We start from the raw sequence: 242,380 nt of genomic DNA, 5'->3' as shown, positions 1-242,380 counted from the left end.
TACTGTAAACCTTGTAAATATTTGTTATGGCTGCTCTGCAAAGTTTTTTCTTTCCATTTGGAATTCTCAGCAGCCCAACTTGTCTGTCAATGATTAACATGATCAATTTAATCAAGTAGTACCATCAATCTAAATGACAAACCAGCCAATTAGTAACAGTGATTGCTATAGAAAATGGGGAAACCGTTTACGTGCGTATATTATAGTTATTTATGGCTAGAGTAGAAACTCTACAAGAAGAGCAACACTTGATGATATGTATGTTGTTATTTGTGGGTAGGATATAGGCACCTGCTCAACGTTCTTCCAAATGTCGGGTTAGCAAAATCATCAATAAAATAATAACAAGCCTCTGGTGTTTATTTATATCCAGAGAAAGGTTGGCCGTGTTATGATTTTCAATTTTTATGACACCTAATCTCAAATAAACATCTTGAAAAATCAAACCGAGCAATAGAACAATATCTTTGAGATATGTGAACTTCCCTGGAGATTAGGAAATGGTATTAAGTGCATATGAATAGTCTGTGTTCAACTGAGATTTGACGCGTGTAGACTTTAACGAGGGAATATAACAACAGTAACCGGCTTTCCCATGCTAATATACGAGGCGTTTTTAATGTCTCGTACATGACGCCCGCCATTATTTAAATAAGGAGGAAGGGGGCAGGAGGACAGGGGCGGGCTACAAACGTAAACGTCAATGATGGTGAAATAGATACGCGATGACACAACTATTTTCAATAATTTTCTGATGATGACAACAGAATTTCTTAATGCAGTTTTTAGCAAATGTTACGTTGGTTCGGTAAACGCTAATAAATACTGTTGTAAAGGCCAATGAAATGTCTAAATTTGGATCTTCATTCAATCTGTAATTTTCAGAGAAAACGAACCGGGAATTCAATTAGAAGCCACATTGTGGCAATTTCAGGTACGAATATACAATTTTAGAATTGATAAATGTGGGAATTCCGAAAGGCCACATTGTCTGGAACAAGCCAAAAGTAGAACAAGCCAAAATTTAATTTTGACTTTGCTCCCCTAGACCACCCAAAATAAAACAGCATTTAAACCTTCTCGTTGACCGGTTTTAACACACATTGTGACATATTTTGTATTAGATTTTGAATTAGATGCGTTTAATTTTAACTTGGATTTTCTGAGGAAAATATTTCGTGACCGCATTCCAAAACTAATTCCAGTGGACAATGAGTTTGTTACTGTATTAAAAACTTGCTGTGTGAAAATCTGTCACGTTGTACAATAATTGTTTAGTTTTGTATGTAAAGGAACCAAAATGACAGTTATAGCCCCTTCAGACGCTTATTTTTAAACCAGTTCATAATCGCTGGGGTTTTTAAGACAGCATCGTGTTGCGTTCAAATTCTGACCTCTTCGGTCGGAGGTTAGAGTTAACTACGCATGGGTAGCTTCATATTCTTTATTCAGTTCTCGCACGCATTCGATAACATTGGCACTGTCTGACCCCGATATTTTCACAGGATTGTAACTTACTGCATACTGCGCATGCTCAAAGTAAGCTGGAGCCGGGGTTTTAAGCCAACCCGTTCAGACGGTTAAGATGAACCAGTTTAAAATAAAAAGCCTTCTCGAAGACAGGTCGCGAGTAGGATTTTTTAAACTGGTTTATTTGCCCCACATTTGCGTTCAGACGCTTAAGTTAAACTGGTTTAACGACCCCCGGGGTTTTTAAACCAGTTCAACTTAAGCGTCTGAACGGGATATAGACTTTTACTTAGATTTCCAACATTTAAATTTTACTGTGTAGAATTACTCTCCGAGTAGTACACTAGTGGACATAAACAACAGTTCAAGAACATTATTTGGAGACGTTAGCGATTGAAATGAAAAGATGTATTGTGAGTCACATTAGCCAAATAGATTACTGAATTTGCTGACCGGAGCTTTTGAATCAGTGGTAATTTGACAAGATGTAACTGGATAGAGTGAGACAGTAAACATTATTTTTTTTTTGCATGCATGGAGATACAGTCTGTATATAAAGGTCAAAATCAATTAATTAAGTTACTTATTATTACAGAGCGTCAACCACTGACCCTAATGTTGTTGTCTCATGTTATGCAGATATTTATTTAAGTCGTAATTTACTTGTTTTCAAACTGTGATTAAGATATGATGTTTTTCAGATGTATCTGTCAACAGGTTATGGTTCATACGCAGTTTACCATCTTATTTATGTAGATTCCATTCCAGGTTGTTATAGGGCTAAAGAATTCTGGACACAGCTGTCAAATATCGAAATATACATTGTTTATATAATTTTCGATTGGATAACTCTTTGCATTTAACTATAGCCAAATAATTAATAAATTGTTATCTTTGAGTATAAAAAGAACATAAAAAATGAAATATCTGTTGTGTCTTTCTTAATCAGATATATCTTAATTCATTCCAAATCATAGTTACCCCAATTTACACATTCGTATCTGGGTGAGGACGTGTAAATAGTTCTGAGAGGTAACCGTGCCTTGCTCTCTGGGCGACATAACTCAGTTATTGTCACACTGGAACTTCACACGATGCAGCTAGGCCTATATAGCTACAGTTTAGAAATTACCTTCGGGCAGTTCATATATCTGTTACGTAAACAAAAAAACCCACAAATATATTTTTTGTATAACTGTGTAATTCACTCCTGATAAAATTGTCTCGTATTTAACATATCCGATTTAACTTTGATGACGTGTCCATCAATCACGTGAAATCTACACCACTTCCTTCAAACATGCGTGTCAAAATACTAGTATCAAGGGTTTTCTAAAATGTGGTAGACGTGTGCATTTCTAGCACATGTCCCGGGGTCATTTTAAGACTAATAAAACAGCTCTGTTCATCGAAATTATAAGGATCTTTGTCGTGTGCTGCCTGAACATCGTACAACGAAACGAATGATTAACGTCTCGGGTCATTACGAAACTAACAGGGTCATAATTATAAACACAAATTCATAATATGGAAAACAGTTACTATTTTAATTAAAGCGACGTTTCGGTGAGGGTTCTCAACGTTTTCAAGCAAATGATCAGGACCCTCAACGTAACGTCGCTTTAAATGAGCTAACTCGCTCTTCTTTGGCAGGTAGAAATGTACACAAATGGGTAATAATGTAATATGAATGTTCGTCGAAATACGCGAAGTGTGCAAATTGAATGGAAGTCTTTGGCGTTTGGTTATTCCAGTCTACTCAGGTAGTCTCCCTTGTAGGATATTTTTAGCCTCGTTCATTCAGTCACTTCTTTACAAATGGCACTCGAAAGCATTTTGTGCCAATGTTGGATATCAGAAGCCCGGCTTCTCACAGTAAGATAACGTCAATGTTGATTTAAATTATTTGCAATGTCGAAGACTGTGGATGATATTGAATTAAATACTTGCCTCTTTTGATATGAATACAAAGTTTATTTCATCTGTCGTGACATATATAAAATACTTTCTTCACACTTGCCTCCTAATTTGAATACAAAGTTTATTTCATCTGTCGTGACATAAAATGTCTTTTTTCATATTGATTTCTGAGCACTAGGTTGCTATGCTTGAATCTTGGGGCCTCGGTCTACACCAAACCTACGCACGCCACTGAAAACAGGACTGGGCTTTTAAGAATGGGGAGTAAGGCTCGAAAATAGAAAGTTTTCAAGATAATTATATAACCATTAGCTTGGCATTAGAATTCAAGCCATTACCAAGATAAGAATACACGACTTTTTTCCAGAATTCAAAAAAAAAAAAAATCCATCAACATCTTGTCGTTAAAACGCCTTCAACAGATTGTATAAAGAAGATTAATTTCACAATTAAATGGAATTGTCTAACAATAGCATTTAAACTTTAAAACCTTATTTAGCATCACGCGTTCGTTATACAATGTATCAACGTAGGGCTATATCTGTCTATTGCAGGTCTTTCTTTTGGCCTTAAATCTTATATAAATTATTAGACATTTATTCACATGACAAGCCCATAATCAACACTCTAGGTCATCGGATGGTTGTTATTTGGAACGGATTGAAACACGATCGCCATTTAATAATTTAATATAAAAATGGATAATCGAGACTTTGTTTATTATCGTAACAACGCTGGCAATGAAAATCGAGACTACCTATTCTTCAAAGTATTTTGACAGAACTTTTCAATATATTCATTTTTCATTATCTGTTTTTAAACTATTATAGCGAGAACTGTAGCTCTTTATCTACATCTTACATAATACATCTTTAATACCCAGTACACTCTTCTGTTACCAGGCGTCTAAAACGGCAGATGATAATCCATGATGATAATTCATCAACGCGTTAATATAGACGGCGCCGTTTGAAACGCCTACAACATTTTTGGGATAAAATAAGTGTTATGTTTTTGTGTGAAAATTCGTTCTAATTGAAATTTGACGAAAGTGGCACAAGTGTCGAGTTACAAGAGAATCGAGTCTTGCTGTGACTGTCAGTCAGAATCAACCCTACCGGATGACAAAATGACACAATAACGTTCCGAAAAAATATAATTTCTTCATCTAACACATGTTTCTGTTTATTATCTACCATCTTTTAGTGTTAAAAACCCCACCACTTAATGTATATACCACACATTAGATGGGGTTTTAATGGTGTAGGGGGATGATGTATTCGTACACCGAGCTACTGTGTGTTTAGCTACACGCTATCGTGCTGCTCGAGTTCTCAGTGAACTGTAAGCACCGCTTTACCTATATGGATATATAAATATTACTATATGGGCGACGTAGCGTAGAGTATTATCCATATTTACCTGTATTCATTAAGATCTTTTCACAGGTCAGGTTCCTCAGATTACGCCATTTACAGATCAAGACCGAGGCATTGTGAGTTGAAATAGGAGACATGGAGTTTAATAAACCTGTTCGTGACGAATAATAGGGCCGGGTTGTCGTTACTCTACGCCTAGGAACACCCGGGTCACACGAACTCATCACAGATAATTTCGCTTTTTGTGTATCAACAGATTTCGCAACTCGATTCGAATTCTGTAAATCTCGAACCTTATGACATATCCACACGTCACGGATACGTAATATGCGTGTTCTATATATAAAGGTAATGCAGGGACGTGGTGTTGCATCACCTTATTCCACCTCCCTTACAGTAGACGTATTTCTGTACTTTTTAATAACTCTTTGGCAATATAACCAAAGATCGTTCAAAGATAACAACTATATCATATTTCTAAGTCGTATTTTAAATATAGGTTATTTCCCTTCAACAATTGAGAAGGTGCGGCTTCTCCACTTACATTTGTTTTGTATTCAAGGTCATGCGGGGTTTTTTTTATTATAATGTGTAGGCTAAGTTTAAGAAAAAACGGGAAGTGATAGACGCGAAAGAATGATGATTTAATGTTTCGTCATTTCAAGACTAACATATAGTAATTCTTTGTTTCAGTAATTCTGTTACGTACTGGGAACCCGTTTCCTTCCACTGTTAAAGACGCCTACGCACAAGCGAATTATTGAAATAAAAATGAACCATATAGGTTAGTCCCGAAATGATCTAGTTTGTGTCGAGTGGATGTTAAACCCCATTTTCTCTCCCGAAATGACCTAGTTTGTGTCGAGTGGATGTTAAACCCCATTTCTTTAACATCCACTCGATGTTACGAAAATCAAAATGAAATGCAGGGTGGATAGAATGTTGGAAGTTTGCAATGGCATCTTTCGCCAACATGATAGGAATGTTTGAACCTATTGCGTGCTGAATGCTTCAGGTCTACACCATTCTAATTAAAGTTATATTACAATTTCGTTTCTTTTCTTTTTTTCTTTTCATTTACACTGCATAGCCTAACAACATCAGATAAAAAACGAAACGAAATTGACATCTGATTTTAATGAGATTGGGCATACCTAATCTCGGTCAACCAGAAGCCCCAAGCTTTTAACGCTTTCAATATTCGAAGACTAATCGTCTGAATGATAGAGACTAGGGAATATTTTGATATTGATTTTGATATGTTTAATTCTAAGCTGGTCATACATATCAGCGCCATCTGGCAAAGTAATCAAGAGTTTCATAATTTCATCTTATCTATAGTATTATTACTCTATCTGCACATCATGTATAATAATATATACTTTATCTGTGAACCTATCTGAACTTAAAACATCTTGTCATGCTTAATGTGCATCATAAGTTTAATATATATATTCCATGTAACCAAGTATAAATAGGCCTGACATAGAACCATTGTAATTAAGGCACGGATCTAAATGATGACTAAGTGAAATGAAATGGGGTTTTGACTTCCTACTTATCTGCACCACCACGGCTAATGACGATGGGCATACTTCAAGCAATGTGCTATAAATGGGGCACATTTTAGCCGGATAGCGGCGTATTCACATAGGTACACACCACTTGTACACGGGAACCCGGACTCACGTGCCATTCGAACGACTAGACATTATTCCTTGTTAGGCCTTCTGTCCGGGTTATCTCCGGGTCCTCCGGTTTCCTCCCACTGCTAAAGACCCCTACGCGCAAGCGAATTATTGAAATAAAATTAAACCATATGTTAGTTCCGAAATGACCTAGTTTATGTCGAGTGGACGTTAAACCCCATTTCTCTCTCTCTCTCTCTCTCTGTAAACTATATGCAAGTTGAATTCCCCATGTTGTAAATATATGTTATAAGGAGAAGCACCGCTTATCAAACCGCGTTCGAATTTCGCGGGTTTCCTCTGACTGCTCGAGCCTGTTATTGAATTGTAAGTATAGATAATACATCTAATACAATAATATGCTTGTTTGTTGTTTTCTGTTCGAGCCGGGTGCTAAACAATGATCATTTTTATTTTCTGACATTTTGAAATTGATCGCGTGCAAACAAATATAGAAAGTGAAATACCATAATAACGATATTGCAAGCTCATAGTGATTAAAGAGTGAGAGAGAAATGGGTTTTAACGTCCACTCGACACAAACTAGGTCATTTCGGGACTAACATATGGTTTTTTTTAATTTTTATTTCAATAATTCGCTTGCGCGTCGTTGTCTTTAGCAGTGGGAGGAAACCGGAGGACCCGGAGAAAACCCACGAGGTTGGACAGGCGACCCTACTCCTTGTCACGTAGTGATTAAAGTAGCTAAGTCTCTAACTCAACATCATCCAAAGTCTTCGATGTTGAAACAAGATTTTTTTTTGTCAATTTAAATCAACAGTGATGCTGTGATCTTACCGGGAAAAGATGGGCTTCTGATATCCAATATTTAAGAGAAAAAAAAACCAACACATTTTACCATTGGTACTCGAAGAACGAGGCTAGACATATTCCACAAATCGTGTCAAACGGTGACGTCATATTCTTATCTGGAGAGCATGCGTAATAAACAATATCGGTGTGGACTGGAATAACCAGACGCTAGAGATTGCCATTCGATTGAGACTTCTGGCGTATTTCGCCGAACATGAGAGTAAAAACGGATACGATTGAATGTAAATCAGTTTATATACATTCATATTACATTATTATACGCATTGCGACCCAATTTCTAGGTCCCAAATATAAGCGATTTAGCTCCTTTAAACTTAAAAATTTGCCATGGCAAAAAATATCAACTTGGCATGTACTAATGCAAATATCATTCTTGATAGATTTATATCGAAGAAATGGTTAGAATATTGACACTGAGAAACATACAGCGATAAGTATTTAAAATAAACTCAGAAGTAAAGAAAAAAAAACATCTTGACGCAACATTTACAAAATATGCCGTAGGGATGCGGGGGTTTATAAGACAGTTATAAAGAGTGAAGTTTGTACGTGTAGGTGTTAGAGATGGAGATTAGGTTTGTTTGAATGGTTTGGTTGGATGATGTATATGTTCATGTCTCTTGTGTGTAATGACAGATTGCATGTACTTCCTGTTATTATAGAGAGCAGGTCAAGATGGATTGGGTTTAACGCAAAATCGACACAAACTGGATTATTTCAGGACTAACATATTATTCAATTTTATTCCAATAATCCGCTTGGGCGTATAGGGGTTTTTATCACAAGGGAGGAAACCGGATATCATATACAGGCGTATACTTATTAGCTACTTTAAACTCCAATTATATAAGATAAATCGATACATACATACATACATACATACTTATATATATACATACATACCAGATCGACTGAGGGAATGATATCAAGTTTATCTTCTTGCATTAAATAAAATTCAGTCTAACCAGAGCTCTAAATAAAAATAAAATACGTAACAAGCGAGGCTTCAAACATATAGTCACGTCCAGAATTTGTTCATTTATTGGGCCTTTCATACGAGCTTTTTGGTTGGTCAGTAACTACACGCGCGCGGTTCTTCGGTCAAAAGAAATAACTGTAATTTGAAAGAAGACTAATGACTTGGTCCAGCAGTGTAGTATGGGATAAATCCAACGAAACACTGGATATTGAGTTGATAATATTATACTAAAATATAGATTTGTGGAGGATATGGAGATTGAAAGTCAACCAAGTTGGTACCCCAGTGGTTTTCCTTGTGTTTGTGTATTTTTAGAAACTAGTCTCCACGCGCGAAGATCGTGTTCTTCTTCTTCTTTGTAAAAACCTGAGGCCCCATCAATTGAAGTACGATTGACACGAAACTTGGTATGCTTGTTCCTTTGACACGTGTGCATCGATTGGCGGATTTGATTTTTAATATGATGTCATAATTCCAAGACGTCTTCGACGACATCACACTCAGTTCATGCTCCATAATATACGCCAATAGTTTATTTACAAATAACACATATACATATTACATATTTTGCGCAATTTGGGTGTCGGTACTTTCGACAAATTCCTGGCCTTTGTACCTACTTTCGATGCCTTTATTATAATCTAATTAAACATATATTATGCAAGAGCTAAATCTGCCAATTGCAGGTCTTTCTTTAGGCCTGAAATGTTATCTAAATTATTAATTAGAAATTAATTAACTTATCCAGACCATAATCAACTCTCGATGGCATCGCTAGTCTGCGATATTTACTGGATTATGATTCCATTTGCTGCTCGACTTGCATTCATAATTTAATCATAAAATGGATGATCGAGACTATGTTTTTTATCGTACAGACTTTAGTAATGATGATCGAGGTTAGGCCGAAATTTCAATCGCTTAATTCTCGGTTCATTAGTGGATAAATTTGACTGAAAGTTTCAGCAAATTGCCTTTACATTATCTAGTTTTTAACTATTATAGTGAGAACTGTCAGCTCTTTATCTTATCTCCCATAATGTATCTTTAATAAACGTTGGTAAAATAAAATAATATGTTCCTTTCAGGGCTGAACTGGGGGATAAAATGAGCGCCGAGATGCTGTTAACAATGACAGCGACAGCCGTATCACAACGTAGACGTGCATCTATTATTGAAGAGCACAAAAAAACGTTTCTTGAGCACACAATGAATGCACAATTCAGATACACCATACACAATTATAATCGGCCATATCTTGTTGACACCAGGTCAATAACATAATATAAAAGCTAGGTAAATCCCGTATGAAGAAATAAGAGAGGATATTCAAAGGTGGTTTATATAGAGAATGGGATATAGACTACATACGACTATACTGGTAACTGATTGAACAAACAATCCATTCGCGTTTTTCAATATAAATACACGAGTTTTGTTAGGCAAGCTGTGCGTCTTGTTAGATGTGTAAATATTCCCCCGTTTGTCTTTGTGAGAATTGTGCTATTTTTTTCCCATAATATACGCTTAACCACGGTTCGGCCTCGCGAGAATGTTTGAGTTGGCATACTTGGGGTATTTGCGTCTCGGCTTTGGTAAACAGATTTCCTCTGGCTTAAATCCGACTTAAAATCTCCTTCAACAGAGTCGAGAGTGGGAAAGCTAGAGGATTTAAGGTGCGACAGAAAAGAGGAGTTCGAATTGACTTTAAGGTTTGCATTACTGCATCGGAATGGCGAGTTTTGAGCTTGTCCGGTTGCTTTTCATCACGGGTTTCTACTTTCAAAGAAACAAGAAAATCTTTTGAGCGTCAGTAAGTCGGTGTCTGTATTCCAACGAGTTTGGGTTCGATTTCTTTTACCGCCTTAACGGTTAAATGATTAAAATAGTGAGAACAAAGGAGCGATGGTGAAATTGGTGGCAAGTCGTTGAGAGAGAAAATTAAATCTGTTGTCGGATGAAAAAAAATATGCGTCTGGCTTTATTCTCCTCAAACTTTAGATTAAAAATGATCAAGAAGACCTGAAGAATAATATGTAGATTTCATTATAGCACATGTTCCATTACACAAATAGAATATCGAACGAACGAACAAATGAATGAACGAATGAAGACAACACGGGGTTTTGCGAAATAAGAAGGGTGGCATAAAAGAAGGGTTCGAAAAGACATAAAAGCCATGTTCGTTACTCTTCATTAAATGGATGATCTGGAAATTATGCTATGCTGGAAATTGTACAATTTCAAAAGACAAGACGGCTAAAATATAGTGACCGATTTTGACTTCTAATATGCCAGAGTATGAAATAGGAATTGACGACTAGAATTTGCAGATCACACGTTTCGGACGTGGCTCGTTCCAACGATTATACTAACCAGTCATGCATACTACCATGGCGGTTTCTGTAACTGACCGAAAGTATAATATTATGACTGACACAACATTTGATTTGATTATCATTAATTTAAAAAAAAATAATAATATGTTAAAAAAATACAAACATATATTTCTGTAAACGGTGTACACTTAAACACATGGTTTGGTGTCATTTCATTACAGTACAAAAGGAGGATGACCACTGCGAATTCAAGTTGACCACTACACATTTCGAAAACACTGCCCGCTTATTTTATTCACTGATATCTAGTCAGAAGACTACATTCTTAATGTTATGCCCAAAAGAGATCATACAACCGGAGATAAGAGCTACCGTGGTTTGGAGAGCTTCGATCTCGCTGCATCATTTTTTTGACGTTGGTCTAGATTATTTTGTGTCGTATCCGCGTTTCTACCTACTTAAAGGGACTATCCCGATTTGAACAGAGTCTACAAAATAAAAGTTCGAGTACGTACGAAATTTAAACGCCAAAATATAGAGGAATGTTGTATATACCCCTTCTCAAAATTTTAGCTCAAAATATTGAGTCGTTTGGACGTGAACTTCAAAACTGCTTATCCGGACACGTAACCCTTTTAAGATTTCGGGTCAATTTTTCCACGGGTGACCTGATAATCGATTCCTGTTCCTTGAGAAGTCTATACAGTGAATGACCCATGTGCTATATTTGATAACGAAAGGTAAATTTCACCGACACATTATTTTTATAAAATAAAGTCTTGGTTTTATCCAGACATCGCATAATACAGCTTGGGGCGCTGGTTTCCATTTCCAGATGAAGATTGGCGGGTTTAAGTTGTTTGAAAACGTATCACATATATTGAGTTAGTGGCTCGGCCCTAAGGTAGAGGCTTTTATGGGATTTTAAGAAGTTTTATTCTCAAACAAATTATCGGGATTGGCCCTTTAAGCTACATCGATTCCAGGATATTAACTAACCTGCACGTTTTGTTGTTTTTAATCATACTGTACATACATCTATTTAACCCTATTTTTTAAGTAGTTAAAATTATTAAATATTTAATTGCCTATCGATCATGTCCGTTAAAAAGACTGATGATGAATATTATTAATCAGCATTTTTTTTTTCTATAGTTTTCGTGTAGATTATTTATTATGATGGATTATTTATTATGACGCATTTCGTCTATCTGCACTTGGAAACAATGTCACATAAGAAGTCAATCATATCTAAAATTTGTTATCTAAACTTAAACATACATTATGCAAGAGCTAAATCTGCCTATTGCAGGTCTTTCTTTAGGCCTGGAATGTTTTCTAATTTATTCATTAGACATGAATTAACTGATCCAGGCCATAATGAACTCTCGATGGCATCAGATTTCTCCGATATTAAATAGATTAGAAAGGTTCAGCCATATTTTGATTTAATTTAAAAATGGAGGAGCGAGACTTAGCTTCGAACAACCAGTACGGTGGTTGAAATTATTGCACACGTCTTGTCAAACCGTCAAAGGCTAATATCTTCGCTCGCAAGAGAAATTTGAATGAAATTTTCAAATTAATCATTTCACATTATCAATTTTCGAACTATTATGGCAGGAATGCCTAACTCTTTATCTAAATCTTACATAATGTATTATGTAAATAAAAGAACGATTAACGAAGATAACATTTTCGCCTGTACTTCTCTATAACTCTTCAAATTATTCCAGTTCAAAATGTAATCCACTTTAAAATATCATTAAATTGTCGACGGGGAATTACGCTGACTCACGGTTGATAATCAGGAAAGGGGCATGCAAATGGTAAAGTACTTTTAAAAGATGACACGGCTAATAAACAATACAGACAACCCTAACCAAAATAACAACAAAACTTGACAGTCCACAAACAGTCAAAAGTAAACACGACAAGTACATAAATGCCAGTATTAAATTCAATTTCTCTCCCAGCATACCAAAAGCTGTGTTTTATGGTGGCTGAAAGCGTCCATTTAGATCGGCGGGTTTCTAGATACAACGCGAGAGTCGCCGTTAAGCCAGCACGACGAAAAAGGCGCCGATCGGCGACTTTTTCGTCGTACTACCTTATCGGCGACCCGCGACTTTCACAACACGAGAGTCGCCGTTAAGCCACATGTTGCTCCATCTGTGGCAGAAAGTAGGCTAGCCTACAAGTCCTAACTCATCCAAAAGCTCCTCCATTTTATATACAAGAAGTAAAATGTAGCCATTGCGCATGTAACTAACTATAAACTTCCGAGGCGAGAGTCGCCGTTAAGCAAGGCGCCGAAAAAGGCGCCGAAAAAGGCGCCGATTTTTTCGGCAACTTTTTCGGCGACTTGCTTAACGGCGACTCTCGTGTTGTGAAAGTCGCGGGTCGCCGATAAGGTAGAACGACGAAAAAGTCGCCGATCGGCGCCTTTTTCGTCGCGTTAAGCCAGCACGACGAAAAGACGCTTTCAGCCACCATAGTGTTTACCATTTCTCAATTGTCTACGATATCACCATAGTTGGAAGTGGACGTTAATCCCCACGAAAGAACGAACCATTTCCCTACATGGCTAAGTGACTCAGTGTTCAAGCGCTGAATAAACAAAGATTTGGAAAAAAAACAAACTTATACCATGAGTCAGCCAATGTTTCTGTCTGTGTAAAAGAATTGCAGTGTGTACGCCACTGCCCGGTTAAAATTGCCCTAAGTGGCGTCATTTCTGATTCAATGTGGCGTTGTTGTATTGTGGTAAAGATTCACGTCGCTAACAGCTTGATTTACTTTAACATTGTTATTTATATTGTTCTACATTTTGTATTCGTATTTATTTTGACAAAATACTTGATCTGATAATAATTATTTTTTAACACGTTATTCAATTTACCTGTATTCTATAATTAAATTCTTATATTTCGATATTTGATAGTATCAAAAAAATATGATCACTTCAAAATAAATTGGACATCTATTAATAACATCTCACACAGTTTTATAACAATACAGTATAATTAGTTTAAAATATATTTGCCATGAAGTTATAAAATATGATCTGTTACAGACAAAAAATGTTACAAATGACATGTATTAAAGAGGGTATGGCTCAATTCTTTGGAACCTTAAGAAAGACAAAAATTGGCCCAAAATCACATATTAATGCAGTATGAATGAATTTAATTTTGAAAAACATTATTGTTATTGTGTTATCAATTATGTTCGGTAAAATATGTGAACAGTTCAAATTGAACGCATTCTATACGGTTTTTTTTTTTAAATATTATTTTGTCGTTTGTGATTTAGCCATTACTATAAGTACTTCTGCATTGTCTTGTAAGATATGCTTTTCTTTGTTCATTACAAATGGCGTCCGAAACCATAGAGTTCACAACTCGTGTGCAGATTTTAAAATGTTCACCGTCTTAAATATTGGATATTATGATCCCATATTATCACGGCAAGATAACAACCATCAATGTTGATTGAAATTGACCAATATTTATTTCTAATTCGTGTTTTTAATTTCAAATATTATGGGAAATATTGAGTAAAGAGGTTTAGCTCCTTTAATATGACATGTATTAATATTATCGATAAGTGCTACGACTGTGTCAGTGTGACTTCTGATATAAAAACCACGCGTTGAAAAATAACAAACATGTTAAAGACCAATGAGCTGCACAGACAGAGAAAAATCCGATTAATATTATCAGAACTACCCAGGAAAAACACATCTCGCAGATAAAACTCTAAATGAAAACTGGTGTTGAGCGATAATTGGTCCGAATAAAGCCATAAATGGACAATTTCTCTTTCTGCTCATTTAATGACAGGATGCCTTTTAATGGAAGAAATAGTTATGATTATATTTCTTACTTAAAGAAATAGAGCTTTATAATGTAATTGCACATCTGCTGAATTGACTGGAGTCTCGGAGCTTAATCGCTTCATAAAATTCGGCTCCTAGATACAATTGATTAAGCGCCAGTTAAATAATGCGGAAATGACAGATTTTCTTCACATTGGTAATAATAGGGGGGGGGGGAGATCTTCTTGCGACTATAGCTGTTTAGCTGTTTACTCCCACAGAATTGTCACTAATAGAAAGAACGGTAGTCAAAGGGGAAAAACAAGAAAAAACGACATACACCCTTTACATGCACGAGTATCCAGTGACAGGTCCAAATATTCGTTTGTTATTCTGTCTACGTGTAAATTTAAACTTTTTGTTGGTTGGGGTTGAAATTGAATGTTATATTCCGGTTCAGATACTCGCCACAAATCACCCATAAAACACCTATTTTTCAAATATTTTCTCAGAGTAAAGCACACACACCATTGTTTTTAAAAGCAGTATTTATTCACAGTAATCGCAGAAACTGAATCGGAAAATAGGTAAAAGCCTACCCACTCGTCATATCAAACCCAATATCCTGCATCATACTTTATTCTGTTCAGGCTAATCAAAAAATGAAAAGGTAAAAAAAAAATAAAAAATAAAATAAAATAAATAAATAAAGAAAGAACAAACAAACCATGATAGTAATGATACGAGAAAAATGAAAATCGGAATCACATCCAATCTGTATTACTATTATTAGTCTGTATTCTGTTTTGCATAATATTCTATAATTAGTAACATAAATATACACAGTCAAAACTATTCTTAAAATATACAAACACCAATTAACGCCCTTAACTGTTAGCACTTCTCTAATCTATCAGATTGCCAAATAAACAAAAACTAATTAGAGAACTTGCGCAGGAATTACTTTGAAATCGATGTGACATATTTCGGTGAAGACCACGTGTTTTTCAACTTGACCCGAGGTAATGTCAACAAACATGACCTTGGGAGAGATCTAGACCAATCAATGAACGACTTGGAAATTAGCCCCGATTACCTCTATTCATAAATTATTTATTTCTCCATGATTTTGACAAATAAAGAGTACTGAATGGTGTCAGTTATTATCTAAAATCAAAATATATACAATACACAAATTTTATCAGTCATTACTTATTACAATAACGTAGATAAAATTAACCAATCAAATTGCACGGCTTTCACGCGCACATGTTGATGGCGGAAAACTCATGTTATTGGAAATAAGCATCACTTCTGTGAATAGATTGCTTGTTTCGGCTATATCTTCGCTGAAAAGGTATGTAGAAAATTAACATTTATTTCATCTAAACAGTATTGAATTTATCTATCTGTCCATGTATTTGTTATAGGGCGGTTGTTACTGTTATTGTCTAAAATTAGTGATGCGTTGGCAAGCGATGCATTATAATTGAAGAGGAGAGAGAGAGAGTCGTTCTCGGCCCTGTAGACCGAGTGAGTACCATGAATGAAGAAAGCCTTTATTGGTATGATAGCTGCTAAGCCTGCTATTGGCAGTATAACATTACGTCAATTTCATTGATATGTAGAATAAAGAACCATGCCGATTTATACAGTTTCTTTGTCACGAAAAACGGATAATGTTTCAATGAGTCGCAATATTGTTGTGATTGTCAATCAAAGGAACGTGGAAAATCGTCTGCTATCATCAGCTGCTCACAATCAGTCAGTGACTCAGCCGGTCGCATTTCACAACAAAGTATTTTGAAGTAAAGCTTTGCCTTAAAGATATTATTGTTTTCAATAAGTGAATAACACGGATATATAGCAAACCTCCAATCATCACATTTTTTTTAGAAGCCTACGGTAGCCTACAGAGTGAGAAGGATGTAACTGTGTAAGGAACAATTGTTCATTCCGATAAAAATTGACCCATTTTTACATTAAGGATAAGTCAACCAAAACAAACTTTAAAGCCTGAAGCAATATTTCATGTTTACTCTATATGTAACTTATCAATATGTATCCCAGTCCTGGTGTATTAGTTTGATTTATCTGATCAAAAGATTCGTATTCATACGGTAGGCCCTATATGCTGACAAAATGTCATGAAGATAACTTCTCTAGCATAGCAATTGCTAGAAAGAAAAAAAAAATGTTGTTCTAAACAGCAATGAAACATGTATTATTCATATTTGACATATTTGCATTGCATCAATATTTCAAACATTATTTATTCAAGAATATATATATTTCCACTGTGTACGGTGTAGTGGATATTTATTTTCCGTGAGACACCACATATCCCCTCAACCATTTATTTTACAGCTTTGTAAATACAGGTATTTCACTTTAAATAATACAAAGTACAAGCAGATTTTGATTTAAATAACTCCCCACTTTAATAAAAAAAATCTTTGAAACAACACTTAATTCACATTGTTTCCATTTGCATGACTTAAAACTACATGTACAACAAGGGTTCCCAACCTGGGGTAAACTCCCCTGATCAGCAGGTAAATTTCGTCTACCCAGGGGTAAGTTTGTTGATTCAGTTATGATTTATAAAGTTAATATTAATGGGCTAATATTAATTGAACTAAAACACAATAATATAAAAAAAAAAACGCATTAAAAAATCCACCCTTTGTTGAGTGGGGTTTTTTTTATTGCGTAACTAAACAAGGTGGGGTCAAATTTACTTTTGAATAGTTGTCAGTAATAAGCAAGCGGTAACCCCTGAACTAGATAGTCTGTAATTAAAGGGCCCGGTATTACAGAATAAATGGCAAATAAATACTTTCAGAACGTAAACAATTATTATAGTATGAATCCTAATATAGTTACAGCAATGTAAAGTTCACAGTACTGTCTATTAATTTCATTTCATCATCTTTATTTGTTTGTAATTGTTAACAACTGAAGGATAACTCATTTTTATCCAGAAATGACAAAACAAAACTTGAATCTAATCCTTTTTGATTTGGGTAAAAAATAAAATTCTCGATTTAGAGCTTGTCCCATCACTATTAAATCTATTCAAATTTATGCATTGGGATCAACCCAAATCAATGCTTTATTTTGTCTTAAATCAGAGAGGTTAAGTTTGAGCTCCCTTATATTTTAATTGTTTAATTTACTATAAAAAGAATAATTTGAAGCCAATTTACCATAAAAAGAATAATTTAAAGCCATTGTTTTTGTTATATTCGAATAAGCTATGTGTACATGTAAATGTTTATTGGTCTTCTGCTGAATTTCTTCTTTAATTTTTCAGCTTTATGTAATAATTAAAAAAAAATCTTTTTTATAAACCTGGAATTTTTCCTCTAAGTTTAATGTTTTGTCATGTGCAAAATACATGTATAGTATGATCTATGGAAGCACTTGTTGATAAGAAAGCTCTATAGATTTTTCTCTTAACCCACGATTTTGCGTGTTAATAGAATCATTTGATATCTTTTTTTTAACACTTCAGTAAATTTATTCATATTCTGTTATAGACATAGACAGGTATTTATACATAAAATATCAATATCCTCCCAGATTTAACGTCTACCTGTTACCTTCTATGTTATCTAATACTAATCTTAAGGGATTCAGTTCATGTGACAAGACATTAAATTATCTTTCCTCCATGAACCTTATCAGATTCACAAATTGCAGCACTCCATTGTAAGGACAAACCAAGATGACGCAAAGATTATATGCTGTCTCTGTAATAGTAATCCATTGATGTGTGAAAATAGTAAATGTATGCCATCGAATTTAAAGGAGTTAAATCGCTGATATTTGGGACCCAGAAATTGGACACAAATGGGTTGCAATGATAATAATGTATGAATTTATATAAACTGATTTACATTCTATCATTTCTGTTTTTACTCTAATTTCAAATTAGTTATGTTCGGCGAAATATGCGAGAAGTGTCAGTCGAGTGGAAATCTGTAGTGCCTGGTTATTCCAGTCTACACTGGTAGTATTTATTGTGTATGCTCTCTAGATAAGTCGGTGTTGAATTGGAACTATATTTCTTGTCACCTGCGCTCTTAGGATCGGAAGGTCTATTTTCGGCCGCATTATTTGGAAGTTTTATTTGAATGTTTCTGTCATTTTTAACAATTATTTTATAAATAATTAGCTCGTAATGTCTTGTTTCTATATATTTACCGGTTAAACAAAAATTACCGGTGTGGTCTGTTGCCATGTTTAATACAGACCGATATAACAATAAATGTTGTTGGATGATGCGTTCACAGCCATTTTGCCCTATTTCCACTAAAACTATTAATATAAATCTAAAAACAAAAGGTATTTCACACACAGAATTCTTGGTTACCTAATGAAGTTGTTTTACGCATGTGTTATTTGATTGGTTGGTCGCTAAGGTCAATGGTTGAAGTTTCCAATCAGAAAGGAGCAATCCTCCAGGGCAGGTCAACAGGCATACGCACTGAGCTGATGCCTCAGGTATCTGTTCTCGTGGGTTTATCACTAATATTATTGATCAATACGTCATTGTTTGTCAATTTTTTTGAAGATTTTCAAATAAAATGACTTTAAAACAGTTTAGATCACTAAATAAGTTGGACAAGCAGCCAACACAAAATAATAGTAAAACTTTGAATAACTATTATGTCGATCAAAGTTACAGTCAAAGAAATAAAATATGCCAAATATTGCATAATTTATGATACATGTAGATAAGAAGTACATAGAATATATACATAGATTTATGAAAAGTCATTTTATTAAAATAAAATAAATCAATTGAACAGATCTGCGTAATTTGTTCTAATGAAATATGTGTACTTAAACTTGGTTGCCGATTTCTCAAATAAGTTTTTTTCTGCAGATAACAATTTTAGTCATGCTATATCTCTGAAAAGTTATGGTCAGATTTTATTTTGAAATTTGAAATGACTTCCTATATACTGACTTTGTGCAATAGGAGAATTTTTATTGAAATCTGCAAAATGGTTGCTGATATAATGCATCAAGTAAAACATTTAATGTTGAATATTGCGGGCCAATTGCTTGTTCAATCAAAAAGTTAATTTAGTTCTTTTGTTAATTAATATAGTAGGAAATGTTGGTCAAACCAACTGTTATTTGGTGATGGCATTCAAGTTTTTGGAAGTCTTTTGCATTTTAGCTCATTTTTTCATTCATTTATATGATAAATTTGCCATGTAATACCTGGGAGTATAAATTAACCTGATTTCGGGGTAGAGTAGGAATGAAAATGATGGTTTGTGTTGGTTTGTACACTTTGTGTTGAAAAATATGCATTGTGGTGTGTTTGCCTCACACCCTCATTGGATTGTCCCAAGGGTAGTGACAAGAAACATGGTTTCCATTCAACACTGCCTAAGAATATGACATCACCGTTTGACATGACATGTGGAATATTGTACCTGTAAATGGAGTTTTGTTATTCAGTAACCTCACAGTTAAAAATAACTTTTTTACCCTTATTGGTGGCCATTGTATTAAAAATGAATGTAAATCGTTTCCTGTATCTTGATTAATAAAGTTAAAGGTCACAGAACATCATTTGAAGGATTTTTAATCTCCTGTAAACTGAATTATTGTCAAAGTTAGATGTCTAATGGAATATCATCTCAAAAATGGTTCAATTGCGTTAAGTATTTACAAAGCTATGATGAGCTGCAAATTTCTGTTTGTGTTCTGTTAATGTTATTAAATGGTCACATGGGAATCCATACACAAAATTTGAGATTTTGTGAACATAAGGTCAGATGGTAAAAATCATTCAAACTACCATATATAGAAGTTGGCAGGAACGATTCTACATTAAATGGTAATCAGTTGCAGCTTGGCCTTGTCCATGTAGCCTACATGTATAAAGTCATTACGTTTTCAATATTATTGATGATGATGTCATTAAATGAATGATAAATGGCTGTCTGTGCATCTGTCTATTATTAAATGATTCACATCTATGGATAATATTCAGCCTGCTAGATGAATTATTGATATTTTTTGATTCTGTAATGATAGTAATGAAGAATGGCGTGAAAACAAAAAAAATACATTAGCTGTAAGTAGTGACCAGGGTTTGGCCGCCGAAGAGCAATGTCTATGTATTTTCTTATATGCCTGCACTCCCTACCATAAAAAAAACCCCAAACCATTATCTCTATTGACTTGATCCCTTTATAATGTAACAACGACACTGGTAGTAACAGGTATAGTGTATTGGACAGTGTATGTTTACCATCTTTTTAACGCTCAGTACTACATGTGTTTGTCATTTATTTGGCAAAAATCACATAGCCGTTTTGTTGAGGTCTTGTTATTTTAATGTACCATAGGGTTGTTTAATGTAGGACTACAGTAGGCAGAAGGTATCAAGCGTACATAGATTCAGAGTCGGAACCAGGGTGTCACACCTTCACAAAACCAACTAAGTTAAAAAAAAAAATATCAATCAGAATGACAAATCACATTTTCCAGAGAGTTTTTGATTCAGAGTCGGAACCAGGGTGTCACACCTTCACAAAACCAATTAAGCAAAAAAAAACAAAAAAATATATATATATATATACATGTATATATATCAATCAGAATGACAAATCACATTTTCCAGGGAGTTTTTGAGTCCTCAACTTCCAAAAATATCCGGGATCCATGTCATTGAAATGAACAGACATTTATTGTTCAAAGATGATTGTTACAGATGTTATGATCTGTCGTAATGGCTACTGACCAGACAGACACACTTTAATTAATAGGGGCATAAAAAGGCCATTTTTAATTAGAGGGGCCAATAACTGCTAGTCTCATGGGTATATTGCAATTGATACATTCAAACAATTTCAGTTAAGATACAGATTGATTGGCTCTTTACTACATGTAGATCAATTAAGAGTCTTTAAATCATCTTCAATTACCATGACAATATTTCACCTTGATTATAATGGCTGCCACTTGTACATCAGTAATCAGAAATATTTTACTTTAAGCTGATTCTTCGAGTACTAATATTTACATTCAAAGCATCAAATTAAACTATTTCATATTTCTGAATTTCTTAATACGTGCTGATTTATTACCTTTGATTTGTTCAATATGTTGCACCTCAAGTAAATTGCCATTTATTTTGTTTAAACTTCATAGCTTGTGATTTTGAAAGTCAATGTTGAATTGTTTTATGAATGTGCCATTTAAATCAAACATTTGTTACTTGTATTTTTATTTGAATTCATCTGAAAAGGATTTGAGAGGGAAGAAGGGTTCAATGTTCAACTTTGTTATAGTCTATTTAGAATATTATTAAATTGGCATTGTTATTCACGTTATTAACACCAGTCCTGAAACATTGAGACAATCAAAATTTAAAGTAATTATTGATGCTCTGGTTCTGGCTTCCTTCTATCACAGATTGATGGTTTCTCCAAGACAAATACATAACATCAGATAATAACCCACTAATTTAGTAAGTTCAGAAAAGCCATCTTATTTGCCATTTTGAATAATTTTGCTGATTAATTTACATTAAAGATAAGTGTGAAAGGAAGTACAGATGTATTTTTGTTCAACTTTTTCAAAACAAATCCAAACATTGAACCCAATCATTTACAATGAAACAAAACTAGACATGTCCATATTATTACCGTATATATCATATGGGACCAGATATGATTTGGATTGTAAAAGGTTTTTTTACAGAATATGGACCAAAACTATGTAAATATCATTGCTTGATGGGTAGAAAACGGGGGGTGGGGTGGGGGGTGTTATCTTCCTCAACTCCTAATCTAATACACTGTCTTCATTAGCCCAGTCGGTGCAGAAGGTACAGATCAATAGTCAATAGTGTGTTAAAGTTAAAACCTATTTCAATTCATTAACCTAATACATCCATGTTTGTCATTGTGAAGCTACACCAACTCTTTGTCCAGGTGCACACCCCACCATGTCTTTTTTTCAGTTTGGTTTATACAGATTGTGTGTCACAATTTAATACTGATTTATAAGTTATCTGGAACTTTATTACACAAGTCTTAATTTTGTTTTGAATGTCTGGACTCCATTTACTGGTACCTATGATTCTGATGAATGATGATGTAAATTGTAATTTCAATATTGTACATTATACATGTAATGAGTACCGTACTTAACTGTAAATAACATTTCCTTTACTACATTGTATGAGCATTGCAATATTGTGTCACAATGACATTATTAACTTTGGGAAGCCTACAATATACTGTAGACCAATTTGTTTACAAAGTGAAACGATATTCCCTGCAGACAAACAAATCTAATTTCTAAGGTTTTATTAATATTGCTAAATTGTAAAGTTATTACATGTAAATCAAAGAGAGTTCAGTTTCACATTTCTACACAAGGAGTAGATTTATCTTAGGGTACTCCCTCCCATTTGGGGGACCTATTAATAAATTATTATTGTAATGTTCATGTACCTCATTCTGTGAGGGTGTTGAAATGCGCCTGTTGCCATATTGATTGAGGCCCCCTAGTTGGAATAAAGGACATGATGCAATGATAATTTTGACCTCATACTGTATGTTGTTTGATATCTGTTGTAATAAATACATACATATAAATGTCTGTTAAAGATGAAATTGAATCATACCAAATCCACAAATTTGTTTTTATTTTTCATTTAAATGTTTCGTGGGGATTTTACCTGTCTTAGATCTAGTTTAAATTTAAATGTCGGAGGCGAATTTGAATAAGGTATTTAATATACTTATTTAAGTGTGAATAATCCACACTATGAGTTTAGATATAGATTTATTTTTATCACAATGACGATCTTATAATGGATGTCCAACAGCTGGTTGAAGCTGGTCACCACTTTAACAATCTATAATTATGTTGAACTGTACGGACTTTAAAGAGACAGTCCACCAAAAATCTACTCCTGGTCTCATTTTGTTTCTTGTGTACTGATGCATTGCTGTACAAACTTGGGATTTTACAGGGTTGATTATATATCCATATATATTCTTAATTTGATAGTTCAGTTTCTGATAGCTTACAATCTTCATATTTGATTAACTTGAGTACTGGTGAGTGGTGTCACTTTAATGAATTGCCTAAAAAGTTGCCTGTATACATAACTACATGGTCACCATGATGTGCTTTATGAAACTGGACCTGGTGTGTTGGTAATTGTTTTTGATTATTTTTATGCATTTTTTGGTTTTCCATCACTAACTATTAGCTATAACTATAAAAGCATTGTACTGTAATTATTCTTTTTAAGTCCTTTTTGCATTATTGTTATTAATGAATAATGGTGGATAGAAATCTAATAATTTAAATCAATACCGATCAACAGATTATTCTTGTAACCATGAAAAATGATAATTTAATTCAAATTGTTAATTCAGTCAATATTTAAAATCAGAATTGAGAGCATTTACTTGCACATGTAGAGTACTCTACATGGAAAAATAACCCAAAGAATGATTTACATACAACCTTGATTTAAATTATTTTTTTTGTTGATTTACAACATACTGTATGTGTACGATATGTGTGGGATTATTGTCCCTTCGATGTTTACTGTTCTTCATCTTTAGAGCTCTTTTCTTTTTATTTCATTTTATTGATTATTGGCTCCAGTGTTCCAAGTCTCAGCCATTCGTGATTTACCTAAGGGATGTGAATTGTTAGTGACATATTTGTTCAATTATTATTTACTTTGAAATCAAAGTGATGAGTTATTGTTGTAGCCGCCACTATAGTCTCTAGAGCTGCGAGTACATTTACACATTGAACATGGTACGTAATGTATCAATTTAGCTTTTCAATGACACTATAGTAATGATACATTAGTGTATAATTTCTCTTAATCTATTAATGAAATATTCTGGTAGTCCAATGTTAGTGTGTACAGAGAATGCACATCCTGATTCATCGTCATTATGATATTGCAATAAATGTAGATGATGATCCTTTCTGATTGACTTGTCTTCATTTAGCGTAGCCTGGTCGTTGCAAAAAAGCAGGACATTAAACTAAATTTAATTTCCTTTCTCATGACAAAACTAAATATTGTTGGGTCAAAAATCTGAGACGGTGATTGCATCTTTGTTTAGCCCAACAATTATTTTATTTTGTCAGTGAAAATTCATGTATATGGATTTATTTATAATTTTAAAGTCATTTATTTATTAATGCAATTTCACACTGATGAGATGGTGTTTTTTTTTTTTAGTAGATTGATATTGGAGAACACAAATTGTTATTGATCACTAATTAAGATTAAAAGTGTCCTCTGTTCTAGAAAGTATATTAGGCAACCCTGGCATCCTCACTACAGTAGCAGAGTTGGGTGGCCGAATGGTTAACTCGCAGGCTACGCGTTACATCATAAGGTCTGTCATTGAGTCAAATGGCATGGTTTCGATTCCCTGCTAGGAAAGAGTAGAATTGCTTGTCTAACCTATTGGGTTTTATCCGGGTCCTCCGATTTCCTCCCTCTGCTTAAGACTCCTACAAGCAAACAAATTATGGAAATAAAATTGGACGTTAAACCACCCCACTCTCTCTCTCTCTCTATCTCCCATATTTAAAGGTACTATGTTAGGACATATTATATTTTGTTCAGGTTTATGTGTATTGAATAAATTTCATAACCAATTTTGTGAGTGGATACACTTAATATCATTATTGATGATCTTCTATTTCACTGCTCCTTATTAAGTATGTAAATAGTAATAAATTATTCATTTATGATATATAACTTATCAAGTTTCCTGCTCATGAGTGGTTAGTTGTAGGCTGTTTTAAAGAGAATAATCTTACATTTGGATTTGAACCCATTTCTTTAATTTGTTCTATCCCCAGAGAAAGATCATTCCACAGTTTGGCTGTACAGATATCCTGAACCTTCGTCAGCACTGCTTAACTCCTCAATACTTACTCAATTGACTTGTTAGTCTATATTCTTGTAGTCATTCTTGAAGATACTGGTGAGCTCTGTCGATGAATTATGTGTGTGCGAAGACTAGAATATTGTAATTGAGACGGTATCTAATAAGGGACAGACTTTCAGGACTGGTGAAATATGTGATATAGTTGGTATTAGTGTTATCTATCTTGCTGCTGTATTTTTAATTCTTGGAAATTTATCAAGTATAATGTACAGTTGAATTATTTTCAGATACATATTATCAAATTATGAAAAGGTTGCACAGGTCATGAACAAAAGGTAATAATGGTTTGAATTATTGAAACAGATAAAACCTATTGTGATACATCCTATTGTTGAGGGATCACTGGTCAACCATATTAATCCTAAAGCAAATAGACAATCTGTTTAAGCTTTCAATATTAACTGAAGAGAGAGAAGGGGGTTTCATTTAGCTGAACGTCATTTACCATGCACTTAATTAGAGATATTTATATTCTATTTAGTTGAAGATATTGAGGGTATTATCATTATGAAAATCCATACAGAACAATAATGTCTAAAACCAGTAAAACCACTGTAAATGTTTACGATGTTTTACTGAAATGTTATCAAATACAGTAGTCTGAAGCCTGGGGTTATTGTCCAGGGGCACTCTCTGACTCCCAGAACAACTCTTACTATTTATATCTTAATGGTCTTCACTAATCCTTTAATTATTAGAAATTACCTTATTTCTAAGGGAAGTAATCCCACTGAGAGGTTTATTTCAAGGCAGGAACTTAAAGGTGAAGGGGCCATTAGCATAAAGTGGTAAATATCTCCATATTTATTCAGATTTTATCGTTTGTAGTTTGCGGCGTTTGAGATAAGAAAATTAATCTAACCTGCTTTTAACATCTTTTAACCAATACGAGCAAACTTTTCACGCTGTGTCTAAAACCACTTTCAGATGTTGATATTTGGGTAAAGTTTTACAATCAACTATATGTGTGTATTTTAAAATTATTTTTTGTGTTTGTGTTGCAAATAGTACAGGATACAGTATTTATTCATCTGCTTGGTTATTGTTTACACATGGTTAGTCAATAACTGTTGTTAAAGAATTATGTATGACTCAGTGAGTAGTATATTAAGGGTATTTTTGTATGAGGATCACACATCTCGTATCATTAATTATAAAGTTGGGACCCTGATAGAAGTAGTAACCAGAGTTAACATCGGATACAATTCCATATGGTGTACATGTACATGCATGTGAAAATAGAAACTTTAGGATCTTCATCCAAAGGAAATGAAGTGACATGTATGTAAATTGTTGTCCGAGCATGTTATTTTCTTAATGCATTATAGAGGGTGCTGTGTCTACATGTATATAGGATTCCTAATCCTATTGCAGCACTACCAATATTAATTTATTTTGCCACTTTATACAAAATTCTTGAAATCAAATTTATTTTACCCAACCTCTTTTAGACACAGTTTTTGCTATGACAATTTGTGCTGTTTGTAGCCACATTATCAATAAACTGAACTGTTCTCCCGGATCTTGTGATATGTGTGTAGATACACATGTAATAAACTTGTAATTATAATTAAGTTCAAAGCCTAGTGTACTAGTGTTTGGATACAGATTTGTCAGATATGGTAACACATGTACATAACAAATATTTTGTTGTAAATACTGAGTATTATTAAATATTACATAGTTGTAGGTATGGTACATGTACCACATGAACATATATTTATTAAGAGTGTTTTTCAAACAGGATGTCAGGAAAAAAAATGCAGGCATATTGATCTAACACATTCATTTTCATCAATGTGATATTGGAAGCCTTGGCTCATCATTTCATAAAGGGTAGTATTGGTTCAGCAAATGACGACTCCTTTTCTTCGTATGGGTTCAATGTTAATGTATGGTTGTGATGCAAACAATCCCATATGTACTTTTATCACAGTTACAGCGAATGATATAAAAAGATAAATCGAAATAAAATGGGAAAACTGGGAAATGTTTATTTCTGAACTCGAAATTGATGCAACAGAGCAGTTGCCCATAGATCTTCATGTTAAAGTAATTATGTCTGCTAGATGTCTAGAAAACGTATGAAAATTTAGTTAAGAGAAATAGGTTTAGATGCTTCCTCCTAATTTTAAAGACTTCTTCAGTTTTAGTTCTTTTGAAATAACTATTTTGTTTCATTTGCTTTTATGTACATGTACGTGTACAGTATCGCTTGACTTGATGCTCATTTGAGAGTTTGTTGAGTTAAAAAAGAAAGACAGTTTGAAACTGATTAATTTAATAGAAAAAAAGATAGTTTGAAACTGATTAATTTTAATTAAGTCAGATTACCATTTCTAATAGAAAAAAAAGAATAATTTGGTATGAATTTTGATATATTCAAGTCCACACATCTTACATACTTATGAAGAAGAGCATGTATTAGCCATAGTCTATTTTTGTTTTCTCAGTGAGAATTGTTCAGGTAATGGTGCTGCAAATAATCCATATTCTTATTTTGAAAGGAAAGGTTTGGATTAAAATATTTCAGGTAAAATGGAGAATATTTGCTACCTGGTGAAATTCCATAAAATTAAAATGGTCAAGAGGAATTTCGCGAATGACTCTGCAAAAAGTAGCAGATGACCGTATTAAAATTTGCTGAATTTTATTTGGCAATGTGAACATGAATTATTGTCAACACACACAGTCTTTGTATATGTATGTGATTATTGTGAGTGTGAGTAATACAATAGCATATATTACATCTGAAATAATGAACAAACAACCGCATTAGATTTCAAATTTAATACAAGTCAAAAAATGGATACAGACCCGGTCTCTTGATGTACGTATATTTTATTATCCTCAGATTTTAACATTGTGATTAATTATGAATCGAATATTTGAACGATTTTCATACCAAAAAACTAAACTATTGTTTCCTGGAAGTCTGTTCAGATCAAGTATGACCTTGATACAAACATGTATATTATATGTGCTTGTCAATTTATTTAAGGGCCTGACAAGGACAGCTGTCTAGTCATTCGGATGGGATGGAAAATCAAGTCCAATGTACACATTGGCATACACATAAAAGATCCCTTGACAGTTGGAATTCGATATAAGAGTAGGACGTAGTGCCGTTATCTGGGCAAAATTTCCCTCATAGCACACTGTATGGTGTATGCCTGTCTTCATTAGCCCAGTTCAGAGCAGAACTGTAGGACATTTAACACCATTTCATTTCATGACTATTTATTTAAATGCTTTTGTTTTAGAAAGAAAAGAAAGTATGTACATATTAAATGAGTTACATATATAAGGTTTTATTCCCTGTAGAATTTATAAGGAAGCCGTACTTCGTTGAGATAACTTGACAGTTAACTTGTACATGTATGCTATATCTTCTGCATTTCAACTTTATGAAGCGCTACATGAAAATTGTGTGCAGTTTTTTAACAAGTAATAAATGTCACCCAGATCTACATCGAATGCTGACCTACATTTTGTCTCTTAATATGATAAAAATCAAAGCTTCAAGGGACATTTGTTATGTAATAAAAAAAAAACCTGTAAATTTTATGATGTATTACATTGGATTTCTAAAGCATAAGGCACTCCTCGTCTATTTTATTACCTTTACTTGTCGTCTCTGCATTCATGAATACAATGTTGTTTAGTTTTGCATTCATGAATACAATGTTGTTTAGTTTTGTTTCTGCCTACAAAATATACTAGTTGTAATTTTCCAAATTGGTTTATATAAATCGAAGAATCGTTGTTAAGCTGTGTGAAATAGTTTGTTTAACATCCGCTTCCACCACGGTGATATCGCAGAAGAGCTGTTCACTGAAACAGGGGTCAACATGACTTGCAAGTCGCAACTGTGTTACAGTGAAACCTTACAGTTTAAAGTAGCTAAGTCTCTAACTCAATATCATCCAAAATCTTCAACATTGAAAACACGATTTATTTGTCAAATTAACATTCATGTTGTGATCTTACCGGAAAAAGATGGGCTTTTGATATCCAATATTTAAGACAAAATAAACATTTTACCATTGGTACACGAATCGTGTACCATAATGCGCTTCAGCCCCAGTTGTATCAAGAGACTCGATGGACAAGGCTAGACACATTGCTCCAAATCAAACGACGTATGTAGACTGGAATAACCAGACGCTAGAAATTTGCACTCGCTTGAGACTGCTGACTTATTTCGCCGAACATAACTGATTTGAAATTGGAGTAAATACGGAAACCATTGAATGTAAATCAGTTTATATACATTCATGCTACAGTATTATATGTGTTGTGACCTACTTTTGTCAATTTTTAGGTCCCAAATGTTAGCGATTTAGCTCCTTTAATATTCAGAGAATTCGCTATAATTCGAATTAGATCAGTAGACAGCAGTGCAGCAGTATAATTTCAGAGAAGCCCCTAAAATAATATGTGACCTCATTATTTATAGCCTAATGCTGTTTTATATAATCAAAGTGTGGAGGGTTTCCGATAGTTACTTTAGTAACGGATTCTTATAGGACTCTGTCCGCTATTCGGATTCTTATAAGACTCTGTCTGCTATCCGTTACTATCTGATGCTATAGACAACTAATATAAAAAAAGGCTTTTCACCCACCTCGGTTCTAAGGCTATTTTCGAATCCTTACCTTCTATTTTTCACCTTGATTCTTCTTTGTTCACCAAAAAGATTCATTTCTTGCCACATCCGACACAAATTTATAATCATCCAACACTATTTTCATGTATAATTTAGCAATTCAAAAACACAGATAGATTTCGTTTAAAATGACCCGCAATTATGGGTTCATAGCTGCGCTCAGCCAACATTCCAAATTTAGGAATTGAATATTACTCTAAATGAAAATTCTTGCTGTACTTCAAGTAACGGACAAAACTGTCAATATTGACACTAAAGTTTATGTATTCAACATATATAAGAAACTATTACATAAGATCAGTTAATAACATTCCATTCCAAAATGTGGAATATTGGCTAAGCGCAGGCATGAGTTTTTGTGTTTTTGGATCACTAAATTCTACATGAAAATAGTGTTGGATTATTATAAATTTGTGTCGGATGTCGCAAGAAATGATTTCTTTTGCTGAACAAAGAAGAACCATCGTGAAAAATAGATGGTAATAGCCTTAGAACCGAGATGGGTAAAAAGCCTTATTTTCATATTAGTTGTCTATACATGTAGCATCAGCCAGTAACGGATAACGGACAGAGTCCGATAAGAATCTGTTACTAAAGTAACTAGGTTTTTGGGTGTGTTGATTGGTTTTCCTATTTGGTTTGGTTTCAGTTTTGGGTATTTTTTTATACTTAATAAAAATTACAATAGTCTTTATGATAGTGGATCCTTTATATGAAAACATGTTTAATCACAATGCACATTAAATCTACAAGTAAAGACAAGCCTAATCCCTCTTTAAGCTTCCCCTCAGGTTATATTGACGCCATCTTTTGTTTATGATATTTAAATATAAGTTTCTGATACTAAAATAAAATCCTCTGTCATATTAAAGATACATATTTGTACAACATAAAATGTTTTGTCCAAACGAATGAGAACTATATTAATGACCATGATTGATATTCAGGTAGTCTCTTTGGCTACAATGGTTCTTAAAATTAAGTACTCAGTTATGTCTTGCTCATAATTAGTATGAGGATATATCAATAATATTTAGAAATTAATGCTTTCTCCAGAAATTTCTGTAGCCTACTGCTCACTTTTACATGTGCCCTTAAGGTTGCCTAACGTCATGGATCTTCTGGTTTCCTCCCACTGCTAAAGACCCTACTTGCTAGCTAGTTTATATTGAAATAGAATTTTATTTCACAAAATGGCTTAGTTTATGTTGAGATGGCGTTTAACGGTGAAACCCCATTTATCTCTCTCATGGAAAAAAATTTGTAAAAACATTGACTGTTTACAAGTGTGCAAATCAAAGACTCCAGTTTTGAAATCTTTTCATCTTAGATTGTATTATACGATAATGTGTTCTTCATTTCACATAAAATTTCAATCTGATTAATGTACAAATATATTCCTGTTTAGAAACAGAGCAGCCATAAATCTAGTTTACAGCATTTTACTTCTATAAGATAAGATATTGTAGGTCCTTTAAGATAAAAGTAAAAATATATTACATGTTGTGATCTTTTAATGGTCTGCTCTTAACCCGGGTCATTCAAAATTGTTGGTAAATTTTTGACAGAGAATAAAAGAACTCCTGCTCTCCAAGCGGAATAGTTGCCAGACTTGTGATATCAAATAGACTGTTAGAACTCCCTGTTGTGAAATGAAAACCATTCGATGATAACAGACTTGAAATAATGTCTATAAGAATGATTTAATGGTCAGAATTCAGCCTTTATGAAAGTTTGTCAAATGTCTCCCCTTTAACGGAGATCTGATTTCTTCAGCTATATTTAGTGTGATTTAAAGAATTAATATCGTAAGAGACGGATGAAAGACAAGACCAGAATGTTAATTTGCCTGATTTAACCATCAAAAGATATTTTTAGTAAGCTTCTTTTTTACCACAAGGAATATTCATGAAGAGTACACATCTTTCTTTTTTGTTAATTTGAGAAAAGAAGAATTGCCATTACAAATTTGTGTCCATAGTTCACATTGAGTTTATCAGAAGCAATTTACTGAAACCATAGGTCCGGATCAAAATTTGTGATCACACTGATGGTATTAGAATATTAATATGTATAGCAGATAAAGGGGACTAACCCAGTGTTGATGCTGCAAAAGGAATACAGTTCAGATGACAGTATGAACAACGAGAATTTATCTTATCCTGATCAATAATTGATGTAATTTATATCTGCTTTGCTTATTTTATTATTATGATTGTGTAAATGCGATTGAAGTTGCTATGTGTATTTTAATTATTTTTTTTCTTAAACCGCTCAGGAATGTTTGTGATTAACCAGACGAAATAATAGGATAAAAAACTGATCAGGTATTCATGTTCTAATACTTTGCTTACTACTATCATCAAAATGGAGTTTCCACTGAATTTTTGAAAGTTCAACACCTACCATACCCATTTTCTTGCCACTGTTACGGATGAAATTTCAAGTCAATGTCATGTAGACAGTGTGGATACCCTCACTCCTGCATGTACTGAAATAACTGGACCAGTTCTGGACATGTATAATTCAGCCAGTTCACACTTCTAAAAAATTTGCGAAACAGTACCGGAGTAAAAAACATTCAAATTTCATGACATAAATCGGTTAATGGAACTATTCCGTCATGGCTTCTTTCGAGTATGACAATCTGTTCCTTAATTAGTTAGCATTGCCTGTCCAACCTCGTGGGTTTTCTCCAGGTCCTCCGGTTTCCTCCCACTGCTAAAGACCTGTATGCGCAAGCGAATTATTGAAATAAAATTAAACCATATGTTAGTTTGTGTCGAGTGGACGTTAAACCCCATTTCTCTCTCTTTCTAGTTAGTATTGCTTACTCTAGGTAATTCTGTATTCAAATTATTATGAAGACTGTTTGATTTGGAAACCAGATAAGTGGAGTTAAATCTAGATTTTCAGCCGATATAAAGATTATATATTTAGAATAATATTTTTACAGAATCATGATTAGTTTTGTAATCCATCTCTCAGAAATTATGTATGAAAAATACGAAGTTTTATGTTTTAATTTTTGATTATCTTAAAAACAAATTTTATAAGTTGTACATTGCACATTCTTTTGTGGAAGTTCATTGCATTTCTAAGTACTGCGAGGCCAGTACATCAGTTCAGTGTAAATGCTAAGCACAGTATGATGTTGTTTGGTAATTTTATTTATAAATGGATACAATGGTATAATTAACAGTAGTAGACATTAGTGTAGGTGTTACACATATGAAATTGGACTTTCGAAAATATACCAAGGAATAAAATCTTAAGAAGTAATAATCACGATAACTCATTATATAGGAGACAACAGACTTCCGTGTGTGGGTTTGTATTTTTATAGAAATTATTTATAATAACTTCTCCCTTGATTTTTGTTGTGTTGGGGATAATTACATGAATAAGGCACATGGCCAAGAATAATTCTCCACAAGACACAGTTTTTCCAGGGTTTCATTGTGTTCCCACTGACAAACCTAATCCCAAGAACCAAATATAGCCTCAATAAGCAAGACATGTCATAAACCATTTATTTAGGTAATAAATAGACTAAATAGTCATATGATAAAAGATTTGAAATGTTCAATGAAAGTAAATACCTAGGACCTACATGTAGATGATTAATTCTCTGCCTGAGAAATATATTTCGGAACTAAAAACTAAGACACTGCTCACAGAGAGAAAGAGAGGGGGGTGGGGCTCTTAAGCAGTGGGAGGACTGGGAGAAAACCCACCAGGTTAGACAGGCGACCCTACCATGCGACTTGACTCAGTGACAGACCTTATGATGCAATGCGCATGCGTTAACCATTCGGCCACCCAACCCCCAACAACACTGTTGGGAGACGCCTTTAGAAGAAATACTGTTGTTAAAGATAGATTGTGCAAGAGCTAAATCTGCTTATTTACAGGCCTTTTTGCTGGCTTCAAATGTTATATTAGTCCCAAAATGACCTAGTTTGTGTTGGTGGACTTTAGACTCCCTCTCTTCCTCTCTCAAATATTATATAAATTTTTATTAGCGCCATTTAACAATATAATATTAAAATAGACAATAGAGACATTGATTATTATCAATACTCTTTGCTACATTTGACTGAAATGTTCAATAATGTATTAATTTTTCATTATCTATTTTAAAGCTATTATAGCAAGAACATAATGCATCTTTAATGTATTACAGCATATAAATAAAATGATTTGATGAGATTAAAACTATCCTATATATTCTAAAAACCATAATGACGTACAATTTACATTACACTATTTCCATCAGGAGAAGTTATACATTACAGAATTCTGTCATAAACTTTGATTGATATCTGATAGACTGTTAAAACAATTTTGAAGAAATATGATTAATACATTGTAAGTATCATAATACATGTAATGATTTGATGCTATTTAGCCAAGCTCCTGAAGTCTTTCATTAATTCCACAACCATCATTATCTTTCAATGATTCATGTCATGCTTCATTCAACATCTGGCTTTCCCATCACCAAGGCCATGATATATGACCTCCAAAATTATTATCTAAAAAAACATGTTTGGTCAGGCTTTAGCAGTACAAATATTTTCTTCATGATTATTTGTTTGAAGACCAGATCACTGACCAACCAGTTGTAGCATTTGAATTTTGACAGTGAATACCATTTTTACAATGTTTTCACTTTGTTTTTGACACATGAATTGGTTACTATAGTTTAAAAGAGCATCACATTTCAACAAAGTTTGTGGAGGTTTTTTTACCAACTATTGTTAGGCACATGCCCAGCAATCCGTGAACTTGTTACAAAACCTGCTAGGACTATAGTATGAAAGCTTTAATTTGACCTTAAAACTGCACTCAAATCCAGGAATGTTATAGATAGTTTAAACTATACTACATGTACCAGTACCGTTAAATAGCTTTTAATGAATGGACATATTTCTCCAGATATGGGAAAGCATAGCTAACAAAAATAAACAGCTACATGTAGACTCCCTCCCATTCTTGAAATGAAATCTTTGTGAGAATTCCTTTCATCGATATTGAATTGTTAACCACAGTGAATCCATGCTGTTTCACATAATGAATTGATTTAATTCATCAATTTCCAGAAGTGCTGCTGTTGGGGGGAAATAACGGAATGAAATATGTTTTATCAATATCTATAACTGAATTATGAAATTATTAATTCTTCTGTACAATGTAAGCTGATTTTCTTGAAATTTAATTAAAATCCCAGAGCTGTGGAAGCTGATAAAATACGCGTCTTGAGTAATGAATCTTGAATGGACAAGAGATTGTGTTTTATGAATGGGTATATCTTCAAACCCGTAGAGATTTCCTCCATGAAACTCTTCAAAGTAGACTACTCAGTTGTTGCTGGTTGATTATTAAATCAACATAGAAACATTATTAAAGATGAAAGGATTTTAGATATAAAGGGAATTTAGTTTTCTGTACATCTTGTTTATCTTTTATTTCTCCCTTATCAATACTTTTATGTGATAGTATCTTGGGGTTATTGATGCTGGGAAACTGCCATTGTGTCTCTTTAATGTTGACTTTCATGTTTGTTGATATTTCCTATATTGGATATGTACATGATGTACATGTATGTGTATATGTAAATGAATTAGTCATCCTTGATTTAGTTGATTATTTCACTTAGTGGGGGTGGAGGGGGGCAGACTCTATATGAATACATTCTTGTATCATAAGATTTAGTTTAATTTTTGGCTTACTGGGTCGATAATTGAACACAAAATTAATTAAGTGTATTCCTATAAATTTTCAGCTAAGATGAATTTTCCATCTGCAAAAGAATTAAACATGTGTAATCAAATGAGATTGACAATTTAATATTGATACAAATCAAAGAAGTTATTTAAATATTACTAAACCGGATTCATTTAATGTAGTTATATGGTTATGGCCAATAGACAATGTTCAGTTTGTCTTTGTCAACAGTATAACAAACAATATGTAATCCCACCACATGATATTGTGAACCTTCCTTTATAGTGTATTGAAGGTTCATAAGATACCTTTTTTGCCACCTACCTTTCACAGAAAGCTGAGGACTATTAAAATGGGTTCGACTGTCCATCCATTACATTTTTTAGGACACAATACACCATTTTGTTGGTCAAGACATACATGTAGGGGCACAATAAATCTTTTAATTGAAGTAGAACATTCAAACTTGGTGTAGATGTATCGACTGCATTCGGTATGAGTAGTTCTGCTTAGAACATAGGAACTCTGCTTCTAATTGAGGTAGAATGGTAAAATTCTTTAGAACACAAAAACTATGCTTCTAAATGAAGTAGGATGTTCAAACTTTTGTAACACAATTACTGTTCAGTATTATGTATAGGATAAGCAGAGTGATAAATAATTTGATTGCTAGATGCTTTGTATATGTGGAAGTTATGAAAGCCATTTATTTATTTTGGGATTTGCGCAAGCCAACAAAATTTTAACACCAGACATATTAATTGATAATGGTGTCTGGGTATTTGATTTTTGAAGAAAAAAGAAATCGCATTGATGCAATTTTGCAGCCTTTGAATAATTCAATACTTTTTTATTAAGCAACAGAAAATTGTACGTTTCTTATACTTTGTAATTATGGTGGTGGATTCACTGTCTTTATAACAGAGGAAGTCTTATATCGTCTCACTTTTCTCTGTTGATTTAAGCTGTAAAGAGATAAAATTTCAAGAAGTTTAAATCCTTGCTTCTATTGGTTGACTATATTTACTAGTGATAAAGTAACGCTATAAGCAAGCAAAATAATCCTCTGTAAACACCAAACTTCTCCGCTTACACGTTTTTACCAGAAGTAATTTTATGAGAAGGACAAGAATATTTGTTTAGTTTTTTTTAGGCAATTCCAACATGATTTTGACAGTATTAGACACTCAGCCTACAATTTTAACCGCATTCACATCAAAAATGTCAATTCGTGTTGCAAAAATGACTCATTGTTTTGTTCAATTTGATCAAATGAAAAATTCTTTCTAAGAAGGAAAAAGTTTGAACATTAAATTTTAAAAAGAAATTAAATCAAAACTGCAACATGATTATCAGACCAACCTCTAAAATGGGTATATGGGTAAATGCTTCGTAGGTGTTAATAAAAGGGATTTTACAGGGATTTTTGTCTTTTCACACATGTTCATTTAACATAGAAATATTTCTGAAGTATGTTCAAGAATTTACAAAATTCGAATGTTTGCATTAAGGTCTTTTGAACCAGCCTACACTTAAAAATGTATAGGAAATTTGAGATAGTGATGGAATTGCCATGTTCTTTGGAAAATATCTCCCTCAACTTAGGTACACAAAATGCATCAAAACTGAGTGGCTCACAGATTTTTTTAAGTGAAAGCCCTGGTATCTGGTCTATGATCAGCACCATCATAAATTTAAAAAAGAAAAAAATCAGAGGTTAGAGATATTATGGTTATATGAAGTTTTACAGTGTGTTTATTGTGATGTAAAATTGTATGGTTGCTCATCCAAATAATTATTTGTGCAAGAGGTAATTACTTTCACTACCAGATGAAAGAAGAAGTTAAAAAAACTGGAACTAAATTTTGTGGATTAGCCAGAACAAAGCCATTGTTTGCCATAGAAATAGAGTTAGCAATGGAACTGTTCATCCTTAAAACTCTTTCAGAAAAAATCATCCTACACACAAAAAAATAAAAAACAAAAAAAAAAATCACAGCAATCTCATTCCATAAATTGGTAATGCTTAAAACATATCAATCCAAAAAAACAACGTATTGATTCCTGCAAACTTGAATTGCAGAAAGGATGTTATCTGTTCATAATTTTCTAATTCTCTCTACATCAAACGCAAGAGAGACAGCAAAAAATGGTCTAAATTGACCAATTACACAGCCTCAGGGAATTTTATGTGGGCAGACCACTGAGTTGGAATAAAGTGTATTAAAACCTAACAACAAATGTAATATTTATTTTGATTGAACTCTTTGCCACCAATATTTTTTATAGAATGATTAATCATAGGTCCCACTAAACAGACCATTTGAAAAATGTCAGAAATCTTGAAAAATAATATGTCTGTGATTTACCGGTAAGTAAATGATAGATTTAAAGCTATTAAAAGTTTAATTTAAAACTGTTCCAGGTGCCTGTGATCATAAGACTAGTAGGTACAGAAAACTGAAGTTAAACCCCATTTCATTTCTTTCTAACATCAATGATTATTGCACATCAGAAATATGTCTGTATCAAATGTGTGCCAATAGATTACAAATCTTTCTGTCTATATCTGCAGTTGCACATTAAAACACCTGTCTTGATGTATAGTGACAATTATTAAATTAAAATTATCAAATATATATTTACAAGTAGAAGAATTTTATAATTTGTTTACTTCTTTGGAGTGTTTTTATTTGAATATTGCACTTAATGCCTTGAACCATGATAAAATCGTGCATAGTATCTTGTTGCATGTTGTGCTGGTTTTTGCACAATAATCACAAAAGAGTTGTTTCTTTTTTATCTTTTTTTTTTTTTTGAAGCTGTATTAATCAAGATAATCGATAGAGACCGATTGAAGGTTCATCAGGTATATGGGTTTATTTAGATGAGGTTTTTAGCTGGGACAGAGGGTACAACATCAAAACTTCTAACTTTGTTTGTTTTTATAAATTCTAATGTACATGTAGCTTTTATTAATAGAAGACATACAACAAAAGCTTAGCCATAATTTGAGAGAGAGAAAAGTGGGCGGAGGGAGGATTGAAGTATCATGAAATATAGCAAGCAAAAAAGTTGTTTGTTAAATAATAAAAATGTGTTTTATTCCGTTGACATTTTGTAAATCGGTCCATTATATTCAATATTATTTATAACTGGCTGATTTCACAGGCATGGTGTGGCTTCATGGGAGGTTAATGGAGTATTAGCATGTTATACAAGCAAGTTTTTTGTATATATTATAATGCGTGAACATGTACACTTTAAAAAGTACTATTTTAGTCTTATTTAGTGGTTTTTCTAACCTCATCAATAATAGACCATGTCATGTAGACTATGTAGTTTTGTCAATATATAATACAAATCTTAATTATATAGTGGTCTAGGTGTTTTCATACCTGTTGAACATTTTGTATCTATGTTCTGATGATTGTAGTATACATATACAATGAATTAAACATAATATTTTATAGAATAAACCTATAATAGACAAAACATGTTTCTATTGAAGTAGGGGGTTAAGTCATTATAGGCGTGTGTATATCTATGAAAGATTAATAAAATAGATCTATAGAAGCAATGAACACTATGCTTAGCATTTGTTCGCTTTATTCTTGTTATTTGTCGATGTGTGTAATACTTTTATGGATTGACGTGCAGCTTATTCAATAGGAGATATAATGCGATATACAGGTCTTCGAATACATGTATAACATCTATTTATATACAGCCCTCTCAATCAGCATTGTGTTAACTTTCTTCAATACAACAACCTCTTCTCTTGCTTTTGTAGGGTTGACATCTGGCATGATGGGCAGAACTAGAAACAGAACATACAATCAATCTATAAATTTCTTTTATACAGGACCTTGTTGCTATTTAAGCAAAAATCACCTTTACAAAAGTTTCATTATCGAAAGAAATTTCAGATATTGTTGAAAACAAAACATTGCAAATTATTTCATATTAATTAGGGTTCTTTTCATTGAATTGAATTGAAACAAAATACTTTAGCTGCTACTTCAAACTCCTCAAAACGAATCTCAAGTTTGTCATAATTCTAGTTTGTGATGTAGTTTTCAGTTATTGTATTGTGGGACATTTGGAGTCAAAATATTTCATTTTCTGATATAAAGAATTATAGAATTCCCTTTCGTAATATTTGTTTTGACCTTTTATAGTATTTAATGAAGTAAATATTTGTATTGGTTGTTGACTTTGTTCAATACTTTACTCTTTATTCAACTCTTCAATGCAACTTTACTATTTCCAATCTTGTCAGCCTGGTGATTCATTGATTTCATCATTTGTCATGATTGTTTGTTGGGCAATTGTCATTTTATCTGTTGATCATTTTGATTTTTCATCATTTGTATTCATGGCATCCATCATGTGAATTTACCAAACAAACAATCGTGATCTTTGTTAACAATATGCAGTGTTTGGATATGAAAGAAGATTAGAAATAAAAATATGTAGTCTGTAAGAAACATTTGTATTGTATTATAACATATCTAGTCGATAACGAAAAGCTTGGTTTCATATAACATTATATAACAGCTCAACCCTAACAAACGTGTATATTATGCATATTTTTCTGTACAATTACTGTATCTCTATGTTTTGGAATAATAAGGTCATCTTTGTTTCTTTGAATATTGTGTACATTTGGAATGTGTACTATGATATTGATGTTGTACATAAATCTGTAACAGATTGTGTTGAGTGCAATTGGACAATCAGCTTGTCTTTAAAACTTTAATTTTTTTTTTTCTTTCCTTAAAGCTAGATGCGTACTACTATATTGATGATATTACATTTACATAAATCTGTAACACTATCTTGTCATTGTTGATAATAGTTGAGTAGTGTATTCTGTGATAAGATTATGAGATAAACTAGATATACATAGCCTATATAAAAACTGTGATTAGATTAAATTATATAGTCCACATCCTGTCTATTATAGCTACTTTACAGATTATTGTGATATATCTACTTCTCATACTCTCTACCTCTCTCTCTTTTTGTATTGCCCTACTATCTTCTTCTTCTCTATACAAATATTTGTGACTGTCGTTTGTCTGTTCAGGGTTGGCAGCTACACTAGTCCTGTCCTGAGACTGAAATTCAGTGTATAAAGGTAGCTTGGACCGGGGGGTGGGGGGGAGTAACCTATGCCTGGTGGCAGTGGACTACCACTTCCAGTTTTCAGTTATGATGCTTCCGGTTTATGGCTACACCAGTGCTATGCTGGTTCAACCTCTAGTCTTCAAAGAGAGTGCAAGAGAAATTGTATTTAACTCCACTCAACACAAACATACTAATTTATTTCAATAATTCGCTTGCGCATAGTTTCCTTTAACAGTGGGAAGAAACCTACTTGATAAGGCATTCCCCTTTTTTGACTCTTTAATAAAAATAATGATGAAAAATTCTACCTAAACTTAGACAGCTCTATTTATTGTCCTTTAATCCCAAATCTAAATAAGGTATGTAACTTGTTTTGAACCTGGATTTAAGAATCTTGAAAAAAAAACCCAAAACCTGTCTTTAATTGAATTGGATTTTTGCAAAATGGACCCCTGTTGCCTGAAGTAATTATGAATGTATTAATATTAAAATTCTTACAGCTGTTTCACCCCCTACACCTACCTGATATGTTTGAAATTTTGTTGTCATTTAATACTATCATATTTTATTTGTGCCTTTGCCATGTTACATACCTTGAAAAGTTGGGAGCTTTATCTACCTTATTTATAATATATGCAAAATTTGTTGTTAACAGCTGGCTTGACGGTGGAAGGGGAACTAGGATTTTAAAAGCTTCAGTGATTCTATTGAAAGCAGGCTTTCTTCAACTTGACAGATTGTTGTATAGAAAACCAATTGTGTTGTTCAAGGTTTATAATAAAATTCACGGACTGTGTAAAAGCCTATATCATCCTAATAATAGAATGATTTTAACCTGTTTGAATATGGCAAGAAAAGCTCTCTCGCGCATATTGAAAGGAAACTAAGCTATTTGATAGAATGTATTGTTGTGTATTCTGAATGTCAGAAGAGCGTTAAAAGAAGGGGTACAAGTATCAAATGACATTAGCGGAGACCCTTTTTTCAATGATTCATTGGAATCTGATCGAGATACTTAAGAAAACAAAACACTAGAATAACAATCGTGTGTACCTAATGTCTTATTGTAGTGATACATTTAACAGAAAGGTCACTCAGGTACATTATTAGTTTGTAGTACGGGGCTATACCTGTCAATGTATTCCTTATGCATGTACATAGGAATATTACTCACTTTGAATTTTACTTAAGGTTGAATAACACCTGGATTTATTTTCTGCAGGTAAGTTTCTTTGATGAGGTAATTAATGATGGGTTCAGTAGTCATTAAGAGGTATTATAATATAATTCCCATGTCAAAAGTTTAAGGATCGATTAGTTCGAGCTATTTATTTCGCCTGATTTATGAACCGTTCATTGATTGATTTAATTTTACAGGTGGATAACTCGGGTTTCAAATATGCATTAAGATTCCTATAACTGTTCTCAGATAATATTATAATTGACTACATAATGATTTGATGAAACATGGTGATTACCATGAAAAGAATAAGATTCATTATAATTTTACATGCCCACAATTATCATTTAAGAGATGGAATTTTACAGTTGTTACTTTTAATGGATAATTTAGTCAGCATTATTTAATTTACTGATGAATGTTTCTGATAGTTAATTATGTCTGTAATAAACAGTCACAGTATTTGTTTGATTTCATTAAAAGGCTTAATAACTGTTAATACAAATATTGAAATAAAAAGAAGATACTATTGATTATTTATAGTCTTTTACAGTTATTCTTAAGTGTTGTTTTATTAAATGCTTTAATAACCTTCGTATTTGTTTTTAGTTTCACAATAGTTTTTGTTTCATTAAAACATTCACATCTGTTTAAAAAATTGACCTGAAAACACATTAAAGTTTTATTAGTTTTGATCAATCAATACCTTCTACCCAATAACTTTGTTGCTATATTTAGATGTATGCATTAAACAGTGTTGTACAGAAGTCATGATATGTTTACTCTCTCTAGAACACCCATTATCACCTCTCATTTGAAGAGTTTCCTTTACTAAAAAAGAAATTGCTCAACTTTGTATTTAAACCACTGGATTGATGGCCTTTTACACAGATATTATCCTCTTGTATATTAGCTTCGGTTTCTTAAATCCATATGTCATGCTTGACATTTCAAGCTTTCTAGGACATCATATACCACTTCCATGGATTAACAAATTTATGTTTTACTTGCATAATCCTAACATTCGAATACATGTTTAAGACTTAATTGATTAAATACAAAAGATAAAGTCAGTTCGTTGTGGAAACGTTAGCCTACTGAGATTACTAAAACCTGGTTTGAATTAAGTTCACATTTTGACCAAAGGGGTTAAGAAAACAACTAGTAAAAACAGTTAAATATGAACTGTTTGTTTCTAATTAATAAAAGGAAACAAGCAGTAATAACAATGTTTGTAGAGATTAAGATATGACGAGACAAAGATCTAGGTGAAAACCATATTAATAAAACAGATAGACTGGTAGTAATTAGATGAAGAAGAGGTTATGAAAAGACTATTTAATGGAAACAACAAGGATAAAAGGATGCAACTATTTGATGTTAAATAGTTTTTAAAGAGAATCGTTGCCCTGTGGACTTTTGACCAGTGAACAGGTCAGAATACTCCACTCTCCCAAGTGCTTTGGTTGAATCGCTTCCCAGGGGGTGTTTTTAGTGTTTTCTTCTCTACAAATCTTGCAGCTGATGAAAGACATTTCTTTCAACATGCTAGATAGAACAAAATCAGCCATTGATTTACATACTTGATGACCAGATGACAATACCCAGCTTTCAGATGCATACAGGACTTATTGTCTACATCGACAAATTCTCATCAATGTACAAATTACTCTTATTGATGTTCATGTTTATGTTGCACATTATGCTTTATACTTCAAGAAAATGAAAACCTACATTATAGTCGTAGACAGCTGCTCTTTTTCTTGTAAAAAAAATGACCAATTTTTGAAAGTTTTTCAAATGAAAGGTAGATGATAATCTTAAATGATTTATATTATATGGTTGAGATAGCAGGAAGAATTTTAAACTGTAAGTGCTTGATTGACAACTAAAATTATAAGGCATTAATTACTGGAAATAGTGTACTGTGTGTTCAGTTTTAATTATGTATTAGTATTAGCTATACTTGTCATTGTGCTATCAGGCAGCTACATTTCAAGACATTAAGATCTGCGGCTTCAATTTAACAAGAACATTATGCTTACTAAAGAGGCCTTCTGTAGGATAACGCAATCACCATTTTGTGCCATCAATTACATAACGGTGGTCTATAAATGACAAGAGTGTGATTAATCATCCAAAGCGATTACAGATTTACAGGAACATTAAGACATGGTATATTGAAAAGTTTATTGGCACTTCCACGATTTATGTGAGATTCTTGTACAGGTCTGTTGGCTGAGTTGGCTGATTAAAGCGCTGCTTGCTTGCATGTTCTTGAATTCCAAGAAAGCAGCAACTTCATGTGTGTTTTGAAATCTGTACAAGCTGGCTGGGTTAAGCTGGGGTAATCACAGGCCTCATTAGAGAAGTGAACTCTGATAGGAAAGGTTAGCCAGAGGAATGTAGAGCATACATATTAGGATAGGAGCCTTACATAAGACCTGCAGTAAATTCTATAATATGGTTAAATTAGTGAGAATTTGGCAAATAAAACACCTAAATTCCATGAGCTTCTGATTTCCCTAAAGCTTTTGATCTTCAGATAAAAATGGCCATGATTTTGTTTTTAAATTTAGGTAATGGATGAATATTTCGAGAGATAAGTCTAAAGGGTGTGTTATTTATGATGTTGATTTATGATGTTCATCTTAAAATACGGTGGTAAATTTCTAACAAAATATCTGTAAAATCGCTTGTGTTGGGTAGTTAGCACTTTTTTGTGGGCATGAGTCACTCAATCCTAAACCATCATTATCAGCAAACATATGGTGCCATAGTTTTAAAGTATTATTATATCATTAGAAACTTTTGTCATTTTCTTTCACATTGTACAATACAAGGAATATTGATGTTAATTTTGAATTATATTTTATGGACAAGATGGTTGATGACTATTGATTGGCTTATTTTTTAACTGATGTGAATTTTAATAACAATATGGGGCTTTATTACTATTTATTGGTTGACAACTTTGTACCAGAATGAATAATAAAAGTGATATATTAAGATACAAAGGGGCCCACTTTATTTCTTTAAATATCTGATTTTCTTGAAATGGGTCCAGATTGTTGGAATATTTTATTTTTAAAATTAAAACCATATTTCAAGTAGCTAAAGCCCAGATATGTTAGAATATGGTTAAATAGGACTTTTATTTAAAAAAGAACATTTTGTTGTCACTTGTGTTCTCTTCTTTTTGTGGACAGTTAGTTTGTCACCAGAATGAGCCATTCATTATACACCTTGGTTGGAGGCCCCTTTAAGGGGGGTTGGATGGCCGAATGGTTAGCATGTGCATGCTGTATCATAAGGTCTGTCATTGAGTCAACTGGCTTGGTTTCGAATCCCCGGTTGTACGTGACAAGGAGTAGGGTTGCCTGTCCAACCTCGTGGGTTTTCTCCGTGTCCTCCGGTTTACTGTGCGCAAGCAAATTTTAGAAATACAATTGAGCATGTGTTAGTCCTTAAATGACCTAGTTTGTGTCGAGTGGAACGTTAAATGCTGTCTGTCTCTCTCTCTCCCCTTTAAGCCCTTGGTTTCAGCCTGCCAAGGCTATAGGTAAATCCGACACTGGTGCTTAATTATATAACAACAGACTTAACATTAAAATAGACTAAATAGTGCATACATGTACTTTGGACTTGTGGAATAGTGAATGATCTGTCTTGTGCCTTCAACTTCTAATATCTGGGTACAAAAAAGAACTAAACTGAAAACTGATGGTTTTTACAGACGTACATGTTGCACTTGGAAGTATTGTTATATCTGAAACGGAGTATTGTTCAGGTTAGTTGTGTTGGTTTGTAAAAAATACTGCTTTCAGATTGTACATATGCTGCACCTATATTGGCAATTGGCGGTGAAGTTAAATATGAAAATGATTGTATTTTGCGGGTTGTGTTTAATAAAAGTGACAGGTATCGCATTATCCTTGGATTTGTTTAAAGCGGTGTCTGTTGAAGTCCACAGCGTCCAAGCACCTGGTCAACAATTATGTTAGTTTAAGAGTTGTTAATATGTTGGTTTTTAGTGTCTGTCCTTTTAAAATAAACATCGTGATGAATGGCCCTTTAGACCAGGTGTTTGTAATCAGTGTTAGGCATAGTTGACCCTTTCCCTTAAGTTGATGAGGTGTCAAGACAAAGATAATCCTCTTCACCTCGTCATATTTTATCACTCAAGATGGTGCTGATCAGCGTCATGTGCCAAGACGTTTACGGCACCATACCTATTCTACATCGCTAGTTGACCCAAGTGTTGTATGTTTATAGTTCACAACAGTCATTATGAGATATCCTTTACAAAAGAACTTGAATAATACCAGGTTCTGAGTAATTCTGGAAGGTTAGCAATGATAAAATATGGTTCCATTCAATGCAGAGTTAAACAGTCACACAACTGAATATTGCACTCTGAATACTGTCTTCCAGATTCAGTTAGTTGTATGAGTATAGAGAAGTACATCACAGATTACAAAATTATTGAATGTTGAATTATGTTTGGTTTTTAAGCTTTCACAAATGTTAATTAATGCAATACAGTTCCACGCATCAGCAGCAGCTACAAGTTAATTAGCTTCATTTTATATTTATTCAACTGCTGTAGTTTTCAACTTCATCATCTTAATGAAAAAGAAGCCAAATATTAAAAGTTCATATGATTTCTTACTCTTTCAATTATAATTTGTACTTTTGTGATATTATGTGAAGTTTAGAGGTGAAGATATTGTTAGTGAAGGCTATGTTATCATCCTAGATATATTATTTTATGAGAAAATAAAGAGGACATTGGTTTTATTGTGCAAGAGATGGTTGTTACTGTTTTCAGGTTTCATCTTTTAAACTAAATGTTACTGTAATGAAAATCAAACATTGTTATGACTTCTTTTATTATCATCAGACTTTTCAACGTCCCAAGACCTTTCCCAAGAAACGTGTGATTTTACATCAGATGACTTTTATTTGAAATCTTATGGCAGTTGAGCAAGGTTGTGTCTGGGTATCTTAGGCACACAATAAATGTACAGTTCAGATCTGGCTTGAAGTTCACTTTTAATGTCAGTTTTTATCACCAGTTATAGACCTGATGAAGCCCAATTGTTAAAATAATTTTTGAAATTACACAATTGATTGATCTTTTTCAATGTTAGCAAATGAATACAGAAATAAGTTCACTACTTTTCGTGTTTAAGGGACAGTGACAGAAGTCACATGACTTTACAAATCCATGTTCATATTTATATTAGTAATAGAAATGTAGAGCCCTGAATTACTAGCCTGTCAAATGGTATGAAATGTAGATGAAACAGAGCTTAGATACCACAATAAGGGTATCCTTGAAGCTGTGTGCATTTTGACCCACACCCCCACCCCTCAAAACAAAATTACTACAAAATGGTCTGTAAATAAATTTCAATGAAAATGCCACTGAAAAGGGATAGGATAACTTCAATTCATCTACAATGGAAAATGAACTTGTTGACATTGTTGGTGATTTGTTTGTATTTTGGCCTTTTTATATTATATATTCAACTGACCTATATAGTCTAACGGCAATTAAGAATATGTTAAGAAAAACTTTCAAGAAAAAAACAAGATTTCTTTTCCGTGCAATTGAAATGTGAAAGGAAGATAGATCTTAGCTTTTGAGATAATGATGAGATTTTGATATGACAGTATTGTTATGCTAACACTGTTCCTGCACTGGTATTTTATCTGCTACCGCTAATGGGCTATTAAACTCTAAAGAAACACTGTGACTCACGGGAGGAACAATAACGCAAACTGATATTAGATATGGACAAACAATATTATATACGACCCTAATGTATCACCTTAATGGCTTATAGTAAAGATAGATGATACAATAAAATGTTCCAGTAAAAGTTTCAGGTTGTAAGGTATTAAACATGTTGTTATTCACCTGTATAGATTTGGGAATAGATTATATTTTTTGAATAGATACTTAACATTTCTAAAGAACTGAAAGTTATACAGTCTATTTACATACAGGTACACTTGTTTTCGAGTTTTAAAATTGTTTTGATATTCCTTTAGTAAATTTCTATTCAATAATTCTGTAATGTACATGTAGGTGGAGGTGATAGTGGGAATTTTTTGAAGAGGTGCATTCTCGGGTTATTATTTATTCAAGATATATTTATTATCCTGGACTGAGATAAAAAATTTTTTGTAAATTATACAGCACTCATGATAACATTGAATTTGAGAAGTATAAATTTTTTTATAAAAAAAGATGTGGGTGTGTGTAGGGGAGGGTTTCCTCCCAATATGCACCTCGCTAAGTCTGGGAGCCACAGGAGGTCCCAAGTTCGATGGCGGTGTTGGCCGACAAAGTTCCTCTGGATTTTCCCAACCTAGTTTGTCATTGGTGCAGGAAGGAGAGCCTTGCAAGGAAAACGCATCTAGTAGTTAAGAATGGACAAAAATCGAAGCAAGGTTCACCTGTGTACTCGCTGGCATGTGCATTAAAGAACCCATGACAATCTGATGAAAAGTAAGCAGAAATGCTGCTTGACAGGCCAATTTTCTTCATAGCACACTGTATGGTCTATGTATGCCCATCTCCATTTGCCAGTTTGGTGCAGAACAATAGGACGTTAACCCCAATTTATTTCATCTATTTCTATTTTACTCTGAATCTGCCTCTGTGTAATTGTGATTCTTGGGGTCTCCAATAAACCATAGCACATGAGAAATCCACATGGCTAAGAATTTGATTGTAACTTTGACATGAAAGTAGATAATGCATTGTTATGTAATTTTTTGTGTTAATTAAATCAATTGATAAGGCCATGAACAACAATAATAAGTCACTTGACACCTGTGTTTGAAAAACATGAAAACAATAATAAGGCACTTGGCACTTGCTATGTATTTCATATTAAATTAATATTAATTGCTTTATAAATTCTTTCAATTCATGTTCCCCCCCAAAATACTGACAGGCGTGCCAATTAATGGAAAACTGATTAAAATGTAGAACAAACTTCAACCAAGTTTTTCAGTCTAAAAAAATTCTTATTTATTTCTGTGAATACATTGGCAAGATGGAGAGAAAACATATCCAGTAAACAGAGCAGCCACCGCCAAAAATATCTTTATGCAATCGCATGTATTTTTTCACATCGAGTTAACTTCTGTTGGTTTTCTGTACAATGTGAGATAAAGCCATGACTGCCGTGCCTTTAGCTTATACAGGATCTTGCCATTCTACACACTACACACAGATGTGCTGGAATCGATGATAAGCGTTTGGTAGGTAAGAGGTAAAAGAGAAGATAACAAGAATTTGTGCTATTTTGACAAGAGTTATTTAGATGAGAGAAGATAGAATGGAACGACATATGGTTGCATCTAATATATAAGTAAAATGTGCCATTTTACTGGTGGATGTGTAATGAAGGGTAACTGATAACTTGTAACTACATGCGTGTATACTATGATTAGCACACATTACAAAGATTTTATTCTTATACATAATCATGGTTTTTCAGACTCTAGAAGTAAATATTCTTATTGGTATAAGAAGATTCTCTACAAGACTGGCATGTTACCTAAATTATCTGATGCAGAATAATCATCAACTACATAGTCATAATCATTCACCAAGTTAATCGTCATAATCATTCATCATTGAAATCAATATCACTGTCATCATCAAAATGATCCTGGTCATCATCCATCATGGTAATGGTCATGATCATCAACACCACTACAGGATTCACCAAAATAATAAAATCATCCATCATTGTATTCATCATCAGTATGATATTAATATATTAATATTAATCCTCAACGTTATAATACAGATAAATATAATATAATTTAAATTATATTGATACATCATTGGTATAATTGTTGCCATAATAATAACCATAGGCAAATTAAAATTATGTTTAATTGTTTTGCTTAAATCACTTATATAGTTAGACGTAAACGATAGTTTGTGTAATGTATGTCAGGAGGTAGAAGACGAAATTCATTTGATAACAAATTGTAAAAGACATGACGAAAAAAGAAAAGAACTGTTCAGATTAATTCTAGCTCATGAACCAAATTTTTATAAACTGAATGATTTACAACAATTTAAAATACTGTTGATGAATAAAAATACAGAAATTTTAAAATGTTTAGGAACTTTTATATACAATTTGTTTATGTCTTTGTAAAGCTGTGTATCTTGGTATAATTATGTCAATGTATGTATCCTTTGTTTGTTTCATGTATCTTTCTATTATGTTTATTTGTATATGCACATAACCTTGTAAGGTTGTTTTATGCAATAAAGTTTCTTCTTCTTCTATAGTTATTTTGAAAACCGTCATTTTTATCACCTTGTTTGTATTAATGTCAATGACATTATTGAATGTTGTAGTATGGATCCGTGTTTCAGCCCTTATTAGAAATTGTGTTATATTTTGTTATTACCGGTACTAAACTTTGAGTGGCCATACTAGTTCAGTTATTAAGGGCTGACTCAATCCCAACATTGGCTGAGAAAGTTACTGGGATTTTTCAGCATGGTTTCCTCTTGTTAGTGGTGCAGGACAAGAAAAGCCTAGCTTAAGCAACTCTGTAAAACCAAGGTCCTGCTGTATGTATTGCCTGTCCAACTGTGTGGGGTTCCTCCGAGTCCTCCGGTTTCCTCCCACTGCTAAAGACACCTACGCGCAAACAAATTATTGAAATAAAATTAAACCATATGTTAGTCCCAAAATGACCTAGTCTGTGTCAAGTGGACATTAAACCCCATTTCTCTCTCTCTCTCTCCCTACTGTATGTACACCTGACAGTTGGAGCAGGGGGAAATTATCTGTCTTTGATATTTTGAATTTGTATTCTTAATTAATTGTTAGATACTTTCCAAGAAATACAAAACGACGATTGACAGCTTTAAATAGAGAATGGTTCACATATTGTTTACAGGCGGAGGAAACTGATTCTTTACTTTTCATTCCTCCAGGCATCAACAAATTCTTGTAACACCTTTAGGTGTATTTTATAAACCATCAAAATCTCTCATGATGGCCTGTCTGACATATCTCTACTCCTATTGTTTTCACAAATATATCCAATATCAGAGTGTAAAATCTGAAAGCGATCTGATATCTGACTGATGACAGTGTGATATGGCATCGATAGTAATCTTGGCTAAAAACTCCTGCTAGTTTTCAAAAGTGAAACTCCTTTATTATGGTATGTATATATATATATGTTAAACTTAGACAGCCGACATATTGATGAAGAGTGCAAAGATCGTATTATAACATCTTGAACCTTAGCACAGACTTGAGAATGGTGCCAAACATTTCCACTGTACTTTGTCCAAATACATAAACAGTTCACATCTTTTCTAGTTCCTTCAGAGAAGTAGGAAGTTAAAATCAAGACTTGAATCATTTTGTTCCTTCGTCCAAATCCTCTCCCATTTCCTTCGTGTGCACCTGCTACATGACCTGTAAGCTGATACTATCCCCGTGAATAAACCTTCTTTTGCTTATCAACTTTTATTATATATTGCGGCTTTTATCTCATGGCTCGGATTTTGTTTTATCATGTCTACTGGGGTGCTGGAGAGTTTATTACTGAAATATATCCATATCGATAAAGTCTCACGATTCATATTTTTGTATGATATGCAGGGCGTTGGTGCAGTTAATCTCAGTTCATAATATCACTTTCATTTCTGTATAAAGAAGAATTATTTTTGTAGCAATTGGATGTGTAAGAAAACATTTACTAAACAGACAGATGTACATTGACACACTGTTAAATTAAATCTGCTTGATGTCAAAGCCAAGTTCAGATTGTTGATACAGAAAAAATCAAAATAAACTCCCCATTTCTCTTGTTATCTCAAAAAATAAGTTATTTGAGATTCAGGGAATTTAAGAGGAGAAAAACTTTAATTCAAATCAGAGATATTAAAGTTCAGAAATTTTTAGCATTTCTTTGGTTATCATTTATTTACTAGATATGAAAAGTTTTAATATAAAATATTTTTTTATTGAGGTTTATTATACCATGAAAAGTCATTGTTTTAGTAAAGCAAGGATCTTATCACTGTTGAATATCACTGCCCCAGCCCCGTCCTTTCTTTATGTATTCACTTATAACTATGTTTCATCTTATAAATCTGTTAACAGGTACTGCTGTATCAATGAATAAGCTTTGTGTGTAACTGATACACCTGTAGTCTACTGGCCAGTCCAATTGATTACTTTTTTCTATTTTCTGTTTAATTAAATGCTGTGATCTATTTATTCACAGATGTCAAGAAATATTGGGCTGTGTTGAACATATTAGAGTGGATTTGTAGCCACGCTAGATATTTGACAATGGCCAAACACAAAATGATTATGAACTGGTGCTATCACATCTGTAGTAATATTCAAACAGATATATAGCAGTTGTATGCCAGTAGTGTTGAAGCCATGTGATTTTTTCCATTTCAGAAGGAGGCACAGAAACTTTTAACCTATCATACAAATCGCGTCATTACATAAACTTCACTTATTCCCTGACAGAGTAACAAAATCTCAGTCCACAGTTTCGTTATCTTGTTATATTTTGTGTTAGTTGTGATATTCTTCCTGGTTTCCATAAAACTACAATTTTCTTAAAGTTTACAAAGTTTTCGGAGATCAAAAATAATATAGATTCATAAAGGTAAAAACAACATCGTGAGAAATATATACTGAAATTTATGTTAATGAATTTAACAGAATTGACCTAGAAATTTGTTCACATGATGTGAAGCAAGTTTGCGTAGCTTGATATAATAATCTATAGAACGTATAGATCAAATGACCAATCCAAGTCGTAGAAACAAATGTTACAAAAAATTTAAGTGCTACATGTAGGGTTCACTTCCGCAGCTCAACTCCTACTAACTATTTGTTAAAGCTGGCTCTTCTTGTTTATTTTACTCTCGAAAATCTTTACAAAATAGTAGCCAAGGTTTTTATTGTAGGACTGGTTGTCAGTAAAGGGAATCTGTAACCTTTATCTCTGAAGAAAAGAGACGATTTTCTTACTCCTCCTCAGTGACAAGGTCAGAGGTCATCCCTCGTAAAATGCCTCTCTCTAGTCGAATGGCATGAAACAGTGAACACAGATGTAGATAGGATTAAGTTGAAGGTTTAGCTTGTGTAGAGAAGCAGCGTGTCAGTAGAGAGCTACACTCAAGTTGGCCTACACTTAACCGACCAACTAGAAACTGTTGTTCTATTTCTGACTGGTGTGTTGTATTCTTTAGGATTTTACTTGTTAAAACTTTGTACTGGACTCTTGAGTAAGTTTCTTGTTAACATTTACAACAGGTTGACTAACTGCTATTGTTTAGAATGTAAATAGTCAAACAGTAGATAGTGTGTTGGAGGGGAGTACAGCTATATTTATCGAGTGGAAGTTAGTTATGGTGTCAAGAGTAAGGAAAAGTGTGTATACTAGGGAGAAATTATTTGTATTGCTAATATTAACATTTTACTAGATATATTATATTCTCGGTTGTGTCAGTCGGTATAAGCTTTCTTTATTTATATGTTTTATTTAGAATTTACGGATTTCTTACCCCTATTGAATTTAGTTTAAATGACTTCTAATATTATTTGGAATAAGATATTGGTGATACCATAATGTTGTTTTTTTAATAAATTCCTTAATTTAAAGAAAAACAACAGAAATTATTGAACTTCTCTACAACATTAGAAGTGGTATCAGGTGTTATAGAAAGATAAAATACTGGTACTCGTTAATATGTATGACATCCATCACGATAAGATTCTATTACAACATTCTATATAAGCTTGTTGAAAAGATACGCATAAAAATTGATAATGGAAAAGGTTATTAGTCGTTAGTTATATTTGGGTGACATAATTAGCTACTGTTTCAGTTTAAGGCAATTATCTAAATTATAAAGTGATTTAAAAACTATGGAGGGCAGTATAGATGGAAAACAATTAGTCATACATGAGGAAACTACATGTGACATGTTAGTTGATCTTGTGATATGAATATTGAAATTCTGTACTTCTATATAATAGGCATTGAGACATGTTTCAAAGTTAGTTTGATCCATCATGCCATTTTAAAGCACATTAATACATACTTTCCAAATAATCAATATTTTATTTGACTGCAGATAGGAATTTCACATCTGTTGTTTAGTATTCAAGTTACAAATTTACAACAGTGTATTTTTACATTATTTTATCTTGACCTAATGGTCTTCTGTGGATTTTATTTTGATTATTTTGTTGTTTATTTTTTAATGTAGGTATAACTATTTCATAATTGTAAAGCGTGTCTGGGTACTTCTTGGTGAAGATTGTGCTAATATAAAAGTTTCAATAATACAATATAACATAAGAGATGCTTTCAAGAATAGAATCCAGGGTTGCCGATTAGTTAGGGCACACAATTCGCGACTGGAGTATCAAGATGTCAGATTCCGGTGTGAATTAAGATTTTTCAAGCCTGTTCCCGTTGTCCAAGGTAGCGCTTGTGGGGTTGACAAGGAAAGTGTTGTGTTTAAGGATCACCTACATATATATACACATAGAAAAGCACATTAGGAGGCCTCAACAAAACTTAGAAACGCTGCTGTCCAAGTGAAATGCTCTTCCCCATGTTAATCTAAATTATTCCCCACTAATTTTAGTCTAAATGTGACTGAATCCTGCCCACTATGTTAATCTAAATGTGACTGAATCCTGCCCACTAGATGTTAGTCCAAATGTGACTGAATTCTCCCCCGATGTTAATCCAATTATGACTAAAATCCCCCCCTTATTTATATTAGTCTAATATGAGTGAATAGTAACATCAGCAGGAAATGTACCATTCGTTCCATTCCAATCCTTTCAAGAAGCCTTATAGCAATATGATATGTCAGTGATTAATTATGATAATCTGAAGGAATTTTCAATTCGATTTATAAAGTGTTCTTAAATAAATAAAACTAGGATATAATTTTATTGAAATTTAATTACACATTACTACGATGTAGATAGTGAAAATGATTTGTTTGACTGTCACACCGGCTGGCATGAACAATAAGTTTGGCATGATTTATTAGAATTTAAAATATTAAATATAAAGTGCAATATATCATGTATTTTTTTTCATGTCAATTAAATGCATACGAATTTGACACTGTGCAACAGCGAATATTGAAAGGTGGTACCAGTTTGTTGATTAATAAACAGATATATAAAGATTACGAGTTATGATTTACATGCTATTCTTGTACAGTCAGTCTATTGCATAATATGAAGTGCAGTGTACACGAACATCAAAGCTACATTTTGAATTTAATGTTTTTGTGGAATGTACATTAAATTTTACACAGGTTAACAATGATTTTGATCTAAAAACTTTGTAGTTTATTTGAGTTGTAACACTTTTTGAAAGTTATGGTTTACCTCCTCTTTCTACAACACAGACTTATCTTGAGGCTTGAGCAGCAATTGTTTAATCCACATTTTAAATATATACAATTGATAAAAGTATACAAAAGTAATTAGATTCATACATGTACATAATATGGGATTATTTGATTTTTTGCCCAAATATACATGGATAGGTCGCTCATGCATCTGCAGAGAATATGCTGAATGCTTCAAAAATTTTCAATTTATCATATCTTTGTAAATACAGTTTTGGACTGATATTTCTTTTAGAGATTCATCAACTTCAACAATATTATGGTAGTTTGCAAGGGATGAAATATTCCTCAAATGAGACTGCACTACCAGGGTTCTTGACCACACATCAATGTAGACACACCCTAGAGAGAACCATGTGTACTATGTTCCTTTAAACAAACTGATTGTTATAATTATACCACACTAAACTTTACATGTGAGAGTTCCTCAGATAGAATAACATTGTTTCACCATTGTTTTCTCTGATAATTTTACTGGCAAGCAGGGGGCTGGCAAAGGCTGAAGACACTGTTTTCTTTACACCATTTAATGAGGTCATTATCTTGGTATTTCTGCGTCTGTGACATCTTTCAGGATATGTGGGTGACTTTTACATGTTTAACTATCTGTTTCTTTCATTATTCCATTCTTCTAGATTTAAAAATCATAAGCGTTTCTATTATGGTCATATTTTTCAATGGTTATCGCTTTTGTTGAAATTTTAGGTTGTTGAGAAAAATTTTACCATAAAAGTCTCGGGGAGAATGCGAATTAAATTAAAATCAAATTTTGCTTTTTAGAAAGATCTAAGACATACCCCAACCTCGTGGGTTTTCTCCGAGTCCTCTGGTTTCCTCCCACTGCTAAAGACCATATGTTAGTCCCGAAATGACCTAGTTTGTGTCGAGTGGACGTTAAACCCCATTTCTCTCTCTCTCTAAGACATACTTGCTCTTGGTTATAACCTTGGATTGAGACGTCAAGTGAGCAAAAAGCATACACACAGAACTTTCTTGCGTACAATTTAAAACAGGGACAAAGCTTCATTCTCATTGGCCAGATGAATATCGAAAAATGTCACAGCACAAATGAAATAAAAACGAAACAAAGCACTGTCTAGATTTAATTGGACTGTGTGCAAGTATAAATAAATGCGAAAGATTTTAAAAAATTTGTTTATTTTGAATTGTCGCAACCATATGCTTAAACCATTCGTTATCTTGTCAGAATAGTAAAGAAAAAAAAAAAAATTTTAATCTGAAAAGGAAGTATCTTTAAAAGTTTTGGCTGACATCTGAATTCGTGGGCTAATATTGAGCTTATATTTTAATGATTATGTCACAAGCCAATCTTTTTCTTCTTAAAATATCATTTACTTTACTTTGATTCTACAAATCTGCATCAAGAGATTTACAAATTAGATAAAGAATCCCCATGCAACAGCAGTACATTGTCTGTGATATCACTTTGGTGGAAGCGGACGTAAAATAAAGCTATTTCACACATATAGCAGTACAACAGACGTAGGTTGAAGTTATAGACTTTTTAATCGGCATCCTAACGTTTTGGGTATCAATACACATTAAATAATTACATATAAAAATCCTGCGGCGCCTTAATGGTGGGGATGTCACAGGTTTATAAATTTATTTCTGTACAATAAATAGATTGTTAAAATTAAAAAATTTACAAATTCTTTATTAGGATTTGTCTGCCTTGAAGGATGATTAAGATTTAAGAGACACTGTCCTCACAAGTCTTGTCAGCAATATGTCATCCTTTATTTAGAGTTAAAAATATTTATACATACATGTGTGCAAGTATTTTGCCATATGTAGTGTACTGTTAACCAGATACAGCAGGATTGATGAGGAAATGATGGGAAATATTTAAGCTGGTTTGTAGTGAAATGAGACATTTAAATCTGTCAAGAAATGTGTGACTTGCTTTAGAATATTTAAATCCCCAAACATATTTCTTTTCCCCCTTCCTATAAAAGTTATTATTCTGTACGGTGATGAGTTAAGATTCTTAACTTAAGAACTTTTTTGATAGTTGGATTAAAGCCACTGATCTTCATTTGAGTGGTTTTAAACTCTTTGCAAACAAGAATATTGTGGAAGTTAAATCAAAAAGGACTGTCAGTCCCAAAATGATTTACATGTAGTTTCGTTCAGTATATACGCCACCAATTATTGGCGGGGTGGGGGGTAAGTTGTATGATGGACCCTTTTTTAATCTGATCGAATCCAAGGTGGGAGATTATCTACTGACGATACATTTTAACATGGATTAAGCCATTAGGTATTGTTGGACAAATACAAAGGTTGATCAGCAGTTTTAAGATAAAATAAACAAAATACATTAATTAAATTATGAAATGTACAATGAGTAATCAGATACAGTTTTCTTTGGGGTAGAAGCAAGACTCCAGGGGATGAAATTCCATTCCCATACATACCTCATGTATTTTGAAAGTTCACCCTGAACAGCTCCTTAACAAAAAATTAACTTTAAATTTTAAATGCTACTTATATACTCTGCTTGCAAATAATAATCTGAAATTGTTTTCCCATTTTGTCGATGTTTAAGCAACTGGCACATGTTCATGTTGTATTATCTTAACAGATGCAATTTCACAAACAATTTGTTTTATTTTTAGACATAAACGTAATTGAAAACATCATTCAAAATATAATAATTTTCTCTCTTTTTCAGCTAAGAAGCCAATGGAATTCGTAAATTAAGGATGCAAGAATTCTGCCAAGTTTTATCACTACAGTGCGATTAGGAATTACCACCCGAGTGTAAAAGTGTTTGTTTTGTTTAATATATTCTTTTGCAAACAGAACTTCAAAATTGCAAAAAAAGATTTTGGATAAGATTTTGTAGAGTGCAGAGTTGAGAAGTTTTGCAGTATTAGTTTAGTGCCAAATCCAACTGTTCTGGCTTGGTTCTTGTGAAAACTACGAATTCTTTGGATATACATGTATGTAATATGAAATACTGTAGTTACTAGTTAGTGTGATTCACATTCAGTTGGAATTATTCAAAATGGATACCAATACGTCAAGTAAGTACATGTGTGATAATAGTATAATTTATCTTTATTAAAAACTAGTGCGAAATAAGATAACAAACCATTGATTAATATTGCTGAACATTCACAGAAGCTCTCCATTATCACAAGTTTCCATTTCACCACTGATAATGTACTCATTATGAATATTTAAAAATGAAAATTGAAGTGGAATAATTGCTCACAAAAAATCCAGCATGCCTGTTAACTCGCATTTTCACAACTTGTTTCTAAATAAGATTGCCTGTATTTTAATTACACAGGATTCTACCATGTTTCTTTAGAATTATCACATGATCACATAGATCATCTTTCTTCACTGATAATCTCTGCAAATCCAGTGTGCAGATATTTTTCTGAACAATTTGATTCTTTGTGTTGATAGAGCTTTAGTTTAATGCAGATTGAATTCTTACACTTTGACGATAAGGTGAATCTGAACATGCACCCAAATGGAGCATAAATTAAGCAATGCCAAGCAATGAGATCTATGCCAAGCATTGCCAAAGCAATTAAAACATTAAAAGAGGCAATCATCTAAACATCTTTTGATATAAGAAGAAGAAATAATGAGCTATTTGCGTTCTTGCACTGATCTTAATGCATTTGGCTTGTAGGATGTACTGTTTTTAAGTGCCAGCATTTCCTCTTGTTTTTAAAATCAAAAGATAATGGTTCTGTTAAAGTGTTGAATTAAGCATAGGATTTTTTGGATAAAACTATACAAAAAAATGTTCTAATTTGTAGCATTGTACAATCAAGAAATTTGACACCTGTTAGATATGAGTTTGGTTAGATAAATACATTACAACAAATCTTAGCTAAATTTAATGTCCTAGAACCTGAGATATTATATTGCTTCAGGTTGCAGTAAAATACATACTTCAGTCTGTTTTGCATACAGAATACTGTAGCTTGACTGAAGATGAGTTCTATACTGATGTCAGGCACAAGTTTACAGTTTTTGTCTGTATTGTTATTTTTTTAATAAACTAGGTGTGTTCCTTGTATTCTTAGATCAGGTTTCATTCATCCATTATTCAAAGTGTCAGGGTAGATCAAATTAGGCTTGGTTTGAATTAGAATCCAGATAGACCATAATGCTATCTTCATCTATTGTTGTTTCTTAGAACCATTTACATAGTGTTTGCAAATTGAATATGTTGCCCCTCCTGTATTGTGTTTTATCTAGTCATATTATATTTCATCTAGACATTTAATATTACAAGAAAAGATTAACATATTTTAGGTTGTATTTTGTAGGTTTAAGTATAAATTGTACAAGGAAGTAGATAGTTTATAATACATTGTAGTAAATAATATATTGTAGTGACGATCTATGATCACCTTCGATCCCTTCATTGGCTGAGAAAGTTCATCAGGATTTCCGGCGTGGATTCCCCCATGTCAGTGGTCCAGGACGGAGGGCCTGGCAGGGACAGCTGTCTAGTCATTCGGATGGAACGAAAAACCGAGGTCCTGTGTATGCATGTAAAAGATCCCTTGGCAGTTGGAATTCGATAAAATAGTAGGCCATATTGCCGCTGTCTGGGCAAAATATCCCTCATAGAACATTGTATCTATAGCGTATGCCCATCTTCATTAGCCCAGCCGGTGCAGAACAGTAGGACGTTAAACTCCATTTCATTTCGTTATGATCACCACAAGACATTTAAAAGTTGTTATAAAATGAGCATGTTCTGGTATCTGATTGAGCTGGGAAATGAGGCCCTAGTGATACATGTTCAGTTGTGATGTGATCCTAATTTAAAATACGGTACATAATTATTAATTGGGAGAAAATCCCAAAATCATAAAACAAAATGTTCCCTAAACTACATACATAACAAGACATAAAGTATTAAGAAACAGAAGTACATATATACTGTATGTACATATTATTTTTCAGTAAAGCCAATGAAATTTCAAATTAAGAAATTGTTTTACTAATTATCAGTCAACTTTTACAATTATTATACAAGTATGTCTAGATTACTGGTAGTTATTGAATTGAGATTAGGACTCCATTCTTAAGTAGAATAATAATATGCCTATTCAGGTGTACATATCTAAATATTGATTATGAACATAATTGTATTATCATAGTATTATTTTTTAAAGTAAAAGGTGGTGCTTATCAGCTTATTTCTAAAGGTATGAATAATAGAATGATCAGTATGTAAATACAGCACAATGCACAACCTGTTCTGATGCATATTATGTTGGAAACGTGACATAGTTAGGATTGATTAATTGCATAATGTGTTACATGTTCTTAAATTATCTAAGAATCAATAAATGAGACGGAAATAGACCGGTTATGTATTAAAACTGATATACAAAATGTATAAAGACTACCTGATTCAATGTCAAATTAACAAATGGAAAAAATCTTCAGTTGTTGACTTAGCTTGGAGGTCGCGTGTTTGCTCCTGGTGTTGGCCCAGAAAGTTCATCGGTATTTATCAGCTTGGTTTCCCCCTTCTCAGTGGTGCAGGAAGGAGGACCTGACAGCTGTCTAGTTGTTCGGATGGGACAAAAAAACAAGGTCCTGTGTACACATTGGAATTTGTAGGTCGTAGTGCCACTGTCAGGGCAAAATATCTCTCACAGCACTCTGTATGGCATATGCCCGTCTTCATTAGCCCAGTCGGAGCAGAACAGTAGGACGTTAAACCCCATTTCATTTCATTTTCAGTTGTTTACCTTGATATTTTTTGAATATGTATTAAGAATCTGTTATGATTTTAAGACCGTTTTTTTATTGTGCTTGAGTGTATTATGTCAAATGCTATTTATACAAAGAGAAGCAAACCCTGCATTGTTCACAACACAATTTACTAAATAATGTGATTTAATATATGGTAGAAAATTTTAGTCAGTGTCAAGTTAAATCTGTAAATTCGTATAACACAAAATTACAGTGATGCTCAGCAACACAAGTCAAGATCATTGGCCTTGTTTTACTCATATTTGCCAGTTTTGACTGACTTGTAGTGAAATTACATGTAGCAGCCTAGTGAATTTACCCCGTCAGTCAATTTACATGCCATAAAATTAGAATTTCAAAGAATTTATTATTTAACGTTTAAACACAATAGATACAGTTAGATTTATAGTTTTATTGTGTAAAAAACTGGGATATTGCCAAAAATGGTCATTTTCTTTGGATAATGTCTTGCTAATAACATCGTTCGACTTCCAGGGAACGTATCTCGTCTTCAACGCTTTATTTCAGGAGCAAATAAATAACGGCAACAATTTAACAACTTGTAATTTCCTATATCAATATCGGACCTCCAACTATTATATTGGTTCCCTAAGCTGGTCCCTCCAACTAATGAAAAACCTTACATACATTTGTCTTTTTATATAAATTAGTTATTACAAAAGGTGTTGACATAAACATATTATTGAGGATTAAGTCTTAAAGGCTCAATACCACTCTTGTTGTAACTGAATAATATGTCCCAATCTTTATTCTGGTGAACAAATTGTACTATTTTACAATATTTCAATTAATTGATGATACAAATTTCATCTTAACACACCTAATTTAAAAAATTGGAAAAATTCAACTAAATGATTTGAAAAGCCTGACTTAGAGCTTTTCAAATTCAACTAAATGATTTGAAAAGCCTGACTTAGAGCTTTTCAAATGTGACTTGGATTAAAAAATATTTTTGAACCCTTTGGACAAGTAAAATAAGATTTAATGGATAATTTACACAACAGGTAGGACACTAACACATCTAGTACTTAGAATAAGGCTATTTTTTATTTTCTGGGGCTGTCAAGCCAGCAAGAGTGTTATTGTCCCTTTAAGGCATTTAAAACAATAGTTAAACTTAAAGAAACTTAACAGATCAACGACTTTAGTCATAATTTAAATTGACTGGCAGTTTAATTGCTATCTCGCTCTAATGACTAACCAAGCATTAATGAATATTAAAATATAGATTTGAAATTAAAAACAGAATTAAAAAAAAACAAAAAACATATGACCTAGACATTTGTCATACTAATCTGACATAAACAAAATATGTCAATATTGTCTGGCTGGCAAAGTATTATGAACAATTAAAAAAAACAAAAACGAGATATTGCTAAAAATGATCATTTTCTTTGGATAATGTCTTGCTGATAATATCGGTATCAAAAACTAGGCAACCAAAAATCCTTATCAATTAGTTACAGTCATGGTCTCTTTAGCAATCGGAGTAGTTACAGTTGATTTCTATTTACACTAGATTCAAATGAAGTATAATAAATGGATGACTATAAACAGACAGTGATAACTGTCCACTTGACCACTTCATCACACCTAGATGATTAGATTACAATTATTAAGTGGTCAGTTTGATGTAGTGGACAAACTGGACATCTACTTGATGGCTATGACTGTCAGTGTTTAATGTTTCAAGCTGTTTCAAGATTTGTTTGATATGTGTATATATTTATGTGGCAATATGGCAATGGGTACTGGCCTTATCTTTCTATATCCAACCCAACAGCATATTCCTAGTGAACAGATAAACCATATGATTCTAAATATAAAAGATCTAGGACATAAAATTTTGTTGAAAACGTGTGAAAATAGAAACATATTTGATTTTTTAAAATGAGATTTCTACTTTTTGTTTCTGAGAATAAAAATTCAAAACCGATCTAACTATAATTGATCATGAAGTAAATTTGGATTTTCATTTGAGTTTAGCACAAATTCTGGTCCGTATAGCCATCTTTTTAATCCACTTACTTGATCAAGAGGAATTTGCTGCGGTTTATGTGGCATATATTCAGATACGATATGATGCGGTAATATTTTATTTTTGACTAGGAGTGTTACAACATAAACTAACCAAAATTATTTTATCTTGACATGTGAGAAGTAATAAAACACGTTTTTATATTCTTACCCAATATGTTCTTGACCACAAACAGTCTAGATTAATGTATATTGAACAGCTGAGGATAATAAATAACATAATGTATATGTGTTGAGCTTATCACCTATTTAAATGGTCTATTAATGATAAGTCATGATGATTAAAGGTATAGTATAATCAGACCAGTATGTTTATATGTGACATCTGACATAAACCACTAATTTACAGTATCAGACTCTATGTCTCTTCTCTTGTCTTTTGTTTGTAAATGTTTATGGTTTTGTAAAACCAATTCGTGAATTCAGCTCACACACACAGAAGAACAAAACTGATCAATATAGGCTTTCTGTTTATTTCTGATTTCGATCGTATCTTTTTTTTTATTTCCATCGTATTTTCGTGTTGCCATCAATGTTACAAAGAGAATATGATAGAAAAAAATAATATCTGTGTGTCTGGTTTACAGACACATGGAATTGTATTAAAATTGATTTGTATGAACAATATAAAAGAGTTATTGTTTCAAATTGGATTAATTTACAAAGTAATTCAATTATTAAAAAATTGATATCTACACTATCCTGTTAAACATGCATTATGCAAGAGCTAAATCTGCTTATTGCAGGTCTATCTTTAGGCCTGAAATGTTATCTAAATTATTAATTAATTAACTTAACCAGACCATACATAATCAACATTCAATGCCATTGTTAGCCTGCGATATTTAGTGGATTTGAATGCATTTTGTGATGAATAATTTAAAGTAAAAATGGATAATCAAGACTTTGTTTATTATTATCATACCAACGTTAGTACCGGTAATGACTATCAAGGCTAGCCTAAAATTGAATCGCTAATATCTTGTTTCAGAGTGTAGCAATTTGACTGAAATTTTCAGTATATTTTTTTTTATTATCTATTTTTTAACTATTATAGTGAGAACTGTCAGCTCTTTATCTAATCTTGCCTAATGCCCCTTTTAAGTGTAATATTGTGATTGAAAATATGACAGTTTGAAAAATTATAAACATAGTGGTAAAATTTTATAGGCATCAAGATATAATATAACCTGAACCCAATGACCCCTAGTAAAAATATATCTAATGTAGGTTTGTGGTTTAACAAGTGATATACACAAAACAGGTACAAATAGGTGTTACGGTTCACCCCACCCCACTCCCTCTATACAATACATACTACAGCTTGTTTTACCGGTTCTCTCTAAAATTGATGTAGTTTTACGCCTATATCAATGTTAGCTCTAGTTCTTAGAACAGATTAAATAGTTAGATAATAAAGACTGCTGTTGATTTACTTTGTATTAAATTCATCATTATAATATTGTGTGCTTTGCTTTTGTTATTTGAAATCCTAGTCAAATTAAACTTTGATATCATGATAGCCTGTGGTATTCCATTACAAGCAGATATCTTTGTTAACTCGGCTACCTTTTACAACCTAATAATAGACTGTTTACACAAATAATTAGGTCACCTTTACTTAGGTAAAGCCTTATTTTTTTTTTTCTCCTTTACTTTCTTACAACATGACTTAGAAACTTTTAAACTTATAGTTTTACATATGTAGCCATGTAAGTCTTCGTGTTGGAAGGATTATACATTATTTTAAGAGTAATTCTTCGATGGTCTGTGTCCTATTGAAAAGATAGAAGATGGGAGTTTTGTACCAGCATTATGATCTTAAGAAAATCTTCATGTGACAGTTGACATTAATATAGCCTTCTTTTCTAATACTTCCCCAGCTTTATGTACATGTATATGACAATTCCACATTGTTTCTTCTTTTAACTTCATAATTAAATTTTTATGGGCATGATGATGAAGTAAGAGGTGACAGTCATGTGACATTCATGCAGCATAACAAAGTTTGTTCCAAAAATATGACACGGAATGCCCCTGGCATTTAGTTGACTTATATAACAGTTTTGTAAGTTTATATGTTTTTTTTACAGAAAATGTTACAAATTTAGTTGCATCAGTATTTTGAATGTGACATTTATTAACTGGCACTGAGTTGACACCAATAAAATTATCCTCTTACGTGTACCAGGAGATTTATTGGAAAAAATAATCGCAAAATGAAGGCCTGCATTATGACAGCTTCAAAAGAGAATGTACATGTATCTTACACATGTATAAGACCATACTCCCATACTCAACCAGTGTATTCTAAAACATTGTACAGTTACATGTAGACCAATCTTATAGAGAGACAGAAATGGGGTTAAACGTCCACTCGACACAAACTAGGTCATTTCGGGACTAACACATTGTTCAATTTTATTTCAATAATTCGCTTGAGCGTAGGGGTCTTTAGCAGTGGAAGGAAACCGAAGGACCCGGAGAAAACCCACGAGGTTGGACAGGTGACCCTACTCCATGTCATGTACAACCGGGGAATCGAAACCACGCCAGTTGACTCAGTGACAGACCTTATGATACAGCGCGCACGTGCTAACCATTCAGCCATTCAGCCATCCAACCATCCACCCCCCCTAAAACAGTGTACACTAAGTCACATCTAAATATCATGATGTGATTACTTTTATACCTTTATAAAATGTCTTTTTTCTAAAATCATATGAATTAAAGTCGATGATCGCCATTTGGATTTTGCAGACATTATATTGACCGCATATCCACATTAAAATAGATATTGTAACATCAATTAAACTTTTACACATATACTGTATAATGTTTTCAACAAGTCGGATAATTTATTGGATTGATAATATTTACAGGTCTTATTATTGATATCTCTGATAAGATTTAACTACCAAACAGACATTCTTTCGAAAGTATGTTACCTTTGTTGTCAATACCATATTTCATTTAATATGTCACTTCAGGTTCATATTTTGCGTAGATTTATTGATGTCTTTTTTTTTTAAAGCGTAGTTCCCACAGCCTGTTGGGCTGACAAAAAAACATGTTACCTAAAATTTAGAGAGAGAGAGAAATGGGGTTTAACGTTCACTTGACACAAACTAGGTCATTGCAGGACTTACACATGGGTTATTTCAGTAATTCGCGTGCACGTATGGGTCTTTAGCAGTGGGAGGAAACTGGAGGACCTGGAGAAATCACACGAGGATGGACAGGTGACTCTACTCCTTGTCACGTACACCCCCCGAATCGAAACCACGCCAGTTGACTCAATAAGAGACCTTACGATGCAAAACGCATGTGCTAACCATTCGGCCATCCAACCCCCCCGCCTAAAGTTTAGGGATATCAGCCCATGGGCAAATTGGAATACTTGTACGTATGTAAAACCATTGGCTGACTGTTGGAATTTGATGAAGAGTGGGAGGAAGCACCTTGTGTGTCGTGCCAAATTTCTCTCCCCAACATTTTACAGGTAGCATAGTAAATAAGATTTTAATCCATAAAATGACAGAGTACCGACGGGTATTGTGTTGACATAATGTGGAACTTTTTCATCCTAATACACTAGTTTATGAGGCGTGTCAGGCTTAATTATTCTGGTACACCTGATTATGCAGACATTTGCTGCCAATCTACTCAACTATTAAATGGGGTTGTCTTGCAGTCAGGGCCTGATCATTGAAGGTTTGTTTCAGTTTTAGGATTGTCTGTTCTGTTCTGTATTCATGAACTGTTTGTTCCTTAATTTTTCCAAAAGTTAAACTATGTTTTCTCTTCATGTCTTGATGGAAATGCTATTAATCCAGATTCGCCAGTCACAAAGTTAGGAGATATGATTCAACACAATGTCCTTTTAAAAGATATTAACATTGATAAGAGTTATGAACATGTGATAGTCTCTGTTAATATGACCGTTATTTCAAGGTGCATGGTCACAATACTATCTTATCAATAGTACAAACAATCATCAATTAATTTACATACACTGTAAATAATATCTGTGTAACCTTTTATAAAACTTTGTAGGTTTATATATCGTTAATGATTGAGTTCTACATGTGCAGTCGAGGATAAAGAGATGGACTTTACAGGTTTAATTTTATATTTATTTTCATTTCTTATTCATGATAAAAAGTTTCGAAAAACATGTAAGCCAAATGGTCACTGACATTTTAAGCCTCAAATTTGAGTTTAGTCAGACACCGATTTCATGTTTTTATCGATATTTGTATGCCTGACATTTTGCCAATTATTTTGAGGCTTTTATTTTGAGGATTCCTTGGCTTTTAGTTTTTAGATTCATTGTGGTTTCTAATTTTATATGTTTTCTGTGAATGTTTATCTAATTATGCTGTCTACTGAGTGTGTGTTCAATTATTGTTTGTTCTGTCTTTGTTTTGTTGTGCATTTATCCTGAATTATCTATGACAATAACTACATTATAGCTTTGATATGAATATACATGTATGAACATGCCAGGGGATTCAGATGGTGACATGAAAATGGAACATTTTTCATTTTAGTTGGTATTTGGATAATCTTGTTGGCTAATTTTATATCTAAGTTTTACTGGATTAAGGAAGAAAACTTAGCTATGTTGAAATGTCTTGTCATATAAATTGGTTTGACATTTAAGAATGTGAAAAAAATTTAATTGACAGCTACTGTATCAGAGATGTTACTTTTTGTTGAAGAACTATTGCAGCATCAAAATGCACTCATATATTTCATTTAATCCACTTGTCTGTTTTTTATGCATATATTTGTTGTCCATTGATTGGATGTTTTCATTTTCTTGCATTTAATTTATGAATAGGAGTTTTATTTCAAAAGTCATTTAAAAGGAGTCGCAGAAGTTCCGTATGTATGGGACTCGGATCACTAGCCAGTAGGATCCTGAGTTCCTGGTTCAATCCTGTTTTTTTGGCCAAGAAAGTTCCTTCAAATTTTACAGTCTGGCCTGCCAAGGAAAAGACATCTAGTCATATGGATGGGACAAAAAACTGATGTCCACCTGTGTACTGTTTGGCATGAACAAAGAACCCTTGATATTCAGAATTAAGTGAAGAGGAGGGGCATAATGCGCCTTATAGCCCACTACAAGGAGTATGTCTATCTTCATTAGCAAATTTGCTTCAGAAAAGTATGATGTTAAACCCGATTTCATTTTATTTATTTCAAACAACAAACGGATACAATGTATGTAAACATGCCCTGAAATAAGCGTCTGGACACAGACAATGTCCGGCCCAATTGACCCCTTTTGATAGGCAGCATTATCACCTTTTGTCGGGACATTATTGCCCGACCAAGTTTTGTGAAAAATTAAGTCAAAAATTTTAATTTCCATTCACAAAAACAAGACGCATTCATTTGAGTTAATTATTAGACTTGAAATTCCAGATCCCAAAACACTGTATATTTCATGTATTGGCAATAATATCAATGAAAACCTTTATCCATAAGACATTAAGTCAAAGCGGTATTATAACTGTAAGACAATTAATGTTTTTCAACTCCACCATAGCAATGTTTTATCCAGATAGGCGTAATACTGTGCCGAAGTAGGTTAAAAAATGCCTCATTATATTAATAGTAAAAGATTGACTTCACCATTTGACTATGAGTGCTGTTATTTAGCAGCAGATGATGCCACTTGAGAGTTTGGAACTGAGAATTATTTTTTTCGAATTGTAATTGTTGTTTTATCTTCATCCATATGTCGATGTGGTCCAAATATAAGACGAAGGCCCAACTTCCAGCTTCCGCGGAAAAGAGTACCAACTTGTACCCCGAAAAATATAGTATACATAATGAAGGTTAAACATAGTAAATTTCAGTTATTTTTAGTAATTGTGAGGCTGAAAATCTGAAATGTCCGGCCGAAAACCAGTTCAGCCTGACATGATGTCAGACTAAACCCTAGCAGTTTAACATCCTTAGAGTTTATAGTATGTTCATAACTAAATCACTAGGTATTAATACAATTATTGGTTACTTGGTTATAATAACTTTTACACAATGCAAAGTTAGCTTTGTGAGAATTTATGCATATGCATAATGAAGTGTCACTAAGGCAAAAAAGAAGCTATCACGTGCAATGTATAAATAGATTATCATACAGTTGTAGTACAGAATATGTTACATTCTAGAACATATGATACTTCTTCTTGCAAAGTGAAAGTAGCAAGCATTACCATTTACACACTACCATTTGTTCTGTGTAGGTTTAGGCACTGCACTAAAAATACCAGGCCCGGTTTGGTTTCCATTTATTCCAAAATATTAACCGAACCCTACTCGGTCCTGGATAAAGACCACCTCTTGTATGAGAGTGGGTTGAGCTGTTAACACTGGAAATCGTTCATACATGTAGGTGCCATTTTAATTTTGAAGTGTAAATTGGGTTTAGGATGGCTTGAGGATGATGTACATAGCACTGTCCATCATACAGAATTTTGCTTCAGTAACATATAGTCAAATATTTAGAATTTTTCCAAATATTAAATATCAGTAGAAATTTGACTTAGACTTATCAAGTAGCATTCGTTCCAGACTAATCAAGTGGCATGCGTTCCGCAGTTGCTATCAGTACATGGATATCGTAAAGATGCTACCTATTACATATTTCCTCAGGTCCTAGATGCAGTTTCTAGCTTTAGGTTTGCTAATCACTTTTGATTAGGAAGCAATTGTTGGAGATGATGGCAGAGTTGAGAGGGAATTTATCACCTACATATGTTGTAACAGTATTGTTGTACTTGAAGCCGCTTGAAGCAGTGTCTATTAAAATAGTATTGCTACCAGTATAAACACATTATAAAGTAGTGATTATATTGATTCCAAATTCCTTAGACTTAGTTAAAACCTATAAATATATATATATACACACATTCCTCTCACCTACTTTATAACACACAGTTTCTCAGACCTAGTTGTGCTTAAATTATTATTGGTTTAAAATTATTATGAATTTGTTTACTTGTTTGTAAAGCATTTGATTGGTCACATAATAATTAGTATTTGTAGTAAACAGTTTAGTTTATTTTTAGTTTTTTTTATAGTAATTCCCATTGATTATAAAAAAAACCCATGTGTTTAAACAATCAATGGAAATAGTTTATAATAGAAAAGGGTTGTTTCTTAATTTTTGTATGGACAGTCATTCTGATACTGATCTTAAAATTGTTGGCGCCCATATGTCATTAGAATAATTATGTTCCATTATGTAAGGAAAATATGCCATATTTATGGTTGTAATGTTGATTGCGTCCTACATTTTACCAATTATTTCCTTTTGTTGAAAGTTTTTATATGTTTTTCATTCTGAATGAGCATTCTGAATTTTGAACCTTCAGAAACATAATACATTTTCTATGATTGAACTTATTATGATTCCTCCATTTTTTATGTAAATTATTTTGTGCGTATCGTATGTTACTGAGTGCTTTTCGTTGGCGCATGCGCAATGTGATCACCTCATGCTATTATTATTATTAACCAAGGAGTTAATTATAATTTATATGAAATCACCCACGCTTATTACAAGACATTTTTTTTATATTCTCATGTAAGTTTTTTTTACGGATTCAGTGTTCTGTATCAATCGATGATACTACATAGTAAATTGTTTTCAATACTTTTGATTTTTCGTTTGAACAACGTCATGATTGACGCCATCATGATAGCCAAGATATACAATATTGTGAATGTCAGTTGATTTTGTCGTGGTTGTGTATATTACAACTATTATTTTTGTGTGAGGTTAAAACTTGTGTTTTTTTCTGGAAGAGGTATAACTTCAGCACGAAGATTAACGATGCATGCTGTTCTTCTAAAAGCTATTACTAAACATACAGGTAACCTTTTTTCTGTTTCATTTAAACCAGAATTGATGCATTCAATGGTATTGACAGACAATACGACATTATGTCTGAAATAGAGCCTTTCTAATGAGTAGCCATGGATGATGATCTCTTGCCTAGAATGAAATCAATTTAAAACCAACAGGTTATGAACTGGAAAATAGGTTTCAAAGAAAATTTAAAATTGAGAAGCTGAACACCTGTAGAATTACTATATATCTGATTGACAAATCGTAGCCTATAGTATTATCAAATGGAGGAAGTTAAAAGAGATGGTAATACAGTAATTATATATAGTAATTTACAAGCCACATTAGCTCCTTCCAAATATTTGTCAAATTGCTGGAGATCTAAATATCCTGTCAACCATGATGATTATAACTGTTACATGTATTTTGTAGCTTACCGTAAAAGTATATCAATGACATTCATGTGCAAACAATGCAAATACAAGTGTTAGAAGACGCAGACATATTGTTTTTTAGCTTTTGTATTACAAGCAGTGGTCTTATAATATGTGATTCGTACATACACAAACACATGAGAATATTTTTCATCTAAACTTGTAACTAAAAGTGAGTTAAAACTCATCTGGCTGTCATATTCAAATGACCAACATTCTTTAATGTTGTTGCAATATTTTTACTGCATAATGCACATTTTTAATATACCATGGATGGTGTTTATGTTCTGGAGTGTTGAACAGTAGATGGCTAAAGAGCCTTTTTGCACCTACCAGATCTGTACAATTGTCCAGAAGATATTTGCAGTTAAATAAAACATGACTCTAGGAAGGGAGATAGATGGGGTTTAACGACCACTAGAGACAAAGTGCGTCATTTCATGATGATGGTTCAATTTTATTTCAATAAATCGCTTGCATGTGGGGATTAAGCAGTAGGAGGAAACCATAGGACCCAGACAAAATGGCTTGACTCAGTGACAGATCTTCTTGCAGCCTCACCCCCCCTCTATATTTTTAGGAAGGATAAATTAAATTAATTTACTGTTTCTTGTTTCAATAAAGTGAAGTCTGTATTGCTGTGTTACATGTATGTGCCGACTGAAATATGCTTCATTAAAAATTTCGTTTCGTGGGTAGACAATTGTAAGTCTGTGAAACATGCCTCATGAATATCTTCTGTTTTTCAAATATACGCCTATTTTAAGATGTGTACATGTGCAAAAATAAAATGAATTGCAAATGTGCTACTACACATCTGCATTATGTCAGAATTGTAACTGATATTTTGAATTTCCTTGCAACTGGTGAAGAAAATTAAAAACATATTTTTTCCAGAAATGCATGACACCCATCTATTTCAAGAATTGCGATTTGTTTGAAGCAAAAATTCAGTAGACACAAAGTTTTCTTTTTTTCAGATTGATACATGTCCAGGTTTCCTGTAGATGCCAAATGTCTAATAAGAAACATTCTTATCTAATTTGTTTGTTTTGTGTGGATCCATGAATCTGTTTCTTTTTCTATTAAGATGTGTTTATAATTTATTTTGTTGAACAATTTTATCATGACTACATGTTATGTGTCATATAAATTGTCTTATCTTTTAAAGATAAATCTAGCACATTACGAAATATGTTGTTGTTTATCCCACATATATACATGTATCATGTTATAAATAGAGTTGTTTAACATTTTCTTTGGGTGAAATTTTGTATGTTAATCACGATAAATATTAGTAAAACTTCGCTTGGCTATGAAAGCGAATAGAAGGCAAGCAAATGCCTTTATTTCAGTTAAAGACCAAACCAGACATAGAATTGGATTGTGAAGAAGTTGGTGTCCTACTGCCCCAATCTGATATAAACTTTGTGGTGTTTCTTTACACTTTTGATAGCCTGCACTCTATATACATGTACATAGATATGACTGGTTTGCGTGGGAGGTCAAAGGTGAACTTTGACAGAATGACATAGATTATTTATATTTAACTTTTGTTTTCAACCATTTGATAGGGGACTACCAGAATTATGTGCACAAAGGGAATGCAATATATTAAAAAAAAACTCATCCAGATCATACGATCGTAAAAATTAAATATGAAACAAATATTAAATATACTGTAATTATCATAAATTTCATCAAATGTTCAATATAATTTGTTAAACTCTAGTAGCGTAGAAGTAGATAAATGAAATCCTTTACAAGTTTAGTTACGTCATTGAGACCAGGCCTGCTGTAAATAAATCAACTTTGAAATTTTATGAACTTATATTTTATATTTGAAGTAGTCTAGAGATAAAAATTTGATATAATATAGTGAAGTAATGAGTATCTTTTAAACAAAATCTATTTTTAATATCCATAAAAAAACCCTGACTACTTAGACCTTTAACATCAGAAAAACCATTTTATCACAACTTCTCGAAAGAGTTTTTTTTCTTTTCTTTTCTTTTTATCATAAATGAAGAGATATTTGAAGTTTAACATGTGCTTGTATAAACACTAACATTTAACACAGAGTATATATTTATGAAAAAGCGAGCAAGTGTGTTTGCCAGATAGCAAAGGTTAATAGGACACTATTGTGTTCTCAAAGATTAAGGTGGCTAAAACGACTCAACATGGCTTTTGTACGACTTTCGGTTAATGACACAGGAATGGCCCAATCAAAATGTAAGTGGATTTTTTTTTCTCAGAATAAGTCTTTCCATGTGTAATTGAAGCCAGATGGCGGTTAAAAGTTTTAAGCTAAACCAGCATTAAAGAAAGGAACCATTTCTCATGATTTGTGGTGTTGCCTCTCGATGATTTTCAGCCAATTGAATCCGGATACGTTCCAAGTCTTACCATTTACTGTAATGACACTGTTTGAATTGAGTTAATTTGATGATAAGTGTAATGTATTCCTTATGTCAAGCATTAAGATGGTGAACACCACACTGAAGTAATGGTAAAATATCAAAACAGTAATCTGACTTACATGTAAAGCCGATGCGATGAAAAGGCTGTTCTCAAATGCTAATTCAATCCATATCTAATTCAAGAGAAAAAAAGTATTGTGGAGCAAAAATTGTCTGCACGTGTTGAATTAGACAAATTTGTATTCAGAGACCTTTCAAACAATGTGTGATTGCTTTATGTAAGATTTAGATAAAGAGCTGACTGTTCTTGCTATAATAATTCAAAAACAATTATGAGAAATTTCATTCAAATTAGTTTATTCTGGGCGAAGTTATGGCTGCTTAAAGATGTCGCGTTGATCGTTTATCGTCACAATGTTACTTGACAACCGAGACTAAGTAAGTCGCAATTATCCATGTTATCGTTAAATTCTTAAATCTGCGAGCATCCTAATCCAATTAAATCTCGGCCATCCAATGGTCTATAGAGTGTAAATAAATGTCTAAATAATAATTTATATAAGATTTGAAGCCAGAAAACAGACCTGCAATAGGCAAATTTATCTCTTATATAATGCATCTTTAAGTTTTTAGAATTAAGTGATTTATTATATTAGGTTTGGGGTTTTATGTAGACAAATATGAGATATTCTAAGAGTGAAGTAATGGTGGTGTGAATTTTAACAACAACAACAGGATGTATGTAATCGAAGTAGAATAAGATTATTATCTATATATACCAACATTACAGTGCCATTTACTCCAATGACAAAGCATTTTAAAATTAAAAATATTCTATACTTAGTAATTTGAAAAAAAAGAAGGAAAGATTTTTAGACTAGAAACTAATATGCTGTCTAAAGCATTACTTAAATTTTTGTAATTCCAATTTTTCTAAATGTGATTATGTAAGGCCTGCAGGGTTGATAACTATCAGTTTAAAAATCATCCAATTCCGCTTAGTATTCACAAAGATATAATGAATTGAAAATTACTCAGCAAGTCACATCCTTCGATTGAATCAATGCCTGGAGATAATCTACCCTAGATATTTTGGTCTTGTTTTTGTATTTAAATGTTAAAATAATCAATTTGTGTACATTTTAGCATGTGACAAATGCAAATGATGATCAGCGGCTTTACAATTACAGTCCCAAAATGACCTAAAACTTCCTAGTGGAGATCCAGAATTTGTTTATACCAGGAAGGCAGGGGCACTGACTCAGAAAGAGCACAGCTCCCCCCCCCCCCAAGTCGCCTCTCTTTGATCTGCCATTAATCGAAGATTATGCAATACCCAGATTAATCCTTCTATGACTGTGGGTGGGTACATATGTATATTGAAATATGTTTATAAGATGATAGTTTTATTGCATCCTATGTTTATTTATTGTTTGGTCTGAATTTGTCAAAAATGTGTCTTATGACCAGGTTATATCATTTTTTTTGTGCGTAACAAACAAAACATGGAAGTATTTTTTGTTTACAGACAGACAGTGGCAACCAGTTTAAAATAAATAAGAACCATATTGATGTCTGGACATATTGTTGTATGTATTGTTAGAATTTATATTCACATATTGTATGTTATAGGAACATGAAAAAGGGTAGTGTTACTTAATTAAATTAGATAAATTGGAGTTTGATCACTATATGTACGCTTATTTGCAGGTGTTTTTCTGGGTTAATTTGTTTATATCATGTCTGTCTGGTAATATGTATCTTATTGTGTTGTGTATGTTCCTTTTCTATCATGCTACGTCTTCTCTGTACAGGTTCAAATTATATACAGGGATCCTGATTATTGCAGTGGTTCGGTTAGTAGGGTTCTGGCTCATGCATGTGCTTTAGATTATAAGGTCTGTCATTGAGTCAAGTGGTCTGATTTCCATTCGAACACTAGTATGTGACCAGAAGTAGGCCTCTCTTATCCAACCCCATGGGATTTCTCCTTGTCCTCCCATTTCCTCCCACTGTTAAAAGACCCTGAATGCAAGCAAATTAATTAAATAAAATTGTACCATATTAATATGTTAGTCTCTCTCTTTTTACTGTGCTTATCAAAAGTCTTGATTTAACTTAATTCTGCTCCTCTACCATAGATTTCAGCTGATGACCAAAGTCATATATATTTCAGTCGTCAGATGATGATTTTTACAGACAAATTGTCAGGTACTGCTATTATAAAAGTCTTCAGGACAAGAGATGAGAATTATGATATTCTTTATAGCTCATCATAAAATCTATGGAATGCATCTGGCCTGGGTTTCAACCAACCTTGAAGCATGGGAAGTAAAAGGCCATTCCTCATTGGATAATTAAACGGCTAATAAAACATTCCAGTATTTGATACTCGAACATAAAATAAACAATCCTTAATAAATTGATCACAAAGATGTCTTCTTCAAAACAAACAATTACATAGCTCATGCAGACAGTACCATTAATTTTGATTCTTTATGAAATGATATGGGTTCAGCTTTCGACTGTTCTTCTCCGACTGGGCTAATGAGAACTGGCATACACAATACAGTGTGCTGTGAGTGGATTTTTGCCAAGAGTGCGGCACTACAGTCTACTTTTATATTAAATTCCAACTGCAAAGGGATCTTTTACATGCTCACCAATGTGTACATGGGAGCTTAGCTTTTTGTACCATCCAAATGATTACACACATGTTGTCCCTTGCCGGACCTCTGTACTCCAACACTTGCAAGGGGGAAACCACGCCTGAAAATCCTGATGAACTTTCTCGACCAGCACGGCCTCATTTATTCTTTAAGAAACACTGTCAAAGTTACAAGCTCTGGGAAACAAATATCCCGAAGGAACTATGGAGGCTTAATGACTGGCGGGTTCGATCTGTAGTTTCTCCATGTACATTTTTGCATGAATGTAAAAGTACCTTGACAGTTGGAATTTGATGAAGAGTAAGCAGAAAAAGTTCATAGTTCACCTCCATGGCACACTGCTTATACATACATCTTCATTAAGCTTTTTTAAGCAGAATTGTTGGAAGTTGAACTCCATTTCATTTCCAATGTCTTGAAGATACCTACGGGTGTTGACAAAACCTCACCAATCAACAATGTAATTTGAACATAGAAATTAGATCCCTGTTTGGTAATTATTGAAAGATGATTAGTCATACATATATCTACTGCAATAACGCCTGGTAGATATTGATGAAAGTTATATGTACTTTTGAAAAGTTATCATCTTTTTATTTCTTCTGGTTGTTTAAGAATGATTGATAGAGCCTTATTTACCTTTCTGACTTGCGTTGATATATTATTTGATATCATAAAAGACTATATATAGTATGAGATTCTTCTGGGCTTATTACATATTCATAACAGTATAGCGTCTTGACCACTGATGAAAATTTGAAATATTTTGCCTATTAATAAACAATGAACGGTAAAAGAAATGGCTTAGTTTGATGAATGTGTCTAGGTATTCCTGTTTATTATATTACCACGATTTATCTGCAACAGTAAAAAGTGTTATATAGGGAGGAATGTAGACCATGGCTAGACACTTCTTTTTATCTCTGATTACCTTCCACCAAAAGGCTTTGGTCACTTAAAAGGTCACAAGAGGCCATCTTTGATGAATCACATAACAAAAGAAAATAAAGGAAATAACAAGTGGAAGGTAATTTGTACTTTATATATATATATAAACTTCCTGTCTATATTTAATTGATTTTTGATAAATTGTTCAAATTAATTATAGACTCACCATATCTGTTAAAATGAATGTTCATTGTTATATAATCACATACAAAATTTGTACTACTAGCTTTAAATATTCATCAACAATCAAGATACAGAATAGATATTTTTCTTAGTAGTTAATGTACCCAAACTTAATGTGTTTCCAATGAAAAAGTTTTACAAATGTTTGACACACATTAAAATTTTCTTTGAATAATATAATGCTGTTAGGCTGTTTAAATTTCATAAGGAGAGTGTTCCTCTATCAAATTCTATCCTCCCTACAACCTTTTTACCTGTGGACTGTTACAGTATCATTAGTGACAATCCATCCTCTCTGTATTTCATTTACCTTGTTGACTTTGTGGAAGAAAATTTGCTAGGCATAAAGTGTCAATATTAATCAACTGTGGTCATTTTTTAGTTAATAATTTATAATCTGTGCTTTATTAAGTAATAATGATGATTTGTTGTTTTTGTAGAAGTAAGTTTGCTCTGGTATCTTTATTAAATTGGATTCTTGATGAACTGAATACTTAATGCAGTCTTTATGCCTTCAAAACCAGACTTCAGGTTTTGTAATTGTATTAGCTTTTATATGCCCACGTAGAAAAGTACTAGTGAATGCTCTAGAGGGTAAAGTTATCATCTGAAATCTTTTGAAATTTAGACACTGTATTTATTTCATGAGACTAACGTTGCTAGTTCTTATTCTGGCAATTAGTGTTAAAGTTATGGCCCATGATCACTTGAAATTTATACACATTGTTTATCTTTATGAGATGAAGACAACAGTTGATTTTCAAAGATTTCTGATAATTGCTGTTCGAGTTATGTCTCTTGATTGATTAGAAAATTCTCGTGGATGCTCTGAAGACTAGATTTATTGTCTTATTGACTTTTAATTATTTGCAATAGCTCTTAAGAGATATAGTTATCAACAGATTACTGGTACTGATTTGATTATGTTAGTGCTAGAAATCTGTCAAAGTTTAACTATTTCTGATAATTTCATCATGGGTTGTTTTGTGGCCCTTAATCAGTTTTGATTTTTTGTAAGTGCTCCTGTTGGTATTACAAAAGAATACAAAGGTGATAGCCTTTATGGACATCTCAGACAAAAAGCTGAGGTGGGCATACTTTCCATTTTCTGGCAACATTACCTCTAATTGGGTAGTCAAACTTCTGGGGAACTTCTAGCAACAACACAGTAAATACATACATACTTTAACAGATAAAAATATGTAAAGCCATAAAAAAAAAAAATAGGTCAAATTCTTTGGATAGCATGAAGATTTGAATGCCTTAAGGTGATGCTGTATCTTAATCAGTATATGTAAAAGATATGTATTAAAGAGTATAGAGATTAGGGTTGCATATTGTATGTAAATGATTGTAATGTTATAAAAGGTTAGTTTGACACAGATACTTCAGTATATAACTAACTAATGTTGACATAATAAATTCCTTCGTCAATCAACATCCCCCTCTATTCTCTCCTGTCTTTAGTTTTTATCTACAATTTGTTTGGGAACAATATGGAATCTGCTTAATCTACATTCTGTTAATAGTACCGAATCTGTTCATTTTGGATAAGTCTATATCTGTTAACAATACAAAATCTCTTCAATCTGGATAAAAGGAACAATATGGAATCTGCTTTGTCTATGTCTGTTATCAATATAGAATCTCTTCAGTCTGGATCAATATTAAATCTTATTTTATTTTTTACAATAATCTCACTTAATCTAAATTCTAAGTCACTGTCAGGCCTCTGGTTTTTAATGAACACTTGAGTAATTTCACACAGATTAGCTGTGACCACTCTCTTTAATGGAAACTGACCTTATTAGTCTCAAAATAAGTGTTTAAGAGACGGAAATTGATTGATTTCATTTCTGATTGTATTTTTGTGTATTTCATGTTTCCCTACACAAACAATTTGAAATTATGAAAAGAAAAGAATAAAGTATGATATTAAATAACCCCTGACTGTTTAAACTGGTTCTTCTCTAATCCTCAACCCCTAGGCTACAAGTTTTATTGTAAAGAAATTTGTAAAATTAGATTGGATCGACTGCGTGATTCACAGCATGCACTGGTGTGACATGAAATAGTACAACGTCCTTAATGTCCTCCTGTATCACAATAACACTTGTTCTCTTATAAAAACTTCAATTTATTTCTATTCACGTTGTGTAGAGGGCGGCTAAAGACGATCATTTCCCGAGATAAATACCTTAAGAACCTTAAAATACCCTCACATTCTGTCATTTTGTCAACAAGAATAGAAGTCATTGTGAAAACCTATGTTGTATAGTCAAACTGAACAGGGATTTGTTAGGGTTGAACTGTCTATTTTCATTGAAATGCCCTTATTGTTATCACTGAAGTGATATTTGATTGAGAACAAAAAACTTGATTGAGCCTCATTTTAGTATGATATGAATTTTGTATATATAGCAAATTTTGCTGGAATTGTGTCAGTACGTACAATTTTTTCCTCATAACATTAATGTGTTTGTCTATGTTGGTTGTTTTGAAAATTAAATGCAAATTCTTGTTTAAAGCCTTGGTTTACTGATGTTCGAATGGTGAAACCAATTGGTGCATTTTGGGCCTTTGGAACACAATTTTAACAAAGACAAACAATATTTTTATATTTTTTGAATGATGAAAGTATATGAAGCATTTTGGAACACAGTATAGCAAAGATCAGGGAAAGGTGTTGCTACACACTATTTATTATTTATGTATCAGAACTTGTATTTGAAAGTTGACAAAAACTAAGTTTAGTCTATAAATAATAAGATCATTTGTTTATGTTGTGCAATACGTGACATATCTCCTCACTTGAAATATTTCTTTCATTTAAAGGAGCTAAATCGCTAATATTTTGGACCTAGAAATTGACACAAAAGGGTCGTAACGCATATAATAATCGAATAGGAATATATATAAACTGATTTACATTCAATCGTTTCCATTTTTACTCTAATTTCATATCAGTTACGTTCGGCGAAATATGTCTGAAGTCTCAATCGAATGAAAATTTCTAGCGTCTGGTTATTCTAGTCTACATAGTATTTATTGTGCATACTCTCCCGATATGAATATGTCGTCACCGTTTGACATGACTTGTTGAATGTCAATGGTAAAATGTTTATTTTGTCTTAAATATTGGATATCAGAAGCCCATCTTTTCCCGGTAAGATCACAACATCAATGTTGATTTAAATTGACAAATAATTCATGTTTTCAATGTCGAAGATTTCGGATGATATTGATTTAGAGACTTAGCTACTTTAAGGGGAGGGTTGACTGTAAAATTAAAAAAAATAAATGCCCCAAAAAAGTAACCAAGTCAGTTAACCCATTTGTACTTGAAACTATACTTTTGATTGTATCTTGATCAGTCATATCTTTATGAAAACTTACCTGGAAAAAATACTACATATATAAACATATTGTGAAATAATTAAAACTTGTCATCTGTAAATGACCTAGTTTGTGTCAGTGTACTTTAAACTCTACTTCTCTCACCTTTTTCTGTTATTCCACTTTATTGCTACTTTATAATTAGTGTCTCCTTATTAAATAAATAAATTCTGTCAAGTGTATTTTCTCTCTTTTCTCCCATCTTCATTATCCCAGTCGGAGCAGAACAGTAGGACGTTAAATCCCATTTCATTTCTCTTTTTTCTGTTATTACACTAACTTTTTTCCTACTTTATATTCAATGTCTCAGGATTATATTAAATATATTCTGTATGGTTATATATTTGCTTTCATATTTTATATAATAACTGAATTTGTATGAACATTATGTCATGAAATTTAAAACCTCAATTAATTTCTTAATTCTTCCTCCAAAGAAGTCGCCTATTTTGATGTTGTGTATGAAATTAAGTTTTGTTATTTCTATTTATTGGATAAAAGGGTTTTTACAATTTAAAGATCCTTACTTAGATGTTTTCATTTGTAGTAATCGTTATATATTCTAATGAAGGATGGCCCCATCCATTAAACGTTATCAAAGATCAAAAAAGCTTTTCTTCACTTTGTTGACATAGAAAAATGGTGTTCTTTGAGAACTGCCTCAAGATATGACAACCTCTAAATCACTGGAGTGTAACGTTTAATGGTATTCTTTACCTGTTTCTCCTTTCACGATTTGTGTTAACAATCGCATAGGTGTATACAAGAAATATGGCCGACACATTCAGGTAATCATCACTCAAACAATCCGTGTTCATGTCATAAAGATGTGAGACTTGGTGTATTACTCAGTAAAACTGACACTTTTACCCACTTCACTGATTTCCAACAACTACATAAAAAGCTTTTTTTGAAGAGAAAAAAGAGGGTATTGCGTGAGTTGTATAAAAAGATGGTTGCGTACTTACTTGGTGACAAAGCAAGGAATCTGCTATTTCAAAAATTCAATTATTTTTACAATAAAAATAATGCACCACAATTTTAAATTAAATGTAAAATTCTAAAGGCGTGAAAATAGTTACTGGTAATTTAAAGTACCAAGGTGCGGGAGTATTATTGGTCGTCTTAAAGTGTTACATTGCTGATCATAATGGATGATCGCGTCTGTGGCACGGATTATGGTTGGAAGCATATAATATCGTGGTTTTCTCCAGGTCCTGTGTTCGATCCCTGTGTTGGCCAAGAAAGTTCAAGGGCCTGGCAAGGGAAAGTGGATAGTTGTTCGTATGGGACGGAAAACTGAGGTCCATTGGCGTACACGTAAACATTGGCAAAATTTCTCTCATAGCACACTATAGGGCATATGCCTGTTTACTTTAGCCCAGTCGGGGCAGAACAGTGGGACGTCAAATTTCATTTCAATTTCGTGTCGGCTATAAAGATTTACTATTATGTTTGACCCCAAAAAAGTATTGAGTGGTTATAAAATACAAGTATTAACATATATATAAGTGTGTAATCGGGTAAGTTTAGTGTTGAAACAAGCTGTGAGTTACTATATTATACCCACTGATTTAATAGATACATAACACACTTTCATACACTATAACATAGGTCAATACCTACTATATAACTGCCTTTTAATTATGACTAAATCTGTACATACATTCATTGACATTCAGCTTATATCATGAACTTTAATACTTAAATGTAATTATCCACAGAATTATATATGAGTGTACTGTGCATGTGGGTGTATCTATTTTAGATGTATAGAATACCTATGTTGGTTAGAAAGTTTAATAATGATGTAGATCATTGACCCTATGCATTGATTAATGTCTAGGTTATTAGCAGTTTATAACTTGTGGCTTAATAAAATACTCCTACAATAATTCAGCTGAGAATAGAAGTTTAGATTTTTCAGATTGAATATAATTATTTATTTAACTGGATTAATAATGTAACCTTAAAATATATCCAACTAAAGTAGATTTCAGGAGACTGTATGAAAAAAGGAAATCTATGTTTGCCTTTTCAAAAAACTCATCTTCACATGTTCAATTTTTTCTCAAAAATAGTTGTAGGTATTGACACTTTCTTAAAGTCGTTCATTTCCATCTTTTGCTTTTCATGGTTATCACATTCTGCAATTATGGCACTATATGAAGCTGAGTAGGGATAAACAATCGATATAAATAATAAATTCAGTTTGCAGAGAGACTGATTGACACTGTATCTACTCAATAATTTTAGAGTGAATAAATTTAATTTCTGAGATAATGGTGATAAGATAAGAAACAGGAGTTTAAAAGGATGGACTTTGTTCTGGAGAATTTGGATGAAATTGGGATTTTGAAAAATGATTTATGCTGGTGGTAGGCTAGATTTTCGAGGAACGATTTATGCTGTTAGTCTAGATCTACGAGAAATGATTTATGCTGTTGTTTAGATCTTGAAGAACTAATTTATGATGCTAGTCTAGATCTTGAGCTAAATGTTGAGGGCTTTTCTAGAAAAGGACCTTGGAGCACTTATCAACGGTACTGGTTGTGATGCCCACTGATCTGAAAAGAGAGTTGTGTCATCTGGATAAAACAATTAAATTTCTGTGTTGTACAAAGTTATACATTAAAAGAAATTCATCTAGTGCCATGGCAAGACTTCTTTTTGCATTTCATAGACAATCATGAAAAATAAAATACCTTGTTGCATAGTCTCAAATGACCAAGGTTGATGGGACATTAAGCACCAAATTTCTGTACTTAAAGCGACCTTTGTTGGTGTAATAAAGATATTGATGAAACAGAATATCTCAGCCTAAACATTTATACCATACAAAGGACAGGTTCATAACACATGTACATTGCATATTGTTGAAGACAAAAATTCTATAAAGTTACAAAACCATGCACAAGATTTTTTCGTATTTTGTATAGCATGTTTATTTTGCAACAAGTAGGCTTTCCCTTATTTGTTGGTAACAATACGACATGTAATTCAACGTTTATAATCGCTTCTATTCAGATAGCTTTTCTACGCAACACATTATCACCATGTATACCTTGTAATAACAAAGCTATTTAAAATTCTTTGAGAAGGTAGATATACCGTTGATTCCATTGTTTGAATTTTCACATTCATTGATACAAAAAGAAAGAGAAGGAATTCGGTTGTGTGCTGTTGGTTGTACTGTAAGAGGTTAAGAGATATTTACCCTGTAAGCGGGGGTAATATTTGATGAATTAAAGTCCTACTCATTATATATAAACCAGATAGCTTAGACAGCGTTTGAAAAGCAAGGCAGCTTTATTCAAAAAAACTTGTTTGAATTCAAAACTCTTAGAAAGTTTTATTTGATACTGTTTATCCAAACTTAGCAATGAAAGGGTTTACCATATCTCAAGTTATCAAATGTTTTTAGTTGCATAAAGTAAACCTACTTTAAAAGTCCATTGAATAGACATTCGATGTCAAGATGTCCTCTACGCCAAACTGTGTTAAACATAACAAAAGATTATAAAGAAAGTTTTTGTATCAAAGTTACATTTTTTTTTACGTATATGCGGCTACTGGTACAACATTACCTAAGTTTCTTTGATAATGAGAGAGCATGTCAATGATAAGATAATTTTACATTCTGCACCTGGTATTAATCTTTAAAAATGATTTCAAAATTTTAAAAGCTTTGTGAAAAAATAGGGTTGATCGAAATTAAAATTTGAAATTAAATTTACTAATTAAAATACTGAGAAAATTACAGTTTCACTACAAATAACAATATCAGCATCGAATGACAGATTGAAATGAATTTGAGTAATTTTGAAAATTAATATTATAGTCTGCGTTGCAATTCTCCCCTCATTTGAATGGGTAATGTTCCGTCACTTGAATGTGAAATTAATACAAGAGATTGACAGACGTAGCTTTGTATGGTTTGATTTAGTTGAACAATGTGTGATTGAATACCTAACAACATCAAAAGCAATTGATCTTTAAAAGTAACCTTGACTACCATGTGATTCATGAAAACTTATTACCAATGACATTTCTTCCAGTTTGATCCAAATTTTAAATCCTATAATTCAATGATGTCATGACGTGTTGCATGAAGGAGAAAACTGAGGTTGCTAGGACATTGTTCCATAAAAAAAAATGGTGTTATCTAATCAAATTATGGGATAGATCTAGTGATAAGCAGTAAATCTTGTACATTAGTTGGGTGGCCATTACCTTATTTTTAGACATGCATTGTCCTAGTGCTACTGGCAATGTATCATCTTTTTCTTAGGGTATCCTTAAATAGGAAATCATTATATATCTTTAGTATTTCACAACGAAAAGACTTATGATCTTTGGCATTCTAGTTTGTAAATTTACATAGTCGCACTATTATTGAATTATGACTTTAATGCCTTTTGTGTTCTTATTCCTTCAGGACAGGGTATTTCAACTCAGTGCTCAGTTGACCACAAAAGTGCTATTTTGAAATAGATTCAGACAAAAAATAGACAGCTGAGTGAACTGACTACTAAGTTTATCATCTTAATATTCTATTAATAAGAGATGAAAATAATCACAAAACATATTTCGCAATAAATTTAACAGGACATGACCTACCATCTGTATAGAAAAACAAAGTATCAGTTTGAGTTGATATGAGATGTCATATCAGTTTATTTAGTGAAAGATGCATCTCTGTACATTAAAAATATGATGCCGTTAGATCCAGAAAATGTAAAGTCATACATTTACAGAAGATACACATAGTTTGACTGTCTGATAGCCCATTCGGACGCTTAAGTTGAACTGGTTTAAAAACCCTGGGGATCATTAAACCAGTTTAACTTTGTCGTCTGAATGCAAATGTGGGGCAGAAAACCAGTTTAAAAGCCCCAGCTCGCGATCTGTCTTCGAGAAGGCTATTTATTTTAAACTGGTTCATCTTGGCTGTCTGAACGGGTTGGCTCAAAAACCCCGGCTCCAGCTCACTTTGAGCATGTGCAGTACCCAGCAAGTTAAATTCCTAGGAAAATATCGTGGTCAGACAGTGACAGTGTTATCGAAAGCGTGCAAGAACCGAATAAAATATTTGAGGCTACCCATGCGTAGTTAACTCTAACCTAAAAAAAAAAAAAAAGATGTAGAAAATGTAGGGGAGAGTCATACATGTGTAGATATTTCAAATGTCTATTCATATACGTTTGGTATGTTGTTACATAGACCTTATAATACCTTATTATAAGGTCCATGGTGGTTGCAATAAACAGTGTTTTTACTACAGTGTAGTAACAATAATTATTGTTTTCGAATATTAGTAAAATAATCTATGAACAAGATAATTTCTTTTTGATCCTAATTTTATACAGTTTCAATTTCAATATAAAGTAATACTATAATGCAATATTTATGTTGCTTGCATTGTAATAAAAACAGTTTGTGCACAGTTTAGTTATAATATTAATTTATTGTTTTCTAATAATAGTAAAATAATCTATGAAATAGATTATTTCTTTTCAATTCTAATTTTAGTATAATTTGACATTCAATATAGTGTAATTCATTATATCAATATTTATTTTTACCAATATTAATGCTAACAGTAAATTACTGTAGAAAATTATTTAATATACACATTAAACAAAATTTTACATTTACAGTAGAATCTGTACGAACAGCCACTCCTATTCAGCGACATCTCCTTGTAAGTGGTCACAAGAAATTCCCCCGGTAGAAATTCTATTGTTCCATCTCTTTAATCAACGGTCACTCCTTTAACGCGGCCAGTGGTCACTACATGTATTTTACTAATAAATATAGGAAAATAGCGCTTATTTAACGGCCATTGTTGAATGATACCATTTTGTCGTACTTCGTAGCACCTCCGCTAATCCCGTGATTAATAGTTAATTATCTACTCCCCCACTGATCAGGTAAAACGAACTGTGAAAATAACAATAAACCCAGGAATAACTGTTAATTAATCTTTTGTTTTCACACCTAACGAAACACTATTTGATACTGATTTAATGAACTAAAAGTACTGTCAAAGCCGAGTTTTGTCACGATCATTTAGTATCCATTTTCCATTGCCACTTTGTTGCTAAACAGAAGTTTTGGTGCCTTCTATATTATATAAGAGTAACACCCCCTGAAAATCGGTGTCAAATTCAGCGATGGTTTTTTGGACATGTGTGTTTTTGATAAATAAAATTAAAAAATATTATCGAATACATCACCATGGTAGACAGTAGTATCAATGTTGGTACAAAATGACACGTTTACAGAAGATACATCAGAGATTTGAATCAAAGAATTTTCGTTCTAAGCAAGTTTCAGCGACAGCCAAATTTACCGATGCAAGTATTGATGTTTGCTCCCAATAATGCACCCAAGCGTAAAATTTACTTGATGTCAGCACTAACAAACACTGAGATTTTATTTAAGAGTTTACTCCCGATAAGAGGCCAGTCATGAAAATTTCCTTGTGTGGCTGCTTAATACAGATTTTACTGTATGTCACATACTTAGATATTATTTATTTATAAAGATATGTTAATGCCGGTAACAATATTTGTAATATTTTTTAATAAAGTGCTTGTTTAATACACATATATGTAATAATTAAATAAAAATATATCTTTGACAATAAATGATATGTTACATATAGGTACCTTAGGCAATATTAAATATCATAGTGCTAAAAACATTTTGTATATTACCATGTGTGCATTTAACATCGATCTAATTTGAATAAGTATTGTTTAAATCAAGTTTAGAATTTTAAGAAGTTGTAGAGGAGAATCACCTGGTTTAATCGTTATACATTCTGTGAATAAAATTACTCGACAAACAACACCAGTTTTCTCAAGGGAATAATTGAGCACAACTGTGTAATTTAATGTTCTTGTACCTGTTTCAATGATCTTTCAATTAATAATGCTTGACACGAAGACTTGAGTAGAAATCAAAAACATGATGATACTTGTGAATAATCTATTTTGGTGTCTGTCACTTGCCACAAGAAGTAAATAATCAATTCTGGTTTGAATTTCTCTTGGCATAAAAAATCCTCAAAACAGATGACAGAATTGGCCTTTTGAATTAGCAAGTCATCACTAAAAAATAGTTTGCTTATTGTCCTAACAAAGGTAGGAGTTTGATATTTTTGTAGGCTGAGATTCGGATACATTTTCATTTTAGTACTGTAAAAAGTTTGGGATGAAAACTTTTGGGGTATTTACTTTTATCCAGGTGTTAAATTGTTTTGTTATGACAACGAGAACTTGTGTTTGCTTATCAATGCCAGATGAAAAAAGTAAAAAATTTTAAAGAAAAGCTGCCATTTTAGCTATTTATAGTTTGGTAGGTGCCATGACAATAAGCAAATTTTTTTTACATATTGGCTTTATCTGTAATCGGTTGCATAGAATAGGTGTGTTGGCTGATATAGATATACAGGATTGGTTTAAGAACATATGTATTAATTAATTCCATTACATTAATATATAGTTACAGTGACAGACTGCCAGAAAAGTGTGTTTATTATTAAGATAAGACACAGATTTTTAGAACAGAGAAAATGTTCTTTTTGTTTAATTATGTTGAAGTTGTAAAATTCATAGCACACTTAAATATTTGATTACCCTGGTTCCTTGAAAAAAGATTATATCCCTGGACAGCCTGAAACCATCCGAAATTTATCTTTATTTTTAAGACAAGAAGCAGATATTTAGAAAAGCTGTAAATTTTCTTTAAATATGTTGAAATTGGGAAATCAACATACACATTTAAATAATTGATTATATTTTGGGAGGTGTCTCCGATATTCACATTACTCAGAGAGGTTTGCAGCAGTCTAATAAGCACTAGATTTGGGCGGTTCAGGTGGCAAGTGGAAGGGTAAGTGTGTAAGTAACTGACCCTGGCTTGTAAACCCTACAATCTTCTGACTAAAAAACACTACCATTTGTAAACTGGCTTTCGTCAGAAGCACATTTAGAGTCTCAGAAATTTAGATAAACTACTTTGGCGGTTGTTTCATTCATCATTCACTAGCTGTTATCATTTCATCTCCCAGATAACAAGCTGAGAAAATGCAAGAAAAAAGGCGTCAAAATTGGGAAGTGGTAAGAATGGTCTGATGATAAGATCAGATGAGAGAAAATTGTAACTTAGAAGTTTGCAAAAAAAAAGTAAAAAATAAAACAGATTTTGAAATAGAGTATTTGTTCATCTATTTGGATAAAGCTTATCATAGAGATCTTTTCTGTGGAGCTTTTATGAGTGACAGACTAATTAAAATGACTACAGTAGGATGTAATACATGACAACAGTAGAAAGAAAACCCAGCAAAAAAACATTTAAAATGCTTTTTAAAGATGTATTTTTCAGGAGTTAATTTAATTTTTGGTAGACTCTTTAAATTTGTATTTACCTGAAAATATTGTTCTTTCTTATGGATTGTAAGACATAAAATCTAATTTGTAACATTTTGTGTCAGCCAGACACCTATGAGCCATTTGTACAAAACTAGAGCCAAATCAAATTGTATTACAAACTTTTCATTTTGTTTTTCAGATTTTGATCTCAATATGTTAGACGAAGAGTTGGATATATGTTCTACAGAACAGGTAAGACAAAAATTTGTTTGATTACCGATATCTTGCATTTCAGTTATAGCCATTTAAATAAGGGCCAAGGCCCATAGTGCATAACATGACCATGAAAAAGCAAAAGTCAAGTACAATAAAATATCCATTGCACTAACCTTCACTTCTTACTCCCCTCAAACTGTTTTCTGAATATAATTTGACAATCTCTTATTGAAATATATATAGGAATTTAATGGTTATGTTTGAATGAAATATAAATCTTGACATAGGGAGACCGGAGTTAGTGATTCCTGTGAATTCCAAGTTCACAGGGAGTAATACACTAAAGATTTGAGAAATACCTATATGGAAACGGTCAATACAGTCTTTATTTAATATCATTGAAGGGTGACCATTAATTGTTAGACTGGCGCTATTATTTTATATTATCTATTAATCCTTTCTGCTTCATTAGACTATGGTCGCTAAATAAGTAATTATTTACTTGACTGGTCTATTTGTGAACTTATCTGTTAATCAATATCACTGATGATTAGAAAGGGCGAGGTTGTGTTTTAATTTATTGTCTGTCTTCATCTTTGACGCTTAAATAAACACGTTTCATAAAGATCGGAAAAACATTACAGATGATGTATCGTCTTGAAAATTATGACTTTTAAAAAATGTTTTTAAATGTTGTCTTTCAAATCATGATTTATCATTTACTTGAAAAAGAAACGTACCAGTTTTTATTAAATCTGCTTTGATATAGATATTCCCTGGAGAGAAATGGTCTATTATGTTCATTTTTATGATTTGCAATACTCACTATGGTAGTTAGTGTATTAACATATTTGTATACGGATTATTAACAGGCTTGTCTAATACTTTGTGTATTAACATATTTGTAACCCTGTATCTAGTAGTAGTAGTATTTCTCTACTAATATATATGTGTATTACTATTATATGTGTATTAGTTACAATTGTGTATTATCAATATACTTGTGTATTATAGATATACTTGTGTATTACATATTATCAACATACTTGTACATGTATATACTTGTGTATTACTTTGATATATAGCAACAAGTATACAGAAATCAAATACAGTACATGGCTTTCCTGTATATTGAGACATTACTTGACATTAAAAAATAGGCTCTGTTATTAGTTATATAAAATAGTAGGCTCCTGGAAATGCTGAAAAAGATTGCATCATTATCAAGTGAGAATGTCTGTTTTTCCAGTCTACTCCCTAGAGAGAACAACCCTGTTTAAAATTAGTCAATTGAGCGATGAAATCATTGCAACAAATGGCTGCCATGCTGAGATAAAACTCTCGGTGTAACATCAGGAAATTTCACTACAGTTTTAACTGTTAGATATTGTTTTTATATTATTAAAAAAATGGTTGAAATGTACATTTAACATTAAGCAGCTTTTGACATTTCTAATTTTTCCACAATGGAATTCAATTTAAGCCGGTGTGACATACCATTGGTGTCGGCTTACTGAAAATAGGTCTGTATCCTGTCCCAATCTGACATCTATAGCCCTCCCCGTTTATTCCTATTACAGATCTTTTATTACATAAGGTCTGGAGTAAAACCCCTAGTAAATTAAAATAAACATTATATGATAGGCTTATCACTTTATAAAAGAGATTTTTGTTGAAGGTTTTTTTGTTGAGTATGTGTGCTGTGATTCATAAGTAAGGATTTTGCATGATAAAACATTTCCCTTGTGTTTACATATCAAGAAAAAAATAAGACGTTTCTTTGTCTTCAATAACAAGCCGTCTTATGTTTGGTATGAAAGTTTAATATGTTTTGCATCATATTCTACAGATCAAATTATCTAACTAACCTTTAAACTTTAAAGAGACATTCTGTTTAAGAAAATAATTTTTGTATCAGTTTATTTCAAGATTGTCATATTTTCTAAGATTTGAAATTTAAGTAGACGGGAAATAACCACAAATGTGTCAATGAGGAAATACAGAGTCAGATAAGATAAGCGGCAATTCTATCCCATCATCCTTCAGCAGGAATCCTATGAGATTAGCTGTATGTCACGTGGTCGTCAGTAGCTCGTTTGGCCACGAGAGCGTGGTCACGTAGTAGATAATTCTGTTTATTTGATCATCATTTTAATGACAATAATTTATTCACTCGTTTTAGTTAGCACTTTCACCCTCTGGTTTGTTTAGTGAACCTAGTTTTGGCGGAAATCCGCTACAGCAGAAAATTTTTTGTGTGTGGTTTAGATCATTCTCAACTTTCGTTCTTTCATGAGGATCGAAGCGCAACCTGTCATGGCGTCGCCTGGGTTTTATACAAAATCAGATAAAACCAGTGTAATCACTGAGGCATCTGACAATTTCTTGATTAGTATTAGTAAACCTAACTTACTTACCAAGCACCGTAATGCTGTTGCGGGCAAAAGTATGAACCCAGCACCTCCTTCATCAAAAGGGAAACCTTAGCAGAAAAAGTTGAATTCCAGGTCAAGTGCAGCTAAGCCTAGTGACGTGGCAGGCTTTTTTGAGCTATTGAAGAAGTCACCTGATTTTCCCATCAGGAATTTTGATATGCTATTTGATAAGCGTCAATTATTGCTAACATTTTTGCAGTAGTGTTGCCCAAAAATACCCAAGAGTTTGAATTATTTTTTAATGGGTGCACAATGTCCCTTTAATATCCATGTGTTACATGAATCTTTATTTAATAACATGTGTCCAATGACAAGCTAGCCCTTGGCTCTGAGGTTTGTATGACCGCCCATGAAGTTGTATCAAATATCTAAAAAAAATGGGTTTCCTTTTATTGCCCATTTGTTGAAATGATATTGTTGTGTAAGTTGTGAAAGAAGCATCATCTTTCAACTATTGTGGTAAAAATGGTGGCTCTAGTCTGGTGTGGATGGAAATAATTATTTTGTCACAAAAAGTTTAAGTCTGCCCTATTTGGAAAGTACATAGAGGGTAATTTGAATAGTGGAGTTTTTGGTATTCCATGCATAAGACAATTTTTAATGAACAAGAAAAAAAAAAAAAAAATACTACAACTTGGACTTAGACAATAGTAAATTTGTAAAAGATCAAAACTATTTAAAGAATAGTTTCAGTATAATATCATAAATCAATTGCTGAATGCCTCTCTAGGATTGTATATTTCTTATGACTCAAGAAAAATCATTTCATTAGTAATAAGTAATGTCAAAACCTTATGGAGCCAGAGATCACAGATCACAGCTTGTAGGGTACTTAATTGATGTACTTTAATGGCTGTTCTTTTAGACAAAGCATCTCTGCCACAAACCATGTGAAAATTTTATTTTTTGTTTACAGCCAAATATAATTTTTCCGGTATTTTAAATATGATGTGGATAAAATTGAAAAAAAAGACCCCCGGAAATTAAAGATCCATAGTTTCTCTAATATAATATTGTTTTTTGTCAGTAAATCGTTTTTGAATTTGAAGCTGTCAGATTAACTGACTGAATATTGATCATCTGAACACTGAAGGTGGGGTACGTGACAAGGAGTAGGGTTGCCTGTTAAACCTTGTGTGTTTTCTCCGGGTCCTCTGGTTTCCTCCCACTGCTAAAGACCCCTACGCGCAAGCGAATTATTGAAATAAAATTAAAAACCATATGTTAGTCCCAAAATGACCTAGTTTGTGTCGAGTGGACGTTAAACCCTATTTCACTGTCTCTCTCTGAAGGTGGGAGTCACTGACAATTGTTTACAATGTACACAACAGATACACATCATTTTGGATCAGATTTGCAAATTTTTTATCACCAGCGTAAACCCAGCATAGGTCTGAAAAAGTTCCACAATCGTAGGTCCTGTTGATGTCTTCATGGAATTTACAATGGATATGAGTAATTTGCTTGAATAAAGGTCAAGGTTGAAGTTGATGATTGTACAATTTGCGCAATTTCCTGTATTTTTATCTAGAGGCTCTTGAATTAAGCTTTGTGAAACCTTCCTACGGAAATAATTGAAATAGCGATTTTCATCCCACATTGTTTTCAAGGTTACTTATGTAACAATGATTTTATAATCAGTTTATGATATGACTTACATAATAAAGAGTGACAATTTGATTTGACATTAAATTAATAATTATATTCTCTAGGAAGAAAAATTAAAAGTTTTATAAGACATATGATGTTTTGTCACATGTAACTCAATTTGAGGCTGTCAACATGTATCCTTAAACTGGTTACAGAGGTAATTAAAAATCAAGCACAATTGTATAGGAGGAAATGGTCTCACTATATTAAACACTTCTTTAAAAGTAAGTAATACCAAATTTTCTGTAAAAAATAAGTATAAACTGCCTTTTATGTTGCAATATTGTGAGACTCTCCCTCAGTTTGAACAGTATGAATCAAATCCTTCATTGAAATTATAATTGTCTGTAATAGTTTGATTCCCATTCTTCTCTTTTGTCTTATTTCTCCACATGATTTAACTTTTCTATTTAAACTAAAAAGAATATGCAACTGTTTTTCTGATCGAATCTGTCAATTATTTTTGATATTAAAGCTGTTTGCCCCCTGTGTGGATGATAATAATCGAGGATAAACGGATGACTAAAGTTAGTATAATTACACAACATATCTTTTCAGTCCTGTGATCAGGTGCTTATTGATTTTCACTCTGCCTTTCTATATCTTACAAAATTAATTATCAAAAATTTATTCAACAATGAAGCCAATATTAATAAAGCAGAAAGCTTATTCCTTTTAAGTGACATGCTGGTTGAGACGCTAATGAAATTGAAAGAAAATCGGATGAAATCTTTTCAGCCACTTGCATCGACAGACGTCAACCCCGGTATAATCCAGAAACCAATTTTACAGATTAAACGTTTCAATTCTGATTAATTCTTCTGTGTTGTTGATTATGATTTGCTGCTACACATATCAACCGAAAAATGAAATAAAAAGCCAGCAACTGGCGACTCTTAATAATACCATCCAACATCCTAGACAGATATTATTCATTCAATAAAAGCATCGATATTCTGAAGTCTTTCTTTTTAGATTTTTTTTTCACGTCTCTGACATTTTTTTCATCCCATCTGGCCTTTTATATTGCTGTATGATGTTTGTAAACTAAAAAATGGTATTCAATTATTAAAAAAAAAATGTGACAAAAAAAAATCTCTTAAGGGATTTGTCTCATCTGTTACATAATTGCAAATTTTTCCACCATCCCATTCATGACCTTTCCAATATGTCTGGAAGTTTCTCCAGTTACTTAAGTGTATTAATATTAATGGATGACTTGTTTGACATTAGTTTTTCACTGGCAGCGCCAGGGTTTTCTACTGCATGGGGGAGGGTGGTGAGCGATCCTCTCTCAAGGAATTTTTGAACATTGTGTGATATGGAGTATGTCCTGGATAAGTTATACAATCAACAGAAATAATTGCTCATAGAGTGTGGATATGGCCAGCTATAAAATGAAATGGAGTTTAATGTCGTACTTTTCTGCAGCAACTGGGCTAATGAAGACATGTCTAGTTTCAAATGAAAAGTACACATTAGTTTGGGGATTTTTTTAGATTTGCCACTTCTCCTGGTCCTGATTTTCTCTCACTCCGAAGTGATATTGGAAAAGTATAGCATAAAGTTTTGAGACCCCAAAATTGTAGGATTTCAATATTGTTTTTTGTTTTTTTTTTAAAACTATTATTGTTTTGATCTTTTTTGTACTTAAAACTTAAGTTGTTTTTGAGAATGAAGAAGAATGTAGAATTTGTGTATTTTTAGTTGAACTTTAGTGTTAGTTAAGACTTTGAAAGGATGGTGACATTTACCTGTACATGTAAGACCTATTCTTTTTACATGGTTAAACTTTAGCACACTAATGTTGACTGTAATTTCACCACAGGGGCATCAGTTACACTTGGTTTTACACCCAACATGATCAAATAAACTTTAAATTAATTGATTTTGATTGAATATTTGAAGAAGATACACAAAATTAAATCGTAGAACACACTATTTGTGAGTTAAGTCATTACCTTTTTAAATACACCGCTTATCCCTGGATCAATCTCATGTTGTAACAGTATTAGATACATTTTAATTCATGAATTTACAGCATCACGTTTTTCTCACTTTATTCTCAACAATTCTCAATATTCAGAATATTTTGAACAATTCTCAATATTCAGACTTTTGTTCCAGCAAACAGCAATGGGATATTGGATTTAGTATTGTATAGGGTACAACACAAGATGTGTAATTTTAGGCCCAAAGGTTTATACCAGGCTTTTCTCCGGGTTCTTCAGTTGCCTCGCACTGCTAAAGACCCCTACAAGCAAGCAAATTATTGAAATAAAATGGAACCATATGTTAGTCTCAAAATGACCTAGTGGATGTTAAACCCTATTTCTCTCTCTCTTTATACCAGGCTTCAATTTAGTCTTAATAAACTGTTGAATAGGAAATGTTTTGGACTGATTTGACTTTTTGGCTAATCAATTCAAAATTTGAATAGCATTTCCTGAGAAATGATTTATGTCACCAAAATTTAACTGTGTAATAAACAACATTAATAATACTTCTTTAGTTTATATCAACCACTTTCTTTTTTATTGACAAAATCCATTTAATGTAAGGTACCGGTAATGTATTTGGTCGTCTTGATGTTTGAAAGTATTTTTCAACACATTCAATGGCATCAAACCCTTTTGCAGGTGGTCCCTCTAATTTGATATGCAATAGATTTTCAATAGATGCTCTAGAGAATGACTGAAAGAGTGAGGCCTTTTAGATAATATCCATGACAGAAATTCCATAGGGTGGGGTTCGGAAATTAGATGCTTGCGGACATTGTCTGCTTGGAGTGCCAATCCTGTAGTTCCAACTAGCCTATGAAAGCTCTGTTGATGTTCTGTGTACTGTTTATTTTACTTTCATCTTTCGTGCATAATTTGCATGAAACTTGACAAACGATGCCAGCAGTTTCTAACTCATAATATGACAGCAACTTACGTCCTTTGTCATTCTTATGTATCCATAAATGGACCGTGGCCAATTTTATCCTTGTACTTTGTCTTTTATTAGACAACATTTTCAATTTACCAGGTACAAGGTACCATAAAGCAAGATCGCGGGCTAAGGTAGTCATGAATACCCAGACGAAATGACGAATACTATTAGAAAATCATAGTAGTATTGTACTGGAAAGATACTGATTACATAACGAGCACCTCAGTTACCTAGCAACCAACAGTACCTTACAGAATTGACGGGGTTAAAAAATTTCTGTCTGGGAGATAAAAAGAAAAGGAAGTTTCTGTGATCGCTTGCAAAGAAAGCAATGGAATCTAATCGAAATTGTTTGGTGAATTCGAAACCACATTGTATCCCGGAGTTTGCCACTCAAAACAGAAGCAGTTTTCAACAATGAAATTCTGATAAAAATCTTAGATTTTTTTTACAGATTATATGAATCGCACTTGGGACTCTTGGAATGGAATTTTGGCTAATCAATAAAATATTTCTATCGCAATTCCACCAATTCAATTCGCCTTTTGCAATGCAATACCGCTTAAATTGAACCCTGCTTTATACCCTACTCTGTCAGATGCATTCAAAGCTCGCTGAATATTCAAAGCTTTATTTGTTATTGACAAACAGTAAATTATGTTTTAATATTTATTTGTAATAGTTTATTAATCCCAATTTACAAAAGACTACATGATACTCATTCATGTTTTAGTGATTCTTAATGAAAAGGGTCTTCTTGATTCTCTCTATAACATTTCTAAACCATTAATTATTTATAAAAAAAGCCATTATATTGAATATTTCTACTTGTAATAAATGTTATATCCCACTTGTCAAAAGATAAAATTCATTATGTTTTTTCTTACACTTGGGTAGTTTGATTATATATTAGTAATAGGTAGCCATTCCCGCAATTTGTAGAGCTCTTCTTTTATATTAAAGGAGATGAACTTGTGTTGGGTATTAAACTAATTTCACGATCTACGAGTCAGAAAACTGGCCTATAGACTGTTCAATCAGCAGAACTAATACCTGTTATACTTCTCATCTAAAGCTTACCTGATATTAATTTATTCAACTCTTCGTTATATAAGTGTGTAGGTATAAAGGTGAATATGATAGGCTTTTCAATAACCGCAACTCCGTGACCTATTCACCTTGAGGTCAGGATTTGAAAATTATCTTGTAAACATTGAAGTTAATCCCTAGATTAAAGATTAGATAAAGTGATGTAATTAAGATGAGTATAATACATTATGTACAATGCTTATAATATCTTGTCAATATTTGTATGATAGATATTACAACATCAATATTACATCCTTTGTTAGAGATCATTTAAAGGTTCATTTCACTAACTAGGAGGACCTTGGTTCGATCCCACTGTTGTGCGAGAAAGTACCTTAAGATTTTTCTGTATGGTTTCTCCTTATCAGGGGGAGGGGGGGGTGGATGGCCGAATGGTTAGCATGTGCGCACTGTATCATAAGGCCTGTCATTGAGTCAACTGACTTGGTTTCGAATCCCCAGTTGTACGTGGCAAGGAGTAGGGTCGCCTGTCCAACCTCGTGGGTTTTCTCCGGGCTCCGGTTTCCTCCCGCTGCTAAAGACCCCTACGCGCAAGCGAATTATTGAAATAAAATTAAACCATATGCTAGTCCCGAAATGACCTAGTTTGTGTCAAGTGGACGTTAAACCCCATTTCTCTCTCTCTCCACTTATCAGTGTTGCAGGATGAAAAGAACAGTGTTGAGTCGTTTCAATTCGACAAAAAACTGAAATTATGTTTACACATTGGTGTGCATGTTAAAATAAACTTTCATGGCAGTTGGAATTTGACTGGGCAATAAAGTCTGTAATCTATATAATTAAACCAAACAAGATTTGAACTACAGTAGTCTGTACATTGTTTTATACTATCATTTGATAAGCAAATCACATTAATTTGATTCTTAACAGTTGGAATATTACATTGTGGATATTGTCAATGTTTTTGTTTGTAATTGACATGCTACAGATTAAAAGTCCTCAGGCTGTGTAATATTTTATGTTGCATAAATAATAAATAAAGAAAATGTTATAAAAATGTTGGTTACAATATTGAAGGAAAATTGACTTGAACTTATACAAAATAAAACAAGACTGATTATTCAGATGTGCCATCAGATTTTCTAGAAGGAATTTAAATGCCCTGCCTCATGCATGCCGCCCATTACTATTTATTGTTAAACAGAATCATGATTTCAACCATAAGATCTGCTTTTCTCTGCCGATTGGGTTAATAAAGATAAGCATACTCCATGCCATGCAGTGTAGCATTAGAGAAGTTTCTGTCTACCCTTTATGAAATTCCAACTGCCAAAATTTCAGCCAAAAGTTTTTCATACATTCAGAATAACTAGACACTTTTCCTTGCCAGGTATTCTATCTGGCACAACTAACGATCAGAGCAAACCAGCCATGGAAGTCTATACATATTTTTTTCTGCCAACACTCATAAAGTTTTGACTAGTAAGGTACTAAATCACAATAAAAGTATATCACTAAGCTAGCATATTATTTGTGGAAAGCTTTATTAAAAGAAGGATTAGAGAAAGAATATTCTAAGCACACAGTGAAACAAATGAACTAGTCAACAAGTTAACACAAAGGGAGAATAATTTGCAAAATAAATTAAAATGTGGCTAGGGTGGACAGTTCTGTCAACTTTTAAGTACTTTTGTCTCTCGATTAAAAGTATTAAATGTCACTTATTTTAAGAAAAGCAAGTTTGAATTGAGTGCAAGTTACGCTGTGTTACGAGTTATAAACATGTTTTTCTCTTACTCGAATCTGGGTAGCATCTTACACAACAAGCATCGCATATACTCGCAAAAAATACTTGTATGTCAAACATCAAATAACTTTACAGCAAATTACTGTTAAATATACATACACTTTTGACAAATCCTGTTATTTACACAAAGTTATAGAGAGTGTACATAGGTTTCATGTAAAACATATAATTTGCTACCGGCCAAACATTTATCTTCAAGGGTCTACTAACGCTTGTAATTACCTGAAATTTTATCTTTAAATGACATTCATTAACTCTTTTCTATGGTAAAATACAGTGTTGTTAAATGTGACTTTTGAAAATCAGAGATTTCTGTAAAGCTGATGACGAAATGCTTGTTTTTATGGTGGGACTCTTGTGAGACTATATTGATAAAATAATTCCAAGAATAAGATTATATTAGTTTGATTTAAAAATAATGTTATTTTTTATACGCCTACATTGAAATGTGGTCGTACATTGTCATCACGCCGACCAGCAGGCATCCCAAGGTCTAGGGACTAAATCTGTACAGTGTCAATTATATGGTCATGAGATGAAGAATCCTATTGATTTTCAGCCATCTCTGATAATTACTGCCAAAGTTCTGACCCTTGATCATTTCGATAATTCTTGTAGACGCTCTTGAGACTAAAGTTATTATCTGATTGACTTGAATTTTAACTCTTGCATAATGTATGTTTAATTATCAAAAATCCAAGTGCTGGCCATTATTACCCTACTTGAAGTAAGATATTTTGAAAGAGCGTGTTAAATTTCCATATGTAAATTGAAAGTTAAAATGGCCATATCTCAGTGATAGATTGGCAGATTGGTGGCAATTTTTAATAAATTCTATTTTGAATATACCTGATGTGACAAGTAGTCACGCCAAATCGAAAATTATTTTGTACTTTGACAAAAACTTCCTGAATGACAATGCCCAGGCCCGTAATGGCCCTGACAATGCCTCTTTAAGTTCAGCTAAGTTTAAAATGAATTTTTGATTATTGTTTTCCTGTTAAATGTATATTCTGATATAACAGACAAGGTAGGATAACTGCTCAAAAAAACTACAGATAGAACAAACTTAAACAACAATGCAACAGAAGTAATACAATTAGATTCAAAACCCAGTAAAACAGATATTCGGCCTTAAAAATTTGTCACGATCACATGTATGATAACACATGAGATCAAATCAACATAAGAAGGGCTATGCTATATACCAAAAAACACCGGTGTCAGAAAACACCATGTTAAACTGAATACCGGAAAACGCTGGAAAAATACTAAATACCGGAAAACACACTAAACACCGGAAAACACCCTAAATAGGTAACCCGGAGAAGGGTTATTCTATAAACCAGAAACTAACCCTAACCCTAACACACAGAGGACCAGGCTCCGGGTAACCTATTTAGGGTGCCAGTCTCTGGGTTACCTATTTAGGGTATTTTCCGGTATTTAGTGTGTTTTACAGTATTTAGTGTTTTTCCGGTATTCAGTATAACATGGTGTTTTCCGGTGTTTTTCCGTGTTTTCCGGTATATAGTATTGTCGACATAAGAATTGTGTTTTATGTTACTCTTGAGAAATTTTTATGGAAAACTGTGTCTACTTCTCTTTAAAAAATGGCATTGATATAAGCTCTAGGACAGGATGTGAAGCTATTGGTACATACAAAAATAAACATTTCTTTCTAAGTACAAACAGGATGTACAAACAAAAATATTTAATTTTGACCTGTACTTAGAGATAGCCAAGTAATTTTCATTCAGAATTATTGTTTACTTCAACACTCCACATTGCAAGAAGCTTTAAGAAAAACATGGTCACTTTTTTATCTGCTCTTTTAACATTTAAGTTTCAAAAGTAACAAACTTATGAAGATAATGGCAGGATCAGGAGCTGACATTTCATCCAAATCTCTTTACTTTTGAGACATTCGCTGATCAAACGACTTAGAGTAATAAAAGGTTTGAGTTACGAGTTGGTTGTCATCAGATATAGTCATTAGTGTGAAAATATTACAATAATTCATAGCTCTATTATTACCATATATCATAATAAAAGTAGTGCATTGCTCACACATGATGTGGGAACCATGGTGTCTCAGTGAGTAAGACGTTAGCTCGCTAACCTGGAGGTCCCCTTGTTCGATCCATGCGTTGGCCGAGAAAGTTAATCAGGATTTTCCAGCATGGTTCCCCCCTTGTCAGTGGTGCAGAAATGAGGATCTGGCAAGGGACAACATAGTAGTTTGGATGGGTTGATATGCTGTGCTCCCATGTACACATTGGTGAGCATGTAAAATATCACTTGGCAGTTGGAATTCAATATAGTCGTTAGGATGAGATGGAAAACCGAGATCTCGTGTACACATTCTCGTGCACATAAAAGATCCCAGGGCAGTTAGAATTCGAGGAGGCCATAGCGCCACTGCCCGAGCAAAATTTCCCTCATAGTACACTGTATGGCATATGTCCGTCTTCATTAGCCCAGTCAGGGCAAAACAGAGGACAATAAACTTCTTTCCATTTCATTTCGTACATACATTATTAACTCACTTTGCAATATGGTATGGTTATTGTTCCACTTTTATCTTATTTCAAAATACGATTCCTTGCTTTGTTTTATGGAGGAGCCATACGGACACATTTAGCAGAATGTTCCTCAGGATTTTCCAGCCTGCTTTCCCCCATGTCAGTACAGTCAGTGATGCAGGAGGAGGACCTGCATGGGAAAAGCATCTAGTCCTTGGGGTGGTGTGAAAACCTACTCCCAGTTGTGTACTTAGTGGTGTGCACATTAAAGAATCCATGACAGCTCGAATATGTAGAAAAGGCAGCTATCAATGCCAAATTTCTTCACAGCACAATGCATGGTCGTTTTCATGAGTCCAGTAGGTGCAGAAAAATAGCACCTTAAACCTCATTACATTTTATGGATATGAATTTTGGTCACTCCAAAGTATAAGAGAGAAGAGTCAGTTTAATCAAAAGCTGGTTATGAAAAGTACAATATGCCTACATGTACATGTATATGAACTTCTTTATATCTCTGTCTTTCATTTTTAACCTTTAAAGCTTTTAAATATTTTTTTTTTATCTAATATGTCACATGTCATTATAGTTTTATTGACTGTTTTATCACGTCTGACTTTTAAAAAATTTATAATGGTGATTATAGTATTTATTATATGATTATTTAAAAAAGAGGTTGAAAATCAATCCTACAGTTTAACAACTGTACAACCATTTGGTTGTAGGTCATACACATCTAGATAGGGCTGTGGTCTTAGTGACAAATCAAATAGAGAGAAAAAAAAATTGACACAAACTAGGTTATTTCGGGACGAACCAATTGTTCAATTTTAGTCTTTAGAAATGTGAGGAAACCAGAGATCCTGGAGAAAAACCCATGAGGTTGGACAGACGACCCTACTCCTGATCATGTTTGAGTGTGAAATCAAAACCACACCTCTTGACCAAATGAAATAGGGTTTAACATCTTACTTTACTGCGCCAACTTGGCCTTACCACTGACAAAAAGTGAAACCACACTGAAACATTCAGAGGAACTCTCTTGGTCTACACAAGGATTGAACCCGAGACATTGAGTCACTGTGGCTCCCGGTCTTGGTGACATTGCCTTCCCAAATTATTCTTTAAGACTTTTTAAACCAAACATTCACCTTAATTGTTTTTTTTGATTACTCAGTCTTCTGTTTATGAATTTTATTTAATTTATACCATGCATGTTACTGGATAATATTACTCCATGGCTGAAAGTCTTGCTTAATCTATCTACTCAATCAAACTAGCTGACAGAAATACAATTAGACACGATCATCCAGTATGTTAGTAGATTAAAACAGTATGCCTGTAAGCAGTCAAGAATATCTTGTCTAGTATTAGGCTGTAATAATCGTGTCAACAGCAATTTGAATCACTGATAACTGATTTTTTTTTCCTCGATAAGGATAAAGGATCATTGGAAGGATTCATATTGACGTAAATAATAGACTTCTGATAATCTCGTTCTACGGTGGTGTTATTGTTGTATCAAAATTATTATTTGAAATAACTGTGTTCATTATATCACAGGTTGTCATGATTTATAACCCTATCCATAACCAGCATTGCCTCAAGACATTATGGCAATAACAACCCGAGTCAAAATTGACTTGACAATTTTTTCTCTCTAAGTATAGACATTCAGTGGAACACCTTGATAAAAATGTCAGCCATGTTTGATTTCTGTGCCTCGTTTAAGCATGCGGTAAGTAGATTTATTGTTTGTTTAATTTACAAGTCAGATTAAGGTATAATAGTCATGTACAGCTATTGTCATAGGTCAATTTTTATACTACCTTTATCTTTGTACTGCCTGTGTCATGAAGAAGATATTAATGAACACAACTGCTGGGTTTCATTTTAATACAATCTTGTTTAAATTTAAAGAATTAATTTTATTACTTCTTCAATTCACTTAAATCATAGCAAATAATTGTAAATATTGACCAAGAAAGTCACATTCTAAAAAGCAGGAGCATTTTTGGCAGATTATTTAACCCAACAATAAGTTGATATATATAGTTATTTTGTTGTCAATGATAATTCATATATAACATGTATGTATTTATCTAACATGGATATATCTTTGTCTATATTTTTGACAATTATTTAATAAATGACGTTTTCACACTGATAAGATGGCATTATAAGGATGAGGAACACAAATACCAATTAGAAATGTATTTATTTGCAATTTTATAAAATAAAGCATATCATAACTGAAAAGTTTGAAATGAGTTTTAAATTGTTTATATATCTTTTAGATTTAAATAACCATAATTAACACTAGATTTGTTATTAATTATCAGTTACATATGTTAATCAGTTAATCTGTATTCAAAGATTATTGGAATTTTATTGCTGGTTTCAAACATTTTGTCAAAGATACCTTCCTGTGTACAAACGACGATGTTGTCTTTAATTGCTGTCCATTTATTATAAATATCGAAGCCTAATTAAATTCTCAGATTATCCACTGCCCAAGTCTTTTTCTGTGGTTTTTATCTCAGAAACTGCTGTACGTTTAAGCTCACTATAAAGTTTATCAACATATACATCAAGCGCTCACAATTTTCGCGTGCAACCTTTGTCGTCACTCGGGCACACATCCCTAATTGTCGAGTTGCCGGTTAGGGAACCCTTACATTTTTGTCCTTTGTGCATTCCATGGTTGTTTTCAGAGAATCCAGCATTTTTCTAGTAAGATTGGATTTTTCTACTTTCCATATATACCAAAATTGTCATACTTTTGTGAGAAAGTAACTTTAAGATTTTATATTTAATTTCATTAATAGGTTGATACAATATTTACATTATCCTTTGTAAATTCATGGATTTATGTGTTCAAAGGTTCTTCTCTCAGTAAGAGGATATATATTTTTTTTCTATCTGATTTTTTAAATAGATAAACTAAAACCAGTCAGTTGAATAAACATGTCTAATGCGTATCTGGTTAGATTTATTATTGCCAGTAGTTGCCTGACATGTTTTTTTATTATGATGATAAAATTTCTGGGTATGTTTTTTTTGATAGGATTAAAGTCAAGTATGAAGCACACCCATCCAATTACAGAAATAAATATGAAAATAAAATACGTAATTGACAGAAACAGGTTTCATGTTTCTTAGCTTTAAGTAAATATTTATATAAGTAAGATAATGAAAGTAAATGCAGTGGTGTAGTTGTTTCATATCTCCGGCTATAAGAGTTGACCTTGAAGAAATAAATGGTGGATATATAGACTGAATACACCTTATAAAGGTCATCTGGTGCATCTTATCGGCAGGTGTAGAGAAGAAGAATGTTTTGCAATAATCATTCTTTAATCAAACAATATTTTATCAACTCAACTATTTATGTTACCGAAGATAAATAATCACTGTCATTGTTTGATTGACCTTTGACAATTTTTTAAAAATATTTTTGACAAAATAAAAAAATAAAAAATATAGATTTAAATTTCTAGCATATACAACTTGTCAACTGTTCAACTGGGCCTTATGTTAGCCCCTAATTTGTGTGGAGGTGACCTAATACCCCTTTACTTTTTCTCTCTCTCTCTCTAACCGGGGCTAATAATGTAGTGCTGGCTAATTTTTCATGCTATTATACTCTTTTAACTTAAAAGTGCACAATTATAGGGGGTTCTGTGTCTTGTTTCTTTTAGGGTTGTTTATTAAAATTTTTATTCTAGTTATGTTATGGGTTACTGCCATTTATCTGTTACCTACAGAACAATCCAAATCCAGCAACCTTACTTAACCATAAAGAAGCCAATAAATGTTGTAAATTTGGTATTGATATTGTTCATCAAAGAGAAAACATTGATCACTCAATTTTAAATTAATGTTACATATTGTGGTATTGTTTTGGTGGCCACTTTCAGCTATTTTTAGATGTTTTATGTCTGTGTAAAGTCATCAATCATATTATTATGAAAAACAGGTTTTTGTACAAACAAGAGAATGATTTATTTAAAAGTTCATTTCTTGACGGATAAGTCGCGTGCTATCAACATGTACAGAAGTCATTGTACTTTAGATAGATGACCAAAAGGTAAGATTTTACCTGGAATCAAGGCAGCAACTGGACTTGATGCAATGTTGTTCCAGATGGGTTGAAATTATCCGCATGGTAGATTTTGGTATTCACAAGGTCACAAATGCGATGATCTATTTATTGAGTCTTGTGAGAATTCGTCATGAATTGCTGACTCATTTGATGAACTGGCGACTTGAATGGGACTCTGGCATTGTGAAGACTTGGGACTCAGACTTGAGGTCCTGCTACTTGTTCCCACCACTGGTTTCCAGCATCAAGGTCAAAAATCCAAATTGTCTATACAGAAGGGATAGGAAGATTTTAACAACATGATGTCCAAGATATGAAAAAGGAACTAAAGAATCATGGCACATTGTCTGATTGTCTCACAACACAGACATCTCAGAATTAAGTTGATAAGATCTCAAAAAATTAACACAGCATATGATCGGTACATTGAAATTGTAATTTATAACAGTGAACTATATCATAGGTTAATTGGTATTTAAATCATATACCAGTCAATATTATGATAGCTGTAAAATTTCATGATTTCATCAACAGTATAAGAAGAAAGGGCAATGACATCCAAAACAATCTGGTGGGGGTTGGTTACATTCAAAAATATTGTTACACGCACCTATTGGGTTTGGATTGGACAGACTTGACGTGGGATCCCTTCGTATGAAAATCAATCAAATATAGTGATAGTTATGATCATAACAGAAGAAAACATACCCAAGATAATTCTCAGTATACTTATTTCCTTTTCTCATACAACTGGTATGTTCAATGTTTATTTTGACAAGGTGCCACGAAGAGTTTCATGTTACCAAATTATTTTATCATATGGTATTCAATCCATTATTAATAACTTCTCTTTTACTTCTGGCATTCCACAATTCCCAGATTCGAGCACAAATCAAATAACTAAAAACAAATGATAAATCCCAACTCAATTCCCAACACGCTAAACACAGAGCATAATGGTGGAATAAAAAATAAGCCAACTCGAACACATTGAACAAATAAAAAGCAAACTGGATGAAAAATGAGCCACAAGTAAAACTGTTTCTTTAGAAACTTACATTTACTAATTACTTGCATGGTAGAGATAAAATATGGTTACAAAGATCTCCGATATTCCATGGCTTGAATTTCATTACTTCCATCTGGTGAGGGGGATTTTGAAATAGACGAAAAGAAAAGTTGAAATATTTCTCAGAGTATGAGATTTCCCAAACTGGCATTCAGCTGATTATTACACACCTAGTGACTTCAAGCTAAAATATATTCCAATCCAATTTTGCAGAATCTTAAAAAAATAAAACTATTTACGTTTTGTTGGCAAACATCTGCTGACTGATTCGTTAATATTAACAGATTATTACAGTCAGATAGAATAAAGAAATGACAGTTAATCTGGAGAGCATAACATTCTTTATTTTCTTAAATAAATTATGAACTATTTTAAGACCATAGTTGTCAAGAATTGCTCAAAGTGATGAAACATGAACAGCAGCTGTCAATTAGTTATTTCTTTGATCATCTTGTTTAAATCTCAGTTTAAAGTAGCAATATATTGTTATTGATTTCTAAAAATAAACTACATCTACTGATCTAGTTTCTGCATCAAGTTAAAACATACTATACTATATTATAGATATCTACAGACTTATTGAATTATGCTGTAAAGTCCCTTTCTGTATTACATCTTTTGAAAATTCCAATTCTTTAATAAACTTGCATTCAATCATCGTTTGATTACATTGACCAATGGCGGATCCAGAGACCATGGAAAGTGTGGGGTGGGCGAGGCACATGGGCAGCAAAGGTGGATGCTGCCAGCACTAAAGGTGATTCCGGCGGAAAATTTTGAGGACTAGAAACCCGGAAATGCCATTTCCGGTGATCTGAGACAAAAATCCAGTTCTAAAATAATGAATTATATGGGAATTTCTCAGTCAGAAATCCTGGAAAATGGTTCAGGTAGAGACAGGCAGTAGGAACATTCTCTTCAAGAACTTATGAACATCACAACAAGAAATTTAGAAAATTAGTTTATTAAAACACTTGATACCTGGATCCGGGGAGGGGTGTGTGCGACAGGTGCACCCCCCACTAGATATGCATATTCAACAATCAAATTATTAACTCAAATCCCTAATGAATCAAATAATGAAGTTAATTATCATTGAATGCCAACTACTGGGACTGACTTTGTTATCTTGTTTGTTTGCATTTCTTAATTACAGAACTCGGTAATGCCCACACCTGTTAAATTGTCTTCTTGCAAATGTAAGATACAATGAAGGTTATATCAACATTGTAGATTATTAAAAAAGAATGCGTTTGTTAGATATATTTTTCCTGGTAGGATTGATGTTTCCTTCTGATAGATTGAGGACCCAACTGTAAAGGAAACAGATATTTCAATTATTTATTGACTATGACAAAAATCGCCATGAATTCAGCATGATACAAAACATTTTCTAAGGCAGTTTCAAAAAAATCTCTCTTGATTGAATTAAGATATCAGTCATACAATTTTGGTATGTTTCTTATTTAATTATATATTATTCTTATAGAACACTTATATAGTGTACCATTCACAAAAGTTGTAGCTTTACAATACAAACATATGTGACCCATGCTGGCAAAATGAGTCGAAATGTGCAAAGTCACATAATGAGCTACAAACAAAGCAAGTGTAAATATTGATTTTGATCGAAATTGAGATTTTCACAAATATGGGTCTATAAATATACTATCTATCGACCCAAGAGATCAAAATGGCAATACAACATTTTAAAACACCTTTATTTGGATGTTTTGTAAGAGTACCGTAATCATAAATCTGTCTTTTTTTCTTAAAATTCTAAGCGAAATTAGTTGTTTTTCTCCGCATGCATCGGGATGACCGGTCAATCCTCTTATATAATGCTTGGCATCGTTGTAAAACGACGAATCTCTAGTTTATAAATACGATCAAAGTATTGCCGATGAAATCATTTTGAATGAATACAAATGAGTTTTAAAACCGCTACAAAACAAAAACAAACTCCGCTTGTTGCTATGCAGTCAACACAATTCGTTTGCTGATTGGCCCAAGCACCACATGCAAAGCATTGTTGTATCATGGCTGAAGCTGGCGACAGAAATTTTGGCCATAATTTTTGGGGGTACATACGAATCTCTCTGAGAAGTGGCAGAAAAAAAACTTAAAATTCTGATCGTGTATAGATTGCGTTGAGTGTTAATGAAAAACATGTGGCGGAATACTGGTACAGTACATTAATCAACAAGCAGATCAAGTCATTGAGTAATACTAATCAATTGTCACGGATTAATGATGAGTTGATTGGTAATTACCAAAGATAAGGCCGTTGAAAAATCATTATTCCGAATAATTAATCCAAATGACGATTATTTGATATCTTGTTTCGTCTTTAAAAAAAATAATTTATAGGCCGAAATGGAAATAAACAAAACGGCCAATAATTTTCTTTCCGAAGAGAATTTAATTGATAGCCCAATCCCATTTACTGTCACGGCATGCGGTATGCAAAGTATACAACCATGCATAATTGGATATTATTGTTTCAAATTCTATTATCACCATGGGTCGGAAAAATGAGAACAACCACCGCCAAAATGCATGAAAGTGAACTCAAGCATTTCTTACAAATGAGATTGAAATTTCTATCATTCTATCAGGGATTCATATTTTGATACCGTACAGTATGTGAAAATAACAATAGACCTGTTGTATACGCAAAGCCTTATTTTAATTCAGTCGTGTGATGGCTTCTTTGATGATCAAGAAACTAAACTTGATTACCCAATCAACAATCTTAATCTCCTGACCTCTGGCACTAAGGTGCTAATTAATTAACTGGAGTTATTCTCACCAAGTTATAATATACAAAACATAGATTACTAATGTATGGGCTATTCTCATTTGTTCTAAATTATAAAACTATCATAGGTAATGTGAATATGCAAAAAAAGTTCAATGCATGAGATAAATATTCTAGTTGGCGAAAGAAAAAAAACATAAACATTTTTTTATATAAAACAAATGTCTGATCAAATTTTCACTTTGGTTTTCGTCTTCAGCACCCCTGAAAACCTAAAGAAGAAAATATTAAACGACAAAATAGCAAATAAACGTCATGGTTTAACTTGCTTTTTCTCAAATCTTACTTGCCTTGCTTGGGCAGCTGCGAATGGACCCAGCTCAGTCAATTTGCCCAATTCAAACCAATCATACGTCATTTTGAAGGTAGGCCTATTGAGATGGAGAATGTGAAAATAACAATAACTCAATTTTCAAAATTTCCTCACATATAAGATGAATAAAAAGTGTATTAAATCGTAAGAGATGAAAAAAGAGACATACAACAGTAAATAATATAAAGACAATACATTGGAATCTGTATGAACAGCCATTCCTATTCAGTGACATCTCCTTGTAAGCATTCATGATAAATTCCCCCCGAAGAAATTCTATTGTTTCATCTTTTTAGTCAATGGTCAATCCTCTGACGCGGCGGCCAGCGGTCACTGTTATAAATTTTACAAATCATTGCCCAGTCAACGGCAATTGTTGGATGTTACCATATCGTAGTACTTTGTAGCACCTCCGCTAATCTTTTGATTAATAGTAAATTAACTGTGGAAATAACAATAAACCCAGAATTATCTGTTAATTAATCTTTTGTTTTATTAAATGACAAACCCTGATTATTGTTTTCACACGTATCGAAACAGATTGAATAAACTAAAAGTACCATTGATGTATATGATGTTGAACAAAAGTTGTGGTTGTATTATCCCAATATTAACCAACAGGTTATAGTTCTGAAGCAGGAGTGTGCCATGCTTTGGCTAAATATTTCTCCCAATTATCCCTCTTCACTTCTCGATCTTATTAAACAGAAACCATTTTGTCAAATAGACTTTTTCTAACTTCCCAAACATTGTGTATATACTGACTTTATTTCAAACACTCTTTGAATGTTTTTTCAAACATGGTTGAGGCCATGATGTGTTAGATTTTGCAGGCTGGTTAAGAGAGTGGTTACATGCTATGGGCATCAGGCCGGCGTTAGCTTGGACAAATATTGGCTCACTCTTTGAACAAATTTTGCTCATTTTCCTTGCCAACGATTGTTGACACAGAGATAATCTCTTTGTGTACAGTCTCAATAGTCCAAATAACTCTCCAATCTTCAGCGTGAATAGCAGTACGTCGTTGTGGACAGAACATCGCGCTCTGCAATTCACACGTCTTTCATCCATGGATTTCTGAGATTTTTTGCCTGAACTGTTTTTTCCTCCGACATGAGAAGAGCTACTTCCTTGTACTACGAGTGCGCTGGTAACATTAAATGTGAAGTTTAAGTCTGCTCGTGACTTCTGCAACATGTTTTATTGTTCAAGGTGTTGTGATACATTTTCCCTTAAATGTCAGGTTTCCGCATCTCATATTAAAACAGAAATCTTCAAAAAGATAATAAATTTGGTTCATAATGCTGTGAAGTCTTTCATTTTTCTTTGTAAGAAAATTAGACTTTATAAAGGGAATCAATATTGGGATAATTTGATAACAATGAGGTGATAACTCGAAGTGGCAGTTTAGGTCCGAAGATTTTTAAACCCTTCTTTGCTAAACTCAGATTTGACTTCAGATATTTTGGAACTTAGTTATGCGTACAAAACAAAAACTAGACTGTTAGTTAAATGTGCAGAAATGACAAAAATCAATTAATTTTGATTGTATCTCAGAGTAGAGCTGGGCGATATTTCGTTTTTTCCATATAAAACATGAATGATATTTTATGATTGAAATAACAGACATATGAATAATGCCAACTATATTGAGAATACCGGTAGTCTGATTATTAATGTGTCATGGCGGTCTGTGATCTGAAAAATCACTTTTTGACTTCGTTAATGACCACTTATTGAAAGAGCACTGATATTTTATAGTTTAATTTAGTATTCTTGTACTTTAAAATTCATTTTCAAGAAGGTGTATCCTTGAATGAGAAAAAACGAGTTTGAAAGGGTAAATGAATAGCCTCATATCCATAGCTATAAACACATACATGGCATAATTTTGGAAAAATATTGACTACAAAGTTTCAAGTGAATCCTCAAGGGTATGTCTAACTGTTTATGCATGTATTTACATGAAAAAAAGTGATAAACTGAAATTATTAACATTTTATTAAATATTACGACATAGTGATTTTTCACAATAATTTCTGAAAATATCAGGATATTTGTTTCCAGGGGTATCTCAGAACATTGGCAACCAACCATCGAAGTTTGATACCCTAGTTTTTTGTGTTAGAAACACCATAATAGTAACTTATTAATAAAAAGACCTGTCAGTGTCAGGTGTCAGTTATATTTTTATATTGTGACATAAAACTCTGTAACATCCTGTTTTGGTTAAATTACACATCATTTAAAATTATAAATTTTTTTGGGCTTGGAAATAAAATGTCATGTATTTTGTGTAGTTAATTTTGTGTTTTTTTTTAAGCCCCGTGCAGTTTTTAATGATGATAATTTCTCAAATCGGACAACTGATCTTTCTTACAAAAACTATTTATACTGATGACACAGAAATTGGAGTTAAACCATTAATGAACTACAGTTGCCCACATCTCCATTACATAATGCAATTTCAGATTATTATTGTCCCCCGCCTTTCGAAGAAAGCAGGGGACTATTAAAATGGGTTCGTCCGTCTGTCTGTCTGTCTGTCTGTCTGTCCTTCTGTCTGTCTGTCTGTCTGTCCGTCCGTCTGTCTGTCCGTCACACTTTTTGGGACACAATAACTCTCTTCCTAATTGAGCTAGAATGTTCAAACTTGGTGTATGTGTTTATTAGGTCAATGCCTTGATGGAGTTCGAAGATGAGCATTTTCCGCTTAGGGTAAGCAGAGATAAGCAATTTGATTGGTTGATGCTTTGGGACACGATAACTCTCTTCCTAATTGGGCTAGAATGTTCAAACTTGGTGTATGTGTTGATTAGGTCAATGCCTTGATGGAGTTCGAAGATGAGCATTTTCCGCTTAGGGTAAGCAGAGATAAGCAATTTGATTGGTTGATGCTTTGGGACACGATAACTTTTAATTGAGCTAGAATGTTCAAACTTGGTGTATGTGTTTATTAGGTCAATGCCTTGATGGAGTTCGAAGATGAGCATTTTCCGCTTAGGGTAAGCAGAGATAAGCAATTTTATTGGTTGATACTTTGGGGCACGATAACTCTCTTCCTAATTGAGCTAGAATGTTCAAACTTGGTGTATGTGTTGATTAGGTCAATGCCTTGATGGAGTTCGAAGATGAGCAATTTCCGCTTAGGGTAAGCAGAGATAAGCAATTTGATTGGTTGATGCTTTGGGACACGATAACTTTAGTTCTAATTAAGTGAGATTGATGAAACTTTGTGTATAGTTTCATTACAGTAATACCTTGACTAAGTTTGATAATGAGCATTTTCTGCTCAGGGTAAGCAGAGCGATACGCAATTTGATTGGTCGAGACTTTGGAAGTAAAGATATACTGTTTGATTGTTCAATACTTTGTAAAAGATAATTTGTGATAAATTTATATGTGTCCTCTAATTATTTTCCTATTTCGGCGGGGGACATCAGCCTCACTGTTGGCTTGTTCTATCAGCCATGCGATATATGAACACCAAAATACCCCAAAAATTCAAAACTCAATTCTTAATTGAATATTAGTGAGTTGATTATATTATAATGGACTGTTTTTTCATAGTGCTCATGCTCAAAAGGATGGTACGTTTGTAACTTAAAGATTAGATAAAGAGCTGACAGTTCTCACTATAATAGTTAAAAACTAGATAATGTAAAGGCAATTTGCTGAAAATTTCAGTCAAATTGATCCACGCTAAACCAGGTATTTAGTGATTGAATTTTGGGCCTAGCTTTGATCATCATTACTAAAGTCGGTACAATAAAAAATATAGTCTCGATTATCCATTTTTTTTTTATTGTTACCCGCCTTACCCGGGGACTATTAAAATGGGTTAGTCCGTCTGTCTGTCGGTCGTCTGTCTGTCTGTCCGTCACACTTTTTGGGACACAATAACTCTCCTTCTAATTGACGTAGAATGTTCAAACTTGGTGTAGGTGTTTATTAGGTCAATACCTTGATGGAGTTCGAAGATGAGCATTTTCTGCTTAGGGTAAGCAGAGATAAGCAATTTGATTGGTTGATGCTTTGGGACACAATAACTTTAGTTCTAATTAAGTAAGAGTGATGAAACTTGGTGTATAGTTTCATTACATCAATACCTTGACTAAGTTCGATAATGAGCATTTTCTGCTCATTGTAAGCAGAGCGATAAACAATTTGATTGGCCAAGACTTTGGAACACAATAACTCTCCTTCTAATTGAGTTAAAATGTTCAAACTTGGTGTAGGTGTTCATTAGGTCAATGCCTTGATGGAGTACGAAGATGAGCATTTTCTGCCTAGGCCGTAAGCAGAGATAAGCAATTTGATTGGTTGATGCTTTGGGACCCGATAACTTTAGTTCTAATTAAGTGAGAGTGATGAAACTTGGTGTATAGTTTCATTACATCAATACCTTGACTAAGTTTGATATTGAGCATTTTCTGCTCAGGGTAAGCAGAGCGATAAGAAATTTGATTGATTGTGACTTTGGAACACAATAACTCTCCTTCTAATTGAGCTAGAATGTTCAAATTTGGTGTAGGTGTTTATGAGGCCTTGATGGAGTATGAAGATGAGCATTTTCTGCCTAGGCCGTAAGCAGAGATAAGCAGTTTGATTGGTTGATGCTTTGGGACACGATAACTTTAGTACTAATTAAGTGAGAGTGATGAAACTTGGTGTATAGTTTCATTACATCAATACCTTGACTAAGTCGATGATGAGAATTTTTTGCTTAGGCTAAGGAGCAATAAGCATTCTGATTGGTCAAGATTTTGGAACATAACAACTCTGCTTCTAATTGAGGTACAATGTTTAAACTTGATGTAGATGTTCGTCTTGACTGAGTTCATTGATTAACATATCGAGCTAAAGCTAAGCAGAGATAAGCAATTTCCTTGGTCGATGCTTTGGGACAAGATAACTTTGATTCTATTTGATAGAGAGTGATGAAACTTAGTGTATAGTTGATAATCAGTTTGATTGTTTGATACTTTTGAAAAAATAGATGTGCGATTAATTAATATGTGTCATCTATTTATTTGGCGATTTCGGCGGGGGACATCAGCCTCACTGTTGGCTTGTTTAATCAGAAGCAGCAGACCGGGTTCTAATCCAGTAAATATCACAGGCTAGCGATGACATCGAAAGTTGATTATTGTCTGGATAAGTTAATTAATGTCTAATTAATAATTTAGATAACTTTCAGGCCTAAAGAAAGACCTGCAATTGGCAGCTTTACCTCTAGCATAATGTATGTTTAATATTTTGACTGATCCAATCCTCTTATATAAGCAACTTGTTAATTATATAATATGACAAATTTACAAGTTGATTTTGACAACCAATATAAAATTTTCTGCTTTTTTTATGTAATCTATCAAGAAGTCGTCGGTAGATTTGAAGTCGTGTGTATGTAAAGTTGATGTTTTTGTGCAGATTGTGGTTTTATATAAATTAGCCTGAAGGCAATGTATACCTAGTTTTAACTAACATGTATGCTATTTCAATAATTGTTTTTAATTCTTTTATAGAACTCTTGTTTTTTTTTCTTGCCTAAAGTCATGTATCTTAATTTATCATCATCAAATACAATATTTTACAAATTATAAGAAAAGGAGTAAACTGGTATGAACTTACTATGGACCAGGGCCCGGTTCCTAGAAAATTCTTAAAGTAAGCACAAAGTCATTCTTTGCTTTTTCTTACGTAAGAAACTTTATAAAATACTGTCTCTAGAAGTTTCTGAAGGCCGTTCTTAAGTAAGTACAAATCAAATATGAGTCTGAACACATTGTGACTGGTAAACTGAGACTACGAAGTCATAAAAACAATTTTGGTGTGCAAATTACGTCATAAATTGGTTGGTTGCTTCCCAGCAAATGGTCGATTTAGATGCATTTGACATGACCCCTATACACATAGAAAATGTGCTACAAGCAAAAAAAAAAAAAAAAAAATGCAAGCACATGCAAACAGACTGAATAATTGTGAAGAGCGCCTGATCTTAAAGTAGCCTGTGTGTTTGTGTTGTTTACTAATTGATAAATAAATAAATAAAATGGTTTCAGGGTAGAAGCAAAATTTTCTATAGCATTCTTCTCGAGAATATGGTTTCTAAAGGATTTTCTCTGTCTTTCAATTGTCTCTTTGGTATCAAAAGATATAGGAAATGCCGTCAATAACTCTACGGTCAGCCATCTTGTTTGAAGCAGAAACAGTCTTCAGGTTGGTAAGCAAGCTGTATACCTTGCTTGGGACTTGTGCTTTGATTGACAATGTTTAAGAACGAACACATAATAACATGCTTGTGCTTACACTGAAGTCTACTTAAAATCTAAGCACAAGAACGTTCTTAAGAATTTTCTGGGAACTCAAAATAAGATAAGTTTACATAAATGTAAAGTCTACTTAAAATCTAAGCACAAGAATGTGCTTAAGAATTTTCTAGGAATCAGGCCCAGAAACTAAGCATGATGGCATCACAGCCTTATTAAAAATGGAAGCCTGCCAGACCATGCACAATTGTCAAAGGAAGAAGCATACTAAGTTTCATGTTGATCATACTCGTAATTGAATTGGCAGATTCTTAAGCTTTTTTCAAAGAGCGTTGCCCTCAAGAAGTGGGAATAAAGAGTTGGTCGTTCTTGCTATAATAATACAAAAATAAATGATAAAAAAGGAAATATTGAAAGTTTCATTCAAATTACTTCATTCTGAGCCAAATTATCACTGTTTGTAGTTTTGACAAGATGTGTACATAGTGGTAACCAGGGTTCTGGTGTATTTGAGACTTAGCCTCGCTTTCCCATTTTTAAATTAAAGTTTTTAAATGACGAATCGTTCTAATCTAGTTAAAATCTAGAGTATCCGATGCCATCAAGAGTTGATTCTGGTTTTGTTTTGTTAATAAATGTCTAATTAATAGTTTATATAACATTTCAGGCCTAAAGAAAGACCTGCAATAGGCAGATTTAGCTGATGCATAATGTATGTTTAATTATTCTAAAATGTATTCATTGCCATATGTACAACACTATAGTCATTACTATAATAAACAGTTCTGGAAATTTACAATACAATTGACAATATAAATAAGAAAATGATATTGCACCCACTGCTGTTAGCCAGTGCTATAAAATCTATATTGTTTTGGACAGATTATATATAAGCATATCCTGTTTGCTATCAAAAAAGAAATGAAATTATTTGTATTTAACACAACTTTAAGAGAGCTTTTATTTTCTACTTGTCTATCCATTAAGACCTTAATTTTCCTGTATTATCGTTAAATTAAAAAAAATAAGATAATAGTTCAGTGTTGGTACCAGATCTATTGTGATTCTTACAGATAATCGATGTGAATTTCTATCGTAAATAGTGGTAGGACGATTCTATGTTGTTTCTCCATTCTTTATAACATAGGTAATAAATAGACAACTGGATACTGAAGTGCTACAAAAACACTCATTGTGTTAACATACCTTTCTAATCATATATAAACTTTTAAAAGATGACAGGAATCATGTTTTACTTGTGGGAAATTGTGAATGTTATTTTAAAGTTCGTATTAATGAACACATGTTAGAATGGATTGTTTTCTTCATATTACTACATCACAGAATCGTATCATTACACTCCCTTGAGTTCTGTATTAATCGCAAACACATTGTCTTAAAAAATGCTGTCTTTGTAAATAAAATAGCGCATATGTCACTTTTATTTCTCTAAAGGGAAAATAATATCTCATTGCTCCACCCCAAAATGTCTCTGCTTCGGCTACAATGTATATTGTTCTGGTCAATATAGCATCCATAGTGCAGTGTCATAGGTCATACAGAAATGTCTATATGTTTTACAATTGTCTTTAAAGTATGTAGAATGCATTGTTAGAGGGTGAACCAGGCCTACTGTGTCCATAAGTCAATGCATGGACTGTCCAATAGTTACTACATATACAGTGGCCATTATTTAGTCAAGACTAATATTCCTTGTGGAAGTATGGACAATTTTGGTATTGATCTCGATTCTAAAATAAGATGTTATATATGTGAACTTTATAAGCTATTGTTGGATCTACTACTGCTTCTACTAATGCCGCTGAGACGTAAGGTTTGCTTTCACAAGATGGATACCTTAGAAAAACTCTCTCAATCACATATTAATTTGCTTCCAAATTGACGTGTGTTCAAGCCTACCCTTCGCTACTGCATTATACCTGTTACCTAGGCTATTTTTCCTGGAACACCTCAGACAAACTCATCATGCGCCTTAATGTATCATATGTGCGCATACTCCTAATCTACCAAAATTAGCATATTCTTTGAATGGCATTTAGTAATTGAAACATAATCAAATTATATACAAAGACCAATGTGAACTATCCAGTGGAATGCAAGATCAGCGAACGTGAGCAGCTCCCCCAAGCTGTTAATTAAACAGATGTACATAGAGGTATTATCTTTTACTTTGTAATGCCGAAATTACATTGTTATCACTGGAAAAGAAATTGTCATTATAATAAATTTTCACACACTATGAAATGTCATTGTCAACAATACACTTGATGGTACTAAATGATAAGCATGCCACAATTAGATAATAAGCCAAATAGTTGAGTCATGAATAGGTTCAGAGACTGAACCGTATACTAATTGAATAACTTTGTGTGATAATTGCATGAAAAATAAATATTTTTATACGCACAAGCTGTTGGTATGAAATGTCAAATTAGCATACGCTCAGATTATCTAGAATTGTTAATGAATGGCAGTAATGTCATCCACTGGCAAGCACAATACAATTTTAACCTTTCGAAATAAAAACTGATTTCTGTCAAAAAACATGGCACAGAAAAGGCTACATATTCTGTTGTCAAGACTTGTTTAATATGTACAGAAATTATGTCACAATTTGAAAAACAAAAATACTGTGCATGTTTATCAACAAAAAGAATTTTGTTTGGAATCGACAAATAGATTTTGAAGAGACAACTAAAAGACTAAAATCAAAGTACGTTATTCCAGAACACCAGATACCCAAGCCCGGAAATATGGCACCTGTCACAATTCAGGCATTGTCCGTCACAATGCCTCCCATGCATGTCATTTTGTCCTGCATAGATTTCAAAAAGTCAGCTATTAGCTATATATTTCTGTAGTGCCTTACATCTCATCAGATGCAACTAAAATCTCTATTTCCAGGCTTATCAGTTACCACTCCTCTTTTATTCTAAAGTTCATGTAACAATCAATCATTGTATGTTTATTGTGAATAACCAATGATGCTAAGTTGTGTTATTTTTTCAAGATTATCTCATGTTTTATTCAGCCTTAAGTGACACCCTTTTTAATTAGGTCATATACAATATCCAAACAATTCCTGGCATTTCGATTATTTCTGCAAAACAATAACCTGGACAATGAACAATTGATTTTTTTTTAATCATCAAAAAAATAAATAAATAAATAAAAGAAAATTAAAAAAAAAAGGTCACACAACTCAAGTTTTTATTTAAAGAAATTTGCTGACATAGACATAATTGATACAAATTGAAGTGTTTTTAATTGTAAGTTAAAATTGAACAAGATTCCAGGGTAAATTTTTTGAGAATGTTGTTTAGTCGTTTAGCAGTTATTAACCTTAACCATGATGAGATATCTTATAAAACACACAAAAGTGCTATTAACGGCTATATGGAGATATGGTATCTAATTGTGTAAAATCCCAATAATTGACCTATATTCAGACAAACATTAATGTAAGATCAATGAGGAATGCAATGTATTGTATAGACTAAAAAGAACGTGATGGCTGTTTTCCCTGTGGAATTTATTGATTACAGCATTCCACCTGATATAAACAAATAAAATATGACTCACTTTAACTTTCTTCGGCTCCAGCCAGGAAATGGATGGCCAGAAGAATTCATTTAGATTTTTTCCCTTAATCAAACTCCTAAAGAGTCCATATTTTTCTATCAGGTTTTTTGTATTTAAATAAGATGATAGTCTAGTGTCTAGACTGTTAAATATATTAAATAATAGATTCATACAATAGATTCAGTCCTTCATTATTAGTAGCTACAGATTTAAAAAATCTAAGACCGTAATTGTTATTGGTCATATTGTGCGAAATGGCGGTGTACATAATGACTATAGTTATTACAATGTTGGTGGGGTGAGGGGGGGCGATTGGTCTAATGGTCTGTCATTGAGTTTACTGACATGCTCAAAACAAACGCTGTGACTCGACTATCATTGGCGAACATGGAGACCACGGCACGATATTTGGCGTTTCCACCACACTTTTAGTTTTACCATGACGATCTCGACGCGCTCTGAGACCATTTTCTGTCGCCGTACCAGCACAGGAAGGACGCCACCCCGGTCTGAAGGCGGTATAACAACAATGTTGTGCTTTGTTTGTTGCCTCTGTATGTTTTTTCAAAATCTGTAACAATTACCCAAGTTTGTTGTAAGAACACTGATGTGACAAAATGACTATCATAAAGAATACTTTTAATCTTTGAACTTTGTGTTATATTTTATATTTAAAGTAAAATATCTGTATGATGTCAGACAAATGAACTGACATAATAATTATACAGAGGAAAAATGATTTTGTTCAAAATTTTTAAATCATACCGGCATTTGATGTAATGATTAGTTGAGATCTTGCTGAAAATAGATCCTAGAATTTTGAAATATACATAAGAGTACTTTTAATGTACCGCCCCCGCCCACCCTCCCCCCTACCTCGATTGGCACAATTAACATTTATAGGAGTGAATGGATATCCAATTAATATCTATTTACTAATACATAACTGTTCTAGCATTTTAAAGTTTTAAGAGAATTGTGAAAGGAATTATAAAAGAACTAGTGTAAGCTTATATAAGAATCAAGTCCCGTTATTTATAAGTTTACTCAATGAACTTACGTGTATGTATTATATGTTTGGTTACATAACCCACATTACAAGACTTATGTAAACATAACACCAAGGGCAGAAATTGTGACAACTATATTTTATGTCTAGCAGAGTTATCTCCCTTTGAAATAACCAATCTTAAACATTTCTACAGTTCACTTCTTCTTTTCACTCTATTTCCTTTTTCACTCTTTTTATTTTGTATTTATAATCAATTTAAAAGAAGTAATAGTTGCTTTTTGTTCAGTAGTTCAAAATTGATTTTGAATTTCGAACCAACAGCTATTTTGGTTTATAAGGTGCCTGATTAAATATGTGACCTCTCATGACGGAAAAGTTTTCGTTTTCATTTTGTTCAGATGCCTTATTTTGTCTTCTGATTTTTATGTTTTTCGTGAACACTTTAAACTGTAACTGTAATGAAAAAAATATGCTTTTCTTTATTTCTATCTCAGTATGGAAAATACTATAAAAGCATACACTTAGTTGTCTTCCGCATTCAATATCTGATGTAGACTAATAAATAATTAAACTAACCTGTAAATAATTAATATTGATAATTATCTTAATCCTGTTATTATTGATTCCTATTAAGTTTGACTAATTAACACAAGTGACCTTTGACCTTAATGATAATGTAAAGCCAAAGGCGAGGCATGCATTTAAGTAGGAAGATTAAGATATTATCAAGAAACCACTCGATTGTAATAAGCCTCGTACTATTTTGATGCGATCTGGTTTATTTTTTTTGTAAAAGAGGGAAATTACCTGGTTAAGAACACCATTCTTATATTTCCAACAGATGTACATAAAACTTAAACTTAGAAAGGATAATATGAGATTTTGATGAAATTTATCTTAAAATAGATATTGATATTCTCTGTGTATATTAATAAAGTCATTGATAATCGGATGAACTGATGATTTTTAAGATCATCAACCATCTCAATAAATCTTTCATCTTCTCAACAAGTTGCAGTCTAATCTATGGTTATTATAAAAGAACGTTCACTTCAAAGATCTGATCGTTTTAAAGAAATTGAATGATGATAAAGCCAGCTATTAGTTTCACCATTTTAAATATTTAATGTCTCTATGTTATATTCCAAGCTGCCATTAATGCTTCCTACTCAAAATAAAGGTCTTTAATCTCTTCGTATTTGCTGTTTTCATTCCTCTGATATGATATATTTATGTGTCCTTTTATCATCTTCATAGGGTGTCAAAAGTGGCTTTTTTTTTTAGCCCTCATGTTGGAATTGACATTTTTATACATTCAAATTTAATGTGGATGTATATTATTGTCACGTCTATCAGAATTCAGTTCTTGACTTTTTTCGTCAAATTTGCAGTTATTCATTAGGTCATAAGGAAATTGGCATTTTCTTTCTATAGCAAATCAGATTAGATTAACACTTAACAAAGATTGTGGATGCGACTCAAGACCGAGTTTTATGCAGGAATATTCATAAGGTTAAAAGGAAATTCCAAGTCAAATTGCAAAATCTTGTGATTATAAATTTTGAACGGGTTTTGAAGAATTGGCTTTCCCCACATTTTGAAAATTTAAGCTTGTGATCATGATACAGATTTTCTGATAGAATATTTAAAAGTTAGTGAACTTGTTTTTATGAGACTAAAGACCAACTTGTGTGAAATTCTGAATTTTTCAGTCACAAATGGAGGAGCAATCCATCCAGTCAGCTGGCGTGGTTTTGATTCCCCAGTTGTACGCGACAACGAGTAGGGTAGCTTGTCCAACTGCTAAAGACCCCTACGCGCAAACAAATTATTGAAATAAAATTGAACCATATGTTAGTCCCAAAATGATCTAGTTTGTGTTGAGTTGACATTAAACACCATCTCTCTCGCCCTCAATGACAATTTTTTTTTTATAATTTTACAAGGGAGACAACCACACTATAAAATACGTAGATTATGAGTCATAACAATAATAATGTTATTATCAATCTCACATGACTATACAGTAAATACATGTTCAATTTGTTAAAAGAACTCTCCAATGATTAGAAAATATTTAGTTATCGCAGAATGTCTTTGATGTTTCTGTTACGAATGATGATAATCTATAATTCTTGTGGGGTCTAGCTTACCATTTGTTTGTCAAGCGAGGATGAGTGCATATATAAGCAAATAGTCAACATTTTCCCCATCGGGCCTCTTAGCTCTATTGACAAAGGGTAGTTGTAAAATATAAGGAGTTATAATTCAATACACTAAATGGGATATCGTGATGTCGGAACACTAACAAATGAATATAATGTATCGATGTAGTAAAGTTATACGAAGACATGATGACGGCAGTTAAATGCCATGGGCCACAGACGTAACAAGTAATATTGATGATGATGCTGAATATAGTTTAAATGGAGAAACTATGTTTGCCATGTTGATTTATATCTAGTTTGTTAATAACTTCCCCCCCATTTATTGTCCTGGTTAAAAATGATTCATGGATCATATTCATCTATGAAAAATAATTATATGAAATAATTATATCCCTGATGAAATATGCCTGTTGTGTATTATTAGTGTTTAAAAGTTCATTTTCATGTGGATGTATTTGGTCGTCACCTCTTCCTATCCGGACGTCCACAATTTGTTTGTGGACACTCTCCAGGTCACAATTTTTATGCCATTTTGACAAAACTTGAAATATAGGTTTATCTGCCAAGATTTTGGTTCCTTTCTATATTGGCGTGTATCGGATCCTAACTTCAAGGATTATGGCCCCTGATTGTACGAAAAGTGGACACTCTAGAGGTCACAATTTTTATCTGATTTTTATGAAACTTTAAATGTATGTCTATAACCCAATGATTTCGATTCCTTTCGATATTCGTAAATTATGGATTATGGCCCCTTATTATTTTTTTAGCCTTTTCTCTGGCCATCTCTTGGAATTTGTGGGCATAGCGTGCTTGGCAACCTCTTGTCGTATAGGAATTGTTGGGTACAGGTATACATCAACATATTTTTTGTCAATCACCCGTATGCATATCTATATGTATATCTTTCCTTGTTGGTAAATTTTTGCAATAATTTTGATGCTAATGACCAAAAAATGCTCATGTCATTATTATTAGGTCCAGCTATTTTTATTTCTAAATTTTAACCCTTTCAATGCTAGACGTAAATCCACTGCCTGTGCTAGACCCTTTTTTGAGGAAAAAAGGGAGGTTGGAACTGAATGCCAAGCAGTACTTATGGAAGCTATTATGAAAAATCTTTTTGTCTGTTGGGATGGGCATGAGGTTGGGCTAAGAGGAAAAAATAGAATTTTGGAAATTTGCATAATAATGTAGTCACGTGACGTCATGGCGGCCATTTTGGATTTCTCATTTCACACTAAAGCTAACACGAAAACGAATTTTTCTCCATGAAATACTTAAAAGATATTGTTTTTTTTACTGGATTTTGATAAAGATATATAAAATGAACAAAAATATCAATAGCAGCCATGAGCAATGCCGCCGCGAACACGCGCATCACGTCTCCCGCTGCCATGACCACGTGCGGATTGCAATACCTTGTTTTTACTTTCACTTTCATCCCCAAGTTCCATATCATTATCAATATAGTCAGTCAATAGATCTACACGTTCGGGAATCAGGAATTACCTACGTATTTTACGATCCAGCAGGCCAGCATTATTATCAACATCAGAATTATTGTCAGAATCTACTGCAGACACAGGGCTATCGTGTTCACATTGGGCTTGTTCATCATGCACGGGAGACATAGCTAGCCATGGGCGGAACGTCGCGCAACAAATCACACACTTCATAATACCAATCACTGTCCTGACTACTATCATTATCAAGTAACTGGAAACGAATTATGTGTATCACCCGCCTCGAAATTGTCCACATGTTGGTCAGCAAGACGTCATTCACGACTTCGTCGAGAGTGCATTGTCTACGTTGTCACAATGCACTCCGCCATTTTACGGTTTGCTGCTTTGAAACACATGGAAATATGTTCTAGTGTATAGAAAATACAATAGATGGCACTTGCAGTTACGGTACTAATTTTAGCGAGGGCTTTACTGAGTACACGGTAATACCGGGTACGGGCATTTTACCGACATTTTATAATACCCGGTACTACCGGGTATACGCAGTGAAAGGGTTAAGTTATGCCACAAGTGATGAAATAATGATAGGAAGAAAACCTAATTAATGGCACCCAAACCCGATTATAGATCTACACAATAGAAATTTTCAAAATTCTAATAGTAAAATTAAAACGCTTATAGCTTACTGTAAATGACCTGCATTATTATTATTATTTTTTTTTTTTTTTTTTCAGTTAAAATTACATTTGGATTTAGTAATGTGCCCTTCACATTTTGTCTCTGTTTGTATATATGATTGTTTTATGAAGAATTACCATATATTATTATATTTTATGCAATTAGGTCTGATATATCTACCACACAGTTTGAAGATTTTCTTTCATGATATATGATAATTTAGAGAAATGCTGGGTTTTGGTTAATTATAATATTTTAATTATGAATTATGTGAGGTTATAAAATATTCATAATTTGTTGATGTTTAAAGCAATTTACATAGTTGATAAACAAGAGTATAACCTTGTTAATTATCTTATACAAATTACATGTATATTGAATGTATACAAATTAAGGCTAATTATATAATATGATTATATAGGTAATTGAAGCTCAGTTCAGCATAATATACATACGATGATTTAGTATGTAAAGTGGGATGTTAAATTCTTTTACATTATGTATGCTGTGTTATGTCGCTTAAAACTGGTTTTCAAACATTGGCAATTGTTATTTTTCGATAAAATATCTAATTGCTAACGGCATAATACTCAGATTGATTATTAAAAATTGAATTAAGAAAACAAAATCAAAATACCAACGCTAAATAATGTCCCTTCTTTGATTAGATAGCAAGCAGTATAGATCTTATAATTTTCATTCCACATATCTTTGTAAATACTGAACAGAATTTAACTATTTTTGGACTAATATTCCTATTAGAGATTAATCTTTAATAATATTGTTGTTTGCAAATGATTCCTATAGTGCTAAAATGATGCATCAAGACTTTAAGCTCGTTTTTTGCTTATAGTAAGTGTGTATGCTGCATTCTTTTGCCTTATAAATTCAACTATTTTTGGACTTATAGTAGTGCTAAAATGATGCATCAAGACTTTAAGCTTGTTTTTTGCTTTTAGTCCCTGTGTATGCTGCATTCTGTTGCCTTGAAAATGCCATTGTTTTTTAAATTAGTTGATATATGGTGATCTGAACATCATATAAGATCCTATCGTATTAGATTTCCCCTTTTTCATATCTATGTATGTTGGTTTTTTATTTACTGGTATATTCCTGTAATTCTTGAATTGTCTTGAAAGATAATTTAATTCCACTCTAGATGACTTTAATTTTCACATTCTCAATTTCTAAATTTTTTAAGTTGTCTACCTTTATAATTAATCTTCCGTAAGTAATCTTTATAGTGTTGAAAAACAAAATACTAAATTCAGCCCAGAAAATGTGTAAATCTTTTTTGTAAATACTTTGGGGGGTGGATGGCCGAATGGTTAGCACGTGCGCGCTGTATCATAAAGCCTGTCATTGAGTCAACTGGCATGGTTTTTAATCCCCGATTGTACGTGACAAAGGAGTAGGGTCGCCTGCCCAACCTCGTGGGTTTTCTCCGGGTCCTCCGGTTTCCTCCCACTGCTAAAGACCCCTACACGCAAGTGAATTATTGAAATAAAATTAAACCATATGTTAGTCCCGAAATGACCTAGTTTGTGTCGAGTGGACGTTAAACCACATTTCTCTCTCTGTAAATACTTTGCTGTTAAAGGGAAATAACTCTAGTTATTGAAATTACAGTTTTTTTAAAGATTTATTGTATTCTCCATACAGTTTATTTTTAAAATAAAATGGCTTTAAAGATAAATGTATAAATTTCCAGAATTCCACTGTTTGCAATTCCGTAATATTTCTTTTGGAATAAATGAAAACAATATGCGTATATTATGAAAATAGAAAACAGTTTCTAAGCAGGAAATCTTAATTTTTTTCCTCAAAAAAGAAAAGATGAAAAGATTAAAATTCTTGCTGTCTTGAAAGAAGTTTGCACTATCTCTATTATGATATAATATGTTGGTGTTGGGTGATGGATATTTAAAAGGCCAACAGGATGTAGCATGGTGTTATTTCAGACAGTCAGATGATATTGAATAGAGTGGGAGGCACATTGAATAGTCACACTGTGAAATATGATAATGTTATAGAAATGTTCCATTCAGTGAGAAAAGGCTTCTCATAAACAGATGTGTATGTTAACAGCAGTTGCCTCTTACAGCTATTTTTTTAATTTTCTGTGCATGTGTAAATAAAATAGGTTTTATATTTTTAGAATTTTGGTATTGTATTACACTCTTAGTTGTAGAAAGAAAATTAGCATTTGGTTTATGTATGTATTCAACTTTTTAAAATTTAATGACATGTTGGGCTATCATGATTTGGTTATTTTGAGTATACGACCAGAATTGTTACTTTTTTGAAAAAATGTACTTTTACACAAGGGCAGTTTTACTTGAAAAAAAATACAGTACATTATGCTAGTAGGACCAACTTGGTCTAATTCCAACCCTTTTCTTGTGGTATACAGAATTGCAAATATACAAAAAATTATATCAGCCGATTTTGAACAAAAAAACCCCAAAAAATGATAAATACTTTGAATGATTTATAATGTAGTGAATTTATCTATAAATAGATGTTTCCTTCTGTCAGATTGAAGAAACAGTTTTTAGATTGTATATTTGCTATGAAACAGTAGATAATTAATCATCAGCTTTTCTAAGACTTGTCAACAACGAGGATAAATAATAACAACAATTTGGCAAACACAAAAGTTAGTCTGTTTTTTTAAGACAATTTATCCTGGTTTTTTTTATATGGCCACATAAAATTTATAAACAGTGTTTAAGATCATGAGACAAAGAAGCCTATTGATTTTCAACAATTTCTGATAATTACTGCCAGAGTTATGGCCCTTGATCACTTTGAAAAATCTTGTGGACGCTCTAGAAGCAAAAGTTGATATCCAATTTATACACAGTGTTTAAAGTTATGAGACGAGGAAGCCTATTGATTTTCATTTATTTCTGATTATTACTGCCCTGGATCACTTTGAAAAATCTTGTAGACGCTCTAGAGGTTAAAGTTAATATCCGATTGACTTTAAATTTATACACTGTGTTTAATTTATACACTGTGTTTAAGGTCATGAGTCGAGGAAGTCTATTGATTTTACTGCCAGAGTTATGGCCCTTGGTCACTTTGAAAAATCTTGTGGAAACTCTATAGGCTAAAGTTATTATCTGATTGACTCTAACTTTATACACAGTGTCTAAGGTCATGAGACGAAGCCTACTGATTTTCATAATAATGACCCTTGATATTAAATGTTTTGTAAATTTGTGTACTAAATGTTAGTATTAATTAGGCAAAACTAGAAGCCAAACAAATTCTAATGATTTCTGATAATTACTTAATGCGTTGTAACTACTAGTAATCAGATTTGAGTGTGTTGTAAATGTTTTCTTTACTGACAAAAGAAAAAAAAATATGTGAAAACCCGTGTTGACTGCTTGGACGACTTAGCTGGTGTGAGCATATGATTTTTTGTCTGGCAACCTATCTTTTTAGCTGTGGAAACCACCATATTTTTTGCAAAGAAGAGGTGAACTTAGATGGAGAGATTGCATCTAGGACATAATATCTCTGTTTATGATATTTGGATAAGAAACTAATCCCGTATGATCTCTCTCCTCATAAACATAACAATTTTTGTATTGACTGAAACATCCTATATATCGGTTGTACTAAGACCTATTCTTATTCAGGGTCAAATCTGTCAGTGGTATCTTATTTTGTGAGGTCAGAATTCTAATAATAGAACTTTTCTATATTTCTAAATACATCATTAAAGCGAATAACGTAACATTATGTTGCAATAACAATTGTCATAATAAAAAGGGGCCGTATCTAAACAGGAAATTATCGACTGAAAGAAATATCATTATCCAAACGTCAGGGGTTTTTTATTCGTTGTTTTTTCTTCGCCCAATGTGAACCAGCCCTTCCTGTCAGCCATTTGTAGGAGTGTGGTATTAATTTTGTAACTGTTATCGAGTTAGGTGGAAGGCAGTTTGACTCTCACCCCTGATCTTTTCAACACAAATCCAGCTGGTTTGTTTTATTTCAATGTAACAAGCAGAAAAACACCCTCTATTTCTGTAAGGTTATAATTACACAATGTGTGTAAGAAATGGTCCTCCTTTCACTTGGTAAATACCAGTACTTATCAAGTATTCATCATCATCATCATCAATATTGGAAGATTAAATGTTTAATAAAAGTCACTTTAAAAAAAAACAACCCAAAAACAGTTCTGCTCATAAGTCAAAAAATTTACTCAGCTGAGTTCCAGAAAGGTCTCTATTGCCCCAGCCTAATCAAATTGCTGCCAATGCACTATTGCTTCTGTAGCTATTATTATATATCCCACAACTATAGACCATTATTAAAATCTGACTTTAAACTACACATCAACAGAGGTTGGGTGTAGGACTGGAAAGACATGGTTACAGATTATTGTTATTGACAGATAATTTTGAGCTAGCTCTTAATGATACATTTAAAGAGGTGGTGTTTGGTAAAATTAAAATCTAGAATTTGTCAAAGAACAAATATTAATACCGAAAGTACAGGAATTATTTTATATCTGATCTAAAATTCATTTCAGTTTTCACTGCATTAGAATATCTTATTTACACAATTGTTTGGCCATTATTACAGGAGTGAGTTTTCATGTTTCAGTAAATCTTCAATTGTTTTGCATGGTTGAGACCACATAACAGTAATAATGTTGTGTTAACTTTATGGCCATGTGTATTCATATAATTTGTCTCATCCATCACACCTAAAGGTTATCGTAAAATATGCACTCAGTTAGTACTTTTTCACTATTTTAATTTAAAGCGTGTTTAATGTATTTTGGCTAATAAAGATTTGCATACAGTAAATTGAATAAATGACCTGCACTAGGAATATGGTTATTTTTATTGAGCAAATATTTGTACCAGTGGAACTTTACATGTGAGAAAAATGTGTTTCAAGGGAAACAACTCTTGTTTTATTTGGGATATTTCCTTTTTTTCTGTTACAAAATTAATACTTGATCTGTTAAAAAATCCAGTGAATGTTGTGGATCAAATACAAATTTATTGCATTGTTGATAAAAAAAAAAAAATTCAATCATACAATGCATGAGAAATTTTTTTTTTGGGATGTTCAAAATGTAGACCTACAAGACATTTAAGTTAAAAATGCAAAATGGAACTACATGCATATAGGCTTAATACATAATTTTTAATATTTTCACATAATTTGTTCTATCTTACTTTACAATTAACATTAAATATATTTTTTCTTTCAGAGAAAGTTAATTCGAAAATTCTATGGAGTGAAATTATATTTTATATTAGATATTTACTATTTCTGTTTTTACTCTTTCCAGGGGTTGGATGATGATAACGTGAAGATGGACATCAGGTAGGAATTTTATTCAGATTTGGCATTAATCTATTTCATCCTAAAAATAATATGTTGTTGATGGAATGTCTTGATGGTTATATATCTTAATGCTGTTATAAACTTGAAACTTTGCCATAATAGAGCACATTTGAGATTTCTGTAGAAACATCAAACTTCTTCATATTCTTGAGAACTAATTCTAAGGAATTGATAAATAGACAGATCTGTTCCAATCTTATTAATTTTATGTTATCAATGGAATCTTAATAGAAAAAAGTTGATATTTCCACAAAAGCTCATTTGATATTGTTATAGGTTTGTTAACTGGTACCAACATCTTGTAATATTATTGCAACGAGCACTTGTTCTTATTCACATGTACCCCAGTACCACATAAAACCATAAAACATACAGTTTAGTGTTATGACCTTCTTGATTGTCTGCAACCAAAAACCACCATCTCTAAACACTGCACTCAAAATGTTATTTAATTACAATTTACTCTAATATAATTATTTCTACATCAATTGATGAAATTATAGTATTTTTGAACATCTGTGCCAATGAGAAAATATGGTTCATGCATTTTAATCAATGGTAATTGAATTAGTTACATTTATACTCCGGTCATTAGCTCATATCTTACAAAGTAATTCTAAAACAATGCAAAAACAAACCAATTAATGAATCCAAACTTCTTGGTTTCAAATCCTATGGTTTATCAGAGGCAATAAATTTAATATTATTCCAATGCACTCATATTCCAGTTCCTTTATCAAACTACAACAATCTTTATAACTCTTAATTCATGATTTAAACAATGGAACACAAATAAAATGCTATAATTATAGATGAAATATATAGATATCTGGTTATTTATCAGAGACAATAAACAAAGATAGGATTTCACTGTACTCACATACCTTAGTCTTCAGCTTATCAAACTATCATCTCAATTCCCAATCACAACTCTTATTGCTTTTCTTGGGTTTGATTGACTTCTCACAAAATAACTGAATATAACAAATTGTCTCAGTGGTCCCCCTGTCGCCTAATAAACTTACCAATCAAACGAAGAAAAGCAAATTAAAAAGAGTAGAACTATTGGTTCAAGTGGCCAGAATATCTAGTCACAAAGGTCATCTATTAGCTCTTCAAACCCAAAGCAATTTAAATCTGTCAATATTCCATGTAACTACAATCATCAAAATGCATCATTCTACCAATGTCCAATCTGATGTTTGATTGTAGTCACCAACTAATGAATTAATACAGTCCCAGTTCATTATGACGATAATGAATACCACCGGTACTGTAGATAACAGCAATTGTTCTAATAATGTATTAATATTAGATTGTCCTTCCAATCCAATCTATGTGTCCATAGGTTTTTGTATAAGCTTGATTAATCTTTTGTATAAGGTCACTAAAAATTTGTAATGACAATACAAATAGCTTCTGAAATGAAATGTGATTTAACGTCCTACTGTTCTGCTCCAACTGTGCTAATGAAGACGGGCATATGCCATACAGTGTGCTATGAGGGAAAGTTTGCCTGGGCAGCAGCACTATGGCCTACTTTGGTTTTTTATCCCATCTGAACGACTAGACAGCTTTCCTTATCAGGCCCTCTGACCTGACAAATAGCTTCAAGTCATCCCTTTTAGTCTTTGGAAAAAGCACAAAATAAAGCAAAATCACATATATTTGCAAATACCATAGAAACAGTAAACAGTATAGTCATTTATGAAATATTTATCATAGTTGTTACACCATTTATTTCATACTGAAAACTTTATATCTAACAAAACTTTATTATTAATTTCTCACCCAATATTAATGTTGCTACTGTTTACGAAAGTAAATGAAGGTAATATTGAAATTCCATTTGGGTGGGATGTAGTTTAGAATCAAATTAAATTACTTTGCTTTGTACATGTATATAGCTGACAGTTGACTCTGTCTCCATTAGCCCAATCACTATCAGTGCAGAAAAGTAGGTGGTTAAACCCCATTTCAGTTCATATAGCTGACAATAAAAGGAAAGTAATATGTAAGACTGGAATGTTATTTCTTAACCCAACCCAGTATTAATATATCCAAATTAGCAGGGAGGTAAAATGTATGTGTGCATGTGGATGGATATGCTTGCTCTGTCTGGAATGCCTGGTGATTTTACGGTTGTAGTCTCATGGTACTATTAGGAACCGGAATGAAAGAAATGATATTGTGTCCTACTGTTCAGCACCGACTGGGCTATCATTGTTCATATGAGCAGTTAAAGTCAATTAATACAAAGTGCACAAAACAGAATAAAACAAAACAAATAAACAACATAAACAATGCCAAGATTGAAACAGCAAAATAGTACACTTAATGTCAGAACAGTCTGAAAGAATTGTAACTTTTAAGTTCATCTTTGTCGACAAGTTTAACTGATAGAAGTCAGGATTTCTTATCAATGAAACTGATTTTCTATGGGAATAGAGGAATGTGGAGAACAGATGCTGCTGACAATATAAATGGGAATTACATACATGTAAGTCATACATTGACATTTAAACAGCAACTGTTCACATGTTGAGACAACCATTAAATTAGGATATTAGACTACTGCCTTTTGATATACACACAAATAAATCTAGTAGATTAACATCTTATGAACATATTTTAACAATTAGATTAGAGAATTACTCAAATTATAAAAAGGCTTCATGAAGTTTATGTTCCTCAGCTGTTCATTTTAAAAAGCATTTGGTTTCACAATTATGACTAAGTTACCTCCCACATCCTTTCTTGTATTTATTATTACATAAAATCATGAATGATGGAGACCTCAGCAAGGAAAAAATGGGATTCACAATGTTCAAACAATTTCCAAATGGTGCTTACAATTTCATCCATTACAGTTGCCCTTCGATGTTCAATTATTTAAGAATTAAATAAATGAGAACGCAAGAAGTTAGGTGGAAGATATGGCTGGTTTAATACAAGACATTGGGGTCCTTTTAAGTTTTTATTTTGATTGGTCTTGAGTAGAGGAGGTGTTACTCAGGTGTTGTTTTGGCATACTGAAAACACTAACTTGACCAAAGGAGATTCATTTCATCAAAGTAACTGTGTAATTCAGACTAATAATATTTACTAATCTTTAGAAGTGTTCTGTAATTACACAGTACACATTAATGTGTTAAGTGATTAAGACAGTAAGGTGTTAAGTCCACCACTACTTATTGAGTTTGTATATTCACATGTGATGTATATTGACATTACTCATATTACATGATCTACAGACAGTCATTAATTATTGGCTGCTTAATAATTTACTTAATAGCAATATTCCTATTACATTTGCAGTGTATGTTAGTTCCTATACTTTAAATTCTGTTAATCAAAGTCCATCAATTACCACCACACTATGTGCTATTTATCCCAATAAAAACTATTTCTAAATCCAATACATGATAAGTTTATAAAATCGCAATAAATAATTCTTGATCAAATATGCAAACGTCATTAAACTCCAATATTGAATACATATACCTAAAGATCCAATGATAAACTATGTATCATGTGGTGCGTATAGTTCATCAAATCCCAGTTAAAAAGATTTAGTTATTTTAGATAGATGATAGAAAATGAAAAGAGTTTATTTTCTCCAATAACTGTGTATTAAATCAAAATAAACGATATTACTGTTGTCATTGTGAGTTTACTTAATCCATGAACCCAATCTGATAAACTGTGTTTACATGTTTTAACGATTTATTTGCCTCTGCAAAGATTTTGATCATTTGTCATGTCAAGTTCGTAGTCGTTAACAACACGAGGACGCTTTCTGCATTGATCTTAATAATTTGGTAGGGGAATTGACTCCCTTTTTACTTGGCAATAGTTATGAGGATCTTGACATTTCATTTAAAGGAGACATCCGCCTGATTTGTGATCTATTAACTCTGAGAGATCATACTTCCAGATTATTGACAGCAAGGCATCGGAGGGAAGAAATTGACCCTTCCACATTTATTTAATTACTTTTATTCTTAATGATTATTGTGGTCAGAAAGCGAGCTCGGTATGTAAAGACGCCATGTAAACCTGGAATAAACATGTCAATGTTAACGGACATTTTGATTAATGAATTAATCAGCGACAAGATTAACATTACATTCAAATACTACAAATACTTACAGTTGAGTCAGGGGGTAATTCTGAAATCTGCAACGTAGAATTTCTTATTATGGCGATTAAGAGAATAAATGTTACAAATGAAATGGGTTTCACATATTATTTTACAGCTGAATGTTACAAATCCTACTGTATTTATTGAGAAATATTAGCATAAGATAAAGCCATGAAAGTGATTCTTTAAAGGAGCTAAATCACTATTCTTTGGCTCCTAGAAATGGACATAAATGGGTGGCAAAGCATATAAGAATGTAATATGAATGTATATTATCTGATTTACATTCAATCGTTTCTACTTTCTGTGTAATTTCTAATCAGATATGTTCGGTGAAATACGCAAAGGGTCCTAATTAAATGGCAGTCCTCGGGGTCTGGTTATTCCAGACCAAACCGGTAGTATTCCCTTATGGGATATGTTCAGCTTTGTTCATCGAGTCGCTTCATTACAAATGGCACTCGAGAGCATTCTGTCATGCGATTAGTGTGCCAATTTTAAAATTTTCATTGTGTCTTAAATATTAGATACCAGAAGCCCATCTTTTCACGGTGAGGTAACAACATCAATGTGGATTTAAATTGGGCAATAAGTCGTGTTAGCAATGTCGAAGACTGTGGATGATATTGAGTTAAAGACTTGCCTCCTTTAATTCCAATCAATGCAAGTTGTCATTGGTGCAGAAAAGTAAGATGTTGAAACCCCATGTCATTTCAATTCAATCATTTCATGATTGAAAAATATATAAAACATTGACTATTATAACAAGGCAATTATTTTGCTCCAATATTTTTAACAACACTCTTACCCTTGTTTTTTTTATGAGCTCATCACTGGACAATAGATTTAAATATTGAAAGAGTTCTATGAATAGTATTCAATTAAAGATTTCATTTCTCCTCGCTGTTGTTCCGTATGGACCTGTTGATTCATGTCTGTTTCCCTACAGGACCAGACGGGTTGCAGTATTATGGTTCCAGAAACATCACAAAAGAAAACACCCATGTATGCTTGTTGAAAAAATATTTTCAATCAAGAATCAGATCTTCAGACTAGACTCTAGAAAGAATGGCTATAATTTTATATTTGGATTCTTAGATAAAAATGTGATAATTTCACAAAACATGTTTTTGCTTTTTGGTTATCAGCAATTTAAACAGGACGTCCTGGCATGCCTACATGAATATATACATGTGAGTTTTACATTTTTGAAAGATACATCTAACTGTTAAAGCATAAATGGCAAGATCAGGGAAAATGTCGACATCCATGATTGTATTCCTCATGTAAACCGTGTCTAATGTTTTGAAAACACAATAAGACAGAACATAAGATTAAGATTAATGCATGAATTAATAATTTCTAAATTATACAAGAACACGTAACATTATGTCATTACTCTCAGATGACAGTTGAGTGTAAAAGGCTACTGGGAACCACCCTTAAAATTTAAATTACAAATATTTTCTCTATCTTTTATGTTTTGAAAACCTTTTGGGATATTAATAAGGTATGTTCAAAAAGAATTTTGTAAACTGAGAACAATATTGCAAGAACTCCATTTTAACATTGTTCCGATGAATAACAATACTGTTGGAATTTTTAGCCATTCTGAGCTAATTGTCTTAAGGTTTTTATAAACCCATATTTAATATTCAGGTATATTGTTGTCATCTTAGTCCGCATTTTTTGCGACTGTGTAAGAAGTCGTAGATCCTCCCTTTTTCTGGGAACACCTTTTAGCACCTCCATTCTCTTTTCCCATCCCCTCCTCACCTCTCATCACTTTTCAATAACTATATTTCAGGAATTTTTAAAAGGGGGTGGGGGAAAAGAGGGATGCACTATGAAATGTCTGACCTTTATAACTTTGCACACAAAAGTGTGTATATTGAAGACCCATTCTGAATGTATATGTGATGCCAGTAGTTTACCACATTGGGTATATTTAACATAAGCCTAATAATACATATATATGTAAATAGATAAAACAGTGTTGATACAGTTTACCAGAATTGTTTATTACCCTCATCTTTTATCACATTTATATTTATCATGTCTTTTGTTTCATTTCTGTTTACCTTCTGTTAGAAGAAATCACGAAATCCTGTAAATCTGTTAATCAGACATTTGCACATGTTATATAGGTACACTGTTAATTTATACAGTTCACATAAATGCAACATTTTCAACATATATAATAGAAATAATAAATAGGATAGGCTTTAAAAAATTTGAAATTTACAAAAATTGTAAAGTAGGGTTTATAGTACTTGGTAAACTTAAAATATCACATATTTTTCGTAGCCATTTTTCTTGTTTAAAATTTGTTTTCGTTTTATCACTAAACAGTTAATTTTTATTTATCACTAAACAGTTCATTTTTATAAGTTGAATTATATACTGACAGAGATTTTGATCGTGAAAATTTATGTTAAAATCTGCTCATGGGTAAATTTGATACTGCCATTAGAGTAAAGTATGAGTGGAAAACTATTTCTGCAAATTATGTTATGTCATAAAAAGCATTTGATTATATTACTAGCAGTATCCTGTATATGTTTCAGTAGCAAATTCTATCTATTTCATTACCAACATGTTAATGTAAATGTTTATTAAAACACTGAGCAATATCCTTCTCGATCTGTCAATTGACGGACAAATTTTCGATTTTATCTCACTTACTTAAAACCTTTTATGTACAGGTGAATATGAATTTGCACTCCTTGCTCCAGGCTTATTTACGTTTAAATATCATTGGACAAGTTTCAGCCATTATGGAAGAAGTGCATGGTTGCATTCAATTTGCACAAGTTTGTTTAGCGTCTAATAAAAGCTAGAATTTACATTTAGATGATTGCCGTAAGCGTGGAATCGGTTTTTATTGAAAAAGATGTTTGGTAACAGCAGACAGTGAGACAGAGTTCAGATTGTTGTTTAAACTCTCAAACGTAAATGTGTAAATTGGTGGTTTAAGTGATGAAATATTTCCAAATATATATTTGAAGCATGCATTATTTATTAAGAAAAAAATAAATTGAACAGAGTTAAACGTCCCAAAACCATAGAAATGAGATTGAAAACATCTTAACATTTAATAAGCTCAGAATTAAGGGGAGGCTTTACCTGTATATGAAAAATCGGGGTAATAATGTGCTGCACTGTGAGTATGCCCAATGTCCTCATTAGTATTAACAGTATATAGAAAGGCCATTTGAAACAAACATCATAAACTTGCCATTAAAAATGAAAAGTTCTGAGCTATACAAATTAAGTTGATTGGTACAAGTCAGACCTATTTCAAGTTAGTCTCACAATGCACATGGAAAGTGTAAATTCATGGTGCATATACATGATACATTATACAGCTGCAAATTACATGTAATTACGTTTTCACATTTGTGGGAAAATGGAGATATACATATACAATTATATTTAATCAAAAGTTTGTAGACAAATTTGAATTTTTAAAAAGCAATTTCAGCTAAAAATCTATATGTTGCTAGGTTTTTGAAAATATTTATATGATATTTCATGTAAGCCTGGCAATATTTAGAGATTTAATAACAGTTTTATTTACATGAGGCACATTCTTGATACAGCTTAATATTATCATCAGTGAAACATTAAAAAATTATGAACATACATGTATAAGTGAGGGATCCGAAAAGAGAGAAATAAGCAAATAAACAAACTTATTGAAAATGCTTCTTTAAGAATAAATGTTGTATATTTGTTGATAATTAAAAGAAATAAAGTAAATAAAGAATAGCTATAGATGAATGATGTATCTAATACACAGATCAGACACTTATTTTTAAAACAGTTCAAAATCGCCAGGGTTTTTAAGACAGCATTGTGCTACTGCTACGTTTACATGTACTATAAGCCAAACCAGTTTAACTACGCATGGGTAGCTTCATATTCTTTATTCGATCCTTATACGCTTTTGATAACACTGGCACTGCATGGCGCCAGAAATATAATTTACTGTGTACTGCTCATGTCCAAAGTGAGCTGGAGCCGGGGTTTTTAAGACAACCTGTTCGAAGACAGGTCGTGAGCTGGGGTTTTAAACTGGTTTATTTGTTGCTCATTTGCAGTGAGACGACAAAGTTAAACTGGTTTTAACGATCCCCAGGATTTTTAAACCAGTTCAACTTGAGCATCTGAACAGGCTATAATACTCCTATTTCTATTGATTCTTGTTTTGCTTTCCATGTCTTTTAACTGTTTCAATATTACTCCGGCAATAAATACATGTCACTGTCGACACTGCCACTACTGACGGCACTCAATTATATTGTCATTCATTAATACAGCTATGCAGATGGATTGACAGTTTTTGATAAGAGGCCGATTATATTTTTCTGAAAGTAATTAAAAGCTAGAGTTCAAATATCATATCCATTAAGATTTGATCAATTTCATTTGACAATTTATAGATTTGATATGATTTTCTGACCTTGACAATATCCAATAACCGTACCATGCAAGCTGATATATTTGACATTTGTCCTAGCAAGATTTTGGAGTGGGTTATAAATATGACTTGTAGGCAACTCCTACACATTGAAGGTAAATATTATTAAGCGCTAGATTGATAAGTACAGTTTATTAAACAAAATAAAATAAAATGCCAGTCAATGTCCTACTTTTCTGCATCAACAGGGCTAATGATGACCGACATACAACATGCAGTTTGCTATGAGGAGGAAAAATTTCCCAGTCAGCGGCAGTATGGCTTATTATTTCATCTTCCAGTTTTAATTTAACAAAAATAATATGACAACATTTTTTTAAAAGATACAGGTACAATTAAAACTACTAACTTGAAATAACTGAAGAAAACAACTAAATAGAATAATAGTTTAAACTTGGATTTCAGAAGCTATGTGGAACACAGTGAGCTTGAGGGAAAATATTTAAAGGTGTTGGCAAGAGATTGATTTCTGATTTGTTCTTCCAGTATATTCTCAGCTTCACAACTATTCAATTTCATCCTTAGGCAATGTAAATGGTTTATTTTTTTAACCATGTATATCATACAGTAGGTTTAAATTAAAGACTAGCATTCTACAGATGTATCTGCCTGTTTTTAGACCAATGAATCGCCATGATAGAGCATTTATATAACCTATTTAAGGGTCTCATTCAGTAACATTTCCATAAACAATACCTGAGCTGCTTTGCCACTCTACGATTTGAAAACAATAAAAGTACAAAGAGGATAGATGGTATTTTTGGTTGTGGAGTAATTTATGAAGACAATAGAAGTTTACCAGCGCTACATGCCAGGGCAATTGGTAGCAACAAGTCACGGAGGATAAATATTTTTACGTTGGGTTGGATGTATGGATGTGATTAGAAATATATTCGGTTTTCTAGACGAAACACGTGGATTTGGTTTGATGGCCATGTACAACCTCCCTTCCATATACTCTGACAAACCCCACGAAAAGCTTGAAGAATGCAGAAGAAAATTTGCCATTCTTTGTTGAGGGAGACAGGAATGCTTGTCCTTCGTGACTAACCTACTCCAGACTTTTAACAAATCCTATCCTAACACCACAATGCCAGACCGACTCCTGGAAATTGTTTCCAGCCCGTTGTGAAATGGCGGCTGTACACAGTGTTATATCTAGTAATTGTAGTTATTGTTTTTGTTAGCACGGCCTCATCAACAACTCGGTTTAGTTGCTAAATGAATAAAATATGTCGGTTTACCTCCAAAAATGATTGTTCTCATTACCATTGTTTTGTTTGGTAAATTTGATTAGACTGTCATGGTGGTAATAGGCTTGTTGCTTAGTCTTCTGTTTTGTCAAACTTGATATGAGTTATCAAAATAACCTAACCAATATTTTTGAGATTACATTATTTCATAATAAAAACTAAATATTGATATTACTGAACTAAACTATTGTATAAAGGTACAACTAAAATTGGTTAGCTGTGTTAACTCCTGAAATAAAAGGTGGTATCTGGTGTTCTGGAAAAAGTTCATTCACGCAGAACAGCCAACATTTAAAGTATATCTCCAATTGCTTAGTTGGTGTAGCAAAGTAGGATGTTAAACCCCATTTCATATGTTTACTCTCCTTCGATAATTATGGTTTTATTTTTTAAAAATATTTTGTATATTTATCTATCCCCACACCCTTTTAGTTGAAGCTAACCATCAAAGCCGACCTTTGTATGATCTGCTACAATGTTTTATGGAGAAATCTCAGAGCTTTCTTTCATTTGTGAAGTGTTAGGGAATAAACCAAGATTTTGGCAAGATAAAGAAGATTGGATGAGAAATGACAGTATCATGGGGCCTAATAAAATCTAGTCATCAGTAACGATCACATTCTCATATACTCTCATTGCTTGCTGAGAAAATTGATGAAACGAGTTGACCAAATGACCATGTGACCCTCAACCAATTAGAAACATCCATACAAAAACAAACAAGCAGCTTCCACTCCGCAAATGAACATGTGCTGGCATTTGTATTTATTCACTGTATATACCTTATTAAATATACCCTGAAAATATAGCGGGTGAAATGTATAGTTTTTCCAAATGTTAGAAGGTTACATTGTTTGGGTTAGTGATGAAATGAATATGTTATTGATGGCTGGTATAAAATGGGAATTTAGAAATGGATAGCCCCGATCATATATTCAACTTAAACAAATAGCACATGCAATTATGAGCTACACATTTTAAAAAAAATATTTGATTTCAAGATAAATACGTAGAAATAAATGGTTACACCAGTGACACATAGACGTCTTTCAGCCATAACAATGACGTAGTCAAAACAAAAACCTAGTAAATTTCAACTTCTTAGGTGAAACTTTACCCTTATGAAAATTGCAGAATGCTTCCAGGGAATGCGAAACCTAGTCTGGCGCAGAAAGACGTGATATGAGAGTATTTTGGGTACATTTGGGGTATCAGGAATATGATAATGATAGAAGTAGCAGATACAGAAACTATTATTGGTAGTTAGATCATTCACTGCCAATAGAAGTTAGTGTCAATCCTATATCTATCAGTTAGATCATAGAGTTAAAACCAAACTTTGTCTGTTCCCTGATAACATACACACATCACCAACTAACTGCTATTATTATCAGAGTTATTTATCCAGACATGAACCTCCCCCTACTGTTCTATGTCTGGTATAATCATTACAATATATTAGTGTACTCATGTGAGTTACGTCTGTCGCTGTTACCAATACCATTATTATTTGTCATCTGTTGATTAATTAATGTTAAAAAAACACATTTTTGCTATAAAAAAAACACATCACATATACCTTTATAATGCATACTGCAATAGACTGTAATGTGATCTAATTCTGACACATTTAATTCAGACTATAATACATTTTATCAGGGTTCCAAATTGCATTTCTGCTCTCTAAATTGCACAATAGAAATGATTTGAAATTTTCCATGGGGGGAGGACAGAAACCATACAGGATATTTTTCAGCTAAGTCTCCAAGTGAGATCTGACTTCCCTTTATCAAGAATATTATCTAGAATATTCTTTAGACTTTTTGAATAACAAGTAAATAGCAGGATCAGGAAACACTCCAAAAGCGGCAAACGTTTGTTTGTTTTCATTTGTAACAATAGAAGACAGCCATACTTTATTAAATGAATACATTTCATTCTTAGTTTAAACCGTTCTTTGATATCTTGTTTATTTACTGTGCAGGAATAATTCCAGAAACTGAGAGGGTGGTTAATGCCTCATTTAATCTGTTATTCCATTCCTAGACTATTTGATATTCTATTTCTATGAATTGCTGGTGTTTGATAACATGTAGAAGTTGTTAAAATAATAGTGAGAGCACACTAGGTATTGTAATCATAAGATTAAAACTGTCTTCCGTGACTATGATAAGAAACCATAGAATCTTTGTGCTTATCAATAAACAAATGGTATTCTAATTCGTAACTAGGCCTGTATTATCCGTTTAAACCACCAAAATATTACCAAAATTCTTATCATAAAATTCACAAACCCTGCAAAAATTGGGCTACCGGTAAGTCTAAAAAAAAAAATTGGGAATCAAGTCCTCAAACTTCTTTATTCAAATTTCAAACTGTTTTTGAGGATCATAATATATGTAACTGACTACAGATAATCAAAAGTAAAAGGACAAATGGATGAATGGGTTTACAGTATTTTACACTATTAATTGGATTTAGTTGTTGTATTCTTTACATCTGTAGAAAAATAAATACTGAATTAACAGATTCTTTTCTGTATGCACAAACTTTTTGGATTGAGGTTTGTAAATCCATAGCTTTGTGCAAATTTTGGTTTGATATTAAAATTATTTGACATATGATTTGAATGAAATTAAATTCAAAGTCTTGACTTGAATACCAAATTTTCTTTTTTCTGGGATTTCGATCACAGTTTATCTCCAGTATTTCAACATCATGGAAGGCTAATTGGGTTGTTTCAATTTTAAGTGACAGTTGCTTATACGAATGATACAAATTTCCTTGTGTATGTCAAGATTTAGATCGTTATAATAGAAATAGATCTGTAAATTTGGCTTTTCAGAGGTTTCTTTGAAACCTCGTAAGTGACCAACTTCAAAATCCAGAAAATACATAGCATGCATCTTTTATGACATTTCTTCTTTATTTGTACCCCATTAGAACCGATATTAAATTTATATCATATATGCATGGCACTTATTAATTTAATTATTTCTGCAACATGTAATGAAATGAATGGTCCCTGAATGTAAATTAGACTAATCTGATTACTGTAAATATATGAATGTTTATAGGTGTTTGGGTACATTTGGTTCACATATGTATTTGTTGGCTGTTTTGAAATAAAACATGACTTTGTATATTTACGTAAGCAATAAATAACTGTGCTTCCTAGAGTAGAAAGTAATTATTTTAAATATCACAGGGAGTAAATTATTAAGCATTTTTAAGTCCTCGAAAAATTGTCCAATTGGTGGGGTGTCTGTTAAGGAAGTTGTTAACATGCTGTGTTCAGATGTAATTGGTAATATCTGACGTGATGATGAAAAGTAATAATTATTTTTTTGTGAAGTTTTAATTTTAACTGTAGTAATCAAGCTATGATTAAACACAATTGCTGTCAAATAGCACATCTGTGCGAAAACTGTTTCTTGGAACACACTAAATCATTGGCCATCTAGATGGCAAGTGTTAACTGTTGATTTAAGTCTCTTGAATGGATCTATATGGATTTGAAGGAAATTGGGCTAATTTGTTTCAATTCTAATACTATTAACAATTTTCTATAATAAATTCCTCCTGGTCTTGCAATTTTTTTTTTTAATCTCTTCAAAACTGTTTCTTGGAACACGTCAAATCATTGGCCATCTAGATGGCAAGTGTTAACTGTTGAGAATGGATGTAGACCAACCCTTCTTGTTTTTAACCCCTGACACTATAGTGGTATTAACTATGTTTAAAATGTTCCACCTGCTTCAACTAGAGGCATGTGTTGAGATATATTAATAGGATGATAACATGTGGTGGGGTATCACTGTTGAATAACCTTCTTCTATCATCATTCAACTATCACCAACTTTTACTCCCAGAATATTCTCCTGATTATGATGTTTGTGATAAACTGATAATAAGAGGGTTCTAATGTCTTCATTTCTGGTGTTAATATTCTCAAGTAATGACATTGAGTCAAATTCTTGGTAATTAAGAAACACTATAAAGTCAAGGTGGTGAAATTGAATCCTGCTAATGGTAGTTATGTTAACAGTTCATTTAGACATGAATATTCACTGTCAGCACTCAACAGATAACCCACATTTTATCCTTAATAGCCACCAGACCCAAACTTTAGTTACATATTTCAACAGGATAGTTGTCACCAAACATATCTGAATTATATACCTGGGCCCTTATTCACGAAAACTTAAACTAAGTTACAACCAAAATTTTAAGAAATACTGCAACTTCATGGGATATATGCAAATTGATTTTACTGGTCAGCCAATCGAATTGCAGTGTTTCTTAAAATTTCGATTGTATCTTAGTTTAAGTTTTCGTGAATAAGGGCCCAGCTATTTGAATCATTGTTAAGGTAGCCATCATAGTTTCTTAGATACAGTGGTATTACTTCCTCAATCCTGCAACCTTTACCAAAATATAGTATGCTTTAGTTTAAACTGGTTTAAGAACGCCGGCAGTCGTTAAACCAGTCTAACTTTGTCTTCTGAATGCAACATTTTAAGATATAAACCAGGTTAAAAAAAAAATCATCTTTTGGCATTCATTGCTTACTCTGATTTTCAATAATTAAAATAACTTTTGAAAATTAATTAAAGATCACAGAAATTAAATTTTCTGCTCAGTAATCAATTAATTTCTGATCACTAATCTAAAATATTGTTTAGATTTTTTAAATTAATTAATTGATTTTTAGCAGGTAGAAGAATGAAAACTGAATCTAAATATTTGAGGCATCAAAATCTATCAAATGTTAAGTACAATATATTAAATTTATGCCTGTTGTAAAAGTGTCAGTTTTATATACCACATTTAAAAATTATGATTAATAATAGCACATACAGAGAAAAAAAAAGCGTTAATGAAAACATGAGTTGTATAAAAGAATATAAAATGAATGAATATATAATATTTTGACCTACTATACAACACTATAAGATTAGTATGTAACTCTGTATTTTGTGAATAATAGCTAGGATAAGAATAGTAACCTGTGACAAAGTGTGACATTATATGCTATTAAAGTCTTTTTGATACACATGGCTTTTTACACTTAATCTAACCGCCTAGTAAATAGAAAAGTCAAAAGCGGTCTATTGTATGACAAGAAATATTTTCCCATATGACTAATGGACGTTACATTAACGATACAGAAATCACCATAGAAAATATTTGTTCATTTGCTATAATAGATAATCGAGTCAATTGCAAGCGAAAATATGATTAATAATCGTGTGAACTCGGAACTGTAATAAATGTCTATTATTATTACCGAATTGCGAAGGAGAAAATATCTAACATTAACAATAAAACACCATTATAGATGGATTTGTACTTTATTTATAAACTGGATTGATATGGTAACTTGGGGAAATAATATGGATTCCTGTCCACGGCCATTCGACTGCCAGACAGTAGAATTGATAGACAATCAGTAATGTGTGAATTTGTCAATATTTGTGTATTATGTAATATAAGGTAACTATAGTGAAATTTAAGAGGCTGAGAGAGAGAGAGATACTGATGAAAAGTCTGCTAGAGGCAAGTTAACTATCTGACTGATAGTATCTCTCTGTAGAATCAAAAGAGTTTCTGTAGCAAGAAGCAGGCTAGCCACGTGTTGTAAGGTTTTTAACCATAGTTCACAAATACAATGTGCTCTACTCGACATGTATAGGCTACTCGGTCTACATAGAGAACTAATACGATATAGACCCACACTTTACCAGTCAACTATAGCATATTAGTTGTTATTGTATTTTCTAATAGTGACTATATAATAAGTTGAGGTCTTTTTACCTAGTTTGTATGGAGAATAATAACTGTGTTTAACAACATATTTACCAATACGTTAAGTTTAGTTAATAGCATGGAGTAAGTCGAGCGAATCAAGTCACAGGGATATCGGTGTTAAAGTGTGGTATAAGACTATAATATAGGCTTATATAGGATATGTCAAATAACCCTGTTCACTTGAGTTCAGAAAACATCTGATCTGTGCAACTGATTTATTTAGAATACAATTGGCATCAGATGGCGTTGAGAGACTAGACACTATACAACAGATGAAAGATATGGATTTTTTTTTATGGCATTTGTGTACCAAGTTGCATCTTATTGTGACTGTGATCATGAAATAAAACATTATCTCCTATTTTAGTGACCGTGTAATTGACAAAGCATGTAAAATAAACCGTTGTTGGCTCTATTCATTGTTTAAGAGAATCCTATTTGTGAATAGTAGCTGGTAAACAAGCTTAGTTTATGTGTTTATATGAAAACAATAGTGTACATAGTTCCTAAGTTTAAGTATTGTGCGTATCGAAATTGCAAATGTCAACCTAAGAAAGAACATTAGGATTCAGGAATTTTTGTCATTCTGTGACTGCTATTAAAAGAATATGTCATATTATATATTTTCTAAGAGCTTCTAATTGAAGCCAACGAAGCGTGAAGAGAGAGGAATTTTTTGATCGATGCCAGATTTATTGAATATTCCTGTCAATGGTCAAGATGGAATGAGGGATACTTTTAAATGGTTTGGATTGTATGAGATGATAGAAAAAGTTCTTTTATCTGCTAAAAGTAACTTGAAATATTGACAAAATTACAATCTATTGAAAAACTGGCGTCACTATTACTGATCAGTCAATACAACCAAGAAACGAGAAATTTGTCGAGAATTGATATGAAAGGAATTAGTTCTTGTTGATCAAATTACGAGGAATGTATTTAATGTAATCGCTTAGAGAGGATTATTAAAGCTTATAGTAGTAGGCTTTACTCTCATATGTGCATAAGTTCCATTCTGATGACACAAAATTGATTGGATTGATAAATAGTTTACTTACCGCCGCTATTAACTATTGTACACTCATACTCGATAGATAATCAACATAATTATTCGCCAATTAATATAAGACTGGAAGAGAGTGAATGAATTGTTTATATCTTTTATTTACAAGATTCTGTGATTTCTCGGTGGTGCAAGTTGATAATGCTTTTTTGAGTGAAAATGCGAACATGTGCTTTCAGCAATAACAATTCTGTGATCATTCAGTTTGTTGTGATTCATGGTTAAGATAGCATTGGCAAACAATAACTATATATATATGTATATATGCGTGTGAATGTGGTACACTGTTGATACAGGAGTAAATAAGAAGTTATCAGCTAAATTTGAACAATGACATTAAATGGTATATTTTTATCTACTAAATACCAGAATAAATTGATGTTAAGATGAAAATGATAAAGGTTCTAGTTGCTTGGTTGGTGACTTGTTAACTATTGGTTAGAGAGGGAAATATCAATACTTAATCTGCTATATGGTGAACTACAGTACATTGGGGACAGTACACAGTAGGGACTCCTACAACTTAGAAAGTAAAAGTTGCGTTACTCGTGGTAAGTGTTAAAGATACCTACTGTTATTACAGTAGGATAAAGAAGTAATTTAGTGGAGATTATGGCAGGATGTAGATGAAGTAAAGGAAACAAGTGTATATACTGTTGTGCACTATTAACTAATAGCGTTGAATGGGATATTCTAGTGTTTTATTTAAAGAAATTTTATTGGAAAGATTTTGTGATCAGCAGGTTCTTTATGCCTTTCAACATGTTCTTGAGGCATCGATAACAGTTGTGTAGATATTGAGGGAAACGAGTGTACATGCCGTGGTCGACCATTAACTAATATTATTGAATGAGATTGTGTTAGAATTTAATGAAATTAAGTTAGAGCAGTGATTGAATTATTTAGAGAACCATGTGGAGTATTATTCATGCCTATCAACAATATGCTAACATGGGACCGTACCCTCTACCTGCATTACCTCCTAGACCAAGGTAAGAATTAATTTATATATTGAAATTGGGGGGAGGGGAGAGGGGTGTGCATGAGGAGATGATGAGTGGGTGGCAGTTTTGTTATAACAGTTTAAACTCACAAAATTCTACATGCTACTTTACAAAAATTTGATAACTCGTTATCATATAACATATAAAATTTATTTATCAATCAAGAACGTTTTTTTTAATAGATGTTTTTGATTATAAAACAGTCAGTTTGACAATAAGATTTAATTTCTTGATTACCAGTTATAATAGATTGTACTCCTTTAATTTGTTCGTTTTTCGTACAGCTATTTAGAACAAAAATTGAGGTGAGATGTGATGTGCATATTTGCCGCAGGCCTAAGTTGTAATTGTTTATTCTTCTTCAGTTTTTGTCCATGCTTCTGTTTGAGTTAACACATTTTAACATATTAATATCTGTCTATAAGGTAGATTTTTATCACAATCTGTATATAAGAAAGATGGTATCACCACTATGAACCTCAATGATACTCTGGTTACAATGACATTAAAGGTTTTCAGATCATTATCTGATGATGAAGGAAGACAGTTATATAAAAAAATGATGCATCTGTTTTGTTAAAACTTAGACATTTGATTGTGATCAGTATTTCTACTTGTAAAAGATAACTAATTATTTTCATAAGTGACAATGCAATCCTGTTATAAGAAACAAGAATGAAAAAATTTGATATATATTTAGCATGAGTTGATCACAGGTAAAATAGTAATTTGTATATAGGAATGTACTCATTTGGTTTAAGAAACACCTAATAAACCTTTCAATAATAGTGACCTAATTTCAAGACTCGAAATGCCCTGAAGCAATACTTAATTTTTAAAAAAGAATCTCTGAAATATAGAAAGTCATAATGACAATTATCTTAATATTACTGAATTGTGGTTATGTAAAAAGTTGGGAAATCAGGTTTTTGATATTTTGCTTTTCAGCCTATTTTACTTTTTCGGGTTCACGAACGTACAATTCTGTATAGATGTAATAAAACTAATTGACAACAAGCACATTTAAAACCGGTGATTGGTTGACATTAGACAAAGTGACACGGTCTGGGTCCAGTGGACATCTGATTTATTTAATTGATGCTGTAAAATCAGAGATAAAGATAATGAATAAGATAATACAATGGGATTAGCAAAATAAATATGTATGAATTATTCACTCAAGGTATTCTATTTATTTTTAGCATCAATGACAAAGCTTGTCATAAAGAAACATTGAAAGTTGCTGATCTCAAAATATATAACTAATATAATCTCAACAATAAGATATTAATATTTTATGTATTATTAATATGATTGACACATACATCTTTGTTACTGCATATCTCTTCTTAATGAGCACTTAAGCTTCAGTAAACTGCGTAATTAGGTTCTATAATAACAGCCCATGATCAAATGTTTAATATTTAATTCCTTAATCTACAGAGATTTTAATTCTATTGGTATTTACCTTCGATTCTATTAACTTAATTGATTAGGTTTTTTTTCCTCACATTCTACATTCTTGGTTGTGTTAAAATGTCAAGAGATTTTTCGTGGTATTGTGTCAGGGTAATTTAAACAATGGCAAGACCAACATATTGATTATATTGTTCAGATTATTTTACTATAAATACCTAATATTCCCATTATTATTGTTTAACTTCTACACATGCGATACTATTGAATTAAGGTGCTGAGAGTAAACAAAAATTAAATATGAATAATGTGAAGAAATAATGTTAGATATGAATGTCAAATATTGCTTAAATAATGTACATGAATAATATCAAATTATGTACACAAATAACTTAAAATGTGAAAGTGAATAATGTCAAATGTGTAGATGAATAATTTCAAATTGAAACATGAATTATTTCAAATGTGTTCGTGTGATTCTGATTAGCGTCGTGAATCTGAATAGTGTCATGTGTATTTGAATAAACATGAATAATGTAAGATGTGTACATGAATATAGTTATATGTGGATATGAATAATATTGTATGTGCATAGTAGTAGACCTATCACATACAGGATTGCAGACAGAGACCGAAAAAATATTTATTACATTAAATAACGTCAATAAAATTTTCTAAAACAAGTGTGGGCAAATATGACGCTAGTATTCAAGCATTTATTACACGCTTACATATACTGTCTCAGTTTTTTCGTCACGTAATGAAACAATTTTCAGACAACTTTGTAAAAATCAGCACGCACAATAATACAATACATGTATGTAAACAATAACATATTTTATGTTAGCAAAAGGTCATTTGGGATGAAAAGAATAAAATAAAAAGAAATTAAAACAATGAAGTTGACTGTAGTCACAGTTTAAAAAAGTACACTGGCAACCATGCTGTTTTAAACGTGAATAATTGTGTATTTCATGGTAAATGTTGGCGTAAAAAAGTCGAGGAAGAGACCTGTTGTGTACATCTGATGTAGAAATGGTTAGATGTGTTTTGATGGTTATGGCAATTACAACTGACGATTTAATGTGCATTTCCTGCTAGCAGATCATTTAATAGATAACATTCTCCTTACATTTATGTCTTATGTTTTTATTCTTATTTTCTTAAGTAAAATTATTTATTTTAAAGAAAATATCCAAATCATACAGGATGTTAGACAGACTGTTAAACCCCATTTATTGAATTTACATCAAATTCCCCAAAAAGGATCAGTAAAAAAAAGTCATTAAAAGATACCTTCCAATGTACAAACTGGGTGATTTGATGATATATTTTGACTAAAAGCATATTCAAAATAATTAATTTATCAAATATTTGCTTTAAATCCCTCTTTTTCCGCAGTTTTTATCTCAGAAACTGTTGTATGTTTAAGTCTCTCACTTTGTCCACGTCCACTCACCATCAAGTTCATCAACATATACATTAAGTGCTTCCTAATGCAAAGAGGTCAGACAATCCAAGTTTTGAAGTCACTCGAGCAGACATCCCCGATGATCATTGGGCTGTCAATTAGTGACACCATCTCATTTTTGTCCTGTGCGCACTCCATGGGTGTTTTTCAGGGAATCTTTTCTAATAAGATTTGGATGTCTCTGCTTTCCATATATACCAAAATTGCCATACTTTTATTGGAAATTACCAACTGATAAATACTTTTCTGGGAATGTATCTTTAATAAGGGCATTAATTATTGACAGGTAAGATTTACCAAAAAATAGGTATCAGTCTTTTATAGGAATAAAATCATTAGATAAGCAATAAGTATTTAAAAGGAAAAATAAAAACTAATTTCCCACCAATAAACTATATTTTTTTATTTTTTTTTAATTGGATTGGGGGTATTTCCCTATGAAGTCTACACGTACTCACATCCATACTGTTACTATTATATTGCCAACAATTCCCAGTTTCCATAGTACAACCGTCCTTTTTTTATTATTAATTTCTTATATCTATCTTTTCTGACATATTTTACCCTAAGATAATAACCAAACTTCATTCTGAATTTTGAATCTACAAATAAAATGTTGGGTCGGTAATTAGGATGAAAAAACAAAATTTGCAGCTTGCAGCAACCTGTTTCTAATGTTAACAAAGATTGGTTTATTTTTTCATTGAAGACAAGTTTATGGAAGAGTTGGCTTTCTCTCTGTCTGTGTGGGAGGACAGTACAAACTGTGTAAAAGGGGGCCAAAAAGTACAAAAATATATAAATAAATAGTTCACACGCAGCTTGCAATATTTTCTTCTATTAATAGATAAACCCTGATTATATAAAATCTTATATAATATTACACAATACTTTAAATTTTCATCAATAGAATTTTTAAGCAGATGTAATTTGGATAATATGCCTTAATGTTTATCGTTAATATGTTCCTTGTCAGAACGCAGGTACGCTTGGACCAATAATGATTATGCCAAGGATAATGATTACCTATGTAAAGGACGTCTGGCAAATAATCCTTTTAAAATAGTCAAATTTCTTTGAGATGAGACATAGATTATCAGTAGTCGTCAAACATAAAGGATCTATTAAACCATTGTTTCTGATTGACTAGAAGATAAATCTGATTGGCTCTTCTTGACTTTACTGTTGATTCATTCAGGCCTAACTACCTGTGTTGACAAATAGCTGATCATCACCTTTAATTTATTGTACTGTTTATTATAAAAGATAAATAGCACTTTATGCACAGACTACTGGTAATTTCGTTGTGGTATTAAAAACAATTTAAAGTGCATAATGATATCTGATGATTGGTGACATATAACTGTAATGGTTAGCATAACCGATAATTGTTTTAACTTTTTTAACCTTTTGACCCTAGAAATTTAAATGATAAAACAATTGAACTTTTGATTGTACATGCTCATATCTGACTTGTTCATCTAAACAAGCAGAAAAACAACTAGCAAAAAAAATAGTCAATGACAGGTCTCAAAGGAAAATCAACAAAAAGAAAAAGAAAACACCAGAAAAAAGATAAACCACAATAACACTGTGGTTAAGAATTTCTGATTATAATGATGAAATTTATGAAGGATGGACACAGATAGAATGTGAATTTTTAATTCTTTATTAAAATAATGATATAAGATGGACACAGAGATAAAATTATTTTTAAATAAAAATGATAATTTTTGTTGTTTTTTTTTTTTGTTTTTTTTTTAAAAACAAACAACTAATAATTGATATATCTATGTCAGAATCATCAAAGCTGTACCTTTATAATTAAAAGTCGAACTTTATTACAGAGTTGAAACCCTGCTGATGCTTAATAGCTGTATGTGGGTTATATGTATACTTAACTTAATGATCCATAGGTATTTAACCTAATTATAAACAGTTGGTGGTCATAGGGATTATTTGTAAAGTTAATTAGTATGATGGATTCGGAATGAAGTGATATACCGAAATATAATCTTCTCAACTTAGGCTTGGTTGTGAAAATTTTTCCAGATTGGTCTTAAAAATATTAGGAATAATTAATCAATGTTTCAGTAAGATGTCATTAAGATAGGGTAGAATGGTAGACACACATAATAAATAATATACCCTTATATATACCTAGTGTGGATTAGTGTGCAGAACAATTGGATGTAGATGTTAAACCCCATTTCATTTTTTTTCTTAATCTGAAACAGTTTCAACTTCCATCATAATGGCCTAGAACTGTAAAAGTGTTCAACTTGAGATCAATCTGTTTATTTAAAGTAGTGGCAATGTTGAAGGTTTGGGATTACATTCATAACTCTAGAAATGATTAAAATACTTGTAAATATCTCAGCCTGTTTCCATTACAGTTTGCACAGAAAAGACACAAAAAAAACTATTCTCTAATCAAAGACAAAGCTGTGCTCATCTTCACTGGAGGAATATAAGTTAAGATTAAAAGTAGTATAATTAATAGAGGTCTTTTCTGTTTGTTAATCTATTTATATTAAGGTTATCATTGTGAAACAATACATTCTTTTAAAAAACAACAGCTTATCTTTTGAGTGTTTCTAATTATTTGTGTCTATACTTAAGAGTAACCCTTACACACAAACTGTCAAGACAAAACATCTAACAACTATACACTTTTACAATTAATTTGCATTTTTTGTCAAATTGTATCCTGCAGCTAGGCAACCTTATTTATTATACAATTCATTTATCAAAACAAACGTTCTTTGTTTTGATTTAATCTCGGCCATTTTTCAAATCTGCAAAGATAAATGTGTCAGATGTTGCATTTTATGCAACAATTCATTGTTCCCTAAAAAATCAACTCAGAGAAAAAGAGTGTCGAGAATGCTACCTTGAAAAATGTTTATAACTTGAAAATGACAGTTACTTGGAATAATGTTTCAGAAATGCTTACTTTTTATATTTTTTGCATAAATTATATTTGAGATGTCAATTTAAAGACACAGCAAAAACTGTTGTAATATTATCAACTATGAAAGGCATAAATTGAATTTATTGAGTCAAAAAAAAAAATTTGTAAACATTTTTCTTTGTTTGTTATTCTAATAAGAAATATGTGTTCCTTGTTTTGACTTATGAATGAAAGATGCAGGTTTATTTGATTTTAATATGTATAAATTCTGTTAAAAATGCACAACTGACTGCAGAAGTCATCAATTCGAAGCCAAAAATTTAAACAGGAACTTTGAACTGGCAGAAATGTTTTAAAAATTACAATCTTTTAAACCCTCGGAAGTTATCGTTTTAAATCTTTCTCTCTAAGGGTCGCACAGATGAAAATGTGAGTAAATCTGAAACATCCTGAATTTTGAACTCTTCTGCTTTGGTAAGATAATCGGCATAATCACCAAAAAATGTACGACCTATATCTACAATCTGTCACTTCAATAGGAGTAAGAAAATTTGCACCAAGAAGAATTAAATTCTAGAATTTCTTTGTCTGAGAATAATGACCTCTACTAACAGACCACACAAGATGTATGTAATACAATCATAAAGTATTTTTTACATTTCCTGAAATGGGTCTCGGGAGATAGAACTTGAAGAGCTGTAATGAGATGTTCAGATAGATATCATGTCCTAACAAAAGGTGTAAGAACATCATCTTGTGGAGTTATATTTGAATTAAAGTCAACCTTGCTAATACTATTGGTTTTAACTATCTTTAACGCTTTGACTTGATCTACTGTTATTAGAGTTATTTCTAAACAATTAACAGGTATAGATTTAATACAGGAACTGGGCTCGACGTACTACTCATTGTGTTGTTGTTCTTTATTGGGGGGCTGGGCTACACTCTTCAAAGAAAAGCCTAAGGCACTACCAATTCAAGTACGAACGACATAGAACTCGGCATGCTTTTTTCGTGTTCTATGGCTTATCAACTGATGGACCTCAATTCCAAGTTGGCAGTGATAATGTTAAACTCAGTTCCTGGTCCATATATTGTACTTATTTTAAACAGAAATTTCTTTAGGAAAAACTAAATGATACACTTTGATAAAGGGTTTTCAGTGGATTGTTCCAGGGTTTGGTCCATAGACTACCACAGCATACTGTCTGTGGTAGCTTGGCACTTTAACATATACATTAGTCAGGTTCTGTCAAATGCACTAAATTGACCAAATAGCTGATTATTCTTAGTTGTTTACACCTGTCAAAAAGCGTATTTTTTTCTTGGCATGGTATACAACACTAACGATTCATTTACCTGAACGTTTTTTACATACTGCAGCCAATTATATATCTGACATTGGTACCTAAATGTATATCCCATTCAACCAGTATATACGGTGAATAGGTTAAAATACAAATAGAATATCAGAAATAACCAATCCAAAGATTGAAAATCTAATAGCTATCCTTTATTTTGTGCCAAATTGATAGCACACCAAGTTGTTAAAGACAATTATTAATGATGGATGACACCTTTGAAAAATATTATGATTAATGTTAAAGAGAGCAAAGTGTAGGTAAATTTGTTTTTAAAGGTAAAGTGTAGCCCTAGTTCATTGAGTGATGATGGATGAATCATAAATAATAAGCAAAGAAATCTCATTATTCCTAAAATTAGGAACTATATCTATTGATTCCAGAGATTTCATGAGGGTAGTGACCAAATTACACTGACCGAGTTTTGGGGAATTTTATTTGCGGGAGAACTGTTCTGATGAGATATTGGAATGAACTATAGATATACAACATTTGTAGTCATTATTAAGAGGTAATTAATGAGGCCTGAAATTAATACTCGATTTACATCTTAATAACCATGTAATCTAACCATGTTACTATGTCCATGGGTATTCTCTGTCGATTCAGTAGTAGGGATAAAATCTAATTCTACATGTATCATTGTTTAACATCATTAATTACCCTAAAAACACAGGTTTGGATATTATAAGTAGTATACTTACAGTTTTGATATTGTATAAAACATTTTTATATTTCATAAAAACTATTTGAATGTTGTATTTAATGACCAAGTAGTGGCATTGTTATATATGTAGTAACAGATTTATGCTTTACATTTTGAAACTTTTACTAATTGGTTATGAGGTTCCAAATTAAGTATCACTCATACTGGAAGGCTCAATATTTCAGAGTACTGGCAAATATAGACTTTAGAAACATACATAATATAGTCTTACAAAAAAGAACAATTTGATTCAAATTTAGATTATTAGAATTGATTATTCCAAATTTAAATTTTTGCAATTTAAAATTCACTTTGCTTTCTATTGATTTCATAGTGTCATCTTTCTTTATGTTAGTAACTCATATATACTATTCAAAAAAAGTAGGGGATATTTGATTTTTAAGTGTTATTAAAGTCACCTAATGAAACTGACGAAGAAACAAATGACAAAATGAAATGAAGTTCACATTCATCGATTTATTCCAAATGATCGTTAGACTAAGTAAGGCACAGACTGACCATTATAAGGGTAAAATGATACCCGGGGTCAAACAGCAAAGTTACCACAGCATCACAACCAAGTCAGTAACGGGTAAATCCTCCTCTGTTTGCCAAACAAGCATTGATCCGACGTGGCACACTCCTAATGAGACGTCTAAGGTCATTTTGGTCCAGATTGTCCCATTCCTGTTGCAACGCAGCAGCAAGTTCTTGGACATTGGCAGGACGTTGTTGACGTTGACGTAACCTCTGTCCAAGCATGTCCCAAACATGCTCGATGGGGGAGAGGTCGGGACTCAGTGCTGGCCAAGGTAATGTGGTGATGTTCTGTTGTTGGAGGTAACCTGTAACGATCCTGGCCCTGTGACATCTTGCGTTGTCATCCTGGAAGATGAAACGGCGGCCATGACGTCGTGCGAACGGCACAACATGGACTGTCAAGATGTTGTCCCGGTAGTACTGGCCTGTAACACGCCCTGCAACAACATGTAAAGCCGTTCTTCCAGCAACAGTGATGCCTCCACACACCATAACAGAACCACCCCCAAATCGATCATGTCTGATGACGTTAACGTCTTGGAAGCGCTCGTTTCGACGACGCCACACCCTCCTACGTCTGTCCAAAAAAACAACAGTGAACCTTGACTCATCTGAAAACATCACATTGCTCCAGCGTCGATTATCCCAGTGTTGACGATCCCTACACCAACGACGTCTTGCCTGAATGTGATGATCTCTCAAACAAGGGATCACGCGAGGACGTCGGGCGCGAAGGTGACCCCTATGCAGTCGATTCCGAATCGTCTGGCCACTCACTCTCACACCAGTGTCTGTTTGAAGACGAGCGCTGATCTGATTTGCTGTGATGACACGATTTCTCAAGGCCAAGGTACGGATAAATCGATCCTGGGCTTGAGTTGTCGCCCTTGGTCGACCTGAGCGTGGTCTGTCCTGTACAGATTGTGTATCACGGTATCTGGACCATAGCCTGCTTATGACAGACTGAGAAACATTCATCGTCCGCGCCACAACCGCCTGTGTTGTGCCGATCTGTAGCATGCCAAGGGCACGTAACCTTTCATTTTGGGTAAGCCGACGCATATCAAAATTTGTTTTCTGGTCACTAAAACAATTAAACTGATGTTTCCACCCTGGAATTCATTGCCACAATGACTGTAACATTCAAAGTCAGAGTCGTGCAAATCTTGGGTTGGACCCCCATGATGATCCCAAGCATCACCTGCATTCCATGCGGTAGCTATTGGTGCGTTTGGGCGTCACATGTAACTGGAAATGTTTCTTCTGTTAGGTTCTATAGTGACTTTTTTCGTAGTCATTTGCATATTTTAGTATTATGCCCCCAAAATCAAATATCCCCTACTTTTTTTGAATAGTATATATATATATATATCCAGGAACATCAAGGTAAAGAAAGTATCTAATCTACATTTTATGTTTTGATACTCTAAATTACTATCTAAAGAACTCGTTTTTGCTCGTATTTGTGTTAGTTTAAACTTCTTGAAACCTACACCTGTCTTTGATGCAGAAAAATAGTATGTTAGAACCCATTTCATTTGATTTTAAATCTTTAAACCTACACCCATCTTCATTAGCCAGATTGATACAGAAAAGCATTTCATTTTAAAGCTATATATATTTATAGTGTAACACAGATGACAAATGTATAGAGTGTTCAATACAAAAATATTGTCCATTCCATGGTATGTTATAATAGAACTAGTTCAGGTACTTGGTTATAAACCAGCAGATATTGTAACCATGTCAGATATCCATGAATTACGATGACACCAGATAAAGCATCTCATTGTACCAGCTTATTTATGAGATCAGTGTTCTACTTTCTTTTTTTTTTGTGCTCTATTTCTGTTGATTAATATCATCATATTAGCATACTATCGCCAACAATCAAAACATTTTGAATTCAGTAACCAACAGCAATCAAAATCGTTTTCTGTAGTTCTGAAAATAATTATTGCTAAATCATGTTTAGAAAATAGATTTGTATAATTTCGTATGTACACATGCGTTACTTGTTACGCAATTTACCTGGGGTTTAGACATGCTTCTACGTAATTGCTGACTAGGAATGTATAAAGTTTAAACCTTGAGGTGTTTTTATCATTCTGCCTACTGATTATTAAAGATATAAAATGTATTAAGAAACATTCCATTGCCCATCTGGTTATAATAATAGAATGACATAAATAATATTAACATAAATCTGTATTTAATATTGTACAATTCAAGAAACTTACTAATTACAATGTTTTGAAAGGATTGTGGTGTCAAGTTTTTCCACACTGTTATTTTCATGTCTAACTTATTACGCAATATTTAAATCAAAAGTCCAAGGATTTTGAACCCATGATATTTGAAAGGTTGAGAAAGAAAAACCACTGCCTATTTTAGTAATCTGATGGTGCTTCTCAGTTAATCAGTTTTGGGATACCGGTCTTGGTCCTGATGTTAGTCATGTTACTGTCTACCCAGTAATTTCACTTTCTGGAACTTTGTCGGCCAACACCAAAATCGAACAAGGGACAACCTAGTTAGTGAGCTGACACCTTACTCACTGAGCCACTGTGGCTCCCTAACCCCCTGAAAACCAGGTCCAATACATTTGGCTATATGTTGTGACTGGTGTTAGGCATATCAGAATAAGTTTACTCTTTGTAGAAGGGGGGGGGTGGATGTCCGAACGGTTAGCATGTGCGTGCTGTATCATAAGGTCTGTCATCATTAAGTAAACTGGCGTGGTTTCGATTCCCCGGTTGTAAGTGACAAAGAGTAGGGTCGCCTGTCCTCTGGTTTCCTCCCACTGCTAAATACCCCTACGCGCAAGCGAATTATTGAAATGAAATTGAACTGTGTTAGTCCCGAAATGACCTAGTTTGTGTCGAGTGAATGCTAAACCCCATTTCTCTATCTCTTTCTCTTTCTCTCTTTGTAGAACTCATGATATCACTTCTGATTTGAGGATTTCACACAGAGCTAGCAAATTTTGTTATTCTTTGGTATGAAATTAAGAGCAAGCTTATATCCCCATAGTAAATCTTTTTCATTGTCATCACCCAGTGAAAGGTATTATTTCCTAATCTTTTAATTGTTCCATTCTTGCATCCATCTTTTCACAGATCTTATCATCAAAGAGATGTTCCCAGTTTTTAAAAGCAACGTAATGTATGTGGTTTTCAACGTTTTAATTGCCTGGCTAATTACAGAAATATCTTTACCCTATCTTGTTAAAATTGGTATGGGGTATCGGACAGTTTGTCAGTCTAATATTTTACACACTCTTGTTTCATTTTTAAGTTGAAATAGAGTTTTAAGCTGAAACAGAAGAGTGGAAATTTTGCCAATTGAGAGAAGATATCCATTTTAAAGATTGAAATACATATAGAGAAATGATTCAAGTTGTAAGAATATATATAGAATTACTGGAAAAATGATAGAAAGAATAAATGAAAGAGAAACAGGGTTTCCATACACTCGACACAAACTAGTTATTTAGGGACTAACATATGGTTCAATTTTAATTCAATAATTTGATCAATATAGGTCTTTAGCAGTGGGAGGAAACTGGAGGACCCGGAGAAAACCCATGAGGTTTGACAGGCAAACCTTCTCATTGTCACGATCAATCAGGGAATCAAAACCACGCCACTTGACTCAATGACAGTGTGCTATGAGTGCATTTCTGCCTATTCTTCATCCAGTGATGTTTCTGATGATTCTTCTTTGAATTCCAACTACCGGTACTAAGGTTTCTTTTATGTGCATGCCAACATGTACAAGGTGCCTTAGTTTTTCATCAAATCCGAATGACTAGACATTATTTACTTGGTTCTATGCTCTGCGCCAACAACAATAGGAAACCACACTGAAGAATATGTAGGAATTTCTCGACTACCACCAGGATTGAATCTGGGGGTGGGGGGGACCTCCTGGTTAGTGAGCCATCGCCATACGCACCGAGCCACTGTGGCTTCTAGAAAGAATAAGTTCAAACTGGCTAAATTGTGGCGTCATACTTGTAGCTATTTATATTTATTATTGCTATAAAATATTTGCTTGATAATAAGATAAATGTTCCAGGTAGCATTTAATACCTATTTTTAATCCATGATTTTATCAAATAATTAAAAAAAGCAATCCAGTCAGGTTCTAGTGAAATAGATACAGTATGCATGCTATATATGTCAATTTTTTCTTAAGTGAAGAACAATGAACAATTGCCCATTATTAAAAAAAAGAGGTTTAAAGACAATTTAATAAGAGAAATTCTGTGATATATATTCTAGATCTACTGTTGTAAGATCCTGTATGTTTGATATTTTTAGCGAGTTAAGAAGGTGTCTTGGAGACCTGTGGCATTGCGATGCATCTGTTAGATAGTCCACATATGACCTATGTATGAAACCTTTGGTTTTCTCAGGATATATGTATGGCTAATTATAAAGATGTCCCCAGGTGATCCAAATATTTAAATGTTAGTCCATGAAACCAGAGTTCTGTCTCTGCCCTATCTCTTTAAATTTAAAAAAAAAACTGAGGTTAAGCGCACTTGAACCATTCTAATTTATAAGAGTGTTAAAAGTAGTTTAAGCAGTGAATTAGATAATTTTATCTTGTAATGTTATGCTTGATAAATATATATTTTTTAGGGGTTAGTTGTGTTATCAGTTGAGATATAAGTTACGTCTGATATGTACTGTCATGAACCCAGTAAAACAGTTGTTCTTATTCTCTTTCTTTATAACATACTTGACATTATCATCTATCAACTAAATCCACTTCAACCTCTCCATTTCAAATTTTAAAGGGAGGTAATTTTCCATTGCTTTTAACGATTTTAAACTGGTTAAAAGGGAAATGTGAAGAAAGCTCCTACCACATGTGGCATCAACTAAATATTTAAAAATATTGATCATACTTCTGTTGCCTTTTAATACATTCTGATTCTTATATCAAGCATGAACCTGCAGTTGTGTATTTTGTTTGTTTCTTGGTGGGGCCTAACATCTGCTTTCACCAATTGTGATATCGTAGATAAAGGTGTATTTCAGGTTCTTTGTGTTTTCATCTCCAAGTAAACCTAAATCACTCAATGAAAAATCTTCTGCATAACCTCTTTTAATTGGCATAATTCGATTATAATTCAAGGAAGAAAGATGGAACATAAATGTAGCTTTGTTGATAAATGTGGCAACCCCCGCAGATAAATTTATAAAATTTTGTGTAGAAGAAGTTTTTACAGAATATTATTGAAATCCTGATTCTGTAGGCATTTATTATCTGATGATCTAAAAGGAAGAAAGGGGAAAAAAAATTAAAATTATCTATTTATTACCACATAGTTTGTTTTTGCGGGAGTTTTAATTATTCAGTCAGTGATAGCACATGTGAATATTCACCATGTAGATGTCAAATGTTCATAACAAATCTGATGTTATGAAAATATTTAATTTATTATTCTTAAATAAGTCTACTTTCGACCAAATGATAGACATATAATGGTCACCTGATGTTTCATTCATGTGTTTTTATAGGTCCATATCTAAATTTGATCGTACATTGCCCTCACCTTTATTCCTCCATCAACCTTCCACAATTTCTTATTAACACTCTACAGACTACATATATCATCAGATATTTAAAAATTTATTTATGTAGTTCACATCAGTGGAAAAAGCCATTTATATTTCAGCAATTTTTTAGAATCTTGTCTAATATCTAAAGTTATCCAATCTGTTTTGAAATTTCTATGCATTTTTTTATTTCCCATTAGACTACTAGTTACTTCTAGATTATCAGTCCTTGCTCAATTTGTAGAATCTTGTGAACACTACAGAAAGAAAAGTTACCATTTGAAATACACTGTTCAAATGAGTGCAAATGAAGAATCCTATTGAATTTGTAGCAATTCTGCTAAAACTATACACTTTTATTCAATTCAGAGATTAAAAGCTAATATAAAAATCAATTGAAATTTGAGCATATCTTACAACTTTGGAGTAAAATCATGATAATATTTTCTTAATAAGATTGATCTATAATTAGTAACTTTCGATTAATTCATACTTAATGAAAATATCAATGAAGTCATTAGTATTGATATGTAAGCGATAAACATTATGTTAATTGTAAAATACATATGTGTATAATACACACCTACATATCTTACATGTATATCAATGAACGTGGTGTTTGTCAGGTATGTTTTCAAGTTTCTGCACATAAACCATTTTCTTTTGTAACACAGCTGTTCAGAAAATTAATATCTTTTATTTTGAATTTTCTTTTCTTAAAATTGATTTTTTGACAGACATATTGAGAACTTTCTAATGTATTACCTTCAGACAGGTGACCCTGCTCCTCGTCACGTACAACCGGGGAATCAAAACCATGCCAGTTGACTCAATTGACAGATCTTATGATACAGTACGCACGTGCTAACCATTCGACCATCCAACCCCCACTCCCTTGGATAGGAAACAACACAGGTTATCCATCAAGAGTCCCAAATGGACTGAAACATAGTCTTCTGCTAGTCAAGAAATGTGTCGAGTGGACGTTAAATCACATTTCTTTCCCTCTCTCTCAAAAGTCAAGACTGCCATCAAAATTTGATGAACTATTTCAAGGACATCATGTAATATCAATTTATTGACTGTCTTAAGAAAGATAGAAACTAGCTTTGATATCTTGTACTAATGTGAAGACAGAAAACTCACAAATTGATTAACGACCAACATTATCACATTATCGTAAATTCCTCTTGTGGTTTCAATAACCTTTTATCGAAGCCGACAAGAGTCCTCTTGATGCAAGTATCACTGTTTGTGGGAGAACCTTGATAAGCTCAAACAAATAAAAGAATCGGAGGAAACCTGCTCCTGATATATGTGTTAGGTTGTTCGATATTATAAGATAAATCGGATGTAGAAATTAGAATATCTATGTCATAGAATTAATCTGATTTAGATCATTTACCTTGCAGCTCATACATGAGAGCTCACGGCCATAGAACGTGAAAATTATTCAAATTTGTTACTACATATACCTCAACAATATTAAAGTATATGGTTAGATTCTATTTTGAGCACTGCCAACAAGCCATTGAAATTTGAGAAAAACTTATGTTGAGCAAAATAAATTTCTATGGCTTTGGGTCCTATACTTACTGGATTTTATTTGTATTGATGGAAAGAATCATATTGCGAAAAATCAGACATCTGCCTTTCACATTTCCTGTGTTTTTTTTGTGAGATGTTTTAAAATTTCATGCAAAAATGGGTTGAAATTGCTTCATTTAACATACTACACTTTTGATAAACTAAACTCTGGTTGATGTGAATCAACACCTCTTTATTCATGGTTCAGGTGATAGATAGATACCTGTAACTATATTATATTACAAACGCTTAGAATCAAAACAACACAACAAAAATAAATCATTTATTCTGTTTACCTGGTAGGTCAACAGTAAACACCAGGTTCCGAGTTCACAAATCATTCTCAGCCTCAAGTTAAGAATTTCCTCAACTTTCAGTTACTGTTTATGAGAAATATCTTTCATCCAAAAACACAAAACGTTGCACATAGTTTCTTATTGATGTATTTGATACATTAAATCAACAAAAGTTTCATAAAGGGCAATTTTGAGTAAATTCTTAACTTAAGTCTGAGAATGCTTTGTGAACTTAGGGCCAGTACTACTAGTTGCACTAAATTGTAATTGCCTTAAGAGATTTCACCATGCCATATATGGATCAATTTGGTGACAAATTTTTATTTTTTTGATTAGCTAAATGGCTGTAGTTTTTGAAATACGAGTCAGAACTACAACTCAAATTAACTATTATAACTAGTGATATGTATCATATACACCAACAGATATTCTCAGAACTGGAGCCACAGTGGCTAAGTGGGTAAGCTGCTGGCTCACTAGTCTGGAGATCACATGTTTGATCCCTGCCATTGGCCGAGATAGTTTATTGGGATTTTCCGACATGATATTCCATTTTCAGTGGTGCAGGACCGAGGGACTGGCAAGGACAGCTGTCTAGTCATTCAGATGGGATGAAAAACTGAGGTCTCGTGTATACATTGGCGTGCACGTAAAAGATCCCTTGGGAGTTGGAATTCGATATAAGACACTGTATGCTCGTCTTCATTAGCCTTGCAGGAGCAGAACAGTAGGATGTTAAACCCCATTTCATTCTCAGAACACTACTTAAACAGTAAGTGCGGGGGTGCTGCATCACACACAAACAATTACAGAAGACAAACCTATGGACAGGACAATATACAGACATCACAAACAACATACACATGTCAGATTAAGTGAATGGACCCGGAGCTAGCACTAAGAGTCCACTGCTCTGTACTGTCCTGTAGTGATACAGACTTCACTGAAAATGAAAAACAGGGGAAGCAACTCAAATGACCTAGTTTGTTTTTACTGGACATTAAACCCCATTCCTCTCTCTCTCTCTCTCTCACTCTCTCCAAGATGGTGACAATATAGTATTTTAGTTTAAAATTCATATTGTTGTCTTAAACAGGAAGTTGCTATATTTTATCATGAATGATTTGTTGGTTTTTTTGTTAAAACATGATGTATATTATCAAGTGTCTTGGTGATATTTCTGATTATTAATTATTTTATATTTATACATTTAGCTAATGACATTCAGGTGGTTTGAACATTCTTCTAATTGATATTAATTACAATTTATCTAGACAATCATTATGTAGACTACATATGACCATGGTTTTCATTTTAAATCACATAGTTCTCGGTTTTTATTTCATCTTTACTGTCTCTTGCCACCAGATTTGTGATTTCTAAATATATTTTTGGCTCGTGTATCTAGACATCAAATCAGATAAACATTATTTATCAAAAACTCTTTATCTTCCCTGTTCATGTATTCTTGATTTAAAACTCTTTCATTGGATACCTGCATTGGCCGCAAAAGTTCATCAGGATTTTTCGACGTGGTTTCCCCTTGTCAGTGGTGCAGGATTGGGGAGGGGGGGCTGACAGGACAGCTGTCTAGTCATTCGACTGGGACGAAAAACTGAGGTCCCGTGTACACATTGGAGTACAAATAAAAGACCCCTTGGTAGTTGGAATTCGATATAAGAGTAGGCCACAGTGCTGTTGCCCGAGCAAAATTTCCCTCATAGCACTCTGCATGGTGTATGCTTACACTTTTATAACCAAAATATGACAGAATTAACATATTTATATTTATAAACGTGGTGGGAATACGTCAACAATACAAAACTTTTGAAAAAGAAATCGAAAGTGGTCGATGGCCATAATGATAGCTAGATTTTCCAATACAATCTTTCCAGATTCACAAGGCTACATAGCATTCTTTCAAAGCACAGATTTCAGATTTTCAAAGCACAGATTTTTTATCCAGAGGCACGTTAAAATAGGCCCGGTTTCGGTAATTTTCTGATTTGATTTGCTTTTCTGAAAACTGGGCGAAGGAGACAGTTCTGGTATATTGTATACTGGTACTTGCAGATGTACAGCATTAAATTTTATGTATTGTCATTTCATTTCATACATGTTTTTAATATCATGCTGTGAATCAATTAGTGGCTTCAGTTTTGAAAATTTATTTAATTTTACAAACCTAAATTTGTATCTAAATTATCCCGATCGGAAGATTCAAATTAGTTTTAAAACCATGCAATTATTGATAGAGAACATGTACATACTTAGTTAATTATATTTATTTGAACATAAAAACGTGGGTTTGCCTTATATACATGTCCATGATTAACGAGTAAAAGTTTTTGATTATTTATTGTATTTGTTCATCAATTATCAGGAGAGTTTGATTCCTGTGATGTGTCTATTAATGTCTGTCTGCCATTTGTTAGATTCCTGCTTAAATGTCATTTCATATATTCCACATACAATGAGTTTATTGGCAATAAAAAGCAATGGGCATCAAATAGATTTGGTATGTTTAGGAAACAATATCATATTGTGCCAGGAGATCTGACAATATAAATCAATTGGTTTTTGTTACAGAGGCTGCATGGCCTGTGTTATTTTGGTAGGATAATCATCCATCCTTTTATCACTTTCAGACCAAAGTTTTCTTTTCTTATAAACTTATAAGCTCTGCCAACTTATTTCTTCTGTAACTAATTACCGATAAAAGAATCGAAGGTTTTCTAGATGCAAAGAGAAAAGAAATATAATTAATATATACCAGGACAGAATAAGTTAATAAATATGAATTAAATTATTTCCGGCATGTAAATTCTGTTGGGAATTAAAATCGCTATAGTGATGTCGATACGTGAAGCGAAAACAAAATCAAAGTGAATTAGTTTTTTTCATCAAGGAAGTTGTTTGAAGTATACATTATTACGGTAAAACCTTTTTAAAACAAGGGTTCTGATTAGAAAGTTGTGTAATTAGAATAGATCTGTCTTACCGGGTAATTACAAATAAACTGAAACCTCACAATAATAGTAAGTGCGGTAGGACTGCGCTACATGCAAAACAAGGTGGTGTTCAGTATAAGGCAGGGTCAACATGGCTCTCAATAGCCTTATATTGGAATAGAGAAATAGGGTTTAACATCCAATCAACACAAACTATGGTCATTTTGGGACTAACACGTGGTTCAATTGTAAAGGGAGAGAGAGAGAGAGGGTGTTTAACATAAATCCGACCCAAACTAGGTCATTTGGGAACTAACACTTGGTTCAATTTTATTTTAACAATTCGCTTGCATGTAGGGGTCTTTAGTGGTGGGAGGAAACATATGAGGTCGGCCAAGCGAACTTACTCTTTGTCACGTACAAGCTTGAAATCAAAACTATGCAACTTGACTCAATGAAAGATATTATGATCTAGATGACCCAAACTCCTGTGTTATAATGAAGCCTTTCAATGATTTTAGTTGTACCTGACATTTTAAACTTTGTGTCAGACTTGTATTAAAAAGATCATTAAAAACTAAAAAAAAAATCCAGATCTGTGCCAGACAAATTCACTGGCACTGGGGGGGGGGGGGGTTGTACCTGACAAAGCCTCAATTTGTGACTGACAATGTCTGTAACAGGTGCCTTATTTCCAGGCTCTGGGTACTCTCTATAAAGATCCCAACAACAGCGTTATAATGAAGAGGTATTATTTGTGGCATGGGCCACATAATTATACAAGTAACCTTTAGAGTGTACAAGCGTTACGACCGAGTTAGATATTAAATAACCCCATATTATTGCCAGTTACACTTCTGCTAAAAGTTATGACACATAATACTTAAAGGTGAAAGAGTAAATATGAAAATTGCTGTAAATTTTTTATTCTGCGGTTGGCCCCTCCTGTGACATCTGTCAAAGCTGACATTCTGTAAAAGCTGGTAATTTAGTCAAATCACGCTGTGATAAGGTTGCGGCTAGCCAACTTTGAATCCATAATAATGTTCCTCAATGGGAGTTCAACCAATTTCTCAGTGTGTTATCTTTTCTGTTTATATAAAAGACGATAATGGCACACTATAACATCTAAGATTCCGAAAAATGCATGTTCATGGCTACTTTGCAAATTCTGTTTTTAATTTCTAAAAATGTTTTGGTAATTAATTGTTTTCTTCATGGTTCGTAATCGTTTATAATAAAATTAAGGAGTTTCATGGACGTACGTCACAAATTAATAATTTAATTATTTACAAGAGATAAGAAATTAAAGTTGTTTTATCAAAGTATCTATAGAATTGAATTTATGAAAAACAAAACGTGATTTCAACAAGATAATTGATAAGAAAAAAGTAAAATAACCACGGAATGACTGAACAAACATGAAAACTTCAAGGTTTTTCTGTTTACTGAAGTAATTGTTTATTTTATTATATTAATGGAAGGAAGTAGAGATATACGATAACACATAACAAACTTCCAAAACAAATATCTCCACTCATTCCAAACAGTTTTTGTCTTGATGTAAAACATTAGTAGTTTATTAAACACAGATATTGAGATAAAAAAACGTTAATTAGTTAAATCATGATTATCTGATATCAGGCAAGCTTTTTTGTCTAATATAATTTGGCATGTATTAAAGTAAACATTATAGTAATGACGCAAAGGAAAAACACTGACTGAAGGAATAAATTGGTTGGGGAATAATCTAGTGCCTGAATATGTCAAAGGGAGACTACTACATTTCAGTGTCATTGATAAATGGGGTTGTTTCCCTTTACTTAAGTTGTAGCTTTTTACTGTCCTTGTCAAATAATGTATGAATTTAAATAGGATTACAAACCTGCATTTATTTATTTGTTTGTTCATTTTCTCTTTGCATAACAGAAAATAGATCAAAGAGAAAAAACCCAAATAAGATCAATTTTGTCAGCTGTTTGGCCCATACATTGAAATAGCCAATAAAATAGCCAATATTACATCAAGCTAAATATGTATGTAAGCTAAAACAGCTTTAACAGACTCACATGTTACACAGGTTCAATTTATTTTAATATCGATCTTTTGTAATTTAATCTACTGTGTACATTCATGCACCTGAAGAAAGAGTATATTGTCCATTGTTCTCGGAGACCATGTGTTTGCCTTTTATTATAAAAATTTAATTCATTATTTATTAAAGTAATTGCATACCATTTATCATTCACGGTCACTGCGAATAACATCATGAAAATCAAATTTAATTTACAATTGTGACACAGTTTTTTTACGATGCTAATATAATTAAATAAATAGAAGAACAGAAATATTGAATTACTTTAAAGGGAAATAACTCATTGCATTTATTGTTTTAAAAAAAAGACATGATTTCGGATTTCTCAAATTTGTGTTTTCAATTTCCTGCAAGATTGGTGGACAGATTCCACATTCGCTTAAGAGTTTGTAAAACCCCATAGTTTATAATAACACACCAATTTTCAAAAGATGTGAGATAACTTTGAATTTTCTTATCAAAAAGAATGATAATGTGTAATTAGGAAGAAGAAATTTTTATTTCTAAGAAACTATCCTAGAAATCACCAGGTGTTAAATTAAAGTCTTCTGTGTTTATCGAGTAATTCTTAATTAAATGCACTTAGAGTAATTGCAGTAGAATATTACATAGTACCTAGAAATGTAAGAAATGTGATAGGCAATAATATCTACTTTATTACTCTTTTATAGAAGCTGGAAATAATAAGTTAGTGGTATACAGACTACCATTGTTATAAGGTTTAACATATTGGACCTATCGGCCCTCCTGTATAATCTAATTTCCTCTACTGACCTGGTTACACTATTATGAAATAAGTAGGGACGGCATTGCGAGAGAGATTGGGAATGAATTTGCCATGCTTGCATGATAGTGTACTTTGTGAACTGTTGAGGTTATTATGAATAGAGATTTTTTTTTTATCTGACCCCTGAACAGCGAATCGCAGATGGGTGTTAGATTTGTGTTTATTTTTTAAGACCCATAGTCGTATTATACAAGTCATATGTATATATGTATGGTAAATCTCAAACGCACTCGGTGAACTTTTTCGCTGCCATTGTGTTAAGTCAGTGAATTGGGTGATTAGAAACTGTCAAAATTAACAACATAATCTTGAAAGGCCATGTGCCATGAATTAGAAATTCCAATTTGTAACGCACCGACTGAACCCTGCATTATTTGATCCATGACGAAATTTTCTTATATCTTATTACAATATCGTTTAGGACTGAAAAAAGAAATCAATTCAGCCATGTCAATGTGATTTGATGAACGATCATGTTTTCTATTTATGTTGTTCATTGTGGCTAAATGAAATTGATGTAGGGGGAAAAGAAGAAAGCAATTTACGTATTTCATGCAATTATTCAACTTTATTTGAATAACCTAGTCAATCAATCAATCAATTATACTAATTACATGTCCACATCACTTTTTTTTGTTTTTTTGTATTGAGCACCCACGCCTAAACCACTACTCCCTGACAAGGACAGCTGTCTAGTCATTTGGATGAGACGAAAAACCAAGGTCCCATGTACACATTGGCATGCGGGTAAAAGATCCCTTGACAGTTGGAATTCGATATAAGAGTAGGCCGCTGTCCGGGCAAAATTTCCCTCATAGCACACTGTATGGCGTATGCCTGTCTTCATTAGCCCAGTTCGGAGCAAAACAGTAGGAAGTTAAACCCCATTTCATTTCATTTCTCCTATTTTCTCTGCCTGTATTGCCTCCTTTCCTATGTTATTCATTGAGCATCCCACATTAACGTCCCCTTGCCTCATTTTTCTCTGTATCTCTCCCTACTATAAATATATACCACTTGCCCAACCTTCTTTTAATTTGGGAAAGTTTGTATCAGTTTATTGCAATCTTTTTATTTATGCGTAGGACTTTTAAAAACTGTTTCATATTTCCCTTCAGGCAAAATTATACAACGAAATCTATATATAAAGTCTACCATTTTATATCCAAATATATCAATAAATTTATGCAAATAAATTTTGATGAAATAGAATATGTAATGCTAATAGGAATGAGAAAAGGGTTAGAGAATTAGTTTATGCTGGTTTTAGATTGTCGTAATGTGGAGTAAGGCATGACTTCATGTTGATAACCAGGCTGTTAAATTTAATCATTATATAAAGTACAACTGTCCGAAATAAAATTCTTTCATTGCAGCATAACTTTTACATAAGACAAGTTTATATGTTTGCCGCTAAGTAGGGTATATGAATAGAAACTTGTATAAATACTCATATTTAAAACGTCCATTTTACAGCTATGTTTATCTCATCCTAATCCAAACAATGGCGCAGCTTACAAATCTGAGCAAATAACAAAATTTCTATAGTTATTTATACAAAACCATGCTTCAGAAGAACATTGAGAAGAAAAGCCCATATTTATAACTGAAGACAAAATAAATAAAATTTATGTTATTTGGCATTTGATTCAAACAAACCACTGTGAATTTTTATATTAAACTAAGTTGAAACCACATGCTTGAACTATTGTCATTGTTTATATTTGGATGGATTTAGTTGTAGAGGCCAGGGGCTGATTGGGTGTGGTGCTATAACCACATGACTTGTACTTCCACCAATTTGTTTATTTTCACATTTTTGAAGTTGAACTTTGAATTTTTTTAATTTCCTTGCAAAACGCTAAATTACATAAACATCTGTAAATGAACAAGTCTTTGGTGGAATTAAAGTCGTCAGACAGACTAATTAAAAAATTGTCAAATATTAAAGAGAAAAATGTCTGAAACCGTAATATAGGTCAGATTAATTCTCTTATCTGTGGTATCTGTGTGTCTACGATTTTATCTCCGGATTAATGAATTAATAAAACAGTTGTTTGGTATAGTTATGTTACACATGTGGCTAACTGGTTTAAGGTCTTTAAAACTGTGTTTATATACATTCCCCATAACTGGTTTTGTCCACACCTTTTAAGCTGTCTTTAAATTGGGGAGGGGGGTAGATGAACGTTTTAACACATGCACTTTGGGTTACAGGGTCTGTCATTGAATTAAGGTGACTTAGTTTCGGTTGCTCGCTTGTGTGTGATGAGGAGTAGAGTCACCTGTCCAACCTCGTGCGTTTTCTCTGGGTCTGCCAGTTTCCTCCCACTGCTAAAGACCCCTACACGTAAGCGAATTTATTGAGATAACATTGAACCATATGTTAGTCCCGAAATGCCCTAGTTTGTTTAAATACATTTACCAAAACTGATTTTGTCATCACCTTCGATGTGCAGACAATAATTTACATTCAGATCGCCGAATAAGATTTCAGCTGTATTAAAAACGCGAATAAATAAAAGTATTTTTATCCATACAGATTATTTGACGTATTGAGACTGTTACCATTTACCAGTGCCATCATTATCCCAAGATAATATGTGACTAGAAATAGGATGGTCTGTTGATCCTAATAAGGGTGCTCTCTGTGGGCTTTTATTAATGATCATAATCATTGTCTGATATTTCTGGAATTCCAAACAAATGACTGCTCAGTTCTGTCTTTTCTCGTGCTCTTTTGGTATTTTCATAGATTGAGTAACTAGACCCAATTAAACTATTATTATATGAATAAGACATTGTCCGAAGCCATTTTCAAGGTTAATTGGCCTTATGTATGTTGTTTTGATATGAAAGATATAACTTTGTTAATTATGACAAGGACTTCCGTCACAAATCAGACTTTAAACCCACGCTCCCTTATATCTTCAGGCTTATTTTCCATCTTTTGTATATTAAATAAAAACAAGTTCCAAATGTCTTAATGGTGTTGTTGCTGTACTATTATGTCATTTTGGAAAACGTGTTACAAAAAAAAAAAATTCTTATTGCTGTTGGGTATTGTATATTGTCATCAATAAGTTTTCCGGCTCAGAAGAATGTTAACAATAATATCTAAATGTAATTGTTTATTTGTTGTCAATTGATAATGGTGTTTACAGGATAGTAAACTCATATCCTGGGCTCATTCATTCATATCTTTTGTGCTATTTTGAATATTTTATTGTCAACAATCACACCAAAACTAAAAATAATCTAAACATAGAAGTGTGTGATCTTTGATTGAAAAAATGGAAAGCCTAAATATATAAACCAATGTAAACTTTAATCCTAAGTTTTATTGACCTATTACAGATTAAGCCTAGAAAAATATTAATAAGATTAGTATGAAATTTTCCTTAAGGCCACTCCAATTTTAATTTCTGTTTTTCGGAAACACCTATTCAAAATTCTACCTCCAAATTTTAACATCTGTTTCATAATTTTATACAAAGATACCTTATAATACAAACAAGTGTTCTGTGTTTCCATGGACGACCAAATATATAGGTACATTCTTGGCAGGCTTAGTGACTCATGGAAAAATGTATTTAGAGAGATGTTTTTATGTTAACGAAGTTGATTGTTGTTACATCTTTCTCATCGTTGACATGTCTAATTAATACCTAGTCATCTGTTTAATACAACTCTAACTTCGCTCTCCCTTCTGCCTTTACTTCATTTTAATATCTTTAACCCTTTTATGAAAACTAATTTAATATCCCCATGACTTTCTATAGAATCTTCAACCATGACTCTGAATACACCTTAAGAAGGAATCTATTCTAGTGACAGGCTGATTTGCTTTCGACAAAATTTCATGCCTCGGTTCACGAAAGGTATAGTGTTAGTAATTTTAGAAAATCTTTAGTCATTTTGTTGAATGATTCGTATTTATTTGATAATCCATTATGGCTTGCAATGAAAATAGTGGGGATTAATTTTTTTTTTTAAATGTTTATTCAGAATAAAAAGAGATTTTAATATTCTTTGAGAAGACATGTCCAAACATTACATAAGATTTTTATCGTTTAAAGCTTTACTCTAATGGCTATAAACCTTAAATAAATATCTTTTATGGATAAGTATTTGTAAAGTCAAATGCATATTCACCAATTTTGAATGGAAAATAGACATAAAATCTTTGAGTAGTGAAGTGTTGCACGTTTTAATTGGTTTATTTCTTTGGTACATAGATGCTGTAATTAAGAAGTAGATAGATAATGTTTATTTATGAAAAACATGCTACATGTCAATTGTGGTTCTGGATAACACTTTAGACATGTGATTAGTGTATGGGTAAAACAATGGTTTTAAAGAGACAGTACATTAGCAGAAAATAACTGAACCGTTTCTTTAAATCTTTAGGAGAAATGATGACTCAATGAGTTAAGGCTCAGAAACCTGGAGCTCCCATGTTTGATTCCAGTGTTAGCCAAGAAAATACCACAGGATTTTCCAGCTAGGTTTTCCGTTGTCAGTGGTGCAGGACGGAGAACTTGGCAAGTAACAATGTCTGGTCAGTCGGATAGGATCAAGAACTAAGATCTTGTGTGTACGTGAAAAGAACCCTTAACAGTTGGAATTCAATGAAGACCAGACAGAAACACAGTTGTCTGTTCAAATTTTCTAAGATTTACCATGAATACATGTCTATTACATCTGTATCTTAATCTAGATCTATAGCTACGACTTTGTTACTCCTAGTTAATTAAAATTCACATCACTACCTTTCAAAACGGTGTTAAAGTTATGACTCACTCTGATCCCGGGTTTCAACCTTCACAGTTTGTTGTTAATTTGTCATCTGGTCCGATTTTAGAATGATTTAATGTAGAGCATAAGTTTTAATTTTGAAAATACTCAAAATACTGTAGGTGGAATAACATTATACCAACAGATAACTCAAATAAATTTATAAAAACGATCAAATGTAAAATAAATAGAAGGCAAGATTTTTATGCAATAAAGTTCCTTCTTCTTCTTTCAATAGCTGCATAAATTCCTAGTTAATTTAAATACCTGATATTGTGAAAATTCTGTAAAGTTCATAAGCCTGTCAATTACTAATGTCAAACTTAAAGTTAAATGTAATTGTTAATGTGTGACACAATGCAAATTGTTCTGTTAGTAACCTGATTGCATCATTCAACAACTTTGCAAATGTTTTGACTGATTTATTTATGTTTCAGTCTACTTATATGTTATTATTATCTTCTTTTAATGTTATTTGTTATACCATTAACCTATGCCTGTTATTTAGGTTAAAAATTGTGAAAAAAAAGCCTTTTACATTAGCATATTTTATTTATATGTAAAATCATTTTCTTAACGCTTCAATGAAATATTGGCTACAGAATACAATTATATTGACTATTATGTAATTAAATGAAAAGTTGATGTAGGATTGGGGTAAATCGATAACAAATACAGTTAATAAAAGTAAAATATCTGTATCTCAGGGATATATTTATTATTATCTGGGTCAGTCAAGTCTTAACTATTACATTACATACAGTGTAAATTTATGGTCTTACTGTACATAGTAAAACCTCTAGTTTGACAGATTTAGAATCTGAGGTCACTCGGTACATTTCATATGGCCCACATAGCCCAGTAGTCATGTTAATTTCCTCTCAAACAACATTCAAGAGGTGAACATAAGAAAAACTTTTTGCGTTGTTAAAACTAATAAAACTAAAAAAGTACTTTACAAAAGTTTGTTAGCGATAGATTTATTAATATTAAAAGTTAAGATCACCCAAGAATAGAATTATTGTAGACCCAAATTTCATAAATAGTTTTGTCTTAAAATTTGAAATGTAGGCAGGAGACAAAAAATTTAAGCGAGGAAAATACTTCTTAAAATTGAACATACTTGAACTTTAAGACTGATAGCTTACACATGTTGGGCTGGGGCTAGTTTCATACAAAACTGCTAACAATCAAAATGTTCAACACTAAAATGAAAATATTGTTTTAGTCCAGCTAGTGAGGGGAAACTACTGTTTTCCAGAACTTGGAGCTTTGCAAAAAGTCTGTGCAATTGTTGTATTAAAAGATAAGTACCATGTGTAGACTATCTGACAATGTTAAAGGGTGACGAGTCGTGTTATTGTTTTTTTTTATAAAAAACTGAGTCCCATGTGTACCCCTTCCATTGTATTCATGTGTAATAATACACCGACGTATACTTGACTACTAAATAACAGAAGTTTAATATCAACCCAAACATGGTAGTCATTTTCCAACATTTTTTCTCAAATATTGTTAGAGAATTAACAACAGAAATAGAATAACATATTCAAGTAAATAATATGTAAGAAATGGATTACTTGAGAAAAGTTTGAATTGAATGAAATGACATGTTTATTAATATAAGGTTTTAAATTTGTTTTTTCTGAATATATAATTTGTAGGTTGCTTAGCGGTTGGGCTAAGGGCGTTTATCTGTTTCAATGGCTACAGTGCTATTTCTTCCTGGGAAAGAATAGACATATTGTACAAGACTGAGCCATCCAATCCACATGCGAATATGATTGTAAAAAAAATTGATATTGTATACCCAAAACGTAAGATATAGATTACATTGTACTAATCACAAAATTTGATGCCAGCTTAAACATACATTATGCAAGAGCTAAATCTACCTATTGAAGGTCTTTCTTTAGGCCTGAAATGTTATCTAAATTATTAATTAACTTATCCAGACCATAATCAACTCTAGATGGCATCGCTAGTCTGCGATGTTTACTGGATGAGGTTCCGATTTGCTGTTCGACTTCCATTCAAAATTAAATCATGAAATGGATAATCGAGACTATGTTTTTTATCCTACTGACTTTAGTAATGATGATTGAAGATAGGCCGAAAATTCAATCGCTAAAATCTTGGTTCATAATGGATCAATTTGATTGAAATTTTCAGCAAATTCCCTTTACAGTATCTAGTTTAACTATTATAGTGAGAACTGCCAGCTCTTTATCTAATCTCACATAATGTATCTTTAATGTCCAGTATAGTTAAATATTACGGTAGAAAAGTGTTTGTATGTTTTTTACGCAAATTTTCATGCAAATGATTTATCATTATCACATGCTGAGAGAGATAAGGGAGAACTATTGAAATGGGCTCTGTCCATCCCACTTTTATTTCCTGAGTATGTCACAAGATAACTTTGTGTGATATTTAATTCACACATCAACCCACAATAGTGGTTGTTAATTAAACAAGATCAGTTTTGGTAAGTGTTTCCATGGAAACAAATACAAGAGTACAGGATGTTGATGACTTGAATTGACTCCTTTTGTTTCTAATAGATCTTAGGTCATTATGACAAAGATTATTTAATGATGTATAAAAAAAGAAAGATCATTGTACATCCTCGAAGTTCATCTGATGTAGCTCTAGTCCCAGTAGCTAAATCATAAACGATAAAAGTCAAGTTGAGCCTCTGGCCATAATCATATACAAGTTTGAATATTGCTTGGAGGTTATGTGTTGTGGGGGTTGAATGCAATGGTTCAATAGAGGTCAAGTCTTTCAAACTCAATAACTTTTAACCTTAGAAAGCATTTTTATCCAGTTTGAACTTTTAATATATATAGATATCTTACCTGTCATTCAATATTTGAGAATAATATCTACCTACTTCTAATTAACTGGCCAAAACCTAAAGGTCATGTAACTGATCGCTTCAAACATTATGCATGAGATCTTTGCGCAAATGATATTTTAAAAGGGTTCAAAGGATGCCATGGCATTCAGAGGAGGGCACGTAATTTGATTCTAAATGAACAGTTGAGTAAGTGCACGCAAAAAAGAATATCATTCCAATACCTACTGGGAAATGAATTCTTGCATTGTAAAAGTCATTTAAGATACTTATAACAATCGACAGTTTTCAGTTTTTCTTTAGCTTTTAAAAAGTAGTTTTTAAAGTGACTAACTAAACTTCTATTTTGAAGTTATTTTGTCTTTAGTGGAGCAATTAACCACGATGACCCTGGCGTTTGTAGCGCCCATCTATTACTCGCTTTCATCTTGGGTAAAAGATGGTTTTTACTTAGAAATGTAACCTCGAAGTGAGCCAATGAGGTGAGGTAATGTAAATGCCTGTATGGGTCGGAATATTTCACCCTTAACATATGTGTATAACACATCAATATATAACATTATAAGGGCCAGTTAGTACAAAAAGTAAATATGGGGAAATGTCAGTTGTTAGAATAATATTTTCCTTCAAATTTAGTTATTTCTTTAACATTCAACACAGGCGGAAAAACGTAAAGTACCATTAGATATAGAAATATATGCTAATAACAAAAGATAGATAGCATTACTTCTTTTTGCGCTAAGTATTTATTTAACTTGGTATGATAAAATATAAAAAGATTTGAACATATGTTAGGTGGAGAAGGTGACAAAATAATTTCAAAAGAAGATGCTGTGAGACTATACAGTGCAGAAGTGAAGGAAGAATTTCTTAAGAGTTAGATTAGCACATGTTTTTTTGTATGAAATGTTCAAAAACAACCTGGGATTTTCTAATGGTGAATGAACGATGTGGAGTCTACACCCTCCATTATTTAAAATCACCATTTTGTTAGAGCCATGTAAAGACAGCCATTGTCAAACACATTGAGATATAAACTCTAAAAAAACAACCAAATAATACAGCTAAATTTATTCTTATTTCTTTAACAACAATTGTTGAGTTGTACATGTATTGCATTTCTCTTGACCTCTTGACATCTTTTCGGCTCATTATGTAATATTCATTAGAAGGCAAAGGGCTGTGACGTCTTTTATTGCACCTCATTTTCCTTCTTGCCTAAGGTGTATAATTTTGCGATCTATCGGGAATGTATGTCTTATTCTCTTGAGCAATCATTCATGATATAATAACTAATGAAAGGATATAAACAGTCTTTTGGTTTGGTTATTTTTTTTTGCAATTTGGAATATTTAATTTCATACTTCAATCACTAACGATAATTTCCCCTGTTTCGTGAATGTATGCAAGTTTTATGGATATTTAAATTATTCATGCTTTAAAATCTGGTAACAGATGGACTCAACTTCCATTGAATCAAATGAAACTGTGTTATTTAGGTACATTATTGTGATATCAGTCACATGTGATCTTAATTTGTTTAGTTTGACCTTTCAGAATTGGTACTCTCAAAATTTAATAAACTAAAGATTTGGATACATTTTACTTTTCAAGTACCCAACTTTAGTTCTAGCACTATAGGAATTTCTAACGGATGGTCAAAGTATCATTTATATTATAAACATGTACTTACAGTGTATTTGTTGTATGAAAGGAAATATAGCCTACAATACAACAATATCTTCAATAGCTTGTTTTATTGAGTAAGAAAACAGAAGAACATCCTATTTGTAAGAGAAGTTTTAATAAAATAATATTTTCATATTGAATATATACATGCTAGTAACACCTGCATAACTTGAAGCAGTCAGACGTGAAGGTGAATTTTTACGTAAAATTGCCTTAAGGAAGGTTCTTGTATATTTGATTAGAGGGAATTGACATCAATTCAATAAAGTTTTACGTCATCGGAGCTCAACTAAAACAACACAGGAAACATAATCACGCTACATATACTAGATTCTGGATAAATATCAAAGCTACAGTCTGCTATTAAATGCTGCTTTTCTAACTCTTCTGTTCATTGAGCATTTATTTTATATAATCACGGTATAATCTACTCCACCTAAGAATGTATTGTGAAATATAATTTAAAGTAATAGTGACATGTTCACTTGTTTTCCTTTTAGTTTCATAATGTACCCCATAGTAGTGGTCATACTGAATGCTGATTTTTCTATTAGAATATTGTAATACATTAAGCATATATGCCATTCGGTGCATTTTAAGATTCCTAAAAACTATAACACATTTCAAATCAATATATTTTCCTTTGTCTGTTGTTTATTTTTGAATACTAGTTGATTTCATTGATTTAATAATAGTAAATATTTTATAGGCGATAACAGGTCAAATTCTTTAGTTTTAAATGTCACTGAATAGGAATAATACAAAATCAGTTTGAATAACCTGGCAAAACTATTTGAATTTGAATACTTTCGTAAACGATACTTTTTTTTTAAAAACTGCTTATAAAGTTATAAATATCTACTTCCAAATATCAGTGTAAATATTTATTAACATTAAAAAACCCATAGTTAATTGCTTTCATTAAATAAATAAGTTACTTTTAGTAGTAAATAATTTTTGCAATAAATGAAGACGCTGAATAAATTCCACCACTTGTTAAATGATAGTGTCATGATCTTAACATGGGATTATACTTTGTGAACCTGTCTTTGGAAAAGATACAAACTACTATATTAGGCTAATCAAGATACACACAGAAACCAAACATGGTTGATACATGATTATTTTCTCTCACAAACATGGTGATAGGCATGGAAATGTGTATGATGTTCCAAAAAATTATAATTGGAAAGGTGAAATACATTGCAAGTTTAGTGCGGCTAGCTTCCCTCAAGGGTGTACTTTGTTGCCCACATAGTGACCCGAGAAAATGATTATGTTCTTCAGAAATAATGGAGAATATTTGAGGTATGGATATTTGTTGTCGCTAATTATATGTTGACTAACACCTTAGCATCATACAAAATCATAGTTTCGAAATACTTGGATTATTGTCAAACATTTGATCCAGAAAAAATCTTAATCTAGGATGACACGGTTATATTTGGTATCATGTTTTCTGTAGGATTACTAAAGTGATCATAGAACATAGTTCATCGTTGTCCGGTCAGTTTATAAAACAACTGTTGAACTAACTAGTAAGTCAATATTTATCGAAAATGGACAGTCAACAGCTAATACAAAGAGATTATTGCAAGACCATTGATCCATAGAACAACAACCACATACTTCTGTTTTCTATCTTCTGTAAAGATGATGTCTGCAGGCAGTATGTAGCTCCAATATCCTCTAGTTGAATGAATCCTGTTAACATTTAACCATCAAGTCAAAGACGTGGGTTGAACTCAACAACTAGTTAACTGGTTATTAATCAGTATGAAAGACTTGACCAATATGACCTACTAGCCAGTGGCATAGACATAACCGTCAGTCTCTGATCGACTTCAGTTAATAAAATATTTACTTGCAACTGACCACAAGGAAATGAAATCTTGGATTCTGATCCCAAAAGTAAAAAGCACGTTTTGGTAAATGTTATTTTATTTGTTGCTCACCTTTTACCAACTATATTGAGCACCCAGGAGTTTGGATTGCGTGTCAAGGAATCAAGTTACAATCCTTATTTAATTAAGAACCTCAATATGATTAAAATACAGATCTATATTTCGTTGATGTTTCAAGTGGGTATTTGTAAATACAACTTTCGCTTTGTCTTCACTGAGACTGTCAACCGACAGACCAGTTCATTGGCTAATCCCTCACATCAATCAGAATGCAGGTTATATACCATCTCTTCTAGATCCTAGTCTAGTGAAGGCTAGTAAAACAAAATTTTGAACTATAAAAAAAAAAAAAATTGAAATAGGGTCTGTGTTTTGATCAGATTGTTAGGAACCTATAAATTTAATGTGTTTAGTAAATTCTAATTCCTACTACAGGTGGAAAATCTACAAAACTCAGTTATTGATTTCTATTGATTAATGAAAAATTCCAGAAAAACCTTCAAACCTACAGACATCTTATCTATGGCAGAAATAATCTCATATTCCCAATGGAAGACATAATGACATTAAAAGTAACTGAGTTGACTCATACACACTTTCAGACATGCAGAAATGTATACTACACAAAGTCTAGGTGAAATTGTAAATAAGTCCATTAATCAATATAATTATTATAAATAGAATCTGACAGTATTATCTAATATTATTGAACAGGTTTTATGTTTAGTGAAGAAAGTTAACACACTTTTCTCTGTATCTATAAAGTCAGGGCATAACAATAGCTTCAGTGGCATGGGCTGTGAAACTACCTTAAGTTGATAAAAGACTTTTTATGTGTGGCATTCTTTAGGAATGTCCTGGTCTGGCATTCCAGTTTAATTTGGTAATGTTTGTCACCAAAGAATTTAGACCAAGAATTCTGATTCTGAGCTGACTGTTCTGAACCAATTCTTTCCTTTCACAAGCAGCATCAGTGGAACTAGTAGCATCTGATCCATTTTCAGAACAATTAGATTATCACTTAACAGAGAATACATATCATAATTTTAGTTTAATTTCGGCTGTACAACAAAGGGTGTTTAGCTTCGCAGATAATCAGTAACATAAATTTTCAGTATGAAAAACCAAATTGTTTTTAGCTTTTTAATAATTAGTTTTTGAGGAAATAAACATAATATGCTCTATATACATTGCCCAGCTACAAACATCCAAGGTGAACAAATGAAGATAAAAGTCATCAATATTGAATTTATGGAAATGATGACAGAATATGTGTATTACAATTTTAAGATCTTTGTCAACTAGATCTCAATAAGTGATAACTCTTCCAATAACACAACACATTACCATCTTTTATTAGCTGTTTTTATCAAACAATTCAATTCAGATAGCGTGGGGACAGGTAATTTGATTCCACAGCCGTTTTTGCAAATGCATCAAAGAACTTGCATGTTGTGGTAACATCGAAAACAATTGTTTTACTTTACTTTTCCTCTTCAATTAAAAAGTAAAATGCTCATCAATTCAGGGTTCTTTTATAATTGATCACTGATTTTCATTCCACAAATTAATGGATTTTTCGAATTACTCAAAAGTCTGATACAATTTTTGTGGCTTTCAGCTTTTGCTGTTTTGATGTATGATATTAACTATTGCATTTACTGCTTAGAAACATGGTGTTAAAGTATAAAAATGTAATCTATTAAAATGACAGTAGCCAGTAAATGTGAACCAATTCAATATAGTATATGTTACAAGACCATACTTTTATATACTACTATCATCTACTAGTGTAAAGGGAGGGACTACATATATAATAAGTTTATGAATAGTAAATATGATATACTTATATTGTTTACTTTCTCCAATAATTGATTCGACTAAATAAATATACAGTCCAGGTCTATACAAATCAATAACTGGCTTGTAATACATGATTATCTAGCTTACAGCAGTGAATCTCTTATTCTACTGTATTAACTTATCTGAAATCAGTCTCATGTCCAGTTGGCTATTTGAAATGTTGCTTGAGCATTTGCAACACCGAATGTAATCTTCATTTAAGTCTTTTCATGTTAATGTAGGCTTATTAATATAGTTTGAAGTTTTGTCCACAAGTATTTGATTTATTGCATTCACTAATTACTTGAATTAAACTGGATTTTTATCTATATTATTAATTTCTAGTTACAACTACATTCTTGCACCTGTCACTCAGCATCAACACAATATATATGAGAATTTGATTTTTATATTTTCAAAAGTAATCAAGCGCCCAGAATATTGAAAATACAAGTATTATTACCTTAAATTTGAAAAATGTTCGAATTATAAGTGGAATTGTTTTATCCCCTCCATTGGCAGAATTCTCAAAGCATAGTTGGCCTTTCTATCGCGGTGAAGTATTATTTATGAATAACATACCAGACTAATCATGCACCAGAAAGATTTTTATAAAGTCTATTTGTTTGCCATTCTGATATTTACACTGTTAATAATGATGAAATAATATGCTAGAAGACAGGTTGCTCCAAATCTCAGTAATTCTTTGATCGCGTAGTTATTTGTTGATTTGATAAACTTTGTGATGGAAAAGCAATTTTCATCAGAGAAGACAAGATAGGAAGGCATTCATATTATTTTCTACCCCGCACTTTATGCATCTGGTTGTGTATATGATCTAGCCATGCTTGGGTGAAACGGAATATACTCAGAGAAAAAAATAGTCATTATTGAGGCCACATGTGTACCGCTTCACCCCAACTCCAAGTTGATTTTGCAAACCTTAGCGCCAGGGATATTTGCGTTAATGAGGGAAGTTGGGTTTTGGTTGGCCAACACAAAACCCACATGCTGACAACATCACACTTTTTAATATTAGCAAGGAAAAATTATCTTATTAGCTGTAATGAATTTGTAACTCCCTTGTGTTGACTTAGATTGGCGTACAGCCAGTTTAACATGTACACACTTCGAAGACGAAGATCGGAGTTGACTTCTTAGATTGCAATGAAGATTTTTAGATTCTGCTAACATACTCAAGAGATGAGGAGAAAGATAATTTCTAAGTGCACTTTAGTTACTAATTATTTAAACAGTATACTGTAAGACCTGTATCAAAAGGTCAAAAATTATATGTTTAATTGGAGGTTTTCTGCTCCTTTTTTGTTGCCCCACAAAAACATTTATGTAGTAATGAAAGAAAACTTGAGAAAATATGATGAAAATGAAATATTTTGAGATAATTTAAAGTTTATCATATTCACAGAGAGGATCAAAATAATTGATAAGCTTTTATGACTTTCAAGGTTAATACTTAAGATTTTTATCAAACAGGTTAATCAGGAAGACCTAGTCATATTTAGCAACAAACCGCAAGAACAGATGAAGGGAAAAGATAATTCGCCACTTCACTTCAGAAACGATACATAAATATACACTCCATATTCCTGTTTATACAGTAGACCCAACAGTCCCTGTTTCTCAAGACAGACAAGTTTTACCTCTTGTCCCAGCTTGATGCCATATGAGAATCTATGTTATGTAAATTCAGTATCAGAAAGAAAATGGAACATTGCTGGTGGAAATGTGTAAACATGATCTGTTTCAACAGGGAATTAATCTAGCGTTAGAAAATAAACTATTCCTGCTCACTTCCTATGAGGATGTCTTTAACATATTTCATAATCCGGTTATCAGCATTGTTAAAACATTTCATAACTTTTCAATCAAGTGCACCCTTTATTTTGTTATCATTGAACATTCATTTTATGTGTTTGAGAATTAAATAAATAAATATAGTTTATAAATTTATTTCTCATTTTATAGAATATAAAATTTTATGAATGTATGCAAATGATGATTTAACATTAAAGTAGCTAAGTCTCTAACTTAATATCACCCAAAGTCTTCGACCTTGAAAACACGAATTATTTGTCAATTTAAATCAATATTGATGTTGTGATCTTACTGGGAAAAGGAAAGTTTCTGATATCCAATATTTAAGACAAAATAAACATTTTACCATTGGTTACCATAATGCGTTTCAGCGCCATTTCTAATAAGGGGCTCGAAGAACGAAGCTAGACATATTCCACAAGTCATGTCTAACGGTAACATCATATTCTTATCTGGAGTGTATGCACAATAAATACTATTGGTGTAGACTGGAATAACCAGACTCTAGAGATTGCCATTCGATTGAGACTTCTGGCGTATTTCGCCGAAAATAACTGATCAGAAATTAGAGTAAAAACAGAAACGATTGAATGTAAATCAGTTTATATACATTCATAATACATTATTATATGCGTTGCGACCCATTTGAGTCAATTTCAAGGTCCCAAATATTAGCGATTTAGCTCCTTTAAATACAACAGAATCTCTATGTGTGTAGTTCATACATGATGTGTTTAAAGTGTTTAGGGTTATAGCTTACAACTTATCGGACCACAGTGGACTAACATCTAAACGGTCATGGTATGAGGGAAAAAAAAAAAAACTGTCATTCATAGCCTATTTCTGGCAGACACAAATTAACTAGGCAAACATTTCAGCATGTCAACTCTGCTTGAACTCTTTGTTAATTATATAAACACTAATTAGAGATCTACTTTGGTTTCTAGGATAAAAAAAACAACAATGTATAAGTTGTCTTTATTAAAAGTCACGTAGTTTATAATTAAAGCTATAAACATATGATTTGAACTAATATCTTTTACTTTTTAATAACTGACAATTATAATTGCTTCCTTACGTATATTTTACAATGGAAAACTATGAAATCTTGAAGTATCCATGGGAGCAATTAGCACATCAATATAATTTTTGTAGACTTTTAATTTGATTTAATAGTTTGTATAAGGATATCTTTCACAACCATGTAATTCATGACATAAACATTTGAAATTCAATTTTAAAGCTACAAGCTACAAACATATTATTTGAACTAATATCTTTTACTTTGTAGGAACTGACAATTATAATTGCTTCCTTACATATATTTTACATGGAAAACTATGAAATCTTGAAGTATCCATGGGAGCAATTAGCACATCAATATATGTTTGTAGACTTTTAATTTGATTTGATAGTTTCACTATCATGTAATTAATGACATAGCTCAGAAATAACAATAACATTAAATAGATTGGAATGACATATCTGAAGATATATTAAAATGATACATGAGTCATATATCAGTTTCATTCATTTGGTACAAACATGCCATTTCAATTCACACATCTGCTGTCTGGGCAAAACCCATCTACCTATCATTGCTCACATGACAATAGAAAAAATAATTATTTGTAACTTGAGTCTCAGAATTATGAGTATTATTTGGAAGAGATGGTAAACCCCATTCCATTTAATTCTGTATCGGCTTTCTTTCCCATCCAAATGACTAGCCACTGTCCCTTGTCAAGCCTTCCATCCTACAACACCGGAAAGAGGAAAATATGCTGTAAAATCCCCAAGCGACTTTCTTTGCCAAGACCAGGATCAAAACCCAGGTTAGTGTGCCAGACAATTCTTACACTAGTATAGATAAGTTATGACACGTATATTTGAATTTCAAGTTTAGAGAGATTTAAATATTTCACTTGGCATTATCTTTAAAGCAGGCCTAATGAAATAGTACCTGACATTTTTTAACTTAGTTCCGGACATATATTATTAATATCAATAAAAAAGACAAATCAGTGCCGGACAAAATGACAGGCACCAGAGGTTTTGTACCTGACATTGTCTGTGACAGATGCCTTATTTCCAGGCTTGCTTTAAAGGTACACATACTACCAGATAGTGTGACATTTATTGTTTCAAACATTGACATATCTGTCAGTAATACCTAATCATCGCCAACATCTTTCATGCATCATTTAGGTGATAATCTTATAAAGGGATTAACACCTGAATTATTTAGTTTAATTTCCTGATGTGAATATAAAAAGATAACAGCTTCATCATTACTTTAAACCAGTTCATGTGTTCACACAACACTTGATATCAATACACCTACCTACACAGCAACATGTCCTTTCTTAATTACTTAAAAATAGAATTGTTTGATGATTATAATTGATATGGATTTTATGCGACTATCAAAAAACTTGGTTGGTAAAACACAAATTAATTCACATTGCCCAATGATATTGAACATTTCCCAACCTTTTAAAATATTGATGCTGAACAAAAATGTAAAATTATCATAATAATGTTTAGGCATTTTTTTCAACCAATTTTTTATAACATGGAACTATATGCAATAAAGGGTCTTCTTCATAATCATAATGGATGAATAAAATTGATTTATATCTTGGTGACATGATGAAGACAGAACTGAATTGTTCAGATGTAAATTGTTTATTTTTTGTTACACAACTGAAAGAACTTACAAGTAAATAATTCTGCATATGCTTTGTTAAGTAGACCACACATGTCTGTAGCTGTCTATTATATTAATATATGTGAACAATGATTCTGATGTGAGAACTCATACACTGTTTATTAAAAGGATGAACTAAAACTCCTGCAATTGGCTGATCTATAAGTATGTAAAAATATCATATGTCAACATAAGTATCAGGTCCGGTTGAAGAAGATAACGATAGGATTTCACTTAGGACCATTAAAGCTAACGAATCTTGAATATTGGTAGAATTATGAAAAAATGTAGATTTAATGATTTTAAGTCAATAAAGTTAAGTTTGTTTTTAAGAATTTATGTGTCACTAAAAAGTGTGCACAATACAGCACTAACAGTTACAGTGGGTTAACCTGATGGTATGTTGGGTTAACCAGGCCTAATGCATTTGCTTTAGATCATAGGCCTGTCATTTGTGCATGTTATGGATTCTTTACCAATTTTGTATGAGACGACTTTGCTGGTTTCCTCCCACTCTTAAACATGCTAATCCCCAAATGACCTAGTTTAACTCCCATTTCTCATCCTAAATCTCTTTTAAGCCTGTAGCGGATAACAACATGTGAATATGATACAAGATATCATATCCTATTCAGGATTGCTGGTTCCTATAGACATGTAAGATGATTATCACTAAGTATCTGGTAAATTCATTGGGATTGTCTTTCTTCGAAATGTTGCGTAATTTCTAGTTCATTAAAGGATTATATTCGAATTCCAGGATTTTGTAAAATATGATATAAGTCTGTCAACATTATCATTCTCGAAAACTGAATTCTTTGAAAATTTGATGGGTTAGGGAGACAGAAAGAGGTCTGTAACCTTCTCAAGATCTTCACCGCCTTTCAGATTTAACAATCGTAAGAAAAGGAAAAGTTCTTAAAATTTACCGAATATGTAAAAGTAACTTACATATATAGGTTGTTCTTTTTATTCATGGGGGTTGGATGGCCGAATGATTAGCACGCGCGCACTGTATCATACGGTCTGCCATTGAGTCAACTGGCGGGATTTTGATTCCCCGGTTGTACGTGACAAGGAGTAGGGTCGCCTGTCCAACCTCGTGGGTTTTCTCCGGGTCCTCCAGTTTCCTCCCATTGCTAAAGACCCCTACATGCAAGCAAATTATTGAAATAAAAATTAAACCATATGTTAGTCCCAAAATGACCTGGTTTGTGTTGAGTGGACGTTAAGCCCCATTTCTCTCTCCCTTTCTCTCTTTTTATTCAAAAGTCCTTTTCAGCGAGTAAGACAAGACAAAATGTAGTCAGTTATTCCATACCTCACGTCTTAATACATATCCCACAGATAATATTGAAAAAATAATATTGATCTTTCAGAAAACTGGATTCCAAAAATACAATATTACATGAAATTTCTTTTGACAAAATATGATTTTGAAATGTTAGAATTAGATGAAAAGAAATTGAAACTACTTAAATGAAATGGATAAAAGATTGGAAGTGATTAATCAAAACATCTTCTAGTAATATTCCTCCTAGTTTATTCAACAATTGATAGGAAAATATTGAATAAGGCCACCATATTATCACTGAAAACATTATTCTAATAAATTTCTTTTTCGGTAATATTTTTTGTATGTGACCCAGTTTTTAAGTCATTCTTTTTTCTTAAAACTAAATTTACATTGATCAAGCTAATATACATAGTTGAGTCATCCTTATTACGTTGCTCAATAGGCTGATTTCATATTCATCAAGGGGGGACGATAAGTTAATAGTTCAGTACAATTTTCCATTCTTGATCAGCTTGATAAAGTAGATAGTCAGTATTTGAATGTGTGAATAATTGATGATTCAACGACTGTCTTAACACCTTTTCTCAAGTCAAAACCACGAAATTCACCCATTTATTGTTATCAAATTACGTGAACACCCCTTTCTTTGTAAGATAGACTTTTCCCCCCAGGCTATGTTTATGTATGAAGGTAGTAGGAGGCCGGACTTAACAATTTGATAAAGTGTCTAACTGTATTATCTTCTGGCTGATTGGTTAATCAGTGTAAAATGCCTGTCTGTGATTGGCTGTAGATTGAGAAATGTACTTGGTAACCTCAGAGACATGATTTGTTTACTGTGTGTCAGTATAATCAGTGTGATACCGCTCCGTGTAGTTTTACTAAGTATAGGCTCATTCACCCAGGCTCTTCAGTATTCATTTCATAGTGAAGCTTGTATTGGCAGTAGGCTTGTGCCGTTTGGTCTGATACTCTACATTGCTTTCTATGTAACCTTTTCTACGCTGGTCAAAGATTTTTTAATAACCCTAAGTTTGGACAAATGATGATGTTTTCGGAATATGCGGGACCGACTTACGGTCACCGACCACCAAGAATGGACCCAACAAATGATGTGTTTACCTGTCTCTTTGGAGACTTGTTTGTCAAATGGTAAGTGAAATTTTTAAACACTTGAAAACAACTTAAGTAACAGGACTCAATCAAATTCTGTTCTATTCACAGATTGATATACATCCTGTTAAAACAAGATCAACACTCACTTTTCATAGAAGATGTCTCATCGCCATGATGACAAACTTACCAGTCAGTTCTGACCAAAAAGCTCCTTTTTCTTCTATTTAAGTTTGAAATGTCATACATTTAGGTTTTTTTAGTTCACATGTTAACTTTCTTGAAGGAGATGTACAAATTTAAATGTTACGTGTTTTACAATCAGAAGTTCATACTACATACGTCATGAGTGGTACAAAGAAATGTTTTTCCACCACACGCACACACAAAAAACCCAAATAGCATCAGTGTTAAATATCATATGGTTGAATCTTGTACTTAATTAGTGCAATTGTCACCAATTGTCAATTTGACAGTTAATGATGGTATTACCTATTCAGATATATATTATTTAAATCATTAGTTCCAGAGATTTTTGTGATAAGAAATATCACGACATTAAGAATTTGTCCAATTTAGAATTGATGAAATGTCATGTCCTGACACTTTCACCTATGTCATGTCATACACTTTTACCTTACAGATTTATTAAATTAACCTTTATGTTAGTGATGAATATCACTATATACTTTAGTAAATATATACACAAGTACTTTATTTTCTATATACTGTGGAAAGAATTAAAATTATAACAAAATGTGATGACCAATTACAACTTAGATGACAATAACAATTTTTTACTTGAATTTTCAAATGTGTTATTTCCAATAATTACTTGTTTCTGGCTTCATCAACAAATGATTTACAATTTAAGAATTTATTTCTATTAAATTTATCCTTCATATCTATTCGTGATAAATTATGATTCCTTGGAAGAGAATTCAGTATAACTCATATCGTAAACTAGGATCGCCTCCTACTCATGCTATAGTTATCTACCCCACAGATCTATAAATATTTAAACATTTCCTATTGAAGTTTTCAACAATATGACAATAGATTATTTATGATAAGCTTATCAACAATTTTAAGGTGTGTAGGAGAACTCAAAGGAGAAAAAATGATAAAACCATTTCAAAATGGCCAACTTTTTTTTAAGTAGATAAAATTTATTGTGGAAATACATATTATGTTGTGATCAGTAGTATTATAATAGACAAACAATTAGTTTTGTGTTCTCTATCCTAATAACTAGTAACAATTACTAAAATGTCATTTATTAAAGTTATCTGATGTTTTTTAAACTGAAATTTTCATACATAACTATGTAATATTTTGTACAGATATGTCAGATAAGAAATCGATTTGATTGCATATCCTACCTGTCCTGTATAAACAATTTTTTTTTTGCGTGTGTGTGCCTGATAATTGACACCACTGAACTTAACACAATTTATATAACCTGTTATTACCACTATATCGTTTTATGGTATCATAAATAGTCTTTAATAAAAAATATCGCCACCTCATTATTCATTCAGGGTTATCCCTTAATTACAGGCATAAACTCAAAGGTCCAGTGTATATTATAGTTAATTGGGTTATTTAATGACTGTATTTAGGGATTATCAAAAAAATCAAAGGGGGGGTAACTTTTAAAGAAGAATTAAGGGTAAACAGAAAATATTAAACTTAATGATAGGTAGTTATAAAATCTAACTCCTTTGTAATCAATACCAAAACACAAAATGAGTCAGGATTTTATTTTTTTGAAAGACAATTTCAAGTTTTAAGTTATTTATTATAACTTTACCATATTGAATCAAATAGTGGGCCACTGCATGTAAAAGTATCCATATCTTTAAATGGTTGTAAAAATTAAGAATATGAAACAGAACAAGTGTAGACCCATACCATTATTATACTCAGGGATTATTAATAACATAACTTGAAGATATCAAACAGATCAATACTTAATACCAGACTTCATCGATCTAAAAACAAATATTTGATCAGAATTAGCTTGTTTTTTAATGTTTTTCTGTATATCAACATGGATTTATATGTTCATTATCTGCTTTAAAATGAATTTATAATTAGAATTATTAAAATAATCTCATATAGACTGACAATACCCGATGATATGCATATCATCAAATAGTTATAATTTCGAATTTATGTAACCAAATTACTGCATAGTGCAGAGGGAGGTCAGAGTAACGGCCTCAAATAAAACTTGACAGCTTGTACCTATTGACATTTTTAACGTTGTTGAAAGTGTTCTGTACTAAATATCAGCCTTAGTTTGGAAGTAGAATATGAATCATGTACCAATTGGGATATTGCCGACCTTCACATGTTGGTATGAAATTGCATGTCACTTGATGACAGCTATCATTGAGGACTTATTTTGATTTTTGACAGCTCCTGATGTCACCGAGTGGTACCTTAACTATGAATAATATCCCCATGGGTTATAGATAATTGAATATTGGGGAGATATGAGATATTATCTGGTGATAACCACTGTATGATAATAATCCTTGAATTCTATTAATATATATTACTTTGTCATTCACGTGAGCGGAAGCAACAACGGATGAGATATTTTATTGCAACATATTTCATTTATCTATGATCTCAAACAAAGATCTTATCGTTTAAAATATTTCAAGATATTTGAATTAACATTCTCAAAAGTGACTTTCATTTAAAAAATTTTTTTAAATGATGACACAAATAGGATATGTACTGAATTCGAAAAAATTGTCATTTGACACAAATGTACCACTCTGAATTTTAGACCATCAATTCATAATATTGGTTGATAGCGGTGTTTAAAAGAACACCCACTTTCTTATCGAGTTAATGTCACATGTCGTATTTGAATGAATATGCAAACTTAGACCATTTTCTAAATACTAGTACATTCAAGTAAAAGGAATAATACTTATGTTGTTGTATAAATTTGTAAAGTTTTTGGGATGTTAAACCCCATTTCATTTCTTTTCATTTAATAGTTTTGGACATGTGTTGATGTGAAAGAGACAATAAAACCTTTTGGATAAAATAAGTATAAAATACAATATTCTCCCCCTTTATCTTATAACTGTCACAAAGCTTCTATTCAAAACCATTTTAAAATCTAGTCAAGTTTCATCAAGTAAATCTGACATTACTACATGATTAACAATATTTAATTTATCTTGTTCGTGGTAAAAGTTACATTGGTTGGCCAGGAAACAGATAATATTTACCTGTGGATAGCTTGTGCTAATCTTACTCTTTACATGTTAAGATACGAAAGGTCACATCAGAAAAATCAACACTAAAACCCCCTTCTGAATATACCGGAAAAATTGGGACAGAATGATTTTCTTAAAAATTGTGAAGGAGAACTTCAGATACTTATCTCCAAATATTTAAGAAAATCTCAATCTGAAAGAAAATATGAGTTAAAGAATTTAATGTCTGCATATAACATCCTCCTTCCTGTTGTCTTTTTACAAGAAAATTGGATCCTTCTCGAGCAACCACGATGGCACAACATTTCAAAATAAGAATTTGTAAGAAGCAAATGTCTCTAGGTTGCCTGCATGGAAAAGTGGAATTTAACAGTAATAGGGAAAGATTGTCATATGGTGTTAGTTAAGGCAGTGGAAAAACAATAGAACCAGTGTTGAAACTTTTAGTTAAGGCCAAGATAAATTTCTTGGCACACAGATTTGTTGACTTGTCCGAATGTTTAAACCCCCAAAGTACAGTCTTCAAACAGTAGAAAGAAACCTGTTTAAATATGGCATGTTTACCCACAACATTCAAGACTTTTTGTGAACTTTATGCGTCTTGTCTTTGTCTTTCGCTTGTCCTAGAAAGTTTGCGAAATTCCGAGCCTTTGGCAAGAAAATCGTTTGTAAAAACAACTCTCTAATCTTTCGACAGATTGTGCCAAATGCTCGGAACAGTGCTGTCATGGAACAAGCTTTAAGCTTGAGATTAAGGAAGCTGTCTTTTGCCAAACCCATCATACACATGAGCTATACAATAGTAACGCCTTTGTGTCAGTGCCTTCATGAGGCAATAATTGGGTGTGAGTTTATCAATAAGACTATGGAAATATTATCTTTCCTCTATGTAACTTGTATCAAGAAAAATTGATTGTATTTTTTCTTCGTCTTGGGTAACCAACAAAGTGTGTGTTTCATGTCAATTTATTTTAAATTACAGCTGTTTAAATAATCATTTACACAAAAATGAATTCAGCTTTTGTGAACTTCAAATTAAAAAACATTTCTTTTGAACAGAAAGGTAAACTATAACTACGATCATATTCATGAATGTTACATCTGTTAATTAAATTTGTTCATGCCCTTATTTAGCCAATAGCACTGGTACTAATTTAACTTCGTCTTTATAAAAGATATAAAATAAAAATCTCAACAAAAAAAAAATCTTGTGAAAAGTACATGTAAGATGTGACTAGGTTTGAAAACACAAAACCTAGCCGAAGATATGGCTTTATCTCAAAAATCGAACATACAGTCTAATATTCTAATATGCTGTTTAGACTGCTTTGAAAGCTATATAAATTATAAATTATATTGAAAGCTAGTTAAAAAACCCCAACAAACACTGGCACTGTTAAGTCAGGAGACTGTAGCGTTCACACAGACTATAAGTTAAACTAGCTTAACTGTTGTGACAGCTACAGTAGAAGGTTATTGTTGAATTTGGCACACATATCCTACTTCCACAAAAAGTAATAAAATGTGCATGCCCTAAGATATTGGAAGGGAGCATTTTTAAGCCGACCAATTTAGACAGCCAAGATAAGCCAAGCCAGCTTAAAAGAAAGCCTTCTCAATGACAGGCAGTGAACTGTTTTTTTTAAACTGGATTATTTTTTGTCATCTTTGTTCATTGTCTAAAAAGCATTTAAGTTTTCAAAAGCTGCTCTGGTACCTTTCGACAAAATACCTTTTTCAATGACTGCCAGTTGCCAATAGTGTTGATGTTTATCAATAAAGACCGGCCCAAGAACTGTGACAAAATTGTTTAGTAACCGCAGCTGTCTCCATGGATTGGGATCATATCAAAAGCTAAGCTCGAAAACGAAACAAGAGAAAGTTACAGTTAATTGTCTCTAATCAGAGTTAAAGACTATTGATGTTGGCTTTATTACATCTTAATAACATTAACCAGCATGAATTTGCATGTTCCTTACTAATAAAACAAGTCATGCGGTCAGATTTAATGGCCCTTCAAAAGACTAAATTGTAAAGAAGTTAAAGGGTTTTTATATCTTCATCACTTTCAGGTTGACTTCTGCCTTGATTTATGGAATCTTTAAAACCATGACTACATTATGACATCCGGTTTTTCTTGATTGACTTGTTTTCAAATATCTTGAGTGCGTTAAAATTATCTATACACATACACTTTTAAACAAATTACAATTCAGTTTTATAAAAGACCAGTTACCGGTACTTTAAATTACATATGATTGCTTGTAATTTAGCACTTTTCAAATTAGTCAAGTTAACAAATTTCAGATTGGTATAACTAATTCTCTGGTGTAATAAACTTTTTTCATTTTCCAAAATTAATTTCTAAAAAGTGGTAATGATGAGATATTTGGCACTTGTGATACCCTGCTAGACATATCTATTGCCAAATAGTTATGTTTTCATTAACGTCAAGATATGTTCATGATAAAAGATAGCTGTATTTCTTTATATATTTTTTTATCAAATAAAGTGTAAATGAACCAAAATTTATATTAATAATATATCAAATTGAAAATTTGAAGAGATTGGTAGTTGTTTGAAAATACATGGTTGTAGATTGAGTGATAGCAAACATGCTATTGAAAATGGTAGACTGATTTTCTTAAATTAATTTTAATAAAGTACAATTATGTAAAATAAATGAAAAAAAGATATAACCATTTTATACAATTCCTCTCCCTTTTTTATCAGAGAGTTTAGGAAATTTATTTTTTTCGAAAAGCTGTTACAAGAAACAAAGTTGGTAGACAATACTTATCAGACACTTTGATTTTATCAACCATTTAGTCAGACTTGCTACAAAATTAATGCGAGACTAGGTCTTTTGTGTTTTGTTACATTGGTTGGAAAAAATGAAGCAGGTGTTTTTCACGTTTATGTACACGATATTGTGTGTGATTGTGTTCACCTTTATGGACAACGGCAAGAGAACAAAAAGTTGGTAAAAATAATACAAAGATCCTTAGTAAGTTGAAAAAAACCTTAAAATCTGGAGAACATGAACATTATTTAATAAAAATGGGAAAGAAAAAAAAATACAGGTAGTTATGTTTGGTTTTTTTTTGGGGGGGGGGGGAATAATTTTTATAAACTGAAGATATTAATGAGATAGGCTTAAGAAATGAGTTTGTCAGCCTTATATATCGTTAATATATAAAACACAAAGTTACGTATTTAAAAGTTGATTTGAAGGATGGTGTTTTGTGTTTTGTTGACTTTGATGAATGGAATAATTGTGTTGAACATCTTCTAATACTTAAGACTACTTTAAACCCCCCTTGTAGTTACTTTGTAGGGTGTCTGAATAAATTACAGTTTTTCATGAATATTAAATGGTTTTATACATAAAGAATGTTTATAATCACTACTAATGTTGTACTCTATTAAAAATAGTTTCAAAAGTCGAAAAACTTGTTTAACCAAACTAGAAGTGGCTGTTTCTTAACTTGAATAAATAACTGAATAACCAGAAATATTTAAATTAGCAAGTGGGGGCCATATTTAATTTCCTTTAAATGTGATTTTCAGGGGGTGAAATGAATTTAACTTATTTGAAATTATTATTTTAAAGAAATCATCAGACTTATATATTATATGATCATGTTGGTTTTTCAATTCAAATCCAGTCCTTGCTGCTCAACGCACATTTTAAGCGACAGTTCTTTCTTTGTTGTCTATACAGTTGACGTGTTATCATTTCACATTTGATCGTGATTAGACATTGCCAAACTATGTCCACATAACTCTGAACAAATATTGAACCCCAGATGAAAAATATCCGAACATATTTGTACGATCCTGAATGAGAATAGAAAATAGTTTTTCATTTGACAGCAAAATAAAGTGTATTGAATTTCAAACATATTTCTAAAGAGTTAAATCATGTACTGTCCCAACGTAAAATATCAGCTGTATGAGTCAATAAGGAATATTCTTCGTGCAAAGTGGAGGGAACTCAACAAGCAATGCCTCATTCAATCTCAACACATACACTAAAAGCTGTTTTGTTTGCTTAATGTAGAAACTGAAAAGAGGAGAGTCTTTTGAAATTTTTTGACAATTTGGGTGAAAATACAATACCTATATTTTGTTAATTAAATGAGAGTATAGTCACAAGCATTGAAAGAATTCAGCATTGACTATGAAACTATCGGGTTTCCTGCTGCCAGCTATTTTTCACCAATAGCTTAGCAACGTCACAGTATTGAAGCACGTTTCTCTAGCCGTCATTGTTTACACACCATTGCTCAATGAATAGTCGAGGAAAAAAAACGACTATCAAACATGTTTTATTTACACATACAAGAACTGCTATATACCAAGACTGAAGGTGTGAAGAGCCTACACCTTTCAGTTTCGCGGAGCCCATCTTTACAAATTTCTCTCTGAGGTTGGGTGGTAATATTTGGGTCCTTTTATAAATACCCTCTTCATAATGAATCCCAAACTACCAATCTGAATATCAAGTATCATTCTGAAAGACAAAATGTTTTGCAGATAAACTTCATTTTCTTGGTGAAAATTGTCTTAATTACTTTTACCAAAGGTTAGACTCATCAATTTGAAGGTTGTTTGTATGCCCTGGAGCCAATCTTTTTGTCCTCTGAGTATCTTGACCACATCATTATTTCCATATTTTTAATATCAATAGTTGAGGTCCCTATGGATACAGATAAAGGAAGTAAATGTAAAAAGAAAAAAAGATTCTTTTTTATAATGGTTTATGGTATGTCGAGCTTTCTCAAAATTTTACAATTTTGTTTTTATTATTAAAAAAAGAAAAACGCATCACAGTTAATGGAAGAGAGTGTTACAAAGATGTGAAAGTTATAATTTTCATTGTTGTTGGAAAGCAATTTGCTGTGATCATAGGGAAGAAATATATCCAAGCTGTTTTTCATCAAGGAGGCTTTGTGAACAATTTGGCTGGAAAAATCTGTTGAGTTGCACTTGCCCCCCTTCTTGAAAGAAACCAGATAATTTCATGGTGTGAAGATATGGGTCATGGTGTTTTAAGTCAGTCAAAGATAGGCATTCCTTATACCAGTAATCAATTTCACTCCAAAACAGAATTTCTGATAATTTGTCAAACTATTTACTCAATATGATGGGAGAGATAATTCAAAAGTCAAGTAGTACGTGTTACTGAGAGCGAAAGCTTAAATTTAAATAAATGATTACAAATATTTGGGGTGTAGGCAATTTAGTTTCTGGCTGTTAATTCTTGAAAGTGCCCTCTCTATACATTAAGAACACTGGTACTTTAGGCTTATTAAAGTTCAACTGTGCTGCTATTTCTGGAAACAGACCAACAGAGTCTCTGCTGAGATTGGTATTTTTGGGACCATAGGTTAAAGAATGTCTGTTTATAATATTTTATATAGGATAATAGTTAATTTGCCAAAATCTTTACAAAACGTGAAGGGGTTGAGAAACATGAAGTTATTGAAATTATCAGAGGCAATTTGGAATGAAGGCATTTCATTCATTTGATTGTGTGTTAACTTTGGTCAATGAGATTAGTTTTATTGATCTCCCTACACCCCCCCCCCCCTTTTGCACGTTTCATCTACCCCTATTCATATCTTAAGCATCTGATCTCCCCGATTCCCATCTTAAACATCCGATCTCACCAATTCCCATTCAAACATCTCCCTGATTCCAACATATGATGACCATTTAGGACTTGAAGCTCATTACGTCTCACCTGACTTCCGTCAAAATTACATCAACAGTCTGTAGAATTATTTGACATTACAGAATATGAAAGAACAGTAGAAGTGTACTGATCTGCTTTAAGAATGATTTGGTGAAAGTATAAACACATGAACATGTGGAGAGTATACTATAGACATATATAGATCCTGATTCAAGACCCACCTTCTACTTGGCAAAACTCAGATCTTCACCAGTTAAAACGACAGATGTTAAAATGTAAACACCGTTGAAAATTCAGTCTAGCAAAATATGTATGATCATATCTTATAACACCAGTGATTACAGTCCTGTTATTGTTGGCAGCCAAGAAAATGTTGGTAGATCTTGTGGCATCCTTGGGGGTTCCGCATACATCTCTTACTTCCCTTACACAATCTGTTAGAGACATTAGTTTGCAATTATTTTGAACAAATTAGACCAAACCATGAACGCAAAGCAGTCGAGCACAAATTATATATAGGCATATATTTTTAATGATGTTATGCATTTAGGGAAATATAATTTGATCATCTGATGTTTATGTGACTATACTTTTGATTAAATTCCGATATTTTGAGAAACATATTTATGTAACAGATGCATATTTTCTAGAAAATTAAATGTAGATTTATTTTTGAAAAGTGAAAAACGCAACATTTAAGAACCAATTTATTAATGTACTGGAACCAAATTGGATTTAAATAACTTATATGAATTATAATGTGGGAATTTCTCCAGTAAAATTATGAATTTTGAATTGAAGTGAATAAATAAGTTGGAAGTCTCACTAATAATTTACGCTGTTTAATGGAAGATCTTAAACATGTTATAAGGTGTAAGGATGGGTGTGTGCATCATCATCTGATTTCAGGTGTGCCAGAATAGGTCTCCATTACATCAACAAAATGATGGTTAATTGAGTAGCATGGTTTTTTACAAATGTGTCCAGCTTATACGTATGGTGGGAAATTTATAAAAAATATATTAAATCTGTATACTCTTGTCAACAATAACACTTTAGATATGTTTAATCATCTAGAAGATAAATCATTTTCAGCTACGTTATTATTCACTAGTAGAGCGGACTCGTGTTTAGAACTAATGAAAAGAGTAATGCTAATTTTTTCTTAAGTCATCTAATCTAAAGCTGCCTTATTTCATTCTAGTTGTGAGATGGGTTAAAATGAGGGGCTGAAAACTCGGCAATTGTTAGTTATAATTGAATCTAGTTTCGTCAAGAGAAAGAGATTTCTGCTCGGGGGCCCCATTATCCACCCTCTCTTTTATGAATTGTAAGTTTGACTGGTAACAAAGCTATAGTATATAGAAGGCTTAGTAAGGATTTGTTCAATGCCTTGTGTAAGGTTCAGCAAGTTCGTAAAGAGAATATCTGACAACTAACACAATAGGCTTCTCAAATCTTAACAAAACATAGTCAAAGTCATGGAAAAGCTTTCCATTTCTTTCAAAGAAATTTGTCAAACTCATTCTCTAAGACTTCAAACTTAATATCTTTTAGTCAATACGCGAACGTAAATTTGGGAATTCTTGAATCCTGATTTGAAGTCAGTGGTTATGTTTTTTATACCCCCTACTTAGTTAGTCTTATGTTATATCTCTTGGCAACACGAAATTACGATAAAAACCATTGAGCGTAAGCTGGTTACCTATGTGATGTGATGTAACTGTCTATCTAAGTCTTTATTAACCAGACTTGTCATTCCTGATCTTATGGTTATTGTATGGTCGTGTAGGAGAACAATGATATAAGAATATTAAATATTTATATTTAATACTCTTATTGATTTTAACACTTTATCACCGATGTGTCACAAGGTATTTGCATAAAAACATAAATGTTGAAGCATTTCTTAATGCGGAAGTGGCGAAATACAAAATTAATTATGCATAAATTTATGCATTAATCTCATTAGAACGAAAACCATGTTTCATTGCGTAGTCAACATTTAAAAATTTCTATGTACGTACACAGTATGTTAGCATCAAAACTATGTTGTTTATTCATTAAAACTGCATTATTTTCCATATTAGTGAATTATGTAAGCTCCTAGACGGCATTGTTTTTTAGAATATCCCAGACCTTTCAGATTTGAAGATAAACATTATCAACATATCTTTATTGTCTGCTAAATACAAATAGAATTCAGGGCAATGACATAATTTTAAACAGTTAAGTTCACATAAGTCGATATTTCATATCAAATTTTTTGTTCTGCTCTACAAATATTTTGCTCTTTAATGTCATACAAAACCAGATATAAATGCAAAGATTTATGGCCCCATATTCCCAATTGGTCACATCCTTATGGTACATACGTACTTAATTTATTAATGTATTGAATTATATTTTACATTCAAATATTTTTATTGAGCGTCGTTCAGCATCAGTATTTGTCTGCAGCAACAGCAAAGCAGTGCCATGCTAATGCTATATCTAAATATTTTCCACTTTTTCCACTTTTGACATTTACAAAATGTTGGAATTGCCTTCAGCATTTTCAGTGATTGTTTGTTAGGGTTGGTGACCCTTAGAACAAGTATCTGCGTAAACAGAGTTCTGTTTTGTTTCGAAACACCTTAAGAAATTTTGTCCCCATTTCTTCCAGTGTAACTGCTACACTGACTTTGAGGTGTTTACACTTAAAAATATAAAATTCCAAAGTGATTGTGATTATTATGATTAAATGAGATTCAAACTGGAAGAAAGGGTTTAAAAAACTGTAATTGAAAACATAGAATTGGCAGGAATTTTAAAGTTGTTTTTTTAATTCTTCATGATGTGTAAAGTTTTAGGTAGTAATTTATGTTGATTGACGTCTTAACCTGACGTGACCTTACGAAACCTTGTTACTTTCACCCAAATCAGTCGGCAACATTTTCACAAGATACACATCTATAGAAGCAGCATTTTCTACTTATGATGAGCTCTTTTATGTTGTAAGCTTGTGGCATCCTTAAGATTCCGTCTTTGTGTAGAATTAACATAGCATTCGGCTCTCATTGTTTAAGAAAGATGTGAATGTTTACAAGCTTCGAGCGTTTCTTTGAACTCTGATATTAAACCTCAAGGAAAGCTTTTAAACTTTGTTTTGGCTTGGCAAGTATTTTCCCTCATACGTGATGGGGGTTCATCATAGCTTTATACAGCTCCCTTCGCCCTTTTCTCTAAGGCATCTGGGAAAACCTGCCATCCTATTCTGTGTAAATATTTAAGTTAATGTCGTGGTGTGGTATTCAAACCAGAAAACATGCTAATATATTAGTTGACCAGATATTATCAAGAAAAATCATAAAAATGGTTGAAATACAAATATTTGTTCTCCCTCGTGTAGAAAATGATGACGCTACAATTAACTATTGAGTGGTGACAGTAATATTTATCAGACAGGGTATGCAGATGCTTTCTTAAACACCTGATGTCATTTCTTATTTTGTACTGTATATTCGGGAACACTTCTGATAATCATGTCTTCTTATACAGTGGGTTGTGCTTACTCTTTCTGAAATGCGTCTTCATTAGCCCAATTGGCGCTGAAAAGTATAAGACATCCTCAAACACCTGATAACATTTCAAATTTATTTGATAAGTTCACACATATACAAGACAGTTTAAGGTTATACGATATTTGAAAGAAATCTATGGTATCTACAACACCAGAGTACCAGAAATAAAACCGGACATGAATATCTTATCATGAATGTCTTTGATATGATTTCTAGACAAGACAAAATAGAAGTCTTGACAGAAGTTAAACCTAAAGTTTTTGAATAATTCCTTTATAATGTTTATAATCTGAGATAAAAAACAGATTCTAAATATCTGTATTGAAGCAAAATGGAGATATTATATTGTATTTAGATCTTAAATTTGAATACATTAGTCAGTCAATTTTTACTTCTGTTTCTATCGTGGCTTTTTGGGCTTTATTAAAAGGTAATTAAGCGTGCCGAGCCCAACCTATAAAGTTATTAAATATTGTATAGAAATAAAGTCAGGCGTCTATTATGTTTTATAACTGGCATTAACATACTTACGTAGACATAGAAATGTTATTTTATTACATTATATTGAGTACGGTGTATAACAGTCTGTCTTACTGTGTGAAAGAAAAATGGCTGTCGGCAACATTATGAAGTTGATAGATATTGGGGGTTATAAATATGAATATATTTTCTTTGTAATCAATGAAAGATATTGGCAGGCCAACGATATCAAAAGAAATATCTTGGCCATAAAACAAACCTAAAATTATTTTTCTTGATCAAGACTACCTAACAAAATTGATAAGTGAAAAAAAAAACAAAAAAAACTAAATATGTGTTGTTCATTTGAAGTATGGCCAAGCAAACCAACTACATTAATGCAACTGATTCAAAATATAACATGTTAGAAAATTAACACAGTATCGTGATTTTAGCATATGTTATAAAATAATGCGTTGAAAGGTGAAAATAATTGAAAATGCAGAAAAAAGATTCACAGTAAATTATTTTGCCGGATAAGATCAAATTTACTTCAAAACAGTTTAATTGCTTTTACATATATTTTTCAACATCATACAGTTAAGTCCGCATCACTAATTAGCTCCCATGGTACCTATGAGATGAGGCAAACAGATTGAGAAGAGTCTACATAAACAAATATTTTAAAACAGGAACGATTTTTTTTATCAGAATAGCACTCCTATTTCCTAAATTTCTACTTCACAAAGTTCTCAGTTTGATCCAATTAGATTGGATTTAATGAAAATGGATTTATTTTCCATTAGGCCTTCTTGATGTCCTTGTTTGTACATGTATTGTATCTTGAATAAGTGACCTGCTGTACTCATAATGTACTTTTTTTTAAAGCATTTTAAAATTTTGATAAGTAAGGAAATGATAATTTCATTCCAAAATTCATAAATACATATGTTATGGTATTTTATGATACCAATAAGGAAACTATAAATTCAATTTGACATAGATTGAAATACTCAAGTCAAGAACAGTTAGGATTATAAAGAGAAAGGTGTTTTAATAAATAAAAAAGAAGCAATTCAGCATTAATTTTTCTGATATATTTACTTTAGAATGCAGAGGTATGATATATATACATAAAACTCAACATGTTTGAGGTGAACTGTGCAGCCAAACATGTTAAACAAGAAAATTACTCCAGACAAAAGGATTTTGTTTTAGTACTGACATTTGAGAAAGATTATTATTCTCGATATATATAATAAATGAACATACTAAACAGGTTGGAGGCATATGTCCTTCACCTGACAGTAGAAAAAATCACAAGAAAACAACGAAGAAAAATAATATTTTGACAGAGACATATGTCGGACAGGATAATGGCGTCTAATCATGTTTGTGTTTCCCTCTTCACCCCACTAATGCCTTTTGGGCGTTTTCCTCAATTGACCAGTTTTTTTCTGTTTTTCTTGTACATTTGTGCAGGAAAAATGGAAATCTATTAGTTCATTCATGCATGTGTTGAAAATATGTGATCCTTGGTATATTTAATACTGTTCATGTATATTTATTTCTTGCTTATAAATTCATATTTCCTGTAACAAAAACAAAAAATATCAAACTTTTTGAGGTTAATACTGTTACATGAATTTGAATAATATCAGAAATAAATATTTTGAAAAGGTGTTTTTTTTAAATCTCTCTCTTTGGACAAATAAAATTAAAATAACAAGCCAGCTATGATTTCATCTAGTTTTACAATCAGAATGACAAGATTAAAAGTAAAAGTAAACAAAAAATTAAAGTTTAAGTCATAGAGAAAACTGCCTTGGGTAATATCGTAAAGTTTGACATTAAATACATGTATGAACCTTATCTGGATTTACCTGACAATAAATGAAATAATTAGTTTGAAGGTTAGCTCACACCCACAATTGTGTTACGTTCATTGAAAATTACTTCCATTTAAATGCTGTAATGAACATTAAAGAGAGAAATATTCAGGATGGACGCAAGAGACAAAAAGGATACGTATGTTGACGTAAAAGGAAAAAGGGAAGTACGTAGTAGGCCAAGCAATTTGACAATCTATTGTATAACGTAAATTATGATTCAGCTAGTTTAGTATTCATACGCCTTGTTGTTATATTTTTATTATAAACTAGTCAAGTGTTCTCATAAATTCAACAAATTAACCCCAAATAAATCACTGACATCTTGTATAATGGATCAGTAAAACCAAATACTTTACATTCTGTTTCAATATATTTCTTCTCCCATTTGCTTTAACCATGGTTGTGTTTGGCCTCCATGCTCAATTGTCCATCCAGTATTTTACAGCTGTATTTGAAAGCTTTGCACCAAGTAACCTCTGATAGTCAACAAAAGGTCATAACCTTTCTATTTGCCTGAGCTTTTAAATAAACACCCTGATCTTTTTTATTAGATTTTGTTTCAGCCATACAACTTCTGATCCTGTTAAATATTTCTGATAAATGGCCGCCCGTCAATCATTAGAGAGATTAAATACAAAATGATTTTAATCATTATTAACTGGGGTATTTATATTTTTTTATGTATGAAAAGTCTTAAGTGTCCAAGCAAGAAAGAATTTCTATAGTGAGGAATATAGTTGTTGCCTGTATAAAGAGCAACCATTTAATTAGCTGTAGAGTGAAACTAGGCCATGTTGTAGTTATATTTATTTGGTAGCTTGGGGTGACTCGGTACATCTCATTATTAACTCAAGTAATGGTTTGTGTTCAGGCCAGCCGCAAAAAATCTCCTGTTTTCAATATTCAATCCATTGCGGTTTAACACGCTACAAATTAGCAAATTTCTTCCCAAGATTCCAAAATGTCAGATTACTAATTAGATAATGGTTACACATGGGAACATGTTGTATTAATTAAATGATGCAAACTAGCACTGGAAACTGAATTGCTGCCAAATCAAAAGCTCGACTGATTTAAACCAGCAAATATTCATTTGAAAGTCATAAAAATTTTAACGAATGCCTTCCTTTCTTAAAGTGTGAATTTCCCGATGTAATCACAAACATTAAGATCAAAGGAAGGACAAAAATCAAAGACTTCAGCGAAATAATTTGTTACACTACTCCCCTAAAAATTGGTTTGATAAAAAAATGTTGTCATAGATAATGACCTTATTAGATGGTAGAATATGTTTCTCTTCAATTCACGAAAATAGACATTAAAAAGATAAAAACACAAACATTCAGTGTTCATTAACATTGCTATTATGTGAACAATTGCTATGGTAAGGCATCCAATTGGAGCGAATGTTATAAATCGTTCCTTTATTAAAAACATTTCGACTGATAGAATTATTTATGACAACAGACAAGTATCTATCTGAAGTTTTATCATGCTTTGGTTTAATAGACCATGCAGGAAAACTGCATAACAATATACAAACATAAAAAACAACACTACTTACAAATGTAAAAAAAAAAACCCAACAGAATCCATATTATATCTAGTACCAATGACAAGTGTAAGCATACCTTGCCTCAGGACTCCTATCACAACATGTATCTATTGATAATTAAGATTTGTTATTTGAATCTTTTTGTGGGCGTTGTGATAAAGAAAAACATCTTTTTATACAACCACATTTTAATTTCTGAAGATTTACATTGTTCTACGCCCACATTGAAATGTGATTGTATGTTGTCGTCGCCTCTACGGGCTAAAGTTAATATCTGATAGACTTTCAAATTATACACAGTGTTTAAGATCATGAGACGAAGAAACCGATTGATTTTCAACGATTTCCGATAATTACTGCCAGAGTTATGGCCCCTGATCACTCTAAAAAATCTTGTGGATACTCGCTCTGGAGGCTAAAGTTAATATCTGATTGACTTTAAAATTATACACAATGTTTAAGGTCATGAAATGAAGAAGCCTATTGATTTTCAATGATTTTCGATAATTACTGCCAGAGTTATGACCCTTGATCACTTTGAAATATCTTGTGGACGCTCTAGTTAAATCAGATTTTTTTAAACAGAGTTCTTGAATAAAGGTGCAGTTTATTGAAAAGATTGATGGCATTGACTTTTAACACAAGCAATTTGTTTTAGTTTTAGCTTTATTTATAAAAAGAGACTGGCAAAAATTGAAATTAGTATGATTTATTGTTTAAAACAGTAGACAATATTTGATAGATGGAAGTCATATTGGCATTCCATATTAAAGGCTCAATACCACTTTTGTTGTAACTGAATAATATGTCCCAATCTTTATTCTGGTCAACAAATTGTACCATTTTAGAATATTTCAATTAATTGATGATAAAAATTTCATCTTAACACACCTTATTTAAAAATTTTGAAAAATTCAACATAATGGTTTGAAAAGTCTAACGTAAACCTTTTCAAATGAAACTTCGATTTAAAAATATTTTCGAACCCTCTGGACAAGTAAAATAGGATGTAATGGATAATTTACACAACAGGTAGGACACTTAAACATCTAGTACTTAGATAGAGATATTATTTATTTTCTGGAGCTTTCAAGCCAGCAAGAGTGTTATTGTCCCTTTAATAGGAGAATGACAGTAGACCACAAAGATGTCTATTGTTTCTCTGTTATTCTTAATGAAAAGTGTATTAATGTCAATCACATAAACATGACTCTAAATCAAATATACATATATATATATAAATATAATTCACATAACATGTAATACAAATTATATTAGACATGCAATACAATCATTTAAATTCTAAAAAAATGACAAAAAAACTTGTCCCTCTAGTCCTTTCTAGAAAACCATTATTACATTGTACATTCATACATGTACATCCAGTAATTTAAGGTATGGTTATTAATATATATGTTGGTACCAGTTTTCTAATTTACAACAAATTAAGACAAGTTCAATTGCTGAAAAAATGAAAAAGGTGAACCTGAATTTTAGTATTTCAGAAGCTAAAATCTTGTATTTAAATTTCTTAAGTGTTTCTTTCTTGTGTTTTTCAGCTTTGAGGACTCCAACAGTATGGAGTCGGTGTCCCACTCGTACCGACCGATGGACACCACCTCTCCAGACAACATCTCTAAAAGTCGGAAAAATAAAGAAGATAAGTACTGTGGTGTATGTGGAGATCGAGCTCTAGGATACAACTTTGATGCCATCTCTTGCGAGTCTTGCAAAGCTTTCTTCAGACGAAATGCTCCTAAAGGGCTGGTAAGTAAAACTATTAATTTTGTAGCTTTCATAAATTTTCTTGTTGATTAACAATTTTGGATACTAATCTACTTTGTGTATGTAAATGCACACACCTTGGGTAGGACCCGGATCCAAATTTTCAATTAAATCTTAGTCTGTCCACTGCATATCTTTAATCAATGTAGAGTCGAATGTCAGAACCTACTTGTGAAAACAGATAGTGTAACTGGTTATACTATAGGGACCAGCTGCAGCAGTGATTCAACAACCTGGAAATTTTGAAGGCAAATGAATATTTTACTTTGTGCGCATTATATTAATATGACTTAATGTTTAAGAATGACAAAACGTTAATAAATCATTTTTAGGAAAACAAATGATTTATCTGAAGTTTGTACCAACTTTTTTTCTTCATTAATGCACATTTTTTTTTTTTTACCAAGGTAATGATTCATCATTGTTCTAGTTTATTCTAGTTAATTAGCAAAAGAAAATTTATATCTTTTAAAAAATAAAGTAGCATATGGTTATTTGCGTAAAGGTTACTGTGGGCCTTCATTTGATTGCAGCAAGATTATTCTGCATCTCCTTAAGACAATTTATATAATAAAAAAAAAAAAATTATAAAAACAAATCAGACACTATGATTAATGGGTTGAATCTATTTTCCAGGATGAAATCTAAAATATCAGCAAATTTTAGGATATTGTGCGGTATCAATTTCAGATTTATTTTTAATGTCAAATTGATCTGGCAGAATTTATATCACTTCAAAAATTAAGAAAAGGTTTTTTGAAACTAGAAACTTTCACATCATTTAAAATTCCCTTTGTTGGCCTATTATCAATAGGCCTATGCAACTTTTATCATTGGTCTGAGTCACGCTCAGGAAAAGAAATGTTCTTTTATAAATTTCTGAATGATGCAGTTGCAACCTTAGTTGCAAACAGAATTTGCTGCTCGAATGGTTTTCAATAAATGTATGGAATGAAACTAGTTTAATACCCTTGTTCTTTCAGTCATCAATATGGGAATGACATTTTAATCAAATATTCATTGCAAAAAAAAGCTCAAAAATGTTCAACAAAAAAAAATAGAAAAGGTTATTCCGGTTATTGTGTGCTTAGCTGACATATGAAAACTTAACTTTGCAAAAAGGATGTTTCCTAGCGATATAAATTCTGGGGGTCAAAGCTCTGGTTGACATTTTTTTTTTTCTCCTCAATGTAGATTTTGTCACAATAGGGATTTAAAAAAACCAACACTGATTAGCCCTATAAAGCATTTTGAGACCCTAAAAAAAAAAGACCCCCCCCCCACTGGAGAATGGGATATAGTGAAGGAGCTTCTATTCTTCTCATTCTGCTTGGCTGGTTTAGTTTCATAAAGACAACTGATATTAACCAGGTGATGAAGATATATAGAATTGTACATAGAAGACGGGGGGGGGGGGGGGGTAAATAAACAAATACACCAACAAACATACAAATAACTACATGACTTATAATAACATACATCTTTTAGGTAATAAAACTGAGAAAAAAATACATCTCCACTGAAAAATATTGGGGTTCATCTGTATTGTGCATCTTCAGTAATAAAACAGGCATATAATTTGAACATAACTTTGATGGTAGGAATTGGATCAAAGACTGTCGGTAATTTAAAACAAAGTTCAAAAATTGGCTTGATCTATATTGTGCATTGCTAGTACTAAAACAAGCATATAACTTGAACAATAATTTTAAGGTGTTTTCAGAACATCAACTGTTCATATAGTTGAAGCAATGTTCAAAGAAAAAGAGAGAGAGATGGGATTTTGAGCTGTTGTCCAAAGATTTTAAGAATCTGGGATACATTATTAGAGAGTAAATAATGTCGCTTAAATTAATATAAAATATAATATGTGTGTGAAAACAAGTTTAGAAAGAAATCTGTTGATTTTCTAACACTGCACAATATGCATATATACATGTTAAACTCAAGAAAGGTGGTGCCTACAAAATAATAACCTGTAAAGAAAAGAAGACAAAAAAAAGTTGTAGAGATATTTACATGATGTAGTAAGATGGTTGTTCTATTTATCTAACATTATCATCTTTACTTTATCTATTAACCATTCACATGATGGATTACATATGACTCTATCCTCTTCTCTCTTGCTTGTTTGAAAGGGCTGCCAGCACGTTTAACGACCAGCATCCTTTGAGTTAAAACCTATCTGAAAATGTCATCAAGGGAAATATCTGTATTTTCATCTCTTGTAACCTTCTTCCAGTGAACTTTGAGCAACATTTGGTAATACTTGTCAAATAATATAACAGCTATCGGTCTCGCTATCATAGATTGAGATATAAACTTATGCAGGATATCTTAAGAATCATATTTGGTAATATCCTATACCTGCTGCTGCTAGTGCTCTATTTAGAAATGCCATCAAGATAACTTTTAGAATATTTAATATTTGGTGATACTTTACCTTGGACAAAGTGATTTGAATTGAAATTAAACAGAAATTCTAATATAACTGTGTTTTCAGATACAAAGATTTATGATAAAAATGTATCTCTGATAATTCTTTCACAAATATTAGAGTAATAATGCTAAGCAGAAGAAAATCCTCCAATGTTTTTTGTTGCAAGAATAATTTTGTCCTCAATATCTTTCGAGAAACGAAACTAGAATTTTACTTCTTAAATGTTTCCACAAATAAAGTCAAAATTTGGATAATGATTATCTGCTCGATAAAAAGTTTTGTCAGAAAATATGAAAAAATTTGACAACACCCATGTATATTTTGTCACATAATCAACATTTGGTCCACATCTCAGTATTTACAAAACATGGCCAGGGAGTTCACGGAGGACAAAGTGACAACTTGTTTGTTGTTAAGGATGTTTGAGTGTTTGTCTCCGAAATATCGGAATGTCATACCTTACACAGACTTGTCATGTGATTGGCATGGCGTTACTTCCAACAACTGACATTGCTGGCATTGTTTCAATGGGGTTTCTAAAATTAGACCATATAAAATCAATAAAAACTGTTCATAGACTTTAAAATGTAATTCTAAAATACTTTTCTTGTAAATGAACCTAAGAGAATTTAAATTTGAGATCATGTAAAATTGAAACACTTATAACATTGTGGTTTTAATTTAGGGCAAACATCATCCCCGAAACCACCAAAAACAGTTGCTCTAATTTGTTAAGACTGATTAAATTTCAATCTTTAAAGTACATGTACCTGCCAGGTTAATTATACAAGTATAATGGATTATGTGTCACAATATTACATATTAAATAAGACACGAGTCCAGAAGAACTAGTCCCACACCGATCAAAATTCCTCCAGCTATCTTGTTAATAGCCATGGGCAATTCTAGAAATACATAAGATATATATATCACAAGATGAAATAAATTTGTTAAGAATAAATTAAAAATATTAAAAAATATTTTTTAAAAGCAATATGGTTATATTTGGAAAATTGCCGTAAGAGTTATGTACTAAAGGTAGTATTGTTAGCAAATTATTCTTGGGTTTTTTTTTGGTTTGTTTGTTTTTTTTTTTCTTTAAACAAGATTATTTTGTTCATGAACTTTCTGTAAAAGATGCAGATATGATTGGAAATAGGTATTTGTGATCTGTGAGATAAAATTCTGATTCATAGGTCACTTTCAGTTCAAATATCATACCCGATAGTTATAAATCTGACTTATGGGATAATTGCAGATTGTTAAAGATAAATTAGTTAAAAGCTAAATATGCCTATTGCAAGTCTGTCTATAATATGCCTATTGCAAGTCTTTCTATGCCTATTGCAAGTCTTTCTATAATATGCCTATTGCAAGTCTTTCTATAATATGCCTATTGCAAGTCTTTCTATAGGCTTCAAATGTTATAGAAATTATTGATTAGACCTTACAATCAACTCTGTAGACCTTGGATGGCTTGGATTTAAACTATTAAATGGGCTGACCCAGTTAACATTTACCGTTAATCACTGACATCATTACTTGAGACTGCCAATGAAAGGACTGAAAAATTCTGTCGACTTCGAACAATTTCTGTAAATTACTTCCAGAGTTAAGGCCCTTGTTGAGCACTGAACAATTTACCTGCCGTGGGCATATGTTTTGTTTCCTGGCAACCTATCTTTCTATTTTTGATCTGTTATATCAAAAATCACCAACTCTTTATTAAAATCTTAACTAATGTATCTTTAAAATCTAGAAAGTGAAAATGAGACATACTGTTCATTATGCCGATAACAGCCCAATTTTTTATAAAACTGAGAAAAAAAATAAAAGCGTGATAAACATACTATATAAAATGTGATAAACTGGTTTTGTTACCTAATCTTGTTTGGCTAAAATTGTAATTTTGATTAGAAATGTTATTTCACGGTAAGGAAATAATTGGATTAAATGTGTAGAAAATGGCAGTAATACATGCGTATAGATTAACAGGTTTGGTATTTAGCTCGTTAGATTTTCCTACAGGTAAAACCTGTTAATTGATTGTGTCTGGTCCGTACGCAACGTTAATCAATTATCAAATGCTACATATTGTCTTTACTCCTGTCCCGCCAATGCAGCCATTATTATTTGTCAAATAGTTACTATAGCAACAACTGTTGTACTAATGTTGAATCATTTTTTCCACGACGAAATGGAACCTTTGCATCAATAATTTTGTAACGCCATAATCATCGCCTGCCAATCAAGCTATTGAAATAAGCAACAAATCCAATTTGTGAACCAATGTTCTAATGATTCGTGAGCGGTTCACTGCCCTAGCTTGTTCAGTATTTGGTCTTTAGGCTTTTCTATCAGAAAAACTCTCTGTTCCTAATTCACTGCTGAGATGGAGTGAGAATTTTTTTTGTAAAATTTTAATTGAAGTTCATTTTATTCTGCCAACCAACCAGTACACATATAATTTCATGGTAGGATGAAGATGAATGTTTAGTTATTCAAATTAATATTGCACATGTGCACATAAATAGATATTTATAATGTAAAAAAGTTAGAATTATTAATCATGGGAATTAAGAATTCATAAAGATGTTAAAAGAGTCATCGAGGAGTCATCGAGGCTCATAGGGCATGCGCAGCTTGCGCTGGCTCACTAACCAGGGGTTTCAGAGTTGTTCCAGGATTAGGTCTAAATATTAAGGCCACCTGCAGAATTTGTCCAGGTCATAAGATGTAAACAGTGATAACACTCGCCCTAACCCTTGACGAAATATTTAGACCTGACCAAAGTTCCAGCCCGGTTTCCCCATTGTCATTGTGAAGGACAAAGTGCCTGGCTAGGAAAAACGGCTAATTGTTTACATGGGAGGAAAAAAAAAGAGGTCGTGTGTATACCAGTGGTAGCACATTAAAGATTCCCTGACAGCTGGAAGTTAGGAGTAGACTATAGCATGTGTTAAGCCATAATTTCCCTCACACTGTTAGGTCTATTCCCGTCTTCATTATCCTGGTTGGTCTAGAAAATTAAGACTATAAATCCTATTTCATTTTAAGAAATGAAATGGGGTTTAATGTCTTTCTGTTCTGCTCCAATGGGGCTTATGGAGACGGCCATTTTGAGAAACATTAATGGTGGCCATGTTTATCCATTTAAAAAGTTATCACTAAAGAAAAGGATGAAGATACTCACCTTTATTTCTCTAGTATAAATATAGGTAAATTTCTTCAATCTGAATTAAATCTGAATGAGATATTTTACTCACTATACTGGGTGTGCAACATTTAGTTCATAGTTCATATGAAGTCTTGACAATGATATGCAGACTTCAAATATTGTTTATATCTATGTAGTTACATGGGGATGGGGGGGGGCCTTCTCAATGCGTTAAAATTGAACAGGGGGCCGTATTAATTCATCTACTTTGTATGCAGTTAGAGCTATATGGGGATATTTAAAATTATTAGATCATGGAAAACCACAAACAAAACCTCAATTTCTTATACCAAGACTTTTCAATATCAACTTGCCATGAGCATGTCGTTGAACAATGTAATTTACAGGTATATAATTCAAGGGTTTTCAAGTTTATACAAATTAGTTTGATTACAAATGTTTGTATTTGATGAGAGTAAACATTGTATTGTACTGTAGTCTTTAAGCTCACATACCTGATTTTACCCAGTTTAATAAAACACTGAGGAATTTATAACTCGTCTTCCAAATCATCATGTGTTTGGTTTACATCGAGCGAGGCTGTTGTTACCACGTCTTGTCTTTGTAAAAGGAAGATTTTATGTCATATGCATTGGTCAAAGATACAACGCTGATAGTTTCACAGAAGATATTTGAAAAGTTAAATATTCTATTTTTCAGGATTACTTTAAGTGTCCTTATGAAGAGAAATGCAAAATGGATGTGTCCAATCGCAGATTTTGTAAAAGATGTCGGCTACGAAAATGTTTTGAAATAGGAATGAGGAAGGAATACATCCTTACAGAAGAAGAAAAAACAAGAAAAAGGATGCGAATTGAAGAAAACAGGTATAAACCAATGATGATTTACATCTTCAGTGTTTGATATGATTTATAACATTGGGATGTCCCTGCTATTCATTTTATTGTTCATCCTCCCAATTATATGTTCTGGGAGCAGTACACTGGAATGTGGCTGTTCCTTCAATTGATTACCCTAATTTTGGCCTCGGTGTTACTTTGATTGAATAAAACCTTTGTTCCTGAACATTTATGTATAACTTTTTCACCTTGTGTCACCTTCCAATTTTAGGGTCATGGGTCAAGGGCCAAGGTCACAGCTTGGGGTCAAATGTGGCCAGTCATCACTTAAAAGGTTATCATTAGCTTTTTTTTTTTTCCTATTTGAAGTAGAGCCATATTTCAGTGTATTGCTATTTCCTAAATATTTGAATTACAATCTTGGTGAAAAGTGTTTGTTGGGGTTGTCTTGGGGTCTGCTGGTTATGGGAATTCTTTTCAGCTAAAGATATAGCTTTTAGCTTTTAGCTTATTTTTAAATTGCTAAATGTAAAGGATGATTTATAATTTTAATATTTAATTTTCTTCAAAAACTAAAATGTGTTAATTATTTAGCGAGCTGTATCATTGTATGCATAAATGGTGTATGGTCAAGATTGTTATGAATTAATGTTATTGCTGCATATACCATGAACCATTATGATACTTATGTCTCTCTATTTTTTCAGAAGGGAAAAAGAAGTTGAAAAATTTCGTCATCAGTCTGGTGATGTGACGTCCTCCAACAACCGTTTGCGCCCTTTGGATCCGGAAGAACAGTTGGCCATCAATGAATTACTCTCTGCCTACCAACAGTCTCTAGAAATCTCTGTTGATAACGACATCTCCAGGAACAACCCGTCCATGACAGACCTGGTCAACATTGCTGAAATCAGTGTCCGCAGAGTTATCGATATGTCCAAAAAGATAAAGTCATTCAAAGCTCTGTCCCAGACAGATCAGATCAGCTTATTGAAGGGTGGTAGTATAGAACTGCTTATCATTCGCTCTGTCATTACCTTTGATCGTGAGAAGCAACACTTCTTAGATCCATATGATAACGGTAAATATGCCATGACAGCAGAACAGTTGAAAATCGGTGAAGGTTCTGGCTTATTTGATGAACATATGAAATTTGTTAAATCTTTAGCCATGGATTTAAAAGCAGATGAAACAGTGCTCATACTCTTACTGGTCATTTCACTCTTCTCACCCGATCGTCCTTGTATCAGTGATAAAACTTATATAGCTAAAGAACAGGATAAATATGCCTTACTACTTCAACACTATCTTGAGTCCAAGTATCCTGTTAGCTATGTTAGAACCATCTACCCCAAACTGCTCATGAAACTTACAGATATACGAAACTTGAACGAGGAACATTCGCAAGTCTTACTGAAAGTCAATCCAGAAGGAATCCAGCCTCTGATGAAGGAAGTTTTGGACCTCAACGTCAACAAGCTGTAGAGAGGAGAAAACTATTCAAAATGGACTCCATTTATTTCACCAGGACAGCGTCCAGATTGGTGCATTGACCACCGAATGGGAAGACTTTTATTTCCAAAATATATTAAAGGAATTTTTCCTTCATGATTCATGAGGATGTTGATTATGGACTCATTGGCATTTGGTGCAAACAATATCTAATGAACTTTGAACTGAAGGTTTCCGTACCTCAAATTGTAGAATGGCTCATTCTCAACTTGTATAGGACAATGTTATAACATATATTATATTATAGATAAGACTTGTAAATAGTGCATTGTGCAAGCTACAAAAAGCACACTAATATAAATATATAAACTTGTTTGTTTGAAAAAAAAAATATATATACTTAACGTACGTAACATCTGGCTGATGTATTGGTTGGTTCGTGTGGTGAAAGTATTGCCAAACTGACTCTAGATGTCTTAATGCTAATGTTCTAGGACCTTTTGTGAATGATATTAAAAACACATTTAGAACTGAATGGTGATACAGTTGGGTGCTAAAAGAATGATTGACATTACTTCTGAGAACTGATTAGTTGGTCATCCTGAGCTCTTTTCATCCGATTAAAGAAGTCGTTCTCCTGCTTTTGATTGGATGATGTTGGAGCCATATATTATTTTTATTTTCGTGATTTTGTTATTACTCGCTGATATTGTGACGATATTGTGTTTGTGCAAAAGTCATTCTCAGGACATACAGTATAGATGTTAACATATCTACAACTATCACACATCACTTACCTACTCAAACTTAGACGAAGCAAAAATGGTCGCGAATTTGGAAGATGGTGGATGGTGGAGCGGAGAAGTAAGATATGGTGCATTGTTTAAATACAGATACCTTCTTGAAACCCTGTAAACATTTAAACATAATGATCTGCTGAAGTTGGCTCAGCTTTAAATCAATTATTAATCGTGGCTTGTCATCATTGCTTACACTTACAGTTGTTGCAGACATCACTCACCTCACAGCTTATGGCCAAACGTTCTTATGTACCGATTCCACTCAAAAATATTACTTAAAAATGTGTGAAATAGTATTTATTGACATTTTAAGTGTTAAGTCTATGTTACGCTTATCTTACTGATAGAACACCATGCACCAGTCCTGCAGCCGAAATTTACACTTAGAAACAATCTATTTCAACGTTTTACTTTCTATTGATTAGATCCGATCAGATCGTGGAACTGTTGTTAATATTTTAGGGTGTCTACGAACCGTAAACTCAATTATCCCTGTCTTAATTCTTAGACTGTCTGTTTTACAGCCAATAGATGGCGACAGTGCTTTAAGAACCTATGCGTCACTCATCTTGTATTTTATTCTAAGTAATTATTTAACATCATTCTTGTAATAAAATTTCAACTTGATATTCACCGGTGTAGGGCAAACTGAATCAAAAATAAAGCTCTTCAATTGAATTGTGAATTGATTTTTCCAGTGCTTACAATAATGAGTTCACTCAACCAAATCTTGGGTAATTCAAAGTGGTTTTTAACCAGCAATGTAACTTTTATGTTATTTTGAATGCCAAATGCAGTAATGGCATCGAAGGAAGGAGAAGCACTTTGGGCCATTACCGTCCAGATTAGCTGCATTGTCTACACCTGATGTTGTAAGCACGGCTTAAAATAGTCTTTTTTCATCTCCTTTTACGTAACATATAGGAGCTTTTCACAACCAGAAAAGGATGTTAATGACCTCTTCCATTGCCAAATCAATTCTATGGAAAATTTAATAAATATCCTTTCTTTCAAATCCTGGGTTGTTTTTTTCTGAATCAAAACAGATATGGAAAATTTAATAAATATCTTTTCTTTCAAATTCTGTGGGTTATTTTTCTGAATCAAAACAGATACTATGAAACTTTTGTCCACCAATGACATGATTCATGTTTTAGTCAAAAGCAATAAGTTTGTAAATGTACGCAATGTATTGTTTGACGATGCACAGATCCTATCGGCTTGATGCAAAACTGTTGCTTATTTGCTTGAATTCTGCAACTTATTTCTTAATCGTAAGATAAGAACATGGTACATCAAACAATGAAGACAGTATTAGTCAAAAAAAATAAAACTTGAAAATTAATCTTCCAATTTTAATTTGTACCTGCCTCATTTGATAATGTCTACTTCTTGCCGATGATTGTTTTAGACATTTTTAGATCCATTTTTGTGATTTTATTTTTAACAATTACACAATCATTAATTATTGATTTGTTAGAATTTCTTATTAAGCTTGATCCATTTTAATTTTGAACATGTTTTCATATGTGTTGACATTCAAAGCAATAGAATACTTTTAGAATTTTGAGTAAAAGTTTATGAGTCCTTGTTGAAAGGGTTATGACGTGTTATCTGCAGTAAAGTTTTATTAGAATGAAATTTTATTTTATTAATGTAAATAATTTGTATTAAAGATAGAATTTTTTGTCTAAGTCTGTTCATCATTTCATTCTTTATCATTTAATTAGTCAATCATAACCTTGGTTACAGTCTTTTTGAATGGAAAGTAAAATTGAACTTCTGCATGCAGCAGCCATTTTTAATTTTGAACTTAGAGGTCATGGTCATTTAATTATACAGATTGTAGAGTTACGGTTTGTGAAATTAATGATTTTTTAAGAATTATTTATATGATTTTTATCCAATGATAGGTAAAAGGTTTTATGTATTATTTATCCCATGTAAAAATTCAATTGTTTAGATTCTTATAGTAATTATTTAGCCATCATAGAAAGTGCTTATTTCGTATTATATTTTTATTTAATAATCTATAATAGATAACTGTTAACAAACAAGTTTTGTTTCAAGGGCAAAGATAGAGGCTTTAATATCTGCTGTGTGCTGTATGGGGTTGGTGATAATTAAAATTATGAATGGCTGGTTTCATTTGCTTTTAACTGTGAAATTCATTATGAAAGCATTAATTTTCTTTTCCTTTTTTTTTTGTTTTTTTTTGTTTTTTTTTTCAATCATTTTGATCATTGTGTACGATTCATTTATCACTTGTTATTCTTATGTATCACCATCACAGAGGCTTGAAACAAATAGCATGATATTAGACTAACATGGCTAGTAATTAAGAGATCAATGATCTATCATCACTTACCGTTTCAAGCCCCTGTGATCACCATCAGGAGTTATATACCGGTTTGTTCTTCTGTTGTCCAATATGGACGACACCAATGTATATTACATGTCATTGTTGAACATATATATAAATAAGTAAATATATATATAAAACATTTAGATGGGTAGGAATAACTCTTTAGGAAATCTTGAAGAAAATGCATGAATAGTAGACCTAGATTGTATTTAATCTGCGAAAGTCTACGCACACCTCTACATTGTACTATATATAGGATACAGCAAGCTTCTTTTTGTGCTAATTTTAGACCCTTTTTGTTAGCGTTTCTGTGATGTCATTTATGATATTGAGTTTTATGTGAAAGACTTGCATATAAGCGTAGATATCACAACAAGGATGATATCACCTAGCAAGGAGATCAAAAGAAAAACAGCTTGGAGCAATTTCTCAGGTATATTGATCCCATGCACTAGTAATCATTAAAACATTGGCATGGTTGCTACCCATAACAATTCTATTCAAGAAAGGATTTTTTTTAGACCTTCTTTTTATTTCTTGAATGTTCGAAAAAATATGTAACTAGACAAAACGTTGCAGAATCAATTTGATCAAACAATGGTTCAATGTTTCCTGTGTACTTTACCTTCTGGCTAATCTGACATTTTCTTTAAAGCAATTCATGATGATACTTTTGCTACTTTTTTGTGAAAAAAAAAAGGATCATTTTGTGGGGCTCGAAAAAAAAAAACATGTTTAGTTAAACCATGGGATATTTTGTTATTTGGGAAAATCTATTATTAAGCTGAGTTTTCAAGTATTTGATTTTTGGCAAGCATGTTTTATGATGTTCAATACAGACATTGAATGTGAAAATATTCATTTTCTGTGAATGTTCTCTTTTTAAGAAATGACATAATGTCATATTTGGAAATGTGCCATATAATATACAGATTATATTTGAAAATTTGTTGTTTTTTTTCTTTTCTTCTTTTTGTACATAGATGTAGAATATATTTGTTTGTTTATTCTGATAATGAATATGCAAGATTTTAATTAAAACATATTATTGATAAGAGATCTTGAAACATATTTTTTATTAAAACTACTTGGCTATAGAGAGAAAAGAATAGAATTACACTATTTGTAATGTTTCAGCGGAATTGCTTTGAAAATAGGCATGACAAAATTTCAGTGGTTGGACACAAACCTTGCTTGTACATTCAGTGATTCAGATAATGAAGCTTATTAGCAAGTTGATAATGTTGTATATTTGTTATTAAATAATGTTCTTCTTCAAACATTATTAGTGATTATTGTTAATTAAGACATAAATTCATCCTTAATCCTAACTATGCATTTACATAATTCCTTGACGTGTCTTTTTAATGGTTCTCATGTGAAGCAATAAGTGTACTATATAATGTACGACATCATTATTAAAGTAGAGTATATTATTATATCAAACCATAACTATAATGATGACCATCATATTGATATTAATAAACTTAGAAGATCCATATCCATACACTTTATATAAAGAAATTTTATGAATTTATTAGCCCTGAGGTAATTTCCATCGCTGTTAATTGATTGATTAATCCATAATTATAATTATATCTGGCAGCAATACATAATTATATCATATTTTTGTAGATTTTCTTGAATATGCAAATGAAAAAAAAAACATTACATCATTTATTAAATGAGTGCATTGGGAGGACTTGGTCTTACTGTTGCCAATGTACATGTACATTTATTTGTTGAATATTGTGGTTTTATGAGTCAGTGCTGTAAAAAAGGGGGAGTTGTTTTTTATGTATAAATTCTTATTAATTATCTAATCAATCAGTGGAGATATTGGCACATAATTTGATCTGCTTTGCATACATTCATTCATCTTTTCTTAATTGGATCTCTAATTGAAGAAATAATTGTTAATTGATATTCATGTAGTATGTATTTGATCTTCCTATATGTACAGTAGTTCAAGCACAAATCATGGTGAAGTAATCACAATTCATGGCTCTGTCATAACTAGCTTCAAATTACAGAAATAAATAGTTTATTCCTACCCTATTAACAGGTTTTTGTTTGTTTTTTTAAAATAAATTTGTTACCAAAAAGGGCTGTTCTGTCTACATCATAAATTATGAACAGACATTAGGCAGGTTAAGGCCCGGTCCCAGTGGCCGATGGACACAAAACGTATGCAAAAAGGAAACAGCGGACGAGCAAACTTTCGGGGGTGGCTCCATCCGTTTTCATCCGCTCCAGAAATTGACGAAAATTTGCGAAAACAGAACAGAAAAAAAACGAACGTGGGAAGTATGTAGCGGGGATGTTAAATGGATGTTCATCGGAAGCCTAGCGGATGAAAGCGGATGATCCTTCAATATACCAGATACATCCCAGATACAAACGCTTTGTCCGTTTTGAAAACTTTATATACGAGATGCATACGCTTACATCCTTTCTATTTCCGTGCTACTAACGATGTATAGACGTTCCATGTACCTTATCTTTCCTCCCTCTTTCCGTTTTCAGCTGGAGCGGATGTGAGTTGCGAGGATGCATAGAGGATACAGTGGACGTTTAACGGATGATAACGGACATGGAACGTTTGGAGCTCGTATGTGTCGCGCCTTTACATCGTACACGGCAGAAAGTTCATCCGTTATAAAAGTTTTGTGCAGCCCAAGACTTTTTGCGCGGATGAAATCAAAGTGAACGGATGCTCGATGGATAGAGCGTATGAAACACGTATGCAATGAGTACACAACGGATGCATGGCGTTTTCAAACGGAGGGTACGTTTCTTTCCCCCTTTTACATCCTCTTTGCATCCGTAAGTGCAGTGGGACCGGGCCTTTAGTTAGCTGTGCCATTACGACTTGATACAGCTTAAACATTCCCTGCAATGCGGAACTGGTTCTGAAGCATCAAGAATCTATCATCGTGGGGTGGTGCTCCTTTGCTGAATTATAATGATTTTTATGTGACCAGTCATCAACTTGGCTATTAAGTGTGGGGGTTGTGTAAACCACTGCTTCATCTTGATTCAAGGGAACATTCAACTTGACAACATCAGAGGTAACAAAGGCCCCACAAAAATACTTTGGATAAGAAGGAACAAGCAAAGGCGACACAAATTATGTTGTTCTTTGAACGTTAAGTATGTCTGTAACGCTTGATTTGCAATATATCGTTCATTTTAAACAAGCAAATCACGTTAGCAATTGTCAGGGAATCACACCATAGTAATCGTGTACCGGGAAGTCATATATCGGCATTTGTATATTGTAGAATCGCACTTTAGCAATTGTGTATCAGGGAATCGCACCGCATTAATTGTTTATTGGGGAATCACACCGGGCAGCGATCAGAGAATCGCATCTTAGGAATTGTGTATCGGGGAATCGCACCTTGGAAATTGTGTATCGGGGAATCACATCTTAGAAATTGTGTATCGAAGATTCATACGCTAGCAATTGTGTATCGTGCCTTAGCAATTGTGTATCGGGGGATCGCACCTCAACAATTATGTATAGGAGAATCACATTTTGGCAATTGTGTATCGGAGAATCACACTCCAACAATCGGGGAATCGCACCTTGGGACCTGTGTATCGGGGAATCGCACCTTAGGAATTGTGTATCGGGGAATCACATCTTAGGAATCGTGTATCGGAGAATCACACTCTATCAATTGTGTATTGGTGAATTACGCCTTAGCAATTGTGTATCAAGGGATCGCACCTCACCAATTATGTATAGGAGATCACACATCACCAATTGTGCATGGGAGAATCACACATCACCAATTGTGTATCGAGGAATCACACCTCGGCTATGGTATATCGGGGAATCACACCTCGGCAATTCTGTATCGGGGAATCAAACCTCATTGTTGAGGAATCGTATGGCACCTGAGCGGTTGGGTATCGGGAAAATCACATTTTGGAAAAACTGTTTCAATGACATTTATTAATTGAACTGGAATAAACAGGTCACAATTCTGTGGAATACAATTATTGCTTATTACTGAGCGCCGTTTCGACTAGGCTTCTCTAGTTGATAATGACTAGAGAAGCCTGGGGGGTTGGGTGGCCGAATGGTTAGCTCGTGCGTGCTGTATCATACAGCCTGTCATTGAGTCAACTGGCGTGGTTTCAAATCCCCGGTTGTACGTGACAAGGAGTAGGGTCGCCTGTCGAACCTCGTGGGTTTTCTTCGGGTCCTCCGGTTTCCTCCCACTGCTAAAGACCCCTACGCGCAAGCGAATTATTGAAATAAAATTAAACCATATGTTAGTCCCAAAATGACCCAGTTTGTGTCGAGTGGACGTTAAACCCCACTTCTCTCTCTCTCTCTCTCTCTCGAAGTCTAGTCGAAACGTCGCTCAGTAATTGTATTTCATAGAATTGTGACGTATTTACACATTTTGGAAGTTATGTAATTGGGAATCACACAGCGACACGTATCTATTGGGGAATTGTGCTTTCGCGTCTTGGGGTATTTCCGTGTGTCAGACCTGTGATTTTACAACAAATTATACAACTATAATTTTCAATCCCATGATCATTACGATTCAGTTTTGAAAAGGGTATTCCGACTACATGCGAAGCACACTTTTCTCCCCCGATGTTCTATTTCACCTTCTTGGGCCTGATAAAGTACAACAACGTTCTACCTGAAACAGAAGATTAAAATGAATATTCAGCCATGTGACCTACATCTATCGTTAAGTACACTCTAATTTTTCACCATCAGTCAAGTATGTTATAGATATTGCTTTGTGGTTTTATTTTTCTTTTGTTTGCCCACTTACATTACTGTCTAATAAAAGGAGGTTTTATTTAAGACGTAAGACTACTGTCTCCACCGCATGAATTCTAAATCATACCAATTTTATTTGTCAAAATTGTATGTATATTTATTTAATATACCCAGCATCATACAAGTTATTTTCAAATTGGATGCATTAATTTTTTTTAGATACAATGGTACCTCTTGATCATCAATTGAAATTTGAGATAATTTTTCTCATTTGCCCAAGAAGTCATGCTTTCTGTAGTACCATATTTCAGGAATTTTCAAGTTGGTGCAGAAAAGTGGGTGAGAGAGAGAGAGAGAGAGGGAGAGAGAGAGATGGGGTTTAACTTCCACTCGACACAAACTAGGTCATTTCGGGACTAACGCATGGTTCAATTTTATTTCAATAATTCGCTTGCGCGTAGGTCTTTAGCAGTGGGTGGAAACCGGAGGACCAGGAGAAAACCCACGAGATTGGACCGGCGACCCTACTCCTTGTCACGGGCAATCGAAACCACGCCAGTTGACTCAATGACTGATCTTATGATACAGCGCACACGTGCTAACCATTCGCCCCCCCCCCCCCAGAAATGTGGGACGTTAAACCCTATTTCATTCTAGGAATGCTGGAGTGAAATTAAATCTAATTAAATATTTTGATAAATGAAATACGTACAATACGTAATAAATACTAATGAATAAACAAACTCAAATGTTCACTAAGCGGAAAAGGGGCGTGGTGACCATTGATTTTGCATGTGGAACAAGATCTCATGGGAACACAAATATCCAATACCGTATTTATATCTTTTGGAGGGTCCTTGAGAGTATCTCCCCCGGTATCGAGAAATATGGGGCTGTGTAGAAAATGCTAGGCTATATGATTTTCACCGGTTGAGAAATATCAGTTGACAACGTGCTTTAACATCTGTAGTAATGTATAGCAATCGCATGTCAATAATGTTGAAAACCGCATTGAACCCATATGAATTTTCCATTTGAGAGGAGGTGTAAAAAATGAACCCTTGCACCCCCTCTATTTAGCCACTAAAGTGAATCAAAAATGAGAATAATGGTAAGTGGGGTTGGTAAATGGAAATATACCTCAATAAATAATACACCATTAGTGAAGTGGTGTCAAGCGTTCCGGAACGAGCACGGTTACACAACTCTTCGTGCAGCTATGTCAGGAATTGCCCAAAATAGATGTACCATGATGTTTGTGGTTTTAAATTCCGTCGAGTGGATACTGTGCTTTGCAAGCCACTGCCAGAATTTTCAGAAAACGAAATTTAGAAAGGTATGATGGTATGACGATACGAGCCACCATCTCTCAAAATACGCCAGTATCCCACTGTCGCGGATAGACCCTAATGCAGGTACCAACTAGAACCCCTGGTTAAAGTTTATGGCGATGACCAAAAAGTATTCGATGTTCATCAATCCTTAGTCCCAAGTTTTTTTCTGGCAACTACCTAATTTTAGCTTTTAAGAATTTGAACAGATATTGATTCGACTGACATGGGCTAATTAAAGATGTTCTACATCTCCATGAAAGTAATATTGCCCATTGATCATGTGCATTTATTTATGTTTCTGGACGCCATTGTATAAATGAGTAACTACTCATCTGGACGCAGCTCGGATAAGAAGCCCGGTGGCTAATATCTTTGGATTCACGAACACATTTAGATTTCATGTTAGCACTTCGTGTATTGTTGTCACAAAATAACAGGAAATGGTAGACTTTTTATTTAGCGTGTATCAAAAATGGTTAAATTTAAATATTTATAAGTAGGTGTCAAACCAGAAGGGATTATTGGAAGGATGTCGTTCTTCTTTCTGAAACTCGAACTGACAAATATTTTCCCAAAAATCGTGTTTGGTTGCCCTTTCCAGCTAACAACATATTCAGTACCACTCAACGACCAACAGAATATTACCGACTCCTCATGCATACGGTCATAATTTAAAAGAACCAAACGTCTTCTTCTATGTTCCTTATCAAGTATGTTCGGTAATACGGGCAACTCGCTATTATGGATAAAGACCGATGAAGGGGTGACAGTATTGTCACATACGGGAAAACAAAAAAGCTGAGCAATATGTCTTTTCATTAAGCTAGAGGAAGAATGGATGGGTTGGCCGACATGAATGTTCTCTGTACGTGATCTCATGTTCCACTCCCTGTAGAGAACCATTGTGAAGAATATTTAGTTATTCATCAGCAGTCACCACGGGACACTATAATTCTAGTTGATTACATTCATAGAATTAGACTAAAAACAATTACACTTTAAAACAATAAACCTCATAACCTTTTATTACGTGACTTTACATATTCTAACTCATTAAAGTTAAACCAGGAGTTTCGTTAAGCAAAGTTTTATTGCTATTATAAATAACAATGACTATTTAATCGTTGTCATGAAAAACATAGTTATGTGCCTATAGGATTCTAAACTATAACATAGACCAAATGGATTATATTTGTTAAAAATATGTATTAAAACAAATAGCACATATCAAGCTCTGATCTACGATTTCTAGAGTTGATATCTTACTGATTTATGCATCATGCGTACAAGAATATGCGTCTTTGTATTGTTTTTGTTTGTACGTCTTTGATTTAGGAAGCAAAACAGTATATCTTGCCGTGACCTCAAGAACCCCTGTTAATCCATAAGAGACCTTCCTGAGCATGACTTAAATTTTTTTGTGTGTAAATCTGTAGAAGTCTATATACAAACACCAACAAGTCTTTACCTAGTGAACTAAACATCTTTGATTTGAGGGAAATAAAGTATTTAATTGACTTGATCTTCTTGATCTCAATTAGTGGAAGTCGGCTTAGTTACTCATGTTTGTATGATTATTTGGTTGAAATGTTGTGAAAGACGACAAAAGATGAGCTACTTTAGCTGACTATTAGCCAAACTGACTCAACACTTCTGACATAAACTTCTTTGTGTGCGTATTTCATACAAGTGCCAGTGGCTATCATTTACCTTAGAAGCGCACATAAGAAAGCAGATAAGTTGCGCAATTTTTAGCTATCACGTTCAAACTGTAAAGTGAAGCTAGCTTAAAATTTTTATAAACTACTTCGGGAACATCTGATTTTTGGTTTATTTACTACAAGTTTTTTACATTCAGACAGAACGTGTAACATTTCAATTTTATAATATATGAACGTCATTGGAATCTACAAATTATATTAGGAATGTTTGAAATATTTCCTAATAACAAGGGTAGCGGCTTGTTGACCAACAATAACTAAAAATTAGATCTGTAAAATGGTTACCCCTTCGAAATGCAATCCCAAAGTTTGGCACTTTTCCTCAATTGTATTGCATACGCCGTTAACTCTGGTTATGACTATCTATATCATTACATGTACAATAGTACAAATGTACAAATCAGTTGTACAAATCAAATAAAATAATACTGTTTGGCTTTTGTAAATTGTAAGACGTCCTCTTTACGACAGTGTCATAAACTCCATTTACATTACCATTCTTAAAGATATATTATGGGAGATTAGATAAAGAGCTGGCAGTTCTCACTATATTAGTTAAAAACTAGATAATGTACAGGGAATTTGCTGAAAATTTTAGTCAAATTGATCCACTGTGAACCGAAATTTTAGTGGTTGAATTTTCGGCTCGATCAACATTACTAAAGTCGGTACGATAAAAAAACATAGTCTCGATTATCCATTTCATGATTAAACCATGAATGAAAGTTGATCAGCAAATCGGATCCTAATCCAATAAATCTCACAGGCTAGCGTTGACATCGAGAGTTGATTATGGTCTGGATAAGTCAAATAATGTCTAATTAATAATTTATATAACATTTCAGGCCCAAAGAAAGATCTGCAATGGGCAGATTTAGCTCTTGCATAATGTTTGTTTAAGCGTGTCAGGAACGGTTTCGAGAACAGAAGAGTTAAATTCTGATTATTACAATGTGCACCACTGGAATAGGGTGGTTTTCGGAACCGTTCTGAGAACGACACTGTTAAATGCTCGTAGTGTAAACGGTATCCGAGTGGACCAAATGTAAGCAGATCGTCCGGATTTGTTTTCATTCAGGTAACATATGACAAATTGAAATTGAATTTTCGGCCACAAGCTCCATATTTATTTATTTAGCCTACCAGGAGCGGTTACGAGAACGGTTATTGTATAGCAATGTAAACGGTGCAATTTCTTGAATTTTTATCCCGGCTTGCAATGGTTCCGAGAACGGAACGGTTATCGCGGCAAGTGTCAACACATCTAGTCACTTTCTAATATTTTATGGTCGTTATTAATTTAAATTTGTAATATCCACCTTATTGTCAAATATGGAATTTAAAGCTGTCAATCTATGGTGACATTATCTGCCACGATGACGATGATTGACAATAACAACCTCGCTGGCATGGTTAATTTTTGTAACGTACAATTAACATAATGTGGTAACTACATGAGAAACCACGGTGGTTCAGTGAGTACAGCGCTGCCTCACCAACAAGGTGGCCCCGGATTGCTGGAGAAGGGTCGTGGGAATTTTCCTGTCTGGATTACCCTGTCAGTGGTGCAGGACGGGTGGCTAGCAAGAAAAATGCGTCTAGTTGTTCAGATGGGGCGAAAAAGCAAGACCCATCTCAAGCGATGATAGGTGGAATTGGGTGTAAAGTAGATGGAAAAGCCACCGTCGTGTACGGCATCTACAGTTGTCCGGTTGGTGTAGATAGGTCAGACGTTAAACTACATTTCATTTATTTTCTTTTGGTTAGTCCAAGTTAGAATTAACACCATTCAGGTGACCTGGTCATCAAAAATCTAACATTAGGTGTTATAGAAAAATTACGCATATCAGTATTTATCACTAATTGGAATGATCTATCAGAAGTAGAACTGGTCGTAATTTTGACAATTTTAGAATCAGATAATAGGAAAATCCGTGACGGGGGTACAAACCTGGAGCAGGTTAGAAAAAAAAAATGTGAGATTCATACCGTTCTGGGAAGTAAACCTGAAACATTATTAGCGAAGGTGGAATACACAGTCAAAAATTTAATTAATGAGGCAGATATAATATTTATGTTAACCATACATTATGCAAGAGCTAAATCTACCCAATGCAGGTCTTCCTTTAGGCCTGAAATGTTATCTGAATTATTAATTAGACATTAATTAACTTATCCAGACCATAATCAACTCTTAATGGCATCGCTAGGCTGCGATGTTTATTGGATTAGGTTCCGATTTGCTGTTCGACTTCCATTCATAATTAAATCATGTAATGGATAATCGAGACTATGTTTTTTATCCTACCGACTTTAGTAATGATGATCGAGGCTAGGCCGAAAATTTAATCGCTAAAATCTCGGTTCATAGTGGATCAATTTTAATGAAATTTACAATTATAGTGAGAACTGCCAGCTCATTATCTAATCTCCCATAATGTATCTTTAAATATTAATTTTAAATGAAGACTTTTTGTGAGTTTATCTCTGGACTGAAAACAGTTTGTCCTTGAGAACCTGCTTTTTGTGGTCTAGAAAAATTGAATAATGAGAGAGGATAGCCACACCCACCGCCATTATAATCATGTAATTATCTACTTAAACTGGTCGTACATAAAGTAGGCATCTCTTTAACCTTTGGCATGCTGCTGGGATGAAAGGTACGCAATAACTTTAACCTAACAAACTTGAAAGAGATGTTTTAAAACCTGAATATCAAGTTCTGTGGCCACAAAAACATTTTACCATAACGAAGTAAATGAAACTAAAACACAATTGTATAAATTGTATCTAAAGTAATGGATGGGAGCGGCGGGGTTTCCTAACAACAAGAATTTTTAAAGTATTCCTTAATGACAAGGACGGCGACTTGTTGACCAATTAAATCTCGTGTTACAAGATGGGTATCTGAAAAATGATTGTCAATGAATATTACTAGAGGGTAAAGAATATTCATGAAAGTCACCATTTTAATTGACAATGAGACGACAAGTATATCGAATTTAGTTAATTCTAAAGTAGGCCTGTATTATAGTCTTTTTGTGTTTAAGTTATTGCTTTTCTTTTTAAATCTTTGAATGCCTTTCAATTAAATTGATTAAGTTAGACGTTCCAATACTCAAATAACTACAAATACCAATAATAAACAAATAAGTAAATTACTATGCTTTCTTGAAACGAACAAATAAAACCAACACATAAAGTGACATGTGCATGAATATGCATATACATAAATTACACACAAACTCTGCCTCCAAATTATCAGATATATTATGAGCTTTTACGTATCGCACGCTGAAAAACACTTGCATTACACGTGACGGCATCTGATATATACATCAACACCTGGTCCATGTTTATTCACGCCAAGGTTCAATTAAAGGGCTAATCCCGATATTTTTTGGAGAATAAAACTGCTTAATTTTGTGTTAAAATCCCTTTAATTCCTCTATCTGAGGGCCGAGCAACTAACTCAATATTTTTGATAAGTTTTCAAACAACTTAAACTTGTCAGTCTTCATCTGGAAATGGAGACCGGTGTCCCAAGCTGTATTATGCGGTGTCTGGATAAAACTAGACTTCTACTTTATAAAAATAATGTGTAGGTGAAATTTGCCTTTCGTTATCAAGTAGAGCACATGGGTCATTCACTATATAGACCTCTCAAGGAACGGGAATCGATTATCAGGTCACCCAACGAAAAAACTGACCCGAAATCTTAAAAGGGTTACGTGTCCAGATAAGCAGTTTTGACGTTCATGTCCAAACGACTCAATATTTTGATCTGGAATTTTTAGAGAAGGTAAATACACCATTCCTCTATATTTCATACGTACTCCGACTTTTATTTTTGAGACTCTCTTGAAATCGGGATAGTCCCTTTAACATGAAGACTGGGATATATAAACTAATTATTACTTATTCCCAGCTTATCCTATAAAATATGTAAATTAAAAGTTAATATAGAATTTATGGCATAGGAATTCAAATCCTCGCGTCATTTTCGCTACGTTAGTCGGTTCGATATCCAATTATAAAGCCGATAAACCCTTTTTAAAATTCAGTCGTGTGACAAAGATTATAAAAGACACCACTGTGGCGGCTTTTTTAATGATCAACAAACTAAAAATACAATCTTAATCTCTCGAGGTGCCAAGCATTAATTAATATCTTATGAATTATGAAATTAACGGAACACGGATATTCTCATAAACAGTTACAAGAAACAGCAGAGTCGTCGGACAGGGTCGGACTAACTTTTTTTTTTCTTGGGCAGCCATGACCGTGAAGAATACATGACATGACGAGAGAATGTCTTGATTCACTTCTTCCGCATCCCACTCATAAATTATTTTTTTCTGTCATAGATTTGGGTCATTATATTTTTATATATCAAATTAATGGAGGATGAAGCCTCTGGTCCCTCTGGCCACTGTCCGACGGTCCGAGGTCCACTACCCATGATAAACAGTATGGAGAAAGTGTAATATATATGTGCAAAGTTGTAATGAAATGTAACCGATCAGTCTCTTTTAATGAGAAATTGAATGTGAAAATGTCCAATGTCACTTTATATATTTCGTTACAAAAAGAGTGAATTGTGTTGTTAAATTATTAAAGATACATTATGGGAGATTAGATAAAGAGCTGGCAGTTCTCACTATAATAGTTAAAAACTAGATAATGTAAAGGGAATTTACTGAAAATTTCAGTCAAATTGATCCACTCTGAACCAAGATTTTAGTGATTGCATTTTCGACCTAGTCTCTTTCATCATTACTAAAGTCGATATGATAAAACACATAGTCTTGATTATCCATTTCATGATTTAATTATGAATGGAAGTCGAACAGCAAATAGGAACCTAATCCAATAAACATCGCAGGCTAGCGATGACATCGAGAGTTAATTATGGTCTGGATAAGTTAATTAATGTTTAATTAATAATTTAGATAACATTTCAGGCCTAAAGAATCTCGTGAATGGCAACCAATAGTGATGTGCAGTGACCATTTTGCTACCGGGTTCCATTCCCAACATTATTCAATAATATCTACAACTGTTATAAAACATGGGGAATTAAATACTAATGCGGTCTTTATTAGCAAATACCCAATCTCTAATAAAAGTTGAAACGTGTGTAATGAATAATATAGTTATATGTATGAATTGCTTGATTTAACGTATCAATTATTATCTAGTCTGGGGGAGAAATGAGGTTTAACGACCACTGGACACAAACTAGGTAATTTCGGAACTAACACATGGTTCGATTTTATTTCAACAACTCGCTTGCACATAGGGGTCTTTAGCAGTGGGTGGGGGGGGGGTAGGAGGGTGGACATACGACCCTATTGGGAATCGAGACCATAGCAGTAGATTCAATGACAGACCTTAATAGTAAGTGCAGGGGGACACGCCTCCCAAACAACTAAATTAGACAGAAGTAGACATTTTATTAGCAGCATATTCGCCCCTTTTTTATTATTTCGTTCCAGTAAATCAGTGCATTGACGAAGTCTTCAATCTCGATTCAGCCGTTTTTGGAATTCGGGAAATTAACCCACCGACTTGGTGTTGTTAAAAATAACTCTATAGCAGTTAAGTACATATAGATCATGAAAAAAGAAGCGACTGAATAAACCGTTTATTGGCTGTCGGTTGTATAAAATAGGCCTATTTGGAATTGGTGAATTGAGACGCATGCTCAAGGAACCGAAGTATGTCAAACCGTGACAATTGGGGAAAGGCATAACATGAATATAAAATATTCGTGCACCCAACTCATTGATAATTGCTTTATTGAAGCACGATTTTATTTGATTCCGTCTACAACAATAATTTCACCCTATTCATCATTTAAATTTAGAAAACAAAAAACAATTATTTGTGCGGGTATCTATATATGGTTTATTAATAATAATGACTCTACGATATAAAGATATATTTATAAAAATGTGTCCTTTTTAATCATTTCTATGGTAATATTATCACCGCTATCAAAGACGTGTGAAATTATACACGGCAGATATAATTATTGATGTAACAAGAATTTATAAAATTCCAAAAAGATAGGCTATATTATCTACAATTATGTATAATATTCTCGAAACTACTAATAGCCATAGCTCCTTGAGATGCTTGCGTGAAACTGGTTTAATAATTCCGGCAACCGGTAAGCCAGTTTAACCGTGTCATTGAAACACCAAGGAGGGTCAAATAAGCCAGTTAAAAAACCCCAACAAAAACAGCTCTCTACCTGTCTTCGAGAAGACTTATCTTAAAAGCAGGCTTATCTTGGCCATTTGGACAGGTGGAGTAACTTGCCCGACCTTCTATAGCCGGCCTTTTTAAGCCAGTTTAACGTAAGCGTCTAAATGGACTATAGACAGGTCCGTCTGAACCAGGGAAGAGCAGGGCTCCAATAATTTTCAAATGTGCTTTTCTAGTTTAAAAATTGCCAAGCTCCCGGGACCCCAGTTTTGTTTCGCTACGCTGACAGAAGCCACATCCCCACACACCCCAATATGAATTTTATACCGACGGGCCTGACATGTATCGTAGAGGTATATTTATAATGAGAAGAAGCACTCCGGTTCTGGGAGTCGCCCGATCTTATCTGTCCTTTGACAGAATCTGATAATACTTGTAACAAATTGACGTATCATCATTCAAATCTAATATTGTAATATGATAATATATATTCTGGATATTGTAATATGATAATATATATTAAATATATGTCTAGATTGTGTCAGCTTCATGTATTGTTTATTGTTCAGTATAATGTTAATTTTCTTTGTAAATATTATATTTTTGCACGAATCGCTTGGCTTACGGTAAATTCAAGGACAGTTTGAAACATCTCGAAATATTTATTTCTCTTCTAATATGGATATACTTTGATCTAGCCTCATAAACTTATCTTGTATAGCGCCAAGGTTTGGTTTAGGACAGAATTAATTTTTAAAAAACGTATATGAGACCGACAATTTTGACATAAAAATGAACTAATGAGTTTCTTACATAGTCTTTTTGACTTTGTATAATAATAAATCGTCATTTTCTATAAATTTATGATTGTTATTAATTTTCATATGTCATTGCCTTACATTTCATAATATTTGCTACAGGATTCGATAGTCAGTGATGTTGTAATCTTTGTGGTTACGGTTTTTATTTCCAATAAAAAATATTATAGCTATATATAAACGCAGGAAATATACCTAGAAAAGTCTAGACAGGGAAAACAATATCTAATGTTTATATTTAACATTAAACAACAATAGTAACGATCAACTTTTCATCCATGAACAATTACTATTATACAAAATCTTATAAACCTAGATAAGTTAATTTCATTTCAACGACCCGAGACGATTTTTTGGCTTATTTCAATTTAAAGCCAGCAATCAAAATACTAGGGGGTAATATTTATATATTCTACCGTAAGATAAAATTAATACAAATTTTATGTTCACATTTTAAAGATAACATAGGTATATAGTCATTAATATGAACCTCTGACCTGGGAACAGTTAAAATCTATAAAATGTATAATTTATATTTAGATAAAAAAGAAATTAGAGATTTAGGTATCGTATTTTTGAAAACGGTTCTGAATATATTAATCGTTGTATCTTTAAGACTAATTTTTATATAGGTTTTGATGCTGAAGGCGTCGCTCATGTCATGAATGCCGAACAAGTATAGTAGTGCGATCAGGATGGTCGAGTGGCCCAGTGAAACACGTGTAGTAAGATCTGTTATTGGGGTAAGAGAGAGAGAGAGAGAGGGAGAGAGAGAGAAATGGGGTTTAACGTCCACTCGACACAAACTAGGTCATTTCGGGACTAACATATGGTTTAATCTTCTTTCAATAATTCGCTTGCGCGTAGGGGTTTTTAGCAGTGGGAGGAAACCGGAGGACCCGGAGAAAACCCACAAGGTTGGACAGGCGACCCTACTCCTTGTCACGTACAACCGGGGATTCGAAACCACGCCAGTCGACTCAATGACAGACTTTATGATACAGCGCGCGCACGCTAACCATTCAGCCATGCAACCCCCCTATCGGGGCAAGGGGTTGTGTGTATGTGAAATAATTGTATTTAACGTCGTGTGCCTCAATAACGAAGGGACATCGTGTTTGTGGTGTCGAACCTAGGCGTATTACTGCTTAAAATCGGTTTTTTTTTGCGGGTCAACCGGTTTCCAGGCTCTTCCAAAGACCTCTGCACCGATCCGAATTATTGAGATAACGATTTACCCATATGTTAATCCCAGAATGGCCTCTCTCTCTCTCTCTCTCTCTCTCTCGCGCGCGCTCTCTCTCTCTCCAAGATATTGGTAGAAAAACATTACTTGTTAATAATTAACAATGGTCGGTTGAAAACCGTATTTTTTAAACCTCATCTATACAGTGAAACACTATACCTTCTCTGCCTTTTCAATTTGTTTACATTGCCCTGAAACTGACCGGGTCATTTATCATTGACCAACGGTCACCCCCCAGTGACCTTGCACCGAATAACCCCGGTGTTATTAGCCTTGAAGTATTGTCCAGTTTACGCTGGTTGTGATTTACCGCTGCCCAGTTACGCCAATTTGACCGCAATCATAACACGGGGGTCTTATCTCAATTAAACGACACGCTTCACTTTACATTTAAGTCGGTGATTTTATGATGCCAGGGATTAAATGACGTGGATGAATCAATGACCTTGTCCAGCGAACGATGTCATAATATGGCAGCTATTTAAATCTTTCGTTTCGCTTCATTTACCAACATGGGAATTTGATGGTCACCAGAATGGCGGTGATTGTTTAGTAAATATTAGTGTTTGGACTCCATCAATAATGAATTGCATGGGTCAGTTGTGGCCGAGATGAAGTGAATGGTTAACCAAATCAAGGGAGCTGTCAATTGTAATGTCATTCCTGATGTCTTTATTATAGTATAATGAAGTCAGGGGTTCATTAAGCCATACCAGAAATAAGCCTGACATTCTGTGGAAGGTTTGATGGAGCTTGGAATGCTATTTAAATGTATCAATTTGACCACAGTAAAACCTTTTGACGGTAATAACCGGTCTTTTATCCGATTGCTTTCATCCCAGACAATTACAGGATTATAGTCAAATCGTAATTTAAGACCAACAGCTGATGGAACCGTCGGAAACTTTGTAGAATTCTACCAGTAATTAAAAACATGGAAGCTCTATTGGTATCTAACGCGTCGTGGACCATTTTGTACGAACTTTACAACATGGATTCGTATTTCCTGAATATAAATAAAGAATTAAAAATAATACAAAGCGTCTATAACGCATTACATGTGTTGTGTATTTAAATATTTAAAGTTTTGTATGTGATATGGATTATTTTGTAAGAATATGAGGTAATGGTGATTTTAATTAGTTTTAGAATAAGAATAAAATAATAGCCTATAGATACGTAACTAATGAAGGATTGTTTTTCGTATTAAATGTCGTATTACCGTTGTCAGGCAATTACTATACTAACCATGTAGCTCTCATTTTAATACCTCGTCATCAGATCTGTATATTTAACTACATTATGCAATAAAGTAGTCTATTAGCATAATAAACACACCTTAAAGATATCCATTTGTCTGCGATATCACCCTAGGTGGAAGCAGACGGTAAATGTTAATCCCATCGTCGTCGATATTAATACAGTATTACAATTGTTAAATTTATAGTACAGTTAGATATTTTGGGAAAGAAAAAAAAGCCCTATCGCTGTTGCAAGATATATAACAAAATAACAAGTACCAAGTTATATTTTTTAACGAAAAAAAAAGCACTAAGATATATATCGCTTTACGAAAAGAGCAAGTTCTAATATACATGCATTTTTTCTTTTTCCTCTTTTCCTTTTTTCTTTTACAAAAATAATAAGTTCAAAGATATATATTTTTTAAAACGAAAATAACAAGTACATGTAATCAGTAATAATTTTTTTGTAGGGAAATTGTCGGTAATATTCAAGGAATTTACAATTCAGAATAAACTACCATTCTTGCTTTTTAATTTATTATTTTAACAAATATCACATCCACAATTAAAAGAGAATATTAAATTGTTGAATGTTGAAAAAGTTTGGAAAGTATACGAATAATCAGACACAAATGGGTGGAACTGTCTTTTTACAAGACCGTTCTGACCAAACATAACAAAGGTAAATACACGAATAACCCACAATCGACTTTCAAGTACTAAATATACCACCAATCCCACCTACTTGTTGACCGACAATATGGATTGTTTACATTCTTTATATGATTATTCATCAAAATTTTCAGTGCAGCTTTTTATATTATGTGATGGGGTAAAGGAAAAGAGTTATCGACGTTTTATTCAAACGCTTAAAACCACAGAATGCATTTTTTATGACCTGTTAAATTGTATTCTAAAAGAACATTTGTTAAAGATGCATTTCCACAAAAGTATTTATCGGGTAGTTATTTCCAATTAAATTATGACAATTTTGGTATTTATAGAAAGTAGAGACACCCATTCGTACTAGAAAATTACTTGATTCCCTGAAAAACATCCATGGAGCGCACACAGGGTTTCACCAATTGACAGCTCGACGATTAAAGATACATTATGTAAGATTGGGATAAAGGGCTGGCTGTTCTTGATATAATCGTTTAAAAAAAGATAATGCAAAATAAATTTTCATTGAAATAACTTTATTCTGAGCCAAGTTATCAATGGTTGTAGTATTGACAAGATGTGTGCATTGATTGTTTACTCGTAGTGGTATATTCGATTCTTAGCCCCGCTTCTCCATTTTTAAAATAAATTATTAAATGACCGAACCGTTCTAATCTGAGAGAGAGAGAGAAATGTGGTTTAACGTCCACTCGACACAAACTAGGTCATTTCGGAACTAACATATGGTTTTAATTTTATTTCAATAATTTACTTGCGCGTAGGGGTCTTTAGCAGTGGGAGGAAACCGGAGGACCCGGAGAAAACCCACGTGGTTGGACAGGCTACCCTACACCTTGTCACGTACAACCGGTCGTTCTAATCTAGTCATCGAGAGTTGATTATGGTCTTGCAATGTTAATAAATGTCTAATTAACAATTTATATGATATATAAGGCCTAAAGAAAGACCTGCAATAGGCAAATTTAGCTCTTGAATAGTGTATTTTTAAGTGCAGTCTGCTCTAGTGACGTCAAAGGTCTGGCTTCTTTCATTAGGGAGAGCTTGATATGTTGATAAACTTGATGTTTTTTTTATACTTTCGATGGCCTACATTACACGAAGATCTGACCGGTCGCGTCAGAGGCCATACGAGCGGCTTTTGACCCTATGACGTCAGACATTTGATTAATCAATCAGCATTGATGTTACTAGTGAATTACCCACAGTTCCGTGCAAAACACGCCTAAAGCTCGCCGTAACAGACCGTTTCATTGGCTAATAGCTAACATCATTCAGAACATGTCAATGATAACAACTCTTCCAGATCCTAGTGTAGTGAAGACAAGTAAAACGAAATTTTGAACTATAAAATCGAAACGAATTAGGATCTGTGTTTTAATCAGATTGGTTGGTGAGCGGACGTGGAAAAAGTACAACAGTTTCTGAGATAAAAACCGCGGAATAAGACGTGGGCACGGGATAATCCGAGAATTTACTTATTGGACTTTGATATTTATGGGAAATGGACAGCGGCTAAAGACAACAACATCATTTATATTCAGTAAATTCTCCGCCGGCTTAGTACCCTTCGCCAGTTACCGCGACCGCCAAGTCACGTGACACAAATACGACTTATATGTTTTATAGCTTGGGGTATTTCCTGGCGAATTCAATGGTTTGAGAGGGATTTTGGATAGATTAGTCCAAATATATCATCAAATTACCCAGTTTGTACATGGGACGGTATCTTTAACCTTTGATCTTTGCCAAATCGCATTAATTTCTTCTGGTATACTCCAGTAACGTCCACTCAACACAAACTAGGTCATTTCGGAACTAACATACAGCTCGATTTTATTTCAACAATTCGCTTGCCCGTAGGGTTCTTTAGCAATGTGAGGAAACCGGAGGACCCGGAGAAACCCACGAGGTTGGGCAGCCGACCCTACTCCTTGTAACATACAACCGGGGAATCGAAAACATTATGATTTGTATGCAACAATCTCTAATAACCCACCTTTTTTGATTGAAATGATTTACCGTTATCCTGTATTTTCTCCAAGAAACATTCTTCAAATTCGAACTCAACTGGTACTAAACACTCTGGAACACCTAATACCACTTTTCATGTATCTTGGAAGTTCACACAGCTAATATTTTTTTTTTGAACTGTGTAGTATCTTATTTATCATCAAAAGATATCTTCTCAAAATCCACTGGCCTCCTCCCCAACCAGAGTTATCTCCCCAATATGCCTGAAAATAGACAACACTAAAATCCACATGTGAGTTATACCTATTTCCTGTTTTGACGAACTGCCGCGACATAATGTCGTAATATTTCACAACCCAAACCTGGGAAATTATCAAGTTATTTTAGAAGCTAGCTCTTTTTGCTGATTGTTCCGGCTTGTTTCTTTGTTGGTGAGAATTACGCCGACTAATTTGCAACTGGAAGTCACATGGACGCCACATACAAGTCTCTTTATTTCTTTGATTTTTTTTACTCAGTTTCATGAACGTATTTTTCTTTGTTTAATTTGTTTTCGTTCTTGTGTAATGACTTCCTCAAGGCAGTGCAACATATACAATTAGGAAATATTTTGTTTCGTGGCATGCATACTGTGATATTTAGTGTTAGTTTTGTAATACGATGAAATGTAAATAGAATAAAATTATCATATAGCTAATAGGCCTATATTTTTGAGAACATTGCTTGGTTAAGTGTCTTAAGATGTACTCTATTTCCAACCAAAAACATGTCTTCTTTATGATAAAAGGAAGATCCAAGACTGACGACATTTTAAAGTTACGTATTACAAACGATGATTCAGAAGCGGGGGATGTTATGTCCAAATAAAAAATTTTGTAAAGCTCTCTTGCACAGAAAAGGGATGGCCAAGGTTGGACGTTTAAAACACCTGTTTGCTAACCCGTCTGAACGGGTCAACCAAAATCGAACCGCCATTCGCACCTAACTTTGGATACGTGGAATAACGGAATATGGATACGTGGAATAACGGAATATGGATACGTGGAAGTCAAAATAGTTCAGTTTGCTTGAAGGAGCTCAGTCTCTAACTCAATATTGACCATAATATTCGAAATTAAAAGGACAAATTAGAATTGAGTATTGGTCTATTTCAATCCATATTGATGTTGTTATGTTGCCGTGAAAATGTGGGCTCCTAATATCCAATATGTAAGACACAATGAACATTTTAAAATCCGTACATGAGTTGTGTACCCTATTGTTTTGGGCACAAAAGGAATGAACAAAGAAAAACAACCTAAACTAGAACTGCGAAGCAGTAATGACGGGTTTCACCGGTGCCACGTTACCCTTGAACTTATGTCACTTCCGGTACCAATGAAACCGTTAAACAGGTTTCCACATAAGCATTGCACACATGAAATAAAATGGACGCAGAAACAACCAAATCCAGCAATCAATTCATTTGCTACATGTCAGTGATCCTGTCAAAATTACATTACTTCCGGTGATAATGAAAATGTTAAATTGGTTTATGAAATCAGAAATAGCATCATCACATGGTGAAAATTTTATGTAAATCCTATAATAATTGCCACCTTTATAGACCAAAAACCTTGAAAAATGACTTGTAGAAAATCGCCTATTTCTCTGCAACCGTACAAGTTAAAACCATTTTGAGGTATCTGTATGATCGAATGAGTTCATTCTATTTGTTGATTGGAATCAAATATCATAATTTTAAAAACATTACAAATCTGATTCATTTGAATAAAATATCTGTTTTGAAGGCTAAAAATACAGTTTTTGCCAAAATGACGTTACTTCCGGTGATAATGAAAATCTTAAATTACTTGTATGAAATCGTAAATGGCATTATGTATCACACAGTGAAAATTTCATGAACATCGAATAATAATTGACACTTTTATTGACAAAAAACCTTAAAAAGTGACCTGTTGAAAATTGCCCATTTCTCCGCAACTGAACAAGTTAGAAACCATTTTGTGATATCTATATGATCGTAAGGGTTCATTGTATTAGTTGATTTGAATAAAATATCAAAATTTTAAACAAATAACAAATATGACTCATTTGAATAAATTACTGGTTTCGAAGGCTATAAATACAATTTTTGCCCAAATTACGTCATTTCCGGTGATATTGAAAATGTTAAATTGGTTTGACCTTGTTAAAATTGACATTACACATCAAATGGTGTCACTTTTATGAAAATCGAATAATAATTGACTCTTTTACAGGCAAACTAGCGTAAAAAGTGACTCATGCATAATTGCCCATTTCTCGGCAACTGCGCATATTACAAATTAATTTTCAAATACATTCTCTCCGTATAGATTATTGCTACGAGTTTATGAAAGTTAC

General features: G+C 32.7%; 1 protein-coding gene across 12 annotated transcripts; it reads left to right on the top strand.

Annotated features, from left to right (window-relative positions):
* The first annotated feature begins 15,691 nt into the window (after window positions 1-15,691).
* On the top strand, window positions 15,692-222,066 carry LOC126815995 (nuclear hormone receptor HR96). Of its 12 annotated transcripts, none has more exons than XM_050542101.1 (8): window positions 15,692-15,786; window positions 58,296-58,650; window positions 89,922-89,974; window positions 131,176-131,210; window positions 208,709-208,916; window positions 215,252-215,418; window positions 215,663-215,725; window positions 216,099-222,066. In XM_050542101.1, the coding sequence occupies exons 2-8, from the start codon at window positions 58,632-58,634 to the stop codon at window positions 216,874-216,876; spliced, it is 1,323 nt and encodes a 440-aa protein (XP_050398058.1). In that variant the 5' UTR covers window positions 15,692-15,786; window positions 58,296-58,631; the 3' UTR covers window positions 216,877-222,066. The 12 variants fall into 12 exon arrangements, with proteins under 12 accessions (XP_050398058.1, XP_050398060.1, XP_050398059.1 ...); XM_050542103.2 differs by lacking the exon at window positions 15,692-15,786 and adding an exon at window positions 42,066-42,162; XM_050542102.2 differs by lacking the exon at window positions 15,692-15,786 and adding an exon at window positions 53,152-53,440.
* Window positions 222,067-242,380: the final 20,314 nt, after the last annotated feature.

The sequence above is a fragment of the Patella vulgata genome, chromosome 3 (assembly GCF_932274485.2).
Source record: "Patella vulgata chromosome 3, xgPatVulg1.2, whole genome shotgun sequence".
In the NCBI taxonomy this organism is placed as follows: domain Eukaryota; kingdom Metazoa; phylum Mollusca; class Gastropoda; family Patellidae; genus Patella; species Patella vulgata.
Note: the sequence above shows the minus strand (reverse complement) of the source record. Positions and strands in the feature narration are given on the sequence as shown.

Excerpts from the sequence above, each read along its gene's own strand:
- LOC126815995 (XM_050542099.2), top strand. The coding sequence starts at position 73,906 with ATGGCTTTTGTACGACTTTCGGTTAATGACACAGGAATGGCCCAATCA. Across the intron at positions 131,211-208,708 it reads AACGTGAAGATGGACATCAG|CTTTGAGGACTCCAACAGTA; the intron begins GTAGGAATTTTA and ends TGTGTTTTTCAG. Across the intron at positions 215,419-215,662 it reads ATGCGAATTGAAGAAAACAG|GGTCATGGGTCAAGGGCCAA; the intron begins GTATAAACCAAT and ends TTCCAATTTTAG.